Source organism: Hoplias malabaricus, chromosome 3 (assembly GCF_029633855.1).
Source record: "Hoplias malabaricus isolate fHopMal1 chromosome 3, fHopMal1.hap1, whole genome shotgun sequence".
In the NCBI taxonomy this organism is placed as follows: domain Eukaryota; kingdom Metazoa; phylum Chordata; class Actinopteri; order Characiformes; family Erythrinidae; genus Hoplias; species Hoplias malabaricus.
Window position 1 is genome coordinate 61,262,650 of NC_089802.1, and position 288,358 is coordinate 61,551,007.

Sequence of the window (288,358 nt, forward strand, 5' to 3'; positions counted from 1 at the left end):
GATGCTCTCCTCTGAAATATCTCTTGAAAAATAAGAGCAGCAGTTCCGATAGCTGGAACTTAACTTTTGCTCAAGAGATGAAACAAATAAAAGACGGTCCCTGACATTTGCACCATGCTTTATATCACAGCTATCTTTCTGATGAAAAGTAGGAGTGATAGAGACATTGCTTTAGGCATTTACTGCTTTCACTAGAAAGCATCTTGATGACAGTCAGGTCATCAAGTTGACAGTCAGGATTTCCTGCAAGCTAAATTCAAACCAAAAATAAAAAACAAATCCAATCAGCTCCTGTAGAAAGCAGGGTTCATGTTAGGCCACTGTGCTGAGACTCACACTGCTAATTACCAAATCTTTCGCTCATGCTGACTTAGTATGCATTTTCCTTACTGGAGTGCTGACAGATGTAATGTGTATGGCTCAGAAGGAGGGGAAGGCCCTAGGTGTTAACAGTCATCAGCTGGCCTCAAAAGTGACTAAATCAGTTTAGTGGCGCCATTAAAGCAGGAACACCTTCCACTGTACTGTGCTGTAGCTTTGTCTGCCTTTTGACAGACATTGATATGCTGAGCCCAGATTTTATATTAAGTTAACTCCAGGCATGTAGAAGTGCGACTATATCTCCAAAGTCACTGAATAAAACAAGTAAAAAATGTAGACTATTTTAAAATGCTTTATCCAAAATGCCAACAACAAAACATGTTTAAATAATTAGTAATGTACTGTTATAAACCTACCTGAATTCTACTGGTTATTTTATCTACAAAATGGTACAGTGGTGCTGCAGGTAATTTCACTGCCACATTGTTCCTTGCGTCTGGTCACTGTCCATGGGGTGTTTCCACTCACAGCCCAAAAATGGATTTATAAAATGGGAGAAGGACCAAGCCCAAACTCCTTATCTCCATCACTACGCACTTTATAAAGCCACTCCTTTCCTCTCACATTCTCTCGCAATGAAATGTTGCACACCCTCCTTTTCCAACACTAACTCTGTCTTTGCTCTGCAAGGGGGGGGGGCGATGGGTGGTTGTGGTCTGGCTTCAGTTTTCACCAGCAGAAGGCGCCCAGAACTCCAGCCCAAGTCCCTCAAAGTTAATTACTTGATCAGCACACTTTAAATATAAAGATACTGGATGTTTATATATATATTTTTTAACTTATTTCTCAATTTTTTTTTTGGTGTCCATTCATTTTTTTAGACGTATTTACAAATTGCGCCCCCCCAAACACACACACATCCTGGGAATGATATAAAAGCAGAGAATTAGCACAACACTAAAATAACGGAATTGGTTGTACATTAAAATATTCTTATATATATATATAACAATATTTATGTTAAAGAAAACATCGATATTTCCATTAAAAAGAGCCCTCACACTAGCCATCGATATCCTTATTCAGACACATTTAGTGGTCATCTCTCATTGCACCGGAGAAAGGAAACCCCTCAGGCTCCACTCAAACAATGAGTGAAAAGCCTTGTTCAAGGGTCTGAGACACAGTCCCTGAGATGACCTATGCTCTGACACCTGACCCCTGCTGTGTTTCAGTGGGCAGCTGTTGTTAGAGGAGATAATAGCTAAAAGATGGGCAGATCTGGGACAAGAGGGCCGTTTCAGGACTCCGGGGCACAAATCCCACCTTTATACCCTTCCACCTCCCCCCAGTTCAGCCCAGTGTGGCCTGAACTGCACGGCCAGAATCACTCAACCATGACCTCGCTCCCCACCCCCACCCCCTCCCACCTCAATCTCCTGCCTGTAGTCGTCCACTAACAAGATCTGATGGCATCAGATAAGCGCTGGAAATTTGGCGGCGGGTGGCAAAGTCATTCTCCTTCGACCAGCGAGACGTCAGTGCTGCTTTTGTTGCTACTGTCACGCTAAAGTGGTTCGCTAGCTTCACTTATTGCCAAGACCAACAGACATTGTTTGGCAGAAAGCACACTCACACACTCTCACATCTGATTCCCACCTTGAAGATGATTGGAAGAGGAAGTATGTAGGGCACTGTGCATGTGTGTGTGTGTGTGTGCGTGTGTGTGTGTGTGTGTATGAGAGAGAGAGACTGATCAAATTAATATGACCAGATATTCATCGTTTTTCTATGTTATGATTCATTAGTTTATTTACAATCTTTGAGAATTCCTGTACACTGGTGGTACTGTGTGTGTTTTATGTTTGTGTGTGTGTGTGTGTGAGAGAGAGAAAGAGAGAGCGAGCGAATGCCACAACAGCTACTAAGCAGTACTGCCTAGTACTGCGCCTGAGCTTTAAGCAAAGTGCTTTTCACTAGAACAAAAGGCTACAACTTCACACAGATCTTTATCCACCATCATTCTTCAGAATTAATCTCCACCTGAAACACTGCAACGGTAAAAAAGCTCTTCATCACAATTGCAGCAAATCACATAGGAGCTTAATGAGTGTCAAAGGCCAGGCGCAGGATCTGATAATCGCAATGAGACGAGGTGAGGAAACCCTAAATGGATATTAATATCAAATCAGGGTGTGAGTGGTGGGAGCAGCACAGCGTGAAATGCCCAATCTGTGAAAGTGGGGTTCTTGTCCCAGCTGGCACTAATAGGAGCTGACCCCCAGGGCTGCCCCCGGTTAGGCTCTGATTAATAATAGAGAACGGGGTTCGAGCAAAGACGGCTCACTGCTGGAGGTCCCCCTGCGCCAGTCACCCCGAAAAAACACAGGGTTCGCACGGGCCCAGGAGACACCATGTATAATTGATGGTCGATCATGCAGCAGGACCACCGCAGTCGGTGGCATTCTGACGATATGATCAGTTGGAATGAGTCCTGCTCATTAGTTTAGCTCTCACAAATGGTGGGCAATGCAAACACACAGCAGGGGGAAATAAAAGGACGCTGAGAGTGGGTATAGGGATGAATGGGCCCAATCTGACTCAATATGTTTAACTCAAAGGAAACCCCACTCTCACAACAGATGTGTTAACCATGATGCGTATTGTGTTATTTGTGTGTTAGTGACTGATGAATGATTGTGTCATTTTCAACAAAGCCTGAGTGTTATCTCATTTAGCAAGGGAAGTGGATTCAGATTTCAACTGCAAAGAAGAGTTCTGTGTCTGAGATATACACACAGCAGCCATCAAGTGCAGTTTTGGATTCAGGACATCCTTCATTTGAGCTCTAATATTTATCAAATGTGTCATATTTGCAAAATCATACATTAATTAGATTTTTTTGTAGGTGGGTCAAGATTTATTAAAGTGGTTTTATAAAATGTGCTTCTATCGTCATTGCATTTAAACCTTTCGTGGCAGTGGTCACACATGCTTAAGTGCAGTGAACACACACCATACGTTCGCTATCTCAAGGGCGTTTCAGCCATGAATGCTGATGGAGAAGAAACCTTTTTTCTACACTTCCCCTGACCCAATTTTTTTGCTGCTGCTCCAGGTGGTCGAGCAGGAGAATTTTTGTTCCCAAACCTACTTCTGTAACTTTTTAGGCCACAGCTGCCATAAATGTTATGTCATGCACATATAAATCGAACTTGTAGACAGGTTCATGATATAAATTGAGCTAAATTGGTGCTATCTTATTTATCTTATGATGGCAATTGTTGTGGAGTGGGGAACTGTTTTAACAGTGTGAGATATTCACCCCTACCCTTTCCCCCCTCATTGACCCTCCACCCCTTTCCCTCATTGCTCACTAGCAGCTCAACACTAACTCAAGTTAACTCAATTAACTGTACAGAAGCATGTTATTTGTTTCTTTCAAATGGAAATCCATCATGCTGTCTTAGTTTTAGCATGATTACATCATGTATATAGGAACAAAGTCATTCAGAGTGGTTTAAAGTGAAATTAAATTAATATGAATAAACTCGTTGGAAAAATTTAGTTCTGATTTTTTTACAGTGTTGGTGATAAGAACCATATTGCTTAAAAAAAGTAATAAATCTGAAATAATATTTTTTTTACTAATTATTATTAAAATGCCTTGGATATGGACCTCTCTGTCATTCATTCATTCATTCATTGTCTGTAACTGCTTATCCAGCTCAGGGTTGCGGTGGGTCTGGAGCCTACCCAGAATCACTGGGCACACCTCTCTGTCATGTAGAAGTACATTTTAGGTCAACACCTTATCTCAAATCCTTCATAAAATCAATATGTCCGACATGCATTTTATGCACAACTGTTTTTTGTGGATCAACATTCTAAGAGAAAGATTTTTGAGTTGAGAAAGCCACTGGACGTTTGGTTCCTATCACCAACACTGTGAACATTTACGACTGTACGTTTTTCTTTAATCAAGCATTTCACATCAGACCCCACACATAATTCAGAAATACATACATATTTTATAAGTCAATTTAATTCTGCTTTGTAAGAGTCTTTATTAATGTTGACATGTCCATCATGCCTCTGAAACAAGGTCATGCAGTCTATGTTTGTGTGGGTATGTAAGTGCACTTGTGGGCTTTCACTACAAGCCTTTCTGTTTCTTTTGACTTCATCCACACATGTTCAATCGTCCTTTGAGGTGTTGATCAAACATGTCTAGACGTAAATGTACACTGGGGTGTCGTGTTTCAGCCGCCAAGTGTGTTTAGGCCTTCTTATCTCATCTCCTGTCTCCCTCTGGGGACACATGCCAGCACAGGAGCTTCCCTTAGCACCTTTGGCTCATTATGTGGCCTGCCCTTAAAAAACACACTTAATGAATGCCATGGAAAGCTTTGGATGCACAGCAAGCTTGGCAACAAAATATTTATTGGAGGTGTTTTTAATTAAGCCACTCAAAGCCACCACCTATGTTTTAGTTTAATCCTTTGTGTTGTTAATTGCTCATAGTTTACCACCCTCACACTTTGATCTTTATTTTGCCCTGGTGTGTATGTATTATTTGTGCACACCAAGTAGTGAACTCAGCTACTTTATTGTGCACATTCAAATAGGGAGACTGCATATCTTCCTAGGAAAACTTTGGAGCAGCCACACATGAGCAATAGATCATCCAGCCTAATGCCCAACATAGAGTAGATGAGTATAAAGCCTTCCAGCATGGGGTTGGCAAGAATTTGAAATTTGGGATGTGTTGGACTAGTGTTTGTGACCTCATTCCCATCATCCCTGACCAGTACCTCATCCTGATCAGTAAAACTCTTGTAGCTAGCTATGTGCCATCAGAATGTCACAGTAATGGTCCAACATCTCATCTAATGCCTTCACAGAAAAATAGAAGCAGTTACTTTAGCAAAACAAGTATAAACTCCCTTTTAAAACCCTGGAAACTATGAAACCGCAGGTGGACTTCCAGCATAGTTTACAACTAAGTTAAGTATTTTAAACAGTCTTGGACACCAGGAGTGCTTTGATGTGAAAAGGCTCAGATTTCTTTACAGTGAGGCTAACAGGAGCTAATACATCACTTTTGTACTTAATGTCTGGCAGTATGATGGAATACTGGAATAAAATAAAATATTAAAATGATGCTGTCAAAAAAAAAAAAAGAAAAATGAGGTATGTTTACATTAAATTATTTTTGTTCTTTTAAAATCCAAACTATCTATATTTTAAAACCAAGTAGAGCTTTATGACAATGCTTTAGCAACTGACTGAATTTTTAAAACTCTTTTTAAAATTACAGAAGAGTTTTTGCTGTGGAATAAACACCATTGTAAGCAATGGTGATAAAGGCATATTACCTTCATTTCAGTCAAGCACAAAATGTAGTAAACGCTCAAATATTCATTGTCTGTAACCACTTATCAGGGTCACGGTGTGTCCAGAGCCTACCTGGAATCATTGAGCACAAGGTGGGAATACACCCTGGATGAGGCACCAGTCCTTCACAGGGCAACACACACACATACGGACACTTTTTGAGTCACCAATCCACCTACCAACATGTGTTTTTGGACCATGGGAGGAAACCGGAGCACCCGGAGGAAACCCACACAGACACAGGGAGAACACACCAACTCCTCACAGACAGTCACCCGGAGCGGGACTCAAACCCAGAACTTTCAGGTCCCTGGAGCTTTGTGATTGCAACACTACCTGCTGCGCCACCGTGCCACCCTATGCTCATCAATAATATGTGCAATAGATAAATCAGTCATATAACTGCACACTCATCAATTAAATTGCCTGAATGTCTGAAATGCATTTATTTAATGCTAATTTATTTAATTTTCTTAGAAGCCAAATATTCAGCAAGATTAATAAGACTTTACAACACGAGGCCCTCTTCGGTTTGGGGCCTTTAAGCCAGTGCTTGTGCCTCTTATAGCAAGACACAAGCCTGGTGTAAATAATGTTTTATTGCCAATGTTAAAATCCCTGTACGTTCAAATCCCTCAAATGAAGCAGAAATAAAGCAATGGTAGCTTCCACACACAGTGAATAGAAACGGTGAAAGGGTAATGTGTAAGTGTAAATCATGTGGAAGTCTCACTGTGATGTGGTGCGCTGAGTTTGTTTGTTGTATTTGTGACAGAGTCTGCATGACAGGCTCGTGACAATCAGATAATTTCCTACTGTCAGGATTAAAACACATCAAACCTGCCATCCAAACTCCATTTCACACTCACGCTCTCCCACACAATTAAAGTGCATTAGAGGCAGATTTGCTTCTTTTTTTTTTGCCTTTGCCTTTTTTTCAAAGGCACATAATTACAGGGTATGAATCAGTCATGCTTGTGCGAGAGACTTTCTATAAAGAGGAAAGAAAAACTTGTTCATCCGATTGTGACTGCCAGAGCATTGCCCTGTGGAGCTGTGAGAAACAAACAAGCTGGGTGTGGGAGAGAGAGAGAGAGAGAGAGAGAGAGAGAGAGAGAGAGAGAGAGAGAGAGAGAGAGAGAGAGAGAGAGAGAGCGCAAAATCCAAAACCATCTCTTTTATTCATTCTATTGTGTTCCATCATTCTGTTCTTCCATTCTCTCGCTCATTCTCTCCTTTTCTCAGATGCTGTGTGGAAAAAAAACCCTACTTTTCAAATCTATCCCGCTCTGTTTTGTTCCCAAAACTATGCTGAACTCCAGCCCTCACTACTTCAACACAGCATTTCTTTGCTTCTTCAAGTCAGCAGCAGACAAAACTTTCTTGGCCTCGGCCTCCCCATTTCCCTCCTCCTTTCTTTCCTGCAACTGTAAATAGAAACACAAGGACACAGAAAAGCAAGGGGAAAAGCAATAGGTTGTTGGCCCAGTGGGAGGATTTGCCGATGAAAATATTTGGCAATCAGGAATGAATCGAAGGAGATAATAAATGTTTTGGAATCTGCGCACCCTATGGAGTGCACTTCCCTCTCACTATCTCTCTCCACCATCGGGTGGCTTGTCTTTATCTGTAGTGTTTAGATGCCTCTGAAGAGCCCGCCGACAAAGCACAACAACTGGGCTGCAGTGCCCTCTAGTGGCGCACAGAAGAGTAAAGTAGAAGTCAGACCTTGTTGGAGCACTGTTTTTGGTTTTTATTTTTATTTATTTATTTATTTTTCCACTGGTAGCGATCATGTTGAGTTTCTTTTCGCTAGGTGTTGAAGAAAACGTTCACTAAGGTTGAGTCTAAAACGACTCCTTACTCCCTACATCGTGCCCTATGCAGGTCTACCTCTAGAACCCGCGGCTGTCCACACACCATCGCGCTAGATAGCAGATAAAATGTCGACCACTCTATGGCTACATGCCACTGAATTTCTATAATTTGGTGTAACAGCCGGTAGTTCATTGTACACGACATAAGGAATAGGTCGCCATTTGAGAATGAGCCTGTGTTCTGTGAGTATTTTGGGATTGTTTTAAAGACAATTTTGTTGCTTTGTGTAACACAGGGACGTCTAATTCGTGAAGTGAAGTGACTCGGAGTGAAGTGTTGAGTTAATAAAATGAAGAAAGTACACAGAACAAGTGAAAATACAAAAAGATAGGCTATGTTACATAATTAGAAACAACAACACTAGGTCCTGGTGTCTTTTGGTCTTGAGTGAAACTGTATGAATACAATTAGCTATTTATTTATTTATTTATTTATTTGTGAACTGTGAGTGTAAAGTGATGTTTTACTAAATGACAAACAGTTACCATATAGGGTAAGTTTTTTCCACTGTTTGTTGCCCTGTGGAACACGAGGCCCATATGGACAGCCCACCTGAAAACACAAAATGTCTCTAAATTAAATGCACTTTGGGCCGTGTTACTGGGCTGCCTACATTGATCCAACAAATGTTCTCAACAACCCAACGCTTATGACCATCTGGAACCCAGGTTCAACCCATGTGGACCCCACAAAAGATGGGCTAGCTGGGCACTTCCAAATGTTCAAAAACTTGTGAGTTACATGTCCCCCTGATGATTGTATAATGTAATGTATAATTATGGACCTGGCTGAATTTCATGTTTTGGCTTTGTGTTTACATGCCATTCACCTCACATGTTGGTGTCACCATACTATCAAGACTTGTTTTTTTGAGCTTAAGCACTAATTATTACAATCTTTATTACTGTATGGATATTCCCAACGGTTATGTGACATATTTACATTAAAAAGGTACATAAAAATATTTTCAGAGCTCAATTTTCAGAGCTTAAACAGTGACTCCATTACTTGCTAGCTGCTGATATTATATCTCCAGTGCACACTTCACATATCAATAAATGTATCTTAGCTGATTAACTTTATTTTTTATTTATTTATTCGCCAAATTATTGCTGTAATTCCTTAGTGTTTATTAAAATGAATCGAGAGCAAGTGAGCAGGAAGGATTACACAATTTCACACTTGGTGCCGCTGAAGAAGTGTTCGTGGAGTTCCTGACGTCACACAGACAGCTGTGAGGAATAGGAAGAGGGCTGAGGATGCCTCTGAGGGCCAAAGGCCCCCCGGGGCTCGGGTGTTTTTGTCCAGCCTGTGCTGAGCAAGGCCTCTCCCCTTGCCGAGGAATGCGGAGCAGGGCCGATAGGATTATGCCATGACTTGTGTTCACTGATGATGAACAAGGCGTCGTTAGTGAGCACTTTAATGCAGCCACAGATAGTGCACTCATTAGTGTCACTAATGACCACTTCAGAGTCTGCTGCTGCTCTAATTACGCGTTTTGTTCTTTCAGCTACTTGGAGTGCATGCAGACCGGTTTCTTTCTTTCTTTTTCCCTCTCTCCCTCTCTCTCTGGCTCTCTTTCTGTCTCTCTCTCTCCAAATTCTGCCATAGCTTCATCTACCTGTCTCTGTCCTCATTTACTCATATTCTATTTCTCTCTCTCTCTCTCTCTCTCTCTCTCTCTCTCTCTCCCTCCCACTTCAGTGACTTGATTCACTGGCTGATTTATGTGTGCAGGACTTGGGCAATAAGGCTGCCCAGTCTTAATTGAACTGAGTACTTGGGAAGACACCACAGATCCATCAAAGAGACTGGCTAAGGTGGACCCTGGAGAAGCAGTGCAAATAGCTGCCTGTCTGAAAGTTTCTGCTTTGCCATGCATTTGCTTTCAAGCAAAATCAAACCCAATACCTGAGAATCATAACTTGTATAAGGAAATTGTGGAAACTCTGAAGAAACAGCTTCTACCCTTTGTCAAATTCTTTACACTTGATGAATGTTGGAACATTGCGGTGAGGATTTCATTGCAATAAGGTCATGTACAGATATTGTTTGATTAGTCCTGGATTACAAACAGCACTCCTTCTCCAAGGGTATTGTGATTGCAGAGAATGCAGTTCTATTGCTAACACAGACCAGTGACGGGAGGATTTCATACCTCTCTAGCCAACGGCTGGCATTGGACATGTTGATGTTAGGCTCGTGTGCAGCTGCTTCAGAGCAACTGATTCTATTAACAATGCTTTCTCTGTGGGTCGACAAGATATGAATGTGTACAGTAGTTGAAAGCTGTCATGAAGATAGTCACTGATCTGCTTGCGCTACAACAGATTTAGCCCCCTGGACCCCAAGGAACTCTGAAAGTCTGATATTCAAGACTACCCTGGAAACGTAAATGAATGAGGCAACGAGGCTGGCCTTGCCCTTAAGCGAGGGTATGCCTCACACCCTGCAGACCTGGAATGCGAGACCACTCAAGAGAACAACATCAATTCACAAGACATCTGGATTCCTAGAAGCGAATGCACTGAAAAAGTGTGTTTTGCGTAATTTGTAATAATGTAATTACGTGAAGTTTAATGGGCAGTTTGTCAGTGTCCAAAGAAAAGTCTCAGTTTTTAGTTTACTACATCATTTGATAACAGCAGTTGTCTTTTATAATTGTGTGAAAATATCACAATGAATGGACAAAGAGAAATATTCCAAAATTCAATAGAAATACATTTTTACATTGACTTCCACTGAAAGTTAATAGGGTTTTTTCCTCCTGTAATAAACCTTTTTTTTCGGACAGCGGCAAGTAACAACAGAACCAATCATTTTAAAACAGCACAAGGATATTTGCAAGCCACTGCAGTGTTTGACCAATCCCTTAGCTATAATAATAGCACAAGGCTTTTGTGTTATAAAGTTAATAGATGTTAATATACACTTATATAATTAGTGAATTAATTAAGGCGCACCTGTTGTAGACAGAGACGTTCAGTAGCACTCTCACAGCATAGATCATAATAGAATGCCAACCAGTATTAGGCCACCATGATCAATGTTAGGTTTGGGCTAGAGGGTTATAAAGCCCCTCTGTGTTGGACTATGGAGCAGGGGAACCATATATTTTGGCTTTTGTGGCGTTTGTGATCCAGAACTAGTCCTCCAACATCAGTAGCTGACTTTGCTGAAGTTCTTCTGGATGAATGCCATCAAATCCTGACATAAATGTTCCAACATGTAGTTTACAGAATTCCCAGAAGAGTACAAGCTTTTACTGCAACAAAAAGGGGAACAAAATACATATGAACAGCCATTTCAAACAGGTAGTCACAAACTTTAAGTCATGTAGTACACGTTAAAAACTCATATATGATATATACTGTGCAATCTAATCATTTCTTCTGTTAGGACTGTAATGATAGCTTCTCACTGTCTGTACTCTACACATGGACACATGCCAGCTTCCATTCAGAGTTATTTTTGTGTCGTTTCTGTGGCAGTGAGATTTCCAGTCTGGCTGATCTGAAGCTAGAGATGGCCTTCTGTTCTCCTGATTTCTCTAACAGTAGGGTGTTCTTTTCCAGCGTTTTCTTTCATGTCCTCTCCTCCTCTGAATCCAAGGTATTTATTCTTCACGATGACTATCTTTTGCACTGAACAAATATATTTATGTGTCGTTTCAAAGGACTTTGGGAGCAAATCTGCCCAAAGCTTGAGCCTCTGTTTCTTTTTTTCTTTCTTTCTTTCTTTTTTTTCTCTAAAGAAATCTTAAGGCTTGGGCAAAAGCCTACAATGGCTTAGTCCTCTTTTTTATGCTGTCGTTGCTTCTCCTTGCCAGTCATCTTTGTGATACTCGCAAACACAGAGCTTTATGACAAGGGCTGTAACTTAAATCAATTTAAACAAGCCTTTGAAATTCCTTTTGCTATGCCATTGTGTGCGTTTGAAAAAGAATGAAAGGCAAATCGGAATTGTAACATCTGTCGTATTGGCCCCCCACCCCCCACTTTCTTTTCTTTCGTCACACACACAATAAGGTATTGATCGATTCAAGTCCATTTAAAGGTTTTGAAATAAATCTTTTTCTTTTTTTTTTAAGGCAGGGAATCTATCCTGCGTTTTAGAGGAAGAGAGAAGAGAAAAGGATGGGGAAAGCATCGGAGGCCCTGCAGGCAAACAAATGCTTTAAAGACGCTGGGAGGACAGAGGCAGCCAAGCTCAGTTTAAGCCAACTGGATGATTCATTTAAGCACATCTCTTGTCTTCTTAAGCACTGTGTATTGTGATGCTACCGTTGCTTCCCTCATTCTCTTTCTGTCTTGCTTGCTCTCTCTCTCTCTCTCTCTCTCTCACTCTCTATTTCTTCCGTTTTCTCTCTGCACTGTAAGTCTGTGAAGCGCTCTTCCTGCATGATTCATAATCAAGAGTGGGGGGCCAGCAATTCACTGCAAAGCCCTTTAGTTAACAAGCAGTCAGGGCATTTGGAAAGATTGTCTGAAAGCTTCATCCAACTTTGAGATGCAATATTAGTAAGATGTGGTCTTGGCTGGGTTCCTTTGGGTCATTACATTGTCAATATAGGCCACACTTTTAGCTGCAACATTGCTGGTGGTTTGTTACAGAGTTTAGCTCATCTGTTGATGGACAAAAGCGCCTCAGCATTGGTCAGTTTCTGCCTCCTCTTGGTTAGATATTTTAAGGTGGTGGGCCCCTCATGTCCTAGCTGTGGCCAATGGTACTACTAATCTCTCAGGCTGAGAACATCCACTACTCAAATAATAGCTAATCACTAGTGGTCCTGTCATCAGAAACTAACCTGCGCTGCATGATGAAGGTGAGGCTGACAAATTGTGCAGTGATAAACAGGCTACAATCTGTAAATGAACACCAGTCAAATAAATTATGAAAGTTGTTGAACGTCATAAACTGCCCAGAGAGTGGAAGTGCAGGTTGCAGTTTCTAATAACATCTATGGAAGATATATCTTAGGTTTATGGTGAATTACCTGTGTTCTGTGTAAATACATATAATTTCATAGCATGTGTTGCCACATTGGAAAGCTTTTAAGTTGAAATATTTTACATATACTTGTATTTCTAGGTTAAAATGCTGCACTGTCGATACGTTTCTGCAGACAACACCAGACTCATACCTGTTTAATGAAACTGTGAAATAAAACAACCCAGTCATATATCTGTGATCTGCCCTAGTCAGTAAACATGGGATAAAATGAGTTGTTGTGATTTTGTGCAGCATCTTACGTGGAGTGCTGAGAATTTAGAATTGTCCTGCCTCCCCATTTCAATCTCTGCATGCTCATCCCTTAGTGGAAGATAATCAAGTGAAAATGACTAAAAAAACAGAGATTCTGCTCCTGTGCTCTCACGTTGTTGTGGCTCATTCCCATTTAAAGAACCAGGCACTGTTTATCATTCTGAGCAGGACTGTTTAGGTGTGTGTGTGTGGGGGGAGGGGGCGCATTTCATTAAGACCCCAGATTAAAAATGTAAATATTTTCATAAAATCTGAATCAGGCACTAGACCTTGGCAAATGTTGAGGTAAAATATTTTATTTTTGGTGTGTATCAGTTTGTATAGAGTGTCTTGGGCCTTTCTGACCAATCTTACCTGCAGTTCTATCATATTTGGGTCATTAGTCTGCTGTACTGCTAGAGTAGTGGTGCAGCAGGAATGGCCTGGATTGGATCCCTATCCAGAGGGATATGGCAGTCATATCTGTTCTGCTTGAATTAGGGATGTCTCCGTTAGAAACAGCTTAAACTGCAGGAGCATGGCCACTGAGAAAGGCTCACCCTCTAAGTCAAGTATCTCATTGACCACACTTCAAACTTGGTGAATTCTTGAGCCTCTGCGAAAAGGCCATCTTGGCAACATAACACATGTGAACAAGCGCAATACACTTGGAAAAAGCCTCTCCTAAACACCCAGTAGCTCTGATACAAGCAAATCCGCACTAAGCCACTAAACTGTGTTTAAGCACTGACCATGAGGACAGGCCAGCATTAGAATCTCTCCCAGCCATCGCTGTATGATTTGCGGAGCCAGAGCTGGAGGGCTGTAGTGAGTAGGGGGAAGGAGGGGGTGGGGGGTGTTTTGGTGGGGGGATGAGTGATCCCCCCTGATCTCTACCCCTCTTAAATCGGGCAGGAAAATGGAGGCTGCTGGGATTATGGGGTTTCTGTAATTGTGGAAAGGTGGCAGAGTCAGAGAGCAGTGATTCTACTGGATTAAGACAAGGGTATGTGTGTGTGTGTGTGTGCTTTCTGTTGGAGGGGGTTCATCTGCACCCCTAAGGCTATTTTTACAGGAGAGAAAAGCCTCTCAGAATTTCTCAGTCGGAGAAAGAGATAAATGCACAAACACAATATCAGTTTTTATTTTCAGCTGCACCAAAGGCTCTTTGCTTCATTTCTTTGTCGTTTCATAGTCCATTAGTATGGCGCCCGCCTTTCAAAATCCACACAGTGTTGCCCATCTTTTAACAGAGATCAGACTCAGATTAACATTAAAACTCCTTTAAACTCATATTCTTAAGCTGCTATAGTCAAGAAAAACTGAAAAATCGAAAAATTGAATAGCAGCAAGCATATTTTCTGAAATTATAGTGACGGAAAATGGTGAAGATAAAGGCATAGGGCTTTCACCTTTTCATTTTCACTGTTGTAAATGGATACTTACATTTTAGTTTTACGTTACCGAATAATTCATAATATCTAGTGAGCAATTCATAGTCTTTATCAAAAAATAAAGGGCTGATGCCTTGGGAATACACTGAGCTATTATGGAATATTATGGAGTTTAGCTGAGTTTGACTCAACTAGACATAATAACATCCAGTATGTATATTTCAATGCTGTTGTTTCAGCTTTTGATCTTCGATCTTGAGATCACACCAGAAGAGTTTCTGTGAGTTAGGTGGACTATAGCTGTATTGTGTTATATTGAACTGTGGAGCTGAACTGAGTGATGGAGTGGAGTGTAGCTTAATAGAGTTGTGGAGTTGAATGGAGTGTTACTGAACTAAGTTGTGTTGAATAGTGGAGAGTGGCTGATCTGAGATTTATTGAGTTGTGGAGTGCGGCCGAATTCAGTTTTGGAGTTTGTGAACAGTTATATATATATATAACTGACTGTTGAAACAGCTTGATAGTGCATCTGTGGATGGAGTCAAGATGAGTTGAGGTGTATATGTGTGTGTTGGTGTATGTGTTGGTCAGAGGGTGTGTGTGTGTGTGTGTGTGTGTGTGTGTGTGTTTTAGCGCTCATCCTGTGTGTGTCATCACAGCCGCTGGTGTCTCTGGGTGCTGTTGGTGTGTCTTTGTCTCCGGAGGGGAGGTGACCCCATGTCTGCTGCTTGTATCAGCAGCAGCGCATTGTGCTGTGGGGAAGATTTAGCCTCTCTAAAGCATCTCGCAGCCACAGCTTTCCTCCCAAACCCCCTGACTGCCTTCGTGCCTTTTCTCTCGCACAGACATTAATCTTACTCTCCTCTTCTGCATCTCTCCGCCGCTCACATTGTCAGCCCGCGCCGCTAATGTTTTGCCTCCCATTCAACTATATATACACACACATATATGTATTTTTGCGTCTGGAAGAATCAGCTGAGTCGCATTGTTCCCAAATCATTGTAATATCTATTTAGAGTGGCAACAGCAGTGGCTGCCGATGCTCCGCATTCAGCGAGCATAAACCAGCCTTAAGACTTAGAAAAGCTGAAAGAGCTTATCCCTATATTCTTAAACTCTCTTCTTTTATGTGGGTCTTAGGCATTAAGGATAGGATTGTGAATAGCAATTGTTCGACTGCTGCAGTGAGGGAGCGAGTGTGTATATGTGGGTGGGGGAGTTTTATTCCACGCTGAAATCCTCTCTTTTCCTTCTCTGTTTTTTTCCCTCTTCTCTTCCCTTCTCTTTCTCTCTCTCTCTCTCTCTCCCCCTCTCCCTTTCTCTTCCTTTCTTCAAGACTGTAAATATTACCCGCGCTCTTAACTCTTTAACGGTGTACGGGACAGAGTAATGTGCTTTTAAAGATACATTATGTGAAAGATTTTCCACCACATACAGTGGCGCTCTGAAATAAGAAAAGGCTATTTTATGGAGCCTGAAAACAAATTTGATGCGGTGGAGAAGAAAAGAGGGAAAGAAAGTGATTTAGGAGGAGAGAAGAAAAAAAAAATCACAGATATAACTTTGCAGTATCAAGTCGTCGCCCAACAATAAAGCAAAGCTTCCAATAGGGATGGGCAAATCTGTTTTATATATATATAAATAAATATACACAGATATATATATTTATATTTTAAAAATACAATTCCCACTGTCCCATTTTTGTGCCTTATTGCTGTGTCTCAAATCCATGCTTGGTCTTTCTTCAGATAGGGTGTTGTGCTAATGCATTTCAAAGCCCTTTTTCAAAGCACAATGGAAAAACCACCATAGAAGTTGAGCGGTTCCGCTGCAGAAAGTAGCTCAGCAGAGGAGCATGGAGCAAAAGAAAAGGCAGAAGGCTTGTGTTTTCTTAACAACGCCAAGGCACAAGTGAAGGTCCATTGTGTAAATAAAAAAGCTCCTGTATTTACAGTGTGGATAACAAACACCACTGCAAAATCACAGCTATTATCTGCTTACATCGCTGACCCCTACCGCGCGGATCCGCTTACATTGCTGACCTCTGCATTTTTCACAGTTAAAACTATGACTTTGCTTCCATATGTTGGAACAGCAGTGTGCATTTTATGTCTAAACATGTTTAGAATCCACTCCTAATGAATGACGCTGCTATGAGGTGCTATAGGGGTTTATTTGTGCACATGGCTTGTATAATATCTATGAAATAAAAAGCACTGACAACAGAAAGCTGTAAGTAATCACACATAAGTATAAGCCCACCATGATCAATACCAAGTGAGAGAGATATTGGCCAGTGGAGCAATGAAACAGTGATATCTCAAGTGAATGAGCACTATCCAGCGCTATTAGGAGGAGCTGGATTGCTCTTTGTGATCCACAACTAAGCATCCAGCATCAGTACCTTAACTTACTATTGTATATGTGGATTTTGTCAATTATATCCTCACAGCAGTGTTCCAGTAAGTACTGCAATAGTTTATACTGTTATGATTCTGAGGTAGTGCACTGCAGGTAGTGTCACTGCCACACAGCTCCAGGGTCCTGTGGTTGTGGTTTCGATCCCTTCCTCGGTTCACCGTCTGTGAGGCGTTTGGTGTGTTCTCCCATTGTGTTACAGTCCAGTTCTATGAAGTGCTTCACACCTAAAACATTGAAAAGTGTCAGTATTTGCAGACATTTTATGTGTGTGTGTGTGTGTGTGTGAGAGAGAGAGAGAGAGAGAGAGAAATAAACTCAAGCTGCAGTGCTGGGGGCAGCTGTTGTGGAAGTATCCAGTGGAGCCTGGCCCAGGCCCTTGAGGACCAGTTAACATGAAACAAATTGCTCTCTAATTGTCAGGAGAGTAAATTGTGACTGGAAGCGTTTGTAATTCTGTCGGCTGCCATTCTGCGGGCTGCAGTGATGCGAGCGAGGGCTCTTTAATTGAGCGAGCGGGGCTGGGTCGAGAGTGAGAGCGGGGGTAATAGGAATGAGCAGTGTGGACATTTTAATCAGCTCCCACTCCTCAACTGGATGGAAATTACTGTGAACGGCCTCTCATCAGCACAACACTGCTGCCATCCATCTCAAGAGCTCCTAGGTGCATGTGACAATCACTCTGCCTCTCTGTCTGTCTCTCTCTTTCTCTCTCTCTCACTGGATATATGGCACTTGTCACAGGCCCTTAAGTTTGACCAAGGGTCAGTCAATATGCAGCTAAATATACATACATTTGTTTTGGCAGGCCTCATAATGAGGTCCCACTATATTGTGATATGTGTTATCCATATATATATATAGCCATTATTTACTGATATGAATATTTGTACACTTATTATTGTACAATTAGAAAATAGAAAACAACTATTGTGCATCTCATTATAAATTATTTATTAAATTATTTAATGCGACTATGTCCTAACATCTTTTATTTTAGTTACTCTGTCTATTAAAACAACATTTAAATCAGTCCCATTTTTGGCAGCCATGTTTTATGCTTCAAACAGAAAGCAGTCTGGGCTCAAGCACCAGTTTCCATATGACCCTTAATTTCCATATGTTTACTGGCAAATGAGCAGTAGACTATTATTATTATTTTTTAAATATGTGCTCCTAAAAATCTAGACTCTTGTAGAAATCAGCTGAATAATTTGATAATATTCAATATACAAGTGTCTTGAGATATGTCATGAGATATATTAAATATGTTGTGTGAATTTACACAATATATAAACTATAAAATATATACATTTAAAATTTGGAATTGAAATTTCTCCATTCACTAGCACTAATAGTTTACCTTTTAGGAGATAGGAGTTTTTCTGACAGCAGTGATTTAAGGGGAAGTCTTAGGATTAATTTACAATCCCGGTAACTGGTCTGGGCCTTCACATAGCATCAGGTGTAGCGCTGGACTGATACAAAAGGTGCACTTGCAGAACAGACGTGTACACTTGCTATTCATTGCAATGAAATGATCCAGGACGCCAACAAGTAAGACAAAGGCCGTGATTACAGTGTGAGACCCAGTCCTTGTGTTTGTGTGAATAGGGGTCATCGCAGGCCGCAGGAGAACGCCTCGCTTTGTTTCTGGCATCAAGAATATTTGCCGGGGCGCTTCATATGCAAAACTTTGCACAATATCGCCGGACGCTCTCATTTGTCCTTGCCACGTTTGTCATTAATCTTTGGCCCTATTTGGTTGGAGAGGGAGCTGATTTGTATGGGACGATCTCCAGGGGGAATCCAAAGACATTCTGAAATAATATAATGGCATTACAGTGGACCGCGGTAAAAAACATGTCATATAAATTATACATTACCTACCAGCAGCAGACCCCACAGATTGATATGACAGCTTTCAATCTGCTGCAAAAAATCATAGTGGGCTGTGGAAATTATCTGGGAAAGGAAAAAAAAATAACACCCTCCTCCTTCCCTTAAGGCCCTGGCCTCATCACGGCAGCTTTCATTAATGCTGAAGTGGGCCGTTTCATTAGAGGCTGTTTGATGGTACACAATGGCACTGAGCACACATAGGAGTAAAAACCCTCCTACTGCGACGCATGCAGAAAGGAATTAAGCACAGATTAGGAAGTATTATGTTGCATTTGCTTTGTGCTGCAGCTCTCTTTTAGACACTCAACCCTAAATATGACCCTCTTGGATTGGATGACGTGGACGCTCATGGCTGCTGTGGCTTGGTAGAAATGTCTGCTGATCCCCTGTCCTCTGTGTGATGGCATTTCTTTTAAAGACAATTCACTGTCACACTATTGAAAGAGTTGGGTTAAGGACAGTATTATTGTTATTATATATCTGCTTATACACTCTTATAGGACCATATTTCACTTCCACTTTCCCATCACTACATCTCTTACAACATGGTAGTATAAGAAATATTTTATAATGGCTTTCAACATGGCTCAGCCAATCAGATTAAAGGACAAGAAATTTAAAACATCACCTACATCTGGAATCTTAAGGATCAGACTTGTTTTACAGTAAAGTAGATCATGAGAGGTGGTACATTACTTAGATTTTATCATATGTAAGGGGTGTTCTTTGGCACAATGAAAATATGGCTGTACATCCGTGCTTACTGCTGTTATTTAACATTAAACAAGACACATTCCACCAGCATTTAGTAAATAATAAAGGCCTATTTAATAATAATCGCAATAAACCATCCTTTACAATTCTCCATTTAATAAAGATTTTTAACACAAAGTTTATAGAAAAAAAACAAAAAAAACAACGCTGTTAGACACCGCAGCATGCTTGGAGTCTGCCAATTCTCTAACATGAGCTAACAGTTGCTATTGTGTTGCTGAAAACTGCACTTGATATCTCATAAATACATAGCCAAATTGTTATTCTGTTTGTTTTCCACTGATGGGTGCAAATGCAAATTAAGTCTAATTTTGTTCGGCTAAGTTTGTTCTTGTTGAGAACAGCCCGTATTTTTCCTGCTATTTATGCCATAAGCCAGAGGCCAAGTACATCGACAGACTATTAGACATGCATTTGTGCATTTTGTCAATAACACCAGTGACCATATCTGTGCCATTTACTCCCTCGCAGTGCCACGGATGCTTCTTTCACTCATGCCCTACACATAATAGCATTATGAACTTTCATCTGTTGTTACACATGTTTTTGAGCCTTAATGTGGCACCTTTTAGCTGTGGCTCTAGTACCTGCACCACTTATCCGACTGACATTGCTGCTTTAAGACTCGTCCCCTCCGCCTTAACAGGGTTACAATGCACAGCATTCTGAAGGAAAAAAGGGAGGGAGAAAAAAGGGAAAGTGAAGTACTGGGTGCAGAGGAAAATGGCCCAATACCCTCAGGGCCAGGAAAACAAGGTGAAAAGGGTACAACAAGTACCAAAGCACACTTCAGAGTGGTACACAGCCAACACAAGCAAAGCCTGGAGACTTTGTTGGCAGAGATGAATTAGAGCCCTGGAAATAGCCTTTCCCACCTTTTCTTCTGATACAGCCAGTTAGCACATAACACACTAGCGCACGCCTCACTCCTCTATCTCGCTCGCCCTCGTTCCAAACAGCCAGACAGAGAAGGAGAGAAAGCAGCGTCTAGGGGGGAGAAAAAGACTGTAACATGTTCAAAGTGAGGCCAGTTTTCACTCCTCCTGTGGAAAGCCATTTAGATTATCCTCCGCGTGTGACGCAAGCAAAAATAATACGCTTGACCCTTTTGTGCGCAGCACTTTGAGAAGTTTGTTAGGCCGAGGAGCCTCGTAATAATTCACAGGAGCTCATGTATATTAAGTAGAAATTCGTTGGCTTTTATGATGAATTGCCAGGGTAACGGTGGGACACCTCTTTTGCATTTCAATACGCACCGGTGTCAGATTCTTATTTCATTACCTAACGTCACATTAGCTGATGGATTTTAATTTGATTTTTTCCCCCTCCTCTCTCTCTCCTCCCCCCTTCCATATCCGGCTATCCACTGAGACCAGGTGTGAATGTTCATGTCCTTAATGTAGAATTCCCACCCCACACACACACAAAAAAACAAGAAAGATAGAATGAAAATAAATAAATAAATAAACAATGTCTGCATCACAGTCGACCAGTATCCTTGTGCAAGTCTGTGCATGAACATTTACATGGCTTTAGCACTTTTCTACAGCAGCAATCATTTTGATAAAGGGTAAAATAATATGCTATGGATATGGCTATGGATTGCTGGTCTGCACTGTGCTGAGTGAGCAGAAAATCAAGGTTTAATTCGTTTCTCGATAAAAATCTGGACGTCACCAAGACTAAGACGTGGCGGGCTGAAGCAATATTGTGTCATTCATCCAAACTCTCCTTTTCCATTTCTCTCTCTCTCTCTCTCTCTCTCTCTCTCTCTCTCTCTCTCTCTGTAATAACCCCATGGCCTAATCTACAATACAAACTCAGCAGCTGAATTCCTTTACGCCTCACTCGCTCCGACTGGAAGAGGGATCCAAATAAAAGGTGCCTACTCAATTAACAAATGACTTCTGCCTTTCTCGCCCTCTGTTTAATCTGTTTGTACCAAATCCAACTAATAATACATTAATGGGGAAAAAGATTATGGCGGATGAAATGAGACACTCAATGGAGGCAGTAATTACTCTCTCTCTCTGTAGTGCTCAGCAGGCGGAGGCAGCTTCAAAAGCAGGTCGCTGTGATACCTGAAAAATGCCGTGATCCCCCTCCACAAAACCACTCCATTATTGTACACCATTATGCAATATTAGCACATAGAGGACTGAAACAAATTAGACACTGGAATGTGGCTTTCAAATTTAAATGGGCCAGAGTTCGATGATAGGAGTCATATTTCCTATGCACAATTGGCAAGCAAAGCAGTGTTAAAGAAATTCACTGGAGGAAAACAAGCAAATGTGATTAGAGTCTTTCAGTGGTGCTCCAGGAACAGTAATGAAAGGTCTTTAAATAATGGTTGAGCCATATATGTAAATTACACATTTCTGTAAATGTAGTCAGTTACCCAAGATATTTCGAATGCCCAGTATTGTGCTAAAGCTGGAAGCTAATAATGGCAACTTATTGCATGTAGCTTTGAGCAAATAATTATTTGCATTAAAACCTATCTGTCAAAGTAATAGACTTGCGTATGTGATTGGTGATGTAGTTTTTACACCGGTAGCTATAAAAGCAATTTGTCAAAGGCTTCAAGATGGCCACTACCAGGTTGGGGTAGTTACTTAAAATATGTCCATACTAACTTCTAAGAATACTTTTATGAATGCATTTTTGAAGAAGTGTCGTTACTAATTAAGTTTTTTATATATTTATTTATATATAGATTTTGGAGAAAAAGCCCAAATGAACATTTAAAAGGCCTTCTTCTAACCATGCTTTTAAACAAGATAGAGGCTATTATACTTGATTACAGTTTGCACAATTAGATTTGGTTACTTTAGCCTCATGCTTTCCAAGTTTAACTCAGCTTTGGTGATCAAATACACTTAATTAAGGAATATATTGTGTAAATATGACTTCCATTAAAGCCTTTTTATTATACTATAAAAATGTTCTAAAATATGAGTTCATTTACTTTCTAATAGTAGGATTTAGAGATTTTGTGTTTTGTCATGTGAGCTTATTTTTTAATAGAAGTCAAAATAATATTTAAAGTCAACCGTGACAATCTTTTTGTTGAAAGAATTTAAACTGTTTATAAATAAGTATTAAACTTTTTTTAAGTACACACTTGACAAATATGCCCAATTTTAGAGTCAGCCTGTAGGACTACATGCCTCCAACCTTATTGTAAAACAATATGATATGTCAGCATGCTCTTGTCTACCCTCTGCCACTGTGTGTATTAGCTGGCATCAGCTCACTGCCATTTATCTTCACCCCCCTGCTGTAATTCACCCAGGCCGGATGAAGCAGTGAGATAGGACTGTGAGCTTGAGTGCCTCATTGCAGCTCATAATTCAAGACTAATGGCTAGTTAAGCTGAAGCGGGGGTCTAAGCATGGCGCTTAATACAAAGTCAGTTAACAGGGAGTGAGGGATGACTGAGGGAAATGACGAATGGGGGTGGAATGAAGGAGAGGTGTGAATCAAATCTAGATTCTGCATTCACTCTCTCTCTCACTTACTTAATTAGTGGTGTAATCATACATGCTCTGCTATTTAATCAGCGTACACTGAGATGAGAGATTGAGATGAGGAGATCAGAATAACTGGTGTGCAGCTTTGTGTTGAGTGCACTATTACCCTGGAAGTGACATTAACTCTAGAAAAAGCTATGAATTACTTGATGTAAATATATGCAGATTGATCTAACATATCAGTGTGTGCGAGAGAATGTGTGGAAGCACTGGCACTCCACCCAGTGATTCCGGGTGGGCTCCTGACCCATCGTGACCCTGAAAATCCTTCTTAAAAGGTCAGTTAAGCATATATGAACTAGTTTTATTTTCCCATTTTAATTACATTTGATGTAGTGTAAACGGCAGCTGGCATTACTGAATTGTGTCAAAAAATGCATAAGGCTCTATTCTGTCAGTAATAATATAAATAAATACTGAGAATATATGAAGGTATTACATCCATCAGAAGAAGGCCCTTATTGGTATTACTGTTCAGTTATGGAGATGTATTTTCTAACTTGGATATATTTGCATGGGACATGTCCATAAAATGCAAACATTGAAAAAAATCATATTAATGTGACACACTTTTCATTTATTACACAAACTTCTTTCCGATTTAGTTGCTGAAATTAATTTTATTTTTGTTTGTTCTCCCTCAATTGCAGACAATGAGGTGAGGAATGAGGAACTTAGTGCTCATCTAAGTGGGTTACAAAAAGATGGGTCTTCAGTCTATGTTTGAAGACTGCAAGAGAGTCCGCTGTTCGGACAGCCAGTGGAAGTTCGTTCACCATCTGGACGACAGGACTGAAGAGTCTTGACGCTTGTCCTCCATGTGACTCCATGTTTAAGTCAAGTCGAGCTGTACTTAAAGCTTGAAGGGCTTGGGGTGCAGACTGACTTTTGACCTTTGCCATAAGGTAGGGAGGGGCTGGTCCGTTCTTGGCTTTGTAGGCAAGCATGCAAGTTTTAACCTGATGTGGGCAGCCACAGGAAGACAGTGAAAATAAAGTAGCAGTGGAGTAGCGTGGTTCTGGATCAGCTGAAGAGGCCTGATGGCCTGCAGACGAAGACCAGCCAGGATGGAGATGCAGTAGTCAAGCATTATGTCCAAACACTGGCTAAAATTGAAGGCTAGAAATGCCCTTTAAGCTATATTGCTTGACATGTTCATATGCTAATCTTTCAGTTGGATGAATTTAACCTACTCCTTTATATAATTTATTTAACCGATAATGAAATTACAGTATACAATATAATAGTTCTCAGTATATTTTGAAGTACAAACCAACAGATTATACAAAATATCTGTTGGCATAGGATAAGCTTTTATGTTTTATGTATCTCAGACACTACTGCTTGCACAAGTGGATTGGATCCAGTGATAATGAAGTTGAGAATGTTTTCAAATCTCCCTACTTCTTGTTAACAGGCTTCAGATCATTTTCTTCTAACTTTGGTCAACCTCAGCTACCTGACTAACAAATTATGACCGGCTTTAGCTGATCGCTGCTATCGCCATCGGTGACGGCAGACACCTCCTGTTCTTTGCCTCAGTTTCTCTCTCAATCCGTCGGAATGTCATCCTCACTGCCCATTGTCACTGCATTAACCGTAGGCTAGCATAAAAGTAATTGGAAAACCGACATGAGCTTGAGCTCCAATTAACGCCAGCGCCAAAAGTCCCGGTTCTGTGTAATCCGCAATAATGGCTCCATGTTTTGGGGGGAAGCAGGTCAGCGGTGTTCGGCACTCACCTCCTGACACAGACCTCTTCAGATTCTGCACAAGAAAAGCCCTCTGTGCAATAATCTCCATTTCTGTAGGTTTTTCTCTCCATCTCTCTGTCGGTGGCATAACTCCTCGTTGCTTGCAGTCATAGCGTCTGCTCGGGTGTAATTGACTGCTGACGGATTGGCAGCAGGGCTGTTAATTATTACCCCAGGGCAGAGCGGCCGACAGGGGAGAGTTCAATGCTGGCACTCAGTGTACTTAAACAACCATGACTGCTGCGCTTATCACATTCAAATACGTTTTCTCTCTCCAGAGTCCAGAGTCAAGGCTCTCACTGTGTCCAACACAATGCATCAGTGGCTGGCATACTGATGCCTCTGTTTAGCTTCACTGTTTGATATTTCTAAGTGTTTTAATCACATACATTCGCTGATAATGTCTCAGCTGGAGAGCGCGTACTGAAATGTCATTCACTGTGAGATGGAGGACACCAGCTGAATGGTTCAAAAGGCCTGTAATAAATGTGGATAGCGTCAATATACAGAAAATAGTTTTACTGGTCTTTTCTGTAAGTATGCACAGCCTCAGCACACTTTGAAATCATATGACATAGTATGCCTCCTGTGAAAGCATCTATAGCATCAACATACACATAATGGTGGAAAATGTCCAACACTGGGATGTGGTTTTGTATTAATTTATTTGTGTTTATATGGCCATTGTTCAAGATCTGCTTTAATGATGTCAAAACCTTATGGGAAAGTCTGTCCACTTGGTGGTCATCATAGCAACATCCATAGATAGCTATCCAGTTCAGATTAGCAGTGGGACTGGAAAATTCCAAGAGGGCGCAAGGTGGGAACACACCCTGGTAAGGATGCCAGTCTACGCAGTGTGACACACACAAACACACTCACATTCTCTTGCACATTCACACCTAAGGACACTTTCAAGTGGCCCATCCACCTACCAACGTGTGTTTTTGGACCGTGCACCTGGAGGAAACCAACACAGACACAGGGAGAACACACCAAACTCCTCACAGACAGTCACCTGGAGCAGGGCTCGAACCCACAACCTCAGGACCCTGGAGCTGTGTGACAGTAATACTACCTGTTGTGCCACCATTCCGCCCGGATAGCTTTATACAATATTAGACTACAGAGTCTTACAATGGTGAATGACCTAATATACCCCTGAACACATAAAAACACACTGAATCTTAACAGGAATCTTTAAGATTAGAAATGTTATGCTTAGGTTAAAATTTGTATGTAATATATATATATATATATATATTTCTCCTCATCATTTCTAATGTCTCTGGTGACACTCAGACAATAATTGTATCATTCTCGGTCGCACCCTCAGGTGCACTACTGGGGAGATTTTCTCTCAGTAACTCCAACCTGTCACTCATTCATATATGCACCAGAAGTGTCAGATGCTATAGTAAAGTCAAGTCTGCCTTTTTTTCTTTTTCTTTTTAGTTGGATTATGTATAGAGAAACATATTATCTTTGCACAGCATAAATTGGAGTTCAAATTCTTGCTTAGGAAACACTCTCAGAAAAACTGTGACTGTGGTGGTACATTTTGACGTCACTGTGGTGATACAAGAACAGGTGTCATGTGTCGATGTGAGTGGTTGTGATTAAGAAAGCAGGCTGCTGAGTTTTGAACCATCTGGAGCTTATGGAGTGTAGAGGAATTAATAACAGGAAGGACAGAGTTACAGAAATCAAGACGAATTGATGAATGTATTAATGAGTTTAAGCAGCAGACTGAGAGAGGGATGATCTGATTTTTGCTATGTTTCATAAAGTAGCTATAGCATACAGTACCTGAGTCTTCCGGTCAGCCACATGTCCTGCAAGCGTCCAGAGGTACGTGCCTTTTTTCTGCCTTCGTTTGCAATATTCACTGAGTGAAATGTTAGTCTGTGCTGCTTTGTACATAAAACAGTATGAAAAACTATCCAAACATCTCAGTTATCCATTTATTTAGTGTGCTAACTCAAATAATTTTTAGGAGAGGCCTTGAACTTCCTGCTCCTGATTTAACAATGGAACAGAACCCATAACTGGGTCAACAGGTCCGCAACGGAATGGTATGGATCTGCCTTAGGAACTGTTTGGCCCTGCAGTGGAAAAGAGGCCTAAGTCAGCAATGAGCACAGTCGATATATAGCAGCGTCCACAAGCTGTACAGCTACTTTTGAGCATCTGTGAATGTCGTGATGCATTCACAAAGGTTTCTGCCAACATGCTTTTAAAGTAAACATATACAGCTGTGTACTCTTAAAATGAATATTTGTATCTAAAATCTTAAGCCATGAAGGTTGTTTGATGCTAAATATTGGCCATGAGCAGAAATGAGTCTTTGTTGTTGCAACTCTGAACTCAGCACTGCAGAAACTGCACTATGTACCTGTAAATTGGTGCCGGGGTAGGAAACCACACAAACTTTGTAATTCACTTTAACAGCACTGTCATAAAATAAATCTGCAACAGTAGGGGGAGCCTAGTAGCAAAACTACAAAGCTTTAGCTTTTGTTGCTTTAACAAGTAAACTTCAGGCACCAAACATGTCTGGGCTGATCGAGGGTGTTTGGGCGGAGGAGGAAAATATCCTATATCATGACTTAAGGCAGTATTGCCAAATGATGTCTAGGCAACACCATCAAGTAACAATGGCCCCATGACATGTACAAAAGGAACAATAGAGTTGATGTCAAAACCACCATAAATGACAGAGCAGAGTGAACATGGGTTCTGAGGCTCCTCCAGCAGTGATCTGGGGCAGAGAGACAGAGAAGAGGGGGCTGGTAGAGGGCAGGAGAGTTCCCGGAGCGAACGAGGCCGTCTAAATCCTGCGTGTCGGCTGATTTTGGGCGTAGGGGACGCCCGGGCTAGGCGCTGGAGAACAGAGGCTGTGGAGCTGTGGCGGAGAATTGCGTTTGCACTGTCTCCCTTTGTGCTGCATGTGTGTGCGCCTCGATTAAAGAAAGAAGAGGCTCTAAGCGCGTTAGGGCCATTTTGTCCGATTGTTTCACGCCCCCGTCCGTATCCTCCTGCGGAGAAAGCTCAATATAGATGCCAGAACAGAGCCAAAAAAACCCTGTCTCCCTATCCGGCCCTGCATTACCCAATCACACTGAGCAGGGCCAACACAAGGAAACAAGACAAAGGCTGAAGGGGTATTGTGCAGAAATTGTTTCATCATGTTACCATCTGGATTGGTGTGTATGTCAAAGCTATATAGACCTATTGAGCCAGTTCCTGTTTGCTGAAACAATACGCACTTACAAAGTAGGCCAGGCTTGTGTACGGACATTTTGAGGGGCAGGGGCACAATTGAAAAAAGTTCATTCAGAAAATTAACATGAATTGAATCTAATTTAATTACAGTGTATTATGGATAGTTTAATCATGTTTCAGAGGAATCCAGAATGTAATGTTTCTTCCCAATGAGGCCAAACATTCACTCTAAACGTCTAAAGGAGTCTAATTCACTTAAAAAAAAAAGAGAGGTACAGAACAGGTACATTTTTGTCAACAAAGGCACAAACAATGTAAATGTGCCTTTAAAGGTACAACAGGTTTAAAGCCCAGTAATGTTCTCTAAAGGTAAATTACATTCTCTTCTCCAGAAGGTCCACATAAAACTCCATCCGGAATTTTGAAAAAAATGTATGATACAAATGCAACTTATGAATCTGCAATTAATATAGAACATGGTATATTTATATTTTGAGTATAAAGTCTCTCGGTGTGGCTCAGTGGAACCGGAGTAATGGCGCTTCATCCAAGACCTTTTGGATGAGTGGGAGTGGCATTTTTAATCTAGAATTGAACATTAGAAATGATCTCACCCTGATGTCAGGCTGTTCCCAGCAATGTTCCAACATCTTGTAAACTCTTCCCAGAAGAACAGAGGCTGTAACTGCCTCAATGGGTGTCATTTCAGAAACCACACATGCAAGTCTAAAACTAGGAAGACAATTGTGTAAATTGGATTTTTTCCTCAACTATGGCTTTAAATATAATGGAGAACAAAATGTCCATATTCAAAATACTGTTCAAATTACTGAGCGGTCAGAACACGCGAGGAGCGCAGTTGAAAAGCTCATGTCTGTCCCAAAGTCCACATCTGCATGTAATCATCGCCTGTGTTGGTAAGGTATGGCAAACGGCATTTGGCGGATTTTATTATACACATTTCCCCTTTTTCCCTGCGCGCAGATGAGGAAGGAGCCTTATTCAGACGTAATCAGAACCTTGACATAACGCTGGATTGCCATCTGTAATTTGAAAGTGGAATGAAAGGAGGGAAGAAAGGAGTTTTACCTGGAAGGGCACCCGGCATTTAAAGATGGCTGCCATTGGCCCTGCCGCCCTCGCCCAGTTAGTGTAACATTCAGAGCGGGAGGAATATCCTTTTGTTATCATCCCTCTCTCCCTCTCTCTCTCACACACACTCTTTCTCTCTGGAAATGATCGCCCTCTCCACTTCCCTGTGCCCTGCGGAGCCACAAGAAGCGAGCCGGCCAGAGACAGAGAATAGCTACATTTATAATTTTTTTTTCTCTTCTCTCTCTCTCTCCCTTCACTCTCCATAGATTAATTTTCCAGGAAGCCCTGTCAGTATCCATACAGAGGGAGAGAGAGGGAGAGAGAGAGAGAGGGAGAGAGTACAAAAGAAGGGGAGGGGAGAGATTGGGGCTATGGTGCAAAAGCCTTTTCGGTTTCCTTTTTCCCCTGCTTTTTTCCCTTTGACAGATCATTTTCATGCGGGGTATCAGGGGGTCTGGCCGATAATTGGCATGCAGATTGCTACTGATGGCGTCCTGCAACAGAAGAAAAGAGCCGGCTAGTTAGAATAATGAGGCAGCCGTTCTGATGGATGGCCGAGAGAGGAGGTCATACAAAATGTTTCAGACACAATCCGACCCCCCCCCCACCCACTCCATCCACACACACACACCCAGTACCTTCCTCCCTCCTCCTGCTGAAACAGCTTCTCCTCTCCACACCAGCTTCACTGCCACACTCTAGTCCCGGCCCACTCTACAACTTACAAGGAACATACTCTTTCATTCACTTGCCGTATTTATTCTTTTTCTCTTTCTTTTCATTTAATTTCTCCACTGTAAGCAGTTGTTCTATTCAGTTGTTTCTCAACTTTACTGTTTCTTTTTTTCTTCTTTCTTTCCTCTGCCTTCACTACTCTGTTTTTTCTCCACTTTGTTTTCTTTCTTTCCTCACCTTATGCTATTTTGTCATCTACTTTCCCCACTGTAATCTTCTTCTCTTCTTTCTGTATTCTTCCACTCAGTTATTATTTCTACATATCTGTATTCCTTATTGTTTCCCTTATTTATTTGTCCTAATCATCTTTTTTCTTCATTTTTTTCTTGTTATTTATACATATCTTCTCTCCTTTTCTCATATTACACCATTCCTTTTTATTTCTTTCTTTCTGTCCTTATTCTACTGTTTCTTTAACATTTCTGTTCCTAATTTTATCTCTGATCTCTAATTTGTTTTTCTTCCCCCTTGTTAAACCAGTCTACTAAATTTTATTAATTTTGTATTCCCACATCCTTCATTTCTTATTCATACCTCTACTTTCACTCTTTCTGTCTCATTATGATTCTTTTTCTCATTATACTAGGCCAGAGAGGAGTGTGAGTGTGTGTGTGTGTGTGTGTGTGTGTGTGTGGGTTTGCTTGTATAAAACTACAGTGTGTTCTCAGGATGGATCTAATGTCACGCCTCATTAGTCTTGTGCATATTTAAGCCTTCCTGAGCTTTAATTAAAGAGCGGCAATTAAAATGTAGCCCCGTTCCAGTAGCTCTGCCCATCAGTCAGTAGGAGTTTACCTCTACTCTCCATCCTCCCTCCACCTGTCACACATTGAAAAAGAGGACAGGGAGGGCTTAGGAGCTTTCATTTATGTCCCAAACACACTGAAAAAAATGCTGCATTAAACTGAGACTTGATTCAAATGTGTAGATCAGTTCCACATGAATAAAATAGGTTACATCAATGCATTTTGACTTTTCATTTACTTTTAACAGGAAACGTTCTCATGAAATGTTTTTTTTTTACTCATGTGGTAAATACTGATGCATCACTGTTTTAGGGTACTCTCCACCATAGGTCATAGTGAAGTAAAAATGAAGTAGAATTTAATATCTACATAGGTATATGTTATTAAGTGGGTGCAGTACATGGAATGACCCATTGTTCTTAAAATTTTGGGTGGCACGGTGGCTTAGTGGTTAGCATGTTCACCTCTCAGCGCTGAGCTTCAAGTCCCATCTGGTTGGAGTTTCCATGTTCTCCCTGTGTCTGTGTGGGTTTCCTCCGGGGTCTCAGGGTAGGTGAATTGGCTTCCCTAATAACTGTCCTAGTGTGTGAGTGAATGAGTGTGTATGTGAATAAATGTCTGTTTGTATGAGTGAATATGTGTGTGTACCCAGATGGATTGGCACTCTGGCCTGGGTGAATTCCTAGTGCCCGATGCAGTCCTCCAGGTGGACGGTAATTTCTGGTCGAGAGTACGCTGTGCGCCTTTGTCTGCCGCTTCTCACCAGTGTGTGTGTGGATTGAGCGTTCTGAGCAGTGTGGATTGTAAAGCGTCCTTGGGTGTCTAGAAAGGCACTATATAAGTGTAAAGATAGATAAATAGATAGATTTTTGCCTATATAGGGGTTTTTCTCTGTGTGAATGGGATGTTGGGTAAGCTTTCCTGGAGGTAGCAAGACAGGATGTCCTTACAAGTGATCTCTTTTTAACAGGACAGAAAATGAAGTAAACAAAAGCCATAGTATTCACCATATGTTGACACTGACCAACCTATATAAGCTAAACCTGTGAGTTAACATGTGAGAAGACATTGGCTAACTTCTCAGCAAGCTGTCCATTGGGGCTTGTTAAGATGCTGTTCTTTTCACTGTAATAAACCTGATTATTTGCAATGAAAGTATGGCGTTGAAGTTGGCAAAGTCTTTTTCAGCGTCTTCTTCACAATACTGAAAATAAACAACAATAGTTCATAAGATGATACAACAAATGCTTTTATGACAACTGACATAAACCTCCATAGCATCATTTCTCTTAACTCTTCCTAGGAGAAACTAGGAATGGATTAAAGCAGCCTGTATGACAACTGACGATATCCGAAATAAGCTTTTTTAAATTTATGCAGGTTTATGTCTATTATCATGACAGTTATATGGAGGTGTTACGTCGCATTATCAACAATGTTGCCATGTTTTCAATCAAGTATGGACACTGCGGAATACTTAGAAAAAAAATCTGCTGATAGTGAAATATCTGAAAAATGTGTCTTATAATTTATTTATTCACAGCTTGCTTTGAACTGGGATGGTGGCACTACAGATGTCACTGTCACACAGTCCTATGTCACTGTGGTCCTGTATTTTGTTGCTTTTCCATTGCATGGTACTTACTTTGCTTGACTTGCCTTGACGCTATATGCTGTTTGGTACCTGGTTGGTTATCCACTGCAATGGTTCCCTTAAAATGTAGCATGTGACATTGCAAAACACTGTCTCAAACGTGAACTGTGGGCTTTGAAAACTACAGACAGTGTCATGTATTTGTATTGTTGTTGTTTGAGACTGAACACAACTCTGCACATCAGTTTTTCATTCCTTGTTGCTTGGAACCACCAGTGAGCAGGTACTAAAGAAGGACCTCAGTCGAAGTCGAAGTTGAAGGAAAAGCTCAATTTGATCCTCAATTCGGGTCGCTGTCTGTGAGGAGGTGCGTTTTCCTTGTCTCTGTGTGGGTTTCCTCTGTGTGTTCCAGTTTCCTCCCACGGTCCAAAAAATGTTATAGGAAGGAGTGAGTGACTGGGTTTGTTTGGTGTTTGTTGTCTTTTCCTGTCCAGTGTGGGTTGCTGTGTTGCGCTCAGGGATTCCAGATGTATGAATGCATAAATGTTTTAAACTACTCTGTCACTGTGGTGCTACCTTTTGCGGCCGCTGTGGTGGTACCTTCAAGGTTGCGTATTCTGTACCTTTAGTTAGGCAACATAATTGTACCTTATTCTATTATAATTGTAGATTTTAAAATTGTATTGATTTTTATGGCACATTTCATCATCAGTACTTATATTATTTTCATTTAAACAGAACTGTTATAAAAGACTTCACTTTAAAACCACTGTTGTACCTTTTAAAGTTGCATTTACCCTGTTTGTACATTTAGTGGCCAGTATAGTACAATAACTAGCAATAAGTTGCTATATTAGTTGCTATATCTCATAAAAATCCACAGCCGTGCTTTTCACATCATTACATACTGCAGAGTTCCAGTCTATGCTTTGTATTAATGTGGTGACTCTTACCATTCTGTTGACAGCTTTAAGTTTATATGAGTTCATTGCCATGAGCTTCATGCCAAGACACAGATGGAAATGTTTAATCAGTGATTCTTTTTCCCTTTGGGATTAATTTTAATTCTGAACCTTTCAGTAGTCAGTTGCACATTGGTGAGAGATTTTGGTTGCTACAAAAGGGTTTTGCGTCCCCACAAACCTCAGCGTCAGTGTGAACTGAGCAGCGTGTATAGCAGTGGAGACAGCAGTAATTACTCTCTGAATGGAGGGCAGGTTCAGGAATGTGGGCACACCCTGCGTTTGCTTTTGTGTTATATTTAAGTGCTTTGTAGTCACTCTTCTTGTACACTGTAGACATTAGGCTTAACTGTCAAATCTTAAAACCAGTTAATTGTTATATCTATGTCCTCCTGCTAATAGTCACTGTTGTAGTTTTGTAATTTCGTAATGTTGTTATTAAATCATTTTAATTTTATTTTGTTTATGTATTCAGTTATTATATATATATATATAAGTTTATTTATTTATTTTTAATATTTTTTTTCTTTTTGCCCCCCCCCCCCCCCCCCCAAACTTATGCTTGTAAAGTTTCCTTAATGTTGTGAAAGGCGCTATATACATTGAAATTCTTATTTTTATTATTATTATTATTATTAATGGACGTTAACTTTATATTCCATACACCTATACATTTATTCAGCTATTGTTTATGCTGCAATACTGAGGTATTTAGTAAACAATATGAAAGTAAATATTGCATCAGGAAGGGCATCCGCATAAAAACTGTGCCAGATCGGTGGTGTGGATCGTGATTGATCTGCTGTGGCGACCCCTGATGGGAGGGAGCAGCCGAAAGAAGAAGTAGAAGAAGAAGAAGAAGGTGAAAGTAAATAAAAATTGTGTTTTTTTATGTGTGTGGGGCTCTGTACAGAAGGCCATTATTACCCTACCCATGCTTCATTTATTTAGTATTGACAAGCTGGATAAGCTTTACAGAATGTTTTTTGAAATTTCGTTCAACTTATTGAAAGTTTCTAGCAGTCTTTCTTTAATTGAGTTTCCAGTTATGCTCTCAGTTTTGGAGCATTTTTATTAATCCCTTCATCATGAATTTTTCACACAATGAAGGACGGCTGCTAACCCTAACTGATGTAAACTAGAAGTAGATACATGTTTTTATCTGAATGTCGACAATATGCAACAATTGAATTCAACTTAATCTTGGATTACTAATGCACTAATCTTAGCTTTTTTCTGTACCTACACTTTCTACCAAATGTCACTGGATCATTTTGGATCATTGCCTACCTCTATTCATTTCTCCAATAAAGAAGTATGGAAAAAAAAGCAGGAACTCCTTATATGGGCAGAACAGTGACTCTAGAGTTACATATAATTTCAGAGGTTGGATTTCATTAGGTTAAATGGTGCTTTGCTAAATCAGTACCTACACAAGTAAATGTTTGTGATGAGAATTGACATCAATATTTTAGTTGGTCATCTTCCTTAAGACTGGGACAGAACCACTACTCTAGGTCAATCCCTTTGACTGTGCTGTATGTCCGTGTGTGTGTGTGTGTGTGTGTGTGTGTGTGTGTGTGTGTGTATGTGTGGGTGTGTGTTGGACTGATGGCAGACAGGGCCTGAAGGGCATAGTGAGGCCCACTAGTTCAGACTTCTGGCACAAAAGCAGCTGTCACTTGCACACCATCTTGTGAATGGCGTCTCTCTCTCTGATCAGTCTTAATCCCTGCAGCTATCCTGGTAATTAGAGCGGCCTGTCAGCCAGCAACACACAACCTCTCCACTTTGATCAAGCTCCAGCACAGGTACGTTCAACTAGAATTTAAAGCAAGAGTCAGGTAATGTACCGCCTCATAAAGTCCATTACAGGTACTCCTTTGGAGAACCACTGTTAATGATGGTGTTAGCTATCATTACATTTAAGTAGCGGTATTGAAGAGAAGCTGGAGTTCCCACAGGGATTAGCTTTTTGGATGTTGTTGGGAACTGACCCCCGAGTAGTCTTTTGTGAGTCTGTTATGAACGCTGCATTATCCTCAGGATGGGATGTCACTGAGCCGAGATGTTTTATGACGTCCTACTGTATGTGGCATTTTAAAAGTCCATGAATAATTGTCTGTGAACCACCTTATAAAGCAAAATGTCACCATTAATTCAAGCATTAATGAGTAATAATTGCTATTATAAAAAAATCCATCCTATGAGGTAATTAAAAGCTTGTGGTAGAGATAAGGGCTTTGTAATGGGTCTATTGTTCTTCCTCCAAGGCCAGAACCTATTACTCCAATGCCACAGCTGTGCCGCCAACACCCATCGGACCATCCTTTATCTCCCCTAATCCTGAAACACTCAATCCTGCTTCAGCCAGAAGTACACAAACACGGAAGATGTGCCGTTTAAAAATAAGCCTCGCTTTCATCCAGCTGTGCTGCGGAGGTCTGTGCCGCTAACGTAATCTCAGCAGCGCTCCCCATCAACAGCAGAGACAGAAAGGCAACAAATTCACTGTCTCCTCCTCATTCTTCGCACTGCGCCATGGAGCTGTATACAGTACACAGCAGATCAAAGCCTTAATTGAAAAATAATTATAGGCACTTAATCATGGGGAAGTGGTGGGCTAATTGAAGCAAAAACAAGGCAGCAAGCGGAGGCCCTCCGAATGGTGGCAGAAAGAGGATATTGTGTGAGCTCCAGCCTTTAATAAAGCGTCGTCTTCAATCCCCCATTGTCTCCCAGATTAAATTGGAGAGGGCTATTAGCGGAGTTAATTGGCTCTCTAATTTAGATCTGGCCGGGCTGAATGCATAACGGATGTGAGCCGCAGCGGCCCGTGATGTGCTCACTCTGTCACAGCCGTCCTGCCGGACCCTGATTGGTTAATTGCTCGGGGATCGGCAAAAGTTTGCACCCATCCTTCAAACGGAGCGGATTTTGGCCCGGCTGCAGCTCTCGGTTCCTTCAAAAAAAAAAAAAAAAAAAAAGTCCCCACCGCCCGTCCCAAGGAGACAGAAAGTAGCCAAAGCTTGAGCTTAAAGCAGGAGTGTGGCCACATTTGTCACAGCCGTTTTAAAAAATGGAGGTTGATATTGAGGTCGACAGACACGAGGCGGGGGGAGATAGAGAAAGCTTACTTTAGGACAGTTTGAGGGCTAGCTGATGGGTGTATAACAGCTTAAGTAAAGCCCACCCTGTGACCCCTTCATTGGCAGCACTCTGACCCCAGGGTCAGCACACTGAGTTAAGCTGTCGGTCAGAATGACATGGTTATTGTCTTGCTTCCTTTTTTGTACCAGCTGAAATGTCCACTTCTTACTTGTCCTAGTTCTATATCTCAACTCCACTAACTCTAGACTTTCTATTACGTTATTGAAGCCCATATACATGACTCCAGAAGTGATTTTGTGTTGCTCTTGAAGAGTAAAAGCCATGTTGGATGGTGTATGGGTTTCCTATAGTGCAGTAGTGGATACTGGCTGTGTGACTGAAGCTTAGGCCTGAGGCATTCTTCTGAAAGGATTTCACATCTGCTGTCAGTTCGCTGAAGGCAGCAGCAGTGGTGTTACGGATGGACAGGAGATAAAGAGGAAGAAGGAACAGAATGGCTGGAGATTGAGTGAGAGGGATTTTAAAGACGTCTTTGTTGGGGTGTTCATTTGCAGATGGAAATGTGCTAGGGAATCCTAATTGTCCTCCTCCTGACCAGTCCACATTCAGGGAGAAGCCTCCGAGGCCCATGGAAAAAAACACAAACAGGACATTTCAGCTTAGGGCTGGTGTGAGTGAAAGGAAACATTCTTATCATGCTCTCTGCAAATACGCTTCCTGCTGTCAGCCACTCTCTGTCTACTCTGTAATGACTGTGCCCTCTAGTGGAGAGGCAGCAATAATGCAAGATGCTCTGCCTTTAAGGAGAAGTCATTGAAGAAGTAGGGCGCGTATCTGAAGGTGAAAGGCTGTAAATGCCCCCTATTTGTCACCATTTTCCCAGAGAACCTTTCATCTTGCCCAGCACCAGGCTGCTCTGGATCCTTTCTCTGATACTTCGCTAATGGTCGCCCAACAGTGATTACGGGGGCTCGAGGTATAAGAGCAGGGAAAGAGCCCAAACTTTTATTCCTCTTTGTGGGGATGGAAGCTATTCCAGGTCCTGGGGTATAATGGAGCAAACAATAAGCCGGGACCAGCTGAAAGCCTGGCAGTAGGCAGGATGCGTGTTGCCAGGTGAGAAATGGGGCAACATATAATTCACCATTTAATCTCATTCTGCTATGAATTGACACCGATAAGAAAGCCAAGGTAACCTGCTCTGTTGACAGAGTGATAAGAACAGGTAGCCGAGTCATTGTAGGAACACAGCCGGATCCCTCCGGCCACAAGCTTCTGTAGTCAAGTCTGTACCATTAGCAAATTACATGGGGTATTATATATATCTTTTTAAGCTTCAAAGTATTTTCCAAAGTCTATCAACCACACAATCACAATGTCTAGAACTGTTCGTGGTTTGGATCATTTGGGTCATCGTTTATCACGCTTACTGCTAGTTTTAGATGTCACAGTTGCCATTTTCTTTTTAGCAATTAGCCTGTCTCTGTTTGCACTGACTGTCAACACTCGAGTTGTGGTTTGTTTTGTCATACTGTAATCACATTAATTGAGCATTAGATATTTATTGTGAACAAACAATATTACATTACATATTTGAGTTAATGCAGGTACAACAGCTAATTTACAGTGTTCTGATGTGAAATGTGGGGCAGCACGGTGGTGCGACAGGTAGAGTCGCTTTCTCACAGTTTCAGGTTACTGGGGTTGTGGGTTCAAGGCCCACTCCTGGTGACTGTCTGTAAGGAGTTTAGTGTGTTCGCCCTGTGTCTGCATGGGTTTCCTCCAGGTGCTCCACTTATCTCCTACAGTCCAAAATCACACTTTGGTAGGTGGATTGGTGACGCAAAAGTGTCCCTAAGTGTGTGTGAGTGAGTGTCACCCTGTTGAGGACTGGCACCCCCTCCAGAGTGTGTCCCTGCTTTGCGCCCAGTGATTCTGGGTAGGCTCCAGAACCGCCGCGACCCTGAATTGGATAAGCAGTTACAGACAATGAAGGAATGATGTGAAATGTGTGGGATAGAGCAACTTAACATGTCTTAACTGTTTAATGCATCTGCAACCTACATCTAAGGTGATATGCAAGAAGGTTACAAATATGCCTGCTGCTTGAGATATTATAGAGCTACATGGATGAATTCTTTATTTGCTACAGCAGTGTGGTTTTGTAAGTTGAAGTCTTGTATCTAGTAAGAATGTGCAAATATTCCTTGCAAACCTGCAAAAATGAGTATTCTTCAGTTCCCAAAGAAATAAAATGATGTGACACGGTAAACAAGCCCATCACTCAACTTTTTTGGAGTAGCTAACAGGCATCAAATTCTAAATTTGTTTATATTTACAAAATAAAATCAAGTTGGTCAAGAAGTTCCTTTTTGGAATTTTGTTATATAGGTTGAAAAGAATTAAGAAATCACAGATTTCTTGTTATTATTTTTAGAATTTCTCATTCATTCAGATGTATTCAGTCTAGCAATCTCTACATTAGATATATTAACTATTATAGTATATATATCACTATTATGGTAGGTATGTGTAGGCTCATTTGTCAGTAAGTCAGTAAGTTTACCAACAAGTGTAAAACTGTCTACAATAAACTGAAATTTGAAAACTGGGGAATTTAAACATTTTGAAATTAGTTAGGGAATGAGAATAATGCAAAATCATTATCGAATAATCATATCATCATTTAGAAAAAAACCTGCTTTGTATACCAAAGAAGATACTTCAATTCCAAGAGGCTGGCCCTTAAAAAAATAATAATAATAATTTAATTAAAGCGTGCTATGAGTATACAACCTTTAAACTGAAAAATAAAGCAAGTATGTACTTAAACCTTTTATCGAGATGCACTTAACAAAAGTATAATTAAGTATTCTTGCCTTATACATAAAGTAGGTTGTGGTAGAATAGCAAATAGCACACTGATGGAACTGTACCGTGTTAACCAACACAGAAACAGATAAACTGATTTTATTGATGACATTCTAAAATAATATTACTACTAAAACAGTCATTTGTACATTGAAGACACTTTGCTTCATCATAGTTTGTACTTATTTGGTACCTTAGTTAGCCCATATTCACACTGGTGGTGTTGTTTCACAGCATACACTCAAAGTCAGTTATTTACCCAAAGAAGAGCTATTAAGCCAGTAGAGTTCACTATTAGTGACAGCATTACACAAACACAAAACATCGCTTTTCTAATTTTCTTTATTTGAATAGCTGGGGTTGCCAGATTTTCCATATCTCTTTCATACACAATTTGCAAATAGTAGGAATGATCTTTTAGTAAAATATATTTTTATTTATGGGTGGGTTTGAGAGTGTTGTAACAGGCTTCATTCATATTGTAGTTCATTAAAAGTATAAGTGGGATAAATGTATACAACTAGTGCATTATATTTGTACATTAATTTACTTTAAGTATAATGGCAGCACACAATAAAACTTGTATATATACTAGTTGTGTTCTCAACATTTTCTACTCTTACATGTAAAATATGCTTAAATTACATATTTATAAACAAAAACTTTGGCCTGTTTAGTTCCAAGAAGCACTGAATTAGTATACTTGCATGTATACAAGTATACAACTTTTATATTGAAATTAATATACTTAATACATAAAGTACACTTAAGAAATATAAATAGAATATTAGATATATATTTTATATATTATATATATTATATATATATATATATATATATATATATATATATATATATATATATATATAATGTGCAATTTAATTTTAAAACACTGCAGGTATTTTCACTTACATTAACTGAAAAGTACCAATGAGAAAATTCATATTTGAAAGAAGGCAAAATGTCCCTGACCTTCTTATTCTGCCCCTTTTACAGTGGGCAGCTCTGTAGGTGTATGAGAGAAGGTGTAAGGCCCTTTGGGATGTACTTTTATTTGTCTGTTAACATTATCTGCTATGTGCTATGTCTTTATCTGAGTTTAGAAAACGTTTAAGAACACAGTGGGCCACATGCTACAAGCATATTTAAAATGATAGAAAGTTGTGAAAGCATTTGTGGAATTAGCAATTTGTCAGCTGGAATGTATTAAGTTGAGCGCCCTGTATTTGGAATTTGATTAAGACAGATAGCTTTTGAACTGAGTCAGAGTTGGTCAAAAAGTAATGAGAAATTTCTTCGTTAAATCTCAAATTAATTCTTTCTTTTTATTTATTTATTTATTTTTTTTTTAATTTTGTGGTCCTTGACATGAGTTCCATATTACTGTCTAAATGGAACAGAGCGCGGATATTACATGAACCCTCTCAGGGCTTTGGTCTTTGTGCATGAGTAATACAGTATCGACCAGCAATGGTTTCACTTCACAATAATCATATCTGTGTTTACATTTGTTGCCTGTGAGGAACCATTGCTATTTACTCATCCATTGCTAATATGACTGTGAACTCTAATTTAGGTATCACTTTTGGAAGTTTTGGACTTTATTTCAAAGCAATATTTTATATGCAATTAAAAACTTTGTAGTTATGTGTACCTTTTGACTTTTAATGTCTATGTTTATGAGAATTCTCTCATCCCTTTGTGTGATAATTTTTCACGGTGTTGAGCTGCTAGTGAGAAGTGAGGGTTAAAAATTAAGAGCAATTTTGCTTTAAAACCAATTCACATATTGTTTCATATAAAAATTAACTGTGATGGTGTTGTCCAAGTGTATGTGAATTTTATAAAGATTTAAAAGTCTTCCATCATATATTGTGAAAGATTCTGGAGATCTTGATAATTCTCAGTCAGTGTTGTGCAAGGCTGGAAAATGTTTGAATACGTGTGACCGAACTCAAAGACGTCACTTCATGAGAAACCATCATGATACTCTGTTTTTTTTAATAACTCACAATCCCATGTAGCTATATTTGTACTCACTGTTTTTTACTGACGTGTTTGTTTACATAAGATTAAACATCAGCAGTTTTTTAGCCACTAGCTCTGTTCTGTTCTCTGGTTTCCTCTGGTCTCTCTGTTCTGGAGACACAATTTTGAAATGGAAACAGCATTTTTTTTTTTTACTTTATTTAGTATATTTAAAAATGTGTACGGTCCAAACCCAATGTCTGAATATTCTTAATACTTTTATTAATGTTTTATTGACGTTTAAAAGGGGTGAAATTGCATGATTATACTGTTATATTCTTCTTCTTATTATTATTATTATTATTATTATATCATAGGTATAAAATGGTCTTAAAATTACAATAATATAATTTATTGCAATTATTGTTGGGACAATATATCAACCACAAAAATAACATAACATAACAAAATCTGTCTTAGGATAAATAACTTAATAATAAACCTAGTGGTGCTTTCCCAGATAGGGATTAAGCCGTTCAATGGAAAATCACAATTGAAAATGCTGTGTAGTCCAGGACTAGGCTTAATCCCTGTCTGGGAAACCAACCTATAGAGTTAAAAAGGTTACATGTAATTTGAATATATTTGTTCAGAAGTAAACTATGCTACATTTGTTTTGCCTAATAAAGTGGTAAAAGTATACAGAAAAAAAACAAAAGGACAAATAAACATTTGCTTTATTTTGATAAGGGAAGAAAAAACATTGCAAACATAGAAACTTTAACGGGGGAAGTTTCTATGTGCATTTGCTTATCTACGTTTCGATTCCAAACTGTTCCTAGTCCAGCCTCCTTTCTGTAACTGTTACTGTAGTCCCACCCTGTCCACTTATGACTGAGGACAAATATGTGGTCATATGCAGAGTTGTAGTCATAACTAAGGTCAAGCCCATCTGTGCCATATAGCTGAGGGGCTGTGGTGCTTTGTGCAGTATAGACTAAGACTGAAGACGGCAGACAGGAAACTAGCTGTGTTTTAGATTTGATTTATTAAGACAGAGCCATGGCAGTGACACTGTGTCAAGTTATGGGGTTTGTGTTAGGCGTATTGGGGGTTGCTGGGATCGTGGCTGCTACAGCGATGGACATGTGGAGCACGGAGGATCTTTATGATAACCCCGTAACATCCGTCTACAGCTACGCTGGACTCTGGAGATCATGTGTGAGACAGAGCTCAGGGTTTACTGAGTGCCGACCATACTTCACCATCCTTGGACTTCCAGGTAATCCCCCTTAAAACTGTACAGAGACAGGAGGTCAAAGATAGACACTATTGTAAATTAAATGTAATGAAATATCAAAATAGCAGATATTAACGTATACACTGATCAGCCATCACATTATGACCAACTCCCTCTCCATTGTCTCAGCTTCGCTAAACATACAGGAGCACTTTGTAGTTCAATTAGAGATTGTAGTCAGTCTGTTGATTTGCATAATTTGCCTCCTGTCACCCTGTTTGTCAATGGTCAAGACCACCACAGAGCAGGTATGATTTCTCAGTGCTGAAGTGACATTGACGTGGTGGTGTTTAGGTGTGTGTTGCACTGGCACAAATGGATCAGACACAGCAGTGCTGCTGGAGTTTTTAAACTCCTCAGAGTGACTGCTGAACTGAGAATAAAATATCCAGCCAGCAGTGTCCTGTGACCACTGATGAAGGACTTTACATCTACATGGTCTATGGACTTTACATCTGATGGGTCTAACTACATTGTGCTCCTGTTCTGTCAATGGAGCTCAATGGAGTATGGACAGTGAGTGTAGAAACAAAGAAGTGGACATAATGTTATGGCTTATCTGTGTATCGGTGAGAGTGACTGAGTAGAATATGGGCAAAATTCAGTTTATTATAAAAAATGTAATTAATAGATGAAACTATATAATCTAGAAATGACCAAAAAAAAAATAAAAATAATAAATAAATAAATCACCAACAACATTTAATAAAGAAATGAAATTTTAAAATTAGGACCAGTTCATAGACAACAGCAGCATATTGCTGCTATGGGGGGGGGGGTGTTCTTTTAAATTGTATTAAAATTTTTATGTACTTAGTTTTTGTTGTGTTAGCAGCAGTATGTTGCATGTCAGATTTGTTACTTTACATTTGATTCAGAAGTGCTAATTCCAAAAAAGTAATCTTGGCACGATGGCAATTGTGGATAACTTGATGCTATTAATCAACGTATATAAATATAAAAAATATAATATTTTATTATATTTTTATATAATAATGATGTTAAATGCTAAAAGAGAGGCACACCCTTAATTAGTCATTTGCGGAAATAGCTACCTGTAAACGTTAGCCGATACTGACAGACGGAAAGGAACAAAATTTTGTGCAAACATAAGATAGGACGGGCTTCCTCTTGGACACTTTGATAAGATTGAGTTAGTCCTGTTCGAGTTCATAGTGCAGTGGTGGGCCGTGACTGGACAACAGGGGGATCACTATTAACAGACAAATGGCCACCTCACTGTTACAAGTAGCAGGGTTTATGTTGGCGGCACTGGGTACATTTTTAATAGCATCTGCCACAGCTATGGATATGTGGAGTATTGAAGACCGCGCTTTCACTGTAGTGACCAGTATTTATGGTTATTCTGGACTGTGGCACTCATGTGTGGGAACAGAGTATGGTACGACACAATGTCGACCATATTTCACTATTTTGGGACTACCTGGTGAGTTTACTTACTGACTTGAACATATGGGTCAGTTTTTGTTTTGAGATTGTGTAACATTTATAGAAAATTTTAGAAGTTATAATTACAGTTTTAAAAGTTTGGGAAAAGAGGTCATTACAGATTAATGGATAAATGTTGGAGTTAAATTGTTAAACAGTTAAATGACGGTTAAAATACATTATACTTATTTTCTCTCAGGGTGTGGCCACTGATAAGATACCTTTGTTTTACATGTATAGAATGATAACCGAAACAGATATGAAAGACTGCAAATGGTGATAGAGTTTAGTTCTTTGACTTTGCTGCTCTTTTTGAAGTTTTGTGAAAGAAACCAATGACCTTGCTATGAATTTAATCTCTTTTTAGATTAATTAATATAATATGTAGTCATTCTATTATAGAAAAAAATTATAATATTTATTCATTGTATTATTTAAAGCACCAAGCATTGTTTTAAACATCATTTTGGAAAAGCATTTATAATTTTATTTATGTGGTGTATGGCGCAGAGAAAAAGATCGTTTTATAATGATTTAGTTCTCTGGGCTTAATCTATGTCTGGGTGAGGGAGAGGGTTCATGATTCATGATTTTGGAACTGGATCAGCCAACCAGCCAAAAGCCAAATGTATAGAGAAACTGAGACAGCATTTGTTGTTATATTATACGAGTTAATTTCATAACCATTAAGTTGTTCCTTGTTTCTTTTCTGATTGATCCTCAGCCCTGTTCCAAGGCGTGAGAGCACTGATGATTGTAGGTATCGTACTGGGAGTTATTGGTGTCCTCATTGCTATTTTTGCCCTCAAGTGCCTTAGAATGGGCAACATGGAGGACCGCGTCAAAGCCACCATGACACTAACTTCAGGGGCCATGTTTATCATTGCAGGTGAGAAATATGTATTTTACCATCATCAATATTTCATTTTTCCAGCCATTATGCTTTCATAAATTGTTAATGCATGTTGCATTTTCTTCTCTCCAGGTATCTGTGCAATTGCTGGCGTTTCCATCTTTGCAAATCTTATTGTGACCAACTTTGCACTCACTACTTTCACCTCAGCTGGTGGTTTCGGCGGGGCCCTCGGCAGCACAGGCTTTGTTGGGTCACCCCTCACTCCAAGGTAAGAAGAAATAGTTTGAACTCTTCTTTCAGTCCTATTTTTAAAAATGTTCCAAGTAGTTTACAACAATTAATTTCCATGTTATGTCACCTTGTATGTATTTCAGATACACATTTGGCTCTGCTCTGTTTGTTGGCTGGGTGGGTGGGGGTATTCTGGTTGTCAGTGGAGTTATGTTGTGCTTGGCCTGTCGTGGAATGATGCCTGAAAAGCGGTGAGTTTGAGCTTCAGTATTAATAAAGTTGTATTAGATTAATGGTAATATAGTATATACAAATATAATACAGAAGATGTAGTAGTTTAATTGTAATAAACTAAAGTTTATTTCACACTTTAAGCCTAGGATATTGTCCATTGTCCTTAATAATAAATACATTCATTGACAAAAGTTTTTTTTTAAAAATTTAAACATCACACAAATATTTTGCTGGTGATTTAATTTTTGATTCAGACTCCAAAGTTAATGACTCGTGACTCAGCTCACACTCTTATATTCAGCAATATAAGAAGTTTTATTACTTTTTGTAGACTATTTTATTTTAATTCTAATATTACTGTAAATTATTTGTCTTTCCAGCTATGATGGAGCAGCATACAAAGCTGCCAGTGGAATCTACCGATCAGACGGCAAATCCAAAACCTATAATGAGTCCTACAGAGGTCAGAGCATGGACGGCCGACAGTCCACTCAGAGATTCGACTATGTTTAAACTGCAATAATGAGTCTAAGAGTTAAAGTGGAGTCCAACCCTGGAAGCCAAATGTACAGCTGTATACTGGAACTGCAGAAGTGCACTGAGCATTTCAACTGTTAACATAGCTTGAAAATAATATTAATAATCAGAGCAGTTGGAACAAAACCTTGTATCTCCATTTTTGTAATTTTTTTTTACTATATAATTCGAAAATCCCTGGCATTCTTAATTCAGTAAAAAGTAAATAATGAATGGAGCTGAAATGAATGTAAATGGGATATTTAAATGTGTCATTTTGGAGATGCAAGGTTTTGACACCTCAGCAAGCAGATGTAGAGTAATGAGCTCAAACGTCTAAAAAATTCTCTAGTTTAAGAATGTTCTATTCAGTATGTTTATTATGTTTTCCTTTTGGTTTAATATGACTAATATGTGTTCTTTTCAGACTATGATGTTTAACGTGTTTACGTTTTTGCTTTTGTTAATGCTTAATTTTCGTGGTTAAAATTCCATTTTGTATCACAGTTCTTTTGGTAAAATAAAGTTACAACATTCAGTGTCTAACTCATTTCACTGGCATTTATTTTTGTTAAGAATTTTTTATATAATTAATATCAACCTAAAAATTCTTAACAACTGAATCAAAAATATATAAACTGGCTCAATATGCATTTTATTATTTTCTAGTGCAAAAGTGTGTCTCTGCCTTTGGTATTTGCAACAAAAAAGTGAAACAACAAGAAACAGCCCTTTTCAGTACGTTTCGGATCTTTAACTTTCGTTTAGCTCCATGTGAACATTGTCTCCCAGGTCTATATAAAGGATAACCAGTGTAGCACATGATGTAAATTTTTGCATATTTCTAATAGATAAACAAAATGATTCAAAATGATCTTATGATGAGATAATTTTCTTTACAGTAGTGGTTATAAAACCAGAGGTTATGATGTTTATAACCCAAATATAACCATCTACAACACCCAAGTGAATCAACTCTTCTGAATTTTTATATATTATGTATAATGTATGTATGTGTGTACAAGTGTGTATGATTATTGAAAGCCTGTTATTTTCTGTTCATACAAAGCTACAAACCTGAAGCACCATGTTGAGATGACATTAAAGCAACTCGTTTATCAGAAAGCTAACATTTAAAAAAAATGTTAATGTTAAAAAAACATTTCTAAAATCAAGCAGCTTAACATTTTATCAACCAAGTGATCTATACTTGATAAAGGAACAGGGCATCGCTGGGAACTAGATATTTATTACTTACATTTCTATAAGGGTCCGACTGATAAAATGGTACCGTAACAAATTCACAGCCTCAGTTTATTTTGAGTAACACCTCGCTCTGGTGTTCTGGCTTTAATCATCCAGAGATTTTGTCCGCTTTAATGTAAAGTTAAACAAAAAGCTGTGCCGATGTAATTTACTCGTCAGAAAGTCAGTAACAGTGAAATGTGTCCGTGCATTTGTGTCATAATAGGGACAGAAAAGATGACTTTCTGTTTGTTAAATATATAGTAGAAAACAAAAGGCTGTGTCACAGAAACATTCTCCAAACATAAAGAAGAGACTATGATAAATATTACCTCAACAACGTTCAACACATTTCTGTTTGAGGCTCCAGTAAAACACTGAGCTACACCACGGTGAACAGTGGACCTAGAGCGCTGAAGCAGCACGAGTGTGTCCCAATTCAGCTCTGAACTCTCTGATCCCTTGAACACACATTTTGTAGGTCCCAAAAAGAGAACTTGCTCAGAGAAAAGAAGACTTCTGGTCACCGCCGAACGGTTCCAAATTTAGTTCACAAACTGGAATGTGAAATATGGCTGAACTAACATTAGACGGTGTAGTGGTGTAGGGAGGCCACCTTAAGTTCTCTCTGTGAAATAAGGCTGAATTAACAGTTCGTACTCGTGAATGCTCATTTCAACATTAGGTGTCAGTCAGTCAGTCAGTAAGTTCGTCTTCTAGGTTGGACCAGCAGGTGGTCTGGCAAAAACAATAATAAGTGCCTGTAGATATAAACTGATCCTAATCCGAGGCTACACTTTCAAAAAAGCCTTGTGCATCCTATATACAGTGATAGGAATTATACAGTGAAAGACATTAGCACAGATAGATCCAGTTCCACTCTACGTTTTACTATGGTTGATGTGGAAACACACACTTTGTAACTCAGTAGACCACCCTAAATAGCTTTGGAAATAATTTAATTCATCAGAAATTTTGAAAAAAATATCTTTGACTGAATTCTGTGTATATATTAATTAATCAGCTATGTACAGACCTATTAGATGTGGGTGAGGGGAGGGAAAAAAGAACATGTAAATATGCTCCATTTCTATATATTGTCTCCATTTATTAAAGGCTTTGATATCCCAGGTGCTCATTACACAGCAGCTCACCACACTCATGCTCTGCTGGCTGCTGAGCTCCATACACTTGTCCCAGAGGTGACTCCCACATCTGAACTCTTGAGCGCTCCTGAAGGCAGAGCTGTGAGCTCCTCTAATGAGGACAAATCCAGATCACTCTCATCTTCAGACACCTGCAGAGAACAACACAACACATCAAACATCATGTGTAAGGGCTGAATGTGGATGTGTGTTGTAGCTGTAGGTACAATTATTTCATTTCTGAAATGGTAACTGTACGGAAGAATATTAGCCATGAATTGAAAAACAAATTTTAGACCATTTTCACAGGTCCATTCTTCATGAAATTTTCACATAACTGGGCAGAAGGCATCGTTTAATGATTTAAGAGCTATAGAATTGCTTCAGAATCTTTGAAACATCAAAGTTGGGAGGGCAATGGAAATGCCCTATTATATACACTATTGCAATGGCACCATTAAGTACCAAAAATATTTTAATGCATAAATGCATCTGCATATTTAGATCACACAGATCTAAATACCCTTTAAAACCAACAACTGTGTGGAGCAGTGTTTAAATACCGCTTGTTGTTTGACAATGGAGGGTCGGGAGGAAGACACCAGTAATCCACCTGCAGGTTTACTGATGGGACTGCTCAGCTGCTTTTCCAAACTCCTTGTCAGTGTCTGTACGATCGAACCTAAAAGAACAGGGGCACCATAAATATGGTCTGACATATCATTTACATGACATTACCAAAAAAATCCTACTTCTGAATTTTAATACAAATAAAAGGCAGAATGCCATGCATTTCATTTGTAATGTTTAAATCTTTTATGTCTTAGAATAGCTTGAATTTAAATGAATAACTGGATGATCTGGAGAAGGTGCACAAGCCTAAAATCATCACCAGAAAAAAAAAAAAAGCCACCACAGCATTGCGCTGTTTGTTCTATGGAGTGTTGAAATACCATAAAATACTTTTGGGAGGAGTAGTGTGCCTTTTGTGATCAAGAATAAATCATTATACATATGTACCTGACCTTAACAAGCGCTATGTGACTCACAGCAGTGTTCCATACACATTTATACCCTTGATTCCACTTAAAACATTTAGCCATATAGTGTATGTCTATCATCAACCTGTTCACATGTGCCCTAATAAATTGCCCCTTAAGGTTTGTTATGTTCAAATTCAGTTCTCATTCCCTCACCATGCCCCTGCTGAATGTCCTGTGTGTCTGACCCCTCTGACTCAGAAGTGTCCGAAAAGTCTAGCTTGCGGTTGAGTTTGTGCTGTTGTGATGTAGGTGTGAGGTGTGTGGACGTGGAAGGCTTGCTTCGGGAGGTGGTGATGTAGGCACGGGCCTTGGCTGACTCGTCCTCTGAACTGAAGGGTGGGGTGCTGAGAGAAGGAAAGCACACGTTAAACACACATCAGCAGCTGCTGATAAGCAGATGTGATACTGAAATTCTGCACACACCTCGACTTGACCTCTGCTGCTGGTAATGACTCTGTTAAAGATTTATCACTTAAAATGCATGGATGTTTCACAAAATAATCATACACAGCCACCCAGCACTTACTATGATCAGCTTTTTTAGAATAATTTTCATCTGCTACCTGTAAAAATATTTAAGCATCCCATTTCAAATCAGGTTCATTTTGGATATTGATTTTCATTTTGCAGTCATTTAACTGAAAGTTAGCTGAAAATGTTAGGACATGAAATGTATTTTAGTGTACATACAGCTCTATGTTTAATTGTTGTATGATATTAAAACAAGCAGATATTTCAGCAAAATAGATTAATCAGATTCTGCATATTAAATTATTTATAGAAGACACACTATGTTGCCCATATTTACATATCATTTACATGAAGCATCCCATAATTCATACAGATATGAGAAAACTGAGCCAAAACGAGTAAAGCATTCAGCAGCTCTTGAGACAATGGTTGTCCATGTGAGTATAGTTTGATAGTGGTAAAATGATTTTTAAAAACATAATAGTGTGATGATAACATGGATGGTAGTGTTGCATATTATGGTATTCTTAAAACATTGTCTACTTGAGCTTTATTACTAATGGCATCTATTTTACACTGAAAGGTTCGTATTTTTAATAAGGTTCATTATAATATTCGCATAACGCCAAAGTCTCTAAATGAAATCTTATTATTTTTTATATTAATGTGCACATAAAAAGCGACATCTTTAGTACAAATACTAAAGTATTGTATAATCATATAAAGTATTGAAGTCACTTCTAACAGACTTGAAACCAAATATGAAGCTGATAAACAAAGCTGTCTGTGAATTTTGCCTGCCCTTATTTTAACATCAGATTAAATCCTACTCAAAGTTGACGAATAAGGGACAGTCAAGACAGAAAAGAGTAGTATTCAGTCAAACAGGAAAAAAAGGAAGCAGTCAACAAAATCAAATAACAATAATAAGAGAAAGAACCTTATCTTAAAACCAAGTAAGGCTTAAAGAGGGAAATTAGGTCACAGGTCTCTAGTATCTGGGAATGTATTTAAGGTTTAATGTGTGTTCTCAGCTTTCTTTATCGATGGTATTTAATCATCCACTGTTGACACACTGAGTGAGTGTATGTTTCCAGGAGTACCTGGTCTTCTTCTGCTGTATTTGTGGAGTGTGTGCATGAGTTCTGGAACGGGGGGCAGGTGTAGGAGGCTGATGAGTGCTGGTTTTTTGAGAGTGTTTGGAGCTGGACTGTTTGTCTTTAGGGCTTCTTTCCACAGATGGGCTGTGATTGTTCTTCCACTCTGAACACAAACACATACAACAAAGAGCACAGCTTTACATTCAGAATGAGCATATTACACATAATACCACAAAATACAAGATAATTTGTGTGGTGTGTACTGTAGTATGAGTAGAATATGATTAAACCCTTTGCGTTAGTGTGCTTCTGTATAAGTAGTCATTATATTAAAAGTACGTATTAATGTGTGTGAAAAATGTTGTGGGTGTGTGTGGTCTGAGTATTTATACAAATGTATGTATAAATGTATATTTATATGCTGTTGGACGGATTTTTGGCTGGTGGACTATTCTCAGTTCATCAGCGAGAGTGAAGGCTTTAAAACCTCCAGCAGAAGTGCTGTGTCTGATCCTTTCTTACCAACACAAATGTGAGTTTCCTCTTTATTAGTGATGCAATCAGAAGCAACCTGAATTTATTAGCTCTTTCTAGATATTAATCAAGTTATATATATGTTATATAAAATGAGAATGTGTGTGTTAATGTGTATTTGTGACTTTGTATGCTTACGCTGGATGTATATGTTGGGTGCAGATTTTGTCCTGTTCTTCTGCTGCTGCCTCACTCTTCGGTTTAGTTCCTGCAGCAGGCTCTCCCTCAGGTTGTGTAGATCTGACTGGCTCCTGGTCCTCTTTTGACGCTGAGCTGACAGCTGTGAGCTCAGGCTCTTCAGTGTCTGCTTAGAAATTCCTTTTGTGCCCTTAAAATGACAATAATCATTAATTATTGTTCACATTAATAAATCTTGTCATGTTGTTTTTGTCAGCTCATAAAAACAATCATAGAAAATGCAATGCAAAGAATGTTTGCATTTATGAGATGGTTTTTCAAAATGTTTTGGTTCATGGGAAGAACATCATAATATTGATATGATTTTATTAAGTCTAGGTGTAGACAAGACTTGTTTCTACAAAAGGAAAAGTATTTACTTAATAAACCTAAGGTTTTATCCTGGGTGTAATTTTTACATAAGTTTTCTATGGAAGTATACATTATACATTGGTTAGATCTAGCAATTAGACTTCAGTTTTTCATCATCAGTGTCTTTCTTCAAATTTGGGAACATGTAAAATTCACTCTTGGCCAAGTCTGGGCTGTAGGGTGGATGACTAATCTAATGACAAGTTTTATCATTATAATTGTGTTACTCAGAATGGTTTAGTTTTCATAGTGATTGCAACAATACTTAAGATCAAAATGAACCGATGTTTTCTTTATATGCCCTCGTTCATGTAGTTACTACACAATACACCGTCTGCACTGCACGTGTAGCCCTTCAGTTCCCATGCTCTTAACTATTAAAATCAAGTTCTTGTTTGCTAAATTATAGTTTACCTTTCTTTTAACATCAAGAATCAAAGTGGCACTACAGTTAGTGTACATGTTTCCTACCTTCCTCAATCCCATCTTTTCTAGTCTCTTATCCAGAGTTTCCTCCAGCATAGGTCTAACATCCTTCACTAGTTCTGGACTTTTTCTCACTGATTCCACAACTTTACTTTGAACCGCCACATAATCCTGTATGCCTGAACAAACCAAAATATTTGATTGATTAAACAGGTGTTTCAATGTTTATAAATCATTCCATGGAAAAGTTATTCTGCAATATTTTATTATGCAATATTTGGTTAACATTAAACTATATATAAAAAAAAAGATCATACTCTCTTCATCCTCTTCTTCATCATCATCTTTCCCCACATACTCATAAAAAGTTTGAGTATTATCAGGTGGTGGCTCTGAGTAATTCACTGTGAATAAAATAATAATGCTGTACGTGAATAAAATACATTTTTTCAAGGCAGGCATCATAAGCTTTATATATTTATTGTTATTATGTTTTTATGTAGGTTCAGAAGGTTCCAAATATCATTGCATTCATGTACCTGACAGTGGTCTGGCAGATAATTTTTTAATCTGAAAAGAAAAAATAAGGATATCATTTTATTAAAATGAACCTTTTCTTTTGTTACATGTAAATTACACTGCAAAAACATGGTATACATTATATACACACAAACAAAAGCCCTTGAATTTTACTCTTTCAGATACCCATTGCGTTTTAATAAATTGTCATGAATAAACATACAAATAGGAATGATCCAAATGTACTTTTTCCTTAACTTCTGTTATTAAAGTGATCACTAACGTCAATAACATCAAAATTATCTCCTTGTTTCTACACCCATTGACTATTTTATCAGTTCCCTTTCACCCTGTTTTTCAGTGGTTAGGACCCCCAGGACTCACCAGAGATCATTCTTAGTGACACTGCACCACAGGAGAATTTAAATTGAATAACACAGTTAAAGGGGGCTACAAGTGCATGTTTATGATCATTTGTACTGGTAAATTGGACACTGATTGTAGAACCAAGTGTAAGGGTGTGGATTCACATGGTGAATCAGAAATTAAGAAATTAACAAAAGACAAATGCCCACATTTTTAAAATAACTGATTAAATTTAATCTTCAGATTGCAGTGTAGGTCACTACAGAGACTCCCTGAGCTAAACATTTACAGTAATGTTAAAGTTAACTGTAACTTTGTAAGTAACTCTGACCTTTTGGTCTTGTGAGTGGATGAGTTTGTCTTTGTGTCTGAGTTGAGAGGAGAGAGAGAGGAGCTGCTGTTTCAGAGAGTGCAGAGTGGTGCTGGAGTCACTCTGCAACTTTTTTAATACATAAACACAAACAAATTTGTGTTAATATATATATATATATATATATATATATCACATTTTACAGTACATGTAGCAAATAAGCAAGTGATTTGTTGAATTCATGCACATTTGTAATTGGGCATGAAAAAACCCAGAGCTTTGTTCTCTAATCAACAAAATGTAATTTGACCAGGGTCGCCAAAAACTTTTTGTGTGAATTGTGTGTTAGCCTAATCTTAAGTAATGTACATACACACACGCCTAGTACATATAATTTGCCAATATCCTAATAGAATCCCATTCACCTCCTCTTTCTCCTGTTGGTGAAGGTTCTGCACTTCTTTGAGTCTCTTTCTCCATTCCCTATCCTGGAAAACAACCAAGACAGTGGACCCGTTCAAAATGCCTAAAGACTTTATGAGCAAACTTCATATAAAGACAAAGAGGACTAATAATAAAAAAGTAGGCGAGCAAACCTTCTGAGCCATCTGTTGCTTTAGCTCCATGGCTTGCCTTCGCTCGTTCTCATACTCATCCTCATCTCTTATATTAGATACATTCACTCCTCTGCTCTCTAGATGCTGCAGTTTCTACAGAAAAGTTTATAATACACAATATAGAACACACTGCACTTATTCGAAAAAAGCAAGCTTTGTGAGTAAAAAACAGCTGGTGTAAGAGTCTTTAATACTTTATTGATCTGAATGTATCTCTCAGAGGTTGCAGTTATCATTGGCATTGTAATATTTTATATGAATTCTCTCACTCTTAGTTCCAATACAAGCTGAGAAAAACAACTGAAAGCGTGGAGCCTAAACTTTAATAATCTTTAACCCATACCACATTTTTTTTCATCTGTTTATTATGATCCAAAAATGTACATTCTCATCTTGTGAAAAAAAACAACAACCTCAGTTATATTTTTGTGCAAGATTTAGGAATTTCAAATACATATGTATTTGTCTCCTCCCAGTGGTGGACATTTGAAATCGCTCATAAAAAAACAGTCTCTATGGAGTAGCTCCTGTTTGTCCTGTCTCTCTCTCAAAAAAAAAAAATTAAAGAAAAAAAAACAAAAAACACTTACCGTCTCTATTGAGCAGCTTTTGTTTGCAATTTCTCTAAACTCCTGCACAAACAGCTGCCGCAGTTCCCCAATTTCTTGCTGAAACTTTCTTCTTTCTTCCTCTTTCCATCGCTCTATGGCCTCCCTCTCTGCAGCCTCTCTTCTCCTCTGCACTTCCAGCTCCTGATGATGTTTTTAGAAACCTAACGTAAGTCCAAATGTCCAAATGTTTGTAGAAACCCCTTAAATTGGTGAATTCCAATACTTTATGATGTCCAGCAACTTTAGAACATACAGTGTATGTCTGCCTTTACCCTTTACCTTGATGAATTTACTTACATTGTACTATGTTACAGTTTCAAACCCACCTGCTGTCTCTGTTGTGCATCTGCCTCCTTTTCTGCTGCCAGTCGAATATGAGTCAGCCTCAGTTTTTCCTTCAGTTCCTCTATTCCATCCTCCATCTGCTCCACTTGTCTCTTCTTCTGTCTCTCTAACACACAAAACCAGAGTCAAAGATGGCTATGATCGGTTTAATATTTGTCAGCGACTTAAATTATGAAGGATGCATAAACATATAATGCAATCACAATCTCTGCAATACACATGTATACGTCTTTTGCTTCCATACCCCATTGGAATTGTTTTAAACATAATTCCTACAAAGCTGCAACTTCTATTGAATAATACAGTATGAATTGACACATCTTAAGCCCTGTTCGGATGGGATTAGTTTAACATGGGGAGCTGACGTAATGTCTTTTAACCAACAAACATCAGTAATGTTTATGGTGTATTCATACTGGATAAGATATCTTGGTGAAAATAACTGAGATGGGTGTCTCTACACAGCAGAGCTACAGGAGTATTTAGACTGTCACCACTGTTCTGAGAACAGCACCCCAGCCTTCAAAGACCTAGTCCTTCATACCGTTTAATGGTAACTTAACAAGTAGGACAAATAATTTATAACAAGCTGCTACTGTGCACAAAATCTACCTACAGCTAACAGATATGCCTCTCCTCTGAGTGATCCTTAAGGACGTTTTGTGGATTTGACCTGAGCTGAGCCTCATACTTGACCTGTATATCACATCACTAAACACTTCCAAAGCTCCTCCATTCTCTAGAAAACCAGAGAGAACGTCCTTTATGACGGAATATTCCCCCACCTATCAATTTGTATGGAACTAAAATACCCTGGAATTATTTTACTGGTTGTTTTACAGTAAGTAAAAGGCTCAGGAATTTATTCTCAAACAGGTGGCACACTTGGAAAAAAGACAAAAATAACTACTGAGATACGCCAGTTACAATTAATTTACATCATGTCCACAGGTAAATTTAGTCCTGTCTGAATAGGACTTGAGTGAGTATGTGATGCCCAGCGATAGATTGCCCCCCCATAGAGCTCTTCAAGTAGCCAGAAAGAGGATGTTTATTCATTCATTTTTCATTCACTCGTTTACAGTTTTATGGTCAGGGATGGACAATAATTCAATATATATCTCACTATGTACAATGTTTCAATAGCAATGATATTATTGTTAGCTAAATTTTTCATTGGAAATTTTTTATAAATTTTGTTCGATTTTATATTGTTCATAAAGATATCAGAATAATATCGTATCGAAGTTAAGAAATATATCCTGAAATAAATTTGGCCATCTTGTCCAGCCCTAGTTATGGTACCTCTTTATAACAAATATAAACACCTAAAAGTGAATTTTGACTGAATAAAAACTTTTTTGCCCTCAAGATGGAGTAAATATATAAATAAACAAATTTATCAACACATTTTCTCACTCTGAGCTGCTACAGCACCCCTATACACAGCCTGCCTCATGGACTGGGGTTCTTATGTGTGAACTGAGGTGGTGTAGAGGTGATTACAGGTTGGTATTTGTGCACACTGCACACAGCCAATCTTACTCCAGCAAAAGTGATGTGTATAACAAAATACAGTTGGACTATAAAGCAGTTGCACTATAAAGCAGACCCAGCCTACGCATGAAAATATCTGCATATTTACTCCCAGGCAGCAAAACAACATGTCACATACCTTCAGAAACTAGTTAAATATTCATACTGAGATTCGGATTTAACATAAACATTTTAAACGGTCCTGAGGATATATGTGGAAAGTTTCTTACCTGCGTCTGTGATCTCAGGATGCCTCCGCTGCATATGTGACTGTAAGTAGGAGTAATTGACGAAAGATTTTTCACAGAATTGGCACTGAAACAGGCGGAAATCAAAAGGTGCTTTTACTAAACACATGCTGACATTCTTACTTCAATTTGCACAGGTCTTTGATCTATGCCTCTTTTATTAACACTAAGCTAAACGTTTTTATTGCAGATGTTTGTTTCCTAATTACTGATATTGCTTCAACAGGGATTTATTAGCAGAAGTGCCACTGATGTTTCTCAACCCTGGTCCTGGAGGCACTCTTCCTTGCACATTTATTGCTTTTCCTTCTACCAACAACCCAGATTCAACTAAAAAGTTAATAAACAAGTCCTTTTAGAGTTGCAGTGGGTGTGTTAAAGCAGAGAAAAAAACTAAAATATGCAGGACAGGGTGCCTCCAGGTCCAGGAATGAGAAACACTGTTCTAGAATATTAGCACTGAGATATTCAAAGGGAGCCTCCCAGCCTTGGAATATCATTTATCATCACCTTTTAATATAGTTGTAATGATACAATGAGCACACAGCTTAATTTGCCACAATGGGTTAAAGAATTTAAATTTTCAAAATACTACAATTTTATAAGTGATGGGGCACAAACAAAAATGTATTGGTTTTTCAATGGTTTTAATATGCTTTTCAGACATCTCTGCACATTTAATTAAAGCTATTTGTTTTATAAAAATACTAGAACAAAAATAACCAATGAATTAACCTCACTGAGATGTTAGATTTACCACACATCACTTCCTGTGGTTTCTAACGTAGTCTGAAAAGCTGTTCCCGTGCCATAAGAGAAAAATGCATTTTAAAAGTTACTGCACCCTAAAAGAAACCATTTGGCTTTTAAAACCAAATTTACACATTTTCACATTTAAGCAAAAATTAAAAAAAAAAAAAGATTCTAAACATGTCTGGTGTCCAAAACTTTGGGACTTTGGAAGGAAAATTAAGATGTGCCACTTGAGAAGCTCACCTTGTGGTAATTATTGGCACTGGTCTGCAGGAGGAGCTGCTGAGTCGCAATCATTTTCTTCCTGCGGCGACATTCCAGCTTCACCTCCTGCAGCTCCTTCTCCAGCCTTGCCTGCTCCTCTACACCTCGCTGGGACTGAGAGAGCGCCCCCTGCAGCCGCTCCTCCAGAGCAGACACCTGGGCGCTCAGGTAGTCCTGACAGTGAAGCAGGTATTCTGTACTGAGCTGGGACATGCGCAGGACCTTGAGCAATGCCATGTCAATGGGGCCGCGGCAGTGTGGACAACGCTCCCCGTCCACATTGCAGAATGTTACCGCAGTGATGAACTGCTGAAGGACGCTGATGTCCATCTCCCGCGTCACACGGTCCACATCCAGAGATGCCATTCGCCGCCAGTCCACGGTTTCTGTACGGGAGCGGAAGTGGAAGGGCTGAGGTAGGGGGGCGGCGTTCCAGGACAGTGGGGTCACCGATGTGGAGAGAGGCTCAGTGGGGGAGAACTGGACTGGCATGATAAGAGGTTTAGCCAAGAGAGGGTAGGATGATGGGTACTGACCACTTCTAAAGAAGGGCTTATGATGAGAGTGAGACACGCACACACACACACACACAAATGCACACGCACAAAGGTGAGAGAGACAGAGAGAGAAATCGAGAGAGAGGTGTCAAACAGAGAATTAAATATCACTAAAATGTATAAAAAAATATTTAAAAAAATATAAAATAAATGAATTAAAATATACTAAAAAACATTAAAATATACTAATATATTTGTTTAATACACATACAAATGACCAGCAGATAAGAGCAATATTGCACAACTTAGATTTCATTTCTAACTTGAGGCATCACTAAATAAATAAAGTTGACAGCAATAATTGAACTTCATTCTAACACAAGTCAATGGAACTTCAGTTAAAACGATTTATTTACCTGGAGGTGCGTTTGGAAAATGCTCATCTTGCTTGTGTAATATGTAGCTCTGAAGCTGAACTGTACTTTTCTGTTTCCCTGGCGTGTATGTCAACACTCAACAGTTTCTTGGCAGTTTGTTCAATTGTATTGTTCAAAACTATTGTTTGAGGCACTTCAGTTTCTAGACAACCAAACGCCACTCCTTCTTAACTTCTTAAGAAGTTTTCTCCTTTTTAAGCCTGACTTTGTAAATGCCTTAATGAAAATCACTTTTTCTATAAAAATCAATAACTAAAAAATTTCACAGACACAGTTTCAGATTTAAAAGGTTCATTACTTTATTTAAAGAGGTTCATATCAACCCGGGTAAGTCTGAAAAGAGATACCAAAAAGCATTAATGAAACAGGTTAAGGTATAGACACATTAACCTGGGTAGGTCTAGGAAGACACACAAAAAAGCATTTGTGAAGCTCTCATTTTTATAGAGTATTCAGGGGTGATAAGGATATTACCCCACCTTTTTCACACACTCCATATGCTGAATTGGATCCCATTACAATCAAAAGGTACCTTATTCACCATGTACATATAAGGACTTCTGCTTCCGGTTCACTCTTCAGACACCGTTTACTATTACGTTCAAAAGAAACTTTGTGTGCTTCTTAGAAAAGTTTCTAATCTATACTCAAGGCCATTTTACTCTTTCTTCTTCCCATTCATTATGTTCCTGTTTTTTTCACATCCTCCTTGACTAACATCTAGCTTTTCCCTGTCCTCTAGCTGGTCCTTTCCCACAGTTGCCCCATGTAGCAATAAAGCAAATTGTTAATAAAAGTTTAAAACCATCTCAGGCCCCTGCCTTTGTTTTGATAATAAGACTCAGTTTTTGTAAGAGCCTTTGTTCACATAAAAGGTGTATGTGTGATGTTTACCAGAATTCTGCTCAACTAGAATGTGCTTCTTCAGTGTCACTGATAAGCTTTCTCAGGCCTAACAGAGGACACAGACCAACTGTTTCAGAGAAAACCAGCTTCACAATTTCGTCATTATTAATTATAATATTTTACTTTAAACATCATTATTCTTTTAATTTACGTAATTCCATATTTACCATTTAAGTCAATGTTTTAGTCATTTAGATCCATCAGTTGCATATTAAATGACTATTTTGTAATAAATAAATGTAAAATTGGTAAGTGATAAATAAATATTATGTTTCCGGTTCCCAGGACATTAGCCCTCTGAGGTCTATGAATGTGCATCAAATTCAATATTTCTGCTTTAATTAACTATTTTGTGATACTACAGCACATAAATATGGTTCCAAACACTTCAATTTCATCTTATTGTGAGATCATATACAACTATCATCCAGAGTTGTGAGCATATGGAGAGGGTTACAAGACATTAGTCATCTGCTTCTTAATATGTGTAATTGGTGGATATGTGCATCTACATTTTGTGTGAAACTGACCAATGGGCACCAAAGGGCATGATTTCACAAAAGACCATTTTCTAAAATTGGACATCCACTTTTAAGCCATAGGACAAAGGATCGCTTTTTCACTGTGTTCTCTTCTCATTCATCTAGGTCTAACCTGGTCTCTTTACAGAGAGAGATGCCATTGTTCTGAACATAAGAAAATTATGTGTATCAAGTGCATCAAGAATATATGAAAACATCTTGAAACAGTGTCCTGAACCCAGAGGGTTCATTTAGTATTTGTTTTATAATGAGGTTAACTGTGAATATATAGCAGCATGTCCAGTTGTAGGTTTTCTTTTAGGCCTGCAGTGTGTACAGTAAGGAGTCCTGTACTTGATCCAGGATTGACATCCTGATAATTAATGTTTCTTTTGCAGATCTGCATCTGAGACAAAGACTGTTGTAAAATGTATTTTGCAACAGTGTCATTTCAAATACCCAGGAGATGCTTGTGATTCAGTTTCCAAATCAATTCCTTCAACATTGTCTGTTTTAGAGAAGTGAATATCTGGTTCATCAAGTCTTAATGATCAGTTAGGTCAACGTTATTCTTTTAATTCTCTTTGGATACAACGGCAAATGTATTCTTATATCGTCTAAATACAATGACGTTTGTTTCAGCAAGTAAGTTTGAAGGCTGCTCTTCTTCCTTATGTTTAATAACCTTACCAACCACTTGCAAAGTTACTTTGCTAAATAGTTTCAAATGGCTAAAGTAATTCTGGACGATTCTGTGTCATTCAAAGACATCAACCCAATGTACAATATTCACTGAACAATCACTAGATTAGGAACACCTACCTTGTATCTACACTCACTGTCCCTTTTTTTCAGCTCCACTGACCATACAGGAGCACTTTGTAGTTCTAAAGTTATAGACTGTAGTCCACCTGCTTTTCTGCATACTTTATTATCTCTATTTCTGCTCTTCAACAGTCAAGACCCCTACAGGACCACCACAGAGCAGGTATGATTTGGGTGGTGGATCATTCTCATTGCTGCAGTGACACTGACGTGGCTGTGGTGTATTAGTGTGTGTTGTTGTGGTCTGAGTGGATCTGACCCAGCAGTGCTGCTGGAGTTTTTAAACACTGTGTCCATTCACTCTCCACTCTGTTAGACACACCTACCTCGTTGGTCCACCTTGTAAATGTAAAGTCAGAGACCGTGGACAGAAGACACTTCCCACAGGACACTGTTGGCTAGATGTTTTTCGCTGGTGGACTACTGTCAGTCCAGCAGTGTCACTGAGGGCTTTAAAGCATCTAGCAGTACTGCTGTGTCTGATCCATTCATACCAGCAACACACACTATAACACCAATGCTATAACATCAGTGTCACTGCAGCACTATGAATGATCCACCGCCCACATTATATCTGCTCTCTCGTGGTCCTTTGTAGGTCTTGAACATTGAAGAACAGTGTCAAATGAAGATAAGAAACAGCTGGACAATAGGCTGTAACTGTAAAACCACAAAGTGCTCCTGTATAGTCAGTGGAGCTAATAGAATGGACAATGAGTGTAGATACAAGTAGGTGTTCCTAATCCAGTGATCGTTCAGTGTATATGAGATGAGTTCATGTCTGAGGTTTACAGACTAGACAGCTAGAAAACATAAAATATCAAAAACTATAGAAGCAAAACAATCCTGAAACCTATTCCACATAATAAAGTACATAAATAATGACTATAATTAAAAAACAACAAATAAATAACTAGAGGAAAATGTGTTCATATCTAATCAGCACCATGACACAGTGTAATTTTGATACTGTGAATCTACAAGCCATTTTTTTAATGAAGTGTGAAATGTTTCACTCTTGTAGGAATATAGACACCTGTGATGTGCTCAGGGAAGCATACCATATCAAAATTTATAGTGTGGATATTATGGATCCTTATATATTCAATCGATGGTGTCTGGTTTCTGCTACTTTTGCTAAGACAGCTGGATTTTTCTCTCTAAAACACATCACTGGACACGTTACGAGTTCTTTTAACACTTAGAATTCAACTCAAGAAGGTCTGGTGCATTAGATGTGGTGGAATGCTATATTATAATGCTATATTATTCAGTGGCCACAAAGTCTTGAATCTGACATTCTTGGTACAGTAATGTGGCTGCCATTATTTTTCAAGAATACACTTATTTCTTGGAACGATTCATTTTCATAATCTGAAAGGGATAGAGTAGTACTAATACAACTTATGCTTCTTACAATGAGAACCAAGTTGCTAACCAATGTGCTGTATCCTGTACTGAATGGATGTCTTGACATGCAAAGCATGAACATGGACTTAAATTACGTTAATGCTGTTGATACACCAAATAAGATTTTATAAACCCACAAAATAAGCAGTTAGTGCCATGGCTGATCATTTTAGGTTTGAAAGTGCAGTGTTCTAGTAAAAGTATGACCTGAGGCAGCCAGGCTTTCTTACATCATAAGCCTAAAGAACTAATCCCATCACTTGTATCCAGGGCTCATTGTAAATGAGAATTTTTTAATTCATTGTAACTACCCTGGTAAATTAAATGTTACAATTTCTCCAAACTCAAACCCACTCAGACATACACTTGGTTGACAAAATCATAACAGATATAGATCAGATATGCAAATGGTCAATATTAGTCGTTTAGGTCTTCGTCTTCTTTAGTCGTTTGGTTAACTTCATGTTTGACAAATGACAAATGAAAACATTCAAACTGTTTTAGGGGGCTTCAGTTTTAGGGCACACTTGCAATATATTGGATTCTGTGATTCATTTTGGTTTTGTGAATCGGTTCAACCATGTATTAAAGAACTTGTTCAAAAGAACCGATTCATAACGAGTCGGATATTGCTGGAGGTTCATCACAGTCCTTTTAGAAAAAGATGTAGAATTTAAGAGTACACCCCTTTTCCTATGGTGCAATATAGGGCCTAAATAACGGCTTTTACACCGAATTACCGCATTATACGACTAATAAAAAGCTATTATTCAGCCATGAGCTGTACTCCCTATTTATAATTCACTAGCACTATATTTTAGAGGTATTATTATTGTGTTTTGTACTGTACTGTTACATAGTGGGTAAGGAGCCATTCGAACGACTTAATCTACTAGTGATAATGTTTTATAATAAACACAAGTAATTTGAATGCAAAATTTTAAAGTTTTTCTGCTGACAAAGCAAATAAGTAACCTCGAATCAGACACGTTTAAATTCAACCAGAACACAGGTTGAAAATATAGGGTTAGTTATTCGTCGCGGGTGTAGATAATTATAAAAATTCAAATTGTGTAATAGTCGTTGGCTTGTCGTGCTAAGCTATAAGCTAACGGCCAAAGATGCTTTCGACCAGACATTTCTTTGACATATCATATTTTCGTATAGAAGTAGTCGAAAGTGTCCGTAAATTGGTTCATCTCTGTAGGGGCTAAAGGAGATGAGATAACGTTAATGGAGTAGAGCTTCAAGTTCACAGAAGTTAAGTCTCTAACGTTACCTCACCTCGGACTTACCTCAGCTCCGAGCCGCTAACGAACGAAGAAAGAGAAAGTTTGGAGCATGAGTTTGAAGAAGAGCTGTGAATAAACTATATGTAGTCTAAAGTTGTTTGTAAGTATTTTTTTCACTAAGCTGAACCTCTGTACTGTTTATTGGTGTGTAACAGCTGGTGGGTGGGCAGGGCTCAGAGAGAAACACACGCCGTTTCCTTGGAGATATTCTGATTAGAGGACCCGGGCTCAGGTTAAACACAAGCGGAATAAAACACAGTAGCATGTCTGCAGAGCGCAAATAAAGAGGTGCAAATAAAAGCATTCGGAGGGATTTGACTCCGTCTTGAAAAACTAAGAGACATAGTGCTATTTTTCGAGGTTTACTTTCAGTGCTGCTGATTTACGGTATGTGATATCTGCAACACAAATGCAGCCATTTCATTCAAAATCTGTCTTCTCAGTATTCATGTATATCTCGAAATGGACAAATACTAGTAAATTAGTTTTCTCTGTACGCTTTACTGAGTTTGAACCACGGCTTAAATTATTTCTGAAATATGTTTAGGCCATAGGGATACCTCCATGTCTAATATTTCAGGCATAGCACTTTTTTGTTAAGTCATATTTAGATGCAATAAAATCTTAAGGTGTTTGGTTCCTGTTCCTCAGACCAATCTGTAGGACTTCGTGTGCACCAACAATGCAGATTAAAAAAAGGTGGACATTGCATAGTTTTCCATGATTAACTATTTTGCACAACCTTACAAGTTTCCAAATTGGGGGTTTGCCGTGTTTAATAGGGACCTGGAGGTTGTGGGTTCGATTCCCGCTCCGGGTGACTGTCTGTGAGGACTTGATGTGTTCTCCCTGTGTCTGCGTGGGTTTCCTCCCACAGTCCAAAAAGCCCCCTCCAGGGTGTATTCCCGCCTTGCATCCAATGATTCCAGGTAGGCTCTGGACCCACCGTGACCCTGAATTGGATAAGCGGTTATAGATAAGATATATATCAGTAATACGCCCCTTTCACAAAACGTGTCTGAAATGATTTGGGTGTATGAAATTATCTTTTCACTTAGTAAACGCAAGGGGGAGCGCTTGGTAAGAGCCAGGGATTAAGAAATGAGTTGATTGACATTCCTACTGGACTACCCTCAACTTTGGAAATAAGTTATCTTGCCAACTGAGAAATCCTACTTCGAAAGATAATAGCATACACCATTCATTCATTCATTCATTCATTCATTCATTATCTGTAACCACTTATTCAATTCAGGGTGGCGGTTAGCATACACCAATTGAGGTGTATTTGCTTTACTGCATTGGGGCGGCTCTGTGGTGCAACAGTGTCACTGTTACACAGCTCCAGGGTCCTGGGTTTGTGGGTTTGAGCCCTGCACCGTGTTCAAGCCCTGACTGTCCGTGAGGAGATTGGTGTGTTCTCCCCCTGTCAGTGTGGGTTACCTCAGCCCATGTTCCAACTTGCTCAGAACCCATGCCCAGCTAACACCCAGTTAGCCCATGTTCAATCCATGTTGTCCCTGCTATACTGTGCTGACTTTGTTATCTATAATACTAGCAAGTGTGTGGATATAGATATAGTGAATATAGTTCTATATTAGCCCTGTGAAGGACTGGCGTCCCCTCCAGGGTGTATTCCCGCCTTGCGCCCGATGATTCCAGGTAGGCTCTGGACCCCCCGCGACCCTAAATTGGATAAGCGGTTACAGATAATGGATGGATGGATAGTTCTATATTAAGCATAGCCAACAGTAATGAAAATAAGGAGTGTTAAAACAATGTCTTACACATATTTACATTGAATAAAATATGAAAAAAAAAGGTTAAATTGGCAGGAAGTGCAATTTGCCAACACACTGTTATGTTTTTCTAAATACGTATTGTCAAAACTATGTAAGGAACAAGTGATAGGAATTCAGCTGAAAGTGTGAGTGGCCCACACCTTTTTGTCCCAAATGCAGTGTTCAAAATAATAATTAAAAAGTATTCTGTACAATTTCATTAACTTTAGGATTTTAAGATTGTGTTAGTGTTGTGTAATTGTGTTATTCAATTCAGCAGACAATACAATTTGCTCATATCCTGTAATTGTAAATAACATGCTTATAGTCACACTATAAAAACTGTACAATAAAAATTTATTAATTTTGGATTACTTAGAATCTCATAAGGAAACACCCATATGAAATGAAAGTGGTTTTGCATATTAATCCATTTTTAGATACAAATTGTGAGAGAAGTGGGGAAATGCTGGTGCCACAGCAAATTCACCAGTGTTAAGTAAATACTATTAGTGTAAATTAAGTGTTGACGTGTGTTAAATATTTACTTTCACAGTGTTATTTTAACACTACAAGTGTTGATGTAACACTGGTGAATTTGCTGTGCATGTCACCAACATAGCAGTCTGAAACTGTGAAAAAACAAAAAATATTCAAAAACATGCCAAAGTTTTCCTACAGTTTAATAGGTGTTTTTAAAACTGTGGCCTCTCTATGAGTGACAGAATATAACAGTAGCAAAATTCAGCCAGAACTCAATAAAAACTTAAATATTAAAGAAGGAAAAAGAGAACACAGAGGCTATGGAATTGGGATAACAGTATTGGAAATGGATACAAACTTTGATATTTACAAAACAAAAATGTAAATATGATAATAATTTTGTAATGCAGGATCCATTATTGGAAATAGGGATAAATCTTTGTACTTATGATAAAATCCAGATAAGAATATTTCAATAGGGTTAATATACTGTATGTATATATATATATATATCATGTTTGTTGTGTAGACTGGAGAAAGTTAAACAAAACAAGCTATTGTCTTGTTTAAGTTTTCTTCTGTGAAAAAACACAAAGTGAAAAAAAATCAAAGCCATTTTCTCATTTCCACTTTTTTTCAGTGGAAGATTCAAACAATTAAAATAAAATATACATCCAATCCTAAGGCAATGAAAACCACCTGAAAATTCTAATGGGAAATTGTACAAAAGAAAGGAGAAATAATTAAATATTGCCATTTCTTTTGTTACATGAACAATAAAAAAATACTAAGTCGAATTTGCACTCATTCTATACCATGCAAATTCAGAATAGCCTTCAGAACACTTTTCTCTGTATCTCAAGCTCATATTAGCAGTCAATGCTTTATTGGTGATGAATTTCCTGTCTCTTTGGCCTGAAACTGTTGGGAGTGTATTTCTGCACACAGGCCAATTTCACTCTCTCTTCGGGACGTTTAAACAGATCTATCAGTGTGCATGGTCTATGCTTGGTTGCCTCATCCAATCCTGGAGTACAGGTCCATCCCTCACTGTCTTTTTAATGAACTGTTCGTCTTGCCTCCAGCACAGGGGAGAGCTCCATCCCTGACATTCTCTATGCAGGCCTACTACCGCTATATCTATCAAAACTGCAGAAAGAAAAATTCAAAAACTGTGCTTTTTGCTACAGAGTTATTTGTCCAATGAAAAACAAACAGTTTTAGAGGGTGCTACTCAAATAACATGACACTTGGTATTATGTGAAATGTTTCCTGTGCAGGAACATCAAAAGTGCTGTATAGGAAATATATATGGAATCATAGAGAAAAAAATATATAACACCAATGTTACATGGATATGATGAGGGCAATAACAGATATTTGTCATAAACTTGTACAAGCAACATTATGGTTATTCTGTGTTTCTGCAGGTACAGTATCTGCATTCCAAACCTAGACTAATACCCAGAAATTGGTATTCTTCAGTTGCATTCTCTTGTAAATCTTATTCATTGTTTTACATAATGCAAAATGGAGTGGTCTACCACGGCTGTTTTATCTGTTGATCAGACAGGCGGCACATGAGAATTTTGATAAGGAAAGATAATTTAATGGATGAATGATAGTTAGCTAGCAAGCAAAACATTGATGAAAATATTTTTTACGTGACATGACTGTATATTAATAAAATTTTATGCAGCAAGCTAAAACTGTTCTGTAAAGAGGGTGCATTCAGTTATCATCCTCATCCTCTAACTGAAGAGACATTGTGTGTATTTCACTGTATTTTTTTTCACCAATTTTAGCAGCGTGTAGTGTGTGGGTTTATGTACCTACTGTGTAACTCTAAATCAGAGAAAAGATTTTCCCCTGAATTAATGATGAAGTACTGACCATAGTGGGTCAGTTTGCAAAAAAACATCATCTTTCATGTTCATGCTGAAAGGCAAATTTCATCAATATTTCGCAGATAATTTAATTAAATATATGTCAATAATGGGGTGGCAGGTAGTGTTGCAGTCAAACAGCTCCAGAGACCTGGAGGTTGTGGGTTCGATTCCCGCTCCAGGTGACTGTGTGTGAGGAGTTTGGTGTGTTCTCGCTGTGTCCGCTTGGGTTTCCTCCGGGTGCTCCGGTTTCCTTCCACAGTCCAAAAACACACGTTGGTGGGTGGATTGGCGACTCAAAAGTGTGCGTAGGCGTGAGTAAATGTGTGAGTGTGTGTGTTGCCCTGTGAAGGACTGGTGCCCCCTCCAGGGTGTATTCCCGCCTTGTGCCCAATGATTCCAGGTAGGCTCTGGACCCACCGTGACCCTGAACTGGATAAGCGCTTACAGATAATGGATGGACTGATATGTCAACAATGACACTGGGGTGTAATAAGTTATTTGCCAGAAATTAGTAGAAGCGAGTGGAACCAAATGTCAGAAAGTTTAAAGCTGAATAAAAATATTTCAATTTTCTTTATGTACAATACATTAATAACTTTAAAAATATTTATTATTGTTGGTGTGGGTTTCATTTCAGTGAGACACACAAAAATGACTTGAGCACCAGCAGCTGCTACTTGAGGAAATTAGCTAATGAAAAAGAAATAAAATACAATCATTATAGCTGGAATTGTAAACAAAGGATTTGATAGACATCAAATGTCTGAAAAATGTTAATGCCTTTAGAAATTACAATGCAGAGAACTTATATTATAACAAAATGCTTGCAAAAATGTTTCTGAAGGAACCCATGTATATTAAAAAAAACCTGTAAATGGCAGCAGCAGATGCGAAGCCGCTGTCCCCTGGCACCATTGTAGTCCTCATTGAGTATTATTGTCATTCTTCCAGGCACGATCAAATCCCTCATGCCACTGCAGCTGACTCTGCTGACCTTCTTGGCCCCTGGCTGCTTCATCCTCCTCCATCTTTGGCCGCCTGTGACTTGGCTAATCCACCACTGGATCTCTTCAAGCTTCATGGCAGTGTCCCTCCAGTAAGGGGTGAAGTGAGCCCCATTCCGACACCGAATGTGACTCAGAGATGGGTACTGAGACACAGATATACTGCCTTCAAACACGTGCTCTTTTAAAATGCACAAGGAAACAAGGCAGTATTTGGGCTTGTATGATTATGACTAGGGCAACACAGTGGTGCAGCAGGTAGTGTCGCAGTCACATAGCTCTAGGGACCTGGAGTTTGTAGGTTCAAGTCCCGCTCCAGGTGACTGTCTGTGAGGAGTTTGGTGTGTTCTCCCCGTGTCTGCGTGGGTTTCCTCCCACATTCCAAAAACACGCGTTGGTACATGGATTGGCTACCTGAAAGTGTGAGTGTGTTAGTGAATGTGTGTGTGTTGCCCTGTGAATGACTGGCACCCATTGGAAGGTGTAATCCTGCCTTGCATCCTACGATTCCAGGTAGGCTCTTGACCCACCGCGACCCTGAACTGGATAAGCGGTTATAGATAAGGAATGAATGACGATGACTAGCAGAACTACATCCACTGAAATACCCAGTGTCCACAGATGTTCGTGTGTCCATAGTACATTTATGAAAACAGTATTTCCAGGATTAGTATGAAACATAAGTAATGTTTGTAAAATTTGTAATATATATTCATGGATGTTTATGTGAATTTTCTTGATACCCAGTGTAAAAAATCAGCCTTAAAATGTTCCCTAAACACTAACCCAATGCTAAACTATAAACAAAACACTAAAAAAAGCCCCAAAATGATAAAAACGGCATCATTGTGTGCTTGTTTTGTGCTATCTTCAATACCTAAACATAACACTAAACTTTACCATAAACCTAACAGTAAACTCCAAAAGGTTATAACCTTTAGCATTCTATGCATGTGTAATGCTACTGCTAACAGAAAACAGAGCTGGTTTTGTAATTCTTCTTCAGGTGAAGACAGACATTCAGTGTATCTAGTGAAACAGTGCCACCATTGGACAGGAGCTGATTTATTATTATGTAAAATAAGTAGGAATAATGTTGAAGCAAAGCATTAGAATTGTAAGAATGTCAAGTATCTGGTGTTTTATGAACACAGTACAAGTAAAAATAAGATATGATAACACTACAAAAAAAAATTACTATTAAAATGTCTTGTTGTAGTACTTAGCAGACGTACACCTCTACAACTTTAAAATTTGTCTAAGCTTTTTCATTTCAATAACACTGATGGTGCACTAGCAGTATAATCTGCTGCCATTAACAGTTCTTCACAAATGCTATTCATCAAAGGCAATGAGAAGAAAAGCTTTGTTACTGTGAATATTTTCCAAGGCTATAAAACTGTTGAAGCATCAAGCTAGAATCCGTCTTCTCAGCCCTCTTTTTCCCTCATTACCTGAGGGAAATGGTAAAATGGAGACAAGCGAAGGGTGGGAAAGGCTTTTTAGAAAAGTGCTAAGAGGAATTGACGAGAACAGAGAAAGTAACTCACAATCCATTCCATCCCAGTTACGGAGAACAGCTCACAACGCTGACAGAAACAAATCTCCTCTAATGAGTTTGACAGCGCACATTGGAAGCACGTTTGAAAGTGAGGTCTACGCTGCCTTTGCACAGTGTTAGACAGGTAGTCATTTCGCAGAGGTGTCACTTCAATATCTCATTAGTTGGAGGAATTTTCACATATTCAAATGAGTCATGAAATGAAATAATCTGAACGGCCTCACAGTCCACTAAAATAAGTCACTCCTGAGACGGGGGTGGGGGGGGGGGGGTGATTTACTGAGTTACTGTTGAGCAGGTGCAGCAATAAATCCATCAAATTTTGTGACTTGACTTTGTTTATGGGGATGAATACATGGCACCAGGCACTGAACATCCTGCATTGAAGACAGTTCAGGTGACCTTGAAGAAATCGTGAACATGTTTCATGGGAAGGAATTAAGCCTAATAACTCTGGACATTTTACAGCATCTGTCCTATGTTCTTGGGCTAGATGGCATAGATGATATTGCATATGGCTAACATTCTGCTATATGTTATAGTATAACTACATTAAAAGTGTTATAATCAATTCTATTTGTAATGGAATCTAAAAAATAAAAATGAGCTTAAATGAATAGTAGCACACAATATAGGTAGGGTGACCAGATCTGAGATGGTGAAAAAGAGGAAACGCGTCTCAGGGGGGCTTCTTCACCACTCCCCCTTCTCACTCAAGCGAACCAAACGGAGTAGGGGAGGGCGGGACTAGTTTGTGAACGAAACGCTTCTCCAAATTCTATGTAAACGTAATTTCACGTTTGTGAAATTCCGCCCGGACATTTTTTAAGTCTAAAAAAGAGGACATGTGCGGGTAAAAGAGGACGTCTGGTCACCTTAATATAAGGGCTTTCAAATGTTTCACAATTTCCAAAGAAAAGGTCTATAGGAAGAATTTGAAAAATATTACACTTGACTGCTTAAGAATATATTTATTTTAAATTTGAAAATTGTTTAATAACTGTCACCATTTCATTGACTTTTCATGGTCATTCGTCTCATAATATAGCACCCTATGCTTTCATCCCATCTCACCTCATTTCATTTTCTATCTCTTGATCCGTTTTAGAGTTCTGATGGCAAATGAGCGAGCAAAGAAAGACAGCTCAGAGTCCTGAAACTTCCCAACATGAAATGGACTAAAATAATTGCCGTCCATTATTGTTAACTGCATATTTAATTAAAATATGATGAGGAGCTCAGTGATTAGGGAGGTACTCGGAGTAGAGTCAATGCTCCTTCAGGTTGAGAGGAGCCAGTTGAGGTGGTTCGGCTATCTGATGAGGATGCCTCCTGGACGCCTCCCACTGGAGGTATACCAGGCACATCTAACTGGAAAGAGACCCCGGAGTAGACCCAAGACACGCTGGAGGGATTATATCTCCTGTCTGGACTAGGAACATTTGGGGATCCCCCAGGTGGAGCTGGTAGAATTTGTGGGGGATCAGGACTCCTCGATTAAGCAGAAAAGAAGACGATGTTAATGACATTGCTTCTGATTTTTGATTCAACAGAATATTAATAAACTACTGAAAATGGCAGGGGCAACAATGATGGGACCTTTAACCTCATATATTTTGTTGCACAACCGTTAGATGCAATCTCGGAATAGAATTGACTTCTGTAGCTCAGAATGAGACTTCTGCACCTATCATCAGGTAGTTTGGCCCACTCTACCTGAGCAATCTCCTGTAGTTGTCTCAGGTTTGAAAAGACCTTCTCCAGGTGCATATCTCAGCTCTTTCTATACCTTTTTTTTTTAGAAAAGTCCAGAGTTTTATTCTTGGGTGCTTTAATCTTTGTGCTTTGGGTCACTCCTGAATGCCTTCATAATCCTGAGATTTCATTGTGGCCTACACACACATTCAAAGCTCCAAAAACATTCACAATTTTGTGGCTTGTTTATATACATTTTAGCAAATTCATATCTGGATTTTTAATGTTATAACTTCCACAGTGGGGTCCTTCTGGGTCATCTTCCATAGAGCTCACTGTCACTCAAAATGTGACAAAAGGTGTGATCAGACACTGATGTACCTTGATCTTGAAGTTCAGCTTGTGACTCTTTTGTAGTTTTCATTGGGCCTTTGTCCACGATTCTCATTGTACTTCTATTGGTCTGTTTAGTCCAGGGTCAATTTTCCTCTTGAGATCAGATCCAATAAGTTTGGCTATGGTCCCAGTGATTCATTCATTCATTGTCTGTAAGCACTTATCCTTTTCAGGGTCATGGTGGGTCTGAAGCCTACCCAGAATCATTGGGTGCAAGGCAGAAACACACCATGGAGGGGGTGCCAGTCCTTCACAAGGCGACACACACATACTCACACCTATGGACACTTTTGAGTCGCCAATCCACCTACCAACATGTAGCACCCGGAGGAAATCCACACTGACACAGGGAGAACACACCAATCTCCTCACAGACAATCACCTGGAGTAAGACTTGAACCCAAACCTCCAGGTCCCTAGAGCTGTGTGACTGTGACACTACCTGCTGCGCCATTGTGCTACCCAGGGACTGTACACTTAATAATACTATCTGCAACTCTAACAGGAATATCAAGCTGCTTGGAGATGGTCCTATAGCCTTTACCTTTAGCATACTTGTCTAAAATTTGTTTTTTGATCTCCTCAGACCACTCTCTCCTTTGCTTTCCCTGGTTCATGTTCAGTGTGGTGTACACAGTGATACCACACAGCAAAGTGTGACTACTTTTCTCCATTTGAATAAGCTGAATGGCTGATTAGAAGACTGAAAATGTGTGATACTAATTTAAAAAACAGGAGTCAGAAAGATTACTATAATCCATTTATTTATATGTTTTTCTAGTTGCACCAAAAATTGGTCCAGGCCATTACAGAATATCACTGTAGAATAAACAATGATTTTATCTCTTTTTTACACTTTCTTGGATGTACACTTTGACATACCAAGGGCATGCAGTTATACATGAAAATTTGGTTTCAAATGTATCACTTGTCATGATGAATGAAGCATTGTTTTTTATGAGCTGTATGGGTGCCAGAACACTTGGCTGTGTTTGTAATCTCTCCATCACGCCCTGGGTCCACCCCGGGGCCACCTCCCAGTTGGCCATTCCTGGTATTCTTCCGGAAGGAGGCTTCCAGGGGGCATTCTTATCACCTCAGCTGCCTTCTTTTAACACAAAAAGAGACATAACTCTACTCTGAGCTCCTTCTGGAGCCAAATCATGGAAGAAAAACCCACTTTGACCACTTGTATCTGCCATCTTTTCCTTTCACTTGTTACCCAATGACAATTTAGCAATATTTAATGCAGATATCTTTGTTATATGTAGCCTCACTATCATCATTAGTTTAATTAAACTAATTATACTATCTACACATAACATTTAATACTTTAAATGATACTCAATGTTTTCCAACTGTAGAGCTAATATTACTAAACAAAATTAAGAACTAAGCTTCCATGTTTTGCTTATCTTGACGTGCAAAGCAATTTTATCGCTAAAACAAAAGGTGCTGCACGGGTGTTAACAATAATTGTCTGTGGTGATACCTTAGAGTGTGTGTGGAAGCAGAAGAAGTGTGTTCACATGCATGCTGTTCTAACAGCCTCAGACCATTATTAACAGTCAGTAGACAGTGGATGCCAGGGGAAGCCTGCTAGCTCAGATTTGCTCATCGGTGTCTGAGAATAAATACATAATGGCCCCCTTTGTTATCTGCTCAAATGGCCTTAATCACAAAGGATGTGAAGTGCTTAGATGATAATGCACTCCAACAACTCATGACAAAGAATGTACAGTCCACTTCAGTCGCTACTTGTTTTTTTACCACAAAGGGGTTTTTGAGTCTGAAATGTAAAACTGACCCCCTGTGGTAAATGAAAAAGAGCAGCTTCCTTGATTCGCCAATAGTTAGATGTGTTCAGTCTAATCAGTATCAGAAAATGCCTAATGTTGTCAACGTATGGCAGATGTATTGTAGGTCTTCTTTACTGCTCTATGTCCACATAAAACCTAAAATGCACACAAATAAATTGTGGTAATACAGCCATGCTTACTGAGGTGCATGTGTGTGGTTTTGAATGTGGGTGGGGGGATTGGGTGGGAGGCAGGTGAATCCCACTTGTCCATACTGCTGCTGCTGCTGCTGCTTTGCACCTGGCTGGTGATAGAAGGTGAACGGGGTCTATTTTAAGCAGCAGCAAAACGCAGCTGATTTGATCTGGTGCAATTTCATGCACAGTTGGAGTCTTATCTCTCTCATCCCTCAATGCACCGTGTGTTAGCAGCTCTTAAGGGAGTCAGGGGACACTGCACACCAGGGACAAACCACAGGGAATGATTTTCTTTCACACAAAGTGCTTTTGGAACATACCATGTTATTTATTTGGCAGAAAAAAATCATAAAGCTTATTTTACGTTATTTACCATTTAGATTTAATTTAAAAGACATCACAGCTGATGTGGATTTGCTTAATATTGTTTAATAGCTATGAAAGCCACTTGAAAAAAATATCTAGCTGCTTTTAAGGCAAAATACATAATAATGACTTTATATTGCATAATAATGATTTATCATTTTATATTTATGGCAATATACAAGGCTATGTACATTTTCAAATAAAAGAAACAGGTGTCCATACATAGTAGTAATTCATGCCTCATCAAATGTCTCTTTTAGACCTATCACAATCATGAAATTTTCGCTTATTGTTAATTGGCATCTACATAATTTTGATTAAGAATTTAACAGTCTTTCATTGTATGCAACTATTAAGGTACGTGCCTAAAGTGGCCAATTGGTGAATTAGCAATCTTTGTCCTACCTGTGAAAAATTAGTAACATCCAAATGATGGTAGACATAGCTCAAATAAACCAACAGTATGTGCTGTTGTCCTCCAAATATGATATAGCACCAATGCAGAATTATAACATTGAGTTTTAATGGAACAATAGATGTGTACAAATAAATGTGTTTGTAATGTGTTATTTGCCTCAAATTCACAGATGGAAATATAATATAATTCACATACAGTTGGTTTATTAAAGTGCCTAAAGCTCAAAACTGTGGGTGAAAATATTGACAGTCCCACATTTACTAGAACTAGAATAAATAAAAAATGTCCAGTGTTATACGTAAATTGCTCTGTTAATTCTCACAATATCTCAAAAATATAACCCTGAAAGTAATGAGCCAAAGGTATTTTCTTAGAATGCAATATATATATAATTTTGTTCAGTACTCACATTTCATTTCTGAAGACATTTCATTTGTATTTCTCAAAATCAAGCATGTTACCATCTCAGATCTATTGGTGTCTAATATGTTTAGCTTGTCAGATGTCAGAGTGGCAGAATTTCCTTCTACCTTAAATGTCAGTTGTGTTTCCTATATAACATCAAGCCTCAATAACATCAACATGATCATTTAGAAGACCAGTAGCAATATGCAGTCAATAAATAAGGACACACTACACAGTACTTGTAACATTACAAGCCTCAGTATTGCACTTCTTTTTGCACTCTGATCAGATTTCTTGACGATTCACATTTATTCATGTAATTGACCTGTTTCTTTCTGCAATGTGAAAGAAGTCGTTTATGCTGGTCTGTCCGAAGTGGGTCCCTAAGCCCTATGTAGTGCGTGATGTAGGTCCTTAATTAACATATTCTAAAACCAAGTACTGCGCAGTATGTTTAACACAAATCCATGTATATTCATCTATTACTTGCAAAGCTCCTTTTCCAAAATTCAGAGCACTTTTTTGGTGCAGAATCTGTATTCCCATCACTTGTACAGTGCACTATAGGAAGCATGGAGCCATTTGAGACACACAGCCTGCATACCGCTGCTGGTGCTGGCTGATAATGACAACAATACGCAGGTGCACACAGTCAAAAAGACCCATGAAATCCCAGCTGATTTTTCACGTTCATGCTGTATGCAGAAAACTGGATGAGTATCTGATCTAAGGCTACAAATGAAAGTGATTCAAATCTGATTTAAAAGGATTGGATTTGACAAGTCAAGATTTGACAAGTGCTTCTCCACCACTTGGCACATTTTGTTAAATGTATGTAAGTTACCGAATCCATGAGTAACTATGAGGTGGTTCGAATCTAAAAACAACATGAATAAAAGAGGCATAAGGCCAAAAACACTGAATTGGCACAAATAAATGAACTACGCTAAATGAAAACAAATGTGCAAAAAATGTTTACATAGAATTAACGTCAATTAATGTTAATGCTGAAAATTACAAACACATCAAAATTGCACTTAAGTGCAACAGACTAACGTCCACTCCACGGCGATAGAGGGCAGTACACTCTCCCCCTCAAGCATCCCAAACTCAACAAAACGAGTCCTGCGTGACGTAGAAACGAGTGGGCGTGGTTAACGTTTCCCACCCGTTTTTAGACACTTCTGCGCGCTGACTGGCCAGAAGCACGTAATATGATACGCGTGGATTGGCTAGTAGTTCTCACCCCGCCTGTTGGGAGCTCGACAGCCAATTCCAAAACGCGGTGGGCGGGGTTTGTGAGAAAACGGGTGGGACAAGAAAATAATAACGCCAGTATTGGGTCAATATCAGCTGCACGGACTAAAGAGAGAGACATGAGGCGCGGAACCGGACTCCAGCGACAATAAACACAGATGGACCACCAGTAGCTGGCATGAAATGCAGAACTGTAGGGTGTTCATTGACATATTTTGTTTTTGCTACTGCCAGAAGTATTTGGACACCAACATCACACACACAGACAGACAGACACAATACTACATTTGCTGATTGAATGACTGAGTGCTTCTCGGTATGACATATACATAAACTATCCGGACATTTTAATGGGGCTCTTACGGATCATGATGCCGCCCAAGTTTCAGCTGCTGGCTGTGCTTGCTTTCGGAGTGGCCGTGCTCTTCATCGAGAACCAAATTCGCAAACTGGAGGAGTCGCGGGAAAAGCTGGGTGAGTGAAATTGAAGCTCTAAGACCCCTCTCTTTCCTTTTCTTCTGCATACGCACTGATTTTGGCAGATGTACAACATGAACAGGTCCTCTTATCGCCAACAGCAAGCCGTATTCACATACCGATGCTGTACATTTGATTCGCACTTGTTTCAGGATTGTCTGTATGGAGCTGCTCTCTGTAGTGATGGGCAGTCCGGTTCTTTTTTGGTGAATCTGATCAATTGAGTCGATTCATTCGGTTCTTCATTAACTAGCGTTCTAATTTTGTCTCCTGCACCAGTCAAGGTTAAGATATTGTCTATTGGTGGTTTTGTTTTGCCCAGTAAACAACTAGTTTACTCACTAATTTAAAACAAAGCATTTTTTCCTACTTAATAAAGGGTATCTCGGATGATTTTTGAGAAGTATCACAGTATGTATGTGTATATATATATATATATGGGCAGAATATAAGCAAATCCATCAGGCAGTAATCAACACACAAAGACAAGCTCGAGTCTTTTTAAATGGAAACAACTAGAAGTTCCACAAATGACTCAAACTCTGAGCCAGAAGATAGCCAGAGACAAACTAACACAAGAAACAGGTGTAAGGGACCATGTGGAGGCAGAGCAAAAGGTTCCAAAGAGAGGAAGGGTCTCCAGTTTTTGTTGTTGTTGTTTACAGCATTTATAAGCCCTATTCCTTTATTCTATAGCATGTCCAGTCACTCACTCTAACACATTTGCAGCCCTTGTTGGCACATCTCCATTTAGGTGTCATTTTCACCAGCAGGGGTGCCCACAAATGAGCACTTCATGCACCATTCTCATGTGTGCTTCAGATTATACCTTAGTATAGGCTAATATCCACAACTCACTGTGGTCCTGTAATGTCTCACCCACAAACCAATCAGAACAATAGTTGAGATGTTAGGAAAAATAATTAAACCAATCTACATTTTTATATATATATATATATAAATATGAATGACATGGGTCATAAAATAAAATCTTCGGTAAGAGTCGACTCCTGAAGTGCCCCTACGAAAGACGAGTCAAATAAACCGACTCGGGGTCGATTCGTTCACGAACGAAACATTCCTAGCACAGAGAGCGTGCATACAGCCAGCACTGCTCACCTCAGATCAAGCCCCATGTTTCATCTAGCTGTATTATATTGTCATATGAGATGGTAAAATATGATATTTTTAGGTGACATGTGTTATGTAAAGATAACTAGCTTTAACAAAAGACCATCAGAACGGTGTTATCTGCTAACCAGCTAGTACACATTCCTTATCTGCTTCTGCCTTAGTCACATGCCCATAGCCAACCTTCATTGATTTTCAACAAGGATCAAGCTCCCCAAAAAAGCATCTAGGAGACAGGAAGAGAGGTGTTTGAAGAGTTTAGGAGCTAATGGAGATTTTCTCTGGTTGACTGTCGCATTCTGTGGTTCGTGCCCATGGCCAGCATATGCCCGGAACATAATGAGACATGATAATGAGATAATAACATAATGAGGCATGCTTCTAACCCAGTGCAAAATAAACTGTGTAATAGCCTTGGTAGTCAAGACATTGATCTTTTAAGGGTTTTGGATTATTTATTTGATCTTTTTGCTCTTTTATGCATGATTAAACAGTTAAGGAACACTTTCAGTGAAAATCATGTTAACATGTTTGTGTAGTGGTGTTTATATACTAGAAATGTGCTAAATATGCAGTCAATTCCATGACTGATCACTTCTATGAAACTTCGGTGTTCTTTAGAAAGTGTAAAATGATCAGATTCAAACAGCCAGGATTTCTTACATCATAAACCTACAGAACCAATTCCCCAAACTTGAAAATCTGGGCTTATGAGTTGCAGGTAAGTGTTGGAGCGGTGGCATGAGGTGGGAGGCTAAATGCATTTTCATAGATCTACATGTACTAAATGAAGTTGAAAGGTGTAGGGTTACATCTAAGCCAATATTAAGACATTAGGGTATTGTTTACTTGGAGGTAACTTTTAAGTCTTTAGGTTTGATTAACTGAGAGTAGTTTTAAGGGTTTATCAATGCTAGGAGGGGAATGTTAACTGAAGGCTTTCATAGTGATTTAATACATATTGTGATGGAATTATGCAAAATGGTGGTGATGGGCAAGTGTATGCAGTTTGTCCTCATTTGTTGCAGATGCAGCTTCTAGGATTATGAGAACTGCAGTGAGGTCAGACACTGATGACAGATCATTAGTTCTGAATCAAAAACTCTACTTTAGCTCATTCTAAAGGTATTGGAGGGTGCTGCATCATTTCAGCAGTTTCTCTGCTTCATAACTTGGTGCATATACACCTAGCTAGTGATTGGGATTTGGAATGTTGACCTTAGATGTTTACATCCCAAGACTGAACTATGCAGAAAAGGTAGAACATTCAATGGAAATTTATGAGGCAATCTATGTATCTTTACGTGCATAATTCCCCTGAAACTCTCACTTGGTATTAGGGGTGTGCAATATGATGATATCAGATCGTGAAGGATAAAAATAAGATAAGAATACTGTATGTATTACACATCAGTCGAATGGGCAGACTCTCGGGACACAGATAATGTAAGTAAGTATTCTAAAATGTAGGACTACTGAAATAAAACCAAAAGAATTTGGTATTCCATACATAAGATCTTTTCCTCACAAAAAACAAAAAACCAAAAAACTGTGGCGCCACAAAGCCTAACTGGGTTAGAATCAAGAATAAATATCAAAATAAATCTAAGTGGCTCAGAACTTTTTTCCAGTTTGGTGAGGGTAAAAAGCCATTTGGAGAGCTGCATGAGATTAGTTGTCAAGGAGGGTAAAAAGTAAAATGTTGTCATTAAGCTTAGATATTTTTCTGCAGTAAAATGAATAATTTTCCTTAATGCCTTTGAAGATTCCAAATTAAATTTAGAAAAGTGCCTAAAAGGTTTTATAGTTTTGATCATATTTTGACCAGTAAAGATTCATTTCAAATTCAGATTCATTTAAAAATTCTGAAGGCTTTTCAGTAACATTACATCATAAAATTTCCTCTAGTTTATTCACTGCCCCAAGATTTGAGTATGATTAATACAAGTATGATATAATTTCAGGTGGAAAATGGAAAAAAAAATACAGAGAGTGTTTAACCAGCATGAAAAAGAATTGTGATAAAATCGAGATTGTGATCCTGCAAATAAAAATTGTGATAATGTGTTTTTGCCATATCGCCCACCCCTACCTTGTATTGTTTTTTTCGTTTGAAACATCTTTCTAATTTTCTTATTTACTTACCAAACATGCTCGCAAACTCGCTTTGACATTATGTCTGATCTGCATATGGCTAGAATTCATCTAGCCTTCTAATTTTAGATTTTAATGATCTGCACCTTATAGCTTCCATACATTCATTTGACAGGTGTTAACTTGTAGTCTGGATGCTTGTCTTTGAAGTTGTGATTTTAAAATTCTTTCATTATTGCTATGGAATGTGATTACAAACTGCAGTCAGATGGTAGCAGGCACAGTACACTGGACCTGCTTATTCTCCCACATATTTGTGGGAGTCTTCGCGTCTTGGTAATTGCACACTTCATCTGATGACCCGTGAGATGATGGATGTTTTTGCGGCACAGGTGTGTGCAGACGTTTATGGAACCAGCGGAAACAAGCGGGACTCTGCTTTCTGACACTGAATAAATTGCAGAAGGGACCAGTCCAGTCAGAATGCTCATGTTGAATTCATTGAGTGCTTAACAAAGTGGAAAACCTCATTTGGAGCCGCTGATTTCTTTGAGGAAAAAACAACAGGGCTTGGGGTTGGGGCTTTTCTCTTGGGGCCAAACACAGGGGAAGAAGAGGGAGCAGGCTTCTGTATGTTAGCAGAATCGGACTCCAAAATAGGCCACAAGTGCTGTGTTTTCTTCTGACCGTACCCAATTTGCCCTGTAATGCCCTATTAAGTAGGCAACAATTCTTTTGATTGTGCTGAATACAGGCTGTAATTTCCCCTTAAGTACACAACAGTTCTTTGCGCTTTCATTTTGCATTAGTGCTGCTCATCGAGGAGGAACGTGCAAGCTTGCATTTAACAGCCATTCTTTCCCTAAACTCATTTTGCGTTGAAAAGAACTCACATTTACCATTTGTAATGTCCTGCACCATAGTTGGGATACTGTGGGACGCTAATTGCATCAAATGACATATTCATCTGCTGTTTCACTGGTTTCCCCCAGCATTATTTGGTTGGTCGCATGTATTTGAAGAATAGGCCTGGACAGGTCTAATTGTAGGAGTGGGGTTTATCAAACTTTTCTCTAATGTAAAAGTACCACATTAATCCACTTACTACATTTAAATCTGCATTGTGATTGGCTGCATTCTTTTTAGAATATGTATTATGATTGACCACTTTCTGTTAGCAGTCTGCATTATTGATTACCATACATTCAAACTATGCTTGATTGACTCCAATTTCAGTTCAGAATCTGTGTAATGATTTGTGTGAGAATTATGGGTCCAGCATGGGATTAAATGTCGACGTGGACTGTTGACCAGTCCGGTGACCCAGAGAGTGATACGACATGAACATATAGAAAAATCATGTCAGTTAATAATAACTTAATGACCGTGCATAAGCAATATAAGAGACAATAGCTAAATTACCATTCAGAAAGTAATAAACTCGTTTAAAATACTTGCAAAGCAACTAATCACGTAAACACCACACGAATTGTACATTATTGGGCAAACTTCTAGTGCACAACTCCAGGCCTGAAGGGCAGCTGTCCAGTATTGTGTGGTGATTTTTCTGCCCCAACACACCTGGTGCAACTAATTTGTTAAATGTGACATGTGGTTGGGTGTGTTTAGTGGAGCAACCACCGAAATGTATTGTGCAGCCCTGGGGTTTCAATATATTCAGACATTGCATTGTGTTAACTGTGGTCAATTCTATATAAATTCATGTGTGTGTTATTGCTGTGTAGCTTTGTGACCCCTCTTGATCTTTGTCCAATATCTGTTTAGCTTTCTGACCCATTTAACCTGTAGTTTATTTGAAGTCTATGTACGCCGTCACTTTTTAAACCCACACATTTGAGCGACCTCCATTTAGCAGTAGCAATAACACCGCCTCACTCACTGTCCCTTCTCTCAGCTTCGCTGACTATACAGGTTCACGTTGTGAATCTATCTGCTGTGGCATAGAGTGTTAGCCTTGTTTTTTCATTCTGTTCCTCAATGCTTAGGACCCAGACAAGACCACCAGTGGGCAGGTATTATTTGGGTGGTAGAGTTGCATCGTTGTTGGTGTGTGATGCATTGGTAAGAGTGGATCAGACACAGCAGTGCTGCTGGAGTTTTTAAACACTGTATCCACTCACCGTCCACTGTCCAACCTCATTGGTCCACCTTGTGGATGTAAAGCCAATGACAGTTTGTTTTGGCCGTCCTCTGGTCCTCCATCAGTGGACAAAGGATGCTGTTGGCTGGATGTTTTTGGTTGATGTAATATTCTCAGTTTTGCAGTCACACTGTGGGGTTTAAAAAACCCAGCAGCACTGCTCTCTGATCCACTCATACCAGAATAACACAGAGTAACACTCCACCACATCAGTTTCACTGCAGCACTGAGAAGGATCCACAAGCCAAGTCATACCTGCTCTGTGGTTTTCCCCCGGGGGTCCTGAGCATTGACGAGCAGTGGGCAGACAAAGTGATCCTGTGTGTTTAGTGGAGCTGAGAGAATGGATATTGAGTGTAGAAGCAGGGTGGTGTTTTTATTATTATGGCTGATGTTATGTCCCATTCATATTGCTATGAAATATGTGTGTGTTTTGGAGTAGTGATGTAGTCTGCTGTGTTCATCTGTGCACATAATGGCAAAAGAATGAAACATCTCCTAAATGAATATGACTCCTGATTTTTATTGAGGGGATTCTGGTTCAATACACTACATTTTGATTGGCTGTGTTCCTTTAATAATCTGGATAATGGGCCCGGAGATATGAATCGTTCTATTAAGATGAGAGCTAATTAAAGTGGGTGAAATGGAGCTGTTTGAGAGAGGAACGTGGTGATTGATGAGAGGCTTTTCAGGCATGTGATGGATGTGATGCCGCAAATGAAACATGGGCCTTTGGAGGCTTGAATTTATAGGCACTGGACAGTGTGTTGGATTGCCGCATGTAACTTATCAGTTCATTAGAAGATGGAAAACCTTTGGCCCCGTCTTGCCACAGCTTGTCACAAGTCTCAGTGTCAAGGCTCTAAATCTCATCGTCATTCCCTGCTAACAAGCTCCACTCTCTCTGAGCCCTGTTCAAACTCAGCTGCTTAGTTTTAAGGGGAAATGGTTTTTGTGTAGGTTTGTAGAGGAGAGGCCTTTTTCTGCTCTTGAAGATCTACATACTTGTGTCTAATCTTGAAACTAGGGTAAGTTTACAAGACTTCTTTCTGAACAGTGACAGGATGATAGAAACTTTTTGAGTAATGTTGAGCAAAATGGTGTAACAATGCATCAATTTTCTCAGACCAATGATTATAAAAGTAAAAGGTCACAATTGGCCTCTATTTGAGCAAATCAGGAATTGTAATAAAGGAAACATAATAAAGTATATACACCGTTTCTTTGTCCAGGACTGTGCCCTATTCACTATAAATGGCACTATTTTGGGTTTCTGCTATTTTGTAGTGGGGTCTGAAAAAATAGTTCAGAATTTTCTCAAACAATCCAGGGTTTCCCGCAGTGCTTTATGCCTTGCCAACGTCATCCACCCCCACTACTTGTTTTGTGCAATTCATTCAGTTTCTATCAAGGCTTCCGATGTTTTGTGCAAGGCATTCCGCTATGTCCATTGACAAACACAGGTTCTGAAGTATAATCCCGTGTTTAAGGTGGTACCAGAGCCTACCTGGGATCACTGGGCGCAAGTTGTGTGGGTACACACCCTGGAGGGGGCACCAGTACTTCACAGGATTACATACATTCACTCACACTTTTGAGTCGCCAATCCACCTACCAACATGTGTTTTTGGACTGTGGTAGGAAGCCAGAGCACCCGGAGGAAACCCACGCGGACACGGGGAGAACGCACCAAATTCCTTACAGACAGTCACCCGGCGTGTGACTCAAACCCACAACCCCAGGTCCCTTTTATCCCTCGGTCTAATACTGCATTAAGCCTTAAAACATACAACTATCCTGTCTCAGCTTTAGTTATGCATTAATCACGCATTCTTTATTACTTTTCACGCCAACATTTTCAACTACTTAAATTACATTCTACACTTCTAAACACATTGTCTTGCATGGCATGTGCATTGTCTATCACTATTATTTTTATATTGAGTTATGTTCATAGTTTAATCTCACTGAATTTACTAAATAAATAAATGCCTATGGGTGGCACCCATTTTAAATGAACTAATTTCAGTTGTAAAATTGCATGAATTGAAAATTTATCCTTTGACTGGTGTCAGCTAGAGGGATATAAAATCCCCCAGTGTTGGGCTGTACAGTATTGGACCTTTTTTTTTTTTTTTTTTTTTTTTTGGATTGATGAAATCATTTTTTGATCCAGAACAAAACATTAAGTTTGGGTTTCTGGCCTCACTAATGCTCTTGTGGCTGAATGCAGTCAAATTCTCACAGATATGTCACACAGCTCTAGGGCCCCGGGTTTTGGTTTGGTGTGTTCTCCCTGTATCTGTGTAGGTGTCCTCTGGGAACTGTGGTCTCTGTTCACAAAACCCTCTAAGCAAAGTTGCCAAAAGGTGTGGGTGACTGTGAATGTGTGTTCCTGCACTGTGCCCAATTGCCCAATGACTCCATGTAGGATCCAGACCAACCATGACCCTGAACAGAATGATGAGACCGAAAGAAAATGAATGTATAAATGTTACAAACATTTGACCATGTAATAGTGTGTATTGTCCTATTTGTATTGTATTGCTCTTTTAGCAAGTGTGCATGAAATTGATTCAGAACAGAGGCATTCATGGCAGATGATGGCTTGAGTGCTTTGGTAGATGATTTTGATACCAAAACAAAAATAAACGTATTAACTTATTTACTTTAGAGCATGCCCGAGGAAAGCTACTTAGCAATACACAAGCAAGTGAAATCAAAGATTTTGAAATGAAGTAAAAGTGGCAATTATATTTAAAATGAAAAAGCGGCATGTGGGGATAAATCAGTGTAGTTTTTACTTGCAGGATTCTTGATTGAAATAAGGAGAAAAGCTCTAGCTTCAGGAATAAAAGCCCACAGCTTGAGCTACATTTGCTTTGGCAAAAAGATTAAAGAACAGAGTAAGAAATGCATCAGTTTGATGCAAATAACATGCAGTATAATCACTCTGACATGCTGAGTAAACAGTATGGCTCAGTGGATAATTAGAAAGTGTTTGACAATATAATGATTGGACTTTGAGAATGAAGCAATGCTCAGGGTGTCTTCACACCTGCAGTACATTTCTCTTAGTAAAGACCACATCAGACCATCATACATATTAATTCAGGTCACATTAAGACTGAGTGATTTGGGCAAAATATTGAATTTTGATATGTCTGAATAATATTGTGTGTGTTTAATATTGCAATTAGTTTCTTTTAAACTTTAGTCCTAGTCCTGTATATTTGGACAAGAAAAGAATATGTATATGTTATGTACATCGCACATTTGCCTTTGGTTGATTTATTATTATTATTATTAATTATGTTATTAGGCTAAAATTTGTTACATCTCAAGAAAGACAATTATGAAATAAAGTTGAATAATGCAGGCTATAGTAAATAATATTGCAGTTCTTATGTGTTATTGATTGAACCTTTTTCAAATTACAATTTTGATATAAACAAGACTAGACAAGTCTAGTTTTGATGGACCACCATTAGCCATATAGCCATTGTAACAGAGGTGTTTCTGGCATTTCAAAAAACAGGAAATCCCAACATATATACCATTGTCATTAGAAGGCCTGGAGAAGCTTTAGTACTTCATATTAGTGTTTTTTTTATGTGATTGTGTTGTACAGAAAATATGGAGAAATATGGGCAGGACTACTAAATGCAAAAATGAAAAAAGCAGCACAAATTTTGTTCATTTTATTTCAAAATAAATACTAGATGACCTACCAGCAAAGAATTACAATTACTTATTTATTCCATGTAATGGGTTAGATTAAAACGTAAGAAATTTTAATTTGGCTATACATGGAGTTTTATAAACACACTAACCCCACAAAATGTCTCCCCACCACTTCCCTTTTACAATTTTTCAGGCAAAGACATATGAAATAAGACTAATTCAGCAGTCCTCCTCTCTTTGTGAGATATGTTGCCGAGTTCTGAGCCACCCTAGTGAGCTTGTGAATAGTGGAGAAACGTAACTAAAGCAGAGCCAAACACAGCCCCAGAAACACACACAATCTGAACGTGTTCCTGTTTTATTTCCTATTGTTTATTTATATGAAACATTGTAAATGTCCCTGTCCAGCTCCACTGGGCGATAATGTTGTTTTTGAGGCTCTGAGCTCTTTCTCAACACGCCCACTGACAAAGCTACAGTTTGTACTGAAGGGCATACACTTTTTTTTTTTTTTTTTTTTTTTTTTTTTTTTTTTTTTCCATATGTTTTTATGTTTATATATTTTTTAGAGTTTATGTCACTCGAATGGTTCCACGTTTAGTTCACAAACTGGAACCCTTCAGCTTCCTTGTTGGTGGAAAAGAATGGAATCAGATTTGTACCAGAAAAATTGCACAAAAAATTAATCTCAAACATAAAACTTATAACTTACAAACTTCAGAGCTGGATATTTTATTTGTAAGTTAGCTCCATGACATTTGTGCATGAGTTCTGAGTTCTGTGCATGCTCTCTGAGTTTTGTGTGCAACTGCATGAGTTCTGTGCGTGATTTCTGAGTTTTGTGTCCCTGATCCCTGAGTTTTGCGAGCAGTTTTGGCACAAACCTCTTTTCTCAGGGGTGTGTTCCCTTTGGCCATTTTGACATTTTTGTCACTTCACCTGTTTATTAATATTAATAATACTTATTATTAATATTATCAATGATTGTTGATAGTTTTTATTATTTTTCTAATTGATCACATTTCCTCACAATGTGCAAAAATGACAGTAGAATTTGCAGAAGTTTGATACAACTTTATTTGTATACAATACAATAAATTTGTGTTCATTAAAGGAGCAGAAACATTGTCTGTCCCACTCTATAGTTTGTCATGTTTCTATTTTCTCTGACATCCTGTAACACAAAATGCTTATATGACATGTTAACTCTGATCTTCAAATAAAATTTTACTGTAGAAAAGGCTCACTACATTAGTACACAGGTTTCTGAACAGGAGCTTAAACACTCATATAAAGAGTGTTTTAGAAATAAATACTAATTTATTTCATCCTGAGTAAACACAGACATTGTTGTGTATTTACCTCAGATCAGTATCTGGTAATGATATTTCTCAGTGATCATTGTTTGTTTTGCTCCATTTAACCTCGCATTTGTGCTCTCACAAAAATGTGGGTCCAGCACTCATTTCAAAAAAAAAAAAAAAAGGTCTACGATTGTGGGAAAATGCTGTTCTCTGGTTTGTTTACGTTCAGAAGCTCCACATCCACAAGGTGTAATGGTATGTATGAGCGAAAAAATGGCTGTTTTTATGTGGTTAAAGTTAACTTGTCTGTAAGTTATTATTCACTGTTTGAAGAAACGCAGAAACTCATTTGTTACTTTAATTGTTTAGTCTTATAGCTATTGAGGTCTGTGATTATTTTCATGCAATTAGCACTCTCCCGATTTTAGAGTCGGTACAACCTACAGCAAAAATATGTAAACAGTTGATGCCAGTTGAATTCTTAATTGTCTAAAAACCTCCAAAATGCCATTTATTTTTAAACCAATTTAAACACGGGCGTTTTGTAAACTACAGCTTTAACCACAACAAGTACTTCTGAATACTATATATGTACTTTTTATTTATTCAGAATACATTTTTCAAGAGTGCCTCTTTCCCAAAGGTATGCTAAGTATGTGAGTGTCAGTTTTTAGCTGTGGTGTGTTAGTGTCAGTTTTCACAGACGAGAGGCAAGGGTGAGCTGATAGATGATCTTCAGTGTGTCTCAGCTGGTATTAGATGTGTCTGTTCCCCAAAGCAGCACTGCACTGCACTTGTTGAGAATCTGGGGGTGGGGGGTGGTGGTGGTGGTTGTGTTGCTGGTGATGCTCACTCTAGATACAGGGCTTAAACTGTTCATTCCAAGGTTGAAGTAGGTATTACTTCATAACATTTACACAAGTACACGTATTTAAGTATATTTTGTAATTATTTCGCTATTTTATTGAAATTTTAAAATGAAAGCGTTTTTCCAAATTAACAATGCTCTTTTTAATGCAATTACATATATCCACCACAGAGGTCTCCAAATCCCCAAACATACATCCATCCATTATCTGTAACCGCTTATCCAATTTAGGGTCGCGGGGGGTCCAGAGACTACCTGGAATCATCGGGCGCAAGGAGGGAATACACCCTGGAGGGGACGCCAGTCCTTCACAGGGCAACACAGACACACACACATTCACTCACACACTCACACCTACGGACACTTTCGAGTCGCCAATCCACCTGCAACGTGTGTTTTTGGACTGTGGGAGGAAATCGGAGCACCCGGAGGAAACCCACGCGGACACGGGGAGAACACACCAACTCCTAACAGACAGTCACCCGGAGCTGGAATCGAACCCACAACCTCCAGGCCCCTGGAGCTGTGTGACTGTGACACTACCTGCTGCGCCACCGTGCCTCCCCCAAACATACATATTTCACTTTTATGCAAAGACAGTTGAACACTTTTCGCTTCCATTAATCCAAATTTTATATATTTATTTGTTTTTTTGTTGGACCAAATGTTAGAGACATTTCACCTCCATTGCTCCATGTTCACGTCTCTTGGCTTCTGCTGTTGTGCCACCTCATCATCCACTCTGGACCCTCAGGGGGTCTCTCTGCAGTAATTTGGTGCACATCAGGGAACAAAAGACAGTGTTTTCAAATGAAACACACTCACAGATAAATTGTACAAGGATCAATCCAAATCAAACCAAACACTGCTGCAAACACGTCCCAGTACTTTACGTCAAATAAAAAAGTCCCTGAGAGAAACCATTTTATTAGGGATTCTGTGGCTTTGACCGTCTCTTCACCCTATCATAGCTTTCAGAGAAAAGGTTAATTTCACAGTTCTGTGAATCAGACTTTCATTTATTGCCAATCTGGGATGTTCATAAGAGGGTCATGTGGTTTATTGATGCATGTTTTACCCATGTTTATTCCAAATTGTAAGTAATGTATTACTGAAATCCTCTGGCCAAGTCTAAAACATTTGGCTGATGTCTCACTGCAACACTGCCAGGTTTAATGAGTGTACCACATAAAAAAAAAAATCTGTTAAAGCTGCATGCTCGTCTGTGTGTGTCAGGACACACTTCCTGTAAAAGTTCTCTTCAATTAAATACACAAGTTCAACATTGGGTAGAAACATTTTCAAGGAGACATTTTCTTCATTATTAAATGATTGCAATATAAACAATCATTCATTGTGGTCTGTTGTGAAATGCCTTATTCTTGAGTAACCTCCTGTGTCAGAATTTCTTTTTGTATGGGCATGATAGTAACCAGACATCCCAAGCATGTAATGCTACTACAATTTTCATATACATTAGCAACATGAAAGCAATGTGATCATGCAAACATGTGTCTGAGACATTGCTTTATAATTAACAAATATTATAGACTTCCATAAAATAAATAATTTTCCACTCCATATGCGGAGCACTATAATGATGTGAAAACATTAAACGTACCAACCTTAATGTATGAATTATGTGGATTTTTTAAATATTGGTAAAACTCCATTTAATTTTTGCAATGAGGCTTTTTACTGCAACAGTTTGTTTCAAATCTGCTCCCATACGTCTCTCCAACTGGCTGTTTATTAAAGTGAATTTTATAAAAAACTAACCAAAAAAGATCTGGTGGTTAGTCTTGTGTTCTTTTAATGTTGTGAATCTGTTGTCATTAGAAATGTCTTTTTTGCATGTAATTACTGACGTCTACATTTAGCATATGGTTAATGTCACATGGTCCTTGGAGCACAGCTTAAAAACATGAAACACTGAATCGAGACTCTGCATTTAACCCATTTGTGGAAGTGAACATGAGGCAGACCAACCGGGGCAGAGCCCATAGGCAGCCACTGTGCTTGGTAGCAGAACAGTTCCAGGGAGAGCCAAGTGCTGCCTTACCTGAATCATCTGAATTCAGTTCTGAATTGAAAATGCCAGTGATCAAGATGTCAATCAAGAGTGAGTATCACATAATACCTACCTTTTTTCGACCAGAGAATGTTTACCAAGGCTCTTGAAAATATGCAAATGTGAGGTGTGGCTGAAAAACTGATGTTTGGAAAAAAACAATTTTTTTTTTCCCAAATTAATCTTGTTTACTTTAGTGTTTGAACACAGTGTGTACATTATTATAATCTTTTAAACTGAAGTATTTGCCCTGCAAACAGCCCTTTAGTGTGCTATGCTAGCATATCACTGTACAGCTCATCATGCTTGAAGGAGAACACTTCCCTATTCTTTTCTGTAAGCTGACAGGCCCTTACAATCGCTTGCGTCATGCTCGATTACGAAAAGAGAAGAAGGGTCATCCTTCCAACTAGAGAGAGAGCAAGGGACAGTTGCGCTCTCTTGCACTTTCCCATCCCAGCATCACCAGAGATGAAATTCTCAGTCCCTAGATGATGGGGCTAATGCTTGAGCCCTTCATTTGGTTTTTAAAACCCAACCTAAGCATGTTTTAATTGAAAAATGCTTTTGCAGGTGTTTTTTCATTCAGTGCCAGATTAACACATGATTTGGGAGTGACCTTTCTCAGAATGATGACTGTGCTCCAAATTTAATTCGGAGTGTCCTTGTTAGCAGGAGGTGAATTCCCATGTGTGCGCAGCAGTCTTTGACAGGCCCAGGAGACAGACTCGTTACCCAGAAGCCCAGGGGGCAGCTGAGAGCAGGACATGGTGAAGCACTCTAGCGGGAGCCCTTGCTTGGACCACTTCTAAATAGTGATTTATTCCCAAGTGTTTCTGCTTCACCTCCTCTCTGCTCTGGAAATTTGGCATGGGTTCCCCTTAGTATAATTCAGAACCGGAGTAATGATTACATTACTGTCCTGACTGCTCTGTTATTTCTGTTAATCCTAATAGTCTTGCTAAGTTAGATTTAGAGGGCTCTAGTCTATGGATTCTGGTTCTGTTGGGGATGACACCTGAGAAGAAAATCGTATAGTGTAGACTCTGATGTTTTGCCTTCTATTGGAGGTTTATACCAGTCAGAGATTATTATACATTATTTTTTTTAATTTTCTTTTTACACCTGACTTTAAATGTAATCTTGTTTATACTTGTCAGCAACTCTGAGTCAACCCCTCACCCCCAACACCCCATGAACACTGAGTTGGTCATTATCTCGAGTATTGGAAACAGCCTTGAATGAGCTAAAGTTAAAATTTAGAGCTTACCACCAGAGCTGAAGTTAGTAATGACTGCTGATGTTTACGCAAAGCAGGTTTTAGCAGGTGACTGTGGCAATGTGTTCAATGAAAAGATAAATATTATTCCAGAGATTGCATTCTCTCAGCTCCACTGACCACAAGAGCACTTTGTAGTTCTACATTTACAGACCTGGGTCTACATGTTGCCCTATATATAATATACAATGTTTTCCCGCTGTATGTTGTGCTGATATGAGTGGATCAGACACAGCAGGGTTGCTGGAGTTTTTAAACTCTGTGAATAGTCCACCAACCACAAATATCAAGTTAACAGAGTCCTGTGGGCTGGATAAATATATAAATATTTATATGTAAAATGTAAATTGCTTTTACTTTAAAATGGTGATCTTTTATTATGTGCTGTCATTTCTATTGTATGCTCCTCAGGTCAATGCATGCCCAATGCATTATAGGTGACAGAAAACCATTAAGAATCAAATATAGTCAGAAAGTAGGCTGTGTTTCTGACAATTTTCAAAGAGCCCTGATTGGAACTGTCTTCAGTGCACAAAGGCTAGACTGCAGCCTAGCTTTCAGAACTACAGCATGTATGATGTTATGGACTTTATATCACCTTCTGAATGCACAAAGCTTCATTAACATTTCTCCCAGGTAGACAAATTATACTGTTGGCCGCCTTAAGTGTGCCTGAAAGGTTTAATTTTGCTTTCTATTACTAGCAGACAGTGAGTTATGCCTGATGAAGGCAACGAGGAAGAGCCAGAATGTGTCTCAGTCAGCGCATAAATCTGAATTTCGATGTGGAAGTCCACACCAGACAGGCTCTCATCTCAGTAATGTGCCTGGCCATATGCTGCATGCAGATTGGGGGTGGGGGGGTGGAGTGCAGGATGAGTGAGTGTGTTTTATTTTATTGCTTATTTTATTATTACTATAATGCAAAGGGATCAAATGTGTGTTTCACCCTAAAAATAAAGGTGCATTAATGGGTCTAAGCATATGGGAAATGCATTGATGTACATCTTCATGCGAATATTTGACACTCACAATGAAAGGGATCATTTTCTGCTCATTTGGATTAACAATTCTATTTAGTTCCTGAAAGAAATATGCATAAACTATACCACAGCTTTTAAACATGCTTTCAAATAATTATTATATTTTTTCAATAATTCAGTTCTGTCCACAATCCAAAAAACGTGTGCTGATAGGTGGATTGGTTGTGTGAAATACTGTGTTTGTGTGATATCCTTCGATAAACTAGCACCCTGTACAGGGTTGTGTTCCTGCTTTGAGTCTTATGATCCCAGGTTGCTCTGTGGTTTTGTAAATTAGCAGTAAGTGTGAAAAAATTGTATGCATGTGCGGGTGTATATATAGACTAATTATAAGAAAGATTATTTGCCAGAGGTTGGCAGAGAGATTTTATATGGCATCACTCCAAAGACTCTTTTGATAAGTGATGCACAGAAATCAAAAAGATATATATTTTCAAAACTAGAATTCAGGACACACATGAGCAGAAATGGCAAAAGCTGCCAATAAATACATACTACAAATTCATTCAAGGCTATTTAAAAATGTTTGTTCCAAATTATTATTATTTTTGCCTCAAATGGTGCAGCAATTAGATTAAACTCTTAAGCTTCTTAATAGAATTTTCTGTTCCACTTTAAAAGGTACAGGAATTACATTCCATGTATTCATATTTTTTGCAACTGTGTTTCGGAGTACTGCGTTATTGTTTTTGGTTTTCCACTTGGCAATATCTGGTTTGGTTTAAATGCAATTTTTTATTTTATATATATATATATATATATATATATATCTATATCTCGTAGACAGAGGAGCAGGAGCAATGTTGTTAAGCTCTGGTTTAAAATATCTAATACAGAGATGTTGACGAGGGATTGGGGTTTTAATTTTCTCCTGGTCAGTGAAGTGGCACGTCAAATTTATTACCGTTTCTGTGCCAAGCCGGTGTCTATCTGCAGGGAATAAAGCATTGCTGCTGCTTCTGCTTCTGCTATTGGTATTAAAATTAGTCTGGAAGTCCTCTGCTAATCGAAGTGTGTATCAAGGCACTTGTCTGTTATGAATAATTTGCCATAAAGCAGATGGGGGTATCGAATGTCTGGAACTTAGACTGTGATCATTATCATAATGTTTACAGCAGTGCAATGGAGAATGGTGGGGTCAGAATGTTAATGTTTTCAACATCATTTCCATTTTCAGACCTATTACACACATTGCAGTGTATCAGTTGTTAAAAGTGCCATGTCTGAGCTTATCCACTTTGAAACTGCAGTGTTCCAGAAACTTTCTCAACAGAGTGGGTTCACACAGCCAGGGTTTCATACATCATAAAACTAAGCAACCTGTCCCTGTGGCTTTGCAGGTGAGCTCTAACTTCAGGCAGCTGTTGAGGATCAGGTAAAGAGATTCAGAAACTAATTGAGTATTCATAGAACCATGCATCCTGAATGAAGGTGAAGGTGTAGAGTTACAACAAAGACACTTTAAATCCATTAGGGGATTAAAAAAATATTTTAAGTTTGAACTTTTGGTAAACAGAAATTGAAGATTTTAAGTTGAATTCTTTTAAATATAGTTATGGAGTTTCATATATAACCATTTAGTGGGTCGTTCAATAAATTACAGGTTTATGTTCTGTAAATTCAGCTCTCAAGCTGGAAATATTTCTGACAATACCAGAGAGAAAAAGGCAAAAATTTCCCCACATTATTCAGCTGTTTTGTACTTTCTACCACAGGAGATTAATTTAGAATGCTATAAAAATATGAGGGAGCGTGGGATTTCATTGGCTCAGGTTTTGGCTTCATTTGATTCTTTATTGGGTCCACTCGGTGTAAATGGGTGTATAAATCCCAACCACTTGGAAAGGATCATATTTTAATGAACTCAAGACTCATCTGCCTTTGTACTCACATATTGTCAGTGGATGATTTAAATCATTCAAATATTAATGTTTTTAGTGTTTTCCCAGCTTTAATATGTCTTATGAAGCTGCAAAAATATGTGAAGTTACACTGGGCTTTCCCTGATTATCTCTGATTCTGTTTCTATAATTTCCCTACCTCAATTATGTTCTGGTGCTCATAAATGGTAAATTTTTCAAATATAACCGGCATCGGCCTATATGAGTGCAAGAGGCAGACAGTGCACACAGGTGAAGCTGTGGGAAGTTCCGTCATTCTGACTGTTAGAGCGCCCCTTTCGTCCATTTTGTCATCTTACAGGCAGACATCACTGAGTACAAGTACAGGAGTACAAGCCTCCAACCTGTAGCTGCATGCCGTCTCATGAGAGAAAACGCGATGAATTATCTTCTCTTCTTCAACTCTCACTACTTGTTACTGGCTGATCTTTGTAACATACACTCAGTAATCTGCATCATAAACGACTGAGTTGATAGTTGTAACCTAGAAACCCAGCGTTGTTAAACCTCTTAAGTCGCTCATTGGTTGGCAGCACCTAAAAAAATCACTCGTTGTTATCTCCGTCAGTGTATCTCAAGTACTACAGGTCCAAAGTCGACAGTTAATGTATCAAATTAAAGCTTAAAGTCACTGCTTTGCATTAATTTAATTATAATTTATGTATAATCCCACTCGATAAATAAGTATTTCTGGTCGAAATATACCTTGCCAGGAAATTGTTATGAAAAAATATTAGTGACAGTACAGATTTTCATGGCGCCATGTTTGAGTCAATGTGTACATATCATACACCAATCAAACGGGCAGACTCTCGGGATCACGAGGATATACACTAAAATGTAGGACCAAGGAATTAAAGCTGAAAGAATAAGATATTCCGCACTTTAGGTTTCTTCCTCACCAATGACAAAACCGCTGCTTCTCGAAACCTGAGGAGCCCACAAGCGGCTCACACACGAAGTTAGCATCGCTTACCTTAGATAGTCCCCTTCAAAACGAGACTAAATTTGAGTCTCTCCGTCTAACCGTTTGTGAGTAATCCTCATGTTAGTGTCAAGAGTACTGGCCGAAAAAAAAAACAATAATCTCGAAAAAATAGTACACACTTTCAAAAAATGTCACACATACTCAGGCTCTCAGCTTTCCAACGACATGTCAATCAAGTCTGTAGACCAATCAGGGGCAGAGTTATGGCGATGTGCACCCAAGGAGGAGGGACAAACACGCAGCAGAGCGCATACGTTTTCAGCGCCTAACGGACCCAGACGCCGCGCAAGAGATTCAAACGTTCTACTTGGCAGCCACAAACTCCACAAACAATAATCAAGTCAATAAACATGTTTCAAAGCTTAGATGTCTTTCTCTAGTTACGTTTCCCCCACTGAGGACATTTAAATGCAGCAGGGGTGTGGGGGAGGTTGCCTTGGTCTACAGCCAATCAGAGTGCAGCTCTCGCCTTTTAACACATCAGTCATTTAAAGGAACACTGTACTCAGTGAGAAACAAGTGTAAACATCAGAAATAAACTCAGTAAATCAGAATAAAACACACCATGCCTAAGGGTTTTTACTGTTTGGTGAAGGTAAATGGCCACTTGGTGAGGGACAGAAGACTAGTTTCTCAAAGAAAGTTAAGAAAAACACTAAGATGTTGACATTAGGTCTAGACAAGATATATACACTGTATTTTTGCAGTAAAAGTAATAATTTTCCTTATGGAGAGCTTGGGGTCTAAAGAGACACTTGTAGAGGTTTTACCTGATGAAAGTAGACCCCTGGAGAGACCATTTTAAAAAGAAAAAAAGTAATGGGACTCATGAACTCTCCAGTTTATAGTCACTAACATTTCTTTTTCCAAAAATAAGACAAGCGCCTACATTTTTTGTGGTTTTCATAAGCTTTTGACCACTTCATATATATTTCAGGATCTCTAAATGGTTTCTTTTACAAATTTGAAGGGTTTTCTGTAAAAATATATTATGATAATGCCTCTAGTTTATTCACTGCCTGAGGAATGGGAATATCGGCTTTACATATCAGCCATCGACCATCAAAAAACCCATATCTGTTGATCACTACTCCACAGTATGTTAATTTTACCAATTGAAGAGTAATTGAATACTGCACATTGCTATTGTATTTTAACCGTTACAAAACCAGCATTTTTTTATTTTTTTGTATCATTAAGTCAGTAGCTTTTAGTTTGTTGTCTAATATAGACAACACTTACTTGACACTATATGACCAGCTACATACATATTTGAATACTAATCATACTTAGCTTCTCTTTTTTTCGCTCTCTCTAAGTGTAGGTGCTACAAGCCCAGCCTAAGGAGAAAAATAAGCCATGATATTTTTGATGTAGTGATTTTATGATTCTAGGGGCTGGCTGTGTCTCACAGTTCATTAGCTACTTGGATGCGCTGCCCAAGATCACTGTCAATTCAAATCATTGTATCTATTGAAAAAATTCATTGTCTTTTAGACAGTGGCCATTTATAGATCTAAGACTATAAAAGATGTTTTCCAGGTCGTTGATTATGTCCAGGTTTGGGCTAAAGCCTAGAACTAAAGCCCTTCACCCTAAGTTTAGCCTTTATCTGGGTCCTGGAAACTGGTCCTAAGAGCCTTTAAACTGCTCTATTCTTCATGTGCTTTACTTATAATAATAATAATAATAATAAATAAATAAATAAATAAATAATTTGTTGCTTAATCATGATATTCATAAAAATGTGTAAAGAAGAAGACATTTAAAAAAAATCTGAAAAACTAAACTAAAACAAAAAGCCAAAGAATATTAATAAAATAAAAAAACAATCCTGGCCTAGTAACATCCTGTTTAAAGCTGTGTTTCTTGGGAACATTTTAAGCCTAGTTCTTAATTCCAGATTCCTGACTAGCTCGATACTGAACAAAATAACAAAACCCATTTTCCACTGGCTGCCTCTCTGCTTCTGTAGCGGAAATCTTTGTGGAAGTAAGTGGGCAGTGGCTGCTTAGAGACTGCAGCTGAAAAGCAGGGAACCTTTACAGAGCAGTGTGGGAACAGCTCAGTGGATTTTCCTATTGGCTCCCCTTTCCTTTTCGCTCCTTATACAGCCCCACAGTAGCCAGTTTCTTCTGGAGTGGATTCTCTGCTCCACTTGGGGGGTCTCCTTGGCAAAGCCCCCATTGTAGACTGAGGGAAGGAGGGGGTGGACTTGATTGACAGCCGCCTCTCGTACAGGCTGAGTCCTGTTGTCCGGAAAGTGCTAGATTTCTCCCTTTAGCCTTATCACAAAGACAGCAGCTTTGAGCTGAAACCTGCCAGGCCCAGTGCGACCAAGTGCAAAATCTAAACAGACTCTTAATTGTGAGAAAGCGTCTCTCTCTCTCTCTCTCTCTCTCTCTCTCTCTCTCTCTCTCTCCTCAACTTTTAATGACTTTTTTTTTTATCCCATACCTCTGTATCTCATCCAAATTATGCTTACTGCTGGTTTTATTCAGGCGGCTGGTGAAGGATTCCTTCTGCTTTGTCACTGATGTTGCAGAACGAGTGATCTCAGGCCCTGAGAGAGAGAAAAAAAAAAGAAAGTCTTTCTCTGTAGATTCACCCTAAGCTTCTTAAGTTCTGCTTTAAATGAACACTAGGTAGTGTTTTTTACATTAAAACTACAGCTTCTAAATCAGTGTGATGATTCACAGACCTGCAATAGGGAGAACAGAACCTCTTTTGTTACTACTCTGGGCTCAGCACTGCAGAAACTGCATTATAACTTTTGGGGTAGGGTAGGAAATTATCACCACCTCCGTACATACTCCCCCCGCTTGATTTCAGGAAAGTGCTGTATCAGTGAATTACAACAAAGCTATTGAAGGGAATAATATGCTGTTGACTATGTAATCAAGTAATCTTACAAAAATTCCAAAATGATTGATTTAGTTCACACATTCTCTATATGGAATACATTTAAATATGGCTAATGAAAAGAGATAATTTTGTACATGCTATTTACAGCTTTTTAAATTCTGAGTAAATGATTATTTATTATTTTTATTTATATACAAACATTCAAAACTGTAATCAGTCATTTACTGATATAACTTGCAAGTTGTTATACCACAGTGAGCTCTGACCATGCATAGTGATTAGCTGAGAGGCATCTTAGCAGTCTTGTTATCTCCGGTTGCTAGCACTCGTACTGAATCTCACATTCATATGTAATGTAGCTATGACACAGAAATACACGCAAGATCATGCTGTACCTAAGACACGGCCACCGTTTAGTATCCATTATTAAAAATCTATTTTCATGGCTCTTAGTATAACTCTTGTTTGCATTATTTTGACCTAAATAATGTTAACAAAAACACATCCTTTTCAGAGTTCAGAGGTTGGTCAAAACGTTCACAGCACACAATGTGGTGTGTTAATTGGAAGCTTTTGTGATATCTGTAAGGTAAGGCTAATAGTGCAGTGACAAACACATCTCTCCATAGTTTATTGTAATTAGGGGAAGAAAAAAAAGGTTATTAATATTTGCCGGACCGGCCTAGAAGAGGCAAATGCGCTTCCTGACTGACTCCTAATGTTGAGACGCGCGTGCATGAGTACGACCTGTTAATTCAGCCGTATTTCAGAGAGAACTTAAGGTAGTGTCACTACACCACTACACCGTCTGTTGTTAGTTCAGCCAGTTCGTGAACATTCCAGCTCGTGAACTAAATTTGGAACTGTTCGGCGGCGACCAGATGTCCTCTTTTCCCTGGACAAGTTCTTTTTGGGACCTAAAAAATGCGTGTTCAAGCGGTCAGAGAGTTCAGAGCTGAATTGGGTGCTGCTTCAGCGCTCTTGGTCCACTGTTCACCGCGGTGCAGCTCAGTGTTTTACTGGAGCCTCAAACAGAAATATGTTGAACGATGTTGAGGTAATATTTATCATAGTCTCTTCTTTATGTTTGGAGAATGTTTCTGTGACACAGCCTTTTGTTTTCTACTAAATATTTAACAAACAAAGTCATCTTTTCTGTCCCTATTATGACACAAATGCATGGACACCTTTCATCGTTACTGACTTTCTGACGAGTAAATTACATCGGCACAGCTTTATGTTTAACTTTACCCGTAAACAGACAGAATCTCTGGATGATTAAAGCCAGAACACCAGAGCGAGGTGTTACTCAAAATAAACTGAGGCTGTGAATTTGTTACGGTACCATTTTATCAGTCGGACCCTTATAGAAATGTAAGTCAGTAATAAATATCTAGTTCCAGTGATGCCCAGTTTCTTTATCAAGTATAGATTACTCGGTTGATAAAATGTTAAGCTGCTTGGTTTTAGAAATGTTCAAAAATTTAAATGTTAAAATGTTAGCTTTCTGATAAACGAGTTGCTTTAATGTCATCTCAACACAGTGCTTCAGGTTTGTAGCTTTGTATGAACAGAAAATAACAGGCTTTCAATGATCATACACACTGTCAGCAACTGACAAGAAAAACAATTCTTATAGTTTGTTACTGTTGTAAACAAAGACATTGACATGAAGCACCAAAGCTTCTCCAGACCTCCCAATGACAAGGGAATGTATTTTGGGCTTTCTTGTTTTTGAAATGCCAGAAACACCTCTGTGACATTAGTTATATGGCTAATGGTGGTCTGGCTAAGTTTCAAATCAAATTTTGACTCCCTATTTAAACCAAATAAAGAGCGTGTTTAGTTTGTCCAGTGGTGTGCAGTATTTGTTCTGGTTGTGGAGTCAGCTGTGCAGGTTTGAATGAACTGAAGAAAGATTGGCAGAGCATCTCTTCTGGTGGTTGTTAGTGGCATGATGAATAGGTGTGTGCGTGTGTGTGCGCTTGTGATTAATGTGGCTGTGTTAAATTGTCCTCTTGTGTTTCTCTATTAGTCTTAGCTTTGCAGGCCACTCCTATATGGATCATATATTGCAGTGATGAATGTTATGCTCAGGCTCTCTACTGTAGTGTGTACTAAGGTAGACTTACATACTCACCCCCACCAAAGGAACAAAGAGACCATAACAACTGTTCACTACAGCAGCTGGAAGCTTTATATTAGCATTGAGAAATGGAGAGGATGAAGAATGAGGTGAATGCAGCATGTAAAATGTGCATCAAGGTTTTTTTTCATGATGTTTTTAATAATAGAGCAGTTCTTGTATGGTGTGTATGCAGTAAAACTGCAAAGCAACAACAGACAAAATAGCATTAGAGTTCTTGTTCTAAAACTTAATTGGCTGAGCCATGTTTGAAGACATTTTAAAAGATCTGAATGAAAATAAAACACATTTATTTAGGGTATAATGCATTTAATATAAATGAAATTTAATAAAATTTTACACACATATATATACATGTGTGTGTGTGTATATGTATGTATATGTGTGTGTATATATATGTGTATGTGTGGTTATGTATGTGTATATGTTACATGCTATTTATGTGAACAAGAAGAAGAATAGTTGACAAAATGTCAATAGACAAATGAATATACACACATTCCATGACAATACACAAATAGATACTGCCCAGGGCTCAATAGTCTAAAGTTTTATTAACTCCTCACTACTTTTTAAAGTTAAAACCAGCAAAATTGGCATGACCAGGGCTTTGGCTCAGTGTAGCTTTTGAAACCTGTTGCCATCTGTCACATACTTTTCTGTAATTCTGTACTCCCATGTTTTATCTCTCACTGGTGTGTTGCGCTTTCTCTCATGGACAAAACATTTGTGTGTTTCCTCACGGACATTTGCTTTCAATATCATATGCAGGACTCTCAAACAGAGGTCTCAAATAACACAGTTTTCACTTTATTTTGTGTGTGTCTTGCAGAATTGTCTGGTGGGTCAGGCCACATCCACATGGATCCATCCCTGTCCAGATGAATACTAAAACTTTAATAGCACGTCTATATAGGGAGTGAGGAGCTATTTGAATTTGAAGCTGTGTGATGTCAGTGTTTCCAAAACACTGCATTTTGGCTTACACAAGACCACTGACTATGGTGTTTTTAAAAAATTCCTCCCTCGTTTCCGATGATAAATTTGTCTATTCAAATAGGAACACTTAAAATATCTGGGCTTTAAATAAATATATAAATACATAAGAAGTAATAGTGGTAGTAGTAGAAAGATGGCGATCCATTGCTCCAAAAGCTGGGGGTGGCTTTATTTACCTATAGCCAACACTTTGCTATTGTGGGTGCAGCTTTTCCACAATGTCCCATTTATATAATTATGCTTCATACGCTAATACAGCATGAGTGTGTGCAATCTTTTGTATTTATGATGGAGAAGAGATGGATTCTTTTGGGGGATTGCCTAAACAGACTTGTATTGATTCCTGGCATTTCTCATTGATCTTTCCTCTCTGTGATCCAGTTGTGATTCACTTTGTTCCTAGTAGTTACACAAGTGGGGTAAATATCCTGTGAGTCTAAGGCCAAATCTCAAATTCCATATAGTGCACTTAAGAGGTAATGAAATAAGGTCTTGCTCAAAGTATGTCATGTCCATCCATTTGGGACAGAGCCATGGTCTCTATATCCCATTACTGAATGTTTAGTGCACTTTTTGATTGTAAAAGACATGTTTTTGTAAACTCTGTAGTAGGGGTGGGCAAATTGGAAATGATTTTCCAAGACCTTTATTGATTAATGCACTACACCCCCCAGCTCCATAGAGCTGCTAACAGGCATTAGCCAGGTTTCTGTTCTTCTTTGCTTAAATGCGACATAGACGATTCAGGAGATCTGCTGTTCTCTCAGCAAAACAAAAACCCACCTCCCTTTTCATTCATGTAATCTTTTAAGGAGAAATGTTGTTTGAGTAAGAAACCGATTGTTGCTTGTTCATAGTAGGTTGATTTTATTTGTCAATACATTTTTATTCACTGTTTGAATACCCACAGGATCTCAGCCGTAACTTGAGCTGTTTAGTTTTGTAGCACTTTCACTCTGTGTTTACTTTCATGTAAAGTTAGTAGTCTCCCGCATTTGCAGTTAGTTCCTCCGTAAATAATGTAACAGTAACAGCAAAAATGTCATTATTACCCAGTGATGGAGCAGAGCAACATCCTCGTCTTTTTTTTTTTATTTTTTTTTTTTTTTCTTGCTTTTGAATGTTTGGATGTCTCTCCACCGTTCAGCCACCTTCAGATGTTGTATCTCAGCCATGTTTGTACCAGCGACGCAAAGAGAGAAAGCCTGAGCCGTTTCAAAAACGGAGACATAAAGTTTGTTTCCCATTTACCAAGCCGTAGCTGCATACAAACACCAAAGCTTTTTCTGAACATCAAAATAAAAAACTGTACTGGGTTTAAAATCATGAACATTACCTTTTAACAGGCTAGAGCCTCTGACAATAAAAGCATTTTACAGTACATTGGTGGCTGGTGTAGCATAGAGTTCAGATGTGTATAGTTTTTCTTCAGTTATGAGTGTTTGAGACTGAGTAAAAATGGAAAAGCTGCACACTGTCAGTTGTCCTATTTTAAATTTTTTTCCCCCAACTCTTTCTCAGTTAATCAATTAATCAGGCCATTTTGCCTCTCCCTACAATGTAGTCCACTACACCTGGACTATGGAGCAGTTAGAGATACAGCCTTACTGTTTGAGTTTTGTTCTTTTTAGGTTCTGAGGGAGACTTTTCTTTTTGGACAACATATGTTGTAGAAAACAATATACATTTAATTTTATGTTTTGATGAATTTTATATTTTTTGCAGTAAATGGTTTCTCATTAAAGTTGAGTTTATCATTTATAGAGGCCTTTTATTACATGTTTTCTCATTCTTACATCATCTGCTGTACAGAGGAGATGGACTGGACAAAGTAAAATACAAAAAATACAACAGCTCTGTAGAACTGTTTAAGAAAAAATTGAAACAACAAAATCAAACCAAATTAAAATCCAGCCACCTTGTAGGGTCAAGCATTCAAGTCAGAGTTTGTGCTAACACACTTAAATAACCATAAGCCATTTTCCAGTTTTAAAATGAATTGTTAATAACGTGTGTGAACATGACAGCCGTTGTACGACCACCAGCTCTGGGGCCAACTCTGAAATAGTTTATTCATTAGATTCATGAGATAAGGATAGTTCATTCATCAATATTCCTGTCACGCTCTTCATTCCTACCATCCTGAACTGGAGGCCTGCTGCTGTGTCAGTGTCAGCATGAATGTGCTCCGTCTCACATTCTCACTCTTATTCATAGGCCTCCGCTACACACGTCTGTATATACACACACACACACACACACACACACACACACACACATACACATACACACACAGTAACCCCTCCTCAGTTACAGACTGGACGAAGTACTTGGAATGAAATCTTCTCCATATTTTTGGCAAGTTGTCTATTAACTCTGCTTTTTATCAGATGAGCTCTAGTTCTAGTTTTTTTCCATGGTATTATTTTGTGTGTGTGTGTGTATCTAGGAAATGTTCTAGGCTTAGAAAGTACATATAGGTACTAACACCCAGACACAAACATCCTCATTTTCTCCATGTCTTTTATTTAATTTTTTTTTTAAAACTTGTTCCAATTCCACTCTCACTTCAGATCTGGATAAATTCTGCAGAAAATGCAGCCAGCTTCTAAAACTGGACTTTTATGAATGCATACATCTCTGTGCAAAATTTTGTTGGGTTCTTCTACAGAGAGTGGGAGCTCTAACATACACAAATTGATGACAAATTAGATACAGGAGAAAGTAGATATTGCAGTAGGTATTGTGCCATTTTTGTAATTATCTATTAAAAAAATAGTTATGTTTTTTTTTTCCCTCTCCCCTGATTCTGAAAATGTATCCCTCTACAAAATTCAATAAAAGTGTCTCTTGTGAGCAGTATAATATGGCAGCTGACGTGTGTTTGTGAGGTTTGGATGCTAAGGTATTGTGGGTGTTAAGGAGATGGGGCTCAGAGATAAGAGAAAAGAGCAGGGTTTTTTTCTTTACACACTGTAAGCTCTAGCTGTCTTTTTTGATCCACCCTGATAAACTCCCTGTGGGTGCTGAATGTAGATGTGCTGAATGGTCATTGGCACTGGATTGGCATTAATAATTCAACTCTGTCTCACACCTGAGCTGACATGTTGGCTCAGAAAAGAGTTTCCCATCGTGCTGCCTTCCAGGTTTAGAGTAATCCAAGTAACACTGTTCATATCCTTCTCACAAAGTCAGAACAGCTGTTCAAGAAAAGATATATATGTTTCAAAATTAAACACAGCTTATTGGCCAGAACATGTCCACTCTTGGTAGAATTGGTTCTTACACAATGAGCAGTGCAGAATACAAATTGAAAAAAAAAAATATATATATTGAAAATGAAGTCATCTGTACTAAGAAGTGTTTGTGTGCATCTTTCTCTTGCTCTTGGTGTGATATTTGTGATTGACTATTCCTGGGGAGGGTGATAAAGGTCTTGAGTTTCCTTCAGTTGTACACAGTCTGTCCGACTGGATTGGCGGAGTCCATATTGTTTTTAATGTGTTCCCTATTGAGTCAGATGAGCATCAACAAGTCCTCTAGGGTTCTCCAAACTGTCCTATTTCCTTCTGTGATACACCTCCACCAACATGTTGTGAAGATCAGACTTACAGATAGATCATTCCACTGACTGAAAATATCAGACTAATTTCATCAAGTTGGTGCTCTTTGTGTATTTTTAGGACTTGAAATTTGAAAATATAGAACATTTCTAAATGGTTCGCACATTTTAAAGCATCGCTTTGTGCGGAAAATATTATAATTTTGTATAATAAATGCACGGCGAATTTTGAATAGAGGAGGTTAAATTAGTTGGACATGTGATATTTCACTGTACAGGTTGTAGCAAAGAGTATTTAACAAATGATTTTTAAAAAAATCAATTTTAGATATTTTATATAAAATACAGTTCACATGAGAGATAAATAAATAACTTTGTAGTCCATCAATAAGCCAGTTTATGCATCATAGAGCAAACCCAAATTTTTTAAATGGCCTTAATATAGACATCTGTAATACATAACACCAAAAAGACATGGTTATAATATAACTATTTTATAACCTGAAGAACAATCATTGGAGAAAATGGTGGATTGCTCTTTTAAAGCCTGCTCTTGCGGAGTGGGAGCAGATGGAGGACAGCTACTTGTTCATGCGCTCTGTGAGCCATATGACACTTGACTTTGCTTTGACTTTTTTCATCATTTGGCTGGTTGGGACAGCTTTGCTGTTACTTGGTTGCCCTCTTGGCTTTAGTTGAAACAGGTGTAATGGTTTCCATTTTATACTGAGAGCAACTCTGTGAACCCTTGTTTGAACTTCTGATGAAACCGCTGAGCCATTTACAGGGTTCACTACAGGGCTGACACATGCATTTTTCCCCCCCATGAATTGACTCATTAGATCACTCCTAATGACATACAAACAGAGATTCAACATTGGCAGATATAAAAGCTTTATAGAAGTCACCTCTGTTGTGTCTTAAGTGAGAAAATATTTAATAAAAGGGTCTTAAATGGTATAACAAACAACATGACCTGGTTTATTTATTATTTCATTAAGGGCTGTCAAAATTCTAAGTTCTAAGTTGCAAATGATTTCGTGGGTGTCATGAATGCATGAGAAAAGAAAGTGTCAGCCTTTAGCAATGACAGCTCAGCAATGCATTTCAGATAGTAAATTACAGTAGATATTAATGTTTAGAGGTCCAGCAACTAGGGAGTAAATGGGAGGCATTGGACACAAGGCAGGAACACACTCTGGACCCTGGTCCCAAGCCATTGGGGAGCATTTCTATTATCCTAATGGTCATGATTTGTTAACACGATGTGAGTGATGTCTGTTGTCTTTTAAATTATGACAAAAAAGGGAAAAGTAACAAAGTCTTTTCCTGACCTAAGCGCCATGTTTGTCATTTTGTAATGTCCTGAAGAGGAGCAGGTGATGTTTCTATGGAAATAAATTAAGTTCTTCCTTTAGTATGAGGATAAACAGAGTCGTCTTTTAAGTGTGTATCGCCTCAGCTTCCACCAGCTGTGCCAGGATCCATCAAAAAGAAGCAGGAATGCAATTAGCTGTGTGGAAAAGCCCCCTCTGGAGAGTGGAGTGACTCACAGCTCAGCCTCTATTAGCCTCCCATTCACACGCTGCTCCTCACACTTCCAAAGGACCAAGGCAGACTGCAGTGGCTCGATCCCGAAGTGAAAATGGCCTTGACTTTCTCACTGCTGCTCCAGCCTCCTTCCCAGCCCGTGGTTAAAATTACTCACAGCCTGCTGTCCACAGCTCCACAGTGATCTCACTTGTATTATTCATATCTCATCTTCACAGGGGCCATCAGAGGTCGGACGCTATTAACACCCACGCTTGTGAGCTCCATGCTTCTTCTTCATTGTCTCCTTGATAGTCTACGGTCTCCTCTTTGGAATGTGGCTTGTGACTTAGAATTAATTTTACATCTGCTGGCCAACTAATGCACTCGCAGAAGCTTTGCTGTTTTGATTATTGCCATAAAAGGCCCCTTTGTAGTTTTGCACAAAAGCGACATGGATCCTCTGTTCTGCTCTTGAAAAGCTTAGATGTCCCAGGCCAATGAGGCACTTAATGAAATGCAGGGCTTGAGAATGGTGCCACTCAGCAGCTTGTTAGCCTCCTGTTGCTTGTTGTGCTCGTCTTGTTTAGTGAATACATTTAGATGATCTTTTTTTATTTCTTGTGTTTATTGACTGTAAAATTGTTCCAGTGCATTGTCATTTGGCATTTACATTTTATATTTAGTGCATTTATTCAGAGCAACGTACATTTGGAGTCTTGCCCAAGCACTCTTATTGGTATAGTTTTCTCACACAGGCTTACGTGGGTGGGACCTGAACCCTGGTCAGCAGTGTTATTACACTACACAAGCCAAGTACCACTGTAAGGCCACTGTACAACTTTACAAACCAAAACTAAAATTTTTTTTTTTTTTTTTTTTTGGCTTGGATCAGATTTGGCTGTCTTGACAGTTCACATTCATAAATGTAAGTGTCCTGCATCTGTCTGTAATGTGAACAGATTTGTCCCTGAAAGGACCGGCATTGCACATTGCCTCCATTGTGAGATGACTCATTGTATTGGGACTATGGCGCTATTTGGAACTCATTGGAGCCTCACGTCCATATTTGTTTTGGCAATGTTCCTCAAGAAGGATGCCCCCTATACATACTTTCTGCACCCTACGTATATTTTATCATCAGAAGTAATATATACTTGAAAAATGAACAGGATTTTATTGGGAGCCAGTCATTTATGCAGAAATATTTACATTTCTGTGTAAAAGTCTAATCATACTGTAGTGGAGATTCAGTCACAGACTTGTTTAATAAATATGTACTTTTTATAATCTGGAGTTTTCTGTGTGAAATTAAACTGAAATGCCGTGGTGAATTCATCAGAAATATATTAACTAATGTTTCCAGTGTTTGTGAAAATTATAGGGACAAATGAGGAGATATGCCTGCACACATGAATAAGATATTATTATAAATTATCTCAAACACTTTCAGCATGCTTAAGCCTCCAGTGATAGACTGAAACATTAAACCAAGTTTGACTGTAAGCCGCAAGGAATCGCCTTTAAGCCGCAGCGATGTAAACATCTGAAGGGCGCGAGTGTCCCATTCTGCTCTTACAGATCTGACCCCTTGAACACTTGTGCCCCATTTACTCACCCTTTGACAATGTCATCAAACCTCATCAAATTGCACACTTGAAGAAAGGCCTTAGGGCAAGTATTGGGACAGAAGTTAGCTTATATAGCACAGGTTGTTTACCTCATTTATACTTTGAACATTAATATGTGATATATTAATTTATATTTTCATATGTACACCTATATCATGTGTTTTACAGTAGCTTCAAACAGAGTTAAGCCATGTTCACATTTCAAAACCAAAACTAATATTTTAACTGATTGATTGTGAACTTGAATGTGTCTGTTTCCTGGCTATGTAGTTAGGTAATTGAAAATCTGTACTGATGGCTTTCATAAATCCTGAGGATTTAGGATTTAGGCTCTGTGTAACACCTTTCTTCAGAATTGATCCGGAAAGTTATGTTCATGCTCTGGTTTTAACCTGTTTGTTTTTTAATACAGTGCCCTTACCTTGTCCTATGTCTTAGAATATATCTTCCTGCTCAAATGCCAGGTTTATTTGGGTGAACTGCTGTGATGTGGTGGTAAGTGGGAATTGATTCAGCTGCTGTGTGATTAGCTTAGCATTGAAGAACCCCTCATGTCTGCTCCCTGAGCTGGGTTATCTGTGAGGACGTTTATGGGTTTTTATTTAAGGCAGAACATATTGTATTTGTCAACTGATTTGACAGCATAAAGTTAAAGACGGGATATGTTTTACCTGTGGATATGGGGCAAAGTAATTATTACTTAAGTATATCAGTGGTTTAAATTCCATCTGAACAGACTATTTCAGTTATTTTTCCAGAGTGCACGCTACCGTTAACATTATCCAATTTCTGTTACCTGTAGATTTTGGGCAAAATGGCACCCTCTATATATTTTATGAATGTCCTACTCATTAATTATCCATGAAACAGTTAATATTGTCTATGTGAAGGATTATCAAACCAGGGCAACAAGTTCACACCACCACACATGGCATTTCTCATGCTGAGAAATTATTGACTTCGCTGTGCAAAGTTCCCCCCACAACAACCCCTGTTATTTTCACCATAATTTCTTATCCAGTGCAAATCCACCATAAATCAGCTTTCTAATCATATTTTTTTTTACAGTGCAAATAAATAAGTAAAATAATAAATAAGAGAAATTGATACATTTGTTTTCATTTTTCATGTTGGCATCTTGCCTATATTTTGTACTTTCTTTCATTCTGATCAGCTTGTTTGTGCTTCAGTTTGCTACTTGCTAACATTTGGCTTTGTTGTTGAACTTATGCTAGAATAGTAATTAGATTATCAGATATGAAATCTGTATTTTTTTATTGTATAATTTGAAGTGTTGATGTATGTCAGTAAGTGAACATGAAATTAAACAGTTAGATTTGAACTTTATTTGTGTTTTATGTGATTTGTTCACAATTTGCATTTCATGTTCTGCACTTCTGAACTTTTGACAGTTTTTTTTTTTTGCATCAGATCAGAAGTGTAACTGTCCAGCTGAGCAAAGTGTAGCCCCTTTCACATATAAACTCTGGAGAAATTTCAGAGTATCAATTCTGGAAATTTCCCAGAGTAGCCTTGTCACACATGGAACAAATGCTATCTTAGATGTGCTTCCGCAGTGGAAAATGTGCCACGCCCTTTAGGCATGGGGCGGCGTCTGTGCAGAGCGTTCAAGAGATAATCCGGAGCATTAGTGACTCTGTACTCAAATGCAACCACTCAGACATTTCCCAGAGTCTTAACTAGGAGGCTTGTGGGGTAAAGCCCACATCAAACTGGGATGAATGTTATGGATGTTCACTCACATAGCTCCTCCGGATAAACTCCGGAACATTTCTGTGTTACAGTACATGTGTGAAAGGGGCATAGGTCAATCTGCTGAAAATTGGCACTTCTGCCTTTTCACAATAAAAGACTCAACAATCTTTTAAATCATGGTAGTACAAGTCTTTTATTGTGAAGACTGTACAAGCATTTTTGCCAGCTGCACATACTTCCCTCTGACAAACGTCAGGCAGCTCCTTCTGACTTCACTCAACTCCTTATGACCTTATCAAATATCCAAACATGACTGTTCCCCTTTAAGTAACACTCTTCAAAGTTACTTTGTAGCGAGGCATTACTCCCACATGCTCTATTATTGTAGTCTTCATTTAAAGTGCCTAACCCATTTTTTATCCTTTATAATGCTGGCATGCATTTACTGGAAAGAGAATGAGATTTTGTCTTTGATGTTTGGATAAGAACAGCATGATAAAGCACCACTTTGGTCACATTCTTTAGAGGACCCTATGAAGGCTGTATACACGTGACTGAATACGAGTTAGAAACCACATAAGCGCGCACACAAAAACACACACTCATCAAGGACCTGTTTGCTCAATAAGACTTACGACATGTTTGTTTCCCGTCTTCACTTTTAATTAGAATCAATCTGTTGTGGTGTTATTGATCTGGCTGTAAATGTGATCCTGGACTCGTGGATGCGAGGTGAATAATGTTTGCTGTTTGATGTCTCTAAGTGTTCGTCATGTGTCGAATAATTGCTCAGTTAACCAGATGAATGAACAGTTTCATGAAATATATTCTGTTGGTTACTTTATGTTCTAGCGGCATGTGTAAGTAGTACAAGGTGGCTTAAAATTGGATTTAAAGTGATCAAACTCTTGTTTTTCTTTTCTGTTTGGTCTGTACATGCGTGTTTACAATTGTCTGCTTTAGTTTTGATTAAAACAAACTCTGGTGCGATTACTCGTTGGTTAGTTACAGTAAGTGTGAACACTTCCTCTGGAACTCTGGTTTGCGTTAAACCAGTTGAATAAGACCATCTGAGTAGGTGGGTTTCTTTTCGTTGCTTTTAATAAAAAATCTTGGGGATTGATTGTTTTAAGTATGAACACAATAGAAACTGAAGGCATCTAAACGGACCAAACACAGGATGTGAATTCACAGTGAGAAATGCAAAACAAAGTTTTGAAACCAGCAGTGTGTGGAATTAGTGGTGCTATTTGGACTCTTTAATCCATTTTACCAAATTTTTCAACTTCAAAGTGTTCAACTTTTTCTTTTTCAGGTAAACACACTCATATAAGTGCATTAAGCACAGCGTGGAGCATTGTTTTTACTGCTAGGTCACAAAATATACAACATACATGTGTAATATGTCACATATTTACCTACTTGTTTTGATTTGATTGCAGGTTTAACAATGTTATTGATAAGCAGACCAGGGCTAATGTATCTTTTTCTTAGATTTGGAAATAAAAGTATAAACACATCCTAAGTCTTTAATTTCCAATTGGCAAAATGTTCCAAATTGTTCCAAAATGTTAATTTTTAGACTTCAAAGCTACTTAAGTAGTATGTTTGGGGTCATTGGCATCCTGTAAGATCTAGTGTCATTCAGAGAGCTTTGAGGCATTTACTTGGATCAGAGCAGTTAAGACACTTATTCAGAATTTAGACTCATTCTGTACATGTATGTGGTTTACTCTGGACTATGAGCAGTTTTTTTTAATTTACATTTCCTTCTTTTTATTTTGTTTTAGGAGCGATGGAACGATATGAGAATTGTGGGCTTATACTCATCTGATATCTTCTGTTTACATTTCTTGAGAGTTCTTAGATCTTGTGAATCAGTCATGGACTTTATTTTTCTCCATGATCTTAAGCTTTCTATGTTTATTAACTACTTGTTTTGCCAGGTTGTTTGCTTGGTTACAGTACTCTGTTATATTTTACATGAATAAAAATGAAGCCCTTACCCTAACAGATACATCACTGGTATGTCAACCTCATGGCATGCTTATATATTTCAAGCTTCACTTTTTTGAGCCTCATTTTAACACTAGAGAGAGAGAGAGACTTCAAACACCAAGTAGCACTTTTAACACTTGGCAGTTTTTCATGACTTTTCATGTCTTGTCTAGCCAGCTTTCTTCCTGTCTAACTACATCATTTCACATTTCCTTTGAAAAAATGTGCTTGTCCCGAATTCTTGTTGGATCTTCTGAAAGTTAGTTGCATTAAGGCAAAGACTTCGCGAGTGTACACACTGCAGCAGATTCCAAATCACTCAAAGGAAATAATTCATTGACCACATGGTCATTTACACTGCATATAATTTCAAGTCAAATAACTGGCACTGAGTGCCTTTAATTTCTCATGGCAGAGCGAAAGTATTGATGTTCCAGTCTTTCCTCTAACGTAAGAAGTCCAGCTAAAAGAAATATTTAAAATATTTATGAATACTTCCCCTTCACTGACTATGGATATTGGTTTTGTACTTTTCCATTAGTGTAGCATTAGTGAACCCCCAGCTGAGACGGGGAGGCCAAGATTAGAATGTGAGGACTTTAAGAGGATTTGGTACTGACTTAGAGTTTGTGGACTAGATGATTAATTTAGCAGGGTGACAGGGGGGACTGTTGATCAAAGCCTCCTGTCAGTTACAGTATAATACACTCCAAGAAGCGGCAAGCCCTGAGCGCTCAACATCCCCTCCCTGGGGGAAAGAGAATATGGCTGAGATAACATCGCTTACTGGTCGAAATCAGGTCATTTCAGTATGTAATGTGTGTGTGCTTGTGTTTTTGTGTGAGTAAGTAGTCTGTCTGCTTACTGGGAGTTATAATTATATTGTAACTGCCACTGCAAGTTAACTGTATAGAAGTATAACAACAACAACAAAAAAAAACTTAAATTGAATATTGTATGTTAAAGGGGAAGTCACTGTAATCAAAATAACTTTTTACAATATTCAGAAAATGTTTCTTCATCAATTGTTAGCTTGCCAGTGAATATAATGTGTTTGAAGCTCCTGTAGTTTCTATGGTAATTCAAACAGTGAAGATAAACTTCAACCATGTACAGTCATTTTTATTCATCAAAAGATATGGAGTTTCTGAATGTAAACAACCAGAGAGAACTGTGTTTTCCCCACAGTCGTAGACATGTCGCACCATGTGGGAGGTTACGATGAGGGTAGTCTCAGCCACAGACCCACTCACCAGTTGATGAAAAGTCTGATTAGGGGGTAATGGTTAGGTTTAGGGTTAGTTTGTACCTCCCACTGGATGTAATCTAGCTCCTCCCTATGGATTTCTGGTTCTGCAGCCTTCTCACAAAATCACACCACCTTCAGTTTGCATGATGTGGACAGGCACTCCTGACTTATACCAATGTTGTGTGTTGAATGATTATGGGATATTCTGAGATCAGTATTTTGACTGCATTTTACTGTAGAACGTTAGTATCCAGTCCTGGATATGAAGACCAGAAACATTATAAGAAAAATGTATGTTTCTGCGGGCTTGATTGGTGAATGTAGAGTGTCATACAGTGAGTAAGTTTTGAAAAGCTGAATGTGTTTTGCACAGCAATGCAGCTGTGTCAGAGCACACACACCTTATGGAAATTTATTAATTTTTATATTAATACGATATTAATTAAGACTATTTAATTGAGATACTATAATAGCTTTTTTTTTAGGTCTCTCTCAACTATTTCAGAGTTGGCTGTGCCTCTGCCTGTTTATCATTGGTGTATAACTTTCACGTTTAAGGAGATGGGTGTTTGATAGCCATCTAATAACATCTCCGTAAGACTTTACCATCTCTGTCTTCAAATAAATACCACTTTCTTTCCTCACCCATTTGTGTGTTTTATTTTCAACAACTTTTCTCGTAACCTCAATCCAACACAAACTAGTGACTAGTGTTGTCCCAGGGATCGTTTTTCGGACCGCAAGGGGAAAAAAAAGGAGACATATGTAAAACAGTACATTTAATCTTCAGTTTGAAAGTATTGTAATGAGCGTCAAAATAGAGGTGGAAATGGGCATAATCTCGTGGTGAGAACTGTGAAAACTTCACTCTCCATCACACACATCACACAATGCATGTAGTGACAAGCTGATCTAACAGGGTGCTTTTTAAGCTAAGGGCATTCATATTCCCCAACATTATAGGGAATATGTAGAGAATCTAAACCCCCCCCCCCCCCAAAAATAAAAAAATAAAAAATAAAAACTTCCCTGAGTCCCACTTGGCCCCCAGGCACCCCAATGTCCATGTCCCAATGCTACAGTATTTTGTGTTATTGCTTTATTTGTCTTAGTGACTTGGAGGGTAGTTTCCTTGCTCAAGGAAGCTTCAGCCATGGATGCTGAGGGAGGAGAAGGGGCTGTTCCTTTACTCTCTCTGCACCCATTTTGGCTTTGAGGTCCAGAAGATTTATCCAGCCACCTTGCAGTCCAAAATCCATTTCTTGAAAGTTTAGGACACAGCTGTGGTGGAGGGTTTAGCTGCTACTGGTTGATTTCTGAGCTACAATTACATACCGTTTAATTATAAATAATGAAGTGGAATATTTCACACAGAGTAACAGCCATGATGATGGTGATGATGATGATGATTAAGATGATGATGACAGCTTCTTTCTCTCAATAATAATCTTTTCCAGTGCTTTGTGAAGAGAGAAATGGAGAGGGAGAGGCAGAGAGATGTGGGTGGTACAGAGCGAGAGGAAGAGATGAACAGGTATATAGAGAGAGAGGTGGGTTGTAAAGTGTGTGTATATGGATGTATGTAGGCATGTATGTATATATAGATACAGACAGGTATAGAGGAAGAGGAGAGAGTGGCTGAGAGAGGGATACAGGGGAAGGGAGAGGGACATATGAATAGAAGGACAGGAGAGAGAGAGCTTGATTGAAAGATGGAGTAAAAGAGGAAAAGAAGAATGGAGGGAAAGACCAAGACAGAAAACAGTATGGAAGAGAACAGCAACTGGCAAGAGAAAGACATGGGGAATACGGTGAGTAGCTTGAAAGATAGGAGAGGGGAAGAGAAAGATTAAGAGATTAAGGGAAAACGAAGAGCAGAATAACAGGTTGCAAGAGTGGGGAAGAGGGAATGAGAAAAAGGAAAAAGTGAGTCCACTATTGAAAGACAGTGAAGACTAAAAGGTTGTAACAAGTGAAAGACTGGGGGAGAGAGGGCAGAGAGGAAGGAATCCCATCGAATATCATTGCTTCAGCAATTAAGATGGAACTGGAAATTCCAAGATATCAGGAAAGAACTCATAGCCCTGCATTTGAAGTGTGCCCCTGAAAAATCTGTTTGAAGGGTTAAAAGCCACACGCCTTGGCCCTATCTCTCTCAGCAAGTATTCAGAAACCCCTAAACCTAGGCAAAACGGAGGGGTAATGGGCAAAGATAGACAAGAAACTGAGTCTAAGTGAGAGGGGAAGAGGGTTGGGGGGATGAGATTTAGACAAAATTAAGAGAGAGAGAGAGAGAGAGACTGACTGTTGGAACATCTGTATGGGCAGCAGGTAGTATCCTTTCCTGTTTAAATGTGTGTACCCCTGAGAATTCCTCCTCAAGTCGCTGTTTGGGCCCTCGTTGCTGCTTTTTCTTTATCCTTTTTTCTTTTGTTTTTTTCAGTGCTTCTGAAGTGTGAACGCCTCTCCTCCTTGGAGATGCGGTGGAATGGTCATGGTAATCCCTTGGCACTTTCTCTCTTGCCTATTTCTCTCTCTCTCGCTCTCTCTCCCGTCTTCAGGATGTTATTTATGTATTCTGGTGCAGTCACTGCTGAAATCAGGTCAACTCAGATGCAGAGATGGAGAGGGTGAGTGAGTGGGATTGATGGATATACATATATCATTTTTTTCTGGAAATATGACCAGGTGTTATTTTTAGGAGTGGGAGGGGTTGGCGAATGCTTTCACGGTGCAGATGGAGTTTTTTCATCTAGGTGAATTACTCTCTTTGATCCGGTTAGCTGTGTCTTGCTTACACTGCACACTGTGGAACAGAGAGAGCCAGTGTGTGTACAGTAGCCTTTGAAGTGTGTATTCATCTTCTCGGCTTGTTGGCTGCGCCTGGGGTCTGTCCCTTCTCTGCTGTACGGGAACCAGCCATAGTGTCTGTTTAGCTGTGTTAATCCCCGCCTAGTTATAATAAAACTGTTAATGATGTTAATAAATATTGTTCGTAAAATAAAGGATCAATGTAACATCACCACAATGGAGTTATATTTATATTACTAGTGTCTATCAATTAAAAATGTAATCACAAAAATAAAGTTAAAATGCAAAAAAAATATTTTTGTGAGGGGGATAAAGGTGTAGTGTGCTATCCTTGACAAACCGGTGTGAGCAAAATTTAAAGGAGAGCCTTAGCATCAGACACAGAAGCTTTTAAATGTAAAAATGAATGCTACAGTGCAGCTCGTGGCTCAAAATTGAGATGAAATGGGAGGTGTGTATGTGTGTAAGAGTGACTGTCACTTATATATTGATGCATAATTCAGCCTAAATAAAATGTAATCTATCTTCTGCACTCAGCATTCTTGTGTGCGTTAACTTTATTTTTCACAGCACTAACATTGACCGAAGAAACAACACAAATGTGGTACAAACTTTGGTTAGAACGATTGGTTCTTATTGTATATTGTAATGTTCCAAAATGAGTGCAGTTTATTGCCATTTTAACACTGCACTCATTTTGGAACATTACAATATGCATTAACACTGTAAAAATTCAAAGATGTAGCAATACTGAGTCAATATGAATATCCATATGCTGCTGTGAGTCACTCTGTAAAGCCTCAGCTCGAACATGCTAAATGTCATCTGATTAACCCACAAGGGAAATTGGAACGCAGCACAACTCACATTACTATATGTTCATCAGCATTTTTCGTGTTTACATACAGGGGTTGGACAATGAAACTGAAACACCTGTCATTTTAGTGTGGGAGGTTTCATGGCTAAATTGGACGAGCTTGGTGGCCAATCTTCATTAATTGCACATTGCACCAGTAAGACCATGTGCATCCAATGGTTCAAACATTGTATCCTGAAGGCGGTGCTGTGTATCAGGATGACAATGCACCAATACACACAGCAAGACTGGTGAAAGATTGGTTTGATGAACATGAAAGTGAAGTTGAACATCTCCCATGGCCTGCACAGTCACCAGATCTAAATATTATTGAGCCACTTTGGGGTGTTGTGGAGGAGCGAGTCAGGAAACGTTTTCCTCCACCAGCATCACGTAGTGACCTGGCCACTATCCTGCAAGAAGAATGGCTTAAAATCCCTCTGACCACTGTGTAGCACTTGTATATGTCATTCCCAAGACAAATTGATGCTGTATTGACCGCAAAAGGAGGCTCTACACCATACTAATAAATTATTGTGGTCTAAAACCAGGTGTTTCAGTTGCATTGTCCAACCCCTGTATATCTACCAGAGAAGTAGCCATTTCCCCAAACATGTCAAACATACATAACTTTGTAATAGATCAGAACTGTAATGAATTATATGGTTCATCTAATCTTTGATTAATTAAATAGTTTTAGGTAATGATTTCCTCTTGTTGCTTTAATGTCTGTACAGGGTGTTGTGTGGGTTTATTGCTTTATGCTGCAGATTGGTCCTCAGTCTGAGGGGCTTACTGTGAGTTAACTTAGCGGAGCTGCAGGGTAATTAGACACCGGCTTGTCACACACTTTGAAGACAGGTGGCTTTTCTGACACTGGTAGTTAAAGATGTGGCTGTGCCCAACACCATTACACTTGCGTTCTCTCTCTCTCTCTCTCTCTCTCTCTCTCTCTCTCTCTCTCTCTCTCTCTCTCACTCACACACTCTCTCTCTCTCACTCACACACTCTCTCTCTTCATCTGTCTTCCTGTCAGCCTCTGCACTGCAGTGACTTTTTCAGGAGTGAAATGATGAACAGTAATGAGAAGGAATTTTACTTGCTGTATTCTAGTCTATGTTTACTTATCAGATTGTATTTCCACAGTTGTGTATTATAGAACTATAAAAACTAGGGATGCACCGATCCGATATTAGGATCGGATATCGATCCCAATATTAACACTATGAGCTGAAACGGGTATCGGATAAATAGGCCGGTCCATGAGACCCATATTTTGAATTGCACTAAATGTCTTTGTCTGTCATCAGTGCCGCATCAGAGCACGCTGGTGTCTGTCTGGTGACTCCCGCTTCTTCCCATGTCTCACTCGTATTTTGTTTGTTGTTCAGTTGTTGTGTTTAATTTATGACTGTCTGTCTGTGTGGGGACCTGAGTTTCTCTGTTGTTGGCCGGGGGTTAGCTGTTTGCTATCTCTGATGCTAATGTCTGGCCTCCTGACCAGAGGAGCCCAAGTCCATAACTACTCTTGGGCAACTTCTTGCCTGTGTTTGCCATTTCTCTCTGCTGGGACTGTAGATAGGAGAAACCTGCTGTCATTGTCTGTGTTTCATGTTCTGCTCTCACTTTTGCTGGCTGTGGCTGATGTTAACTGAGGGAGTTTGTCATGTTTTGCTGCTGATTTGCGGAGAGTGGTTTGCTAACACCAGAGCTCTTTGTGACTGAAAATTGAGGAATAATGAGGATCTCTTATTATTGAGTGTTTTCTACAATGGATTGATTAATCACGGATCACTGGACATAGCAGAAAGCCTCACGCAAACGCATCAGAAGCCTTGATAAGAAACTGAACAAATTGTGGGGGGGAAGGGGGTGGACGACGTTGTCTAGGCAGCCACCCTAACTGTAGAGCACTGCAGGAAACCCTGTTAATTGTAATACACTGCGTTCATGAGTGTGTGAGTGAATATGTGAGTGTGTGTTGCCCTGCAATTAATCGGTGCCCCGAGAGTGGGTATGATCTGAAAACACCTCAACCCTGACTTGGATAATTTGTTTCAGACAATGAATGGATGAATGAACAAATAGATGGATGAATGGATGAAAAATGTGTATTGTTACAACTCAACAAGGAAATGTAGAAAGCAAAATCTTTTAGTTTGGTTTTATATAGTCTGAAGTAATTCTGCTGAGTATCTGCTTTGCGTGCCTCGGTGCATTGCTTTTTCCGTCTGGGTCTACACAATGGAAGGCCCTTTCAAAGGTCATTAGCTGCTCTGGCCTCATTGGGGATATTTTGGGGAAGTTAATGAATTAGTCATGGACGAGCCACTGTAAGAGGCAGAGAGACTGAATCAGGAGCACACTTGTACGGAGGAGCTGTCACTGCATGTTTGGGCCAAAGAGCTGTGTTTTAGAGCACATTCCTGCCAGTCCACTCTGGAAATGAGCGAGAGCTCCTTTCTGGACTTTTCTGATGTCCCGTATTAACCCATGTCTGATTACGCTGATATTTTTGGAATGTTTATTCTGCTGATTTTAATTAAACGAAGGCTGTGTTTGTACTTGATTGTTAGAGAATAATGTAATTGAGAGGTGAAGACTATCATCGTTGATTGTAATTACAATATTGGAGTTGATAAAATTGACATTGCAGAAGGATACAATATGCAAATGAATCACTCTCCTCAATTTTAGTTATTGTCAGTTCCACCCAGGTCTCACCGAATAACTGAGTTCTACCAAGGGCACACACAGCCACATCTTTACAAACTGCAGTGTGGTTGGAGAGCTTGACATGCACTTGGAGGAGAACACTGCCTACACATTTATAACTAAAAGATGCCCCATTGATTACCATTGTGCTGAGTGATGGGGAGGAGCTGGAGGCGCTTTCTAGCCACCCAGAGAGAGCAAGACCAGTTGTGCTCTCTGGAACTCCTGCCCACAGATGGCAGTGACATTACTGAGGATCAGACTTGTGAGATCTTGATGATAAAACAGATGGTCCGATAGCTGAGTCGCTGAAGAGCCCTGATATCCAATGTGCATCACTATCTTAGTTTGAGGTTTCAAAAGCTATAAGCTAAATATTTAAAGTGCAGTGTAAATCCTAACATTTCACCTAAGCTTTCACTGTAATGTAAAAAGGTAGTTGTTCATTGTACTGGCAATATCCGGAATGTGCCTGGAAAAGGATATTGTTATGTAATTAATCACAATTACATTAATAGCATGAAGTTTAGCTCCCACCCTATTTTTTATTTCTTTATTTTTTTTGTATGTGGCTTGTCCCTTTGTTTTTAAAGCAGGGATGATTTTGTAGTCTAAGCCTTAGGTGAAGTGTAGAGTGGAAAATAGAGAAGGCAGAGCCAGCAGGTTTCAGTTTTCTGCCCTTGTAGTAATCAAATGCAAGCCTAGGCTTTCCATCTGCAAAATACCTGATGCATGCAGGCCAGCTACAACCTTTTGCTTCAGGGATACTTTTCTGTGTTTTACTACAATATTCTGGTGTGTGTGGGTGTGTGTATGGGCAGGTGGGTGTGTGTGGTTTATCCAGAGCAGAACACTTTCATTAAAAGTTATTGTCTATTCATCCATGATAAAGGAGGACATGAAGGTTGCATGGTAATTGGACCAGGTTGTCTGTGCTGTTACTACTGTCTACTCTGTAACTACATTCACTGGAACAACCATATATATGTGTGTGTGTGTGTGTGTGTGTGTGTATGCATGTATGTTTTTCCTTAACAAAGACCCTTTAAACCCAATTTACTATATAATAAAAGGCTAGAATCTTGAGCAAAACCAGAACAACAGAGGATGAGGGGAATATTCAGTGGTAAATATAGACAGTGCTGAGGAGGAAGGCTTTTCCTCTGCAGTTCAGCCCACTGATCTGTCTCTTGCTATTCTTTGCTATTTCTGAGTTCTGTTTCATTGTTTGATGTAATGTTTCCATTAGTCTCCAGAGATTTCTATTCTCTGAGCATCATGATTGATGTGTTCTGTAGGAAAATACAATGCTGAACTGTAACTTTTGTTACGCTACTGCAAATGACCCATTATAACATCATTGGAACAACAACGAGGCTCTGTTCTATTGCTTGTTTGTAGTGAAACGTCAGTGAAATTGTTTTAGAATAGGCTGGCATGTCCTGCAATTTTAAATATCTGTTAAATATATATACATATATATCTAATCAATCATCTGTGTAATCACATCAGATATTACTAGGGGTATATCAGTCTTGGGGTAAGTCATTGCATGTTTTATTTTAAGCAAAATGTAATTAGGCCTTTTGTATTGGATTTGGTGCCATGCAGTGTGTCACATGTTGAGTGATGATTTAGTTCTGAAAAATATATTTTGTGAAAGTGGTAGTGCTTTGTATGTGCTATGTATATTGTGGCATATGTGAAAGTGTCTTAAATTATGTTGTGAAAATATCTAGGTGTTGTGCTAGAATATTATTTCCGTCATATATTATGAGGGTCCTAGAAATACCTAAGTATTCTGCTAATGGTTTAGTGCAGGGAAATCAGTAAAGTGTGCAGCCCTCACTTCCCTAGACCTGATTTACCGTGTCTGTATGATCTTCATTTACGTTTCACCCTCAGCCCTTATCCAGTACTCAGTGCAAGATGTCCCAAGGTAATATAAAATTGCATTAAGAAAGAACTAAGAGGAGCAGAGCTGGAACTTGAGATGGACAGTGTTTTCAAGCATGAATGGCTGACAGTTAGAAAGCATCAGTGACATCCTAACAGAAAAATGTGTGCATTTATAAGTTCTGTTTACATAAAACTAACTTTTTATTTTTAGAAAGAAAGAATATATAACATTTTTTGTATAAAATATTATTTATTCATTCTGAAATATGTATTAAATATCATAACTACCTCTCACACCCTTCACCTTCCCTCACTCAGCTCCTATTTCATCTCCTTTTTTGATCCAAGTTTTTTAAGTTGCACTGTGTTGTTAACTGATTCTATTAAAGATACTTTATCTGATGCTGAAGCTCTTCCTGAAACTGATACTCAACCAGTTAAGAGATTTGAATAAAAAAGAAATCACAAACTACAGAGATATTATAATAAAGTAAAAAAGAATGGTTTATTGCTTGTCGTGCAGGTTTTCATGCATATAACTCTACACATTTATCTCCCCGCCAAAAATACAAGGAAGTACTAGCATTTCAGCTTTAATGTGGTGATAATACGTATATATATTTTTTACTTGATAGACACTACTATTTTAAATGTAATTTCATATACAGTAATACCTTAACATTACAAGTTTAATTCGTTCTGTGGCCAAGCTCATAAATCAATTTGCTCGTATATCAAATTATATTTACTTACTCTGACTGCTTCCCTCGCGACCCGGACCTGGATAAGCGATGGAAAATGGATGGATGGATGGATCAAATTATATTTCCCCATTTAAAATGAATTGAAATGCTATTAATCCGCTATTATTTTTTCTTCTTTTTTTTTTAATAAGAAAAATGTATTTTATACATAACAAATACTGTATAAAAATAATAATACATAATAAAAGAGAATGTAAAGAAATAAACTGGTTCTATTAAGTGCATTTAGATCAGACGAAGACGCTGGTGGAGGTGGAGGAGATTGTCTTTTCGTGCTCTATCGCTTAACTTAATTGCTACACACTTAATGCTACAGTGCTACAAAAAACAGAGATATGGCAAGATAACCAAGTGAACGCAACATTCAGTGGGCGACCTAGTGGCTGGTAGTGTATGCTTGCTTGCTCGTAACTTAGATCTTGGCTCGCATCGTAAAGCAAAAAATCCACAGAGCGACAGTTGATTCACTCTGAGTCAAGGTTTCACTGTAATTAATTCGTTATTTTATTTTTGTCCATTATTAAAAGTTTCAGTCTTAAAAAAGGACAGTGTGATTAATCACTGCATATTGTGAGATTAATTATTATTCATTCATTCATTCATTCATTGTCTGTAAATGCTTATCCAGTTCAGGGTCGCGGTGGGTTCGGAGCCTACCCGGAATCACTGGGTGCAAGGCAGGAATACACCCTGGAGGGGGCGCCAGTCCTTCACAGGGCAACACACACACTCACACCTATGGACACTTTTGAGTCGCCAATCCCCCTACCAATGTGCGTTTTTGGACTGTGGGAGGAAACCGGAGCACCTGGAGCTGGACTGGAACCCACAACTTTTGTAGTGGTGTAACAGATCACAAAATTCACTGTTCGGATCAGATCATGGTTTTGAGTCATGAAGCAGATTGCATTTCAAATCACTGGAAAAGTAAAAAAGGGAGGCAAATGTGAGATATTAATGTTATTTTTAACTTTCAATGTTATTATTTATTTATTTTGTGTTGATGCTTTGTTTTTCTTAGTGACTATTATTTTGACACAGTTTATTAGTGTTAGTGACCTTTATTTTGACAGGCAGCGAAGTATCACAGTGATTCTGAAGCTGACATTTTAAGGTAAATATACTACCTTGTAGGGATGCACCAATAACACTTTTTCCCTATGGATACCGATATTTCATGTTCAAGTATCTGCCGATACCAAATTTATCTATCTTAATTATTAGATAGGTGCCTATAAATCCAGATATTTATATTGCTATGCTTACAGATTTTATTTTTATATACTTACAGATTTTAGTTCTGTATTGCTAATAAGATATAGTAAGCTGGAATGAACAACATTTACTTTTTATTAACTGCACCTTAAAAATGGTTTTAAAAAGTTTCAGAGCCATGAAAAAAATATTTCCACAATGCAGTAACAAGTACAAATAGGAAGACATAGTCTAGCCTGACTGAACAGCTTTTTACACTGTTATGAGGATATTTGTCACGACTGTGAAATGCACTTTCTAAGGACTGCTGCTGACCTGTGTTAGTGTGCTTTCATGTGGTTACTTGAATGAAGTCAATGTCCTTTGGCATGCCTTAAGCTGGGGTTACAGTACATGAGTTTTAGCTCGATTCTAAATATTTTTGCTTCAAAATCACATTTCACATCAGTCGCAGCATATCAAACGTTTGATTTTTTTTGACCCGACTTTGGGCTTAATGCAAAACTCCACCAACTCAAGGCTGAACGAGTCCCTTCAACGGCCAATGAGAACAGAGCACCGAAAGTAAACACAGGCACATGCAGTGGAGGTCTACAGCAGAGGACGGATTAAATGGTAAATCTACAATATATTACATATTTGGATGGATGCACATGTCCCCAAATAAAGAGTGTTACTTGTAGGAGAACATAATGAGCCACAAAACACGCTGTTACAGCCTTTATTCCAACTGTATTCTTATTGTCCATTCAAACTTAAATAACGCAACACTGGCATGTGCTACCACTAGCGCAGATTCTGAACCAGTTTGAGGTCGTGTAATATGTTAAAATCGACAAAAACAGTTGTGTAGTGTGAAATACCCATTCTGCTTACAATCTGTTCCGAATTTAATTGGAGCTGTATTTAGCGACGTGCATGCATGTCAGTATCTGCTTCATGGGGTCCCGAAAAATGCACTGTTTACTACATGTAAGGAATAGTGAGTAGTAGGCCTTTTCAAACACATGGTATCGGTGCTTTGATACCGATACTTTGTTTAAGTGCCAGTATCTGTGCAACACTACAACCTAATATTCCTTTAAACCAGTGGTTCCCAAACTCTTTTTCAGCTGTGCCCCACTTTTGTAGATAAGAATATTTTAATGTACCCCACACTTGACACAAATGCGTATCTTTTGCATTTCCAAACTCCACTGTAATTTATTGTAAATGTATACTTTTGTCATTCATAAACTGCAACTTCTATCTGAGCAAACCAAAAGTAACAAATCATCTTTACAGTGGAATTATTAAAAGTGACTTGCATTTTGTATCTTAACCGTTTGTCTTGCTGCGACCCCCACTTTGGGAATGAATGCTTTGGTGAGTAATCCATGTTTCCCATGCATCCTGAAAGGTGGAGGGTAATCTGTACGGCATTAGCCTTAAGCATGTGTTACTGATAGAGGTCGTCCTATTCTTTTGATCATTGCTTTTCTATGGAGATTATGCACACTGTTGTCCCAGCTGAAAGTCTGTGTCAGCAGTGCACTAGTTCCAATCTCATTTTCTTTGTATCCATTGTCATGGTGAAAACTAAGGGTGAAACTTTTACTGCACTGAAACACAGGCAGACCAAGCTGAGTGTCTCAAATCCCACCTCCTGCATAATTCACCAGCTGATTTAAAAAAAAATTGACTGGGGAAACAAAAGAGTTTTATTGGAGTTGAACAGAATTATGCAAGGTTGATGTAATAATCTGTGATGGGATGTGGGTTTTTTTTCTTTTAGGAATGTGCGCAGTGACTTTAAATATTCATGACCTCTGCACAATTTTTCTTTATGGAAATCCAGCGTAAAGTTTCATTTTGCTTCATAGGGATGGATGTTCATTGGGATGAAAAAGTTCCTCAGAGGTCTGTTCCATTTGGTTTAATTAAACTGAAAGAGGTCTTGTGTATTAATTTGCATGCAGTGAGCTCAGTTCTGCGTGTAATTGCTATTGTTAGCTTGAGGAAGTGAAGTCTTCAATCATTTCTATGGACCTTGGTAGCGATGCTGACCACACACTCAGCCATATTGGGAGTTCTGGGTGAAGATGTGGAAGTGCCCCATCAGGACTGGTGACGTCCACTTTGGATGATGCATAGGTGCCAGCTCAGTGGCAGGAGGCTCACGTCTTGTCAGTAAATCGATTGGCCAATTAGACGCTACTGCCCGCTCAGTCTGAAGGCACTGCTGTGTGGAGCCTGATTGGCTGGCAGCCAGTTTGGCCTGAGTGGAGAGACTAATTGCGTCTGAGGGATGGAGAGCTGTGGGTCTGATCATGATGGCTGTAATGATGGTGAGGATGATGATGGTGATGACAACCATAATAGTGCTGACTGTGATGACAGTGGTTGTAGGTTTTCTTTACAGACTGATATTTAGACTTGAACATAGTGCAGATGGAATTAGAATGAAGTTAGGGCTAATGTTTGGCAAGTTGTTTTGACTTGATCAGTTCAACAGGACAGATGGTATGAATACTGCATGATGCCAAGTAGCATGTTTCTCAGTAGATTTCAATTTTTGTTTCCAGATTTTTCATTATTTATTTTTTTCACACAAACATTCTCAAAACCAAATTTTAATAATACAGTTTGTTCCCCAGTGATATGTGGACACTGAATAATTATTATTTTTTTTTTTTTTGTGAGTGGTGGTAGGGTGTAGTGGTGTTTGTCTTTTTAATTTCTTCAAATTCACTAAGAAAATAAAAATAGTATGATGGGAAATGGTACAGTGTCAAGAAACATAGTGAACCAAATTTTGTAAAATTCTACTTATTGTCCATAATCATCTGTGAATCTGTATTGTTTTCTGGGTTCTTATATGGTATTGTATTTTGTGTCTCCATTTTTGTAGATTTTTAGTCATTTGAACACACCATTTTTTAATTTATTTTTATTTATTATTATTTATTATTATTATTATTATTTTAAACATTACTTCCTTTGGCCTTGCGCCCAATGATTCCAGGTAGGCTCTGGACCCACCGTGACCCTGAATTGGATAAGCAGTTACAGATAATGAATGAATGAATGAATTCCTTTGAAAGTTCAGAAGGTCTTTTTATTTCCTATAAAATTGCTCTTTTGAACATGCATGTAATTCTTTGGACAGCAAATATATATAAAATTTATAATGGTGTGTGTAACTCTATTGTTGCCTTAGGCAACCCTGCATTGTCTGCTCTGACAAGAAGTATTTAATAAACAAGTAAATAAATAAATAAATAAGCTTAAATTTAATATTCACGTTGTTGGCTCAGATGCTAGTAGAAAGTCCCCATGAAACACAGAAGATGATTTTGGGTACACACGCACCACTGAGCAAATCCTGTTGAAATAAAGAGGTGTTAATTCTAATGACACTCCCCAAGTCCTATAATACCTGCAGAGTTTGCGCTTGGTTTGCAGTTTCATTAGTGGTGATGATAATGCCTGTCGGCGGGAGGCTTGATTATCACTGTATGAGCCTTAGAGCACGGCCTGGAAGAATATGTATCATATATTTTTGTTTGCACCTCATTTTTAGGTTCCAGTCCCCACAGATGGTGAGAAAGAACAGATGGTGAAGAGTTTTAAATATATATTTAGAACAACATTTATGGGTTGTTTTGTTGGAGCATTCATGGCGCTTGCGTAGAATCACCGGATTAGGAACACCTACCATTTAATCAGCTCCACTGACCATACTGCTTATCGCCATTTTACATTGCTTTTCAATAGTCAGCACCTTCACATGACAACCACAGAGCAGGAGTGACTTGGGTGGTGGGTCATTCTCAGCACTGCAGTGACAATGACGTGGCGATACAATGGTGGTGTGGCACTGGTATATGTCAATCAGGCACAGCAGTGCTGCTCCAGTTTTTAAACACTGTGCCTACTCACTGTCCATTCTGTAAGACACCAACCTCATTGGTCCAAGTCAGCTAAGTCAGCTAGACAGTAGCTCATCTGTTGCTGCACAGTTTGTGTTGGTCGTTCCCTTGTTCTTCATCAGTGGCAGGAGGACACCACCCACAGGATGCTGTTGACTGGATGTTTTTGGTTGGTGGACTGTTCTCAGTTCAGCAGTGACACTGAGTGTTTTAAAATGTGGGAATGATAATAACATATGAGCTGTCCAAATGGTCATGAGATTGTATACACTGAGCTGAAAGTGTTTGTTCTCTTTCCTTGATAATGCTATGCAGATCTTTGTGTTTCCACAGTAGCTGGCTCTGGTTAATGTTCCTGATGAATTGCACCCGCATGGAAGGTGTGTTGATCAATCTGATGCCTCGTTTAAAGGGTACTAGCGAAGGCCATATCTGGTTTTCACTCCAGTGAGGCTGCTCTGTCTCAGTTTGGGGAATCTCTTACTCATCTCCCAGGGTTAAATCCACTGTAGTGTTGTTAAGTTTCAGTGAGGCATTTTTGTTTGTGTGGTGATGTCTGCCAACTTGCTGTTGTGCCAATTTTGAATTGATTTGTTTTTCTGTCCGTTTCAGACTTATTTATTTATCTCCCACCCCCATCCCCTTCTTTCCAAATATCACTTTGCCGTATTTAGGTATGCTGTTTGTTTGCCCTGAGTGATTCCAGTGAGTGATTCTCAGACATGTTTTCTGAGGCTCTTTAATGAGCTGTTACAGTACAACAGATTGCGCATTGATTGCAAGATGTATCCAGGCTTTCGCTACCGTGGCAGCGTATTGATTACTTGATCCCACCAATCAATGAGCGGCATAAATGGATTTGCATATTTTGTTCGCCAGCTGGCTGCAGTGCCGATGCGCTCATGTTAATAAACATGCTGCTCTCCTCCTGCACCGTGAGGCTTACCAGTCAAATATGTGTTTTTAAAGGAACAGTGTTTAGTATATTTACCTACATGTACTTACTGACATGTAATAGGGAGAATAGAGCCTCTGTCGTTGCTACTCTGGTCTCAGCACTATGTAATATTTAGAGAAGGGTAGGTTCCTTTTAAATTTGAAAGTAAAAACAATATGCATTTTCTTCTTTATGCCTCTCATCACTGTCCAATGAAATAAAAACACATCTCCATTCATTTTTGTGAATTATTTTTTAAATTTACTATATCATTTGAACACTATATCATTTATAGTGTATGTCCTTCACATTTTGTGAAATTTTCGTGATGAATGGATCGATAGAAATGCTTCAAAATAGCCTGGAATCAATTCTTTTTACATTGACTTCTAATGAGAGTTAAGGAGGTAGTGTCGCAGTCACACAGCTCCAGAGTCTTGGAGTTGTGGGTTCAAACCCTGCACTGGGTGACTGTCCTTGAGGTGTTTGGTGTGTTCTCCCCGTGTCCTGGTGGGTTTCCTCCGTGTGCTCTGGTTTCCTCCCACGGTTCAAAAAGACACGTTGGTAGGTGGATTGGTGACTCAAAAGTGTCCGTAGGTGTGCGAGTGTGTGTGTTGTCCTGTGAAGGACTGACGCCCCCTCCAGGGTGTGTTCCCGCCTTGCGCCCAATGATTCCAGGTAGGCTCCAGACCCACTGAACTGGATAAGCAGTTACAGATGAATGAATGAATGAATGAATTGTATACGTTTCAGGGATGCGGTGATGGAATGTGGGAAACTCATGAAAAAATCGTGGGTGGAAATTTCAGTCGTGTCTATTTTACATATTATGCTCGATTTGCCTTTTGCTTTGAGCAGCTCATGGCAGATGTTATTACAATGATTTTCCTCCATCTTTTAAAAACCAGGCTAATCAAATGATTTGTTTAGGCCTGAAAGCATGTAGACTATAAGAACTGCAATGTTTATAACTCAGGATTAGATGGACATGTGCGAGATGATGTGGTGAAAAAGATGCAATGATGGAGCTGCCAGGTACGTCCACAGTCTGTGAAATTTTCCCAAAAGCAGAGTAGGGGGGGAAAAACATGTTGAAGGAATATTTTTGTGCTGCATTTGCACTTGGTTATTTGGTTGGCAGGCAGTTAGTATTTATTTTTATATAACTTTTTTTTGTATCAGTCTTTAGAGTTCATAAAACTGTAAATTTCCAGGGCTGCAGCACTGCATGGTTTCATATTTAATAAATTATTGATGAGTTGTGAGCCTGTAGCAGTAGAGAAATCTCTAAACAAGCAGTGTCCAGGTCCAGTCCTCAGGGGCCTTAGTCCAGTGCAGCGGGCAGATTTCTAAGACTGGTCAGAGTAATTGGAATATTTCAGCATATATTCACTGCATGGATCTTTGTTTTTCTGTTTACTTATTAAAAGCTTTGTGTGGGTTTTTTAAAGCCAGAAAAATGGCCTGTCACAGTGGGGAACTCTAGATGATTGTGGTCTAAAAAAGCCCAAACAGATGGACTGTCCATGCCAAGATGGAAATTTTCAATGCTATTTAGTTCTATATGTCGCTTGCCACAAAGAAGCACAAAGACACAATGTTCAGGGTGTCTTCAGTGGGTGTCCAACTATGTTCACCACTTGCTTTTAGCCAATGTCATCTACACTGTACACTGTCTACATTTATGTACTGTACGCAGAGAGAAGTGAAAAATTAATGAAAAATGGTTGGATAACACATTTTGCACCATGCTAAAGCCGAGTTCAAGGCAATCAATAGGAAACACAGCTTTGTTGTTGTGCTTTTTTTACTGTTTTACTATTCTTAAATTTGGTCTTAATTTTATTAAATTAAGGTGTTATTAAATAGGTCTTGATTCTTAGTAATTTGAATGCAATTTCCCATACCTGCAGATACTCTGTATGTTACTATATTAATTAAAGAAAAAAAAAATCTGAAATGCGCTAAGGACATTCTGTACACAAACATTCATTCATTATCTGTAACTGCTTATCCAGTCCAGGGTTACGGTGGGTCCAGAGCCATTGGGAGCAAGGCAGGAACACACCCTGGAGGGGGCGCCAGTCCTTCACAGGGCCACACACACACACACACACACACACACAGAGTCACTCACTCACACACCAACAAATTTCGAGTCGCCTATCCACCTACCGTGTGGTTTTTGGACCGTGGGAGGAAACCGGAGCACCCCCGGAGGAAACCCACACAGACACAGGGAGAACACACCAAACTCCTTGTACACAAACATTATTTCAGAAAATGGTTGCAACATTTTTTTGAATAGCCAAGATGTCTGGCGAAATGTTGTTTATTTAATGATATTTGTCAAGTCCCAGTGTAATGTACAGCAGTGAAGCACAATGTTGTCATTGGCCTGAAGTCTCCAGAGAGTTCAAGTAGAGTGCAGTGTTCTCTATAAGAAGAGAACTACTGGTGATAGTACAGTCCAGACTGACAGCATCAAACGCCTTCCTGTGTGTGTGTGTGTGCACCAGCCAAAGTCCCACTCTCTGCCTCAGTGATCTGCTTCCTCCTCCAGCTGCTCAGCTATTCGCTGTAACCATCACTAGAAAAACCGAAAGGGATTTCAATCCATTTAATGCTTTTATGCATAGCTTCCAGATTACACAGCCCTCAGCAGGATCGCAGCGGACCCAGATGTGTTAAATATCATTGTAAAAAAAAAAAAACAAGAAAAAAACCCAGTATTTACTCATTGTGTACACAACTTTAAACATACAGATTGCTAAATTCTTGCCCTTGATCATATGCTTCGAGCAAAGGCAGCAGGGTGGCCAGTCTGTGAGCAACAGGTAACAACGTTTACAATGATGCTTTGTGTTATTTTAAGTAATTTGGGCTCATGGTTTAGCACTAAATATCATGCTGAGTATAAAACCATAAGCATTCGTTTTTTCGGCCTGACCGGAGGGTGACTCATTGTGCCTGAGGCCTAAGACCATGTGCAAATGTTATGTTTAGCTAAGACAGTGTAAAAATGTAGTGATGTAGGATGATATTGGAATATATATATTTGTATCGGCAGATGATTGCTTTTTATTTTAATTTTTTGAAAGATTATTAGCATCAGGCCAATGCTTTGATTATGCTGATATATATATATATATATATATATATATATATATATATATATATATATATATATATATATATATAATGTGATATATATATATATATATATATAATGTGATATATATATAATGTGATATGATGATGAAGCTTAGAAAAAAAATGAAAACCATGACCAACCTATGTAAGGGGCAGTTAGCTAAAAAAAAAAAAATCTTATATTTTTGTATTTTAGAAATATGTATATTGTCATGATTATCAGTATTGGCAGATATAATGTATATGATTGAATTTAATCATTGGCCCAGAATTCCCGTATTGGAGCAGCCCTAAAACCGTGAGTTAGCAATAGATTATTTTAGGACCCAGGAATGCTAACACAAAGCATGTATCCGACTGTGTCTGGACATGTGCACCAAGGTGACGCAGGTGACTCAAATGAATAATTAATAAAATCATTATAATGTATAAAATGATTTTTTTAAGTAAACACTCTGTATGAGTTCATTATTTTTAATTAAATAATTATGGTGTTGTAAATGGTAACAACACGTTGAGGTTAATAGCAGTTCAGACACGCTGTGATGTAAACGTGCTGAATAATAGACAGCAGGAGGGGGACTGCAGAAATCGTTTACTGCGAGAAGTGCTGTTAGTGATGATCAACACAGTGGGCTAACTAGGATGTGATATACGTTTTTCCTTAAAAGTTCAGGGTTCCTATGCACCTCAGACAAACATCTCTCCTAAATCCTGCTCCTAAATTAAAGTATCTGAAATGGCTCTTTGCTTGATTTATACCAGGGTTTCTCAAAGTGTGGGGCATGCAGGTGGGGCGCAAGGAATCTGATGCAATTTGCATGTCTTTATTGATGAGCCTGTCTTTATTAATGCCTTTCTTTATTTTTTTTTCTCTCCTGTAAAGCTTACTCAGTAAAAAGCACCCACTAACAATGGATTCATTAATAGTCCTTAAACATACTAAAAGAACATTAGATAGGAGACCAGAAAAATGTAGCTTGCCTGGAACCAAAATATGCTGTTATCCGCTAGCGTTTATTTTGAAAAAGCGCCACAGAGATTAACATGTTTGGTAGCGAGTCTGACACCTTGGGTCTTCTTTCAGCCTTCGTTCAGGCGCCTGTTCAAATATAAAGCTGCTCCAATCATCAGCTTCACTGGCCTCCTATTCACTGCCAGAGTCTGGTTTATAAAGTTAGTTTTTACCAGCTCTGGGCTTGAGGTCAATAACGAGAGAACAAGAGATAACCACAATGGATAGTTAGAGTTATGAAAGCGGCTTGTATATAACTGTTAGGGAAACAGAGGAGGACATCTCGTGTTATAATGTTAAGCTACTGATTTAGAAATAAAATTTGATGTTACTTCAATAAGTTAGCAAATTGTAAACTTGCATGTGTATTGTATTACCATTTGGGGGGGGGGGGCATATGGTACAGGTGAGGCATGGAAATTCCCCTTCGTCTGAGGTGGGGAATGATAGAAACAATTTGAGAACCACTGACTTATACCAACAAAATCTTGGTATAGAACAGTTAAATTATCTGTAGATTTTCAGACTTTAATATCCTTCACATTTATATTTGTGAGGCAATACAAGATTCAAATTAATATATTGACGATATGGCAAATCGTTTTTTTTTTTTTCATATTTTTTTAAATAGTGTTCTCCCCGTGTCTGTGTGGGTTTCCTCCCACAGTCCAAAAACACACGTTGGTAGGTTGATTTGCGACTCAAAAGTGACCTTAGCTGTGAGTGAATGCGTGAGTGTGTGTGTTGCCCTGTGAAGGACTGGCGCCCCCTCCAGGGTGTATTCCCGCCTTGCGCCCAATGATTCCAGGAAGGCTCTGGACCCACCGCGACCCTGAATTGGATAAGCGCTTACAGATAATGGATGGATGGATGGATATATTTTTTTCTCTCAAAGTTTTTCAGAGTTTTCACCTCAGTTATTAGTTTTCCATGATCACACAGTGCCATTAGACTTAGGATGGGGGGCGAATGCAAGTTTCCTCAATGATTTGAGGCCAGCCTACTGCTCCTTTTCGATCTAACACAATGCTGATCGTTTTAACATACCGGAGGAGAAAGTCAACTACTGTGTGTTAGCTGGATGCATGAGCACAAAGATTAGGGATTCAAAGTTACCTACCCGGAGAGTGTACCTAAATGTGCTCTCTAGGGCCACTTTCACACATGCACGGCAACCCAGGAATCTTTTGGAATTTACCGGGAGGGAGCACTGTGTGAATGCAAACACCTGCAACATCTGTCCCTTTATGCAGACTGTATACCACTAGCCCCTTAGTAAATCCTCTGGGTAAAGTCAGAGTCGGTGTATGTGTGAACCCAGTCACTTATGTACTAATGTCCAGAAAAATTTCTTGCAAGGGCTGCACTGGTACTGCCTTATGCCTAAAGCATGCAGGGCATTTCTCTCTCTGAGAACAGAAAAATCCTCCTGCTATGTGCTGCATGTGTGAAAAGACCATTCTGGGACATCTCCGTACATGAACGCTCAAATTTCATCCTAGATTTTCAAAACTTTTCCAGACTGCATAAAGTTAATCCACATTTACTGATAATTATTTTTAAAACACTCAAATTATGGCAAAATATGTCTTATTTGCCAGCATAATTAATAATGCTTTTTAGTGTTAGTGTTAAATCAGTTTTACCAAATACAGTTTTTCAAGTACTTCTCTAAAAAGTGTGTCCTTAGAAATGGTCAATCCTGCTTTAATCCACCTCTCAAGGTGGAATAAAAATCATCCTGGTATTTGGTATCAAAAGTATCCAAGATTTCGGCTTAAAGTTTTGAAACCCATTTGTAGCATTTAATCCTGTTTAAAGCTTAGACAGGATTACAGCATCCAGATCCAAATAAAAAACTTAAGTTTTGAAAAAAAAAAAAAAAAAAAAAAAACAATATTCAAATGTAATCCATCTAGACTGCTTTAATCAGATACTGTTGGGGAAAAAAACAGCCCCTGATGATAGGGTCAATGCTTAGACCACTGCACCACTCCAGAGCCCCTATTGTATTATTAAACTAGCATCATGTTTTTACAAAAGACAATGTGCATCATAATATTCTAACACACAAAAAACTAGTCTGATTACATTTTACAAACCACCAGCAGGAGGTTTTAATGATTCAAGAGATATCCGAGTCCAAGGAACTAGAGCTAAGCGGCAAACTGCATTCAGTGTTGGAGGAAAATTAGCTGTAATGAGGCCATGCTGGTGTGATTAAAGCTTTGGTGTTTTTATGAGTGTTTGCAGAGAGAGGGAAGGCTGTGGCAGCAGGTCATTAAGCAGCAGGAGGAAAGGAGAGAGTTACCGCGGGCAGGAGTTAAATGCCACCAGTCTAATTAGTCCCTGAAGAGTCTCCAGCCTTCTGGCCTTAGGAACCACGTGTCTGCATCTCAACCATCGACAACCTCCATTCTCCTTCATCCTCCATTGATCTCTCAATCACGCGTCCCCTAGCCATGTCCCTAAGCCCCTCCACCTGCGGAAAGCACCAAATCCGCCTGTCCCTTTCCAGAACACTGCTTTTTAGAGTGCCACAGGCTCTGCTCTGCTCTGGACGCATGGCTTTTAATACCACAGTGAGTTCTTTTGCTTTATAATCGGGTTTAGGTTGTACTGTGAGCTACCTGAACTCTTTATAACTTTCTTTATGACATTTGTGATCAAGATCTAGTCATCCAATATGAGCTCCGTAATATAACCCCAATGTTGTGATTGAATGCAAAAAAAAATCCTCGCAACAGTGTTTCATTATGCAACATACAGATTATTATCACCTCAGTTAGTGAAAGCTAACACTAGAACTAACACATGCACCTATAAGAATGGTTAACAATTACTGCATGAAGATTATTGCTAGTAGTTACACATTTCATTTTGTTTTAAAAGTTGCGTATGAATCAATTTCTTACTGAGAATGAAATACTTTAATTCTGGCAGAAGAACAGTTTATGATTATCACAAATAATCACTTAAAGCAACACTAGGTTACATTTTTACCCCTAAATTAGAGCTTCAAAATCATTGTGATGCTTCAATGACCTGTAATAGTTAGCATAAAGCCACTGTCATTGCTACTCAAGGCTCATCACAGCTGAACTGCATTATGTAGCTTTTAGAGGTGGGTAGGACACCACCACCCCTCCCTCCATGTCTCGCTTGATTTGAGAACAGTGCTGTTAAAGTGAATTATACTTACTGAATTGTAACTGTAGAGGGGGCCCAGGAAATTATATATCAAATCTTACCTAGTGGTGCTTTAAAGAGCTTATGTATACCTGATTAATTTTTGTTGCATATCACACTCCACAATAATCTCCCTCCAAAAATATCAGCAAGTATAAATTTATTGTTTTAATATAAATATATTTACATTGTACTGACTTTTATTTTATGTTTAAAACATCTATTTTAAAAGCTGCAGTCTTCAGAAGGCACAAAATTATTGCGGCATATTGTGCAATTATTAATAAGATGAAAAAAGATAAACAGTGTATCAGCATAACTGCATTCTCCGTTTCATATTTGTGTGTCTCATGTGGAACAATTGAGCCCACAATACATACATTTTATTGCCTTCTTAGCCAAGAGTGGAATCTCTCCTGAGACACGCTTGTGGATATGTAGCTTCTGAAAACAAGTATGTGTTTGTCTGTTTCGGATTGTGTGCCCACATGAAGGTGTAAGGAGAGGAAATGATGACAGATTAATCTAATAAAAATTATATTGCTTTTAGGGGGGGTATGGTGGGGGATGGTTAGAGAATTATGCGAAATTCCGCTATCCATTATCCCTGCACTCATTTCTCACTTTTATTTTCTTGTTGGACAGCGGAAGAGTAAACCGCAACTTCAACTTTTCCATTAGCAGTGTTCCAGTGTGAATTTCACAATTAATTTTCCATGTGAATCCTCAGCCCTTCCATTATCTTTGTGCACTCAAACCTTTCCCCCCACTTTTTTTTTTTTTTTTTTTTAATAAGAGCTTTGAGACGCACATTTCTAATCATGCTGAGTTGTAATTAGAAGTGCCGGGCAATTGTGAAGCCAAGAGAAATGAATTGAAATCCATGGGTCGGTTTTAGCAAGTTAAGTGATTACTTTCCACAGATTGGGCTTTTGTCTTGTAATTAAAAGATCCGCTCTGGGGATTACTAGAGGTTGGCTGGGTGCTGAGCTTCAGACCTGTTTTGGCTTCTGGTTTTCTATGAATGTTCCAAGGGTCAATGTATTATAGGCATCAACCCTTTTAGTTGAAAACCTAACAAGGTAGGATTTTAAACCTTCAAACATGTTTGTTGCTATAAATAAACTACCTCTTTTTAAACATAGTGATTAACACTTTTTGAGCAAAAATAAATTAGGATGCCAACAACTCAAACTCCTCATGCTACAAGTATTTCCTGCTGAACAGCCAGTTTCCCAGCATCCTTTGCTATTATTAGTAAGTTTCTAGTATTTAGGAAATGCTTACACGGGAGCGATATAATTACAACGAAGATACCAAAAGTGCATTTCAGTCCACAGCAATGTTCTGTAGTTAAATGAAACAGTAGTGTACTCTAAGCGTTTCCCTGAAAAATGACATAAATTTTCTGATTAGCTACAATGTAGTTTTTCCATCTTCATAAACCAGAGTGATCTGCAACAATCCTTAGAACATATTAAACAGGGAGGGTTATATTGCTGTAGGGTAAGCAGGTGAATGTGTTCAAATGTGTTGGTTTTTGTGACATCACAATATCAATTAATTAAAACCATGGTGTTTTGCAGCTTTGTTTTTTTTAATTGACTTCGACTGAAAGCAAACGACTGTTGCACATTGCAAACTGTTTTATTTAAAAAATAAAATCTTCCATTTACTACAACTGCTGTTGTGTTATGACTGTAAAATATTCTATCGCGTTGCTACTACTGCGGCAAAAGTAAAAAGGGTTAGGGTAATCCTTTATCTTGAAGTACACTGAAGTATCTCATGAATAACCTCCACAGAGATTAATACCTTGTATTAGACCCCTTTGTCTTATATATATATATATATATATATATATACACACACATGCATTCACACACAGAAAGAGTATGTTGTCAGCGATTTAAAGTCCCTCTGAGACTCACTGCTTCCCTGAGTCAGCAGTGTGTGTGTGTGTGTGTGGGGAATAAACTGCTAGACTTAAGTTGTATCCAAAACTGAAAACTACTATATATAATTATGTGCCACATTGAATACACTTTCGTTAGAAATGTATTTTTAATATACTAAGGACATATGTCATTTTGTTTGCAGCCTTAGACCCCCTCAAAATAATGAGCTTATGGATCGTATCTGATCTCAGAAAAAGTCATTGGGCTTGAATATTTAGCATCTGCAAGGGTACATCCTAAGAACTTTTTCTTAAGGGAAATGTTTTTTTAAAGATCAATTTATTCCATACATACATTTTCCACTGCAGGCTTTTTATTTGATTGTTCTATTCAATGGAACAGCCATTTTTATGTTTATCTATTGTACAGTTATTCTTACTTTCATCTCTCTTATGGTTAAACTTCATTCACCTACCATCATTTGTTTTCTGAACTGGGAGAGGAAGCTGAAACACCTGGAGAAAACCCACAGAAACACTGGGAGAACAGATTAAACTACTACTAACACACAAAGGTGATGATCAAACACAGGACTTTGGAGCTGTGTGGCAAAAATGCAACCTGAAGCATGAGCATGACATCTTATTATTTATTTATTTATTATTTAAATTAAATTGCAACTGAAATAAGATGAATCATCAAATTGCTTTTTAGTCACTGAATAAACCAATTTATGCACCAAATAGTGGGTCCCCCACATGCGGGTAGCCATGTTTGAAATAGGTTTAGTAGAGAATCTTTGTTCAGCCTGCTAGGTGTCATGGTAATTTTAATTTTCATAAAGAAAAATCATTGAAGGACAGACAGATTGCTGTGAGTGATTCAAACTCCTTTTTTCCATCAGAATCAGGCAGAAACCACCATGTTAAATTACAGCTGCAGCTATTTAAATTACAATAACCATCAAACTGGCAGCATGCATTCAAAAGAGGGGAAGAAATAGATACTCATAGAAGTTCTAGATCCTCTTGTGAGACTTTGGTTCTTTGGGGTGTGACTTTGTATTGTCTTTGGGATGTGATCCGCTTCCTTCTCATTTCAGAGAATTGAGTTCTGCATGACCTTTCTGGGCCCTTAACACTGATTCATCTCACTACATAATTAAGCACAGCGCTAATGAATCAGCATGGTGGATATAAGACTGCTAATAGAGACGCTAATGAGAAAAGTGCAGGCTTGCGTTAGGCAACCAGAGGAAGCTTGGCATTGTGGCTGAGCCCCTTGGTGGGGGTTATTTAGGTGATGACTTCAAAATGTAAAAAAAAAATAATTAATGTGGTTTTATTATTATTATTTGGTAATGCACAGAAAGAAAATTTGTTTGACAAAACACATTTTCTCTTGAAACTGAAACACTGACACTAAATAAAACTAAACAAAATACACATGCATTTTAATAGTGCAGTATATTAATTTAAATTAATTCCGTTTTTCTGTTTACCTGTATTCTGTGTCCAGTGAGTAATTTTCTGGTGTTCCTTTGTGTTGAACAGGGATTATCCATCTCTTGTCCACATAGAAATACACAGTTCCCTTGCTGCTGCTCGTAATGTATAACTCCATATGTGCTTGCCAGCACAGCACAGCAAAGGAGACAGCTTTTTAATGACTTTTTTAGAATTGTTACCAGTAAAGTCCCCCTCCAGTTATATTTTAATCCCCTAAAAACTAATCTTGGTTCATCATGATAACAGATATAGAAGTTATTTTCCAAAAAAAAAGAAAAGAAGTCCCTAATGCCTTTAAAAGTAGCTTGGCTGTAACTCCACACATTTGCTTTTATTCAGTACATGCAGATCAATGGATATACGATTATTTTATTTATTTATTATTATTATTTTTTAAACCACAGTTATCTCCACTTAACTCCACATCACCACTCTACTTCCTGATTGCGAGCGCGAAAGCTCCATTCACAAGTAGACGGGATTGGTTTCTTAGGTATATGATGTAAGAAACCTTGGCTGTGAGGACTCCTTTAGTTGGCTTTGTTCTTTGGAACACTGCAGTTTTGAAGTGGAAATGGTCAGTCGTGGTGTGCTATACTTCTTATTTTGTTCATGATTATTCATCTCACTTATAAACAACAACACAAGACGTTAACAAAGCTATAATTTAGACTTTCACTACAGTGGGACTGTAAAATAGTTTGTAAAAGATAAGATTTTGACCTGCCATTTTAAGCATGATAGTGTTTGGCTGAAAGAACAAAGATCTCTTGACTGAAAAAGTATCATTTTAATTTTGTTTTTTTTTCTATAATTTTTAGGTACAAATTCTCAGTGGTTAAATTCAGTGCATCCCTAAATCTCCATCAATTTCTGACCATCTGTGCAGAATTTGAGCATCACCACTGCGCTGTACACCAGGGGACATCCTGAAGTAGAGGCTGATAAATGATTCACACGCATTTGCAAGTCTGAGGCAGACTGGCGACATTTAGTGAGCCGCCTCGCTGCCGACAGCTCGCTTTAGCTCACTGTGCAAAGGATGCCGAGGAGCGCCAGGGTTTAGAAAGCCCAATTTTGATTGAGTTTCTCTGCTGTCGTGAAGGTCTTTTTCCAAATTGCCCGTGTCAGGGTTTGATTGCAGCATCCAGCTCGCTTGTCTCTTACGCCTTAAGGCACAGTACAAAGAAATCAATACCTTTGATTGACTTTCTGGGTTTTTTTCCCCTCTTGTCCAACTGGAGGAAACTGCTTTTCTGCCCTTCTTTGTTCTTACTTTTCCTTGTGGATCTTTTGCAGCCAGCTTGCTGGAGATGGTTTCGATACAAGGCGAGATCAAAGAACCAGTGTCAGATCACATACAGTCAGAATGCTTTATTCGTCATGCTAGGAACTCTTATGAAATGCTGCCTTCAAATGACCCTGTAACTCTACTGTATTCAGACCAAACTTTCTTTTTTTTTAACTCTGAGAATCTGAGAATATAGTTAATGACAAAAGTTTGGGCATGGCCCAGGTTAGGACTGGAATGACACACTGTACCCATGATGCAATCAAATGCATCATTCTGCATTGACAACTTTATAGTTGCAGTTTTTTTTTTGTAGCATCTAATCTTTAATATACTGTTGCAGCATCTAATGACAGTAGCACTAGAGTGAGCTATTGATGCTTGCAATCTGTGGTATAAAAAATGAAGGTATAGAGCCATGCACTAATGACACACTTCAATCTATTTGTTAAATAGTAACACATTTAGAAATGTAGGTCTGGCAACCTTTAAATTTAAATAAATAAATGGATAGATAGCTGGGACAGAGGCATGTTTACCACAGGATAACATCACCTTTTCTGTACATTAAACTTTTTAATCATTTGGACGTTAAAAAATACTATTTGTTGCAGTTTTGCAACTGACATGTTTGCCCATTCTGGATGTATACAAGTCTTGAGCTGCCCAACAGTCTGCTCTTGATGTTGTATGATTTTCTTCTTCATGATGCGCCATAAAATGTCAGTAGGAGATGGATCTGAACTGTAGGCCAACAAGTGTGTCTACAAAGCTACACTGTTGTAACTCATGCATAATGAGGCCTATATTGTCCTGCTGAAATAGATATGGAGTTCCTGGGAAAAGACTTGACAGCAGCATTTGTCTTCCCAAACCACCAAACACATTTCCTTTCAGGCCATCGAAGACGACTTCGGGCCCAGAGAACTCACTGGCGATTCTGCGCAACATAAATATCTCTTAAATATACTGTTATGGTCATTCAGTAGTGGTTTCTGATCTTGAAATCATAGACTGAGATTTCCCTGGATTTTCTGAATCGTTTCACACTATTACATTCATTCATTCATTCATTATCCGTAACCGCTTATCCAATTCAGGGTCGCGGTGGGTCCAGAGCCTACCTGGAATCATTGGGCGCAAGGCGGGAATACACCCTGGAGGGGGTGCCAGTCCTTCACAGGGCCACACTATTACAGTCATGTTATAAACAAAGTGTTACCTCTATGAATTCTATGGTTTTAAATATCACACCAAAATTGTTTGGGGGTGGGGGGTGTTTGGACCTTGGTAACTCTTAAAATTTGTGTCCACTGTCCCTAATAATTATTGTGTGTTTTCACTGAAACAAAGATTATTTTCCTTTCCCCTTAAGTTGTCTTAGATGAATCTTTGCACTTTCACCTTCATTCAGTAAATGCATATCTATAAACCACTCTGCAGTGATAATAAAGGCATGTTTCATGTTTTTTTTTTTTCAAGTTTTACGTTAATATTGCAGCACTGAGAGCGGTCAGTCCCTGCTGCGGTCAGTGTCTGGTGCTTTATCTCCACTTGTGTTGGGGGTTGATGGGGTTAGTACCCATTCACCTGCTGCCTGGGTGACCGCTGCGCTGTGTTAGCAACGTGCCCCCCGGCTAGACAAGCGCTGACAGCAGGACGGTGAAGCTAAGTGGATGAGACAGGGGCCAGATCATCACTGATAGGGGGACCACCACCAGGGGGGACAAGGTGGCTCAGAAATCCTTACTGACCATGGTTTGGTTCCCCAGAACAGGGAATTTGGAAAGAGGAGATTGTGTGTGTTCACTGCCACAGATGGGCTGAATGCAGAAGGCACGTTTCGTTGTACATGGTACAATGACCAGTAATTGCACGTTTGATTGTTTGAGTTCTCCTGCTCTTTTGCCATTTTATGGTAACTGCAGCGTAGTATTAAGTATCCATCATTTTATTAAAAAAAAATGATTGCCATAAAATCACAAAAGAGCAGTAGAACTGTCTCAAAGTTACCAGAAGAATTTGTGTGTATTTTTGAAGATACAGTCCTTCAGCTTGTTCTGTTTCCCATGGTTATTTTACCAAATTTGATTGGAATAACAGTGCTTTTTAACATGCTTTGAATCTTTTGAGTTGCACCATCACCACTGAGACAGGGATACTCTAACACTGGACTAAACTCCAGGGTTACAACTGGGGCTATCCATGGGGTTTCTGCTTTGAAAGGATCTTCTCGACTGTGTCAGGGCTAAATCTCTCTGGAAATGCATCCTGAAATGTTCTGCTTTTGTGTTGTGTGAATAGCTGGAATACTGCTCACTGTCAGTTCAAATGCAGACAGCGATGTAACTGCTCTAATGCCGGGCAGGATTTCAGCAGGAAGGATTTGGGGGTTCTGTGTAGGGAAGGAGGTTTTGAGAGGGGTGGAAATTTAGGCTATGTCTGAGGGTGCAGAGCCTTTGGCCAGTGTTTCTCTACCACCCCCCCTCCTCTCTCTCTCTGCTCTCTCTCTCTGCTCCCTCTAGCCCCCTGCCTCGCTGCTGTAATTTCATTAAGCTGAGAGGTTTCCCGTTGCCATACAGTGGGAAGCGTTCCGCTCTCTAATTGGGAACAAGCATTAGCGAAGGCTTGTCTTGTCTTCTGATTGAACAGAGTAGGGCTTGGCAGAGCCCAGAGAAGCGTTTGCCCAGTGGTGCTGAGCAACACCAGGGGGCAGTGAGATCAGCAGCCTTTTAAAGCTCTTGGTGAGCTTTAATTGGGGTGGAAGGATTTGCAGGAGGCAGCTCGGAGCCAGGGGAAGAGGCTCCTCCCTGCGGCCTGATCACAGCGTGATGATGGGAGACAAAGAACAGCCTAATTCACCGTGAGGCCCAGAGAGCTACGGCCGACATCCGAGAGATGAAAGGGAAAGACAATCACATGGTGAACAAGAGGGGAAAATGGCTTGTGAGGAAATGGAAAGTGGAAGAAATGGGGAAATGGCGCTTGACGTGTTTGCAGAATTATACACGTTTTTCTGTGGTGGTATGGTTCAGTTTCTGAGTTTGCAGAAGCTAAAAAAAAGACTGGAGTGTCTGAGTATTGTATTGGTACTTGCCTTGCCTTTGATGAAGCAACTTGGCAGTCAGTGTTATGCAGTAGATTGCAGCTCATTCTTCACTGATACGCTTCATTTGCCAAGTTTGTCAGATCTGAAGTGGAAGCTATAGTCCTTCACTGCAGCTGTCTGATATCATTTATTCTAACTCTCTTCACAAATCATGCTCATCATATTTTGCACATGTAAACACTGGCTACATATTATACAGCTTCAGCATTTGTGGGATGGCTTTCCACTAAATGCTGGGACATATCGTCACTGTCCTTCGTAGGGAGAGACACACTCACAGATTCACTCTCTCACTCACAACTAGGTACACTTTTGAGTCGCCAATCCAACTACCAATGTGTGTTTTTGGACCATTGGAAGAAACCAGAGCACCCAGGGTAAACTCACATGAGGTGAACACACTAAACTCCTCACAGACCTCCAGGACGCTTGAACTGTGTCATCGCTGTCCAAAAAATATATAATAAATACATTTATATCTAATAGTAACTTTACAGGAGAGGGGGAAAAATCCTTGTTTGTTTTTAGTAGAATCAATGTAAAAAGATTTTATTCTGAGGTATTATTTTGCAGTATTCTATTGGTCCATTCACCATGAAATTGACTATGTGATGGAAAGTTGCTGAGTTCAAATGTAATAAACTAAAAATAAAAAATGACAAAATGGAGCAAAAATGGATAAACGTGTTTTTCTTTGGACAGTGATGATATGATGATTTGATTGTGTTCAGTCTCAAGAGCATTACTAAGATCACATATTGATATCCGACCACAGTTATTCCAGCTCATCCCAAAAGCAGTGGATATAGACCAATCACTCCACAGAATGTAGTAGAGCTGGACGATATGACCAAAAAATGTTATCGCAATAAATTTCTCTGTATTGAACATTTTTAATATGATCATGATATTTATCATGATTAAAAAATTGTAACGCTGTTACATGTTCTAAAGTACATCCTTCTAAAAAGACAGAACACACCAAAGGTTCATTACTATGCAATATTTACATTTGTATTGCAAAAATGATGTAAATAATATTGATTAACCTCCCCAGATAATGAAAAACTAATTTCTAACGCGATCTTTTTACCATTAAAAAATATAAATAAATAAACTTTTATCATGAAAACATTCTTAAGCAGAAAGGGCAATAAGATAATAAATAATAAACAAATAAATGAATTAAGAAAAATAATAATAAACACTTCCAAGGAAAAGTTTTGAACAGTAAACGTATTACACTTAACTCATCAGAATTTCTTCACCATTTGCTGCTCTTCGGTCTATTTGTGCTCAAAACTGAACTAAAGTGTTTATGAAGCTTCAGTGTCTGTATGTAGGTTTAAAAAAAAAAAAGTGTCTTGGTCCTGTATGCTAGGCATTCTCTCTTACCTCACGGCAGAATATTGCTCTATTCCTGCTCCATAGGTGGGTAATATTGACTTATTTTTGCTGCAGATGGCTCTAAATTAGTTAGAGTTCTAACTGCATGAAAGTAATCACAGACCTAAAGTGCTACAAAACAAAATAATTGAACAAAAGTGAACAAAAGCAGTTTTCCCCCTTAAACATACTGTTCCACCTTATAAAAGGCAGAGCTTCTGAACGTAAACAAACAAAAGAATGTCCCCCTTAAATCTATTTATTGTTAGTTGATACACACAAGCAGTTGTATATAGAATATAGTCTTACTCATGTTTATACAGTCTCATATGTTTGTTTACAGTAATGACATGAGTATATCCACCCGATGGTGTGCTGCATGTCCATTCTGCCTTCTCTGGCAATGCTAACAAGGAATAGAAACAAACTGTCGCTGTCCAATCCAAAATATGCATCTCCCAAAATAGCAACTTTACAGGAGAAGGAAAAAACCTTCTTAAATTTCAATGGAAGTCAATGTAAAAAGATTTTATTTCAAGTAATTATGGAGCAGTTCTACTGGTAATGAAATTTTCACAGTGTGATGGACAGTTGCTGTGTTATATTGGTAAACTAAAAATGGACAAACATGGAGATACATGATCCTGATTGGGCAGCGACAGAATGTTTATTGAACTCTTCCTCAAAGCTTGTCATTGTTTTCGATCAAACAATTATCGCAAAACAAATCAAGATTGTTTTATCACCTATCTCAAGAATGCAGTACCACTGAACCCCTAGTAAATGCTGGGCAGATTATACCTCTCTAGCCTTCGCTTTCCATTGAGCATGGTGACATTAAGCTCTGTGCAGCGACTCTGGAGTGTCTCATGTAGTTGTGTGCTTTGCTATATAGATTATGCAAGCTGTGCAAACACAACTGAATACTCTTCATTTTTTTTCTCCTATCCTCCTTTTTTTCTCCTATATGTCTAAAGTTGGTGAAATCTATATTCCACTTTTCTGGAGAAATCCTTCTTCAGTCCCTTCCTTCAGCACCATGAAGGAAACCCAATACATGGCCATTATTTTTGTGTTCTGCTTGTGAAACACCTGTGACAATATGTTTGGCTCTGTGCTGTAGTGTGTACAGCATTTGCTGTTTGTTTGTCGTGTGAATATCAAGGGAGTGTTCAAATATGAAAAAACATTTCTTTTTTTTTTTCTTTTTAAGTTCAGCAAAGGGCTAACATTTGTCTGCCGCTTCTCGTTGAATGAATAAATAAACACCTAACGTTCAGACAACTGTGGTGGGTGATGAGAGGGAGCAGGAGTTCAGTGCAAGTTCACACAGATGAAAGCTACATGTGTCTTGTCTTATATATAGGTGCAAAAATACATATTAGAAGTTCAGGGTGCACCTGTATGGTAAGCAGAGTGTATTAAGTGACAATGACTCTGTTTTAATGATGTGGTTGTTTGGAGATATATATATATATATATATATATATATATATATATATATATATATATATATATATATATATATATATATATATAAAACAAAAACTTGTTCCTTCTTGGCTCTACTTACTCCTCCACCTTCAGTCAAATGATGAAATGCAGACGCAACTCCTAGCCATCACTTCTGCTCCCCATCATTTATATCCTGAGTCCCTTTTTAAACAAAAGTTTGGCAAAAAATCAATTGTACAGTTTCTAGCTCCTTAGTTTAGTGAATAAAGGAAACATGTTAACATGTGTAATGAATAATGCATGTCTCCTCATGCAAGGTTAAATAATCCTAAGTATACTTGCAGACATACTGTCAGTCTGTTATCTGTATTAATGGACAAAGCTATAAACAGATTTCACATAAAACAATACACACTTTCTCCAGGACATAAAACAACTCACGCAGGACTAAAATATCTGAGTTCAAACGTGTGCCACAAAGCAAAAAAGAACAGTAACACTAAACTAAATATTTAGTGAGAGGGAAGAGGGTGCAGACTGTCCAGACACAGTAAAATAGTAATGTTCATTATGCTATAATGAATTTTTGGAGGGGTACTGAGATGTAAACATTGTTCACTCGTGTAAACATAGTACAGTAATTAGCAGCAGGTTCTCACTAATATTGTGTTTTCAATAGTTTATTCCCTATGGGTTTTTTTTTTTCTCCAGATTTTCTCCCCTGTTATTAGTTTTTGCACCAAACAGCTAGTCACCTCCCCCACCCCTTCACAGTCAGTGCACATGCACCTTCCAAGACACACGGAGCCAGCTACAATTTTTTTTTTTGTTTTTTCTTTTATCTCTCCACTGAACAATTGCCATGCCCAAGGAGAACACCAAATGTCCAGGTCTGTCAAACCAACTGGCAGACGCCTGAGCCCACAAGCAGTGTGAGTAGTGAGTGGAGGAGATCAGGAGCTATCTTACCCACCCAGAGAGTAAGGCCAGTTGTGCTCTCTAATTATATGGTCAGTCTCTTGGTGTCAGGGCTGATGTTTAGATTGCTGCACCACTCAGGAGCCCCCGATAATCAGATTTCAATATAAACAACAATTACACAAATAGCTTTTAAAAATCTATAAGGACTTGAGTGCAATTCAGGAAACACTAGGTAGTATTTTTACATTATTTTACAGCTTCAAAGTACTGACCTGTAATAGAGAGAATATAGCCTCTGTCATTGCTACTCTGGGCTTAGCATTGTAGAAACTGCAGTATTTATACTTTGAAAGAGGGTGGCAAACCCAAACTATCACTTTTAGCTTTAATGGCATCCTGAGACCAGGCACTGCTTTGGTGCTTTGTTTGTTTACATTACATTTCTATACTCTGGCTCCATTTTAGCTGAAGGTCTGAAGGTGCTTATGCAAAATGTTTAAGGTCATGAGGCTTTGATGAAAGGCTGGACTGAAGCACTACATTAATCTGCCACACTTCTATCCAGGAACAAAGGGTTTACATCTTGCTTGTGTAAACACCACACCTCAAACCTTGAGCAAGAGTTGTTTTGTAAGAATTTGCAAGACATTTTGGGTAAGACTCTCTGTCGATGGCCATAAATGTACATTTATTAGGTGTACATTTTTAAAGCATTTTGTTGTTGTTTTTTTAGTTATAATAGTTTGTCATTAATATTATATAATTATATTTAATTCTTAACTAATAATTATTTTAACGAGATTGGAGAAGAAAGAAAGCCAAGGAAAAAATGACTAAAATCCAGAGCGTCTGCTTCTTACTCCTTGGTTTTAGTGCTGAACTGAGCTGTGGCTCATTCTCAATTAAAGGTTTATATAGTCCGTTTGTTTCATGAACCATACGTGACGTTTGTCAGGTCTATGTTCCCCATCAAATAGATTATTTATCATTCACGTGAGGTTTTCCCTACCTTTAAGTCACTCACTGACACTACTGAATTTGCATTTCCGTCTCGCGCTCCCAAACCCCTCCGGAGAGCAAAGGATATCACACAAATGGTCTCCCCTGCAGGTATTAAGTCATACATTTAAAAGGTTGTAAAAATGCATTGTCTCTGAAACCCCTGCAATTATCAAGTCATAAATTCTACAAAGCAGGAAAGAACTGTTTCTTCTTTACCATTCGCATAGTTAAACACATGATTAATACCAATTATATATTATATACCAATAATCATTTTCCTAGAAAGGAAAGGAAAAAAAAAACATACTGATGAAATCTCCACCACAGTTCTATCAAGGAAAACATGCTTTGATTTGCTCTAATCTTGGGGAAACATTGTATCCAAAAGTACATTGAATTTAGTTTCAGATGATTTTTTTTTTCTTTTATGACAATTTTCATTTTTAATACTATGCAACATTTGCCATTCAGTGACAAAAAAAACAAAAGAATGTTGAATTTTGATTACAATTATACATAACAAAAATGCTTACAAACTTTTTTTTTTATACACCAAATAAATTCCTGTCCACTGGGCTCTGAAAGTCTCCCTGCTCTGTTGAAAAGTCCTCAGCTCAGCCTCTGTCTCTGACCTTCATGCTGTGTCTCTCGCGGCTCTGATACCTGCCGTGTTTGTCTGTAAATCATACTCTGAGGACGTGTATCGTTTCGGACGCCCGTCGTTCCCAATGTTTATCGGTGCTGCTCAGGGAAGTCGTTCAAAGGCGTTGGAGCTGTAATGGGACCCCGAGAGCCTCAGTGTCCAACAGATTTTTGTTTTACGATAGTGATCAAGAAGCATGCACTGCTTTTCAATCATGTCTTAATAGGTAATAAAGGATGGAGCTAAATTGCTCCATCAAGCTTTATTGAAATGATGGTTCAGGAAGGGATTGTGCTAGTTTGAGTTAAGGCTTGGGATTTTTCTTCGAGGGTTCACAGGAGAGTAAAAATACTTTAAAAATATTGATTCAGATTAGTATCACAACACCACAAAAATAAATTTTTCATGCAGAGAACCACTTATATAATTGCTAATAAATTCATTTGTATTAAGTCGGGCAGCACTGTAGGGCTGCGAGTTTCACCCCACATTACATTTCCAGTTTCCCCACATTAAAGAAACATACAAAAACATGAAAAAAAATAATAAAAAGATTGGGTGAAAGTATTTCTCTTTCATGGACTGGTACCCTGTCCACAATGTGTTTCTGCCATGCAATCACTGATTCTGTGTTACCACAGTACACACTGAAGCCCTGAGCAATGAATAAATTAAATAAGTCTACTTTTAGACATTGCTAGATAATACATTTCATATTAAAGAAGTGGAGATTTGCATTCTGCCTTTTTTACACCATTTGTAAAACTTAACACTACACGTCAGTGCTGAGAATGACATAGTTGACTTTGAAGTTCTTCATTATGTAAAATGCTTTAGATACAAGCTTGAGCTAATGTAATGTTGATGTATTTAGCTCCACAAATCCTTTTTGATTCAGTAAGTTTAAATGTAGCTTATTCACTAAAAATATTTCTTTTGGAGTTTTCTGTGAAATATAATAAATCACTCCTGTTCTCAGTGTGGCATATTGTAATACTAAACATATCACAAATATTAAAAATTGCCAAGGAATTGTACTGAGCTAATGTCATATTATTTAACGATTCCCACCCGGATATGTAGGCTGGATCAAAGATGGACCTGCAAGACCATGTAATTCTAGGCCGTGTTCTCTCTTCTGTCCTTTATTTTGAAAAGATGATGCAGTTTGGCTTGCAGCAGAGATTCATCCCGTTCCCTGCTTCTTTCTTGTATATAGTTATTTTTATTGTTTGCTTTCACATAATGACTTTTTCCCTCACTGTCATTTTGAGAAATTTCCATCAGCGGGAAATCGACCGCGCTCATTATAGCCTTGTGAGAAAAGACCGAGCAGATTCACAGCGTGCCACTTTCTGAGGGGAGTGCTACACTGCCAATACCCTGATTGATCACGGTGGTACCCTCAGTATAAATGCAGAAACATGCGCTGCTGCTCTCAGTCGATTGTTATTTTTCTGTCTGGGCAGTAAAATACCATCTCTTAAATAAACACTGCTAATAGGCATCGCTGCTATCTCTCAGCATGGGATTAAAGCTGCATGTGGGAGGCCTGTCTGATAGAAGAACATTAAAAACACAAAATCAGTTACGGTGGCGTTGGTGGTGTTGCTTGTGATCAATTTTAGTCTTGAGTTGGGGAGAGTTTAAGTTTTAGTTGTTTTTACATTTCAGAGAAACTAGTTGGGGCTGGGGCGAACAAGGTGAGTGAACACACACTGCCACCCACCACCCACTCTCTCTCTCTCTCTCTCTCTGCCGTTACAGCCGTGACTGTACAGTGACGAACCTGTATGAATCCTACTGCATCAGCGGGACAGTGATCACACATTTGTTCTTAAGGCCTGTCACAGTAGGGTTTGGTAGATAACGTATGAGGGAAATTACATTGAGTTTCACTTTACAGACTTTGAGTAAAAGGTCTTTGAGCAACTTTGTAATTCAGCTTTGGAGAACTTGGACATATTTACATCATTGACTAATAGCATTGCTGCTTTTGCTGGGTGCTTTTTATGAAGGGTGATGTTTTATGAAGCAGCTCTGAAGGAACACAATTAAGCTTTTAAACTCAATTTAGTCTCCAGTTTTAGTCATTGTCAGATTCACCTACGAGCTCATTTGCTCCCAAACGTCTGACATGCATCTAGAAATCATTTGCTTCCAAAGAAAGGAAATATTTTTTTAACATTGTAATTCATACAAAACATCGTTGCTTTGAGGAGAACACTATCTGCCAAATATACTTGTTTTAGTTAGAGTAAGGGTTACACTCCAAAAAAAAAAAAAAAAAAAAAAAGCCCTCTGTGTGATGCCATTAAAGAATATTTTGGTTTCTTAAAGAACCATTTTTGCTATTACATTTTAAATTGGTAAAGAACCTTTACATCAAGTTAAGGTCCTTTAGACATTTAAAAGGTTAGTTGCCCTTTCACATCTTTTTAACAAAACATGGCTCGTTATTAATATTATTAGTTAGTATTAGTTTAGTAGTGTATTACATGGGCCAGTTAGGGCCATCTCTCTGGATGCTTCAGTTTACTTACAGTTTACTTTATGAATCCCACAGGTGTGTATATGTGTGAGACTGGGTGAGTGTGATGCCCTGCGATGGACTGACACCCCATTCAGTGTTTGGTCCTGTCATGCACCCAGTGAATAAAAGAAAGGAAATAAATATTAGGTTTTGTCCCAAAATAACTATTTTACATGAACATTTCAAGTGGTTATAAAATTCCCTCTGGTTTTAAGAGAGTGGAAGGTTGCTAATAATGAGCTGTGACTGATGCTCTGTTAATCTCCTCCCCTGCTGTGCTGGTGATTGTGTTTTAAATGCCATCTTTGTACCTTAAATGCTATTGAATTTTTTCCACAAGACGCATCAAAGTATAAGCTTTTAGAGCAGCGCGTTTCTTTTTAGCATGCCGTGACATTTAAGGCCGATTTATGCTTCTACGTTTAATCAATGCGGAGTTTAAGCTATAGTCTGCGCAAGTGGCCTATGCAGTTTTGAGCGTTTTATACTTGTGCGTTGGTGTGTCTGCACCACCCTGCAATTACAGCCAGAAAAGAAAGAATGGTGACACTTTTCTCCCTACCTGGGTCCCTCACACTTTGTTGCATGTTTTCTTTAGAGGTGAGGTGACTGCATTTCTCCTTCAAGTTCTTTCACCCCGTCATACATCGTCATGTCCGAACTGATATTTGAGGAAATATTTTTCGATTCATTTGATGCAATCTGGCTGTCTTTGTGTCGTGGTGAGGAGGAATCATACCAATAAGTTCATCTCTCCTCTTCTCAACTTGATACATTTTTGTCCAACCGCTGACCAATCAGAGTAGTTGCTGTCGGCTTTGCCACATCCTGTATTTCTGGGTAGGTGCGTGTTAAGCTACGGCCATGCTTACAGCACAGATTGAATGCAGAAGCATAAACTAGCCTTCAGAATTTCAGTGGTGTACAAAATCTTGTAAGATATGGCGTTTTTCCATTTTATGGTACTTACTTGTCTCGGCTTGTCATGGAGTCAATGCTCTTTTCAGCCCTGGTCCCTGGTTGCTTTTCTATTACCGCAGCTCTCCCGTGAAATGTAGCTGGTGATATTGCAAGACACTGTCTCTAACCTGAACTGCTGTCTTTGAAAACCGCAATGGCGGCAGAGGTGAGGTTAAGTGCTGTTTACTCGTTATGGATTCCTTTGTTGTTTTTGTTTGGGATTGAACACAAATCTCACAGATCTCACAAATCTGCACATCAACTTCTTGCTTCTCGTCTTTAGCCAGCCATCGATCCAATAAGCGTTTGAACCTCTGCAAAAGCCTGCGGTATATTTTTTACAAGCTGTTGTTGTGAGTTGGATAAAAACAGATTTTGCAGATGGCTAGTTTGTGCTGGATGCCTGCATTTCACTGTGTAGACAAGTCTCTCTGGTCAGTCAGCGCTTTACAAGGTTTACACGTCCTGTTTAGTCCCTGCTCGACTCACACTGTGGTCAGAGACTAAAAAGTTCTGGTTCCAGGGACTAGATTTACCTAGTGGAAATACAAAAAATAAATAAATAAAAAAAATTGTCCAAGCAGGTATCATACAATGGAGAAGCACCATTAGTTTTGGTGCAGGCCAAAAATCTCCCCCACTGTTTGAGAGGGAAACACAGGATCTTCTATCATATGTAGATATGTCTTGGCTGCCTTATTTATGGCCAGAGAGAAAGCATCCAAACCAGAAAACAGTGTTTTCCTGCAGTTGCTTTTTGTTCGGGCACCGACATTTGTTTTTTCGTTTTTTCACATCTGGGTCTTTCAGTTCTTTACACAATGAAGGTGTGTGAAAAGCTCTAAAGCTGTAATCAGCTGTTCTTGAGTGAAGTTTTGCAGTCTGGAGCAGAAGGGGAAACCTCAGATGAAACGTTGATGAGGGAGTACAGTGAAAGTGCAGGTCAAATGGCACTTTTTCATAACCTTTTCATATTCCATATTTTGTTTTCCAATATGTTAAACTCAAATGTGATTGTGTTATGAATGAGAAATCAACTGCTTTCCTCTATGATTCTTCTTCATATTCTGAAATTCTGCTAGGTGTCATTATACTGATACCTATCAGTCTGGAGCTATCAACAATTCTGTACCAAACCCATGTTAAACATGGCCATTCCCATATAAGGGACCCATGCTATGCAGTAGAAACTGATTCATTTAGAAACTAGAAAGAAATTTTTCTTACAAGTTGCAGTTTATAGAAAATGTGTAAAAACAGTTTGAAAACTCCTATAATAGACTGGGTTTTTTTTGGTTTTTAAAATTGATTGATTGCCCCTTTTAAGATATGCGGAACTGTGTGAGCCTTAGTGGATGTATCCAGGCTATTATGTGTGACTGTACATTGTAGAGATGAAGGAGCCATTACAGTTGTCGTCCCACTGTTTTTATAGAGCTGGACTTCACATCATTGCCCCCCTAATCATGAGCACTTAATCTACACACACCAGTGAGCATCTGGAGCATTTCTTTTTTCACAGTTAATAAATGAACTAAATTCAGATTGGATTTAAATTACACTGACATGTGATACCAACCTGAACTCCAATTTTACCTTATGTGTAGCACTACCAGACAACCATTTGTCTGTGTAGCAGAGCCGCTAGCTATAGCATGCCATAATAAGGCATGGTTTGTATTCAAGGGAAGTTGTGTTCTTTTTCTTGGGTATTTGCATGTGGTCACCTTGATCAAAGTAACTGGACTTGCATTTAAAACCCTTCCCAAAAAAAACCACAAGGGCTTGACCAATATGAGTGTTACTGATACTGATTTTTAAAGGGAATAATATGTTCACAATGCAAACAAAGTGTAGTAGTTTTAGGATGTCTTCACACATGGAGATTTGGCATGGTTAAAAAACAAATGTGAACACTGCTATGTGGATCCATCAAATGTATTAAAACCAGGTTGTTCTCTGTACACATCGAAAAGATATCTGGTCCAGTTTGGTTAAAGTATGAATGTGTAAAGATGTCTAAACAGACTTAAAACTATTATAACCATAGTCTTCTCTTCGTTGATTCATGGAAAAAAAAGATTTTTGGATTTTGCTTTGACAATCTGTCAATCTGTTGTTCATCTCTCGAGAAGCTTGTGTGTACTTGCAGATTGTATAGTTTAGGGTTTAAAATGAAGCTGAGGCAATGACTGACTCCAAACAGTTTCACATGTGAGTGCTGTTGCACTGAATATCAGCAAGGCATCTGCTGATGCAGTAGACTGCCCCTTTATAACTCCCTCTCCAATGATATTGCTTAATTAACAGTTAATGTTACACCACTCTAAACAGGCATCAGTGCTATTATACAGTTTATCGGGCCGCATGGAATGTCTACCGTCCAATCAAATTGGCTGGTCTGAAGTAACTCATGTATAATATTGAATGTCCACATACAACCGCATACATCATCTTATGTATTAAAACTCTCTGATGTGTTTTTTTTTTGTTTGTTTGTTTTTTTTTAATCAATTTCACATTTTTAGAAAGGTTGGTTTACAGCCAAATCCAATAACACTCAACATCCATGAAACCCATAAACTAACAACAATGCCAAACCTTATTTATTACTGTCAACCTTAACTGATTTAATCAGGGTAACAATATGCTAGTCGAGAAATACCTAGAGCCTAGAAAGTGTTTTTTGGTGTTGGGTAGGACAGGTGACTGGCCATTAATGCCCTGACACCACATACGGAGCTGATGACCTGCACAGGCACAACTGTTTGTTTCTTATGAGTGCAGTCATTTTTGTTCTTTATATTAGCTGCTAATATATAATTTTTTAAAATGTACACTGTATGGCCAAATGTTTTCTGCACTTGCTTGTGCATTGTTACTGCTGATATGTTTTATTAATCATTAGCTGGTTCACCTTCTCTGGAAAACAGTTGTATTGCTCCACTGTCTATTGCAGAAAGTCCTTATACCCATTTGAGCATGGGCAAATGCTTTGTTGCTTTCACCTCCATGTGCAGCGACTCCAGAGATTATCATTTCATTTCATCCTTTTCTTTAAAGATTGCAAATATTTTGTCCACAATTAAATGTTTGCGTCCACAATAGGCTCAGATTAAAGTAGATGAATCACTCATTTAAAAAGAAAAAAAGGGTAACTAAACATGTCTAGACATAGAGTATTGACATCTCTTGGCTGGCCTTAGGGAAAAAAAATCAGAAAGTGTGGTAATATTTATGAAACTATCTTGTAATGACACTGAGCAAAAAATTACTCTGCCTCATTCTTCTCCTCCAAATATGAGAGCTTATAATCAAAATGACTGCAGATTTCCTATATTCTCAGAGAATGAACAATCCTCTGCTGCCACCGCTATCAGCTCAGTTGGTCAGAGACGGAGAGAAGAAGAAAGCAGTGCATTCATTCTGTCTGTGGAATGAGGAAATGAGCTGATCTGCTTATGCAAGAAACTCCATTATGATTGGGTGATGTGACCACAGATATAACTTCACGATACACAAGATGTTAGCTGTTTAGGCATGTAGACAATTCCACAGTAAATAATGTCTAGGGCTGGTCTGAACACCATCATATAGGCTTCAAAATGTATTTGGCGTTGCCAGAAGAGTAGAACATTACTTGTATTTTTAACATTTTTTAACAAGAATATTTTCATTTTAAATTTAGGCGTAAAAAGGTACAGAGGTACTCTAAAGTAGTGTAGTTTCTACAAAGCTCCAGGGTCTTGGGGTCCTCGGTTCAGTGCTTGCCTTGGGTCGCTGTCTTTGAAGAGTGTGATGTGTTCTCCCTGTGTCTGTATGGGTTCTTTCCACAGTCCAAAAAACAAAGTTGTAGGTCACTGCTTTGCAAAATTGTCCAAAGACACAAAGGACTGGGTGAGTGTGGGAGTCCGGGTCATGGACTGGTGCCCTCTCCAGGATGTGTTCCTACATTGTGTCGTATGATTCCTACAGCCGCTGCTACTTTTTCAACATGTTCCAACGCAGTTTGAAAACTAATACCACTTAAACAAAACCAATGGACAGCTTAGCACAAACAGAGGCCATATAACAGTAACTCATCGAATATGTTATGCTAGTTAACAGGTGCTTAAATTGGCTAGAAAGGAGGGAGCGGGAGAGCCATACCAACCAGTCAGAGAGGGCACACAGAAGCCTACAGGTTTCCAGATCCTGGCTCAAACCCACAAATTAATTATTTAATTAAATAAATATAGATAATCTTCTCTTCAGTTTGGGTGTTTAAGCTTATTTACTAGCCTTTCCCTCTTCCCAATTTTCCATCGCAATGGGTTTTCCCCCCACATTCAGCATGTTCCCACAATCTGTTTGTTTAATTTTTATAGCCGTCCAAGTGTAAAGGAATGCATATTTTTCCTGTCCTAAAAAAAAAAAAAAAAAAAAAAGGTTGGAAATAATCATAGCTCACAAGATTCTGATCTTTCTTTGTAGAAGGTGATATATTTAAATATATCAGAATGGCATCAACCATTCTAAGGGTCAAAAATATAAGTAGTTTTTTAAATATAGATCTCTAGCTATTGTCTTCTAACAGAAACAATGTGAATATCTTAGTTGTGTTTCATTGGCAGATCAGGGATGCATAAATTTGGGCATGGCTGCATGTGGTGATTCCTAAACACATATTCGGGAGAGAATTAGGAGAGAAGTCTTCAGCTCTTAGTCTAATTAACTCCCATCAGACTCTGCTTAGAGGAGAGCATACAGACTTCACTTGTAATTAGGGATCCTCTCCTCAATATCTCAATATCATCATCAAAGGCTTAATCACCTGGAAATGTGTTTGTCACTGAGAGAGCAGGTTGTCTTCCTAATTAAGAAGCTTGCAGTTTGGATAGCCACGCTTGCACACAAGACACGCTTGTGTCTTTTTTTTTTTTTTTTTTTTTTTTTTTCTCCCTAAAACTGTATATGATGTGTGTTTTGTTTTGTGCTCAGTATAGTGGCAGTGAGTGAGAAGCTTCAAAACAGTCTAATTTTAAGGAGAGTAACGTTCCAGAATTTAGTGTAACTAAACGTTTGTACTTCCTCTGCTTGATTTGTTGGCTTTGTGCAGTCTAGGGCTACATCTAGTCTGAGGCTGTGTCCATTCTCTCCAGTCTGAGGCTTTGTTCACTCTAGGGCTTTGACCATTCTGTGACCATTCTGTGCATTTGTCCAAGCTGGTGCTGTGTCTAGCTTGGGGCTGTATCTAGTCTGAGGCTATTTCAATCTGGCACTGCATCCATTCTGGGACTGTGTCCATTCTGTCAAGTCTGGCATTTTGTCCAGTCTGAGGCTATATCTAGTCTGGGGTTGCGTCCAGTGTGGGATTGCGTCCAGTCCGAGTGGCTGCAGCTAAATGTCACTCTAACAGAAAGATGAGGGCTCAGAATGTAGTGAGATGGAGTGATTTACAGCAGCTTGTTAAGGCTTGATCAATGTGTTAAAGTCAGTTATTTTATGCACTGGTGAGTGTGCAATGCTAAAGATGGATGAGTCCATTACTGGCCAGAGCTGGGGGTAATTGCTGTACTGGGAGAGAGCAGGAGAGCAAAAATGATCCAGACAGATGACTCAGAAAGACTCATCTTACTTTGTGTTGTGTCCTCTTCTGTGAATGTCTCTATTAAAATACCACGTCAGTGCTAACCTTTAGGTTTTTATTGCGGTAAAAATGTACTGAGGTGATGCTGGAATAAGAGCCATATATTTGAATGCGACCTTGTATAAAATGGCAATGATATATGGGAATATGTATTAGGGTTGAATACATTTGCATATTTTACCCTCTGTACTTCTTTCTTTGGCAGTAATTATGATTCAGTGCGCAATAACAAATCCTTATGGAATGATGTACTTTTCTGCTGTTTGTGCACAGGGAGTTTCATGAGTTTATCAGCAAGCATGTGTGAAGAGACGGTTTGTCTCTCTCTTGGTCTTTTACTAATAGAGTTTCTCTGCAAAGCGCTAATATACAGGGTCTTCTTTTAACCTGCTTAAGTTTCTGCCCTGGGATCAGTGACACTCTTTTTATTTAATTGGCGTATGCATCAGTTTCCTAATCCTAAATGCTGTTGCTTATGGAACAAAAGCCTGTCGTCACGTGTGTTTCTTTGCTTTTGTTGTTAAGCTAAGCTTAGATAAGTGAGCTACCAGGCTAACACCACAACACAGACCTTGTTCCAATTAACTGAGGCCCAGATCACACACATTTAGAGGATAAAGCCTTATACCTGTGAGCACATATGCGACTAAAGGGTTTCTGGTTATTTTGTGTTTTTCAACTTACTAAACTCACAACAGCAGTGAGCTACTGGGTATGTTTTTCTTTCCCCACCCATTTTCAGAGCTTAACAAGTCTGTGAGTTCCCACAGCACCCCCTTCCTGTGGCTCTCTTAAGTGCAGATGAATTACCTAATTTTGCCTTGTATTTAACTTTGTCTGACACAGTGTGGAAGTTTGACACACTGGACACATCATTATTCTGAAATACTATCCGCATTTTTAAATACTGCAGTATGCGTTATTACTATTACACTGCCCAACCTTATTGTGTAGACGAGGAGAATGGTGTTGCTTGACTCTTGTGGTGATTTGACAAAGCATGTCACAGGCGTTTCATTAACAGCTCAGGGAATATGTGGAAAAAGTGTTTTATTTCTACAGAGACAAAAACTAAGCTGTATTTGAATCAAGTAAATAAATGGCATAACCAAACACATTTAGTTCTAGAAGAGATGATGAGGAACAATGTGGCTGATATTGCTTGATGTTCAAAACTGAGATCTGAAGATCTCAGCTAGTTCACGCAGAAGCTGCTGAAGCAGGGTGATTGAAAGTGAATTGTACACACTAGCACATCTGCAGCTGTAAGACCCCTGTGTGTGTGTGTATGGGGGGGGAGCGAGTATCTCAGCTGAAAGGCAGCAGGCAGGCGTGTATGGTTTGAAGTGATATGATTTGAGCTTTGATTCTCTACTGGGTGTAAAGGAGTGGCCTTCACGCATGTTTGGTTTGGTTTTTGTTACATCCAATCTGGTGAGAGTTTTTCTGCTCTGTGCGGAGGGAGTGAAATAAAAAAAATAAATAAATACATTTAAAAAGGACAACAAAAAAAAAAGCAACTAATCTCTCCAGCTCTCATTTCCTAATGGTTTCTGGCATCTGATGGCATGACAAACTGAAATTGTTCAAAACAAATAAAGCCCAGATGGCTCCAGCATACTCATCCTCACATCAGTTGTGTTATCTCACTGCAGTGATGGGGAAGAAAAAAAAAAAAACCTCCTACAATAAGTTTGTCATGCTTTTTTTAATTTAATTTGGCATTATTGAATGGATATATATGTCTTATTTTGCTTTGATTCTGTTCTGGTTGTGTAAAATATGTGGGTTACAGGGCCCGGTGCTGCCAAAGATAATGGATTTAAAAACATGTTTTAGCAACTGGAGAAATGCTGCCGATGCTGTATTGACTGTTTTCTTTCAGTTTCTGAAAATAGCTGAAAACGCTCATTTCACACTTATTAGAATATTTTATTCCAGTGATGTGGGTTTGACGTCCCATTCGCCATGCGGTCCACAGCGTCTGCAGCTTTTGATTTTGGATATTTTTTGATTGCTGCTTCTAGGGATTTAAATCATGCATGCTTCAGCTGGAACATTTAACCGAGACTCTGGTTTTTATTCGCTACTCTGTCCAACATCGTGCCTCTTGTTATTATGGCTGAGTGAAATTATATTCACATAAGTTCAAAGGGTTGTCTAACTGCGAATGTCGGGCTGCATGCTTCTATTCTTAGCCATAGAGTACACTTTTAGATAATAAAGTGTACTTGTCAGGATTGTTTACTGCTGGAGTACTGCACGCTGCCATGTCCCTCATGGGGATCTTCATGAGCTCTTCTAGTCATTAAACCTCACTAGGGGCTTGTTGTTTTGTACTCTAAAATGACCTTCTCTTGTGGGTTGACAGCATCAGTTTAAGGCACTCATAAGAACCAGAACAGCAGAGAGAGCCTCTTCAGTACACAGGTCAGGAGAGATCTGTAGCAGGAACACCAGCTGTGTACTCTTCACATGGCAGTTAATTGCTTTTTGAGTCATTAAAGCTTCATGTGCAATAAAGTGTCTTGCAAAGCTGTCTGACTGTCCATTTACTTTCAGAAATGGAATGTGGGTTTTTAAGCTGCGGTTTGATGATCGTGTTTCAGTCTTAGAGCTTCATGGTGGGCTCAGCAGTGTTATCACATTTTGCCATATTATGATTCGATATATTTCTGGAAGCATATGAGACATGGATGTTTAAGTAATTAAAGAGCACTGTAGGGGCAATGCAGGGACACACTCACATGATCACATGTGAATTTTTTTTTGACTGTGGGAGGAAGCTGGAGCACCAGATGGAAACCCACATAGACACAGGGAGAACACACCGAACTCCTCACAGACCTGAGCCAAAGCTCAAACTAGACATGAAATGGTATTACAATTTAATATCACTATTGTAGTGGCCAAAATGATCACAGTTATCAGTATTATTATGGTATTTTTAAAATGGGCTGAAAAGTAAAAAAAAAAAATAGATACACAAATGTAAATCCTTTCAGCTAATTTTATTTTGAGCAGCACAAATAAAATTAGTAGGACTATGTTCTCATTTGAATCAATATATAAAAAGAACAACTGCAGGTTTTTTTTCTTTTTGCCTTCTGTAAAGCTGTAAATGGTATCATATTTATTGAACAAAACACAATACAAGTGTTTACAAAGTAAACAGTAATCATACATTTATAAACCTCAGTAACCTGTGTTGTTTGTGTAGAGAAATTATTTATATATATAATATAATATTTCAAATAGCTCTGGAGCACAATGGGGAATGCATTTGAATTAACGTTAAACCATTTAAGGTGGAATTTTAACGATGGTGGCAGAATATTACTAAACTCTGTTAAAGGTAGAAGGAAGCTCAGAACTTCTCCACAATTGAAAGTAGGTTGAAAAAAGCAAATATTGCTAGGGAAAAGCTGTTCTCTTGTTCATGCTCAGAACCGCCACATCTTTCAAGGTAGAACGGTAGATTTAAGGGGAAAAAGCAATGGTTTGTACATGGCTTAAGTTTAATTTGTGTGTAAGATATTCTCACTGTGAGTTATCACCGAAACTCATTTGTAAATAGAGTTGTTTCGTTTTAAAACGTTTTCGGTCTGTGTTCACTTTCATGCAGTTAGCACTCTTTTGACTTCAGAGTCAGTTCCATCTACTGCAAAAATAAATAAATATTACCCACCTATGGAGCAGAAATTAAGCAATATTGCAGTCTAAAAACCTCCAAAATTCAGTTTCTCTGTTATGAGTTGAGAGAGAGAACCTAGAATACTGGACTGAGACAGTTACATTTTTTAAAAAAATTTTTTAAAGACACAACAGGGGACTAATTTGTAATTCTGGCTAGAATTAGTTCTTTTTTGCATGAGACATCTGGTTTGTGATTTAAAATGAAATAAAATGTCTAAATCAGCAAACTTCTACAACCATGTGTGTACTTTACAAGAGAATCAGCATCACGTACGCCATTAACTTACTTTTCAGTCTTCAGGAGCTCCGGTGCATTGCCCAATTTCACCTCCCAAAGTTGATTTCACCACCCCTGGTTTCGAGGGTCGTTGGGGAGTGAATTTACGGTGGGGAGGTGAGATTGGGCACCACACTGTGGCTCTGTCTCTATGCCATGTTTCCCCTGACACAAACAAAAACACAGTTCGTAACTTGGCTTAAAGTTTCCAGACCACGGTATTTGTGGTAAACTACATTGAAACTGTAATACTAACTGTCAGGTATTTTATAGTGGTTAACCGTGAAACAGGTAACAGTTTCGTGTCTAGATCAAACCCAGGACCACAAAACCCATCAGTGACCTGTAGTGGCACATTGTTGCTTATTTTTAATTATAGCAGTCTACTTTTAGCTTTATCAGCAAAGTTTAGCTGCACATTAGAAATAAAATCTTATTTGGTCATCACCAAAAGAGTTTGTTTTTATTGTTTACTTTTATTGAAGCTTCGATGCTGTCCGGAAGACTTGCTTTCAGTTATTCAACTAAATCTTGGCACTGTCCAAATAAAAACATAGATCTCCCATTTTTTTTTGTTTTAGTGTACTGCATCATTTGAGCACAGCATCTATCCTTCACATCCTTGTGTACATTTTTCATGATGTTTGGACCAATAGAAAAATTCCAGAATTACTTTGAATTAAATATTTTCATATACATTGACCTCCACTGAAAGTTAAGGTTTTCTCCTTCTCCTGTAAAGTTGCTCATTTGTTACTATTTTGCCATAGGTTCTGAGAACAGCTACTGCTTTTAAGACCCATTGTGGAGTTGCCTTTGTACAGCGTAAGGACAGAAATTGACCTCGGTAGATAGTATCAGCTTTGTTTCTTTACTCATTTCTCAAAGACAAAAGCTTTAAAGACTTAATCTGACATTTTGGAGTCTGAGGACATTTTTTTTCAAGTCTAGTTTTTAAAGTTCTTATATTTAGTTGTATGTAATAGATAAATAATTAATTTGTAATGTATTCATATGCACTGTGTTGGTAGCTGGGGTGAGGTCAAGTGCAAGTTGAGGACAGTGAAGATCAGCTCAAATATAAACATGGGGAAGAACTTGAAGAAAAAAAATGCTGAGCTTCTTTGAGCCACTAGGGGCAGGACAAAGAGGGGATTTATACCACTATGTGTTGCAAACCCCCTTTGACAACTTAATACAGTCAAAGAACTTATTATGGCTCCGTGCTGAAGTCCATAAAGCAAAGTGCTGGTGTGAGGCCTGAGCTGGAGCCCACTCGGGTGGCTGCTAACACCGGCTGCTTTATTTCCTCTCGTCCTTTTTCCATTACTGCAGCTTTTCATCCCGCTGCTGTTCTCTGAGTGGAGTTTCATTAAATCAACATGTGGGTGAACAAGCCTGGAGGGAGCCTTTAACACACCTTCAGCCTCACTAGATTTATAGCCCATATTCACCTCCCTTTCATTTGTGCTTTCCCTCATTCTCTCACTGTCTCTCTGTCTTTTTCTCGCTCTCTCTCTTTCTGCCTCTGCTTGCACTCTCATTTCACCTCTCCCCCGCTTTCTGTCTGCTTTTTTTTTCTTGCTGCTTTCTTTATCTTGTCTGTAGAAGCTGTAGGGGACTATAGGTTGAACTAACTCAGGAAAAAAAAACATTCCCTTTGTTTTGGGTGCATACAATTTTTTTTAAAGAAAACATGTTTATGTTCAATTAAAAAAGAAATATAAGACAGAAGTTCTTACAGCAGGTAGTGTCGCAGTCACACAGCTCCAGGGGCCTGGAGGCTGTGGGTTTGATGACTCCGGATGACTGTCTGTGAGGAGTGTGATGTGTTCTCCCCGTGTCCACGTGGGTTTCCTCCGGATCAAAAAAGGCAATTGACTGTGTCTTTGCGTTCATAGTGCAAGTCCCAAGCCGGGACAAATGGGAGGATGGCTTTAAAAAGGGCAGTTTAAAACCTACACCTAATCAAAATTGTAGATTGTCATGATATGTTGTGGCGCCCCCTAATGGGGGCAGGTAAAAGACAAACAAGAAGATTATATTAAATTGGTAAGATAGCAGTCAGTCACACTTCTATGTATATGCCTGATTTACGTTGTTCTGCATGTTTATCTCTCTCTCTCTCTCTCTCTCTCTCTCTCTCTCTCAGAGCGCACTATAGCGAGGCATGAGGTGCGAGAGGTGGAGCAGAGACAGACTCACGATGTCGTCAGGGAGTTGCCAGCGGCGGCTGAGAGTGATGACCTGGTCATCATCTACAACCGCGTTCCCAAAACAGCCAGCACCTCTTTCACCAACATCGCTTACGACCTGTGTGGAAAGAACCGCTTCCACGTGCTCCACATCAACACCACCAAGAACAACCCCGTCATGTCCCTGCAGGACCAGGTGAGGAGACTACGCCATGGGCCAGTGTCCAGTCAGCCATGGGATAGTGGCTATGCTGGACATGAAGTGTGCACATGAATGAATAATATCTAAAATATGTACTTCTTTAATAATTACTTTAGTAAATATATTTGATTTCAGCAAATATATTTTATTCAGTGAAGTGGTTAGCACGATTGCCTCTCAGTGCTGGGATCTTGTGTTCAAGTCCCATCTGGGTGGAGTTTTCATGTTCTCCTCGTGTCTGTGTGGGTTTCCTCCCACAGTCCAAAAACATGGAGGTTAGGTGAATTGGCTTTTCTCATAACTGTCCTGGTGTATGAGTGAATGAGTGTGAATGTGTGTGAGCCCAGATATGAATTGGCACTCTGTCCTGGGTGAAACTCTAGTGCCCGATGGAGTCCTCCAGGAGGACGGTCGTTCCTGGTCGACAGTACACTGTGTGCGTTTGGCTGCCGCTTCTCGCCAGTGTGTGTGTGGATTGAATGTTGAGTGTTGATTGCAAAGTGTCCTTGGGTTTCTAGAAAGGCGCTACATAAGTGTAACATTAATAGCATCACCCATGGAGAATCTGTCATCTGCTAAAAAACAGAGGTCCATGATGCTCTGCAGAGAGCTACACTCTATGGCCAGTTGTTTGTGAACAGCTGCACATCCAGTGTTACTTCCCTCTGTAAAAGTAATAATAGGTTGTTTGTTTTCCTTTGCTGCACTTACAGATCCTGCTTTGTCAGATGTGTTTCTAAACATTTCTGTGAGGGTTTGACACCTATCAGAGGCGCACCGAACAATCTGCTGGTGACTGGAATCGGCCGGTATTCAGTTTGATCAGCCATAACCGGTGACCAGCTGATCTGGTCTCATGTAACCGATTCTGTGACAGTCACATTCACAGTTGTGCACCACACAAGGGCGACAGTGGCACAGACACACAGCGCTGCAGAGCTTGGTTGGATGTCTAAATTGCTCTGCTTTGGATTGAGAGAAACAGAAACAGAGGGAGGAGATGGTGTGGCAAAAGATGAATGAGAAATCATTTAAGCGTCGTGATGCTAGATTAAAACCAATGTGGTCACCACTGTAGCTTGGAGATTTTATAACAACAAATTTGTGCTGTGGGTCTGCATTTCCCGTCGACGTCTCTATGGCCAATCAACACTCTACAAGTTTTACACGTCATGGTTTGGTCCCTACTCGGCTCGCTTGGAACCAGCAGAGAGCAGGAACTAAAAAAAGAACCTGGTTCAAGGGACTAAATTTGCCTTGGAAAAGCAAAAGAGTAGTGTAGAGCAAAGTCAAGTCAAGCAGGGACCATGCAGTGGAAAAACATCATGTGTGTCATGCTTTTCTGTCGAAATGAATCAAGCTGTGTGGCACAAGTGAACACCTGCGACCACAGCAATTGCACTGACTAAAACTTGTGTAATTATTAGTTGAGGCATTAGCTTTTGCTTCTTTGCAAATACAGTGGAACCTCTACTTACGAACTTGATCCGTTCCGTGACCCGCTTCGTAAGTGGAAAAGTTCGTTTCTCAAGTCAATTTTCCCCATTTAAAATAATGGAAAAGCAATTAATGCATTCCAGCCCCCACCCCGAAGTCACCCTTTTTGCACTGATATAGGTTTACAAAACTCTCAAATTAGTAAAAAAAAAAATACATGTAGCATTACTAAAAATAAAAAAGATATATAGTGGTAGTGTCGCAGTCACACAGCTCCAGGGACCTGGAGGTTGTGGGTTTGATTCCCGCTCCGGGTGACTGTCTGTGAGGAGTTGGTGTGTTCTCCCTGTGTCCGCGTGGGTTTCTTCCGGGTGCTCCGGTTTCCTCCCACAGTCCAAAAACACACGTTGATAGGTGGATTGGTGACTCCAAAGTGTCCAAGGGTGTGTCTGCATTGTCCTGTGAAGGACTGGCGCCCCCTCCAGGGTGTATTCCCCGCCTTGCTCCCAATGATCCCAGGTAGGCTCTGGACCCACCGTGACCCTGAATTGGATAAGCGGTTACAGATAATGAATGAATAAATGAATGAATATAGTGGTAACAGTAATAAACGACTGGCTGGAGGAGTAGCACAGGCACTGGCTGTATGATGGGAGGTGGGGGTGGGTGGAATAACGGAAAGTAGATAAGTAGATATGGCTTAACTTAGCACGGATTTCAATGTCTGCTATTTACACTAATGCTAAATTGCTAATATTACAATTTGCTAATCTTAAAAGCTCGAGGGGTTGAGAGAACGAGAGAAAATGGGTCAATGACTCAAGTCTGGGCGCGCTGGGAGACTCGCCTATTGGGGTCAGTGGCCATTTCCAGCCGCTGGCTCAGGTTCGTTTCTAGAGTCATGGTTCGTTGGTGGAGGCTAAAAATATTCAAATGCCCGGTTCGTATCTTGGAAAGTTCATTAGTAGAGGTTCCACTGTATGTTTAAAATTGCTTAGACCTAATGATAAAAGGAAACAAAACTCCAAATACCAAATATACCAAATATAGCATGAGTCTTTATAGATGAGCTGATGCATTACTTTCACAGACCAACAAAATGAGGAGCTTGGCTGGCAGAACAAGAACACAGATAGAGATGTGGTAAACCAAATCCTCTGAGGTGGTGTTTTTATTGTCTAGTGCAAAGCAAAGATTGAGAGAGAGTGTGTGTGGGGGGTGTGAGAGTAACTGTGAGGTTCTAGTGAGCTATGAGGGTGGAGAGGTGGGAGTTTGGCTGGCCAAGGAAAGACGTCAAAGGGGGTAATAGAGGGATTGGTGACCTGGGCTGGGTCTGGAGGGACATAGATGATATGGGGTGTGGAGCTGGGCTTAGGTAGTCAGTAATGCAACTGGGCTGTGCTCAGTCTCCTGAGAAATGGGAAGAAATTGAAGAGAAGGCAGAGAGCTGAGTGGGTGGTGCCTGAGAGAGAGAGAGAGAGAGAGAGAGAGAGAGAGAGAGAAATACACCCAAGAGGGGGAAACAAGGAAAACTAAAGTGGGAGAAAACACAAAACAGATTAGTACCATATACAATTTTGCATGTGCAAGATGTCTGACCTGTGTTAGCCATGAATTTGAGTAATTTGTGAGACTCTGTGGTGTAGGAACACTGTTTTATTTGATGTTAGGTGTAAGGATCTAAGTAAAGAGGACAAATAGTGATGTTATGTTTTGGTCAGTGCATTTTCAAAGCAGCAGGTCTTCTGCGGTGTTCTGATATGTAATTCCCACCAAAAGCGCTCCAAGAAAAGACAACAGATGGACCATTGGCAGGGTAATGGGTTCACAAGGCACATTTTTAATAACATTAAAATTCTCTTGGTATGCTGGAACATTAAGCATTCCGTTCACTGGAACTAAGGGGCTGAGCCCAACTCCTCAAAAGCAGCCACACACCATACACCCCTTCCACCAAACTTGACACTCGGCACAATGCAGTCAGACAACTTCTGTTCTCCTGTCAACCACCACACCCAGACTTATCCATCGGATTGCCAGACAGAAAAGCGTGAAGTGGAGTCTCCACTGCTCTAGAGTCCAGTGGTGGTGTGCTGTTCACCAATGCATCCAATGCCAGAAATTCATTCCATGAAGCGCTCTATGCACATGAAGTGTGGAGGTCTGCAACAATTGATTCTTGACCGCTATGCGTTTCAGCATCCGCTGACACCGCTATTTCATTTTTCGTGTCCTACCTCTTTGTGGCTGAGCTGCTGTCGTTCCCAATCTCATTCACTGTGTTATAATACCACTGACAGTTGACTGTGAAATGTTTAGCAGGGAGGAAATTTCATGACTGGACTTGGACATTCGATTACAAGGGAAAGGTTTAATCTCATGGTCTGTGATGTAATTTTCACTGCTGTGAATTAGGTAGGGCCCTAACTTACTTTTGCTTTTGTATTTCTGACAAAATTACAATATGTGCTTATTTAGGCATGCAGTTTACTACTTTCAAAATGGTGTACATAATGTTCTGTTATTTGTTTGCTACATTAGCTTTGTAGCTCCACCGCAAAAAAAAAAAAAAAAAATGGACGTAGCTTTTTACAGAACCTCATGTCCTAGCCTCAAGTGAATGCTGCCGAGATGAGAGTAGTTTGCTCCCTCACAAAATGATGAGAAAATACCTTGAGGGAACCTGAAAAGGAGACTGAAAATTAGGACAGATCCTTTTCTGTTCAACTCTGGAGAGAGAATAAAACGATAAGAGCAGTATGAATAAAAAAATAGATTTACAATGAGTGTACAATAGTGAATATTTTGTGGAAAACTTAAAATGAGTCCCGTCCTGTCCCCACACACACTCTCAATTTCCTGAATGCTTGTTCTTTCTAACAATCTCTTCATCTCTGATTCCACCCTAGTTATTCATAATCCTCCATCAGTGCTGGCTCCCTCCAGCCCAGCCAGCGGCTCATGGCCTTGTTTGACTGTTAGTGAAAGAGAGAAAGAAAAAGAGTCGAGCAGAAAAGACTGCGGTTTGATTAGAAAGAGGACTGAAAGGCAGCGGCTGTGGCAGCAGGTGGTCGAGCTGATGGCAACAGACAGATGCCATTTTCTGCTGTCGGTTAAAAACCGTGTAAACGTGTGTAGAAATTAATTTGAATAAAAAAAAAAAGGAAAAGATTTTGCTCAATTCAGCTCATGGTTGAGTGAAGGGAAATGTAATAGCAGAGCCATTATTGGTTGTTATTTCCCACTGCTGTGGAAAAAAAAGCCTTTTTTTCACAGCTGTGCTAAAATAACCCACCCGCCACTACCACTCCACCTCCAAGACCCCACCCCCCAACCGCCTGATACTCAGGGTGGCAGCAATGGAGAACCAGAAAGCACAGCGGGGGTTTGGCGTGTGTGTGTGTGTGTCTGTCTGTGTGAGTGAATGTACTTGTGAGACCACATGTGGTGTTCTGTGGGTCTGTGTGAATATATGGCCACATGCATGCCCTGTTGTTGGTGCGTATGTTTTTGCATGCGTGTATTTGTGACTGCTTGCGTTTGTATTCATGTCACTGACATCTGGTACATTGTGAATAAATGCCTCTGAGCGAGTCAAGGCAGGTGTTATTTGTGTGCTCCTTTGCCAAGGTAATATCTGCTCGAACTTCTCTACACTCTCCCTTTACCAATGCAGAAATATGAACCTGCTTGTCTCTCCCTGAAGAGCACCGCCACAGGCAGAGGGCATGAGGTGTTAAGCAGGGATTGTCACTGGCAATAACAGTTCTGTGTCTTGGGTTTCTTTTAAAGACCATTTTCTGTTGCTTTGTCTCTACACAATATAGGCAATGTACATATATTGCAGTTATATTGCTATTTATTGTAGTAAATATGCTTTAGGTATGAATTAAATTTTTATACATCTTTGGCGATAATAATGTTTGCTGGAGTACATTTTTGTGATTCAACAGAACACCTACTGAAACGTTCATCAGTGGTCAGTGTAGCCAGTATCATGATAAGGATTAATGTACATTATATTGTGCAGACCTACCTGGGATGTGGCTTCTAATTTATTGTAGTGAAGAGACTAGTTTGAACCCAAACCAGAGGGAACTTGTGCATTTTTTTTTTATGTTTGCTTTAAATAAAATGCCTATGATGCATGGAACAAGAGTGTGTGACTGAAGGGTACATTTCTTATAAGGCTTACAACGCCACTGCTGTTGTATGACTGTGGATATGGGAAACATTCATTCAGAGTAGCCATACCATACGTAGCCTGCAGGGGACAAAGAATGAGTGAAATTTCACATCACTGACATTGTAACCTTGCTTAATGTGGGTGTAAAATACATCATGATGGTATCTTGGTATCAATTGTAATTGATATGTATGTAATATTAAGTAACAATATCCATATTAAGTAGGAATCCAAAGAGCAAACCAATGTGCGGTTCTCTCTTTCTCTCTCTTTTTTTATTTATTTATTTATATTTTATTTTATTTTATTTTTGTTTATTTTTTTATTCATTTTTTAAATTTACAACTATCTAAATTGCAGTGATGTACAGTGGAACCTCTACCTACGAACTTGATCCGTTCCGTGACCCGGTTTGTAAGTGGAAAAGTTCGTTTCTCGAGTCAATTTTCCCCATTTAAAATAATGGAAAAGCAATTAATGCGTTCCAGCCCCCGCCCCGAAAGTCACACTTTTTGCACTGATATATGTTTACAAAACTCTCAAATTAGTGAAAAAAAATACATGTATCATTACTAAAAATAAACAGATATACAGTGGTAACAGTAATAAAAAAGAAATAAAAAAAGTTTCAACTGGTTACATATCGCTACCTTGAAGACGTGACGACTGTCTGGAGGAGTAACACAGGCACTGGCTGTATGACGGGAGGTGGGGGTGGGTGGAATAACGGAGAGTAGGAGGGTGAATGTGGGGAGACGAAGCGTAGATACGGCTTAATTTAGCATGAATTTTGATGCCTGCTATTTACACTAACGCTAAATGGCTAAAGCTACAATTTGCTAATCTTTAAAGCTCACTCAAGTCTGGGCGCGCTGGGAGACTCGCCGATTGGGGTCAGTGGCCATTTCCATTCGCCGGCTTGGGTTCGCTTCTAGAGTCATGGTTCGTTGGTGGAGGCAAAAATTATTCAAATACCCGGTTCGTATCTTGGAAAGTTCGTTAGTATAGGTTCCACTGTACTTGTAAATCTAATTATGAATTGACCAGTTTTGAAACCAAAATAATTGATATTTATATTTGTGATGAAATTGATGATGATGATATTAAAATAATGTAAGTATATAAGGTGTTGAGATGGGTTTGTGTATTTTACAGGTGAGATTTGTGAAGAACGTGACCACATGGAAGGAGATGAAACCAGGCTTTTACCATGGCCATGTGGCTTATCTGGACTTCACCAAGTGAGTTTCTACAGTTCCCTCACATTTGGGTCTTGTTATGCGGTACAATTCTGTTATCTACACTATATATCCAGAGACATTTGTGAATATGAATGCTTTTATGCCTTACTGATAGCAAGGCAGCTATGGCCTAAAGGTAAAGAAGCAGGCTTGAGCCTGAGTTGTGGCTACACTCTCTTCTAACCTGTTAACTAGGGACACAGAGCATACACAGAATGGAGGTGCTCTAATTTCAGGCACAACGCTGAAAAAAAGGAACTGTTGTAATCGCCTCGCTTCATTGTGTGTTGTTTTAGCATGTCAGGATGTTTTATATGACTGCATTTTAGGCTTCGTTTTGTTGATGAGCCTGAATACGGAGTGGAAAGGGCACTGTTTTTACTGCTGGAGCTTGAATGTGCGTCGATAATCACATTTATCCAAAAATATCCAAATCTCAAAATTAGAAACCAAATACATACCCAATGAACAAATATCTGAATACCTGAATATTTGGGGCCAGGTCTATTTTTCAGAAAATCACCACTCAGCGGCCGCTGTACAATTAAGGCTCCATTTTGGCTCCAGCATGTTTCCACCAGCTCGCGCACGGTGCCCCCAGGAGCGTGGAGTGTAAAATGAACCAGAGCTTCTTGGAGGTGTTCTAATTTGAGGTGTAAAACAGACAATACGCACTGTAGCTTTGCCACGCTTCGTTGTAAGTACGTTGCTGTAGCGTGTTAGCTCATTTTAGGCTTCGTTTAAGACGTTTATGTTGACAAGGCTGAATACACTTTATCGCAACGTTTATCCAAAATAAAAAAAACGAATATCCGAATCTCAGAATGATGAACCTAATGCCTACCTAACATACAGAATATCCGAATATTCGGGGCCAGCCCTAGTGTGTTCACTGCCGAAGTTCGTTTTTACTGCTGTTCAATAACAATAAAAGCATGTTTATGTATGTAAAAAAGTACATTCTAGAACAGCTGCTGATATGTCTAAGGTTACCGTGTCCAATGATGACTCGAGGGGTGTAGATCCCCTCTGCATTGAGCTGCTGCCCTCTGGTGGCTGGGTTCATGTGTAACTGCTTCTTTTGAGTTGTAGAGCTCCGTTCAACAATTTTTTAAAACTGGAGTGGCGATTGTGATTCAGAAGTAGTCTGAATGCTTGTGGCTAAATGCAGTCAAATCCTCAGAGCAATGTTCCAACATGTAGCACTGAGTTTTACCTCTGGAGTGGAAGCTGTTTCTGCAAACTTATTTATAAATTAAAAGACTCAGTGTTCCAGGAAATCATGGCTGAGTGGGTAGCGTCACACAAAGAAGCAGAAAGGAACCCATTAGTTCACCTCATGTAAATATAATGGACTGAAACGCAGCCGCATTTGCTGCTTTGTGTTAGTAAATGGAACAAAGAGCAGTAAATATTAAGAGAGCAACACTGGCAGAGGCAGTTCGCTGAAGAAATTAGCTTTATTTCAGGAACGCTGCTGTCCTCTAGTGGTTGGGGATGACATCGCTGAAGATCTTTTGTTCCATTTCGGAATTTCTCAAAGCTGGTGTTTGGGGCCAGTTTTCTGGAGTGTCTTTAGTTCAGTCCAAGACCAACATTAATCCATATGTGGACACTTTTATGTATTGTATGTATGCCTATGGCATATATTAACCTTTGGTGTAGTACACAGTGACTATTATGTTATTAATAAATCTACCGTTAAAAACAAAGCACATTCGCCTTGCACCACATCGTCTGCAGCCCAGAGGAGGATGGGGCACCACTTTTGAGTTTTGGTTCCTTTCAGATGATGTATGAAAGTGTTCTTTCTGAGTCTAGGATTCTCCTAGTGTTTCTTCCTTAATGTCTTAATGGAGTTTATTGTTTTGAGGTGTGGTTCATTTCCATGTATTTTCCTTATACACTTCATTTCATATTACTTAAAATTTTTCATATACTTTAAATTTCATATTAGTTCCTTTCAGGGGAGAGTTCTAGCCACTGACTCTGTCTGTGACTCTGTGCTAGATCTGCTCTACTGGAGCATTGTTTATTGAAAAATGTATTTAAGAAGAGAAATAAAATCAGTCTTATTATTATTATTATTTATTTGGACATCTGTCATCTCTGATCCTGTCTATAAATATTTATGGTGCTACAGGTTCGGTATGAGAGGGAAACCCATCTATATCAACGTGGTCCGGGACCCTATTGAGCGGCTAGTGTCCTATTACTACTTTCTCCGCTTTGGAGATGACTATAGACCTGGCCTCAGACGGAGAAAGCAGGGGGATAAAAAGGTGAGTGGCTCTGATTTTCTTCTCTTCAAAGTGTGTAGTGGGAATTTTATCCATAACATGCCACTCCAATGGGGAGAGAGAAACTAATGGGTGACGGTTTAATTTTGTGGATCCGTAGAATGACTAGAGTGCTTTGTCAATTTCACACTGTCTCTGAACATTAATATTCATGCAGTATTTGAAGTAGATGAGCGCTAGACGTGAGGAGTTCTGCTCAACATCCTTTTGCCCCATTTGTACTTGGGCTGCATGATATAACATTTCTTAGTCCTTATCATTATGAGCTTTTGCTATGCTGATATTTACTACAGTGTCACAATATTTAAATGAGTCACTGACCAATAGACACATCTGAAAATAGACATATCTTTATTGACCAGTCACAAAATATTTTCTGTGAGCATCCGGGCTCAGATGCTTTAGATAAGTTTCTGTGGAGCTTTTAAAATCAATAAATAAAACATTTCACACGAAATAAGGCAATGAGTAAGTTTTAGTTACAAAAATGTGTTACAACAGTTTATGAAATTGTAATATGTACCATTATAATATTTTGTGTTGGATTGTGTGATCTGAGGTTGTTTCTGTTGTGTTTCAGACTTTTGATGAGTGTGTGTCATCAGGAGGGTCTGATTGTGCTCCTGAGAAACTCTGGCTGCAGATCCCATTTTTCTGTGGGCATTACTCTGAGTGCTGGTGAGAAATAGTAGCCTTAGCCATATTCTTCATTAGATTTCAGTGGAAATTTCTGGCACATTTTGGGGTCACCGTTAATGTTTTAAATAGGCTTGCAGGTCAATTTACCCTTTAAATATTAAAGAATAATCAGGTTTATTTGGAGGCCGATGTTATCACATGTATTTATATTGGGGAGAGTGCTATCTTAATGCCTGACAACCTGAAGATTGCATGGAGATGTAGCAGCTGCTAGAAAAGCAAGAGGAAGACAGAGAGAGCAATTAGAATTCAGAACTTTTAAGGATTATGCACTGATTTGCATTTTAAATCTAAAAAAATAAACCAGGTTTTGGTTAAAATAGCTTTAATATGATTAAAACAATAGTTTGTGGAGAAAAGATATTGGATGGTTATTTGAGCAAACCTTACACTACATACCACTGAACCCACTGTGGTGAATATGACAATGAGTGCTATTACATTTTCAGTGTATTAGCATATCAATCTGGAGGTCTGAGGCTCCTACAAACCCACACAATGTCCAGGCTCCTTTGAACTATACCCCCTTCCTCATCTGAGCATCTCCAATCACTGCATCTCCAATGTGAGCAAATGCAGGGTTAAACCATTTAAAACCAAACTTGAGAAATTAAAAATGAGACAGCCATGAAAAATGAAAAGAGAAAAAAAAAATAAAAATAAAAATAAATAACACTGTTATAGACAAATGTGAACCAAGCTAAAATGGCACTTCTGTTGTTCCTACATGTGTCTAAGCTGTGTGTGGCTCATTCTCATCTAAAGGAACAGGTGCTGAAACAGGTCATTTTGAAGAGGGCTTCTACAGGGGGAGAACAGAGCTGTGGTGCTTGATCTTTGTGGTATTTTGACCACATCATGTCACAGACCATAGAACTGTGTTAACCTGTGAGAAAGTGGGGGGGTCAGCTTTAATTTATTTTTTCTTACTCTACTGGATATATTAGACAGGCAATTTGTAGCAGAAGGAAGAAATTATTGATGTGCTGTGTGGAATTGATTGCTTTCAGCCACTTTAGTGAGATTATTGTGGTCAAATAGTGAGGTCAAGTAATGATGTTGAATGATTAGTCCTGTATATAGAGACTGCTCCATAGTCCTGCGCCGCTGGGCTTCATACCTCTCTAGCAGACAGCTGGTATTGTGTCAGATGATCTTAGACTCATGTCTGACTGCTTTGTAGTGTTTCACTGTGTTTAGCAGTGTCTGTAGATGTTATATTGTGTCCGGAGTACGTAAATTACCACATTATACATTTTTTTCCCCAGGAATGTTGGCAGCCGCTGGGCACTGGAGCAGGCGAAATATAACCTGGTGAACGAGTATCTGCTGGTGGGTGTGACTGAGGAGCTGGAGGATTTTATCATGATGCTGGAGGCAGCACTGCCTCGATTCTTCAGAGGAGCCACTGAACTCTACCGAACAGGTGCTGTACACACTCTGACTCACACTCTGCCATGGATTACACACCATTACTCACTGCATTTTTTAGCTCTATAATGTGATCTGTGGCTTCACAATACACTATGGAAGCTGCAGAGCTTTTTCTGATTATTTATAATAGCAATGTGTTATTTGGTTTTTATCACCAAAATGTAGCAAATAATATTTATAATTTATTTCTTATCTACTATTTCTACATGTTCTTATGAAATGTAACGAGATGTAGAACTCAGTTGTTTTGGATTGAAAGAACCATGTTATGCTTTATTGAGTGTGTCCCTCATATAGAGTGGTCATGCTTGAAATACAATACAAAATCTCTGATACATCCAGGCCACTAGGTGGCGTATTATGGTTGTTTCATTACATGAAGAAGAATTGTTTGAGAATTACAGCATTAAAAGTAAGCTAAAGACTTAAGAATTGACTCAACTCTGACTTGCTTGAAATGACTTGTGAACATCTCTGTTACCAAATAATAATTTTGAACCCACTGAATGCGTGTTTTTATGCATCTCTCCCAGGAAAGAAGTCCCACCTGAGGAAGACGAGCGAGAAGAAGCCCCCCACCAAAGAGTCCATTACCAAGCTACAGCAGTCGGACATATGGAAAATGGAAAACGAGTTTTATGAGTTTGCTCTGGAGCAGTTCCAGTTTGTACGAGCTCACGCCGTCCGAGAAAAGGATGGAGAGTTGTACGTTCTGGCGCAGAACTTCTTTTACGAGAAGATCTACCCAAAGGTGAACTGAAGGGGAAATACACAGAGATGGGCAGCTGAGAGAAGCGTCGAGAAGTGTGTCTTCTGCCCCTTTGGGCTTTGACCTATGTATTTTCTGTCTTATACACTGGGAAAAGGGGAGAATGACTGGAGAAAGCCTGCAGTTTTTGAGCATAGAGGGAGGCAGGCTGAGTTATATGTGAATAGAAGCCTGTTTAGAGCCTCTAAGAGGATTAGTTTGGACCTCCTTTGTCTTAATACAGCAGCTGCCTACTGTATATAGGAGATTGAGAGGTGTAAAATGTCCCCTAATTTTAGCTTGCATTGGGCTGCTAGTACATTGTCTCCCTCCAGTGATGACTACAGGAACTAAATTAGCTTTTAGCTCTGATTCTCTCAAATCTTTTTCTGACTTTCTGACAGCTGGGATAAGTTGATCATATCTTTAAATATATATATAAAAAAACTATAAAAATGACCTCGTGATTTTCATAAATTCTTTAGACTTCCAAAACTGAGATATTGGACATATTCTGAGGCATAATTTAAAATATAAAAAGGGAAGCAACAGGGTGAAAAATGGGACCTTTTTTTTTTATTATTTATTTATTTTTTTTCTCTCCCATATTTCCCCAAAAAATAAACTACCACACAGTGGCGCATTCAAAAAGCACCTTCTCATTTTACTACTAAGTGTTGTATCCAACATTCTTGGCTTTTTGTTTTCTTCTGCATCGTGTATATCTTTCTTTTTTATGAGAGAATGCCATGTACAGTGTTTACAGACTTTATTATAAAAATACAAAATAAAAAAAGAAGGAAAATATTGTACCCTGGACAAAAGATAGTCAAATAACATTCAGAGGTGTACATATTGAATTTACACAGACCTATTTTATGTAATCGGACCAAAAGATTATAAAAGTTGAACAAAGCGGTGGAAGTTGACGATTAGCATCAGTGGACAATGAAGTTTGTATGTTTGAGTGACAAGAAAAAAAAAAAAACATAAAAGGTGTAAAACTCCATTTGGGAAGTATTGCCCTTTGCATCCACATATTTGTATGTTTGTTTTTCATTTGGATTGTAAAACAGAAGATTCAACTTGACCACTACAGCGTCCGATACAATCCAGTAAGATTCCTCTTAATGTGGGACATTTAAAACATAACTGCCTTCACTCTCACAACAAGAGTGTTTGTATTCTATGAGTGTGAATGGAGGTTTGATTTTGAAAACTGATGTGCTTTGTGAAGCCCAGTCTATGGGTTGTTTGTTGATCCATTTATTGAAAAGTTGACGACTACTCCATGGTTTTAGAATGACTTTATAATGACTGTGTTCATCCCTCAAAGCCAAACAGGATACTGGGAAATAGTGTGTGAGCCATGGACGGAATTCACTGGAATCATCTGGACTCAGCCTTCTCACCATGTGACATGCACACTCCAGTCAAAATTAGCTTCAACTTAATAGTGCCTTCATAACCAAGCATTCACAATTCTTTATCCAAATGGTGCAAAGCGTCTCTGACTTTTCTAGCTCATGTGTTTTTAGCTGCCAGCATTCTTTTGGATTTTGGTCGTTATTGGTTATTGTCCCACTGGTTTCCTTGGTCCAAATTGTCTTCTAATGCATTTCAAATAAATGCTGAAATGTCATTTACGTAATGACTGTGAACCCTTTTCTTGTTTCAGGAGTTTGTATACACTTACCAAAATGACTCCACACAGCCACCAACGTTATGAAATGCTTGGACAAGCTAAATGTGCATTAGCAGTCATTGGTCAAAAAAAAAAAAAAAAAAAAAAATTGTAAACAGAACAAATCAACTGACAGTAATAAAACTTGGGGAGGTTTGACATTGTGAGGCTGGTCTTATTGGCTAATTTCATGTCATATACCAATGATGTGGATACTATAGCATGCTGTTGCTGGGAGTGCATGGTTGTCGTGCCCCCATGGTTGAAAAAATGTCACGAAAGTTCAGTAGCAAAAACAAGACAAAGTGCCTTATTGGCTGCCCTTCGAATGACATTTAAATAACTGAGTGCCCAATAAATTAAGATGTTGTGCACTATGTGCCCTTTTTATTTATTCACCCTTGCCCTTCAAACAGTCTGAGTCTGCCACTGAAGAAGGCCTACATGAACCTTGAAGGAGGAGGACAGACGGATTGTCCGCCATGATTGCAGACATTCACAGAGCAGTGATGCCCTCCCTGAGTCATATGGTTAGTGCCCTTAACACCACTGGCCCTACCTTTTCTGAATGTACACTCCGGTATGCTATTTCAACAGGATAATGCTTATTCGTGTACTGCTGCCTTCCCAAGATCTTCACTTGAGGACAGATGCTATGCCTAAATTGTTATCATGTATTGTTTTTGATGAAACAATAACCTGTTCTTAACCCTGCAAAACTTTTAATGCAATTGTTTCCCAAATTTGTAGCCAATTCCACACACTAGCTGTAGATCTCAGTCATGCAGTGCTACCGAACCAGCAGGATAAACAGTAGCACATATTTCTAATGAGAAACCTGAACCAGTCACTGTGGGGTCAAAATAGGACCAAAAAGCAGAATCCATAACTCAGAAATTAAATTTGTAAAATAAGAGAACTGTTATTAATATTGACTTTTATTTGTATATTTATTTTTTTTAATTTTTTTTGTATTTGTACTATTCATTACACCTCTCTCAGTCTCATCTTTAGTTGGAAATGCTTCTCACTTCTGAGCTCTGGCCTTGTTGTAATGGCAGGATGGGATCCAGACAGCCATAGGCTACCCGCCCACTAAGTAAAACACCACTTTGGTTTTTAAAACTACTTCTAACACAACAAAATAGACAACTCAACACACTTGAAGGAGGACATCAACAGAGGTCTGCATTAGCAAGCAGTATGTATATATTAATTTGGTACTGAATGTCCGGCAAATTCCCTGTGTCCTTAGTCATCTGATGTGGGCAGAAAATCAGTCTGTGGTCAGACGGGTCCATGTTTCTGTTTATTTTTAGGAAAAGAGATGTGGGCTACTATGCGCCAATCAGACAATCCTGACTGTTACCAATGAAAAGTGCAAAAACGGTGCATATGGCATGGTTTTTCTGCATATATTTGAAAGTACCATTAATTTAGAGGATTATATTAGTATTTTAGCTTATGCTGCCATAAATATGACATCTTTCTCAGGAATTGCATGTCTGTTTCAGCAGGACAATGCCAGGCCTCATGCTGCATCAGTTACAACAGCGGGGTTGTGTAGAGTGTGTGCTTGACTGACCTGCCTGCAGTCCATGTCTGTAAATGTCTTGCACAATATAAAGAGGAGACTGTCCCAATGTTTCTGGAATTATTTAATTTTAATTCATGGTTATATACAGGGACTTGGTGTCGTCATCTTCCATTCAAAAATTGTATTCTGTCAGACTAATAGAGGAAAAACCAGACCCCTGTAGAATGGTCCCAGATATACCACACATGGCCCAAGTCATCAGCTCACAATTTATCTGTTGTTCAGTGGTATTGAGAATAATCAGTAAATTCTGCAGTATACTTGACGTTTATTTGTTATAGCAGACTGTACTCATTACAATTAGGACATCAGGCAAGGCCTCAGCTAGTGTCACTGCCACAAAACTCCATGTGCTTAGGGTCCTGTGTTTGATTCACCTTGGGTCAATTCGTGAGGAGTTTGGTGTGTTCTCCCTGTGTCTGAGTGGGGTTCCTGCAGATTTTCCTCACTGCATATAATTGTCCACAGATCTGGGTATATGAATGACTGGCTTAGTGTCTGCTGGAGTGATGAAGCTGGATTCTCTGGAGTAATGAAGCACCATTACTTTTGGAATGAGTGAGGGTGGTGACTGTGATCCTGAAGTAATCAACCAACAGTACCTGAACTCACTAATACAGTAATACATATAAATAACCTAGATGGAATTGTTGGAACTGAAGACAAAGTGCCTTATTGGCTGCCCTTCGAATCACACTTAAATAACTGAGTGCCCTCAGGTTCTGGGAATGTTTGCCCACAAATGTTGTAGCTGGGACTGTAGATCCTGCACACTCATAGGTTGCTGAAATAGCTCCCATAGAGGCTTGATGCCAGTTGCAATCCCTGCTATGAGAGGCAACACAGAATGTTATGCACATATCTCTGAACTGTTAGTGTCCCTTGAATCACTCCTAGAGTGACTGATTGTCGTTTGTGATTACTCTCCAGATCATCACACTAGCAGTTGGGGCAATGTGTTGCTCCACAGCAAAAGCAGGATTGAAATGCTCACCACACGGACTCCATGCTCTAACCTGTGATTTGTCTGATCCTAAACAGAACCTGAATTCATCACTAAAGATGATATGGTTCCAGTTCGTAGCAGTTCTGAGTTCCTGTTCACAACACCACTGCTCCCAATACCTCCTAGCAACTTGGTCAGAATGGAATAGATGACAAGTAATTCATCAAAATAACCATACTGCTTCTCTCAGTCCATCGATTCACTCCCTCTCATTGTGTCAACTGAGCAAAATGTGTATTTTAAGGGCATGTGTAGCTGTCAACGATCTCTCTCCAAGTAGTACCCTAAAAAAAGTAGCATCTGAGAGCCTTTGTAGCAAATCCCAGAGTATAATCAGACCCCACCTGTAATCTTTTACATATCTCTCTGACACATAACTGCATACCAAATATTGCAGCAATCTGGGTGCATCGTTTTTGTAAACGATAGTGATTTTCCAACAATGAGGAGCCAAAATGTTTTCCACTTGCAAAGCTATTCCTGTTAAGAAACTCCCGAAAGAGCTCAGAGCCTCAAATAGTGTTTATAAATAAATAATATTGTGTATGTAATATTGTGTACTTAACATTTTGTGCGAATTCTGGGGCTGTGTTTAGCACGACACAAAGAGTTATTCACAAGCAGGACAGCACAGAACCACTCAGCAACTCAGATCTGAACCCGCTGTAAACAAAGTATAAGCAATGAACCTGTCATGTCCGTTTTATCTCTGGTTCTGGCTCTGGCTTCGCTGGAGAGCATCAAGATTCCAAGAATCAGGAATTGAACAGGTTCAAGTACCAGATCTCTTTTGATGGAAAAGTGCTGTGAGTGTATATCTTATTGATTAAATGCAATCAGATCCTCACATTTTTGTTCTTCCAAAAGTCTTTTCAGAAGAGTTATAGCTGTTAATGCAGCAAAGGCTCCTATGAATAACCTTGGTTTCAGGAGTAACCCTGGGTGTATTTGACTTTTCTCTGAACTATCTCTTTAAAGAGACAGACGCACCTGCGCTAAAGTGGAATGGTAAATCTTTGTGGGATGAAGTGTTTGGCCTTGTGTTGTGGACTGTGAGTGAAGGAGGAGTAGAGGCAGCGAGGCTGCGCTCTTTTGAGCCTGTCTGGAGTTCACTGGCTGTCATGAAGCCAGACGGATGACAGATGTCTGTTGGCTGATGCAAGCTATAAATATAAGTTGACATTTTAAAGCCACCTGAACTAAACAGCCATACTGTAGCTGTCGAGCACTGGCCTCTCTGGGTAATGGACAACACAGTGGACCATTCTGGAGTTTCTAAGCAAGGAGTCACTGGGTTGAGTACTGCATTCTCTGTGCTGGATTTATTAAAGGCCTCCTCCTGTACATTCTCCTGGAATCTGTACTGCTGTTTCAGAAGTGCAAGCCAAATTAACCCAGATGTTTAAGCACTGATCTAATTACAATGAATACAGCTGCAAGGTAAAGGAGCAGCTAATCATGGAGCAGCACTCTGAGACACTTCATGAATTCTGCATATTCCCTCCCCATATTTCCATACTGATGATTTAGTTCCATGTTTTGGAACATACTTTAAATCTGAAGTGCCACCCTCCTCTACATCACAGGTAAAGCACTGTGTTTTTGCATCACTCTGCTATTGCCCAAAACACTATGGCTGAATTTCAAATATCTTCCTGTGTACCCTATGCAGTAACAAAAAACATTTGTATCTCTGTCTTACATTTCATACTCTACCCTGTCAGTGTGTAGTAGTATTTAATTTTATAATCAATAGTGCAATAGAGGGAGTTTGTCTCCATCCTGTCATTTTCATAGTCAAATAATCTATATTTATTTATCCTTTTTGTGGGTTCTAAGTGAATTAAGGTTGTGGGGCACCTTGCATTGTGCAGAATTCTCTATTCCCCAATGGAAACCACATTTTCATGTTTAATAGACGGGGGAAATGTCAAGGAGATGTATGAGAGTAAATCTTGTGAGAGACTGGAGCTCATGCTGGTTTAGAAGAGGGGAGGTGAGGAAGCATGTCAGCTGAGACCAGCTTGCAACATGGCACTAGAGACCATTGGTACGGCTCTGTAGCACCAGCCAATCAAACGCTCTGGGACAGTGGTCACAAGGAGAAAGTGCCCGTCTCAGAAATAGAACTCAATTAGCTGCAGGCGTTTTGGAGCATTGTTTCATTAACCAGATGATTGCAGGCTGATAATTACTACTCTTCCATTAAAAACACTCTGTACCCTGTATTGATTGTGAGTGATGAGCTTGAAGGTTAATTGGGAGCAGAAAAAAAATTCCACTGCATCAGCCTCGCAGTTCTGCTGCTGTTTGTGTTTGTGCAGGGGTGTGTCCGATAAACCATCCAATATTATTTATTCATACATTCATTCATTCGTAGGTATTTTGACCTGATACTGCAGTGCTGTGAAAGCAGGGATGGGTCAAATGAGAGACCTTTAACCTTTAACTAACTTCAATGGATCCTAAGGTTTTAGGGTTTTTGTTTTATTTTTAACTTTAATTTCTATATTCCATAACACACAACATCAGTATTCACCCACCCAACATGAGGAAGTCGAGTAAACATGTTCTGACTTGTTTTATCCAGCCTTTGCTCATGCAGTGATGTGTAATTAAAAGAATAGCTTGGTGGAAAGCGCAATTTACACATTTTCCCAGTTGAGTCTAATGTAGTCAGTCAGCCGAGACATGTCTGGAGTCCTAAAAATCAGTAGCATGCAAATAACAAGCCAATGACATTTATGCGTTTACATATGTTTAACATGAAACATGCTTTTAATTTTCATTGCACAACAGTAGAAAGAAATTGCGACTCTGGATTCATTCTATCCATGGTGGTGAACACACACATTAGCGGGCAATCACCACACACACACACACACACGTAGAGGCAGTTGTGGGTAAAGTGCCATGCTCAAGAGCAGCTCAGCTGTGAATACAGAGGGGGGAGAAAGCACTGTTTCTTCACTTCCCCCCTGCCCCCACGTGTCCTGTGTGTCCGGGTGTTTGGATCAGTGGCAGTTCAGCCTAGCCCTCAAACAGGCTTTTTATTGTTTGCTTATTATCATGTTTTATTGACTTAAACAATCAGATTATGGCTGGAATTCTTATTGAATAAATGAAGCAAAGACCACTTTGAGACAAGTACCCTTTAAAAAAAAAAAAGTGGTGGGGACAAAAGCAGGTATACAAGTTAGCGACATGTCCTCAGCGTGTGCATTTAGATACAGCTAAGTGTGCTCTCCCATTGGTTAACATTTCAAGAACTGATTAGCTAGAAAATATTCAGATAATAATGTGTAATGATTTGTATTAGTGCATAAAGCAATTTATGTATAGATGAAGTACAAGAGAAATGCAGGATAAGAGCTCTTTAGAAGTATGTTTGTTTTGCTGGGCTGCAGGTTGTGACTGTGTCCACTAGAGCGCGTGCTGTGGCTACAGAAGCCAAGTCTATTCTCTGTATCCGCTCAGCTGGATCTGTTCAACAAGGCCCATTAATGCACCTGTACTGAGCCAAATGGAACAAACGAATGGGGCATTACCATTAAGAATACAGATTGCTCTATTAGAGCGGCACTGGCTTTCAGCTCGTGGTGGCGACTATAAATAAGGCTCTTTACTCTGTTCTGGGCAATTTGTGGCCGTCTCTCAGTGCTCTTGCATAATGACGCAGCGCTGTTTAATTCACCGTGCACAAATGGTGGGCCGGCCGTGTGACTTTTTGTTCCAGGGGACAAGCCGAGCTTTAGTGAGAGGCTTTTACCTTTTCTTTTATTTTTTTCCTTTTTTTTTCCCCTGTCTCCATTGACCTCTGCGAGAACAAGGTCTGACCTGAACCGGTAATTTACACATCAAGCTGCTAAAGGCCTTGCAATGAGCCAAGAAAGCTAATTGGCACGTTTAAGAGTCCCTTATCTGTAAATCAGAAAACAGGGCTGTGAAAAAAGCTGATGGTACTTCTGTCGCATTAGACTCAAATTTTTCAAGTTCACTCAGCTCAGGGTTGAAAGCTGAGATGTGTTTGTGGAGCTACTTCTGTGGTCTTGGATCATTTTCTTAACAGCGGTGCCCATTCCTGTTGCACTGTGTTCTTGCAGAAATGTGAGCAGAAATAGCCTTTAAATCAGAGTGAAAATAATGACCTCATTTAACTAATGAAGCCTGGCTGAGTTTGACGACCATAACCTTCTTGGAGGTGGGACAAAAGCGGCTCTTTTCACCCAGGCCGTAGGAGACCTCAGGGCCAGTTGAATTCACTGCTCTAAAAAGCAAACAGAGCGGACCGGAGAACCAGTGACCCCCTCCTCCTCATCCACCCTGCAGGACCGCAACAGTTTGACCAAAGGGAGTCGTTATGCCCACTATGTAAACGTCTATGTTCTGTGGAAACGTGGTGATCTAAATGGGAAGGTTGGGAATACAGCTAAAGATCAAACACAAGGGCAAAGCCAAGGAAAACTTGCATGTCATTTCCAAAGCTTAGGCCATCCAACCTCCGCGGACAAGCCGGCCCAAAATAGCCAAGGCCTCGCTGAGTGAAAAGAAGCAGAGAAAGCTAAATGTGGAGGACGTGGTTTGCCTCAACCCCTGGCTCTATTCCAAATGGCACAGGCGCTGGAATAGTCCGACAACTCCCTGCGAATAAAAATAAATAAAAGGAGTCCTAGGCAAGTGATGCAAATGGCTGTTCTCACTGAGTTCTGTAATTAGGAGCAAAATATTTTGACACACGTATCCATTTGTGCCCATCTACAATGTAACAATTTATAACTCCAAGGTCATTCCAGATCATTTTGACCTTACACTGGTCCAAATATCCAGTATTAATGATAGCATTAGCAAGGCATAGCCCTAAAGTAGATGTTTGACTAAGCTAACAGGTACTTATCATTCGGAGCTCAGCCGAAATGGACTTGTAACATTAGCTTTGAGCATCCAAAGTCTATGGAACCTTTCATATCACTGTAACAGACCTCTGAAACACATCATTTCCAGACCCAGGATAAAGGAAGCATTGGGAAAAAATTGCCACAAATCTACACTGCTATGTAAAGGTCAGAAATCACCCTTTTTCTATTTAAGTTTCTTCTTAAAAAAATGTTTTTCAGTTTTCCAAAGTTAAGTTTTAGAAGTTGTTTGCACATCAGAGATTAATAACTATAACATTTTGAGGTAAGTGTCATGACTAATTACTGCTAATTACTGTACATAAGATATTATTAGCCTCCTTTTAGCTACATTACCCCTCAAGTTCCTTGCAGTACTAAAGAATAGGATTACAGATTATGTGATCAACAGCATTTGGAGGTAATTTCAGGGACAAACTTTGTAAATTTCAGGTCTTTATGCCGAATTACATAGCCTTCAGCTAAATTAGCATGCTAAATATAAATGACTACTTTTTTCCATTCATAAATCTGTCAGTGGCTATAATGAGTTTAAACTGCTTCCAGAAGACAGGGCCTTTAACATTTTGACCTTGAAGAGCGCACCTCTCTCTCTCTCTGTCTCTCTGTCTCTCTCTCTCTCTCTCTCTCTCTCTCTCTCTCTCTCTCTCTTTCTCTCTCTCTCTCTCTCTCTCTCCTTTCCACACCATTCAGTGACAGGGCAGAGCCTGGGCATCTTAGGCAGAGAGAGAGAGATGCAATCAGCAATTCAATTGTGGCCATTGTAGAGGCTCGCTGATGAGCTTTGCGAAGCAGATAATGGAGTAGGCTTTACATTATTTATCCACCTTCCCCTGACTCCGCTTTGTTGGCCGTGTTGCCATTGTGTTGCTCTACAGCTCCATGATCACACACTGAACATCCAAATAGTCTCCACATCTCACTGTCCTAATTACTCTCTCTTTCTCAAAATATTCTCACATTTTCTGTCATTTCACTCTTCACCTCTGTTCTTCAATGGTCAGGACCCCCACAGAGCAGGTATGATTTGGGTGGTGGATCATTCTCAGTGCTGCAGTGACACTGGCGTTGTGGTGGGATGTTAGTGTGTGTTGTTGTGGTTTTAGTGGATCAGACACAGCAGTGCTGCTGGAGTTTTTAAACAGTGTGTCCACTCTGTTAGACACACATACCTTGTTGGTCCACCTTATCAGAGACAGTAGCTCATCTGTTGCTGCACAGTTTGTGTTGGTCGTCCTCTAGTACTTCACCAGTGGACACAGGATGCTGTTGGGTGGATGCTTTTGGATGGTGAACTATTCTCAGTCCAGCAGTGACACTGAGGACTTTAGGACTCTAGCAGCTCTGCTGTGTCTGATCCACATGTAGCAGCGCAGCACACACAAACACTTCGCCACCATGTCAGTGTCACTGCAGTGCTGAGAATAATCCACTACCCAAATCATACCTGCTCTGTGGTGTTCCTGTGGGGGGTCCTGTGTTAAGCTGAGGACTATAAGAGCAATGGTGATATTGAACTTGTACTTTGAAATTACTTGTGATGCAACATCATATAATACGTTTGGAATGAACTGGAGTGGCTTTTATTGTCCAGAATTCATCATCCAAAATCAGTATCTGCCCTTGCTATCATCCTGGTGCCTGAATGCTATCAAATCCTCACATCAGTGTTCCAAAATAATGTCAAAATGCATGGTAGAAGGGGACAGATTCACTCCTAATATTGTGAATTTCAGAAGATATGCGTGTCCACATAATTTTGTCTGTATACTGTGTCCTTCTTGACCAGGTCCTAACTTTGTTAGAGTTAAATAAACCCCCAGTCATCAGTGCCCCCAGGCCACCAGTTTGCATCACTTTATTTAGATGTGTTGAACCCCAAGTGTTTGGCCTATTTCCCGTCGCAGCAATTCACATCCACAAAACCAAAGCCCTCATTGCTGTCAGAGGGAAAATACTTCACTAGCCTAGTGCTTCAGCTATTTCTACACTTTCTCACCCCCACCCCCCCACCCACACACCTCTGTATAATGAGTGTTGACCTTCATGAGACTGTGGACGATTAGCTGTAATTTCAAGCCTCCCCTCCTTCAAGCAGAACCGCTCCTGGGGGGAAAGCTCCTGTGATTTTGATGGCTACTTATCGGCTGTTTCCACATGAAAGTAATTACCAAATTTAATCCGCCGCCCCTCTGTTTACCTCCTGAGTCGCGTGAGAACGAGAGGGGAAATTTGTTTGTTTTGGAAATGCAATAGAGGCACAAAACAACAGAGGCGGCTGAGGCGAGTTAACACCAAACAAGTGAGCGTGCTCATGCTGCAACAAATACCTTTTATCGCTTCCATATTTTACACAGGAAATTCATATGGGGCCTTTATATGATACTGTTTTTATCACAGCTTATTATTATTATTATCACTATGATCACACTAGTGAATTCTCTGTTTACACTGTGTCTAATGTTACACCTGTTCTATTCAGTAGGAACTTTGTCCCACCTTTCCTGCAGTGGCAGGCTCTCGTTTACACCATAGGCTGGAACATTGCACTGAGAATATGATGGCATTTAGCTCATTCAAAATGTTAAAATTAGAATCACTTTACTGGCCACTGTGCTTGCATACAGAGGAATTTGATCTCCGCTTATAACCCAATCCGTACCAAGAAACACATAATTATACACACACACTAGTGAACACTAGGGGGCAGTGAGCATACATGCCCAGAGCAGTGGGAAGCCCTAGCCACAGTGCCTGGGGAGCCTTTCTCAAGGGCACTTCAGTTCTCAAATCACCAGGCCATGGCATGTTCTGAACACTGCTATAGCATAGTATTGGCTTAAATCCCTCTATTAGACAGCACTTGGCAAGGGGTATGTGACCTGAGGCTCATTTGTGTCCCACTGTACTGCCATGGAGATTATACAATCAGTTTTTAGAGGCTGAATCCACTCCTTTTGACGAGTGTCCAGATAGGTTTAGACATATAGACATTTTGTTCTGCAGGATTTGTACTGATTAGACTGCATCAATAGACACTGGGCAGGGGAACAGATATCAATGCCCTAATCGTCGCTGCAAAGCTCTAATGTATTGTTTACCCTGTGGATTGTTTGCCTGAATTCATTAACATTCATGCATTCATCGTCCTGAATATCCTGTCTGGAGTGTCCCTGGAATCTTTGGGCGCAAGGCAGAAACACACCATTGACTAGACCATCACAGTGCAAAACACAGTCACTCTAACACACACACCTAGGGCTGGGCTGTCGGAGGAAACCAGAGCAGCCAGAGAAAATTATATTTAATTATCTTATTTACTCAGGGGTAAATAAGAGTAAAATGAATGAATGAATGAACACTTTTAAATGAGCATCTGAGATCATGAACTAGAAATGAATGCAATTGCGACTATCAGCCACTAGGTCGTGCTACTTCCATATTTACCTAAATATGAAATATCTACATCCTCTGTGGTCGAAAACGTTCTAGTTTTGTAGCAAAATTGACGATGTGATACGTTCTTACTACATTTTAATATTTATTATGCTCCCGTTTATAAGTAGACATGTTCAAATTCAACATTATTGTCTTAAATGCTAGTTGTTTTCTGAATTACTCTACTCTTAACACACGTACTCCACTCTGTCATTGTTAATAAGGCCACAGGACACTTTCATGACAACAGACATAAACCTACAGTTTAGACCTATTTTAATGCTTATTCCAACATGATAGAGGGTGAAAGTGTTGCACTGATTGTTAGAATAAGCCTTTATATAGGTCTATGAACTGTAGGATTATCCGTTGTTGGGCCTCATAAACAATTAGCGCTCGTGCATCACATTCTGTGTTAACATGTCCTTAGTGTGCAAGTTCTCAAGCAACGTGTTCTGAATTATGAACTGGATTACTGGGTGACTCATGTGGACTCATGGAGTTTTCTCAGTGTTTACTAAAGTTCTTGTAAAGTTTGCATGGTTTATTGCCAAAACCTGCTTCTTTGCTTAAGTTTATTCAGGTTATTGTGTGCATTCACAACACTCTGGAGATGAGCAGAAGTGCTAACAGTGTTAGAAGGAACTCTGCTGCCCCCAGTTTTTATTCCGTGGTGTTGGCGTGGACTGACTGTGGCTAGTTGCTCAGTTCTCTGTGAGGAACTTCAGGGCTCCTCTAGCCCTGGGTCACACTTTTCTGCAGCCTGCTTTGACAAGTAGCAACAAAGAGAGCATTGAGGAGGATTGGCTCGCTGGGCCTTTGATGCCTAATCTACATGCGTTTATACAGAGAAACCGGAGCAGTGCTAAAGGAAACAGGTGCAACTAATTACAATACTCTGCAGTTCCCTATGTACCCAACCTCTCCCTCTCTCTCTCACTCACACTCCCACCACTTTCTCTCTCTCTCTCTCTGTCCTGTCTTTCTTGTCTGCTTTTTACATTCTTTCTGCCCTTTCCATTTTCTTTCTCTACATTTCTCTCTTCTTGTTCCTTTTTAATTCCTCTTTAATTTTGTTTATCTTTTCTCCCCCTTTATCCCCTGCCATAACTCTCTCCTCTTTCTTTTCCCTTTTTTTTAAATCTTGCTCTTTTTTGTCTCTTCTTTCACTTTTTGTTTTCCCCTCTCTCCTGCCCTACTCCTCCCTCTTCTTTCTTTTGACCTGCTAGTGCTCCCTCGCTTTCATCATCTAATTCACACATTCTTTTCGCTGTCCTCTTTGTACACGTCTTCCATTCTCATTGTTATTTCTCATTTCTTTCTGCTTTTCTGTCTTTCTTTTCTGTCACTCTCTCCTCAGCAGGGTTGTTGCTGGTGTGGCGTGTGGATATGAAGTTGACACTATTACAGCAGTACTGTTAACTGTTATACGTGTGTATGGCTGTGTCTCATGCATCGAGGCCTACAGCGGTTGAAAAGGTCAAGCGTGTATAACTGGAGAGTCAAGCAGAGGAAATTTCCCATCATGAAAAACAGTTGTAAGCGGAGTGATTTAGTGCTCTCTGAAGAGTCTGCGGGATTTTCCATACCACATCCAGATTTATCTTCTCCATGAGATTTTTCAGAGCTGACATCAGCTTTGGGGTCAAAACAAAAACAGAATTGTGAGGTGAACAAAATAAAGATTAGTTAATGTTCTCCTTACCCTTGAAGCAACACTTAAAATACATAAATAAACTGAAGTAATCTCTCAGCAGTGAGTGAAACTGTGGACTGGGGAACTTTTAGAGCAACAGGCCCATCCAAGGAATGTTTTTTTTTTCTTTAAGAAAAGGGTGCGCCTAGAAAAATGGTTACATTGACTTTTAGACTACATTGTTAAATGTTCTTAATATATTTACTTTGCATATCATTGAACTATGGAACTGGCTTTTAACTCACTCACTCATGTTTAGCAAGTTGAACATTCACCACAGGGGGTGTCATGAGTAAATAGTTTTTGATGTCTTATAGGGCAGTGTTTCAAAACAGTGAGATGGTGTCCTTGTTTTTATATATATATATATATATAAAGCTGACCTTTTTATACTTTGAATAAGTAAAGTATAACTTTTTCTCCTGGACATTTAATGCAGTATTAGTATTCAGAAAAAATGTAATAATATTTTGCACTTCTGTCATTGATGTGTAACGAAAGTACAGAGGTAAACATGGAAAACCAGATGTAAAGCAACAAACACAGGATGAGTAATACCAAATAACTCTGTTTTATTTTGTTTATTATTATTATTATTATGTGCAAAACTATTTCTTAAATGGAGATACCATCTTGCGGACACTGTTTACTGGTGTTAAATTCCACCTCTGACCAGATGTGGATGGTCCCGTCTATTATGAGTGGTAATGAATCACATCTCCTGTGGCTTTGTAATGTGCTCTAGGCCCTGCAGCATGAGCCTGGATAAAGGAAGCAGAGAGTTTGTGAACCCTCTTCACCATAAAACATGAAGGTGTGACCAACAATGGCCCTGAGTGTCAGGTTCACTCTGTGGCCCACCACGGTTACTGAGGAGCTGCCATCCAATCGCAGAGCGTAAGGCAATATCACGGCTGTGGGACCACTTGATAGAGTGGGGGTCTGTGGGGGGGCAGTAAAAAAGCCCCTGTATCGTTTACTGGAATCTCAAGAGCAGCCAGATCAGACGTGCTCAGAGCCATGAGCGACTGTTTCCCGGACAGGTGTCTCGAATCAGAGCTCCTTTCTTTTGGAGTGAGGCCTATACTCTTGAAAAGGCGTCATGCCCTTTTGTAAAAAAAGAGGAGAAAAAGTCGTGAAATCTGAGCGCCCCGTCGGAGCCCTTTTCTTCCCAAACAGGGAAGTGAAGAGAGTGTGAGGATGCTTAAAAATAAAATAAAGCAATACTGGGACATGTGCAGCGGTGTCCTGATATCAATAAGAGTTGTGCCGCTCCAGCGAGGCAGCAGATATAAATTTAGCGGATTATTTATATGGCTGCATTTTATTCTGTGGCGTCCTCTTCCTCCGGCTGACAGCAGGAATCTGACGCGGAGGCAAATGGCCAAATCTGTACAGATAAATCATCCCAAAAAATATAAGCTTCTCAAAAACATAATACATTATGGCCCAGGATCTGGCAACATCCGCCCCATACCTCAGAATCACTTACAGATTTTTGAAAACAAGGCTAAGAGCTGGCCTCTTCCTCCAGGCAGGGATTTCCATTCTAGTGGTGGGGTCACTGCTGTGAGCATGTGACTAGTGGAAGTATGTATGAGAGACACCACAATCATATCAAATATATGAATTATATATTTATAAGGCATTGCTGGACATGTGGCCTCGTGGTTTTAGCAGAGCACCAAGCAATTACCAACCATGGAGAGGTGTTCTAGATAGGAATCATTGCAATGCTGCATGATACAAAGGAAAACCACAATGAATTAAAATGACTTTTCAGTATGGTGTACATTACGAGGAGGTGTGTGAGAGTGTTCTGATGTTCTGTCCTGTACCTCTACATAACACATAGTTTATATATGTTATAACTTACAGCATTACATGTATTTAGTAAACTTCCAGATGTACTTTACTATTCCCACTTCTTTCTGCCAAAGAAGTAGTTCTACCACTAAAAAAACCTTAATCCTTAACCCAGTGTTTTAACAGCTTTATTCATTCATTCACCCATTCATTATTTTTTGACCTGTGCTTTGTGGAAATAAAATAAGGTTTCGTGAGGCAAGTGATAGTAGTGAAGACTTGACAATGATATTTAACCTAAACAGCCTTAATATAAATAAATTCTGCTTGAGTTAAGGTGGAATGGAAAGTTGAAATAGGATTGGAACAAGAAACCAAAGGTAATGTGGAGCTAACACAAAACTAACTGCATCATTTAAGGTGGATCAAAAAGTAGAATAATAAACCATTTTTAAAATTATTTCTGTCTCACCAAGTCAGTCGTTTAAGGTGGAACACTTCCATTTAAATTTGAAAGAAAAGCTTTGTTAAGGCTCCTAACGTTGTCCATTTAAGTTGGAAAGGAAAGGTCAAATACAAATCTAACTTCAGCCTCAGTTTTCTAACTAATGTTAGAGATAAACTTGCTGTTCAGCCATGCATTCACATAGACATGCATCAGCATCGTGAACGTAACTGTTCAAAAATCTTTGTACATGATACGCTTGAAACTGGAGGCTTCCATTAGAGGGCAATTTGTTTAAATTCTCAGTTTCTGTAAAGCTGCTTTGTGACACAGTCAGGTTGTAAAAAGCACTATACAAAGAAATTTGACTTGACCATATAAAGATTTGGGTAATTTTGGACTCTGACACAGCTTTCTTCAATTGCCCCTTCTACTTGTATACTGCACTTCGCATATGCGTAGGGTTTAATTTCTGAGGACGTTCCCAACTGATGCAGCAACAGGCTGCAGGATACTTAAAGCAGTCTCTTGCTTACACTAACATGTAATTAACAGCAAGTATAACCTTTGATAGGATGGAAAATTAAAAGCTGCAGTGAGCCTCGTAATATTGCACATTAAGGTGGAAGTATGTCTATTTCAGATGGAATCTAATTTAATTGTTAATCTTAGAGAATATTTTTTTGCACTATATATTGGCCAAACAAGCATTCTTTTGCTTACACCATCCCTTTCTCACTATCTGTACAGGTCAGAACTTTGAGCCATGACCTCACTAAGCTTACTCAGGTAAACAGCCCATGGAGCCAGATAAACATTTTTGAGCCTGTGTGTGACATTAATAATTAAAGATTTATGCTGTGTTTCTGAAAAACTCCTACCCTACAGCGGACTGTTGAATGACTATTTTATACTTTACAGTGTGACTCACAACATAATTTTTGACTCAGAAATGTATTTCTATCATTTAAACAAATCTTATGTGATCTAGCTTTAAAGTCCAGTGCAAAACTAAATAATACAATTTCAAACTTCATTTATTTATTTATTTAGACTACTGATTTTACATTAGAAAACTGTTGACAATTTACTAGGCCCCCCTTACTGTGCTGTGACCTGAGCTCTCCTCACTGCTGGTCTAGGGCCAGTAAATGTTTCCTGTTTCAACTTGTTACTGTCTAAGGGAAGTATTAGTGAGAAGAATGCAGGTCCTGGATCAGTGAAGCTCCCTGAGGAATGAAATAATGGGGTAAAGGGTTGAGCTTGAAGGAGGACTAGATCCTGGTGAACAAATTCCCAGCCAAACTGCTCTATCCCTCTCACTTAAAACTTCAGCTGATTTTCATTTCCGCTCTTACTGATGAGCACATTGAGCACAAAGACCGCTTCCATGACTAGATAGAAGGAAAAGGGAAATTAACAATGTGGTGTTTATAAAACCCTTTTGCTGAGAGCTAAAACAAAACACTAAACCAAAATCCCACCAGGTAGTCTCAGGGAAAATCAATGAAGTCCCACAGTATGTGAGAATTACACAGAAATTGAATGTAGTTTTAATAATAATTTAAAAAAAAGTGGAACTGGAACTGTGACAAACAGATTTGTATACTACTTGCCCCCCCAACACACACATTTTCAAAAGTTCTCTCTTAGTAGTTGGTTTTAGAGTTAAGTCTAGATGCAATTCTTTCCTAGAAGTGAAATGATTTTCATTCACAAGCCTGTGGACCCTGTCCCTCAGTTTCATCTTTCAGCCACAATACGCCTAATTTCCTGTAGACTGGGGCTTTCACCACTGCTGGTCAACCCATATGACCATACGGTTGTATAAGCCTGAAAATTCACTTGCATATTTCCCACTGTAGCCTTTGGAACACACAAATGCAATCAATTATTTTTGCCAATGATTAACATCTGCTTTGTGGCCAAGTTTACACACATCCAATGAGACATTCACTGCACTGTACCACCTCTTCTCAATTTAGACAATAGCATCTTCTCACAGATCCCGCAAGTATTTAGAACACAGTCATCCTCATGCAATGGCATTACTGAAATTACTACCATCTTAAACAGACATGGTGACTTATTCTTTTTTTTTCTTCATCTGGGGAGCATACTGAAATATTATATGAATATTATAATATATTTTATGACATTATAATGAGGTATGGTGGCAGAGTTCTCAAGTTACTGTCTGGAGATTGATGTGTTCTCCATGTGTTTGCGTGCTTTTACTTTTCCTCCCACAGTCCAAAAACAAATGTTTGTGAGTGGATCATCTGTACATAATGTGTCCATAGGTGTGAGTGTGAGATGCCCTGTATCACTTGCCTTGCCTTGCCTGTGATTCTGAGTAGGAACATGCTCCAGGTCCACTGTGACACTAACCAGGATGAAGTGGTTACAGAAAAACGAATCAATATTATATCATATTATATTTTAAGAGTGTATTTATGCCTCATATTATAGAAAAGGAAAAGGAACAAATGTTTTATATACTTTAAAATCAAAATATGAAAAATATAGCTGTGAGGCTCTGATATGAGAGTTCTGTTAAATTTATATATTTATTCTTGGTCCATTTGTCCATTCGTCCATCACTTCGTCGTCATGGGGACGGACAGATAAGTCAAGGTCCGTCTGCCTGAGTGACGTCCCCCTGTGTTGTATTTGAACTTAAATGCATCTCCTGTTCTCTCCACGTGTCCAGTCTGAGAGGTGGTATGATCCTAATGCACTGGAGTGCCCAACAATGGTCAGAAGGAGGGAGTGGGAGAGGGTTTTTTACGCTCTATACGCAGTCCCCTCCGTCCATTAACCTGCCAGTGTCCGGCCAGTCGTCCGTTTGATGGAAAGCCAGGAGATGGATGGAGAAAGACATGCTTTCAGAGCCTTTTACTTACTGCAGCTCCATGACTTTAGCACCATGTTCATCATAGTTTTACATTTCCTCTGTGCAGGCATTTGACACATTATACATATACTCCTCCTGTTCTCTCTCCTGGGCCTCAGTCCTTCAGTGGAAACTCAGAATAAACCGGCAAGTGAAAACATATTAAATGTAGTTAACAAATGCTTATAGTGGGATTGGTTTATTAACTGAAGTTATAAGTAGTGTTTCAGCCTCAACAGTTTTTAAAATGAGGCTAACTATGGGCTGATCAGTCAGAGAGAGAGTAATAAGAGTGTCTGAAGTTGTAAAAAGAAGTTTGGCATGTAAACTTCCATGATGTGTGTGACTTATTTCACTTCATAAAGCCATACAGACTGCTGTATTACAAAGTGTGGCTTACTGGTGGTTTCTACTAATAGAAATGTGACACATTTGTTTAGGTAACACACCTGAGTCCAAACAGACACTTTATTTGCAGCTGTATTTTCTGATGATAAGGTTTGTCTTAGCTACTGCTTGGAGGATAATTCTACAGGATTAATATTTAATTAATATTTCACTTGGTAAGACTACAACACCAATCCACTATAACATTAGAATGACCTCCATGTTCACTCCGTTGATATTATCCATTGACCTTACTGCTGGATCAGACACAGCAGTGCTCCGGGAGTTTTTAAATACTTCAATGTCACTGCTGGACTGAGAATAGCCCATCGACCAGAAATATCCAGCCAGCAACATCCTATGAGCAGTGTCAGTGCCACTGTGGTGTTGAGAATGATCCACCACCCAAATGTTACCTTATCTGTGGTGGTTCTGCGAGGGGTCCCATTCAATTAACTCTGTTTTGTGATGCCCAAAGATTGAAATATTTGCATATATCCACCTGCCCCGCCCCTTTAACTCAGGAAAGCGTGACAGGTGCATGAGGGAGTGCCTGCCCTTCACGGTTTAAAGGTGTAGAATATCATTGTTTCATTGTATTTTACCAACAGTTTCTGCAGATACAGCTGTAAAAGGTTTATTTTTGTATCTCACTTTACTCCAGACAGAAAGAGATTAGCTTTTACTGGAGCTTGTGTAATGAGTAAACCAGAATAAACCACGCTGGTTTTATTTGTTTGTGGAAACTCCTCTCCACCGCTCTGTCTTAAAGAGAATCTGTTTAGTTCACTCAGCGCGAGGGTTTACGAGAGCTCATCCACAATCAGCTGCAGAGGAGAGAGAGAGTGCATGAGTATGTCATGTGAATGGAAATCCAGAAGAGAGAGAGAGAGAGAGAGAGAGAGAGAGAGAGAGAGAGAGAGAGAGAGAGAACTGATATTTTTAAAGTGTTTACTGTGGCTCAGGCTTTCTCTGAGTTTCAGATGAATACACTAGTCTAAACCCACTCTGGGGCCAGTACTAGCTTGTGTATTTATTTGTGTATATTCTATTTATAGCATCTTTTTATTATTTGATTTTTTACTTCACTGTAGCTTGTTATTTAAGACCAATATGATCTCTCTCTCTCTCTCTCTCTCTCTCTCTCTCTCTCTCTCTCTCTCTCTCTCTCTCTCTCTTCTTTCTCTCCCCTGTCCACCAACCTATATGGTATTTTTAAAGGAAGTTTCAGAGCCACATCTGTAAGTAATGGCTGGTCAGCTGGGATTTGTAAATTGAGTACAGTGCGCAGTTTGTTCCACTAATGTATTATAAACATGGCGGTGGTCTCAGGGGGGTTGTGAATTTTGAGTTATATTGAGGATGGACCTGAACGCTGAGCTACTGCAGAGGATTCAGGAATCCATCACTGAAATTGTGCTGAAACACAGCTGTCCTTGTGCTGTCAGAGAGGCATTCTGATTTTGGGTTAGAGCCGCCGCCCGCTGTCTCAACACACACACACACACGCACAGAGTTTTCTGAAATTAGAGGAAAACACAGACAGCAGATGGGAGCATAAAATGTTATTGAAAAATTTACTGACAAGTATCTCTCCTTTGCGCTTTCTTTTTTTTTTCTTTATTCTTTCTTTCTGCCTCTCTATGTATACATAAAGAGAAAGAGAGATATGAAGGTGTATTATTTCATTTTGTTTATTTTATACTTTTTGTCTCTACACATTTAAATGTCTTTCTCTTCATTTTGTGCGTCAATTGGCCAAATACACTTTTTCATTTTCTCTTTCTCTCTTTGATTTACAGACACACACACACACACACAGAGTGAGAAAGAGAGTGGCATCTTTGTTAAACATAGACCATGAAAGTTAATAAAACTGTTAATATCTGTTTTGAATAAACATCACAATAAAAATTTGATGTAAAACACAAAATTTGATAGAAGGCTAAATTTAGTCTGAGGACACAGGCATACAATCTGCAATTATAAAGTAATAAATAGTTAAATGATGCCACCTCAGAAAGTGTGCTTTCATTTATTTTTCACTTTTTAAAGTCAATTTACCTAGAAACTTCCTGTTTTACTGGGATATAAATTCCCTTAGTCATTTATCAAGACAAATATATTATTATGTCCATCAAAACCTAGGCTTGAGAATGCCCATGTTTTAGAGGGATAGAATTTTGTTGTTCATTCTGTCTTTCACGTGTCACATTTTTGCCAGACAGCCTACCGGGCCGGCCTAGAAGAGGCATTTTCACTTACTGATTGACCGATTGACTCATCTCTAAAGTTGAAATGTGCATGTGCACGAGTAGGAACTGTTAGTTCAGCCGTATTTCACAGAGAGAACTTATGGTGGCGCTACTACTCTGTCTGTTGTTAGTTCAGCCATATTTCACATTCCAGTTTGTGAACTCAATTTGGAATTGTTTGGCGTGTTTCCACCGACATAAACTGGTTCACAAACCACAAAGATTAGTTCCCAATTGGAACCAAAGAACAGAAGGTTCGTCGCAAACTGTGGCTGAATAATAGGAAATTAGACAGGACCACGTTCCGTTTGTGTGTGTTTCTGGGGCTGTGTTTGGCATGACACCATGTGCCATTGGTTAGTTCACAAGCTCAGCAGGGCGGCTAGGAACTCTGCAACATTTACACGTATTACATCTCACAGAGAGAGGAGGACTGCTGAATTTGTCTTATTTCATGTGAGTGTGTGTGGTGAGGAGACATTTTGTGGCGTTAGTGTGTTTATAAAACTCCATATATCTGCGCACAGCCACCTTATATTTCACATGCTTTACTTTAACCAGTTATATTGAATAAATAAGTAATTGTAATTCTTAAAATCAACAAAATGTTCTTGGTCTTCTTTGTTTTCTTTGTTCTTTGGTGGTAGATCATTTTATATTAAAAAAAAAATGAACAAGTAAATCACAGATGCCGGTGTTATATATTATAAACAAAACTTTGTGCTCATTTTTTTCATTTCTGCATTTATTACCTGCCCTCCATGTTTTCTGTACAACACAATCACATAATAAAAAGCAGATGTAAACAAAGACACTGATGTGAAGCACCAGAGCTTCTCCAGACCTTCTAATCACAAGGATATGTATTTTGGGCTTTCCTGTTTTTGAAATGCCAGAAACACCTCTATGACAATGGCTATATGGCTAATGGTAGTCTGGCAAAACTAGACTTGCCTAGTTTCTCTTTGCTCTTATTTTTCTTTGTCTATTATTCTAATTTTCTTATTTCCAACTTTCATATACACTCCCACAAACATTATTTTAATTATTCTAGCATTTTCTTCCTCTGTCTCTCTTGCTTGTGATTTTCCATTCTCTCTCTCTCTCTCTCACTCTCTCATCTTCCACTCCTCCGCTCTACTTTTCCCGAAGGTCCTGGAAGAATGTGGACGGCTGGAGCATTAATCACAGCCTCGGCTCCTCCAGACAAACAAGGAAACTCACTCTGCGTCCACGGCGACAAGCAGCGCCACAGCCAGGGCTGCCCTCTGCTCCGGCCTTAATGAAAGCTTTATCTTGTTTAACAAGCAGAAAAAAAACACACCCTCCTATGGTCAATCAGCCTGTGTTTGGCCCCTGCAAGCTCTGATAGCTTGCAGCACTTGGAGGAAACCTTCTGGAGTGGGGTTTGAAACAGAGTCTTCTTTTACACTCACACACAAAGAAAAATGGCAGAATTCTGATACAAGGAAACTATCTGGTGAAGATATCCGCTCTTCCTGTCCAGCTGAAAGTGTGGTCAAAATTTGTTCTTTTAATTTAACCAGAAACAAACTGCAAGAGCCTGGAAATTACAGCACACTACTGGAACTCTAATTGGATGAGAAAAAAAGAGATTTTTTGTAACACTCAGGATGCATTTGGTGTACACTGTGAAAGCCATACACATGTAAGCCTGTCACATTAATTACTTTATTGATTTACCAAACAATATATATGGAAATTTCTTCATTTTTCCATATATATTATTTTTTGCTGACCTCAATATCTCCCATTGAGTTTACTGCTGTTTTTTTTTTTGTTTTTTTTGTACATAGAAATGAACATCACTTGATTTTTAGCTAGTCGTTCTCTTCCGTTTAATGGTTTTCTCTGGTCTCTTTATCTTGGGACCATTATTTGAAATATTAAAAATAATGGTTTTATTTTATTTATTTGTAATTTATTTATGATCTTTGTTATATTCCAGTTTTAAATAACTAAGTTTATGCCAAAACTTAATTGCTCGTTAAAGCATTGTGTGCTGTTATATTATGTTATCAGTGGATTAAAATGGTCTTAAAATGCCAATAATGTTGTTTATCCAGATTATTTCTGGGACAAAATATAGATTAAAAAATACCTGTGTCACATTTCTACTACATTATTTCGTTACATATATTATGGAAGTTACGTATGTGTAATTGAACCACAGTGGTTTAAAAGTCATATTACATATTACATATTTTATATATTATCTTTCTCCAGTAGCTTTCAGTTCCCAAACTAACAATACTGAAGATATACCCTTGATATCATCCCAGCAACAGTTTTTTCTGAGAGCATAAGTAGAAGGATTGCTATACAGAAAAGGACTTCTGAATGTTGGAAAAAAAAAAACGGCTGAATTCTGGCCTTGTTGTCCTGCTGACACTATGGTCAAGAGCCGAGGTTAGAGGCCATTTTCCCAGACCGCCCCAAAGGCGGCATGAAAGAGCTGTGTGGTGTGGAGAGAAGAGGAGGACATCAGAAATGGCCCTGTTTTCAACAAGCGCTCGTCTGATCCTCATTTGCCTTTCCCCGGCTGCTCCGTCAGCGAGCACTGATCAAAAAGGGATACTACGACTCCCAGCATTCCTCACTGCAGGAGATGAGTGTCCCTCACTGGCCCTCACTGTCCCTCTGCTGCCACTTCCTGTTAGCCAAAAAAACCCAAAACAAAGAACCTCTCTATCCAAGTCTTCCCTCCCAACCCCATCACACACACACACACAGACACTATACAACACAACACACACACCACTGTCTCTTCACTCCTGATTCACAGAGGGCTAAGGATGTACATACTCATAAAAATGTGCTTCAAGTGGTCTTTGGTGCAGAGATTATCTGTAATGATAATTTGAGTGCTTATGTTCTTTAAATTTTTTTTCACATTCCATTTATGCTGCAGTTTGCATCAAATATTGAGGCTGGTCAGCCCATGCAACCCAAAAGCATTCATCTTCAAAATATTAAATAACTTCACAGAAGAAGTTAAATTGAAATACTATGTAACATATACGTGTAGCACCTTTTTAAGCACGCCTAAATTAAGTCCCAACCACCTTAAAAATATGAGGATTGATTTACTTTGTCACTTCACACCACACATTATAGTCATTAGCAGCCCTGACCTTTGATTCACTGAATCACAGATCACTCTTCATATTATTACTGTTAGATAGGCCACTGATAGGCCTTTGTGATGATATTTTTAATCACAGGCTCAGAATTAAAGGACGTTTTCTCAGATTTGTTGGTGGTTTGTGTGTATCCGGTCAGTGTTTCTCCCAGCCAAACAGTCAAACAAACAAACAAAAAACTGTGTGTTTTAGTGTCTTTGGGTGAAGTAAAATTTCATTCAAATATTCATTTTGGAAGACGGGCAGCCATGGCCTAATGGTTATAGAAGAGGGCTTATGACTGAAAAGTTCTTGGTAATGAGAGCAACCTTTACCCTTAAACTGAACCCTCAAAGAGCACAGGGAAATGGAAGCAAGCAGCAATTTGGGCTTGGTGTGTAGTGGAACTGGCAGAGCCCTTATTCACCATGCCCTGAAAATCCTTCGTAGTATATAATGCCCCACCTTAGTAAACCACTACACACCTAGTCCAACACATACATAAACATATACACAAAATGCCCCACCCTAAAAACACACATACAACACAAAACCCCTTTAAATAACCCCAAAACTAACATGAGGTGACAAAACAGGTGGCCGCTGAGCATGCTGGGAACTCCCCTCTGATAGAAATATTCATTCATTCAGTCATTCATTCATTGTTTGTAACCACACACAGAAAGTAACAGTTCAGAGCCTACCCAGAATCACTGGATGCAGCGTGACACACACTCACACATTCATTTACACCAATGGACACTTTGGAGTAGCCAATGCACCTTCCAATGTGTGTTTTTTGGACCATGGGAGAAAACCAAAGCACCTGGAGGAAACCCACACAGACATGGGGAGAACACACCAAACTCCTCATAGTCACCCAGAGCATGACGAACCCACAACTCCAGGTCATTAGAGCTGTGTGACACCTGTTGCGCCGCTGTGTGCCTGATAGAAATATTGATATGAAAAAAAATAACTACCAGGATCAACACTTTTAACAAACCTCTCCAGGGTCCTAGGGTCCTGGGTTCAGTCTCTTTCAGTGTCAGGGATAAAGTGTCAGGTTCAGTGTCAGGGATAAAGTGGTTACAGAAAATGAATGAATGAATAAATGAATGTTTTCCATACAGTTCTTCAGGAAAAACACACAGGTGCTGCTTGTTGAGCATAAAATAGAAGTGCGAGTGCTTCAGTGTAAAACTGAGGAGTGTGAGTTTTATGACCTTTTAAATTAGTTTAAAATATTAGCTGTTCTAGCACTGGCTTTGTGAAGGGTGTGTCTGAAATACATTCTATTGTTTGATATTGCTCAATGGCTCTGTCCATGTGGTTAACATGTGACTGCCTGACAATTTCACTTACCTGTGTGCAGGTGTGGGTGGGGCTCTGTACATGTGTTTGTCTTGTGAGGCAACTTACAATTTTAATAGTCTTTGCATTAGATATTTTTTTACACTTAAGCCCTATTTGTATGGGATTAGTCATAAGTATTTATGGCTGATTAGCTGTGAGGTACTATTCGATTTACAAATTGCGGTCACACAATATGTCTGCTACATGGAATGTCTTGTAGAACCCATCAAAAACAATTTTTTGAAGCTTTATTTAACTCACAAAAGTACAAAAACTCTTTGACTAAATTATTTCCTTATGGCACCAGGTGGTGAGCCATGATCCATTGTTATTTGCAAAGACTTTGATGCACCTTTTATACCTCTTAAATTCATCTGCATATTGAGGAATGTTTCAACACAGGGTAATATTCAATAATCTTAAAAATAAAGATGTTACATAGGGTTCTTAGAGTGATGCCATAGAAGAACCACTTCCATAAAGTTCCATAAAGAACCATGTTTGTTTATGAGATGTGTGAGTACAAAGAACTTTTTAAATGTTTAGAAAATTCCACCCTTTCTTAAGGTTTATGCTTTTTTTTACCAGTTCTTTAAACTGTTCTTTATGAAGCCAAAATTGTCTTTGCTCAAAGAAACCTTTTGTAACATTTTTTTTTTTTTTTTGGAGCGTACATATATTTTTGAATACTATTTTCCCCTGTCCCAACGGTTTTGAGTTTTTTGAGTTTTAAATAAAAGTTTCTGCATTCTATAAAATGTATCTACTGTTTTAGATTTTCTTGTTTCTCCTGAATTTATAAATATTTTTTGTTCAGTTCAAAGCTTACAGCTCCATCCCTCACACACAGGATATGTTTTAAGGAGATTATCTCAAAAAGAACTGGGGTCAAATTATGAATCAGATTTACTATGATTATAATCTGGCTGGTGTTAATGCTCACACTTAACATAACACCTCTTAACACCTCTTATATTCAAAGTAAGTTTAAAAATATGGCGAGAGAGAGTTTGAGGAGGAGGGGGGGTATAAAGAGCAAAAGAATGTACAAAGGAAAGTAAGAGAGGGTGTGAGAGACATGAAGGTGGAGAGACAGGGGAAAAAGGAAAAGGGATGAGCAAAATGGAAGTGGTAAAGCAAGAAAGTGTGTGAGAGAGAGGAAGAAAAAGAGAGGGATGGAGTTTTTGCCCTAGAGCTGGATAAGAACACAGAGGCATGTGTAAGGGAATGTATGTTAGTGGAGTTTTAACCATTGGTTTAAAGCCATTTCTGTGGGCTCTCAGTGACTGGAAAGCATGTGGTTTAGAGCTAAGCATGAAGACAATAGCCAGCATTCATGGACATGTCTCCACTTCTCTGCAGTGGCAGGATGTAGTGATGGGTGTAGTGTGAACTGTTGTATCTTTTAAAAAGAACAAGTTAAAATATGAGAGGAAGCGGTGTATCATAATAAAGTGTTTGTGTCTGTATTTTGGCTCCTATTTTAATCCTGTAGAAGAGTTCAAACGGTGAATGAGGGAGGAGTGTGCCTGTCACAAGCATTATGTGGTGTGACTTCAATGGCTTGTGGGAATTCCAAAAATTTCCAAATATTTTCCTCAACATTTTTGCCATATTTCCTGGGTTGTAAAACTGGTTGTTAATCTTTTATGAAACAAACACTAAAATAAGATGCAGTGCACAAAATACCTCTCACTGGCCTTCACGGGGGGTAACACAAATATCATAAAAACGATAGTGAGGAAAACACCTAAATATCTCTAAAAGTCTTGGAAATTACAAAATTCACTTTAAATTGAAATTTAAATGAGTATAAAACAGAACTCTTTGACTGGTTAAAATGTATTAAAATGTTTAAACATAAAAACAAGAACCACAATAAAAGTCAGTGTTTCTTTCCCTAGTGAGATGTCTTTTTTTATGTCTTTTTTAAAATATATAATATTTTAAATGTTTATGATATCTGCAGGCATCCAGCACCTGCTAAACCCATACGTTTTCATATGATATCACTTCCTCTCCCTTGTTTCACTGTTGCAAGCATTGTGGTAGTCTTGGCTAGGCCCAAGTCAGAGGCCTTGGGTAACTGTGGTTAGATAAGCCTTTATTGATAAGGCTCTAACTGCAATTGTCCACCACAGGAGAACCATAAAAATATTTGTATTTGTCAAATTGTATTTGTCGCTGACAGAAAAGTATAGTGCAGTGACATGTGCAAGTGGGTGCTCCAGAAACTGTTCACGAGGTAGAATAATTAAAACTAATCTCTTCGTATATGAGGTAGGAGTAAATGAGGTAGGAATGAAGAATAAATGTAGTGTAAAAATATATGTACAATATAGAGAAGAGTGAAAGTGTAAGTTAAAGTGACCCAGTGTTCTGTGTAAAGTGAGTAGGTTTGTGAGTTTGTTCTCTCTCTGTGTGTGTGTGTGTGTGTGTCTGAGTGTGCGCACAGAATTAATATAATGGTGCTTCTAATTGTTTATGGTCTGTAAGGCCTGAGGGAATAAGATCCTTCATAGCATCTCAGTCCTGGCCCTGATGGAATGGAGCTGTTTCTCAGAAGTTAAGAAAAACGGCATTAAGGAGGGACATTTTCACATCCAGTCCCTTAACACTCAACACAGCCCCCTCACTGTCTAATTTGGAAATTGCCAAACACAGGACAGACAAAGTCCTTCATACAGTCAGTATTAGGACCAAAACTGTATATAATATATAAATATAATTAAAAAGAACTATTCAAAGTTCTCTTCAGGAAGCTGTGAATAATACTGGGTTGTATGAGGGATACAAGGTATGGCCAGACGTTTTTAGATAGCCCTAATCACTAATGAATTCAGCTATGTTAAGGTGCATGCACGGTGCATACACAACTTGCACAATCTCCACAGAGATGCTTGGAATTATATTAATACAATTCATTTGTTGCAGATGAAATGCTAGATAAAACTTTTGTCCATATATCATATATTACAATTTGCCTCATGGCAGCCTAGGAGAGCTCTATATATTTATATTCCATACCTTACTCCAGAAGTGCTCACTTTCACAAAAAAAGCATATGGTTTAAGTCACTGGAAGATGTGTTCTGAGAAAATGGCTGGAGTTCCCCGGTAAGAGAGCTAGAGCAGTGAGTTCACTCAGTTAATGCAGCTCTCTCAGCTAAAGAGCTGAAGTAGATGAGTCCCTGCAATCTGCTGCTGGACGTTATGGGCAATAAAGCTTGCGGAGGGCGATTGCAGAGCTAATAAAAGCAACATATTTTCTCTAGTTAGAGTTCATACTCATGATCATAACAGCTCACAACTGCTCCCACAGAAAACAGACTAACCTCATGGGTGGCCTTTTCCGAAGAAGGAGTTTATACTAAACGACCAAAATTTAAAGGTCACCTGCTAGTCCAAAATGTCCTTGGAAATTGAGATTATTAAGAAGGAGTTTGTCTTAATTTGGTTGTAATAACAGTTTCTACTCTTCTGAAAAGTTTTTTGTAATAATATTTAAGTGTGGTACTAAGTGTGTAAGTTAAGGTACTGATATTGGATAATGAGCTCTGGATCTCAAACTCAAACCCGCTCCTGTGATGATATTGTGAAGTAGTGAACCATGAACCTTATCACCTGAGAGACATTTTGTAAAACTATTATTTGCAAATTCATGTATAAATTTAACTGACCTGTAATACTTGGTGGGAGGGATTTCTTTAGCAGGTGCTGACGAGTGTATGTGCTACTTTTATCTTAGCTGGGAGGATCCAAAAGTATTGATATCATTAAAATCAAACCATGAAGTGGTCAGCCACGTGAAATGACTGAACAGTGTCAGAGGATGCTGAGGTGTCGCTACAGTTAGTCGCTACAGATTTCCATGTGGACTCTAGAGCAATGAAGAGATCTTCTGGAGTGACAAATCACGCTTCTCGATCTGTCAATCTGATGGATGAGTCTGGGTTGGGCATTTGCGAGGAGAATGGCACTTGTCTGACTACACTGTGCCATGTGTAAAGATGGGAGATTTCATGTTCCCAACTTCATGGGAACAGTTTGGGGGATGACCCCTTCCTGTTCCAACATGACTGTGCACCAGTGCACAAAGCAAGGTCCATAAAGACATGGCTGAATGGGTTTGGTGTCAAAGAACTTGACTGGCCTTGCACAGGGTCCTGACCTTAACCCGATAGAACACTTTTGGGATGAATTAGAGTGTAGACTGCGAGCCAGGCCTTCTCATCCAACATCAGTGTCTGACCTCACAAATATGTTTCTGGAAAAATGATCAGAAATGCTGTTATAGCTGCAAAGAGTGAGCCGACAACACATTAAACCCTATGGATTAAGACAAGTGAATAAGGCTCTCTACCATGAAGCATTTTAGAGCCACTCTGAAAGATTTTACTGAAAAATGGAAACATCAGAGCACCAGAGCACCCCATAAACTGCAGATATCAGCATCTGTGCCACTAGGAGAAGGTTCTGTGTGAGGAAAACTGTACTTCTGAAACTGTACTAGATCTAAATGTCTTTGAGGGCTTCATGATGACATACATTGCATCACTTTGCACTCCATGTATTGCACTTACAGTGCATTTGCATGTCCAGTGAAACAAACACATAATGGAGAGTTTTTGAATGTGCAGAATGGAACGGACACACAGAAGAGTAATCTATTTTGCCTGAAAGGCAGAATATAGGCACTATTGTTGAATAATCCAGATTACAAAGGACAGGCTTTTGCCACGCTAATGCAACAGATAAGATCGCCATTTCCTGCAATCAAAAGCTCTCTCTCCTTGTGCATAAGCCATTATAAAAAAAGCACTTACACTCCTATTTTCAGTCTCTCATCCTATTAGATATATAAGGCCTATTTATTTCCATTATCTAATTGTACACAGGAAGCAGGCCTCATGGAAATTGGTCCGAGTCATTCTGAATGGGAAAAGAGAAGAACATTTTTAAAAAGTTTGAAATCATGGAGTGTAATTGGCATGTAATAGTCACAATTTGAGTCGACGCATTGTGCCACAAGATTATGTGAGTCTCCTCAATTAGCCGTTCCCAGGATCCTCGCAGGGTTCTTTGTGTGCTTTGGACATCATTTATCTTTTTTTGTGGTAACCCTGAAGAGCAGAATGAGTGAGCGATATCTCCCATAGGTGGCTGATGTTGTTTTCTAGATGTGTGCTGAGTTGAAATGTCTCTTGGGACCAACATAATCATCCATTGCGCGCATGCAACTTGCAGTGTATGGGAAATTCAGTTTGCAATAGAGTTCAAACTTGTTTACAGTCGAGCTCCTGACACTTTCCATATTTGATATCAGTCTGAATTTGTCGTTAATTAATTGCACATTAATCAGGGAGTGTATCATCTGCAGACAAATTAAAAATGCAAATTGAATATGAAGCAAATATCAAAACATGTTAAACTGGTGATGACAAATGATCTACATGTTTTTCCCTCACTCTGCTTCTTCATCTTTTTTTAAGCAAGCGAATTTTATTTTTGGCATGAGAACCATTTATCCTCTTCTTCCTCCTTTTTCCTTCATAATTAAATTACATTGTCTTCCCTTATATCTGCATTTCCCTGTAGACATATACTGAGAGCTACACAAGTATATTTTATCCACGTTATTACCATTTTGTCCATTTTACCATATTCTAAATATACACTTCACAATAACACCTATAAAGGTTTATAAATGGTTTACAGTATGTTTATTAATGAATGTGCATTTGGTTGTAAACACATTAAAAGTCACTAATGATCATATTAACACATAAAGAGAAAGGGTAACAGTGAACAGTTGTTTGCCAAATAGTGAAGTCTTCCCCATCAGTCACCATCAATCCTGTCAGCTTCAGCACATACTTGCTATGTTTTAACCATTTAACCACCAAATTTAAAGCATTAACCACAGATAGAATGTCTTTTTAGACTTTGATGATAATGTGGTGCACCCTAACATATGAAATGACTAAAATCATATTCTCAAGTGTTAGCTTATTCTTTTCAGTACGTTATCTGACACTTTCAGTATTGGACCAAAAAAAAAAAAGCTCACCGTTGCCCTTTCTGTGTCTGTTACAAATGATTTTAATGACCTTCAAGGTTTTTACAACCTAATTATATAAAATTATTATATATTATATAAAGTTATTAATTTGCTTCAGTAGGCAAAACCTTAAAGTGACGTCGCTATTCTCATTAGTGATTTTTTAAGCTTCACTGACCATACAGGTCTGCATTCGTGGTGGTTGTCAAGTCTTTCTAGCTAATCAACGCTCTTCACAGTTTACATGTCACATTTAGTACATACTTGGCTCTTTTCACAAAAGGTGCGAACAGGGACTAAAAAAGTAACTGGTTTCAGGAACCAGGTACAAGATTTGCCAAATGAAAAAGCTGGGCAGAATTGAGTTGAGTAGGGTCCATGCAGTGGAAAGTGCCATTAGTGTGTCTTGTACAGGTATAGTGGATCAGACGCAGCAGTGCTGCTTGTGTTTTTAAATACTGTGCCCATGCACTGTCCACTCTGTTAGACACACCCACATTTTTGACCCACCTTGTAGATGTAAATCACAGACAGTAGCTCATCTGTTGCTGCACAGTTAGTGTTGGTCATCCTGTAGTCCTTATTCAGTAGACACAGGACACTCTTTGCTAGATATTTTTGTATGGTGGACTATTCTCAGTCCAGAAGTTACACTGAGGGGATTTTAAAACTCCAGCAGTGCTGCTGTGTCTGATCCACTTACACTAGCCAACATGTAAACTCTCTGTTGTTGTCCTGTGAGGGTCCTGACTGTTGAAGAAGTGAGTAAAAAGGGGTTAACAATGTCTACAAAGCAAGAGATGGCCCACATTCTGTAACTGTAGAACAAAGGGCTACCCATATGGAAAGCTGGGTTGTAAAAACAAGGTAATTTTAATGTTTTGCCTGATAAGTTTATTTCTCCCACAGATAGTGGCTTCTCCTGTGAGAACCACTGATTATAGTTTGTGAATAAACAATAATGTGATGGTTTCAGGTTTCAATGTAGCTTTCAGTCAGAACGAAGCAGAGCCCATGCTAGTAGGCTATCTACACTCCTGGTTGGATAAACAATGACCCAGGGCTCATCTTACATACGGATATGAGTTGGATATGAGTTATTAGAATGAATGCTGCGGATATATGCGTGCGTTCATCTCAGAATTCTGCTGGTGATGCTGCTGTTGGCGACTCACGCCGGGCAGTGGTGCTTTGCGGAGGTAAATAGGGCGGCTGATTGAAAGATTGGCTCGGAGTGGCAGACCAGTACCGTGGAGCCTCATCTGAAGTCAAGCATCCAAAAAAGGCTTTAGCCTCCCCTGACCATCCAAATGACCAAGGATAGGGCCCATATCCGAGGGTGATTGCCTTTGGAATGTTCAAGTGTGGGGAAAGGGTGAGAGAGCAAGGGAGAGAGCGTGAAAGAGAGAGAGAGTGAGAAAGCGAGAGAGAGTGAGCACTTATCTCTGGGCAATTACCCTCCCGCACACAATGAATAAAATGAAAGATAGCCCAACGATCTGAGGTCTGGCAAATTGTAGATAAGAGCCAGGGGATCAGATATTACTCGCCCAGATAGATCCATCTGCAAATATGATGCATTAGGTGTGCAATATTCGACCAGACTTTAGGCTTGACAAGATCAAGGCTCAGCTGTCTGGGTATAGCCTGTGTTTAATTAAGTCCTATAACCACCCAGGGAACTATTGGCTCAGGCCCACAGTGTTTCATACGGGTAATCAGGCCCACAGTTAAATCTACTATCCCTTTTCAGCTCCTCCATTCCGCTTAGTTTGTACTGTCTCTTTACCATATGCACTGAAGTCACTAATGGTCAGTACACATTTCGAATTGAGAGTGACTTATTCTCTACTTCTGTGCATTGTTATTGACCGTAGGACCCACATAAAGGCCCAGATGAGACTCTAGTGTGACCTGAGGGTTCAGTTTCAGGAAGGGCTTAATTAGAATCATGGTGGTGTTCCCCAAGGGCCAAAGTGAGGCCCTATTTTTTTTCGTCCACTGTTGTTGTCTTTGTTACGTTCACATTGTCTCACCTCATTATTTTCAGAGCCGGCCTAAAGCCGTAATAATGACAGTGTGGGTCCGCTGAGAGAAATCACAGTTTAGTTCAAAATATCACCCACTCAGTTTGAAAAGGGCAACTAAAAGACACATTCATTTTAATAAGGTGGTTGTGGGTTTTTACCTTGTGAATGTAAAGCAAAGAGATGAGCTGGAAATTACCTGTGAACGCACACCAGGAAAAAAAAGCGGATGCCCGTGTAATACAGTATTGTTGGTTATGCAGCATATGTGTGCTGTGCAGTCTGTGAAGTAATGGTGCTCATTCTTTGCTGATGGACCAGGAATTGAGTGGATATTCTTATTTAAATAGTTGGCTAAGAATTTAAATGAAACATCACTGGACTACAATAAGAAACCTCTTATTGTGTGCACATTCATTCTCAAGATCTGATGTTTAAAACTCAGTGTTGTTCTTTCATCCCCAAAAATTCCCTTCCACTATATTGTCAATGTCCAAAGAAAAATATTTTAAAATTATTTTTAGTTTACTACATCATTTGTGCAATAGAAATGCTCTAAAAGTCCTTTTTGCATTGCCTTAGATTAAGAAGTTTTTTCCTTCTCCTGTAAAGTTACTTTTTCAGAGATGCAGATTTTTAAACTGGACAGTGATTATATTCTTATTATATTTATATATTTACACAGCACATTGCATTTATAATGCAACCAGCATGGTGGAGGATCACACACACTCTAAAACACTCGGGCCATCACATCCTGACTATGCAACAGCTTCTCCCCCCAAGCCATCAGACTCCTCAACAACCAGTGACTGAACTGTATAAAACACACACACACACACACACACACACACACACACACAAATAAACTGGACATTGGATTTCCTCCATTTATTTTTTTTATTACACAGCTGCTAGTTGAAGGTTGGTTAAAATGGACAATCACTGCTCTCCTTCTGCTACTGGTTAGTGCTCTGTGTTTACACCAGTGTGCAATGTTTACATCTCTGTTCCCTTCCAACAATATCATACTGCACTTTATTTCATTTACATCACCCATAACGTGTACTGTGAGTGGTCAACTGCACTTTCTCCCCTCCCTAATATTTATAGTTTATTTTATTTTATTTTATTTTATTTTATTTTATTATTGTTCCTTTTCTTGCTCCTTTTTTGTTGCTTCTTCTGTTGTTGTTGTTTTCACATGTGCACTTTAGTCCTGTGTGAGTTGTTTTATGTAACACCTTGGTCCTGGAGAAATGTTTCGTTTCACTGTGTACTGTGCACACTGTAAATAGTTGGAATGAAAATAAAATCCACTTGACTTGTATTCTAAACAACTGGGACGGTATGTGCTAATCCCAGAATCACAAAGCACTACTACCTCCCTCTAAGAGCCTCAAAAAGGTTTGTTTGTTTGTTTGTTTTTTTGTTTACAAACACACACTGATTACCCACAACATTATGGACAGCTCCTTGTCTCTACACACTAATGGTCCACCAACCAAAACACAGCGCTGTGTCCTGTGTCCACTAATAAGGATGACCAACACATATGCAGCAGCAGATGAGCCATATCTGAGTTTATATCTTCAAGGTGGACCAATGAGTTAAGTGTGTCTAAAAGACAGTGAATGGACACTGTTTATAAACTCCAGCAACACTGCTGTGTCTGATCCACTTGTACCAGCACAACACACACACACTAACACACCACAACTAAATCAGTGTCACTGCAGCACTGAGAATGATCCAACAGCTAAGTAACACCTGCTTTGTGGTGGTCTTTTGGGATTCCTGAGCAATTTTGGAATTGAGATCTGCCTGTTTATTAGAACTCATCTTAGCAGTGTGTGATTTATTCCAACCATGATTAAATGCAACGAACCAATGCTTTAGGAGTAAACCCAGCAGAAGCAAAGCATTTCCAAGCCCACAGCTGACAACATGAAAACAGATTGTATTGCAGTACGTCAGCAATATCTCGCAACATCCAAATATAATTTATAACATTTATCATATACAACATTATACATTTTTCTAGGCACACAGTAGCAGCAGCTGCAGCACATACAGTGGCATTCCACCATCTCAAAGAGGGAGGGTGGGGGCCCTTCTCCATGGGAAGTTCCTGCAAACAGAGTGCACCCACTTTTTAAACCCCATTTGTCTTGTTAATGTGCCCCACTGATTACCTGATTGCACTGGATGACTGTGGAGAAATCTGATTGCGTGAAATTATACAGAGCAAAAACTTTTGATTGTGGGGAATGAATCTGGGATGCTCATTGCCACCGTTTGACAAGGCCCCTGTGAAATTTGGCCTCATTGATTTCAAATCAGCAAAGTGCCACGCGTAATTGTAATCAGAGCCAGCGTTTCGCCGAGCAGCTCTATTTTAAAACCCAACTTCCTTGCTGTGCAAACTTGTGAGCCTTAACAATGTAGAAATGCCGTTACACTCCCTGTTAATTGCATGGCTTTTTCTGAAGAGCTGTGGTGAAATCTTCATGTGTGCTTCATGCGAGAACATGTGCAAAGTCCAAAAGCTCCTGCCTTTTTCACAATGCACCCCTTTTTAGGCGTCAATCAAACACGCACTCGAAACGCTTTTACCAAAGGTCTAATCAGACCAGCGCACCGGTCAAGTCCTTTAAAAGGACTTACATATCACATTTTCACATTTAAATCTAAAGACCTTCATAAATCCATCGCAAATGATTATGGCTTGAATTATTAACCACAGCACAATGGCATTCATCACTGAAATGATGTCCATTTCCACTGCTTTATATCAATGCTGTACGCTGCCGGAATACACTATGGTGCATTTCTAATTCTATTGTTTCATTTAATTTTAGTTTTATGTTCCTAAGTTCAGGCACTTAGGCTGGAAACACTATGTGATTAACGCTCTCAATACCACTCACCCTGATTTCCCCATCAGCATCTGCAGAGAAACATAACAATCAGCTCTGTAGATCTGTGCTGTAATGCTGGATGTAAATAATTTGAGCTAGATAAATGCAGTCAAACTGGAGTTATATAAAATGTCTACCAAAATGACACAGCAAAATTATACATAACTCATTGCCTTAAACAGTCTGTTTCCAGTCCCTTTCAGTTATTATGGATATGTATCTAACATTACTCATTGTAAGCAATACATAAATATTGTTTACATTTCAAAATGAAAACCATAAATATGGAACAATGTTACAAAACAGCTTGAAAACTATGAAAAGTAATGCATCAACATTTTAAATTACAGCTGTTTAGGTCCACTCATTCACACTGAAGCTATGAGGAAATGTTTATCTTGAAATTCATTAAAGACACAAAATAATACCAATAGCAAAAGCCCTCATTTACAAATATCCCTCTTTATGACCCGATAAAAGAAAAGAAATTGGACAGGATGCATGTCAACATGAAGTGTTTAAAGTAGGCCATTAATTTATGTATTTATTGTCTGTCTGGACTGTTATTTATATTTTGACTACAGCTAATGGAATGGACTGTGAATGTGGAGGGCTAGCCCACACAGTTAGAGCTTCAAAAATAATTAGTAAAATAATCAGCCATTGACCAGTTTGATCAAAATCAGATTAAATAAAAAATCACCATTGGTGAATCCCTATTAACTAACCTCCTTAGGGACAGAAAATAAAAGCCGTAGCATTCAGCTCAGACAGAGAGATGTGTTTTGCTGTTCAGGAGCAGAGAACGATAGACATTGATTTTCATTTGTTAATTTGTTTAAAATGAACAAAATCATGAGCTGAGAGACGCTGAGAAGGAAAAAAAACCCCTCTGTGACGTGTAGTGTGGTGGCATTTGTGTGCTGGAAGCTCTATCAGGAACATGTGCCCCACAGAAATCTATAGCAGCCAGTGGTCCTGTTCACTTCATTAATTAACTTTCTATTGATCAGATGCTCTGTGCTTTCAAATCATTGTTTTAGAGCTCAGTGGTTTCAGTCTTATTCTCGGGCCGTGCTGCTTGTACGATAGGGACTAATGCTGTGCTACTTCAGTAGACAATGGTCATTTGCAAAAGGTCTGTTTTTAACTCAGTAATATACTGTGCAGTTTTAATTGCCAAAATGCAGAACAGTGATCTGAACAGTGAAAGTGAAACTTTGGTACCCATGGTTACCATTAGCTCGTTATGCCTGAAGAATCTTACAAAAGATTCATTAATGACAATGTTCATGACTGTAATCAAAATATACTTTATAGAAAATTCAGAAGAGTTTTGCTCACCATTTGCTATTTCTCAGGTTTCAAAACCAGTCTCAAAACCAGTGTCAATAAATAGCTAAATAAATAAATAAATAGTTTGAGTCCACTATGCAAGGCTTTTTCTTTCTCTGTTCACAGCAGTAAAAAGACATCTGAAGTTTTTTAGACAACAGAGAGAAGGATATTGCTGTATGCCTGATAATTGCTGATTGCTGGTAATACTGATTCTTAGTAATATTGATACTTAAGGTGGAAATGTCTCCAAATTCTGGAAACGGCTAACTGCATTAAAAGTAAACAGACTGAAAGTGCTACAAAATTAAACCAGTGAGTTTATCACGAGAACCAGTGAGTAAAACTTACAGTAGTTACACTTCAGCCACATACAAACATCAGTCGTTTTTCTCCTCAAACATATCGTTCCACCTTAAATGACTCTGAGCTTCTGAACGTAAACTAACAAGAGAGAACTGCAGTTCCCACAATTGTGGACGTTCCTTTTAACATGTGCTAAATAATGTTTTTTATTTCATAAAATGAAAAAATATTCAGTGACAATTATTTAAAAAATAAAACCCTCACATCCCAAATTACTTTCTTTTTTTAAATGGTAATGATTTTAAATTTGATCAAATACAAATAAATAATTAAAGTTATAATCCATGATATTTGAAGTTAACCTCTTTAACCAACTAAAGCTGTAGTAAAGCATCACTACAACTTTAGTTTTAGTGGGGTTTTTTTTTGGCCTGTATATAGCCATATTTAAGTATAAAAGTATTCAGTATTGTAACTGAATCTGACACAACGGTCACATTTGTTATACATAGTATAAGCAACACATATAATTAATTAGTAATGATTAATTCTGTTTAGGATTAAAATATAGCAGAATAAACAGGCCAAACTATAGCTAACAGGCAAAACATATCAATGTTAAAAATAAAAGATTCATTTTCATAATGTAGAGAAAACTGAAAATGTACAAAAAATAACATTAGTAATGTAGACTCGTGAAAATGATATAATTAGCATTAATCAACAATTATAAACATTTAAACAAAGTTGTAGTCATGTCCGTTATAAAAACAAAATACAAGTGTTGAATCAAATGCATAATATGAATAATATGGTCAAGTTTACTGTGGTCAAACACAGATTTTAACGGCTTGGGTAAAGTTCTAAAAACCAGCATTCGGACGTCTCATGTAACATAGCGTCTCTAGGGACTCTAGGGAATAAAAATTCTAATCTCAGGTCAGCACCTATCTTTCCATGTAGTTTAATGGAGGCGAACACTGATCCTAGATCAGCATTCCTCACTGGATAAACAGGCCTAAGGGCCCGTGTTTTTTTCTGTATGGGGAACATTACAGACCCAATAAAGTACTGAACCCTCAGCCCTCAGCCACCTGCAACAGCCTCAAATAAACCCATCACCAATGAGGGAAACTTTGGCAGACGGGGAGGAGGAGGAAAAGGGGGGGAATGGTGGGGGGGAAAGAAAAAGTTAACACAGATGTCCAAATAAGAGTGTGAATGATTCATTCTGCCGAGATTAGTGACCGTCTCCAACGGCAACTTTCCCAGGCCCGCGGAACTCGGCGCCTTTCATTACAGCGTGCCGGATTGTCATCAGAAATTGATTTTCTCTCTGAAAGACAAATTGAATCGCATATGAAATACAACAGGACAGACAAGAAAATGCCTGTCTTTGCATTCTCCACCCCTCATTCCCTCCCTCTCCCCCCTCTTCTTTTTCTCTCCTTCTCCATCCCTCATTCCCACTAGTGCAAGCCTCCTCTCTTGCTCTTTTCTGTCCATCCACCCCTCCTCCCCTCGTCTCTTGTATCTGAGTGATCTGGAGTGTTCAAACTTAAATTAAGATTTGTGGCAAGATACACGCTTAAGACCGGTTCCCATAGCTACCTCTCACTCACTGTTGTGATTGCATTATAATCCGACAGTAATCAAATCTAAATGAAACAGGGATGATAAGGATGCTATTTTCAGACTTCAGAGTGTGTGTGTGTGTGTGTGTGTGTGTGTGTGTGTAAGAGAGAGAGAGAGAGAGAGAGAGAGAGAGAGAGAGCAAGAGAGAGAGAGAGAGAAGAGAGAGAGAAGAGAGAGAGAGTGAGTATGCATGTGTGTGTGTGTGTGTGTGTGTGTGTGTGTGTGATGCCATTTCCACTCTGGCCTGATTTTTTATTACCTTCCAATCAGCTCAGGCTCCCAGCAGCCTTTTTCATTACTTTGGACCATTGTTTTGGACAAACACAGTTGTAATGAGCTGTAAGAAGAGGAGATTAGCCTGGTCAAATGACACGGTCTGATTGAAGAGATTTCACACACACACACACACACACACACACACACACACACACACACAGACACACACAGCCCTGTGCTGCACAACCAGGCCTCGCCTCCTCACACTCCTCAGCCCCTCACCAATAATAATAACACTCATTAAACATTCCATGTTTACTGGAAATTACAGGGCAATAAAGCAGGCAAAATCTGATAAATAAATATTTGGATCGTTTGTGGACTCGGCTTTAATTTAATGCCATCATTCAGCTGACTGGAAATTGCTTTTTTTGAGATTAGGAAAGGGATTATTTTTTTTTGTCTGCTTATCAGCTTCAATACCTGATTGAAAACAATATTCGCTGTATTACAGACTCTAATGGTCAGCATTTGGGCCCACACCAAACGATTAAACTTGAAATCAAAGCTTGATCCATAACCCAACAATTCTGAGACCTGGCCTCACTGGGTACTGAGTAAGTGCCTTTTTGTTTCCCAGATAAATTCATACCTCACAATGAACAGCTGAGATGTTGCTTCAACAACTCTTTAACCTAAACAATTGGAGCTTACTTTTAAAATCTAAAATATAAATATCAAATTTTACCTTTATATGTTTTTCTTTATTTTAATTTTTGCCAGTTAAAAATGTTGTTGCACATGGCACTCAGACTATAATTTATAAATTTTCCAGCTTTTAGCATACAGTGTGCTTGTAGTAACCATCTACAAGACGTGTTTCAGCTTAAGATGCTACATTAATTCATTCATTCATTGTCTGTAACCGCTTATTCAGTTCAGGGTTGCGGTGGGTCCAGAATCACTGGGCGCAAGGCAAGAACACACCGGGGGGCGTGCCAGTCCTTCACATGACAACAAATGCACACACACATTCACACCTACGGACACATATGAGTCGCCAATCCACCTACCAATGTGTATTTTTGAAGGAAACTAGAGCACCCGGAGGAAACCCACGCGGACACAGGGAGAACACACCAAACTCCTCACAGATAGTCACCCGGAGGAAACACATGCGGACACAGGGAGAACACACCAAACTCCTCACAGACAGTCACCCGGAGTAAACCCACGCGGACACAGGGAGAACACACCAAACTCCTCACAGACAGTCACCCAGAGGAAACCCACGCGGACACAAGGAGAACACACCAAACTCCTCACAGATAGTCACCCGGAGGAAACCCATGCGGACACAGGGAGAACACACCAAACTCCTCACAGACAGTCACCCGGAGGAAACCCACGCGGACACAGGGAGAACACACCAAACTCCTCACAGACAGTCACCCGGAGTGTGACTCGAACCCACAACCTCCAGTTCCTGGAGCTGTGCAAATGCGACACCACCTGCTGTGCCACCGTGCCAATACACTGTTAATATACACTTAATGGCACTCATAACACTTTGAAAATGACTACAGTATCCTCTGTGACAACTAGTTACTCAGGATATTATGATACTAGTTGGAATATATATGTATATCAGTTGTTATGAAAGCATGTGTGCAAAAGCAATACTTAAAATGGTTCTGGAGGCAGCGCTGACTTTGAGGAAGAAGGAACGTGATTGGTTACCAGCCAACAGGAGAAATGAATGTGATTGGTTAAGGTGGTGATTAGCTGGAGAGTTTTAAATACCATGCCATTATTTACTAAAGCTCCCTCAGAGTTTGCCTGCTCTGACTTACAGAGCGGGATTCGAACCCACAACCTCCGCCCTCAGAACCATTTTGTGTAGTGATTTTGCACAGGAGTGAATGATGACCTACAGTAAAGACATTTTTAAAGACATCTTATTTTCCATTGCTTTAGACTTTACACTTTCCTTAAGTTGTTAGTTCTTATGATGTTTTATTTCATATCTGGGTTCATTCTGCTACTGTAACCTACTTTGCATTATACATCTCAGCACTTGAAGATAAACTGGTAAGATCTTCCTTAAGCCATTGTTGTACACGTAGAATACATGAGAGAGAGAGAGAGAGAGAGAGAGAGAGAGAGAGAGAGAGAGAGAGAGAGAGAGAGAGAGAGAGAAAGAAAGAGCTGTGGAAAATATTCAGTCCTTCAAATAAAAACACATCTACTACAATTATGAATATAGCACATCAGGAAACAGTCCTCACTTGAACCAAAGCTTGAAGTCAAACATGATAAATGGTCCTGAAATTCGATATTTTGTCAGGTTTGTGCTGAGAAGCAGACATCTGCCCTACACTTTTATTCACACACTGCAAAATATAGTTAAAAGTATTTAGTAAATAATAAGGCTTAGCAACTGAACAATAAAGGCTGTAGTTGAAGGGATCATATGAGTTTTTATACAGTGATAACCATCCATCAATAAGAGAATAGAGTGAGATGAGATCTAGGTCTGCGCTGTTTGCCATCTTTGTGGCCTGTCAGGAGTATCGGGTTCATAGTCTTTGGCCTTGATTGAGCGGCTTTGTAACTGGAGCCCATTGTGCTCTGACTGTATTGTTTCTTATGAACTCAGTTGTCTAAACCATTCGCCTCATCAGCTCTGTCTTGTCTGGTTGCTTTCTCTCCTCTGAGGTATGAGACATTGCAAAACAATCAGGAAGGCAGAAGAGGAAAAAAAGGAAAAAGAAGTGCATGACTCCTACTTTCTGTTGGTAATTGCTCTCTGATATGGAAACTGGCTTTGAGAAACTTTAACTAGGAGAAGAAAGTGACTGGTCTTCAGAATGTTTAATGTCTTGTATTGTTGTGTGTTCTTATGGTTTTCATCAACTTGTGTAGTCGGAAATTTATAAAATTACCAAATTACCTTTTACATTGTATTTGGATGCGTTTAGATAGTCTTCATTAATTCAGCTTTTACCACAAAGAAGCTGTGTTAGAATAACTGACATAAGTCAAAAATATGACATTTAAAAACAAGATGTGATGTGATCATCCACCAAAATATTCTGTAATAATGTGTTTACAATAGATCGAGCAATTGCTGATAACCCCAACTATTAGAAATGTTAGTGACTCAGTTAAGGGCGGCAGGTAATGTCACAGTTCCACAGCTCCAGGGACCTGGAGGTTGTGGATTCAAGTCCTGTTCTGTGTGACTGTCTGTGAGGAGTTTGGTGTGTTCTCCCTGTGTCCGTGTGGGTTTTCTCCGGGTGCTCTGGTTTCCTCCTGCGGTCCAAAAACACACGTTGGTATGTGGATTGGGGACTCAGAAGTGTACAAAGGTGTTAGTGTGTGAGAGAATGTGTGAGTGTGTGTTGCCCTGCGAAGGACTGGTGCCCCCTCCAGGGTGTGTTCCTGCCTTGTGCCCAGAGATTTTGGGTAGGCTCCAGACCCACCGCAACCCTGAACTGGATAAGCGGTTACAGATCATGAATGAATGAATGAATGAATGAATGAATGAATGAATGACTTAGCTATTAATTATCTTAGAAGTATCCGAATGCTCTATAAATGATTGCATACTTAAGGTCATCATGTATGTCATCAATATTACAGTGTGATGGACCCAAAAAAAACTAATACATACAAACAATGAAGAATAAGGACTGATCAATAAACAAGATCCAGTCCAAATTATCTACAATATTTTTTTTTACCTTATTTAAGACTACGTTTCTAGGTGTTAACTTAAATATAAACGGTCTTTCTAAAATATTTTTGTTTGTTTAATTGTTTTTGCATGGTAATGGTTCTTGGTTCGCTACTTTGTGCCCAACTTAATGAAAAAATGCCAAACAGATGACAAAAGAAAAACATTTCTTAACCTATGTTTGTGAATAATTTTGGTGTTTCACAATGGATTTCAGAAAAAAAAAAATATCCATGTGTTTGGGTGTACTCTGAAAAACCGTTGACACTTCACACTGTCCAAAGCTGCATCAGGAAATTCAACCTAAATCTCTATTATGCAATGAGAAAGCTAAATATCATCAGTTCTACACAGAAACAAAGATCAGCTTGGAAATTACACACACCAGTGGCTACTTAAGGATTCGTTGACTCTTCTTTAAAACTCAACTTTTTAAAATCTTGTTTTGCATCCCTGTGTCAAACCCCTTTGCTTAGTATTTTGCTTAGTTTCTTGGACGTAAGCTCAAGCTTATTTGCTTATTTGCCTGCTTTCTCTTTGGCTGCCTGTGTTCTGACCCCTTCCTGTCCTGAGTGAGATTACGATCTTAATCCCATTAAAACTACTCAGCACATGCATCATTACACAACTCCATTGTCACACTCAGATGTTCTGAAAGAAAGTGTATATGTGCTGTTTACAGATGAGCTCACGTTTCATTTCATTTTCCATATGTATGACAGCACTATATATGCAGAAGCATATCTTGGGATTTTAGAGAGACAACTGCTGCCATCAAGAAAGCCTCTTTTCCTGGGAAGTCCATGGTTATTTCAGCAAGACAGTGCCTCATTCTACATCAGGGTTGCTTTGCTGACATAGAGTGCATGTACTTGGCTGAAATGCCTGCAGTCTAGTGGTGACTAATATGGTGCATCACAAAAGTGAGATTAAGACAGATACGTTTGAGCAGCTGAAGTTAGAATGTGCAAAAATCATACTTGCAAAACTACAACAGTTTGAATCCCAAATGGGTAATAGGGGTAATTATAGGAAACGTGATGAAACACAGTGAGAAACATGACTCTGTCCTAACCATTTTGGAATGTGTTGCTGGCATCTAACTTTAATTTGTTCATATTTACAAAATATAATCAAGTAACTGAACTCTTCATTTATGACCTTGACCGCTTTTAGAGTAGAGTTTCCTTGAATGTTAGAAAACCATGCAAAATGTGTTTAAAAATGCAAAGATAACCTGTAACATTTTTGGCTACTTAAAAGTGTCCATAAGTGTGAATGTGTGAGTGTGTGTCACCCGGTCACCCTCCAGAGTGTGTCCCCCAGTGATTCCAGGTAGGTTCCGGGCCCACTGTGACCCTGAACTGAATAAGCGGTTACAGAAAACAAATGAATGAATTTCATTTTATTTCAGAATTTGAACAATATTTCTCTTTATTTTTTTTTTCTTGGTCATTTTATGGTAACTGTTGTGTTGTATTAAAAATGACTAAAAATGGCTATTAATTTAATTAATTAATTTAACAGTTACTGTATTCGTTATGAGTTTCATCAAGGAAAAAGCACTGGAAAAGCATGTGCATTCATTTGTTCTGTTCTTGGGGATATAATTGTATCCAACAGTGTGTGTGAGTTTGGGTTTAGACGATTTAAATATGGTTTCTAGGAATGTACAATATTAATACTTCATTTTTAGTTTATTTTTTCTTAAATATAATGACAATTGGCATATTTAGTACTACACAACAGTTAAAAAGAGCGAGAAATTTTTGAATTCTGAATTACCATTATACACGGCATAAAAATTCTTTAAACTTATTTTCACACCTAATCATTTCCTTAGTTAAATACCAATTAGTTTGATTTACAGTCAGTACACCAGCCCGACAACGACTCAAATATTTGTCTTTTCTATTTGCTCACTGGCTGAAAGAGGTTTTTCTGTCTTTCTTTCTATGATTATAGTGACCTGTGTCAGTGAGTCTAATTCCATTGATGTGTGATGTCCACAGGTTGTATGAGAGTTGGAGAGAGACACTGAGTACACCCCAGAGGCGCTCATGAGACAAACAAGGCCTGTGTGTGTGTGTGTGTGTGTCCATCATCCTCCTGAAATGATCTTCTCTGCCCTTAGCCACTAATCTACAGACACACTCACACTAGAGAAGCCACCCCCCACTCCAACCCATCCAGAGTGGACAATACCTGTCTTTCATACTCTCCCTCATTTACTGGGCATTAAAGAGTGGAGGAAGTCATATTTTTCTCATCTTTTCCTGCTGTAGGGCTCTCAGTGACAGGGCGAAGGGGAAGAGATGATGAAAGGAGATGAGAGAAGATGTTTAACACGGAGACTCTCAGACCAGCAGGACGTTTCCCACACAGCTGTAGGCCTCAGGGCTGGCTTAACAAAGGGCTTCATGCATTAATTTAACCTGTTTTCAGACATGCTTTTTAGTTCTGTGTATGAGTGAAATGTGTAGACTTTCAGTGTACTTCTTTAGTTGTGCACTGGAGAATATAATGTAGTAAATATTACCATGTCACCATACAAAGGCTGAAATAATCAGACATATTTTAGTTGGATTTGGTGGAATAAGTTCATTACTGATTAAGATATGCTGATAGTAGTAGATCATTTACTAACACCCTTTACATATCTTTGTCTGATTTCACTTTTGAAACCTATTCCAAAGTGCTCATAAGCATGAGATATACATTATGTATGTGATCTTGAGGTGATTTTAATGATATCTTTGCAGTGGTGTAGTGAGTCTTTTTATTTTCTATCCAAAATGATCAGGGACCCTACATGTTTCCTGAGTTTATAAGGATAATGGCAATATTGTGTCCTCATTGGAGGTGGGGTAGCGAGAATGAGCCATCAATGCAATTAAAGTAACTTTAACTGAACCCTTAAAAGGGCACAAGGGTAAGGGAGCCAGGGAACGAGCAGCAATTTGGGCTTGGTATATGGCAGAATAGGAGCCCCTTATTCACCCTCCACCTCATGGTGAATAACGCCCCTCCAGTGAAAACTGTAAAACACCAAGTCCAATACACACACACACACACACACACTAAATACACTAAATATACTTATATAACACAAAACCCTTAAATAATCCCAAAACAACCCCAAACTATCAAAAAGTTTGGCTGCGAGCATTCTGAGAGCCCCTTCCCAGCCCCTCCTATACTTGGCACTGGCAGAATAGTGTAGTAAATTGTGGTGAATTTGAAAAGAATGCCATGATTAGATTTTTAAAAAAATATGTTTTGGGCCAAATCTTTATCAGAAAACTATTTTAGTGCAATCACATCAATTTCATATTCATGTATTTGAGAAGTATTAAAAACATCAGGCATCTGGTTCATATCACCAGCACAGCTGTTTTTTTTTTTTTTACATCAGGTATTGTCACTGTCACACAGCTCCAGGGTCCTGGGGTTGTGGATTCGTCCATATGGGTTTCTTACGGGTGCTCCGGTTTCCTCCCACAATCCAAAAACGCACATTGGTAGATGGATTGGCTACTCAAAAGTGTCCATAGGTCTGAATGTGATTGTGTGTGCTGCCCTGCGATGAACTGGCGCCCCCTCCATGGTGTGGTCCCAGTTTGCGCCCAGTGATTCTGGGTAGGCTCCGTATCCACTGTGACTCTCTAAGAGGTTACAGACAAAGAATGAACGAATATTGATTTAAATTATAATGGTGGTGTTCCTCTTTAATATTTACATACAGCATGAGGAAAAGTACATTAAACATATTGCTCCATAATGAAGCAAATATACTGTAGAAGGCAAGAGAAATAGATACGTTGTTTTCCAAATAAACATTTTATGAGCATTTTCTGAGGAACAAACAGAACCTTTATTGCCATACATATAGTACACAGAATACCATGAGTCCAAACACATTTTATTTATGTGATCTCGTAAATAATAATAAAAATAACAACATTTTTTATTATTCCATATCATTCCAAAACCCTGGAATGAATTAAGATTGCTTTTCTGCAGATAAGTGTCTTTTAAAGGGAATGCTATTGTAAAGTCATTGACATTTGATATTGAAGCGTGAGGCTGTGTGTACGGATGCTGCACTGATCCGCCATCCTTTCAATTCAGTTGCTGTCAATAATGTGTTGAGAAAATCATGATTTTTTTTTTCGTCCTTCATTGGCGGCATATCTCCGGCTGTGGGTCGAGGCAGCACCCTGTACAGTGTCAGGGTAAATAAAAAAAGATAAAAGCAGTCCTTGAATGAAGTGGGGCCACAGCCAAAGTGAAATATGCCCCCAATTACTGCGATGGGTGTACAGGCCTAATAAAGTGAGCGTCCTTGCTAGATGCTGCTGCTCCATAATGGAGCCGGGGCTAATTTGCTTTGACTGATGAATTTTTGTCTCCCGTTGTGCTGGGTTGAATAATTATGAAATTTATCACAAGACATAGTGACTCATTAAGGATTAGTGCGCTTTCATTAGAGTGATGTTGTTCTGAAGGCCGTGCCTGCTCTGATCAACATAATTACGGGCCCTACAGAGAGAGAGAGAGGGCTTGGCAAGGTGTGTGTGTGTGTGTGTGTGTGGTTAAGGTGACACCAAAGCTGCAGATAAATACAACAGCGCATCTCCTCTAATAAGAACCCTTTTTGTTAATACCTCGCCTGACTGATAGTAAGAGTTTCATTAACTTTCTGCTCCACACACTGAGCCTCTACCTGTGCATATAGCTGTAATAAAACCTTGCGGTACTTATCATTCACATACAATTACAGTAATGATCCAGCCCACATATTTTACTCCCTTGTACCAAGTGGAAAAGCCATTTTTCTGTCAAAACACAATAAAGCCAGGGATTCGATTCCACTCAGAATCAAAGCAGGATGCTGACAGTATTGAATTAGATGGTTTTTTTTGGACTGAATTGGACTTTGTTCCATGTATTGATTACTCACAGCAGGAAATTGGGAGTTAATAAACTTAATGATGATGAAATTACATAATCTTTCAATGTCATGACCCATTGCAAAAGTCTAATTCCATATCTTTAAAGAATAATCTCATTAGGGAAGGTTTAAAAAAACGTAATGTATATTAAAACCAGTGTTATCCAACTTTTTGCAGAAATATTTCAGACTTTTCAGATTTTAAATATTTCTCTTTATCAAAGGGCATGACAGCTGGAAGTTTCCAAAATACCATTCAATTTTCTGATAGAGAAAAGTAGTCTAGGTCTAGAGTTCCTCGTATGGGTATTGTCTTGCCTACAGAATGAGAAAAAATAACTGACAACACCACTTCATTGGGTCTGCTGAAAATATAAACTCAAATTCAGCTGGAGCGTTTACCCTAGCCATATACACTCTGAATGAACACTGGATTAAGGACACCTACCTTGTATCTACACTCTTTGTCCATTTGATCAGCTCCACTGACCATACAGGAGCACTTTGTTGGTTTACAATTACAGACAGTAGTCCACCGGTTTCTCTGCATACTTTCTTATCCCCATCTCACCCTGCTCTTCAATGGTCAGGACTCCTACAGGACCACCACAGAGCAGGTATGATTTGGGTGGTGGATCATTCTCAGTGCTGCAGTGACAGTGGTGTGGTGGTGGTGTGTTAGTGTGTGTTGTTGTGGTTTGAGTGGATCAGACACAGCAGTGCTGCTGGAGTTTTTAAACCCTGTGTCCACTCACTCTAAACTCTGTTAGACACACCTACTTTGCTGCTCCACCTTGTAGATGCAAAGTCAGAGACAGTACCTCATTTGTTACTGCACAGTTTGTGTTGGTCGTCCTCTAGTCCTTCATCAGTGGACATAAGACCCTGCTGGCTGGATATTATTTGGTTGATGGGCAACACTCTGTCCAGTAGACACTGAAGGACTTAAAAACTCACTTGTACCAGCAATACACCCAGTAACACACGACATGTTAGTGTAACTGCAGCGCTGGGAAAGAGCCACCAGCCAAATCATACATGAGCTCTGGTGGTCCTGTGGGGGTCCTGACCATTGAAGAGCAGTTTAAATGGGGATAAGAAAGTATGCAGAGAAACAGATGAACTACAGTCTGTAACTGTAGAACTACTGAGTGCTCCTGTAGGGTCAGTGGACCTGATAAAATGGACAATGGGTGTAGATACAAGGTAGGCGTTACTAATCCAGTGATCATTCAGTGTAAATTGTCATGAAAATATGTTTAACTGCAAAACAAATGTCTCCCACACCCTTGGGGATCCCTACTCCGCAGTTTAGAAACCACTGAATAGTTTCAGTCTAATCTAACAAATTAGTTCACAACGCTGCGAGTAGCCAATTACCCGACTGCATGCATGAAATCACAGTTTTATCATTGTTTACAACAATGTAATTACAAACAAGCTTTGCCAAACAAATGATCTGAGAGACTAACTTATGAGGGCCTCTAATCGTCTTTTAATGACATACATAATGTATAATTGCACGCCAACGACGGCAAACGGAACTCTTGATGAAGTTTCTCCCCAATGCTTCGGCCCTGCGCACACTCTTCCCCATTCATCCTGTTGTTCTGTTTGTTTTTTTAGAGTTCACTGTGCTATTTATTAAGGAATTATCTATTAGTATTTAATTAAGCTCACTTATTCGCTCTCAGCTGACACGAGATTGATCAGAGCGATCAATAGCACCATATTAAAGGAATGACTTCAGGCTTTTTTTCAGACCGGAGTGTTGGGAAACAACTGATCCATCTTGTGGTGCACTGTTCAATATTTCTGCATCACACACCAACCTGCCTACCACCCCCGACCCCCACCCAGACCGCCGAGGGGGGCCGGATTACCTGAACAAAGCAGGTCATACATTACACTCGGGCTGTAATAGGAATACTAAAAGGTTACCATCAAGTCATCTCAGGGTAAACTCTATAATAGAAGCATAATATTATTGGATTTGTGTTTGATGAAGCGGGCCTGTTTTTATCATTTTTCTAGAAATGCTCAAGTTGTTAATAAAACATCTGGTAAAGATCAGCTAAGCTTCAGCAGCGTTAACGTTGTCATTAGGACCAGGGTTTTTTTGTTTTCTTGGTTACTCTGTTTGTTAGTAAATTCTTATGTGAGGTTCCAGTGATTATAAATGGACCTAGGTTTGTGATGAGGTTTGGTTAAGGTTTCGGTTTTGGGCTGAGTTTAAAGTGTTAATGTGAGTTTTAAAGCTTAGGGTTTGGCATGGTTTCATTACCATTTGCTGCTCTTCAGTCTATTTGAATAAAAATGTTAAACTTAAAAAAATGTAACTTCATCCACGTACACACAACTGCGATTTTTTCCCCCTCAAACACACTGTTCTTTAAAAAACAAGGAGCTTAGAACTGGGTTTCCCCATAATCATAGCTGTCCCCTTTAAGGCCAAATTGAAAATCTACAGATTGCCTCCAATGGAGCAATCCGTTGTTAAACCCTTTAAGACTACATTCAGTTATTCCCACATTCTAACATGTTTTATGTCGTTTGCGCCTCAACTCAATTTCAATCCCACTATGAACAGAAGTATTTTACTGCAGTGAAAAGACCCAAGGAAACCCCCAGTTGATCTAAATTCATGATTTAAGGGTTTGAATTTCATCTTAATTTTTCAATATTCCCCAATGTCTAAGATATCAAAACACATGGGACCCACACAAAGCACTGAATAAGAGCTTATATCCACTTTAAAAAAATGTATATTCTACCTGACAGTTTCAGATCATTTACTAAGAAGGTTGTATGATGTTTGTTATCAGGTATAGATCACATAAACTCTTCAATATGTAGGAGCCGAAGGTATTGTTTGTGCCTTGTTTTTTCTTCTGGGAGACATGGGTACAGTACTGTTGGCCTCGCTCTCTCTGAATGTGTAGGATGACCCTCATTCTCCCCTCATCCCATGCACGATGCTAGCTAATGTTGGCATCTGTTAGCTTGTATAACATAGGTAAGTGGGCGGTCAATGTTCTCCTCCAAAAATGTTGGACTCTCAGCTGGTGTTGTTTTAGCTGCAGTTTGAGAAGAAATTGTAGTTGGCTCCACATTTCTCTGAGGTTTCATGTGCTTACCCTCACTCACACACACACACACACACACACACACACACACACACACACACACATATATATATAAACTACATTTAGCTGAATTCACCTTATCACTTTTAATGCCACCAACACTGAGTCTCACCTTTGTGTATAAAAGTAACTCCAGAAATATTAAAGTACACTTTGGCACATCTTAATGCACAGTCACTTTTATTTTATGATTAACATCACATAGTAAGGGAGAAAAGAACAAAAGTCTCCTTAAAAAATTAATGTCACACATATTCCAGTATTTTAAACTCAGCAAATCAATAGACATTGAGCTTTAATATCGCCATTTTAAAATGCCATTTAAATGTGCTCCCTGTAAATGATGTGTTAACTTATCTTGACTTTGATAATCAGCTAGACATTTGACTAGGGGTGTCCGAGCGTTTGCATAATGCATGCTTGATAAAACTAAGTTCATCCAGAATACACTCCATAAGGTTGATGTTGTTTATATAAACACATTCTGCTTCTATAATTCAGACCCCAACCCTACATCATTCCGAGCTATCGCTGCGTGGATGCACTTGTGCAGCAGAATGCTTTAGGGCCTTTATTCAGAACCATACGGTGTAATAACACCATATTATTAAACTATTTATAAGTGTTTCTCTCTAAGCAGCGCGTCTGCTCATTTTCTCCTAAAGAACACTCTTCATTTTGAGGAATCTCCCACCTCGGCCCACAGGAGTCAATATTTGAGAGTTTGATATGTTGTACTTCATATGGGCCTTAAATATTTAAAGTGGGCTTCATATTGTTGTGCTTGCTGTTTGAAGACTCACTACATGTGAGGTTGAGCAGGGTGGGCTATATTCCGCAGAGATCCCCACAATACCCCTCTCTTTTATTATGTGGATATCATATTTCAAAAAAAGAAAAGAGAAAAAAAAGGAGAAGGAAGTAAGTAATTTTTCTTGCCCATTTATGAAAAGCTCATTAAAAACAGGCAAAGAACAAACAAAGCTTTTCCTTTGAGGCACCCATTCAGCGTCGTCCCCTAATTTCCCTCTAGTTTTAATAGTGCAGATAAATTAATTATTCCTTTGTGGAAAATACATTCTTTGCCATCTTTGGCTCATTGTCGGGAGCGGGAGAGAATGGTGGCCTAATCCTGGGTGGAATAGAGTTTCTCCTCCAGCAGGGAAATCAGACTGAGCTCTGCAATCAAGCACGACCAGTCAAAATTAAACCATTAAGACGGCCTACAGGAGACGCCTTACACACTGTACATCTCACTAATGAATCCGGAGGCAACTCATAATTACGCCGTTTTTGTCCCGCACTGATTAACTGCCCACTGAAACTCGCCTCCGAATGTCACCGAAACTTTTCACCTTCTGACTCTTCAAAACACTTCCGAACGAAAACACTCCAGTGATATGGAAACAAAGGGCCTGCGCTGCTACTGTGCGGAGCATATTGTTTTGTGTGTTAAAGTGGCTGCATCTAGCCCACTGTATCAGCAACCCTCATAGGCCAGCTTTTAAAGTCTGTACTGAAGTGTATGAGCAACACACTGCTTTGTGGGAACAGTTACATCAGCTAATTTCTTTCAGAGCACCGTGCAAGAACAATACACAAACACTCCTCTCCAGATACAATAAAGAGAGTGTCGAGTGTTCTTAAAATAGCAAGTGGTTTTACTATAGAGCACAACACATCTACCACTTAACTCAGAATGTGCTCATTATATTGTGATCACATGTTTACTCTCTTTTACACAATAAATGGTAGGAAAAAACTCACTTCTAGTTCTATTACTTTAAAAACAATTCCAGTAAGTTCAAGTTGAATTATTATGACTTCACTGCTTACTATATAGGGGCACTTTGTAGTTTTACAGTTAGAGACTGTAGGCTATCCGTTGCTCTGCATACTTTATTAGCCCCCTTCACTTTGCTGTTTAATGGTCAGGACCACCAGGCAGCAGGTAAGATTTGGGTGGTGGATTATTCTCAGTCCTGCAGTGACACTCATGCAGTGACTTAGTGGTGATGTGTTAGTGTGTGCTGGGCTGGTACAAGTTGATCAGACACCATAGTGCTGCTGGATATTTTAACCAATCACTTCAGTGTCACTGCAGGACTGAGGATATTCAGCCCAAAACATCCAGCCAACAGCGTCCTGTGTCCACTGATGAAGGACTAGAGAACGACCAACAGGAACTGTGCAGCAACAGATGAGTGGACACGGACTTTCAAATTCGAGCAGCACTGTAATATTTATATTAAATAATATTATTATGTGTTTGCAGTAAAATGGTCATGTTCTACTCAATACCTCATATATTTCTGATGAATATACTGTGTATAGGTTCAACTCCATACTTTTTCGTTTTTTTTTTTTTTTTTGAGGCCTTTACATTTTTATATCTATTATTTTTGACTACAGGATCCAAATATACAAAAAATAAGTCAACATACACCTGCTATTCTACAGTACCGGATGTTCTAAAAAGCCGTAGCCTCAGCGACATGTGTTAATGACATTTATCTAGGAGATATTTCTTGGTTTTGTGATTATTTGAAGTCACAGTAATGCCACTTCAGGCCAGACGATGGCGCCACTGTGTAAGAACAGGCGCTGAAAACTGCATTGTCTTTCAGTCAAAGGAACACAGAGCAGCTGGTGAACTTTGTGCAGCTTGTACAGCCCGAAAAGTAAAGACATTATAAATTATTGTTATTATTAGAAAATAGAGGTCACAGTACAGCAGACAGGCTTTAAATTTAAAATAATGTAGCAAGCAAGAATAACGCCAGTAATGTCATAACGAAGGGGGAAGGTTGGATTAATATGTTGTTGTCTTTTATTGAATTATGCGACTCTCTGTCGCTTTGCAGGACAGACTGAAGACCCTGTCCACTCACACGTTTGTTTTTAAAGTGTAGGAATATCTCATTCTTTCGGTAGAAAAGGAGAAGTGTTTCTTAAACAGGGTGTGTCGGTGGCTAAAGGCGCGTTGTGTCAGGATTAGTCCTGCATAATAAAAATCAGCATAAAAACGTATTCAACTGCAATCTCTCCTCCTTTACTCCGGGCTCGGAGTGAAGCTCTTCTGATTGGACGGATTCCTGAGTCCGCTTGGACGGAGATCTCCGCGATTGGCTAACGCGTGATTGACGTCACGGGGAGGTGGGGCTCTGCGTTCTGTCTATGTTTTCTCTGTCACAGTGGTGACACATGTAGAGCACAGCGAGGAGGACGAGCTCCGCACACGGCGCTGGAGATTAACAGCCACACACTTCGTTTCTCAACGCGCAGTGACGCTAAATGTACAGGGAAATGAGCGAGGGCGTCTGCGAGAGCGAGCTGAGCAAGAATACGAGTGTTTAGACTGGTGTACGGAGCGAAGGAAAGCCGAAGAGTCGAGGGACGGGGAGCTCCAGTGGAAATATAATCTGAGAGCCCCATTTGCTGAAGTGCTCCGTGAAGCACCGCCGAGCAGCACTGCAGCTCCGCCTGAAAACTCGGGACCCCTCTCTGCCTCTTCTGACTTTATGGACAGCTTTTAATCTGATTTTCGAGAGAGTTTGAGCGGCACACTATTCTCACAGGCCGTCCGCCGGACAGAGGACTTCAGATATTGTATTCAGACGAGGCAGGAAAGAGGTGAGTGTGCGTTTTACTGATGAACTGAGTGCGCTGCGTAGCGTAATGCCATCGCACAAGAGAGAGCACTCCGTGGGCTGTATTATAGCCTTCATTTCTGCTTTTATCCAAAATCAGGTCATTTCCACAATAAAATATCCTGAAATGGACATGACGTTAGTGGCGGTGCACATTAGTGAGGTTTAAAGCACATTTCACAACCATCCATTTTACAGCCAGTAACAGCAGAGGAGATGAGGCAGTGGCAGCTACAAAAGTCCCAAGTTAAAAACACGCATGGCTTTGCTCCGGACTGCAATCCTGAACATTGTTTTTACAAATGGCTGCACTTAAGCGCCGTTTCTGAGCTGGTTTTGACGGGTATCAAGGTTTTAAATGTAGCACGGTTATATCTCGCATTGAGATAAACACAGGCTTTATATTCCAGCTGTAACGGCTGCACTGGAAAAGTGTTGGAGACATTGCTACATTACATCTTTGACTGTGAATGTTTGCCAACAAACGCAGTGTATTTCATTCATATGGAATGTGCTAATTTGATTCAAGCTAAATTAAAAACCTGGAATATAAACCTTACTTAAATATCAGCTGTGTGTGTGTGTGTGTGTTAAAATGAACGTGTTATAATGATCGGAACTGCGTCGTGAGTCTCGGACCTGTGCTGTATTCCGCATGGCCGTGTAATTGCTGGAGTTTAGCCCATTTAAGTTAAAAGCTTCGCCCCCCTCCTCCTCCTCCTCCTCTGTAGCCGGAATGAAACTTGACGATGGTCCGATCTTATTTATCAGGAGGAGAGTCCCTCTCTGTCCAGCCCTCTGATTCATCTGCTTTTAGATTTAATCAGCACTAAGGTATTGCTTGTCCCTAAGAGCCCGCACTAATGGGCTTTATACTGAATGCCTCTCTCAGTGCAACGTTTCTCTACCCCCCCCCCCCCCTCAACTCCTCATCCCCCTCCTCCTCTAATTACCTTTCAACACAGATTTAGCTTAGCCCGCCATGAAGGCCAGCCTGACCAAATTGGAAAGGATTAAAAATTCAAATATATTAACTTAGTTGAAGGGTGGAACCGAGAAACAAACTCCCGTCGAATACCAACAAACCAAAATCACACAGGAACACAGTTAGCGACCGCTGCTAACGCACAGAAATACAGCAGCGCAACACTGTACACAAACATGGTTCTGGGCTGTTGATACTAGTATTAGCCGAGTTAATGTAGCTTGAAGAACGAACCTATCCACTGAAAAGTACATATTACATTTCCATCAATGATTTATTACCGTGTAATTACAATTTGGGCGAAAGTTTGGGCACCCATGGTCGAACCTAAATTTCCATTGTTTTTTCTGAGTAAAAGTAGCCTAAATTCTCTAGGAAGCATGCATTTATTCTTATTTTGCAGTTACTGGCTAAATGTATTCTCCCATAGGTGTAATATAGGCCTAACGTTCACATAATAACCACAAACCATAAGAGCAAGCATATCCAAATTATTGGATACAATATTACAGCATGTACAAGGACATGTTTCATTAGGCTAATAATATTAGAGTAGATAAGCCTATTTGTCTGTTTTAGTTTGAAGCACACGTTTCAGTGTATATTTGCCAATAATAAAATGAATGAAAATAATAGCTTATCTGTTGTGTTTTTTTATGTAATATTAGTTTAGTCTGATTCAAGCAAATTCAGTGCAAGCTTTTTCTGTCGGAAAACCTATAAAGTCAAATGCTTCTGATTTTGTGAGGTCCAATCATCAACTGACAACTGAGAACTGAGAATACAGACTCTCATACAACTTTAAGGGCCTCTCAATGATCTCTGTTCCAGCTCCATTGGCAGCAAAACATAGCCTTGTCAGGCCAACCTGAGAGAAAACATGGACGTGAAGAATAGCATGACTGCGCTAATGTGCTATTTAAAAGCAATTTTAGGCTGCTCAACAAAAGCCAGTGCCTCTTTAATTGTTCCAGAGGGTCTGAATGTTATCACTGAGCAGACATTCATCACCAAAGGCCCAAAGAGCAGACCTCAGCATTTAGATAAAGATCAAGGCCTGATTAGTACTTCAAAAAACCAGGTTGAGATAGACTAAAGGCACACATCATCATGTTCGAAATCATCCCGTCCGTCTAATGATCTTTGGCAGAGCTACATTTAAAGACAAGAAACAAAGTAACTATTTCAATGTTGAACTATTTTCAAGTTAATGCTGCATACAGACACTGGGGACATCACAACTTATATAATAACAGTGGGTTTGGAAGATGATTTTTAGGTTATTTATTTTTATTGTTGTTCTTATTACTTCCTCATATTACTTCCCTTTTTATAGATATATATATAAAGTGTTAGCTGCACAAAGACGAACACGATCGGTTTATCCGTTGCAAATAATCTACATTGTTACATAACTTTTAATTATGCTGCACATTTCCATTTAATTAGAGTTAGGTCAACACACAAGACAACCTTGACACATAATACAATGACATTTATGTGTCAGTGCAATGTCAATTCAATTTCAGTTTGTAAATCAAACAAAGGCGATTAACCCAGGCTCTGTTTGTGTGTTTCAGTGGGGACAATGGTAAACCCTGGAGGCAGTGCTCAGACGGCACCTGTTGGAGCAGGCTCTATGTCGTGGAAGCGGTGTGCGGGCTGTGGGGGAAAGATCGCTGACCGTTTCCTCCTCTACGCCATGGACAGCTACTGGCACAGCCGTTGCCTCAAATGCTCCTGCTGCCAAGCCCAGCTAGGAGAAATCGGCACCTCCTGCTACACCAAGAGTGGCATGATCCTCTGCAGAAACGACTACATCAGGTCTGTGCTTGATCTTGAAATGTGTGTGTGTTTGCTTTTGTCAATTTCTTAGGACTGAACAGAAATGCCCAGACTTAGGATTATGTTAGGATTATGAAAATAGACATGAGTCAATTAAGTGCTTTTCTGTATACGTTCTATGTTACTTTTTTAAAAACTGAAAAGGTGAAACCATTGCATGTTGTACATGTGTTTAAACATGGTGCGGTTTTGAGTTTTCTAATTACGTACACTTATTTATGTTGTAATATTACACATGCATAAATATACATAGGCTATGTAATAATATGTTCTACCATTGTTTATAACTGTATAAAACGGCAGTGGTAAAAGTGAATGTATTTTTATTGAGGTATTTGAGGTGAAAAGAGCAAGATGAAGAAAAAAGAGCATTTACATGGGCAGCGTTAGGTTGGCTGTAGAGACTGGGAAGTTAAGATGAGATGCTAAAAAAGGAATGTACTCACATCTATAGACATTTCTGACACTTAAAGTCACCATTGTGTCTTAGAACGTGGAAAAGTCACTGAGGCAGTTTGTACATCTGGGCCACGAGGCAGTTTGATAGCCACATGAAATAACACTTGGAATGTAATGATGAGAAAGAGCGGCGGACATTAAGGAAAAAGTTATAAGGCGTTGGGCGTCCCACGGAGAGCGGTGGATTTTCCATTGAGAACACGTGTCGGATCCTGCCACAGCGGCGCTCGTTAAAAGCTCGCTGCTCGAGTCCTCCCTGGGCCGCGCTCAAAAAGAGGTCAAGCCACTGACATGTTGACAGAGGCCGGGACGAAAGGGATTCCTTCTGCGGAACATCTGCGAGCCACCATGTTTTTCACCGTGGAAGGTGCAGGTCTGCGTATGTTTGCTTTACGAGACGATAGAAGCCTCTACCGCCAGGCCCAGGCTAACCTTCGACTCTGCAGGAATTTAAAAGGGCTTTCTCATCCTGTCCGACATGTTTGTGAAGCAGAAAGAGACCATTTAATTAGCGAAAAGGGCCTTTTTAAATATTTATATAAGGCTGTCTGACACTCCGAGCCAAGGCTAGGTGACTGAAGTCTCACTCGCCTAATGTGGATGGCCTGATTTGACAGGACAATCACTCAACACTTTGACCTCTAGAAGGGCAGGTGAAGTGCTTTGGGGCATGAGAAGGTCAGTCTGTAGATAGACAGATAGATAACAACTTTATTATAATCCCCACAGGGGAAACCTAACGGGTTTAAGAGTGCAGATTGTGCAGATCCTTTAATGTTTGAGGTTTTGTTTTGTATACTGAACATCAGGTAAAAACTGGTTCTTTTGACAGTCTTAAACATGTGGCTTAAGAATTACACATATAGACTGGCATAGAGATAGATGGACTTACTTTATTGATCTTTGGCCAGTATAAAACTAACATTGTTGGAAGTATTCATTTCATTCTGTATATACAGAGAGTACACTTGGGCCAATAGAAATGCTCCAGAAGAATGATTTGGAATACACTGACTTCTATTGAAAGTTAAGAAGTTTTTCCTTTTTTCCTTCTCTTCTGAGTTTACTTTTTTGGACATGCATGTTTTTCTTTAGACAGCGACAGTTTATAACCCTACATAAATAACTGTTGCATTTCTCTCTAATGAACTTCCAATTAGAGCTCACTCAAATGACTGCAATTAGTATGTGTTTATATATCAGCATTGAAGGACATAGAATGCATTGCATGGCAAATATATTGGTATTGTGCCAAACTTCCCATATTGGTGCATCTTCATTAAAAAATATCAGATATCAGCATCTGTTCACAGTTCCCATATTGGTGCATTAACAGTAGAGCATGTTGTTTTGAAAGTCTCATTTAAAAGTTTCATACATACTGCGCGAGTCTGAAAGGGCAAAGCGACATATCGCCTGTGATGTATTCTAATCTTCCAGGCTGTTGGAGAGAGAGTGTTTTTGGCTGCGGTCTAGTCATTAGTGTGTGTTTACCTTGGCTCACGCCGTGGGCTGGATTGTTTCAGTGAAGTCCCGTTTCCACGCTGATGCTAACGCTGCAGCGGCAGGTGTGTGTGTGTGTGTGCGTGCGTGTGAGGACGAGTCTGAATGTGAACGAGAGTGCCTTCACTCTTTCCGCTGCACCTGATCTTCAGCGATCAAATCCACAGGACTGCTTCTCACAGGGGTAATGGGCCTACACCCCTAATTAAAAAAGAGCAGGGCTAGAGAAAAGTGCCTACACCTTTCTCTTTGTAATGAGCGCGCAGCTCACACAAGCCTGTGATCTGAGGAGAGATAAGAGGGAAGGACAAGAGAGAGAGAGAGAGGGAGGGGGAGGGAGGGAGATACAGAGAGAGAGAGAGAGAGAGAGAGAGAAGAGGGGGGAGAAAAACATCTGACAGTGAGTCCACACAATTAAAAGCTTTAATTAGAGTCCCCCTCCATTTTCCTTTAGTCCTGATGGGTTTTATCTAATGAGATCTAGTCCCTGGCTCCGATTCGCTTGCAATGACGTGTCCGAAATGAATGAGGGCCACATCGCAAACAAAACATTTAATTAACCAAATTGGCTTTTGAGAGAGAGAGAGAGAGAGAGAGAGAGAGAGAGAGAGAGAGAGAGAGAGAGAGAGAGAGAGGGGTGGGGGGGATTATTGCGAAGGCCAGTCCCCTCCAGGGCGGGAAGGGAGGGAGGGAGGGAGGTGGGTTTAAAGGGGCCTGTCTTATTTTTGTAATGGATTATTAAATTGGCCTTGCAGAGTAAATAATGGAGTTATGTATCCTGACTGACTTATATTAATACCACTGAGGCAAAAACACTCACCCGATTGATTGGGACACAGGAGTGAAAATGCATCGAATTTCCTCTAATGCGAGATGAGGTGAATGGCCTGGGCTGATGCCCATCTAATTTCAATCAGGCAGATGCCACCAACACCGTGCACAGGGGCAACTGCTGTCAGGCACGCTGCCGCTGCCACTTCAGATTTCACCAACTTTAAACACACAGCAGCCTGGAAATGATCAAGTTTGCCCTTTTCCCCCCAAACTTTAGTGAGTGTAAAATGGCTGGAGATGATGGCTAATAAATTGTAGTTCTGTGCTGTGTTGTCGTTACAGTTTAACAGCACTGTTTTTATATTTTGTTTACAGTGTAGGCTAAGATCATGAACTGAGGGCCTACAGCTGGGCTAAAGCTTAACAAAATGATTTTTAAAGCAGAAATATCTGTTTATGAATATTCTGATTCTACCCTCCTCCAAAAGTGACATAGTGCGGTTTCTGCAGTGCTGAAAAGACAGAGGCTCTGTTGTCTTTGTTACAGATCATTGAAGCATCACAACGATGTTGAATCTTTAACTTTATTATAAAAATACTACCCAGTGTTCCTTTAATGTGTTTTTACAGTGTGCTTTTTAATTAAGTTGAATCAGGTGTGTAGCATTAAGCTACTGCATCAGACTGTGCATGGTAATAATGTAGTCCAGAGCATAATCAAACTTAATATCTGATTTAGTAAAGGAGCTTTTGCAGTTTAATAACGTTGATTTAATTTCTTTTTTTTGCCAGTTTTTCAGTTTAGCGTTTGAGTAAATGTGAGCCCAAAGTAAATGTGTGAAATTACCAATTACTCCTTCCATTCTGCCCATTTTAGATCACATCTTTTATCCAGAGGTGTGTTATTTGTGTGGGTTTAGGAGGATAGCGAGAGAAGAGGAGAACTCATTTAGATAGTGACACACCACGTGACCATGACAGTGTTGGGGGAGTGGGGGAGGGTGTGCGGTCCCTTTAATTGAATAGACCCAGGTAATTAAATGGCACTTTTCCAATAGGACGTGCTAGGTAAATCTAATAGTTGGTTATTTAATATCACTTTGAAGTTAGCCCACTCGAGCACTATGACAGCGCACGAGCACGTGAACTATTAGGCCGGGAAAAAACCGGGATCTCAGAAATTAATTAAATCGCATGCAATTTAGGGGAAACGTTTATCTTGATTTGTCATAACAGAATTAATTCAAGGCCTTCAATCCACTTGGGACTAGATCTGTTACTCTGAATTAACCAAGTGTAATTTGGCTGCTTTTTTTTTTCTTTTGCCCCCTCCCTCCCCTCTATCTCTCTCTCTCTCTCTCTCTCTCTCTCTCTCTCTCTGTGTGTGTGTTTCTCGCTCACTCTCCTGCCTCTCAACCCCCCTTCACCATCTCTTTCTCTAATGTAGCCTTGCCATTATGCAAAGCCGGGCTTAAGTATCAGGCCCAGTGCTTTTAAGGTGCTTTGGCTGCTAATGTTGAGAGGCATTTTTATAATGGACTGTGATGCAGAAATCATTGTTGTACTACCTTACATCACTCTGCTCAAAAGGTTCTGCCTAAGAGGCAAGCATTTGCCAGATGGCCCTAAATTGCTCTGCTAGGTTGTAATTCACCTCACAGTCAGCATCCAAATTAAATCCAGTAGACGTCGTCTATGGAGTGTAGACAGCTCCAAATATTTTTTCCCCCCTTATTTTTTTTTAACCTAATAAAAGACAGACGTGGCCAGCACTGTCTGTTTTTATCCCCCTGCTCCGAAATGGAAAATGCTAATAAATCAACATTCCGTGATGTTTCGTTGACAAGACCGTCTTTCGTTATGTGTGATTGATCGCCAGAGTGAATCGCCTGGAGGAAGAAAAGCACAACAACAAAGGAAGAAGAAGGAAAAAAGCAGTGATTTGAAGAGAAGGAGGTGAAAAGCAGTGGTGTCATTGCAATTAAAGAGTCCCCTGGCCTTAATTATACTGACCCAGGCTCGATCTCCTTTCCTCTCCCCAGCGCAGGAGTTCAGTGGAGAGAGAGACCATTAGGGGCCAGGAGCAGACTGATAGCAACTTAATTGAGCACCTAATGCCTTCAGGCCTTTAAATCAAATACTATCAGGAGCCATCCCCTGGTCAAATAATTAACCTGGTATGTATAGCGTGCACTGATAAAATGAAAGGGTTGCCTGGAGATTGTTTCTCTAAGTCTTCTCTCCGTTTCTCGTAAAAAGACATCCACACTGGGGAAATTAAGGAGAGAGTTGAAAAGTAAAAAAAACCCAACAAAATATAAAAACGTGTAACTGTAAATAGAGAAACGCACGAGTTCTGGAAGGTGAAGAGCAAGAAGCTTTTCTTCCAAGCGAATGCCAACGCCGAGTCCACTCACTATCTGAAGATTAGGGCAGATGTCATTTTCCAGGTGAGGCAAACGGCAGCATTTAAAGATATCCCTCTGACATTTTCCCCGGCTCGTCTGTTCAATTTGCGCCGCGGAGGCTGCGCTGTTGTCACAGGCCTAAAGCTAATTACTTTTGAAATTGAGTTTTGATTGAGCCTCTCCAATCGATGCCACAGCAAAATTTGTTTCTCCGCTCTCCTGTAAAGCAGCCGTTCGAGGGCCACCATTAAAGCTGCGCTCATCGACTCAACATGCAGCTGTATGCAAACCAAAGAGAGCAGCTAGCACAACGTTGCGGACTTTTAAGGCAGTGGATCTCTGTTTAAATGGAAGTGTTAAGTTGAAACGTAATAATGAAATTAGAGTTGAGAAGCTCTTTTTTTAAGGAGGAAGGGAATCAGAGACTTCTCAGTTTACAATGGGGCTGCAAAAGATATTGTATGACATTCATTATAGATATATCCGAAAGGACAAGTACGATATGAAGGCTCCGCCTAGTGTAATTAACTGTTACAGCACTGTGCTGAAATAATTGGGGAAGGGGTGGGGTTTACATAGTGTGGCTTCTGCAGTGCTCAGCCCAGAATAGCAGTAACAGAGGCTCTTTTCTCACTATTACAGCTCAGTGAAGCATCCCAATGATTTTGAAGCTGTAATTTTTCTACCGCACATGTAGTCACGCCACATGGAAGCAGCATGGAGGAGAACCTAAACACCAAGGCCAACCGAGCAACTTGAGCAGCTTGTTTTAACTTTAGTGAAGATAAGACTGAACATAAAGAAGTCAAATGTAAACACTGACAAAAAAGCGACCAAAGTTAAAAGTCTGTTTCAATACTTGAAGCACAGTCACAGCATGTTTACAGTACAAGCCTTGTCGGTGAATTATGAGTGCAAAATAAAACAAAGTAATTGTTCATTAATCAGTATCGAGGTAAAATGTTGTTCCACCAAAAATCACGGTGTTGGTCCACGATCATATCGTCCAGCACTAGGCAGGCTGTTATCCATGTTACATTTGTTACAGTTGTTCACTAATGTGCTTTTTAAGGTGTATACAGATGCAGTAATAATCGTGATGAGGGGAGGGTGTTATTTATTTACTTATTTTCATCATGAAGTCTTCCTCATCTCAGACTTGTAATTAGTTCTCAGATGCGACTCCCTGGAATGCGATCTTTCCCGCCTTATCCTTTCCTCCAGTGCACTACTTCCAATTCCCTCCCTATGCCCTCCTTCCACTCTCTCTCTCTTCCTTCCTCTCTGCCTTTTCTATCTCTCCCTCCCTCTCATGCTCTCTCTCTCTCTCTATCTCTCTCTCTCTCTCCCTCCTTCCCGCCAGAGCTTGTCAGATGCTGTGGTCTTATTTGATTGCATAGGAAAAGTGCAGTGATAGAGCAAACACCCAGTGAGATATGATGACAAATGGGTCCAGATCCCAGTAAATTACTTTCTGCTCAAATCGAAATTTCATTCAGTTTGTTGCTCGGCGAGATGAAGTAATCTAAATTGTGGACTCAGAAGGCAGATAGAAGGGAAGCAGGAGCAAGCATTTCATTATCAAGAGGCAGGGAGAGAGAGAAGGTTAGAGACGAAAGAGATGAGCAGGAGCAAATCTAAAGTGTTGACACCATGATTGAAAAGGTTAACCCATGCACATTATATATCAAGCCGAGGTAGCCGAGGGTTTCTAATGGAAACGCGCCCAGTGACGGAGCGCCTGCCGCACCGCTAATGGCAAAAGCACTACGTCTCCGCCTAGATGTACAATCAAATCCTCTTAGGCCCTGATTGCTTATGTTCCAGGTTATTATTAGGTAGCAAAAAAATGGGTGCCCAAGGTAATACTTAGGCTAGTGGAAGCTTCGGAAGCTTTCGGAGGAGAGGGCTGAGGATTTTTCACTCGGATTGCTGGTATTACACTGATTTTAGATTTTCCAATAGCAGAAAAATTGAAGATGTCATTTGTTTGTGTGTGTTTGTGTGTGTTTGTGTGTGTTTGTGTGTGTGTGTGTGTGTGTGTATGTTGTGGTTGCTAGAGGTGTAGGACTGGAATGCTATAAGCTGAGCCTGGGCTTGGTGCTGTATGATTTCATTATTACAGTATAGTGTAAAGCAGCCAGTTAAACACATCTGTATGATGTTTCTTTGTTGTTGTGCATATGTTCCTTTGGGTTTTTACATACAGTCACTGTGACTTCATCAAGAGATTAAAGGCCTCGTATATGGCCCACACTTCAGTTCTTATAAATAAATAACTATATAGAGATATTAATTTGATTGTAGTTGCTGAATTATTGATGATGCATACTGAATAATAACTCTGTATTTTAGAATTTAACAGTCTGATCAACATAGCTGAAATACGAGCTTTTATCATTTCATAGATAAAATTAAATATATGTCTTTAAAGAAACGCTGTAAGATTTTGTTTCACTCCTGGGCTCCCCCTACATCTGCAGAGTGCAATTCACTTTTACAGCACTGCTCTGAAATCAAGGGGGAGGGGCGGGGTATTTCCCAACCCTCCATCTAAAGTAACATAGTGCAGTTTCTGCAGTGCTGAGCCTGGATCAGCAATGATAGAGGGTCTATTCTCCCTGTTGCAGGACAGTTGCGCTTTTATTTGAGAGACAATTACATTTCGATTGTAATGTAATTACACTATGACAAAAAAGCAAATAAATGACCTGTAATATATCTTTAAATGTAGCAGCACAAGCTTTGTGCCATTTTTCTTTTCCCTCTGCTGAATAACTCCTGCTCACCTGTGTGTGTGTTGTTTGAGCCATGAGTTTGTTGGACGGCTAAAGCCTTTTGTTGCTTTGTCTTTGCCACAGGTTTACCATCTGTCTCTGTCTGCAGTTTTGCTAACAGTGTGTGTTTGTGTGTTTGTCCTGGCAGGTTATTTGGGAACAGTGGGGCATGCAGTGCTTGCGGTCAGTCCATCCCAGCCAGTGAATTGGTCATGCGAGCACAGGGAAATGTGTACCACCTCAAGGTAACCCGCATTTTAATCTAAACCCCCTTATTGGACAGGCCGACATTATGCATATGCATAACGCATATTACCACGTTCATTCATTTGTTTTAAGACTCCCACTGTCTTTTTCTAGCACCTGTAGCTTGGTTTTTAATTCTTAAACTTCCAGCTGCTCTTTGACTGTGTGAGCATGAACGTTGGGAGGTGTTCTTATAGCAACCCTTAATATGTTTTTGGTGTGATGATTTTTAATAGCATAAAAATGTAGCAAAATACACTACTGTTATCCTGCTCACATTTTCATTTACAGTGATAAACACTCAGATTCTGAGAGAATTTCCTTTTTTTTTCTTATGTAAATGTTGTTCATAATTATGTGGAATATGATAATTAACACCTGTAATTGTAATCATCTATAATTTACCTCGAAAATTATCTTGCTTGATTTGTACTTTTCTCAAGTTGTGAACAGTTGTTTTGTTGTGTGTTCATGTGTGCTATGCATGTGTGCATGGGTGTGCACAGTAGAGAGAGAGAGAGAAGGGAGACTCTGGGTAATGTAGTCTTTTCTCCCTTTCTGGCAGTGTTTCACATGTTCTACCTGCCGGAACCGGCTGGTCCCTGGTGACAGGTTCCACTACATCAATGGCAGCTTGTTCTGCGAACACGACAGACCCACAGCGCTCATTAACGGCCATTTGAGTTCACTGCAGACCAACCCTCTACTGCCCGATCAGAAGGTGAGAACAGTTCCTCTGCCTACTGCCAAAACCACTCACGATTTCCTAAATAGAGCCGTGTAATAGCTCCACATTAGAGCACTGACTATACGTTCTGGTTGTATATGGGCTCAGCCCACCCCCATCAGACTGCTGTTTGTCTGTGGGTCCCTAGCTTAGCAGTTATATTTATCTACATCCATTCTTAGTAACTAAACATCTCATAGTTATTGAGTGAGGATGACACGGGAAGCATGACAGCAGCAGAATTGCTTTTTAAAGGGGGAAAAATGACAGCGGATCTAAAAGCACTTTAACTTGTACGCCAGAAGCCCTCAGGCCCAAGGTCAGGCCTGCAAGACAAGAGCAATTCAGTCTCGCTGAAAGCTAATTTGTCACAATTAATGTCAGCTCCCTAAAATGAGAGGACTGCTAACGCAAGCTCGGTGTTGGTTAAGTGAGAGAAAGGAGGGACGTGGGAAGGCACAGGGAAGGAAAAAAAAAAAACAAGTTCCCTACATAATTCTGCTGCCTTCATATTTCATACTGATTATGTATTGATGACATTGATTCATTTACGCTTTACCACAAGCCCCGCAATAGATATTAAATCGTATTGACCAAAGACAACTTTTAATTTTGCACAGTGGATAGATTTTCCCATCATTTCTGATGACACAGGTTAGAATTTTTAGTGTTGGTGGATTCCAATCAGCAGATTCTGACTTACTGCCTCAGTGGTCAAAATGCACTTGGCCTTTAATATGTGTCTTTATTCCTTTTGATTTTTTTCTTCTTTTTTTTTTCAAAACTATATTGCTTTTGTTTATGAGATTACACTGCATTATTGCAGATTCCATTTGCTGTGTGTAATCCTGGTAATTTTGTTCTGGCCTTGGAATAAATTAAATGAGACCGATTTATCTATCTAATTCCTGCTCTGGCCTTTGGGCAGTGGTGAGGAAACAAAATAAATCCTGCGTGAATATTAGAGTAGTCGCGCGTGTGAAAGACCCGCATTGCGCTCAAATATCAATCAAATATGTTTTCAAGTCCTGGTACTTATGGTAATTGTAGTAAATAATATGATTTGTGAACCATTCTCACTGACTTTAATACCAAGCATCTCCTGCAAGGAGAACTGAAAACTGCGGCATAAGTTCTGCTTTTTTTCATAGTTGCGGTTCATCAGGTAGGCTCAGCCATACATGCTCCACCCTCATATGGACAGAGAGTCTGATGTCTGTAGTGTGTTAACCTGGCTACACTGGGTTCTGGTAGTTGCATTCTGATTGTGCTTCTGAATATATGCCGATCCGTGCATCGTTTAATACTTGTCCAAGTCTGTTTTCAAGGCTTGTGATTGGTCGTTTTGTACGTCAGTCAAATTTCCTTGCAATACTTGGCGGTTCACAGAAACATTAAGTACTCCCTAGAGTTTGGTTCCCAGACTTCTTCTGCAGTGCCTGCTCTTGTAGATGAGAACACACACATACACATCTTTGCTTCCGTACTCACCTGGAATTTATTTAAAAATTGTAATTCATGTAAAGGTACAATATCTTAATGGAGAAAAACAAAGCAAGCTAAATCGATTTTACACTGGAGTTATTACAAGTGTTACGTATCTAACTCATTTGCCTTGCTGCCCCACCACTTACAGAGACTCAGTCAGGTAGTTCACATTTTATTGAACAAGTCTATATGTCTAAACCCTGGGGCTTGCGATGTACAGAACCTGCATAAGGTATTCAGTGTGTAGCTGAGGCACCTCGTGCTGTGCAAAACTCACATTTGGACTGGGTTTGTGCAGGGGTTTTGTCTCTTGTAATGATGCACAAAGAAAGACACTGTGAGTTGTTATATCACCCCCTAGTGGGGAATCTGAATCACGGTGGAGAAAAGAAGATTTGATTTCTACAACGCTTAGCCTTTCCTCACACCAGCTCTACCTCCTGAAAAAGTTACACGCTGCCCTTCCTCCGGGACTTTCAGACTGTCCTGTGTCCACTGCCGTGTTGAAAATAAAGACTTGGATACACATAATTAGTGTCGATACAGAGACAGAGCAGGTGTAGGAGTGTTTGAGACCAGAGAAAGAGGGATAGAGTCCAAGGCTGTGTGTGTGTGTGTGTGTGTGTGTCTTTCAGCTTGCAGTGAAATGAGGAAAGAGGAGAAGAGAGGAAAGTAGAGCTGAGAACACGAGAAAGTAACAGGAACGAGCGCAGCGCAAAGGACTAAAAGGACTAAAAGAGAAAGAGGGTAGATAAAGTGAAAAGAGGAAAGTAGAGAGAGAAAAGAGGGAGATGAAGAGTGGGAGAAGGAAGGAAAGGGAGAGAGAGAGAGCTCCATTAAGCTCAGTATTCCGTCAGAAGCCTTTTAAGGGCTCGTCACTTTTACAAATCAGCACTAAGAGTGCCTCGCGTTTCAAATTGAAAGCCTTTGCATTATCTAGCTTAATTTTAAATGTCTGTTTAAGCCCCCACCCCACCCCACCTCTCCCACCCCTCCTCAGCCCTGCTCTCGCTCTGCGGCTGCTGCGGTAAATATGAGGCCTCATTGTTTATTTATGTGCCGACATCAATTGTAGTGAAAACAGCTGAATTATTAATGCTAAAATGCAATCTGAATATTGGCCTCGCTGCTTTAATTATAGCAGGGAGAGAATTCTTAAATACACACAGACGCCTCTCCCCACTTGCCAAAATAAATAAATAAATAAAAGAGGTCCAAGTGTCCTCAGCAGATGCTTGAAATGAATGATGCTTTCCCCAGCACTCTGTACAGAGAGTTATTAGGGCCTTCAGCACGGAGCCTCCGTAGTGGAAACACAGTACTGTGTGTAATAATAGACTCAGCTCTGCCTCCACTCTGACCACGGGCTGGCTGATACATCATCTTTAGTGGTATACCAGTATCGGCCTCATACAGCAGTACTGATTATGGATCACGCATTACTGACAGACCACAATAATGCAGTTAACCACCCAGTCATCCTCTGTGGGTTTATTTTTTTTTTTTTTAGATAGCAGCTCAGTCTACATAATGCTTTATGATGGGAAAATATAATATAACAATATTTACCATACCATTTACAGCCCGAGGGGCCATTTTTGCTAAAAGTATAGGTTCTTTTCTGCACATCACTGCTACAGTTGCTCAAAAGAAGAAATGTTTGAACATTTTTACTTTGTGACAAGTAGCACGTACTCAGCTGCATAATCAGCCCCTGTGTTTGTTTTACACATTGATAGACAATATGGATCATGTAGAAAGCTCACTGATACGTTCCACTCTGGCCAGGGTGCTCTTGCATGTGCCTTAATACACGTTTAAATGACTTAAAGGGGTCATGACCACATTTTCATAAGGGATGATTGGTGAAAGATTTGGTTATTATTTACAGTACTGTGCAAAAGTAATGGGCAACTGAGAAACTATTTATCTCAGCAGTTCTTCAAAAAACAAACAAGTAAACAAACAAAATAGACCCCTAATATATACAAATAACAATTAGCCAATAATATTATTAGTGATATTCTGTGTGTGAACGGGTAGGTTTAACCATTTCTCTTATTGATGATGTAACAAATCCGTACGTTCAAGGAGAATCTCTGGAAACAAACTTTGGGTCCCACTTTATATTACGTGTCTCTATTAACTGTAGTTACACATGAACATCATATGCAACAACAATGTAACTACTGATAGATTAGTACTTGTTATAGATGGATCACAGTAGTATAGCTAATGTAATTACACAAGTGGATCTTCATAGTTGTAAGAGCATATTCTCTCTCATGTAATTACACAAATGCAATAATACCACATTAGTAACACATTAGTAATCAGACTGAAGCAATATTTTAAATAATTAAATAACATTAATAAAAATGTAATCATTTCATAAATGTTATTAAATTATGGACATCCGCTGAACTGTCAAACTACAGAATGGCTGAAAGCTGAAACTTGTTACAATGTCTCAACAGTAACAAACATTAGCTAAATGAAACTATGGCAAATCCAGTTTAATGTAATTTAATACACACCTGCCAGAAAAGGCTGAATGTTCGAGTCTACTAATGTAATTACACATATGCTATTACATGTGTATGATTACATGAAACAGAATATGCTGTTAGAACTATGAAGATCCACCTGTGTAATTACAAAAGACAAAACTGAAGTTGATACACGTATGTAATTACATTAGCTATACTACTGTAATCCATCTGTAACAAGTACTAATTCATCGGTAGTTACATTGCTGTTGCATATGTTGTTCACGTGTAACTACACAGTTATTAGAGACACTTAATATAAAGTGGGACCAAACTTTGTTCTTCACAGCCACTCACAACACATTTACTTTTCAGAACAAAATGAATCATTTTACTTTTCCATTACTTATGTTTTTGTATATTTTGTCTATTTTGTCTATGTCTATTTAATTTTACAGACATAATGCATAATAATCTTGTGTATAAGACTTTTGCATGCTACTGGAAGCCCCACTTTGGTGTATTTCTATAAGAACCTCTCATACCATTTAAGCCGCCCAGTCAAAATTCTCAACTTTGAAAGGTATTACTTTAACACTGAGCATGTTTAACATTCCCAAAGTGTTCATTACGTTTATTAATGCAAATTTACATATCTCACACTGTGCTACTGTTATACATTTGAAAAATATTGTCTTGGGGGAATTTTATCAGTAGTAGCCAGCACTACTCTGAAGGAGGCTGCAGTAATCAGCCCAGCTCCTCCAAACACACAGGCAAATGGCATGAAATCTATGCAGAGGGAGTGCAAATGGGAGACAGCACAGAGAGAGAGAGAGAGAGAGAGAGAGAGAGAGAGAGAGAGAGAGAGAGCAGAAGCCTCCTCTCACTTATAAGGTCCCGTCTGGCCGCCATTGTTTTTATTATGTGCGATTTCATGGTGACATAATTGGTGTTGTCCGTGTCGGCGGCTCAGGACATTTGATGCTCATTTATTAAGTAGGCTTCCCGGCTTCTCCCTAATCTCTTTGTTCAGGACAGACAAATTACCTTTCTCATGCTGAGCCCGGACCCGAGGGAACCAAAACCTTCCCAGCCTCCGTCTCCTTAATTAGCCCCCGAAAGTGGGGGGTTTTTGCAATTACTAATAGACTGAAACCCTCCTAGTAACTTGAGGAAAGAAGGGAAAAGTAAATTGCCCCCTTAGAATGTTTAAAACAAAAGGAAGCGAGAGAGAGAGAGAGAGAGAGAGAGAGAGAGGAATTTAAAAGTTGGGCTTGAGTGTCTATGAAAGCAGAATGCGGTTGCTTAGACGTTGGTATAATTGTCCCTGTTGCTCTGCTTTACAGAACCTTAACACCCTGGGGGCTGAGCTGAAGCATTGTTCAAACCGAGACAAAAAAAAAAAAGTCTAACTTCATAAAATGTGCTTTAAACTTAATGCAGAGGAAATAGGGCAGCAGATGGTTTCCAAAGCCGCGCTGATCAATAAATTAAGCGGGGGCTTAGCGGAGCTGGCAGGGCTGAATGCCACCTTCATTAGACACAAAAATAAGGAGAGAGCTGTTTTGGAGCGCATCGGATTTTTATGATTTTAACACTTTTGTTTCTACAGGACATGAAATCTACTGTGATTCCCTGTTTTCCAGCTAAATGTCTTCACAGACTAGAGAATACGCTTTTATACCACATTCACGTCCATGTTATTCAGCTTTCAGCAGATGACTTTATCATATAACACTCAAACAAGCTCCTCAGATTTGAAACGTATCGTATGACCTCTTCCTTATGAAGTTTGGCCAAGTCTTTTTGGACATGACTTAAGTATCCTAGCAGAGTTTTTGGACACGTCTCTCCACTAAGGTAGCAAGTAGCTGTCTCTTGTTTGAACTTGGCCACTTATTTGGCCGCATGTTTGTAATTTAGCCCGTCTGGTTACACTGGCCTACTTTAGAATAATGTTTGCTCTGTTCTGAGTGTTTCTAACATATCATTTGCTTTCTCTCTGTTTCTGTCTCTATATTTTCCTTCTTAACTCTCTCTATGTTGCTGCATTTCTCTTTTATTTCTCTATATTCTTTTTATTTTAAATATATTCTATATTTTTTATCTGTTCTCCTCATTCTCTTTGCCCCCCCCCCATTTCTCCATCTCTGCTCCAATTCAATATCAATATTTATTTCTCACTGAAGTTAAACATTGTTTATATGACTATAATAACTGCAATATTGTCATAAAAGCATTAGCTACAACAAGTAACAACAACAAGGGACAGTAATAATCAATAACCATCTCTCTCTCTCTCTCTCTCTCTCCAGGTGTGTTAGGATGGAGGAGTTGTAACAGTGGGACGTGTGCCTTCATTCCAACCCTCGCTCATATTGTCACTCAAGTTCCCTCAGTCCTGACCGCCGCCCCCCACCCCACAACCCCCGACCCAATCCGGAGCCTGACAGCTACCCCACAAACCATAACCCCCCCACCTCCCAGCTCCAACACCCACTTTGATCTCCCAGAAACTCTCTTCCCACACCCTCGAACCCCTGATCATAGGCGGATTCCCAGCGCTGAAGCGCTCTCGATGGAAAACTGAGGGCTCCGTGAACTCTGTGATTTTACAGGAGACACGTCGGACCCTGAGGGACTCAAAGACACTGAGAAAGAGAAAGAGAAAGAGAGAGAGCAAAAAGAAAGTGAAAGAGAGAGAGACACCAAGTGAAAGGACATTTCACGTGAAAGGAAAGAAAGTGAAAGAGAGAGGATGAGACAAACAAAGCTAATCAGCTGCAGCTCTTCGAATTGCAGTTCATACATTTGTTTTGATAATTAATAGGGGCAAAACAGACTGCTTTTTCCCCCTGTTATTTGGATTTTTTTATTTTATTTTATTTTTTATTTTTGGTCCTTCCTTCCTTTATCTATTCTCTTTTATTTCTTCACAAATGCGGTATCTCCTCTTTCTATATTTTAAATGTTGTAAAGGGAATGTGTTTCATTTTTTTGGGGTGATTATACCAATCAAAAAAGACTGGGTTTCAAGAAGTATCCGTGGCTTTTTTGTGCAAATCAAATCATGAACACTCTTGGTGTATTTGTAAAACTATCATGTATGTATGCATGTAAATGTTTTTTGTCCCAACGTGGCTACCGTACATCCTCCACCTGACACACAGCTAACTCCTCCCTCGCCCCCACCCCTCCCCACCCACCGTCCCCACCTAACCTTATCTGAACCTGGAACACGCGACAGACTAAAAAAAATTAAGAAGAAGCTCATAGCCGTTGACTTATAAATGCTGAATGAGAGAGAAATCTATTTGTGATATTTTCAGAGACATTTGCTCCAGTATGGTGTATTTAATTAATAAAAACGTTAAGATTACAAAGACGCCTTCCTTTATTTTAGGAGATCTGCTTCTGAACCTGTTGCTTATATACAACTCCAAAATGAAACGCACATCACATTCTCACTTTGTGTTTGTACTAATGGAACCGACCTCTGTGTGTTACAGGTATTAATTACAAACGATCACATTGCTTAACATGAAAAGAACCAGTTTATCAGCAACTACACTGTTGAACTACACAGCTATGGACAGCTGCTGAACTAACAATTCTATCCCTTTGAGGCAGTAACAGCCACTTTGTCCCACTTTATATCAAGTGTTGCTAATAGCTGTAAATACAAAGTAACGACATGCAAGAACAGTATTACAGATGTTGTGTTCAATCTTACAGCTGGAATTTAGCTGTACAGCTTTTGTGGGTTTTTTGCACAGTTTTTCCTTTATCTAGAGCATTGTGACATGTCATTACGCCATTATAAACTGATATATAAATAAATAAAGATATATGTGAGTTTTTACATATATCAACTTCAGTTTACCATGTAATTACATGTAATAATTCTGTAGCTAATAGAACAATCATGCCATTATAAAATTACGTTATGTGTGTATTACCTATGGCCAACTTTAATCCATCTGTAACTGAATATATTGTCTATAGCCACATTGATGTTACATGTTGGTAGTGTGTCATTTGACAGTTCTTAGGGATATTTCATATAAAGTGGGGCCACAGCCTGTGCTCGGCTGGGTAAGATGTTTATGCTGCATGATGGAACTTCAAGAATTCCAACTTCAAGAATTCGTCTTGATACACAAAACGTTTGAAAGGACCACTCCAGCACATTTCTGGACCTGAGGTTCTGGTGTTTCTCTCGGGTTTGTGTATGAAAGTAGCTTTTGTTTGGACCATTGTTGGTTGCTATTATTCTCAGGAATACATTTTAAGAGCTGCAGTTCTTAGCAGAATATGATCGTCATAATTTGACCTCTGTCAAAGTCACTCTTAGCCCTTTTACACCAAAAGAAATCTGGCTCTTGAACCACAAGGATACTTTAGTGCAACTGGCCCAAAAGTGGTGGAAACACACCGAAAGGTTCCAAATGATGTTCATGAACGAGAACTGAACTGTTTTTCCTCTTTCCAACATTGACAGGTCATTTATAAAGGAGATATACATGACAACAGAGGTTTTAATCTTGTGGCTGATCAGTGTTTATCATCCAATGCTAAGTTCAGGTATCTGTATCTATAAAGAAAGAGCAGGACTGGTCCTCTCACACAGTATGAGCAGCTAATGACATGTATACATGCACTCATTCTGCAGTTACACCACTAAAACAATAGGGCTGAACCTCAAAAATCTTTGTAGTACACACTGTAGTGGTGTTGTAGTATAACTTTTATAAATTGGTAAACACTAGTTAGGGAGTAGGGTGCTAACTGGAATACAGCAGTGTTTACATGCAATGCCAGGAAAGCAGCATATACAAAACCTGCGCTTCTTTTCCTGTGTAGCACAGGAGTTCATATATCTTTCTTTGTTCCACTTGATCTATGTTCTTTAATCACTGGGCCAATCACAGTCTCTCCGTCGACACAACACATGTTGTTTACGGCAACACAGAAGCATAACCTGGGCTTTAGTTTGAGATGTTTTCCTCAGGCCTAGTTGATATGCAGGGTGCTGGATGCTGAAGAGCTGGTACAAACCCATTACGGATGAACTTCTTCTTCTTCTACTTCTTCTTAGTGTTCTGAGATCTCTCAATATAGATTACCTATGGTATCTAAAAGAGCCCACTCCACATTCATTTTTCCATCAGGAGGCCCAAGTGCTTTGTATTATCACAGCAATTTATCTCATCTGCTCCCTAAGAGTTTCTCCGGAGAAAAGGGCTCATTAGCAAAACTATGCTTTTTCATTAACCTTCCTGAATGTAGTGCCGTCTCCGACCATCTATCTCTCGCTCCATTGTGTCTCCGCGGCTTTTCTCTGCCATAATTATGAATGCAGATGATGGGGTGGCTAATTGAAAACGGATAAACATGTATCCTTGGTCCTCTTTTCAAACCAACATGCTACTTGTGGCTGTGAATGCGGCAAGGGGAGGGTGGAGAAAAAGCCCCTTTGAAGATTCAATTACAGCGGGGGAGAGAAAAGGTGTTTCGGCACGGCCTGAATGGACTATTTACAGAACAAATCGCCGTTTGAAGCTGTTGCTCGACCTAATGGGTATGAAGGGGCTTCTCATTAGCATACGCAAAAAGCCTGGCTCAGGGTCCGCCTCACTCATTAGAGGCAGGTGGGTCTTAACAGCACAAGGGCCAAATCTGAGCGTATGCTTTACAAATCTGATCATAGCCACGCACACTGACCACATTTGTTAAACCCTGGGTCTGAGACGTGGTTCTAATTTCCCTGGGCTTGTTTAGAGTGTTTTGCAGTTATGTAGTTTTATGCAGTTACTTATGCAGATACTGTGCTGCAGTTGATGTTGTTTAACATTCTCCACTTCAGTTTTGGCACTAAGATTATTTGGCAATAATATTCAAAATTATTTTCAATATTTTGGTTCACAGATAATAATCAGATCATACGACATGAAATACACTCTTATAAATAAAGGTTCTTGGAGCGATGCCATAGAAGGACCATTTTTGGTTCCATAAAAACATATTTGCTGATCTGTTTAAATTGGTAACGAACCTTAAGATGGATCTTTAAACCTTTAAAAGTTTCTTCACACTCACACATCTCTTAAACAAACATGACTCTGTATGGAACCAAAGTGCTTCTTCTATGGCATCGCTCAAAGAACACTTTGTATCTCATGTATTTTTAAGATTATACATAGTAAGTACGCCCTGTGAAGGACTGACGTCCCCTCCAGGGTGTATTCCCGCCTTGCGCCCGATGATTCCAGGTAGGCTCTGGACCCCCCGCGACCCTAAATTGGATAAGCGGTTACAGATAATGGATGGATATACATAGTAAGTACACGCCCATGCAACATTTCTACAGAAGCATCATTTGCTAACTGTCCTGCTTGCTTGTTGGAAAAAGGTCCAGTGTTCGTACGCAGCCCCGGCTCAGTAGATGGGAAACAAACTTCCAAACTGGCTCAGGAGTTCTCTCACTCTATTGGATGGTGAAGAAATCTTCAAATGTTGAAAAGCACTCAGTCCTGAATCCTAATCCATTGGTGGATAACATAATTGCCTTATTTTGCTTTTACAGTTACATTACTTAAGGAGGAACGTACAGTGAATATAAATGTACAGGCAAGTGAAACTTCAACCACGAAGAATGGTCCACATATGGTCCCCCTTAAAAGATGCACCAAGTTATATTACTTAATGCGGACCTTACTGAAAATTCAGTTTGTTAACTTTGCATGAAAGTAAGCGCATACAGATAATGCTAAACATCTCGGGTTACAAATAGCTTCTGTGGCAATATCAACTTCAACCATGAACAAGCTACATTCAGCTTCTTACTCAAACATACGGTTCCACCTTAAAGATGCCAAGCTTCTGAGTGTACACAAACAGGAGGGGTCTGTTTATTTTGCTGTGAGAAATGTAGTTCTTCAGATTCATCTACATTGCCTTTAATAATGATTCCCTTTTGCTGAAGCAACAACTTCTACTCTTCTGAAAAACTGTGCACTAGGTGTTGGAATGTTTCTGTTGGAAAATTATTCAATACTCAGCATGGAAACGGGACCACAAGCTTGTGTGCAGCTGCTCCCAAGTCATTCCATGCATTTCTATAGAGGTTAAACAAGACTGGGTCCGTAATGGGTGCATGGGGGAAGTAGTGGAATTCATGAGTTATAAGGGGTGTCTACTAATGTTTGTTTGGAAATATAGCATATCATTGTATACCCACCTTTAATTAAACCGTGTCTTTCAGTACATCTGACGCCGCGGGTTCTAGTGCCCTTCAAGTGCATTCCCTAGGAGTTGATGATCTTCCACAGATATGACACTTTCAATGGGAGTCTGTATAGTGCTCAGTACCCTTCATGCTCATGATCATGTCGTATAGATGGACACCGCTGTGGCTTCATTGCATCTTTACACTGCTGGCCATCTTTTAGCTGCTAACCTGCTGAGGTCCTGATGTTTTCTGACAGAAAAAAAGAAGAATTAAGTTGAAGTGTGGGAGACTTGTGGCACCCTGCTCCTGCACCTGATAACTCTCATGTGTGTTCATTACAGAGATCTGAAAGATTTAACAGTTAAAACCTGCTTATAAACTGCACATAGAAACTGAAATAAGTTGATCAGTTTTAACACACACTCTGATCTCTTAAGAGTTTTAACAGTTTGGTTTGAAACTCAAGGAATGGCTCTGGACTTGATTTTCACGCTGGACAAAAAGAGTCTATTTATGCCAGATTTGTCCTAAAAAGCATATGATATATGACTGTGAGTGTGTGTGTGTGTGTATTTCACACACTTTTTTGTTAATCAAAATCTATGTTTACACACTCACACTGTGGGGACTTCTCTTCCTTATGTTACACTGTAACTCATTACATTTTAATATATAATAAAAATGTATGATAATTGGGTGAGTAGACATACACACATGAAGACATACACATCTATATTAATATACATATTTATAATGCATGTAGGTACATAGTTACAACTATCTCTAATTATAAATTACAAGTTATTACACAAAAATCGTTACATATTTACAACAGATATTCTGTACTTTATTCATATTAGAAGTAGGTACTATTTGTTGGTGTAAGAAGAAAACCTCATATCTAAGAGGGGACGAAAACTTTGAACAGAAGTTATGTACTGAATATAGGACAGCCCACGTTTTGTAATTAGGGCAGAAAATAAAATAAAAATGGCAAGCATTGAGACAAAGATTTGTCCTGGCTTTGATAATGTGATACATATAGAATTCTTTACACACATATATTGAATTAAAATTATGTGTGCATGCCTGCTTGTATGTGTGTATGTGTGTGTCTGCTTGTGTGTGTGTGTGCCTGTCTGCTTGTGTGTGTGTGTTTGATTTTATACTTCAGACAGACCTGAGTGGTGTGTTTTAGCCCCCTGCAGTTGTCCTCTGATCAGTACAAAGGCTCATTTAACCTTTAGTTAAAAGTGTCCTCTCTGTTTCAAGCTATTTTTACCATGTGTTCCCACTGCACTGTGTAATGGATACAGCACTGATCTCCAGAATACTTTTATGAGCAACAGGTGATATTGTGATCAAAGAACAGCTGGAGCTCAGGATGGAAAAAACAGTCCGCAGTCGTGGTTATGGTTATGGATATGATGATGATGATGATGATGATGATGATGATAATTTCAGATTTTTGTCTGTTGAACTGATCATGTTTACAAAACACATAAATGTTAAATTTATCTGACAAGTGGAAATCCCATTTTCTTCTAGAAAAATCATGTTTGGAGTTACTCCTGTTCAACTAACACACTTAACATGACTGAGACAAGGGCTCTCCTGCTGATGGAGCTATGCTAATATAACATTACCAGGGCAATTTTGATTCAATAACAGGGAAATTAATGCTATATTACACTAAGCTTCTCACATGATTATTCATATTATTAATGTGTTTAATCATATCTTTTTGTTTTAAGTATGAAGATGGAAATCATAGCCTTGTAACACTGTGATGAAAGCCACTACAGAAAATCCTGTTCTTTTCAGCTTTCAGCCACTGTAGAGTCCATCACGGGTCATTAATGCTCTCTACTCTAACAGCCAAACTCAAAAGCGAGCTAGATACTAAATGAGACATTTTAAAATGTCACTCATGCACTTATACTCCATATTTCTGAACCAGCTTTGATGTGGCACAAAAGAGGTAGAGCTAATGGAGTTAAGCCACAATAATGGAGGCCAAACAAATGGCAAATGGCATCTTCCATTCCATATACTCTTATATTCACCATGCACTTTTGAAGGGTTATGAGACGTACTCACTGCCAGACAGTCGTTCAGGTCAGACTGCGGCTATGCAAAAGTAATGGAGTAGACAATTTCAGAGCTATTGTTTTGACCCCTGAAATTGCAGTTTATCACAGAGTAATTATTCTGTTATTATCAATCCTAAGACTGAATATTCAACAACTACCACATATTATTCAGTAATTATTATGAGCTTATTAGATCCATGATGAAGGGAAAAATTACACTGAACCCTAACAGTAAGGTTTACAGCACTTTTTTTTCTGTAATTCACCTTCTGGTACAAAACAGACAAGTTGTGAGGACTTACTGAACCAGCTCCACAAGAGGACATTATTTCTCCTATTGATTGTTACATAATTAAAATTCATAAATCTACTTACAACATGCAACAAGTGTTACAAATATATGCGGTGCTCCTTTTCATTTTCTGAGATCTTGTTGCTATTTTGTTTTGAAAAACTAAAACAGCTCTATAAAAGTGGGAAGGGGACATTCAAACCTGTCAGTGCCAAAATGTATCTCCTTATTATGATTTTCCCAAACAGACAGACTTAAAATCTTTTTAAATAGCAGCCGAAGCCAGCAGCAAAACTACCAGGAATGTAAGGGTTAACTTTTAAAGGATTTGGCTCAATCTGGACCACTTCACATTGGAGTTAGTTGCATTATAACTGGTTTTACAGAGAGAGAGAGAGAGAGAGAGAGAGAGAGAGAGAGAGAGAGAGAGAGAGAGAGAGAGAGAGAGAGTCTCCTAGGAGCAGCTGTGAGAATGCCATGGCCTGTTTGGGCCTGTTGTTGTGTGATATTTGTACAGGCTACAGCCTGCTTACAGTCATATGGTCCAGGAGAAAATATAGAAAGAGCTGTGGATTAAGAACAGGAAGAAACAGCTCAACCTTGCCACTTTCTGCCCTGAGAGGACACTGATTGACCATAAAGAAGACATGGACAATGCCCTCTGTCTTAAAGGGGTACAAGTCATGTGATGATATTTTTTTAATGTCAGAACTTTGAAATTCCCTTTCAGAGAACAAAGCAATACCATTATTACTCAGTTATCCATACATACACTAGGTTCTTTATGTGGTTCTTTATACATATAGTATAGTGGGCACATATATATATATATATATATATATATATATTTATCCATTGAAGCCCTACAGTTGATCAGTTGATCTCTATTTGATTTAAATTAGACACATTAAACCATCTGCTCCTAGGTCAAAAACATGTATTAATCACAAAGCAAGATGCAATTAGAAAAGAGAGGCCCAATTAGAGAAACATGTGCATGCGTCTGTTGTTTTACATTCCATTCTTCCTCTCTCTTATTAGGTGTTTGGTCAGGTGGTGAGAACGCTGTGCAAATGCATGAGAGAGTGGGTGTAAACTCTGAGAGTACTTAGCTTTGTCATTATGTAGGTCAACATTTCATCACTATCAGTGTTTTCATCAGCTAGGAATGTGGCACATTTCAGGCCCATTTCAGAGATGCACTTAAAGCCTTTACACACACACTGGAAAGGTACGCCTCTCCTTCCACAGATGTGACAGCAGCCACAAGGCCGGGCCTTTCTTTTCTTTCTCTTCTTTCCCCACATTTAATACAAACGGATTCGTCTCTTTGTTTGAAAAGAGAAATGAATATTTGCGGTTCAATTCCTTTACAGTTCGATCCCATTCGTTTACTCTCGTAAACAGCCCCGACTCAAAAGCGGGCTAGGAATTAAATAAGATATTTTCAAATATCACTCATGCACTTCTACTCCATATTTCTGAACCAGCTTTGATGTGGCACAAAAGAGATAGAGTGAATGGAGTTTAGCCACAATAATGGAGGCCAGACAAATGCCATCTTTCATCCTATACTGTTTAAGTTAGCATGCATCATGTCTGAATAAAAGGTTATGGGATATACAGTCATCTGCGACAGAGGGTGGATATGCAAATGTAATGCCATAGATGATTTCAGAGCTATAGCTTTGAGTCATCCAAATGTGGGATTTTTTCTTAGTCATTACTGAGTTATTTTTTGGTTAATTATTAATTATTAATTACTACACTGAAGCCAGACATGGTGCTCTACACTGAAAGTAAATGAATAGTTTATTTCATAGAGTTGACAGTTTCATTTGATGATGCAGTAGATGAAGCATTCAAAAGGAAGAAGCTGAAGTACGCGGACTTGGCAGATGTGGTGGGAGAACGCGGGTGGCAGGAACATGTAAGACAGGTGTACATAGATGTAGCCAAATCGGCCACATCCCTGCTTGTGCAGTTAGGCATCAGGAGCCGGAAACTAAGTGCAGCAGTGAAGGAGTTATCAGAAACAGCTGAAAGGTCTAGTCAGTGGTTGTGGATAAGAAGAGCACAGATTATTTGGGGAAATGCACTGTAGAGGTGCTATTGAGATTGTTGGTGATGTAGCATGTGAAGTTCACATGGAACTGGTGGCACTGAGCATGCATTAACGGTGCCAGTGGGGCTAGGTACGGCCTTAGTCACCAGGGAGGCCAGTGTGGATTTACGGTTGTTGATGGTAAAGGGTAAGGTAGGACTGTAAAGCTGGCTTGTAGGGGGGTGGATCTAGGATGCCAGACTTCACTATTGAGCCTTCTGAATACGTCGTGGGCTTAATTCAGTGAAACGCCAACGAGAGGAGTGCCTGCTTGATGACCCCTGTGAAGAGCTAGTGATACAGTGGCTGGTTTGGATACTCATGGGCTGGGCTCAATGAGTAACCGTAGTTGTTAAGGATAGCTGGTTGCTGATTGGATCATAAACAGCCACAGCAACCTTAGTGTTGAGGTGTAGGATTCAGCAGGAATTTTGGTGGCTGCAGGTAGGAAGAGAGTGTAGTGGGCCCTATGTGAAGCACTAATGGATTGTGGTAGTTATAGCCAGTGATAAAAACAGTATGGTCTAATTTGATACTTCATACATATGTAATTTTATTGATAATAAGTCATTAATCATTCACTGTTATCAGTCTTAAGACTTAAACCCAATTTGCAAGTAGCATCAGTCTGTGAAATATATGAGGTTAGAAGATTGGCAGATTGGTTACTTATCATAGTGTAGAAAGCCCAGTCATTGAGTCCAAAGCAGCAGCTTGAAGTCGGTGTGAAGTTTCACTCGTGAAATGTATTCACCCCTAAAAGGTTCAGCACAAAACCTCTCATCATGGCAAATTCAGAAGAATGGGATTTTACTCATGAAATCTGCCTCACCTTCGACAGATGTGACAGCAGCTGTGAGGCCAAAGCCTTCCTTTCCTAACATTTCCCCAACAGTTAACACAAATGGATTCATCTCTTTGTTAAAGGAAAAAGATTTAATTCAATTACAGTTGTTTCGCATTCCTTTTCACTTGTGAACAGATGACTCACAAGGAGTCAAAGCATTCGCAGGCTGATAGAAGAAGCTACTGCAAAGAACATTGCACAGAGAGCAAAAATGGGCAGAAAGAGGGAATGTTGGGGGATGGGGGGCAAAAAAAAAAGAAAACAAAACAAAAAAAAAAAGCAAAAAAGTGAAACTATGAAAGACTGTTAGTCGTGACGGCTGGAGTCCAAGTCTCTCATTACTCAAAGAGCTTCGGAGTACTTAAAAGGAGCCGTGTAAAGACGGCCCATATTGCTCTAAAATGCCTCTCTTTTTCCCCAGTCACTATCCCAGCCAGGGCTTTTTGCAAACGGTACATGCATTTACCATTATGCCCAGCCCCGCGCAACTAAACGCACACAGTCATTAATACTGCCACAAGCCAGCTGGCTGTAGTGCTATGGTATGTGCTTTTAAAACACGCTCTCTGGAAAATATTATCTCCCCCTCCTTTCACTTTAGCCCCATCCTCATATTATACGCATTAATAATTAACTTCCAGGTTCAATAATTAAAGGCCTCTGAACATTGTCTTCTCTTTTACCTCCTCCGATGATGTTCGAACACACGACCCCCCGCGTGGCCGCCACATCTAATCCGCGGGAAGGTCGGGCCTAATCAAGGTCGTGACCTCTTCCTCGCCTCTGATGGAGTCTGTTGGGCCCAATCAACCCCCACACAATAATAATAATAATAAAAGTCTAGCTCATCTAATCGCAACATAAAAATTAGACCCAGTTGAATGTTTCATGGTTGCTTAAACACAGAGAAGCAGAACCTCTTCTGACTGTCACAGTACTATCTACTGAATATATTGAGATTCATTAGCCAAGTCCAGTTCCAGTTGTGGTCAGTTAATTGTTATTGACGACCACATTTTTTAGAACCAAGGAGGATTTTTTAAGAAAACAGATTTTTGTCATTATTAATAACACAAATGATTTTATTTACAATAGCATTTATTATACTTATCTTCAGTACCATTTCTTTTCAATTGAGATTACATTTTTAACTGTTATCATTCTATTTTTCAATGTTATGAAAAGACACAAATATTCCAGCTTGATTTCAGGATTCATTCAAAGTATATTAAATATTGTTCTTGCTTTGTGGATGTAAATGGTAAATTTCTGAAGGCTCCTTAGCCTTCAGATCCCTATTTACCCTGCCCCTACTCATAAACCTCGCCCTAACCATCACCCTGTACCTAACTGTAAGCTTAAAAAGGTTAGAAGAAGCAGGACTCTCTCCTGTGTAATTATTCTTCAGGTAAATAGCAATGCGTTTGAAGGTATATAATGAAATACACAGTGATCACATATGTACTATGAATCATAATATACAAATATTACTAATATCTGGGGAACTCTTTTCTTTAGTATTAAGTCTACAAATACGTTTTAAATCTGTTTTGTTTAATGTAAAATTGTAAACAACAACAAACAAACAAAAAGAAATATTAGTTATATATTAATATAAAAATATAAATACATTGATACAAATACATCAGTATTAATACATTACATTCACAATCGCTAACATCAAAATCACCTTCTTTAAATCATCTAAACCAAACTCACACATACTTTTGGATATAACTGTAGCCCCAAGAACAGAACAAATCAATGCACATGCTTTTTCCTTGATGGAACTTGTAATGAGTGCCATGGCGAATAAAGTCTTCTCACTTGCCATTTACAAACTATTTAATTATGATTGCAACAATAATATTTCTGCTGAATAAAAATAAACTGTCAGCAGTTACCATAAATTGACCAAAGCATCGTAAAATGTCTGAATTTTGAATTACAATTATACATTACACAAGAAATATTTAAAAACTAATGTGTGCACCTCATATGTGCAGTGAATGTGTGAGTGTGTGTCACCCTGTGAAGGACTGGGTAGGATCCTGAACTGGATAAGCAGTTACAGACAATGAATGAAAGAATGAATAATACATGTGCTAAACTTGTGAAAAATACATTTAGAACTAAATACCAGTGTTATTCCTCTGAATAACAGCTATGTTTGTGCATCGTTTTCTCACTAAATAATCATAGTCAAAGCAACTTTTTAATAGAAGAAGTATATTAGGTCATGTTATAATTATGAAGGAGTGGTAACCCCTCATCCCTCTAGAACATGATGCCTATGTCCCCCTTGTGGCTGTGGGCTGCCCCAGGATTAAGAGAGTGGGCCGTTAGCCTGGTGTTAGGGTGTGAAATCTGGTTAGTAATTGTTCTGTTTCAACAGCCTTTTGCGTGCCATGTGCAAACAACTGGAAATAGCGCCTGGGCCGAGGTGCTCAGTTACTTAGCGCGGTGTTCGATAACATGAAGAGGGACATGCAAATATTGGTTAGGCAATTAAGGGCAGTCTTGTTTGCCCTAAAGTAGAGGGGTAACCCAATCCCACCCATTACGAGAGCATGGCTAACGCAGTTGCGAGCAGCACCAGAAAAAGGAGCACGGCTCCTTCCAGCTAAAAGGGTTAGTTCCTGACGGCCAGGAGGCTCACTTTTCGCAAACGGCCATCTACCCCCCGCCCAACCACTGTCGTGTAAATGCACTTGTAATGTGATGAGATTGAAAGCACCACCCATATCTCTCCCTCTCTCACTCTCTCTCTCTCTCTCTCTCTCTCTCTGTCTCTCTCTCTCTCCCTTCTCGCCTCTTCCTTCTCTCCCCTTGGGGCTTCACAATGGACTTCTGGAAAGGAGGCGTTTACGGGATACTTCGGGTTTTTTCTCCCCCTCAACCCCATCCCAAACAAAAAGAGGAAGACTCACCACCCATTAGTAACTCTACTCCCACTTACTCTTAGTTCACCTGGGTAGAAGCTCTCTCTCTCTACACACACACACACACACATTCAGGCCCAGGTTTTATCTTTCTAAGTGCAAAAGCATTTAAATAAAAGGTTAATGGTGTCATCTGAAAATAACTCTCTCCACCATCGCACATCACATTCCATTAGCTTCCATTATTTGTGCCACCACAAGTTGGAACCGCTGCAATAATTAACATTACAGATAATTACATGTGCGCTATTTTTAGGGTGAGTCGCACATTTACAATGCATTTGCCTTCGCCTTTACGTTTGTGGCATTTGGCAGACGATCTGACACTGAGCCACTTTTTCTTTTTTTCCTTCTACTGGGATCTTACACACAAACATACACACACACACACACACACACACACACACACACACACACACACACACACCTCCTTGCTCAGTGGAGTAAATCAATGTTTAAGCATAGAAACATATCTGAAAGCCAAAGATCAAATAGGCCCATTCAAAGCTCAGCTCATATATATGAGCAGGACCTACTCAGAAAGATCTCTGTTCAACTTTCTTTCTCTGTGCCACCTCAGGGGGTCATTGATAAAAGGAAAAAAAACAGGAGCAAAGAAAAAACATAACCAATCCATATCCGAGCCAGGTACAACTATTTCTGGTGGTAGCGTTGTTTTTTTTTTTTTTCTCTTTTTCTTTTTCAGATTGGATGCTTGGAAAAGCATTTCTAAGCCTCTTCTCTGCCCCCTTTTTCATAGCATTCAGTGAGGGAACACAGGGAACAATAATAATCCATTAAAGGCGGCCACAGCTAGCGACAACACTCTACGCGTCTCCTCCTCTTAAGTGCTGGACTAGCCGCTCGGTCCCTGAAAGCAGTGGACAGACTCCTATGGAGAAACCAAACTAACACACACACACACACACAACGTGCCAACTAGGAAAAGCTCTCCAAAATGACGTTAAAAGGACATAACACACCCCACTCACCACAGGATCAGTTGAAATTGTTTTATGATTCTTTTCTTGGGAAATCAATGCAGAAATGTGGAAATAGAAAGCCATAGTAATGCAGGTCTATGACAGTAAACTATCTTCATTCATTGAGATCTTACAAATGTAGAAGGAGCAACACAGACGCATAACATACAGAGACATTACACAGACAATTTGCCATTAATAGTAAAATTACAATCAGTAAGCATGCTCCAATCCACTGGTGGCACTGTTTCACTAAATCCACACAAACTCTCTGTTATGTAGCTGAAGAAAGATTAAAGAAACAGTGCTGTTAACTATTGTAGGAGAATGATATATTTAAATTATTTGGGTTATATGATAATATTTGGGTTAAGGGTTAAATTTATAGCAGCAGTAAAAGACTTTTCATTGCTGCCCTATGGGTTTAAGGACTTATAAATTATTTCAAGGAGTTTTGGATTTTCTCTCAACATTAATAGAATTTTGCAGTAGTTTACCATACCAATTAAAGCTAAGACTCCATTTCAGGCCAAACATCTCCAAATCTAAAGATGAGACAAGACAATCTTTATGGTTATTATTTTCTGCTAGAACACATACAGGAATTTAATAACATTAAACAAAGCATGGTCTTGTCAAGCTCATATAACTTAACTGCTTTCATTTTTTCTTTTGTAATAGACATGGACAGGTTTACCTTGTTTTACATAACAGTCAGTTTGAATGAATTAAGTGAAGCGGTGCCAGCAGTGAACGGGTCACTGGGTCCAGTGAAAAACATGTATCTTCCAAAATAGTAACATTACAGGAGAAGGAAAAAAAAACATTCTTAAATTTTAATGGAAGTAAAGGTAAAAAGACTTAATCTAACATCTTGTTGTTTCATTTGGTTAAATGGGACTCTACCAACATGCCTTGCCACAGGAACACACTGGTGAAGGAAGCATTGGTGGGTCAGTTACAGTGTGGAGCTACATAAACACCATGAGATTTTAAAGGGCTAAAGAAATTCAGTGCTCAGTGTTAGAAGGGGGGGGGGGGGGGGGGGGTGAGGGAGGAGGTGGTGATGCCAGTACACGTGTGCATTGTGCCCTGAGCGAGTGCCAGTGAAAGCTGGGCTAAGATGCCCAGTGCGAAGACCTCAGCAGCAGGGCTGGCACAAACTCCATTTGCTCAGGATCACTCCATCAGCTGCCTCCTCACTGCCCCGCTGCCACAGCAGACCGCTCCGGAAATTAGGACATCATGCAACCACCAGAAACACATGACAGTTGAAGAACTTTGTACAGCTAATCCAACTCCAAACTCCACCAAAGAACAAACAGCAGTGGTGCTGCTGGGTTCTGAGAATGTTTCCCTGAGATGTTTATGGAGGAAACAAAGGCCAAGTAGATGGTTTTAAAGTAGAGTTTTTTTTTTGTGTGTGTGTGTGTGTGGGGGGGGGGTGTTCACAATATTGGTTTGTCAGGAGAAAACTCCACTGAAAACATGAAATGGAATGGTATATTCTGGAGCAGCTGCACATGACCCATATCACTATACAGTGGAACTGTATTCGCTGAAAGAATAGCGCTCCATCCAGTACCATCCAGTTGAACAATTTTGCACAGCTACTGCAACTGAGAGGTTATGTGTCTTTCAACTCCAAGCATGGTGAACTGGCCAGTGACAGTGTACGGGTTTCTTCAAATAATACAGTGCTACTAGTATTCCCAGTGGGTGGAGGCTATGCCACTAGTTGTTGCTAATTACCAGTGGAAATTCAGGTTCTATAAGATGTGTCTCCTGTGTTTTTGGAGGTGTAGGAATGACAGCAGGATAAATTCTTTGTTTCCAAATTAAGTAGGGAAATTTTAGACGAGACTTTTTGCTCATTATCACTAGAGCATTGGTGAGGACGGCCTGCTCTCTCTCTCTCTGAGCTGAGAGAGAGAGGGGTGGGAGAGGAGAGGGAGAGAGAGAGGGGTGGGAGAAGGCCAGGCTCTGGAGCAGAGGGCTGAACACTCCATAAGAACGGCAAAAGGTCACCAAATGCTTTCATTAATCAGCCAAACCCGGGCGAGACGTTGAGAGGAGAGCTCATTAAAAATCGCAAAAAATCTCTCTCTCTCTCTCTCTCTCTCTCTTTCTCACTCTCTCTCTCTCAAACACATGACGAGCCAGAGAATACTTCAGTTTCACTATTGTTTGATTTGCAGTTATTTGCTTAATGATATCAGTACTGACTAATGCAATGTCAGTCTCCAGATGGATTCATTAGATACCGTGTGAAATCCTAGTAGTTTTGATATTCTTTCTTTTATTTAAGGATAGTCTACAACCCCAATTCCAGTGAAGTTGGGTAATACATTAGTAAAAACAGAATACGATGAATTGCAAATTGCAATTCTATCTATATTCAATCTATTCATTCAAAACACTCATTTTGAATTAGAGGCCTGCAACACATACAAAGAGTTGGGAAAGGGGCAACAAAAGACTGAGAAGTTGAGGAATGCTCAAAAAACACCTGTTTGGAACATTCCAAGGGTGAACAGGTTAATAGGTTTCTGAACATACAATTGCAAGGAATTTAGGGTTGTCGTCATCTACAGTCCATAATATCATCAAATGATTCAGAGAATCTGGAGATATCTCTGCAAGTAAGCGGCAAGGCCGAAAACTAACACTGAATGCCCGTAACCTTTGATCCCTCAGACGCCATTGTATAAAAACCAACATCATTCTGTAATGGATATTACCACGTGGGCTCAGGAACACTTCAGAAAACCATTGTCAGTGAACACAGTTCGTTGCTCCATCTACAAGTGCAAGTTAAAACTCTACCATGCAAAGCAAAAGCCATATATCAACAACACCCAGAAATGCCACCGACTTCTCTAGGCCCAAGCTCATCTGAGAAGGACTGACGCAAAGTGAAAAAGTGTCCTGTGGCCTGATGAGTCCACATTTCAAATTGTTTTTGGAAACCATGGCCGTCGTGTCCTCCGGGCCAAAGAGGAAAAGGACTGTTTGGATTGGTTTCAGCCCAAAGTTCAAAAGCCAGCATCTCTGATGGTATAGGGGTGTGTTAGTGCCCATGGCTTGGGCAACTTGCAAATCTGTGAAGGCACCATTAATGCTGAAAGGTACATACAGGTTTTGGAGCAGCATATGCTGCTATCCAAGCAACGTCTTTTCAGGGCCCTCCCTTCTTTTTTCAGTAAGACAACGCCAAGCCACATTCTGCATGTGTTAAAACAGCGTGGCTTCGTAGTAAAATGGGTACTAGACAGACCTGTCTTCCATTGAAAATGTGTAGCGCATTATGAAGAACAGAATATGACAACGGAGGCCCTGGACTGTTGAGCAACTGAAGTTGTACATTAAGCAAGAACGGGAAAGAATTCCACCTACAAAGCTTCAACAATTAATGTCCTCAGTTCCCAAACGCATATTGAGTGTTTTTAAAAGGAAAGGTGATGTAACACAGTGGTAAACATGTCCCTGTCCCAACTGTTGGAACGTGTTCCAAACAGGCCTCAAATTCAAAATGAGTGAATATTTGCAAAGAAATAATAAAGTTTATGTCAGGCCCGTGGGGTGGACTGACGGAGACGGATGCACACGCTAAAACACAGAAAACTTTATTTAAACAAAATAACAAAACAAACACAAACAGACTTGAGGGCAATCACAAAGCGAGGAACAGATGAGACAAAATGACGTCAGGAAACGAGTAACAGATGAGACACACTAAACCAGGCAACACAACGACTGAGAAATGAAACGAAACAAGGAACAGCAGAGACAGACTAGACTGGGTGACTCAATGATAGAAAATTAAACAAATGACTGACAACCAGGAAGTGACACAAGAGGACTTAAATACCTAACACAGACAATGGACATCTGGAACAGATACAGAGGGGGATGGATTACAAATGAGACTGACGAGGACAAGGGCGGAGACACGAACAATAACAAACAGAGCCATGTGCTACGTGAGCACATGGCAGGGAAAACAGACAACAGGACATGGGCTTGACAGTTTATCCATTTGAACATTAAATATCTTGTCTTTGTAGTGTATTCAATTGAATATAAGTAGAAAAGGATTTGCAAATCATCATATTCTGTTTTAATATATGTTTTGCATAATGTGCCAACTTTATTGGTATTGGGATTGTATCTATCTGTCTATTGCACATATGCTATATTGTCAAAAGTATTAATTTGTCTGCCTTCTCACACAACTTGTGACATCCCATTCATAATCTATAGGGTTTAATATACTTCAACTGTTCTGGGTTTATGTTTATGAGAATTGTTGACCATTTTTCCAGAAGAATATTTGTGAGGTCAGACAGAGATATAGGGCAAGAAGGCCTGGCTCACAGTCTCTTCTCTAATTCATCCCAAAAGTCTTCTATTGGGTTGAGGTCAGCACTCTGTGCAGGCCAGTCAAGTTCTTCTACACCAAACCCGCTCAGCCATGTCTTTATGGACCTTGCTTTGTGCACTGGTGCCCAGTCATGTTGGAACAAGAAAAGGCCATCCCCAAACTGTTCCCACAAGTTTGGGAAAAGGAAATTGTCCAAAATCTCTTGGTATGCTAAAGCATTAAAGCATTGCTCTCACTGGAACTAAGGAGCCGAGTCCAACTCCTGAAAAACAACCCCACACCATAATTCCCCCTCCACCAAACTTTACACTGCACAAAGCAGTCAGACAAACATCATTCTCCTGCCAACCGCCAAACTCAGTCTTCCATCAGATTAACAGATGGAAAACTGTGATTCATCATTCCACTGCTCTAGAGTTGAATGGCAGCATTCTTTACACCACTGCATCTGACACTTTGCATTGCACTCGGTGATGGAAAGCATGAATGCAGTTGCTTGGTCATGGAAACCCATTCCATGAAGCTCTCCACGCACTGTTCTTGAGCTAATCTGAAGTCCACACAAATTTGCAGGTCTGTAATGATTGACCCATCTCCTGACCCCTACTACTTCATGGCTGAGTTGTTGTCGTTCCCAGTCACTTACACTTTTTTATAATACCACTGAAAGTTGACTGTAGAATATATAGTACCGAGGAAATTTCAGGACTGGACTTGCACAGGCGATTACTGTGCTATCACACTGGAATACACTGAGTTCCTATAAGTGACCCATTCTTTCATAAAAAGTTGTAGAATCAGTTTGCATACCTATGGGCTTGCAGAGCATTGGAACACCTGAATTCAATGATTTAGATGGCTGAATGAATACTTTTGGCATTATATTGTATTTTACCAAAGGGCCACTCCCGGGATTCTTATAATATGCACTAAATATGATCTTATAATTTACATTAAATGTAATCCTAATCAAAACCTAATCATAAACTTTACCCTAAACCTAACTAGTGTTTGAGTAGGTAATATGTTGTAAAGTGTCAAAGATGAGTATACTTTAAAAATAAATAAACAAATAAATAAATCTACAACACGCACATATAACCAGTCGACTTTTGAGTATGGTAAACATGGACACTAGTGTCCCACAAGCCAATGAGAAATTGTACTTTGCAAATAATAAAACTAATCCTACCACACTAAGTGCACAAAATGATTTACAGATTATATAAATGCTATGAAGCTTAAATTGAAGTTGTTTTTAGTGCTGAAACCGTATTTTGTGACCTACACTGTGCACTACGCAGTGAGGAGGGAGATATTGGAGTTTCAGCCTTTAAAAAAACATGTTTAAGTTTAGTGCATAGTATATACTACATATAGTATACTAATAGTGTGAAGTACAAAACTGGGATGCAGCTTAAGTACTAACAGCACGTTTGCTGCAATTCTACTTCAGGTACATATCACAAAAATTGAGAAGATTTAGCGTAACAGTGACACCAGTGGAGAGGAGCTCACATAATGACTGTAAAATAAGCATGAAGCATACCATTTAAATGTTACAAATATTATCTGGAGTGTTAATCTTTACTACTATATCTTACATATGTAATGTTTGGAGATCTTGTCAGAGGAAGTGCCAGCAGTGTATCTAAACACATTTTTAAAAAATGCACTGAAGGAAGAAAAAGAAGCATAAAAAACTAATAATAAGGAAATCAATGAATGGAGCAGAGGATGAACTACTGTGGAAGCTTTACAACTAAGAATGGACATAAAAAAATATTAAAACACAACATAATGATATTCTGTGCTCTACAAGATATAATTTTATATGATTTTAGACTTTTTTGTCTTCAGAGAGAATGGGAGAGGGAGACAGCGAGAGAGAGAGAGAGAGAGAGAGAGAGAGAGAGAGAGAGTGAGAGAGAGAGAGAGAGAGTTCTCATTACCTATTAATAAAGCATTCGAAATCAGTTTTTAAGGCGCTTTCTCTTGCTCTCCAGCGCTGCTGCAGAGAGAATGTGTTGGCAATGACTAATGTTTCACATTGTTAAATATATCTATTAATGATTTTTCCGCAAGGCTTTGAAGTGTGCTGCGTTAGAGAGTTGTAAATCACAAAGTTGCCTGCTGTCTCCCTGAGAGGCAGCATGAGTTCCCCTTATCTGAGCAATTACATACAGGGGAGTGGGATCTGCTTAGGATCTATCTGTTCATTCTCAAACCATCCCACACACACACACACACACACACACACACACACAGACACTTTCTGTGCCATGAATTACACTCACACTCATTTCTCTTTAGATACCAGGAACTTGACCCCACCCAAATTCCTTAACCCATAATGTTTTTTCCCAGCGATTAGTGATAAAAACTCTTCACTTTGCGATGCCCTAGCACCCACTAGCCCTGATAAAAGCAGTTCTACTAATAATTTCCCTCAGTTTATAATGGGATAACTTTACTCAATACTACATGAAAAAAAAAACATTTAATTCATTACTCATTAGTTCACATCTGCATTACTTTACAAACTCCACTCGTTCGTACAAACTGTACATAGGGGGAAAACCAGCCATCCATCTTAATCATTTATTATGAAAGTATTAGCCAATCAGAGGAAGCATCACTGAAAGTCCTGTCTGTAGCTGAATTCCAATCCAAAAAACATGCAAATGTAATGTGCAATTATGAAATATTGACAAAAAAATAAAACACTTTTGTGAATACACTTCAGATGACATAGGATCCAGGGTCAGCGGAAACAGTTCAATAATAGTGGCTCTGAAATAAAATAAAGCTCACAGGGCTGTTAGTGAGTGAAAATCCCGTCTGGGCTGTTTAGGTCAGGCCTGTAACTTTGAGTTTCTGTTTCCACATCTCATCTCTTTTTGAAATCTATTTTACAGTTAAAGTTACAGAGTCAGTTGTTGCAGGTAGCACAGACACACACACACACACACACACACACACACACACACACACACACACACACACACAAATCTATGTAGAGGAAATGTATTATTTAAATTCATAATGTAATTGAGAAAAATGCATTCAATATGAAAAACATGTCTACTCTGAGTACCAAAATTCCTAAAAGCCCATAACTGTAATGCAAATTCAAACTATAGGCTTACCTCTTAATGCTAATTTGCTACAGGAAGACAACTGTAAAATATTATTTTACAGCGCTCTATATATGTAGAGCCTGGATACACACAATACACTGCAAAATATGAGAGGCAGAATGATGTACTGCATGTTCACATGTATGTTGAGCCACCTGAAACCCAACATTAATGTGGAGCATTCTCTGAATACACAGCTAAGTGATGGATTGCTGAAGCGCTAAAGTGCTAAAGGGTCTAGGGCATAAACGAAAGGCAAAGGTCAACTATCAGAGGGCTTAAAGGTGTTGTGACTGGCACAGGCCTAAACCTTCCATTCCTGTGGTGAGGAACAGCAAAAGGGAAAGTTTTGTTCAACATGGGGCTCGCAGCTTTGCTAGCAGTCATCATGCATACGTACAAATAGAAATGCATAGAAAGTTAATCTATCGCTCACTCTGTCAACTTCTCATAGAGTAAATAACTCTTAAGTACATTCTTGGACAGTTGTAGATGTCAGGTAAATCCGTTCTTATCTTAGCGTCACTGTCAGTGCATATTAGCCTGCGCTTTTAATACAGTGGGATGTGTCTGTGTGATGGATAGAGGCTGTTCATATGTTAAAGGTAGAACACACCATTAAGCAGAAAACAGAGCCTTAACCAACGACCCTCTGCCTGGCATTTCATCCCTCTCTTTTCCACTGACCTTTACATATAATTAAACAAGTAGTTCAAGCAGCTCCAAATGGACCCCAAAGAGCTTTCGCTTTTTGCCTGCGGTTCATCCCCCTTAGTGCTCTAGTTTATATATTTAATTTTCTTGGGCTCTTATGTCCAGTGTTTTTGCAGTGTTGCATCGAGGAGGCCCAGAATGTGGGCAAATGGAAACTTCAATGATAAGGTCCTACTCTCTCAGAAAAAAGGTACTGAATTGTTGGAGGTCACTTCCATCTAAACTTCCATATACAGTCCTTTATTTAGGAAGCTCATGTGAAGTACACAACAGCCAACTAGACCTTAAGACCATTGTACCATTGAGGGCACAAAGGCATTGTTGTAACTTGCTGAACTGAGCTGTACCTGTACCGTGCCGTTTTTCCTGGCAGCGTACCTTGCAGGCTCAGGCTATTTTCCTTTCTGCAGTGATGGCAGGCTGCAACCTCTCCCTCTTAATGAGCGCAGTCATAAATAAATGCATGGCTCTAATTAGCCGGCATGGCGCGGAGGTGCTGGCTGCACTGTCGCTGCTGGGAGATGAGGAGAATGGGAGAGGGAGAGGAATTAGCCAGCGGCCCAGGACGGAGGCCTCATGCCTGGGTTTCTGTGGAGACGCTGGCCCTGGCTAGAGGGAGATGGCCTTTGAGCAGATGCCACTCCTGGTGTCAACTAGCTGGGGCCTCTGTGATGGCCTTCTGTTTAGTTAATCTATTAAGCCTCATCTCAATGGGGTGCGCAGGCCTCACGGAGCACAGGGTGAGACTTGAAGCCGCTTCAAAAATCGGGATTAATGTGGAGGGGTGACACCACAACCCCGTCTACGGGACACCATCAGGAAAAACACAGAAACGGGACAAAGTCCAAATTCACGCAGCTGATTCAGTATTTAGTGGTTAGTCAACTGTTTTTCTTTTTTTGTGGTTTGAAAGCATCTTAAAAGCAACTTATGCACTTGTTTTATTCCTGATTTAAAGGCAAAGTTGACAATTTTAATCAAAAAGTGTTTTTTGTAAAATTCTGAGGATGTTTCCGCACCATTTGCTGCTCTTCAGTCTGTCTGCATGCTCAAAACCTGTGTTTACGAAGCCCCGGTGTCTGTAAATAGGTAAATTAAGAAAAGGTATCTTTCCAGGATACTAGGCTTGTCCCCCCTGCTCACAACAGATAAACTTCATCTGGAAGGTTTTCAGACAACAAATGGACCTCTTTTTAAATTTTAAAAAGCCTGAAACGAGAAGTGGATGCTGGTGGGTAATTGTTACTTATTTTTGCTGCAGTTATTACTTAAGGTGGAACTGATTCTAAATACGGGAGCGTGCTAACTGCATGAGTGTTAACAGAGGTCAGTGCTACAAAACTAAACAACTCAAGATACAAATGAGTTTCTGTGGTAATTCAAACAGTAAATAAATATCTACAGACAAGTTAAACCTTAGTTCTGTACAAATAACTGTTGTTTTCTTCCCTCAAACATACCTTAAAACCACCTTAAAATACACCAGGTTTCTGAATGTAAAACGAATGCGAGAACAGCTGTTACCCACAATCGTAAACATTGCCTTTAAGGCAACTTTTTTCCAATTGTAATCCAATACACTTTTTATAAAATTCAGAGAAAGTTTCCTCATCATTTTCACGCTGGAAAATGGTGCAGCAGTGGCTCAGTAAATGGGAAAGAAACTAAGTGGCTCGACCCGAAATAGCTCAGGCTGCACCACATTGGGGAAATAACCTCTGGAGACATTTGGACAGTGGAGAGACCTTCGAATGTTGAAGAGCTTGAAAAGGGTTAAGGACGTTGCTCTTTTCCTGCTCCATAGGTGGGTAAAATTGACTTGTTTTTGCTGTTTCAAATGTATTACTGAAGATGGTACTGATTCTTACTGCTAAATTTCCACGAAAGTAAACACATTCCGAAAGTGCTACAAAACAAATGCTACAAATGAATTTTGTGATAAATCAAAAGTGAATAAAAACGTACAACTTACAAGTTAAACTTCAACCACACACAAGCTACGGTCAGCTTCTTACTCAAACATATCATTCCACCTAAAAAGGGGCTGACATCCCCAGATCTCCAGAATCATCTATATTCCTTTTAAAATTAGACCAGTTGTTTTAAAATGAACATGTCAACAACATGCCATACAACATGGCAACACATGAATGAGCAAGGTGGACCTATTCAGCAAGTGTATACTTAACTGAGCTGTAATTAGTGAAGGAATTCAGAGGAAGTGTTGTTTCTGGCCCCTTCTGCATGTCTGCCAACAATACATACATAAAATGAACCTTCTATAACAAAATACTGACCTGAGGACACTGCAGTGGTCAGTGTTACATTTGAACACGTGTGGTATTAGCTACAGTCTGGGGCTGCTATGCTTTCACAGGTGAAAGAGAGTAAGTGTTATAATACATGTACAGTGTAGATTGATGATTATAACCTGACTCCCCTCACTGTGTGTACACACAGCCTCGGGTGCTAAGTGAACAGAAGGTGAGTAATGCCTGTGTCTCAGGGAGCTCTGAGTGACACAAGCATTAGTGTTCAGGCGTCCGTGCTAAAGCCCAGGGCCACCTGGGCTAACCTGGACCACACTGACCATTGCCTTCCCTAAAGCACTTTGCTCATGGACTCCTTCCTGAAACATCTACAAAGCCACTTCATACACACGTTCCATTCAAATATGTGCTATGAAAATTGTAATTAAAAGCATTTAAAAGTATACATTGCCATAAGAACAATGAGGACATGTATGAAATGACAGAATATTGTAAAAGGTCAGAGGTCTTTTATATTTGAATAAAAGGGTTTATATCCATTTATGTCAATAGTCATTTTCATACTCAGTGTTGAAACACCAGATGTTTAACTACATTGTGTGAACATTTCATGATGAATGTCCCAAAAGAAATTATCCAGAATTATGTGGGTGAAAATATGTTTCCATTAAATTCTACTGAATGCTAGGAGAGTGTCTTCTGGAATTTATATATATATATAGAATTTTAAAACAATAATAGTAATAAATAATAATAATAATTAAAACTTAAATATGACCTTTAAAAAAACAGTTTCCCCACCATTTGCTGCTCTCCTGTCATCTTGAAACCGGTTTAATGTGTTTACTAAGCCCCAGTGTTTGTGAATGAGTAAAAAAAGAGAAGTGTCCAGTATGCTAGGCTCTCTCTCTCTCTCTCTCTTTCTCTCTCTCTCCTCACTGCAGAGAAAAAGGCATCTGGAGGTTTTAACACCACTGCTCTTTAACACCACTTTAGCGCTCTATCCTTGCTTCATCGGTGGGTAATAATGACTTATTTTGGCTGTCTTTAAAGGTAATTATATATTATTTTGGGGAACTGAAGTTCTCACAGCGAAACCCCCAAAACCCCCATGTTTAGTTTTGTAGCACATTTGGTATGCGTTTACTGTAATAAAGTTAGCTATGGTCTCCCAGATTTGCAGTTAGTTCCACCTTAAGTTAAATGATACATCTGGAACAACAAAAACATGTCAATATTACCCAGGTATGGAGCAGGAATATAGCAACATCCTCATCTTTATTCATGCTTTTTCACTTGTATATGATGATAAAACTTTTTCTGAATTTTATAAAAAGTGTTTTGAATTTAAAATTAAAAATATCTCCTTTAATACATTTAGATCAGGGCAATCTCTAGACTCCAGGATAACAGCAAATGCTATAAGACAACAAACAAAAAATAGTGCTTTTGCTGAGTCAGGGGCCTTAAACAAATGCTTCGTATGGCTCATATTCTGAGAAGTGGCTAAGGATAGATCTATTCAGATGAAGTCATTCATTAATAGCACTTTATTTAGACTCTAACACTAATTTGGAAATATATTGTCAGTTCACATATTAGAATTGATAAAGAACTGATTATGGTTCCTACAACATGACTGTATGATTTTGTTACAGGAATGGAACAGTTGAATGAATAGGAATGAGAGAATGGGGTAAAATATTAGCAACAGATATTAGCCACTTTAGCCGTTAGCCTGGGCCAGCTGGAGGGAGGCAAACCCAGCGAGGTCACCTGGCAATGAAGGTCACCTTTTTCCAGATGAAATTATGAAGTGCTTCCCCTTTAATCAAATGAGACACAACACATACTTGCCCATGCCTCATGGCAACTGGCTTTATTTATAGTCTCCACCCCCCTACCCCAAATCCAAATGACCAGTTGGTTTAATTTAATAGCAGCCAATAGGATTATACGCGGAAACAAATTACCTAAGTGGGCCTACTCTGGCTACCAAAATCTTTAACGATGATACAAGCCACGGACATGATGTCTGGGTGTGTGATTTCATTACATTGCTCGGCCTCTGCATCTGTTAGTGCACACAAATGCTCATAGATCTACTGCCATTGCAGGGGGGTGGGGGGCACACAGCTGCTGCTATTGAGCTGGCTTAGAAGGACAGACCCCTCTTTCCACCCCCCCAAAAAAAAAAAAAAAAAAAACCCTTGACATATGTTTGTTTGTATAGGTTGTTAAAAATATGTCCCATTTACATGATAAATATATTTCAATTGATTTTTTTATTTAACATGTATATACACTGATTAGCCAAAACATTAAAGTTACCATCTTGTTCTTCTCTCTCTGTTCATACTATCAGCTTCACGTATCCAATTTGTAGTTCTACTATTAAAGATGGTAGGCCATCTGTTGCTCTGCATACTTTGCTAGGCCCCCCCTCCCTTTCATTCTCTTCTTCAATGGTCAAGACCCCCATAGGACCACCAAAAGAGCAACGTCCTTAACCCTTTTCAGTGCTTCAGTAACATGTGTGGTGGTGGTGTGTAAGTGTGTGAATGGATCAGACACGGCAGTGCTTCTGGAGTTGTTAAACGCCTTAGTGTCACTGCTGGACTGAGAAAATTCCATCAACCATATATTTCCAGCCAGGACTAGAGGACGACCAGCACTAACTGAGCGACCACTGATGACCTTCTGTCTCTGACATCGTTACAGTTATAAGGTGGACGATGTGTCTGATCCACTTAATAATACCTGCTCTGTGGTGGTCTTGTGCGCCTCCTGACTACTTAAGAAGAGAGAAATAGGGCTAACAGTGTATGTAGAGCTACAGACAGACTAGAGGCATTAAGTGTAGAATTACAAACAGCCAGGTATGGTCAGTAAATAGACAATGAGTATCTTTAATGCTATGTCAGATTGATGTACGATGCTTTATAAATGCATAGAGGTGGTGTCATATGGTGTACATAATACAACAAAATATCTGGCATAAGCTCAGGTCAATATAGGTCATTCTATATTGCAACAGAGAGACCAACAGTAAGCTGCAGACCTCTGCAGTACACAGAGGTCCTCAAAACAGAGTGTATTAACATACATCAGCAAATTTAATCAAGTTAATATGTGTGTGTGTGTGTGTGTGATAACAAGAGTAATAGATCACAGGATTAGAGGAAGACATAGTCCAGCATCGAGAAGGGGGGGGGGGGGGGGGGGGGGGGCAGAAAGGGAAAGAAAATGAAAAAGTTTAGGAAAAAAGAATGAAAGATAAAAAGATGGAGAGAGTGAGGGGTGACAGAAAAAGGAAGGGACAGAGGGAAAGAAAAAGTTAAGAAAAGGGAATTATGAAAGAGAAGAATATGAAGAGAGAGAGAGAGAGAGAGAGAGAGAATGCCCTCTCTGACTTGACTGAATCTGCCGCACCATTGAATCAGATAGGCCAAAGAGCCCCCAACCAACACACACACACACACACACACACACACACACACACAGACTTGCAGAATGCTAATAGATGTAGATCTAAATTATTTTCCTCTTTAAAAGAGTTGTGCTTGTGACATGTTGTTTTTATCAAGGAACGCAATTATGCTTCATCCCTAATATCTCGAAGCCTGTCAACGCTGCGAGACGCTTGCCAAGCGCAATCAGAAAGAACTGTCCCTTCGACTTAATGAAAAACAAGTACTAGGCCATAAACTCCTAGTCATCCTCCATCCAATCACATTGTCTTGAGTAATTAAAATGATTAGCGTAATTAGCTTAATTAACTAAATTTGACTACAGGACATGGCCATATGGTGGAGCAAAACAAAGATGGGAGCTAATTAAAGTTAAAATAATGCAGGTTTTAATTAACTCAACCCTCAGGCATCAACATTTTCAAATTTATCCAAGCTGATAATTAAAAAGTCCTCTTGCCCAAGCAACATTTCTTCTCTGAGCTAATTAAATCTGGAAATGAATTAGCAACATGACGCTCCAAATATTAATTCCTGCTCGAAGATGACTTCACTTTCTAATGAAATTAATTAGGTGCACTGGACTCTCAATCAGACCCAGGCTGTGTCCGTGAGCAGAGCTCGTGTAATCTAGCACTGGGCCACGGGCTGCAGGCCACACATTTACAATTGTAATGAACACTCTTTAACTGTGTGCCTCTCTTAATATACCAAATGAACATGTAGATCTATTTGTGCCCAGGGCGTCCTCGTCCTGAGCCCCCCGAACCTTCCCGGCGAGCTAGTTAAAATATATCTGCCTTTTCCTTTCCTTCCATGTTCTTTTTTCCTCATGCTCTCTCTCTTCCATCACACATTGTGTGAAGCATATTAACCACTTTGCTGCTGGAAGTCATGATTACAGACTTACTGGTGTGGGAAGATCCATGCTGTGGTTCTCTCTGGTGTGTGTGTGTGTGTGTGTGTGTTGTAGTAGCAGGAATAATGGCAGCAGTAGCAGTGGTGTTAAAAGGAGTTTATAAAGGCTTTATTTACTGTAGGAATCCAAGTGCTCATTAATTTTTTACAATTTAATTCATGTAATTAAATAAATAAATCATATTTATTTATTGAGTTCTGTTCTATTTTTCTGTTCAATTCTATTTTTTTCCTTAATGAAATAAACCTTAAAATACACAGACAAGGACATGGGTCACTCCACAGTCATTTTTTCATTTCCAGTTACGGCAATTCAATGTTAATCATTTCTTCAACAACTTAATAAAATATGACTTTTTGCTTACATCCACACTATGCTTCCATTAGAGCTTCTATTGATTTCTGGAGATTTTAAATTTACCAAATTTTTTCTACATATCCACAGTTCGGTCCAAGTATTGGCTGCATCAAAAACAATTGCAACAATTTCAAAACCATCTGTGATGTTGGGGCCTGGGCTCTTTGTTTGATTGGTTGCCTCTGTATTTTGAAGATAAAAGAACTGTTAAACTGCTGGAAACAGCGTTAGGTCTCTACTAGGTCTACTATGGCTGTTATAAGTTCCATTAGTTTGTATATTTATTAGCACATTTTTATTAGCACATATTTATTAGCACTCTTGATATTACAGCCTGCGTTTCAGAGTGTACTTTCCCCTTGCGTACAATGTATTTTCCCTGTATATACAGTGTAACAGAGTGTCCTTTACCAGTACTTAGTCTAACTTCTCCGTAAGAATCAAGACATATTATGAAATTATGTACAAGGAGTAATAAGAAAGTAACCATTGGGGACTTAGATGTTTACATTTGCTATCTATTTATCTATAGTCCAGTCATAATATTATGACTACTTGTAGTTCTACAATTGCAGTCTGTAGTCCATCCATGCATGCATTGTTAGCCACCTTTCACCTTGTTCTTCAGTGCTCAGGATCCCCCCACAGAGCAGTTAAGATTTGAGTGGTGGATCATTCTGTGAATAATGTGGTTGCGGTGTGTTAGAGTGTGTTGTGCTGGTATTAGTGGATCAGGCACAGCAGTTGCCACTGGAGTTGTTAAGCCCTCGGTGTCCTAATAGGGCTGTCTCGAATGCCAATTTTATGGCTTCAGAACTGTGGTCACATAATTCAGCAAATATTTGAATATTTGGTGTGTGTTGTGGGGGTGATTTTCATTTGGAAAATCTGCGTCCGACATCTGTTTAAAATCTCGAGTCTGTTCTGCAGCTCCTGCTAACTCGCTCCCTAACTCGCACATAGACTGTGTGACACGAGTTAACCAGAGCTTCGCGGAGGTGGTCTGGTTTAATCGAGGTATACAGCTGACAAAACGGACTGTAGATTCGCCACGCTTTGCTGTAAGTAGATTGTAGTAGGGTGCTAGGCTCTTTCAGGCTTCATTCTGGACCACATGCCTACCCAAAGAACAAATATCTAAACAGCCAAATATTCAGGGCCAGCCCTAGTGTCTAACAAAGTAGACATTGAGTGGACACAGTATAAAACCTCCAGCAGCACTGCTGTGTCTGATCTACTCATACCAGCGCAACACACACTAAAACACTACCACTACGTCAGTGTCACTGCAGTGCTGAGAATGATCCACCACCCAAATCATACCTGCTCTATGGTATATATAAAATAGTAGACACTAAGTCGCCAATGGTTACTTTCTAGTTACTCCTCTCAGTAACATGTTCTGATTCTTATGGAGAGGTTACACTGTACATATAGGGAAAGTAGACCCTAAAATGCGGTCTGTATTTTAAAGTGTAAATGTTTTTTAAAAAACGTTTAATTTGAAAGTTCCTTTTTTCCCCCACAAATTGTGCTTTTTTCTATTTTTATTATTTTTTTTTAGCCTTTCATCCACCAGCAGCACTACATTGTGAGCATTTTATATACTCAGGCCTATCAGTCAAACAAACTTCATTAGCTTATCATTAGGGGATCGGAACAATGAAGCATTGTTCTCTGGGCTTTCTCTGTGGGATGCTGTGTCACACTTGAGTCGTCTCCTTTGGAAAGAAGGGCATCGTCAAATGCAAATGGGCCGCAGACGGGCGCGAGTGAAGGGGTGACTTTTACAAGGGCTAGCGTGAATAAAGTATTTGACGGCGGTGTATCCGTGGCAGCTCGAGACAACAGCTCCTCCATTTCCGTGCCTCTTCTGTTGCCACGGAGCAAGGGATTTGCATAGATAGCATCTCCAGATACAAATTACAATTTAGACTCATTCCAGAGGGCCGGCTGCGGTATCTGCCCGAGATTATCTCCGCACCAAGACTTGGAGAGGACAAAGTGGACGTCTCTCAAGGATTCTTTTGAATTTATCACCGTTCAGAGTGTTGTTTTATTATATTTTACTGTCTCTTGAACCGTGAATCAATTGGGTGACACAGTGGCAACGTGCAGCTGCTAAACACGCGGACACATGACAAGAAAATATTTACTTAAGTCTGTGCTTGATGCATCGAAAGCTTTTGTGTGCTAGCCTAAGCTTATGGCTAATAATTGTCCACATTCTTGGCCAATTGCTAGCCAGTTAGCCTCAGTCCGGTGCTATCCATCAATGTGGCAGACACACAATTGAGGCGAGCGACACAAAGAGCATGACCCGACTAATGCGCTTTGTCAAAGCAATCAGCCTCAGTCTAATGGAGAAGTGCCTTAGCCCTCTGTGAAATGTTACCTAATGACTACCTACTGCAAGTAGAACTTATTTTCACATCCTATTGAGCAGCAGTGTAATTAGGATCTCGTGGGGCCCAGTGTAAAAAAAAATAAAAAATAATGGGCCGCCTCATAAGAAAATGACCTTAAATGAATGAAAGAAATGAAAGTGTAATTTAGTTGTTTACTTGCTGTTTCTATGTCTCAACCAAGGCAGGGCTCTAATGTAGGCTAATGGAAGTATATTGTAACGCCTTTAAAAATGAAGCGAAAACAAGTATTTAACTCTTTGATTAATGTCATTTCTCAGTGTTAAAGGCAATGTTCACGCAATTAAGAGAGTGCTTCCTCGCTATTTGTTAGCTCCCCAATCTGTTTATGTACTGGAAACCAATCGCATGTGTTTATGAATCCCAACTCTCAGTAAATAATGAAAAAAAAAAAAAACAAAGTGTCTTGGTCTAGTATGCTAGGCTTTTTCTCTCTGTTCACAGCAGAGAAATGTTTTGATGAGCGGAGATGTTTTGACATTGAAAACATGAAAAAAAGACAAGGATCATTTCTTTATTCCTGCTCTATAGGTGGGTAATATTTATTTATTTTTTCTGTTTCAAATTACTTCATTCATTAGAGCGCTAACTGAATGAAAGTTAACTTTAGTCACATTCAAACTGTCTTTTCCCTCAAACATAATCTTTCACCTTAAAATTTGCTGAACTTCTGAACAGAATGAGAGCCGTTCCAGAGAATGGTCAACATTCCCTTTAATGCTGCAATTACTTTGAAATGAACTTAAATTTCCAATGTTATTAAATAAGGTTTATTGTTCATTAATTACATTAAATAACATAAGAGAATAAACACATGATATAAAATTCAGGTAACCTCATATTGTAGTTCAAGTCATTCTTTGCATAGCTTAGCTTTCTCAAAAGTGTCATCTGAGACTTTGATCTAGGTCAGGCTAAACCACAATTTAAGTTGCAGTCACTCAGCAAAATGGAAAGTAGAATCGGCTTGCCTTTTTATAAGCTGGCAATCCTTACTTATTTGCTAGATCTGTACTTAGATCTTCAAACATTTTAGTTGCTGTCAGTTTCCACCCATAGGCTACAACTCCGAGACTCAGTCAATGCCCTTCCCTGGAGCATATCGCTTTCTCTATCTCAGATTCCTGACTGCAGAGAGCTAAAACATTGCTGGGATTCAAACTAAAGATCTATTTTCTGAAGATCAGCCAGACAGCTGTGCTCTTCTAAAGCTGTGAAATTACAGAAAGCAACACATTGTTTAATGAAACGATTCCCTCTCAGAAACACTGTCAATGTGATGGTACCAACCTTTCACTTTCAATGAGGTGGTACCCTCAAGTGTATGTGTTGAGTCAGTTTAATTAGGGAACATTGTTGTAAATATGCTACTAAAAACCATTCTTATTTGTTGTCATTTGAATTTAGGACACTTAGCTTCATCATAATTGGTAATTATTGTGTGTTCATTAAGGGAGCCCCCATCCACTGGTGGCACTGTTTCACTACAAACACTCAAGTTCTTTACCCAAATAAGAGCTAAAAAAAATAGCAGAGGTTACTTTTAGCAGTGGAGTTACACAAACACAAAACAGTGCTTTTCTAACTTTTTGGACTTGGTAGTTAGGTTTTTAAGTTTAGAGCTAGGTTTTGGATTTACATTTAAGTGTAGATTTACGGTTTGGTTAAGGGGAAGTTTTAAGGCTGCTTTTTCATGTAGGGTAGCCAGATATTCGTGTCTCATTCCTACACAATTTATGAATCCTGGGAATTATTTTCACCTTGATACTCTCTTCAATATTTTTACTTTTTAATGGTAGACTTTTAAGCTGGAATGATTTTATATGCACTTTTTAAACTATAGATTTTTCGTTTTGTTTTTCAATATAACATTGTTATGTCATGAAATATTGCAAATATTTTTTTTTCCTGGAAAAGAGAATATACTGTAGAATCAAGATACCACTGTTTTACCTTTGGAGATACATTTAGACTGATTGTAAGTTTAGCAAATAAAAATATACCAGTAGAGGACTCTTATTCTGACAGCATTTGTCAGTCAGTATGGTATCTTTTCACTCTTTCTTTGGCACAAAAAATGAGAAAGTAGACTGAGAAGTTGCCTTTAAATCACAGTAATACTCCCCACTCCCCACCCCAACCACCCGAATGAATATTACTAAGAAATTCTACTTAAAATAAATAAATAAATAATAATAATAATAATAATAATAATAAAAAAAAAATAAAATACAAATTTCTGTCCATAAATGCCTAAAGCTCATCTCTGTTTATCACAATGACTTTTTAAGAACATATCTCCAAGGAAAATATGCCAGAAAAGTGATTCACTGCTGTCCTCCTGTAAGGTAATGGGATTGGTTCTGTAGTTCAGTGATGTAAGAAACCTAGGCAATCTCAATCTGAGTCTTTGGAACACTGTGATTTCAGAGAGTAAATGCTCCGCCATAGAACTTGTATGAACCCGTTTGGTGTTGTGAATTCAGTTCTGAATGTGTCTGGGAATGTTTAAATAGATGTTCCACGTGCTTTTTTATGGCCAAGGTGGGCAGCCATGACTATATCTAAACTCAGACAGGAAGGTTTATGAGAATTATTGTCCATGAAATGTTATGTAACAGAAGGTAGAAGAGTACCCCAATGAGTCACAACAGTTTAGCAATATAAGGGGTCCAAGCACGATCCAATAAAGTTGCTTTGAACCCCTGTGTGACTGACCCAGCTGCACTGCTGGTAGTTATGCCACTGCTACTAACTGTGGAATGGAAAGAGTGTGTGTGTGTGTGTGTGTGTGTGTGTGTGTGTGTGTGTGTGTGATTAGCCACTTGAGAATATAAACACTGTGTAGAAGCAAAGGCAGAGATGCCTGACCAGTGTTGTACAAATTCCTCAGAGAAGAGACCCATCCTGCCCTCCCTCCTCCCCACTCCTTTGTGACATTCTGTGTCCTCTGTTCTTGTTTGTGGTGCTCCATTCTGCACAACATTCCTAGAATTGAAATAATTGTGTTTACGGGGGCCCTCGGATGCCTCTCTGTCAACATAGACATCAAACCGGGATGGAGAAGAGGGCTCGGTCCTTTTGATTTTGCGCCATCTTAATAATTAATGCTCTCTGGTGGCAAATTTGATCCCCATATGTAAATAGTTTCTGATCCCATTATGTTGTGTTCTTCTAAATATGACAAAGCTCCATGGTCAAGCAAGGCCCCTAACAAATAAACAACAGTAAAAAGAGGAAAAGAGAAAAAGCCAGCGATCTACAACAAACTAATGGGGCTCTACTTTTTAATGGCGCCCACACTGAGACATTAGAGAATATCAAATTAAAGGTATAGCTGGCACAACTACAAGAGCACCCCACACAAATGGAATACTCTTATCAGTCAGGCTGTGCCATGGAGCCGAGCGGCGAGCTAGTTAGGGCTCACATCAAAGCCACGTCAACATGGCCAACAGCCACACATGCCATTTATGTCCCAGTGAAGCCAGGCCTTTCTGCATCTCTCTGCTACTCTTTCATGTAGCTTCCCTCACTTAAACACCATTAAAATTGGAAGTATAATGTGTTTTCCCTCTCATTTTATTATTTAAGAGTCTCTCCCTCTCTTTCACTCTCACTCTCTCTCTCTCCCTCTCTCTCTTTGGAAGAGCAGGATGGTTTGGCTACCTCTGAGCTGAGTAAACAAGTGCACTTGTACTAGGTTTCAAATGTCAAATAAATAAATAAATAAAAATCAAAATCAGTATCTTCAAATTTCAACTATGTGCTTTTCAGATGTTTTGGTAAAAGATTGTATTTATAAAAGAGGAGTATTACTTAGTATTACTTCATTCAAATGTATACATTTGAAGAAAATGACATCACTGTTAAAAAACAAAACAAAAAAATCTAAAATGGAGATTTACAAGAAAACTTAAATAGCCCTCTTAACTGTAATGAAAGTCATTGTACATTTATATTTAAAGCATTTGGCTAAGGCTTGTATGCAGAATTATTTATATTTCATTCTAATGTCTAATTGCACTAAATACTCTGTCCTCTGTAACATGATTCAAAAGGGGTTTATTAGCTACAGCTCACCCAGCAAGAACTCAAGAAAAAAAAAATGCTGAAAAGATTTGGCCAGCCGTCTCAGCCGTCTAAAGAATGTTTATATTTGGTTAAAAATGAAATGTGAAAATAGATCCACAAAAAGATGTCCTTCCACCTCTAAAATTGGTTGAAAAATTGGCCTAAATTTGGACCAGATCAGACAGACCAAACAGAGCCCCAAATTCAATGTCTATTTTTGGACTAAATAAAAGCCATGACAGACTGACCAGATTTAGCCCAAAAAAACCCTATGATGTCTGGTGTTTGGTGGGAATGGATATAAGCATCTGTCAAATGCAGGCAAATGAAAAAAAAAACATTTTAGCACAGAAGATTGAATGTTAGTCATTGTTTACTAAGGAAAAGTATGTAAAGATTGTTAATTGTGCCCTATGTCTTTTGAAAATAGAGTTTGTGACATACTCGTATTCTGTGGTAAATTTATTTTGTGTCTGTTTTTTAAAGTGTAAAGTTGTTGTAAAATCTATCCTGGAAACAAAATGCTGCTGGCAGTTTTTCAGTAGCAACAACATAAAGAATGGACTTGTGTTCAACAGAAGAATGTCATTGAGAATTCACCTTGCAACAGTAAAGTCACAATGCCGCAGTGAATGATGAAACTTTCAGGTAGTTCTCGTTTCTCAACAAACATTGGGAAACAACCCATATGTCCAAAGTCAAACTCTAGTTTGATTCTATTAGGTTCTACATGTGAGCCAATCAGCACTTTGAATGCCAAGGAGGACCAATCAGGTTGTCTATATATATATGTCACCCTACTGCTCAGTGACTGCAGGAAAAGAGGCAGAGAAGACAAAAAGCTCAGTGGAGATGAGAAAATGTAGTGTATTTTAATATTAAGCTGTGAATGTAATAGGTTATATTTGATTTGTTTTATTAAATTAAATATAATATGTTTTCATTCTTACTGGTGCATTAGAGTCAATATATCTAATATACATACACACCTGACCCTCTACACTTACTGGCGAGTAAGCTAGTAACAATTTATTAAAGTAGCTATCGCTGTCTAACCTAAAAAAACGGACCTTTTCACTATATTTAGCAGTGACATTTACACTTAAAGATGTAGTTCACCACTGTAATAAAAAAATACTTTGGTACCATT

At 39.3% G+C, this 288,358-nt stretch overlaps 4 protein-coding genes across 7 annotated transcripts; 3 read left to right on the plus strand and 1 right to left on the minus strand.

Moving 5' to 3' along the window:
- Positions 1 to 41,729: 41,729 nt before the first annotated feature.
- dzip1l (DAZ interacting zinc finger protein 1-like) lies at positions 41,730 to 77,164 on the minus strand. 4 transcript variants are annotated; one of them, XM_066664791.1, is made up of 17 exons: positions 77,096 to 77,164; positions 57,573 to 58,145; positions 56,559 to 56,643; positions 54,774 to 54,898; positions 54,427 to 54,588; positions 53,816 to 53,929; positions 53,645 to 53,707; positions 53,241 to 53,348; positions 52,564 to 52,594; positions 52,342 to 52,428; positions 52,070 to 52,203; positions 51,188 to 51,377; positions 50,519 to 50,678; positions 49,098 to 49,288; positions 48,465 to 48,583; positions 47,911 to 48,053; positions 41,730 to 42,223 (listed from the first exon to the last, which is right to left on the minus strand). In XM_066664791.1, the coding sequence occupies exons 2-16, from the start codon at positions 58,083 to 58,085 to the stop codon at positions 47,916 to 47,918; spliced, it is 2,220 nt and encodes a 739-aa protein (XP_066520888.1). In that variant the 5' UTR covers positions 58,086 to 58,145; positions 77,096 to 77,164; the 3' UTR covers positions 41,730 to 42,223; positions 47,911 to 47,915. The 4 variants fall into 4 exon arrangements, with proteins under 4 accessions (XP_066520888.1, XP_066520889.1, XP_066520884.1 ...); XM_066664792.1 differs by lacking the exon at positions 77,096 to 77,164 and adding an exon at positions 63,485 to 63,638 and having other exon boundaries at positions 57,573 to 58,134; XM_066664787.1 differs by lacking the exon at positions 77,096 to 77,164 and adding an exon at positions 63,485 to 63,638.
- LOC136691885 (claudin-18-like) lies at positions 41,988 to 45,926 on the plus strand. The gene is made up of 5 exons (XM_066664794.1): positions 41,988 to 42,207; positions 44,399 to 44,563; positions 44,660 to 44,798; positions 44,905 to 45,012; positions 45,376 to 45,926. Exons 1-5 carry the CDS (start codon positions 41,988 to 41,990, stop codon positions 45,506 to 45,508), a joined length of 765 nt encoding a protein of 254 aa, XP_066520891.1. The 3' UTR covers positions 45,509 to 45,926.
- On the plus strand, positions 76,838 to 178,345 carry hs2st1b (heparan sulfate 2-O-sulfotransferase 1b). The gene is made up of 7 exons (XM_066664793.1): positions 76,838 to 77,206; positions 164,358 to 164,596; positions 171,381 to 171,466; positions 173,610 to 173,748; positions 174,347 to 174,444; positions 175,734 to 175,891; positions 176,433 to 178,345. Exons 1-7 carry the CDS (start codon positions 77,083 to 77,085, stop codon positions 176,657 to 176,659), a joined length of 1,071 nt encoding a protein of 356 aa, XP_066520890.1. The 5' UTR covers positions 76,838 to 77,082; the 3' UTR covers positions 176,660 to 178,345.
- A 54,485-nt stretch (positions 178,346 to 232,830) lies between these two features.
- Positions 232,831 to 251,456, plus strand: lmo4b (LIM domain only 4b). Its single transcript, XM_066664984.1, has 5 exons — positions 232,831 to 233,241; positions 235,824 to 236,067; positions 244,158 to 244,254; positions 244,821 to 244,976; positions 251,278 to 251,456. Exons 2-5 carry the CDS (start codon positions 235,832 to 235,834, stop codon positions 251,284 to 251,286), a joined length of 498 nt encoding a protein of 165 aa, XP_066521081.1. The 5' UTR covers positions 232,831 to 233,241; positions 235,824 to 235,831; the 3' UTR covers positions 251,287 to 251,456.
- Positions 251,457 to 288,358: the final 36,902 nt, after the last annotated feature.

Coding starts and splice junctions, on each gene's coding strand:
- hs2st1b (XM_066664793.1), top strand. CDS start 77,083: ATGGGGCTCTTACGGATCATGATGCCGCCCAAGTTTCAGCTGCTGGCT. Junction 173,749..174,346: donor GAAAGCAGGGGGATAAAAAG/GTGAGTGGCTCT, acceptor GTTGTGTTTCAG/ACTTTTGATGAGTGTGTGTC. Junction 174,445..175,733: donor GGGCATTACTCTGAGTGCTG/GTGAGAAATAGT, acceptor TTTTTTCCCCAG/GAATGTTGGCAGCCGCTGGG.
- dzip1l (XM_066664791.1), bottom strand. CDS start 58,085: ATGCCAGTCCAGTTCTCCCCCACTGAGCCTCTCTCCACATCGGTGACC. Junction 56,644..57,572: donor GTGCCAATAATTACCACAAG/GTGAGCTTCTCA, acceptor CGCCTGTTTCAG/TGCCAATTCTGTGAAAAATC. Junction 52,595..53,240: donor TCCACTCACAAGACCAAAAG/GTCAGAGTTACT, acceptor TTTTCTTTTCAG/ATTAAAAAATTATCTGCCAG.
- LOC136691885 (XM_066664794.1), top strand. CDS start 41,988: ATGGCAGTGACACTGTGTCAAGTTATGGGGTTTGTGTTAGGCGTATTG. Junction 42,208..44,398: donor CACCATCCTTGGACTTCCAG/GTAATCCCCCTT, acceptor ATTGATCCTCAG/CCCTGTTCCAAGGCGTGAGA. Junction 44,564..44,659: donor GGCCATGTTTATCATTGCAG/GTGAGAAATATG, acceptor TCTTCTCTCCAG/GTATCTGTGCAATTGCTGGC.
- lmo4b (XM_066664984.1), top strand. CDS start 235,832: ATGGTAAACCCTGGAGGCAGTGCTCAGACGGCACCTGTTGGAGCAGGC. Junction 236,068..244,157: donor TGCAGAAACGACTACATCAG/GTCTGTGCTTGA, acceptor TTGTCCTGGCAG/GTTATTTGGGAACAGTGGGG. Junction 244,255..244,820: donor GAAATGTGTACCACCTCAAG/GTAACCCGCATT, acceptor CCTTTCTGGCAG/TGTTTCACATGTTCTACCTG.